Here is a 243793-nt window from a genome sequence, read left to right on the forward strand (position 1 = left end):
GGCTTTGGTCGATAGGATTGTGCATTTCACTGCATCTTGCCTTTCAGTGGAATGTTAGGAGACATGAGGCAAGCAGAGGATTCAGATGTGTTTATGGGATGAGGCTTACTCTTTTGTGCCTTTAACATTATGATGAGAAGGACTACTCCCAGGCAGCTGCTGCCCCTTTAGCCTGGACCCCAAACTGAACAACAGGTGGAACAGACCTGCGTGCAGCAGTAAGGGGCCAAACTTGGCAGGACCTGCAGCTTGAAGCAAAGCTGCCCAGCTGAGCCCAACCTAAATTACCCAATCCTCAACTGACCCACAAGTGAGCGAGCAAATACTTTATGTATATGAATTCATTTAATCCTACGCTAACTCTATGAAGTATGTAGGTATTACTCTTCAGGTGAGGACACTGAGGCTTGGGGAAGTTAAATAATTTGCTCAAGGCCACAGAGCTAGTAAGTGACCACACAGTGCAGGTTCACATTCAACAGGTCTGGCTCCAGAGTCCGTGGTTAATTGCACTTTGATATTGTCTATTCTAATACAATCTATTACATTTTTATTTTTTTTAAGATTTTTTTTTGATGTGGATGATTTTCATAGTCTTTATTGAATTTGTTATAATATTGCTTCTGTTTTATGTTTATTTCGGTTTTTTGGCCATGAGGCATGTGAGATCTTAGCTCCCTGACCAGGGATCGAACCTGCACCTCCCGCATTGGAAGGCGAAGTCTTAACCACTGGACCGCCAGGGAAGTCCCTCTATTAGAATTTTTTAAAAAATTGATGGTTATAGCCCACTACATTGATTTCATAACCCTATGATTTTTTAAAATTAATTAATTTAATTAATTTATTTATTTTTGGCTGTGTTGGGTCTTCGTTGCTGCATGTGGGCTTTCTCTGGTTGCGGCGATTGGGGGCTACTCTTCGTTGTGGTGCGTGAGCTTCTCATTGTGGTGGCTTCTCTTGTTGTGGAGCATGGGCTCTAGGTGCGCAGGCTTCAGTAGCTGTGGCACATGGGCTCAGTAGTTGTGGCACACAGGCTCAGTAGTTGTGGCTCATGGGCTCAGTAGTTGTGGTGCATGGGCTTAGTTGCTCCGCGGCATGTGGGATCTTCCCGGACCAGGTCTCGAACCCGTGTCCCCTGCATTGGCAGGCGGATTCTTAACCACTGTGCCACCAGGGAAGCCCCATGACCTTATGATTTTTAAAACTTCCTCCAAGGAGTTATTCTATGAAAACAAGAACTAAAAGCCAAACTCTCACTCAAGAACCTTAAAAACAAAATTTCCATTGGATTGTTTTCCTAGAGCTTGTCATCACTGTCTTCCCCCACAGCCCCCAAGAAAAGCGCTCGGACACGCTCCTTTGTGTCTTGGTGGTGAGGAGCTCAGCAGATAGAATAATGTGGGCCAGACATCCTCTGCCCCTCACTCATCCACTTCCCTCCAACTCCCAGGTGCTGCAGGATCAACAGGATTTCACAACTTCCTGGTGAGAAAGAATGACTGTCACCAGCATTTCAGGGAAAGAGAATGGCTGCCTCCTAGTGCTCTCAGGGGCCCCTTGAGCTTTGGCCTCGTGAAGAATGCTTAGGTCTAAACAGGGAGATAAAGTTTGATCCAAGGGATAGGAGTTTCTGAGGGGTCCAGATCCCCACCACTGGGTCAGGGCAGGGAGAACCTCTGGCAATTTTAGAATTTGATGGAAATAGAGGCTAGAATTGTAGCATTACAAATATGAGATGGAAATGGAAGTAGTTATATCGCTCAATCCATTGTGGAGAGAATGTACAAAACCAGCCTTGGGCAACAGAACAGCTCCTTGATTTTTTTTTTCTTTTTTTGGACACAATAGAAATAAAAGCTTTTACAGTTTTATTGAGAAATAATTGACATACACCACTGAATAAGTTTAAGGTATACAGCATGATTGTTTGATTTACATATATTATAAAATGGTTGCCACAATAAGTTTCGTTCTCATCCGTCATCTCATATAGATACAATAAAAAGAAAACAAAATTTTTTCCTTAGGATGAGAACTTTTAGGACCTGCTCTCTTAACAATTTTCCTATATATTACACAGCAGTGTAAACTATCATCATCATGTTGTACATTACATCCCTAGTACTTATTTATCTTATAACTGGAAGTTCATAACTTTCTGCTGCCTTCATTCAATTCTCACTTCTGGTACCCCATGCCTCTGGTAACCACAAGTTTGATCTCTTTTTTCTCTGAGTTTGGTGGGGTTTTTGTTTGTTTGTTTGCTTGTTTTAGATTCTACATATAAGTGAGATCAGACAGTATTTGTGTTTCTCTGTTTGACTTATTCACTTAGCAACATGCCTTCAGGGTCCATCTATGAGAAAAATATTTGTACAATATATAATTAACAAGTTTCATGTGAAAAGGAAATAGAAATTCAATGTTCATGTTTAGATATATCTGAGCTAAACTCAAAACTAATATCAGAGAGTATTGATTTAGAAAAAAAAACTTAAACGGAGGCAGCTGGAAGTATGTAAGAAAACGCGGTTTATGTAATAATCTTTAAAATTTTCTCATATAATTTGAATATTTTAAGTAAAATTAGCAAATCAAATTCTGCCGCACTGCATCTTACCTCGCAGGGGTGGTTTTCAGGGATTCTTTCAACACACTGGATTAAAATCTTGCTATGGTCAAGAAATTGACAAAAAGCCTCCCTGCTGTATGTGATTCTCTTTCTCTTTCTTTTTTACTTGTCAAAAGAAAAACCCAGAGGGCTTCCCTGGTGGCGCAGTGGTTGAGAGTCCGCCTGCCGATGCAGGGGACACGGGTTCGTGCCCCGGTCCGGGAAGATCCCACATACCGCGGAGCGGCTGGGCCCGTGAGCCATGGCCGCTGAGCCTGCGTGTCCGGAGCCTGTGCACCCGCAACGGGAGAGGCCACAACGGTGAGAGGCCCGTGTACCGCTAAAAAAAAACCCAGAAAGGTGCATCAGATTTGTGTAAATGAGGGTATGATGAGAGAGTAGCTAGTTCTTTTTTTTTTTTTTTGCGGTACGCGGGCCTCTCACCGTTGTGGCCTCTCCCGTTGCGGAGCACAGGCTCCGGACACGCAGGCTCAGCGGCCATGGCTCACGGGCCCAGCCGCTCTGCGGCATGTGGGATCTTCCAGGACCAGGGAACGAACCCGTGTTCCCTGCATTGACAGGCGGACTCTCAACCACTGCGCCACCCGGGAAGCCCAAGTAGCTAGTTTTGTTTTATGATCTTATGAAGGAAAATGTGTGACCCTTACAAATATACAAATATATACATATATATCCTGAAGCAGCAATGGGACTTTGTTTATATTGCAAATAAATATCTTTTTTTTCTTTAAAAAAATGTTTTTTAAGGCAAAATAGCACCTATTCATTTTTGGTGTTAACCATACCCAGAGTCTCTAACTAACAGTATTGAATTTCAGGGTCTCATGACGTTCTCTATTCTCAGCTGTCTTTTCATTCTCCCTTACTGCAACCTCTGGGCTGTGATTCATTTTACACCAGTTGTAATAAACTCCACTAGAGGAAGGGCTGGTCTGCTGGTGGAGATCTTTCAGTTCCAGCTGACCAATTTTTGCTTACTTATTGTTCCTTGGACAATCTTTGTCCCAGCATCTAACTTTATATGTTAAAAATTGTAGCTGCTTTTCAGAAAATCCCTTAAGACTTGAAAGAGAATGAGTAAAGCACTCTGATTGCCAATCAACAATCATCAACCCATTTTTACCAAGTAATCATAAATCTTCCATGAACTGTGGAAGACAGACACCAACGTGGAGATCCCTATATGGGATTAACGAGACGTGAGATACCCATTTTCATTTCTAGTTTTGAAATTTTTTATTTTGAAATGATTTTGGACTTATAACAGTGTTGCAAAAATACAAAGAACTCCTATATGCTCTTCACTCAGAAACCCCAGTTGTTAATAATTACCTAATTGTTTTTATCATTGTATCACTGTGTGTGTGTATATTATTTTTTCTGAGAGTAAGTTCAGATATGATGCCCCTTCACTCCTAAATACTTCAGTGTGTATTTCCCAAGAATGTGGACATTCTCTCACAGTGTGATAACAGTATAGTTTTCACATTAGGAAGTTGAGATTGATACAATATTAGCTTTTAATTTACAGTCCGTATTCAAATTTCACCAACTGTCTCAGTAATTTCCTTTGTAGCAAAAACAATTTATTTTTCTGGTCCAGGATCCAGTCTAGGATCACAATTTGCATTTGGTTATCATGTCTCTTTAGTCTCCTTTCATCTGTAAGGGTTCCTCAGATTCTGTTTCATGACCTTGACATTTTTTAGGAGTACTGACTAGTTACTTTGTAAAATGTTCCTCAGTTTGGGTGTGTCTGAGCTTTTCTGCTGGTTCCCATTCAGGCAATGTATTTTTGGCAGGAATACCACAGAAATGATACTGTTTCTTTTCAGTATCATGAGATACATCATGTCTGTTTGTTCCATTCCTGGTGATACTAACTTTGATCATGAAGATGGTGTCTGCCAGGTTTCTCTACTGTAAAATAACTATTTTTCTCTTTGTAATTAATAAGTGCAGGTACTTATTAATAAGTGTCAGGTACTTCCTCTTCAAACTTTTACTAATTTTAGAATCCAATTGATGATGCTTTCTGAATCAAATATAACATGATGACCTTTCTTCCCCAGCTCTATTGAGGTTTGATTGACAACCAGAAGTTATATATATTTAGAGTGTACAACTTGATATTTTGACATACATATACATTGTGAAATGATTACCACAGTCAAGCTAATTAACATATCTGTCACCTCACATATTTACCTTTTTTTTTTTTTGCGTGTGTGGTGAGAGCATTTGAGATCTACTCTCAGCAAATTTCAAGTAAATATAATACATTATTATGAACTATAGTCACCATGCTGTACATTAGGTCTCCAGAACTTATTCACTCATCTTATAGCTGAAAATTGTACCTTTAGATCAACATCTTTCCTTCCCTCTTCCACCCTGCTGCCCAGACCCTGGTAACCATTACTCTACTCTCTGTGCTGTGAATGCAACTTTTTTTTTTTTTTTAAGATTCTTTATACAAATAAGATCATGCAGTATTTGTCTTTCTGTGACTGACTTATTTCACTTAGAATAATGTCCTCCAGTGTCATTCATGTTGTCAAAAATGACAGTCTTTCCTTCTTTTTCAAGGCTGAATAATATTCCATTGTATGTGTGATATATACATATCACATTTTCTTTATCCACTCATTTGTCATTAAACACTTGTTTCCATATCTTGGCTATTGTGAATAAAGCTGCAATGAACATGGTAATGCAAGTATACCTTGGAGATGATGATTTTATTTCCTTTAAATATATATGTAGAAATGAATTGCTGGGTCATATGGTATTTCTATTTTTAATTTTTAAAGAAACCTCCATACTGTTTTCCATAATGGCTATACCAATTTATATCCCCACAGTGTACAAAGGATCCCTTTTCTCCACATCCTCACCAACACTTGTTATCTTTCGACTTCTTGATAATAGCCATCCTAACAGGTGTGAGGTGATATCTCACTGTGGCTTTGATTTGCACTTCCCTGATGATTAATGATGTTGAGCATCTTTTTATATACCTGTTGGCATTTGTTTGCTATCTTTGGGAAAATGTCTGTTCAGGTCCTTTGCCCATTTCTTTTTTTTTAACTTTTTTTTAAAAAAATAAATTTATTTATTTATTTTTGGCTGCATTTGGTCTTTGTTGTTGCACGCAGGCTTTCTCTAGTTGTGGCGAGCAGGGGCTACTATTTGTTGCGTTGCATGGGCTTATTGCGGTGGCTTCTCTTGTTACGAAGCATGGGCTCTAGGCTCGTGGGCTTCAGTAGTTGTGGCACATGGGCTCAGTAGTTGTGGCTCCTGGGCTCTAGAGCACAGGCTCAGTAGTTGTGGCACACAGGCTTAATTGCTCCGCAGTATGTGGTATCTTCCCGGGCCAGGGCACAAACCCGTGTCCCCTGCATTGGGAGACAGATTCTTAACCACTGTGCCACCAGGGAAGGCCCCTTTGCCCATTTTTCAGTGGGTTTTTGTTTTGTTTTGTTTTGTATTGCTATTGAGTTGTATGAGTTCCTTGTATTTTTTGTATATTAACCCTTTATTAGGTATATGGTATGCAAATATGTTCTCCCGTTCCATAGATTGCCTTTTCATCTTTTTGATTGTTTCCTTTGCTGTATAGAAACTTTATAGTTTGATCTAGTTCCACTTGTTTAGTTGTGCTTATGTTGCCTGTGCTTTTGGTGTCAAATCTGAGAAATCATTGCCAAGACTAATGTGTAGGAATAGCTCCTTGATTCTGATGCTCACCCAGATTGCCCTGGAACTCACCCACTCATTTCTCACCCTCATCCACAGGTCTTCCTCTCAGTCATACCCACCCCCACCCCCCAAACACATATACACAACAGTTACATGAATCCTTTGTTTCTAAATTCAGTGTCTACTATCTACTCCTGGACTACCTTGATTTGAAAATCCATCCACTTAAAGGGTTTAAGGAACTCTACTTTATTAAAAAATTAGATATGTTCAGGCAGTGTTAAGTACTAAGAATAAAATAAAATAAGGATGGTGAGGGGCTGGGTGAGTGGGGGATGGGCTGCTTTGGGCACTGTGTTCAGGGTTAGCCTTTCTGAGCTGAGACCTGCAGCATGAGAAGGAGCCAGCCAGTGAAAATCAGGGAAAGAAGGTTCCATACCAAGGAAACTAATGGTGCAAAGGCCCTGAGGCAGGAATCTGCTTGTCTGTTTGAGGAAGTAGAAAGACATGTGGCCAAGGATGCTAAGACAATTCAATGGGGGAGAGAAGAGTCTTTTCAACAAATGGAGCTGGACAACTGGATATCCACATGCAAAAGAATGAAACTGGACCCCATTCATACTACATTTAAAAATTAAATCATAGCCCTAAATGTAAGAGCCAAAACTATAAAACTCTTTGAAGAAAGTATAGGAGTTTATTTCCATGATGTTACATTTAGCAAAGCCTTTTTGGATATGACAACAAAAACATAAGCACCAAAAGAAAAAATAGATAAATTGGACTTCATAAAAATTTAAAACTTCTGCACTTCAATGGACAAAAAGTGGAAACAACCGAAATGCCCATCACTTGATGAATGGTATATCCATATAATAGAATACTATTCAGCTGTAAAAAGGAGTAAAGTATTGATATATGCTACGACATGAATGAACCTTGAAAACATCGTGCTTAGTGAGAGAAGCCAGACATAAAAGACCAGATACTGTATAATAGCATTTATATGAAATGTCCAGAATATACAAATCTATAAAGATAGAAAGTAGATTAGTGGTTGCCTAGGGTCAAATGGGGAATGACTGCTAATGGTATGGTTTCTTCACAGAGTGATGAAAATGTTCTAAAATACATTGTGGTGCTGGTTGTACAACTCTGTGAATACACTAAAAGCCATTGAGTTGCATAGTTTACTTACATAGGTGAGTTATATGTATGTGAGTTATATCTTAATAAGGCTGCTTTATAGAAAGAAAGAGAAAGAGAGAGGAGGGAGGGAGGGAGAGGGGATCCAATGAGGAAGACAGAGGGCTGCAGCTCTGTCTAAAATGTCATTGCTACTGTTCAAGCTTCTTTTAGAAATCAATTTACAAAAATACAATGATAGAGTAGTTCAGATAGTACCTGAAGTGTGTGCATAAACAAAGATTGGGACTCACGAATAAGGGACTTGAGGTAAGAAGCAAACATTTTGGATCAGATGTCTTGAAGAAGACCAAGAGCGAAACATAGAAGTAGATCAAGAGCAGTGTAGAGCTGTTCCCTTAGGCACATTTCTTTAACATTATCTCTGGCCGTTAGTGAAGAGGAACCAATAATTATAATAGTAGGGAGTATTTATTCAGAGCTTAGTGTGTGCCAGGCAGCGTTCTAACCACTTGTATAATCCTCACAGCGATTACTAGCCTTTTTGTACAGATGGGGAAACCTGGACACTCAGTGCGGTTAAGCCTGGTCGTTCAGCTGGGCTGCCTGGCCCCTGAGCATGTGCTCTTTGCCACCTCCCTAGAAGGCTCGCTATCGTTTATTCTCTCTCTGTTAGTTCTTTATACAGAAAAACATAAAGCAAGTTTGTACATAGCTCACATTACAGAGTGTGGGGTGAGTTCTTTACAACCAATTCTCTGGTGATCTTCACGAAGTCCCCAGTTAATAATAAATCTCAAATATTGTTGTGTGTGTGCGTGCATGTGCCTGTGTGTGTATTGTCTATCTATCTCCCTATCTCAAGCAATATATGTATTTTCTACTGAATGAAAAAATACTTGAATTACGAAAGTTAAGGTTCTGGTTAGAGCCCAGAGAGTTAGGATATTAGTTAGGATACCAGTTCGACTACTGTTATAAAAGTCAAAATAATAGTAGCTTAAACAAATAGAAGTTTATTTTTCTGTCCTGTAATAGTCAAAGCATAAATAGTCCAAGGCTAATGTAGTGGCTCCGTGATAATGGAAACCCAAGCTTCTTCCATCTTGATTCTCTGTTATCCTCAACAGAGGACTTCTAGCTCATGGTTGAAGGTGGCTGCTCCAGATCCTGCCATCACGTCTGCCTCCCAGCCTATAGGTAGGGGAGAAGGAAGACATGGAGGGTGGTGTTATCCTTCCCCTGTAAGGTCATGGACCAGAAATGGCACACATCACTTCTGCCCACATCTCATCAGTCAAAACTTACTCCTTACCTCACCTAAGTGCAAGGAATGCTGAAAAAATTTAGTCTTTAGTGAAACAGTCATGGGTTTGGCTAAAACTCAGAGGCTGTATTATTAAAGGAAGAAGGGAACAGCCCACAATCCTGCCCCAGGGATAAAACCAGGTCAATAGACCCTTGTATAGAATTCTGCCTTGACAAGGCTTATTTCTTATTGAATACACAGCATTTTGTATTCACATCAACGATTTAACTGCTTTTCTATACCTTTTAAGAACACCAGGGAACTACTGATTACTGGTGCCTCTAATGTGAACATTTACAGAGGCACATTTTTTTAGCAGAGAAGCTAAAAACTCAGTGGATGACAAAGTCAATCTATGTTCCCGCTCCCGCTTAAGGTGTAAGCCTAAAAAGTTGAAGTATATGCACAAGAGAGTCCAAGGAAACACACTAGCTTGACACTCATGTTACATGATGTGAGGCTTCAATAGATTGGGTACTTTTCTATCAGCAATTTAGTAAATGGAATGGATTCATTTCTGTACAATGCTAGAAACAGCAGGATCGCATCTTTTTTCCCAACCCCCCACCTGCCACATTCAAACTCAGATATTGGCTTCAATGCAGATACAATAGGGAATTCCCTGGCGGTCCAGTGGTTAGTGCTCTGTGCTTTCAATGTGGAGGGCCCCGGGTTCAATCCCGGGTCGGGGAACTAAGATCCCGCCAGCCACACGGTGGGGCCAGACAAAAACAAAAAAACAAAACCCCCCATGAATGCAATAATACACTCTGGACGCAAAGAGCACACCCTTGAAACAAACCGAAAGCCTGGGACCATTTCCTTACCTTGTTTACTCTGTTCTGAATGACTGGTTCAGTTTACATCAAAGTGTGTAACAGTATCAGCATAAACCAGCGTCTCATAAATCTGAGCTACTAAACATTATGATCAATGCAAGGCTGACTTGATGACCCACAAGCATCATATAATTTATAGGTTCATGTCCAAGTTCAAGGAGTAAAACAAATGTTATAAAATTACAGATGCTCTGTAGTTATAAAATTACAAAGGTTTTGTCAAATGACTAAAACCACCAGTCAATTTAATAATACAATCAATGAAAATCCATCAGATAGATGGGTTGTTTAGGAAACTCGCTTCTATAGGCCATCCAGTGAAACAACTGAATTTTTCACTCATCAGCAAATTAGCTGTGGCTTGTGAAGACAGAGGCAAAATGATTAAACCAAGGGACTCAAGAAGTCATCACGTCCAGTCCCCTGTCTGTGGTCAGGTCAATACTTAACCTATTTTTAGCGAACTTGAGTAATGGGAATTGAACTGTTTTCCTCTGAAGTCTGTTCCAGTGTCCAATTAGGAAATGCTTTCGTATTCATGACCACCATTGTGCTGTAATCTCAGCCCATTTCCTATAATTTGCTCTTCCATGGAGATGGAAAACAGCTGGCCATTTTTCTCCTTGTGATAACCTTTCTTGTTCAAATCCTCGCACATTCAGTCCTCTCCTTTCCGTGTTAAAAAACCCAAACTCCTTTTGCCTGTATTTAGAACTCTTTATTTTCCAGCTCTTATTGTTCCTTTTCTTTGGGTTTCTCCATATCTCTTTTAAAAATACAAAGCTCTGCACTGAGCAGTTTAAAATGGCCTTGCTCAGTCTCAGAAACGTTGCAGGAGTCTGTCTCAACCATAGGCCATGTTTAAATTTTCGTCCTCTGTGACCTTCAGGTCATTTCCATGACCCGTGAGCCTCACTAATTTTTCCCCAATAAGGATTCCATTCTGCTTTTGGAAAACTGCTATTCTTGTTTGTCAAGGTGACTTTGGACATAATTTCCCTCCTCCAAAATATTAACACATCCCCAAACCTGGTGTCCTCTGTGACCAATAAACACAATCTAAATGAATTACTCCAGCCTCAAACAAAGATTGTTAACAGCCCTAAACTAGCACATTTGTGTCACGTGAATATTTCCCCTCACTGGCTGCTTCAGAGCACGAACCTCCACAGATGCAGTTGGGTTGACTTGGCCTATTGACTAAACACTGTGGAAGGAACAATGAAGACCCAGGTTTAGGCCAGGAGGCCAGCATTCCTCGATCTTGACACTATTGATATTTGGAGCCAGAGAATTCTTTATTCTAAGAGTCTGTCCTGTGTGTTGTAGGATGTTTAGCAGAATCCTTGGCTTCTACCCACTGGAATCCAGTAGCAATCCTCCACCCAGTTATGACAACCAAAAATGTCCGCAGACATTGCCACATGTCCCCTGGGGGCGGGGGGCAAAATCAACCCCAAGCTGAGAACCACTGTTCCATTTGTATGACTTCCCTTTCCAGACAGAAAGTAAATTGGTTCAAGAAAAGTTGCTCATGATAGAACCTCATTCTTTTTTTTTGGCTGTGCTGGGTCTTTGTTGCTATGTGCAGGCTTTCTCTAGTTGCAGTGAGCCAGGGCTACTCTTCGTTGCAGTGCATGGGCTTCTCATTGTGGTGGCTTCTCTTGTTGCAGAGCACGGGCTCTAGGTGCATGGACTTCAGTAGTTGCAGCACACAGGCCCTAGATTGCATGGGCTTCAGTAGTTGCGGTGCATGGACTCAGTAGTTGTGATGCATGGGCTCTAGGGTGCACAGGCTTCAGTAGTTGTGGCTTGCATGCTCTAGAGCACAGGCTCAGTAGTTGTGGCGCATGGGCTTAGTTTCTCTGCGGCATGTGGGATCTTCCTGGACCAGGGATCGAACCTGAGTCCCCTGTACTGGCAGGTGGATTCTTTTTTTTTTTTTTTGCGGTACGCGGGCCTCTCACTGTTGTGGCCTCTCCGGCTGCAGAGCACAGGCTCCGGACGCGCAGGCCCAGCGGCCATGGCCCACAGGCCCAGCCGCTCCGCGGCATGTGGGATCTTCCCGGACCGGGGCACGAACCCGTGTCCCCTGCATTGGCAGGCAGACTCCCAACCACTGCGCCACCAGGGAAGCCCTGGCAGGTGGATTCTTAACCACTGCACCACAAGGGAAGTCCCAGAACCTCATTCTTTACTAACCCAGCATCCCAGGAATTGTCGGACTGAGCACTCATCACATGCTGAGGTGCTTTTCCCATATTATCTAATCCCATGCTTTTAGATCAACATTATCACTTCCATTTTATAAATATTGAGTGGTTAAATTAAGAATGAAGTACCACTCAGCTACCAAGGGGCATATTTGAACCCAGATCAGCCAGGATCCAAAGCCTCTGCTCCTTCCATCATCCATCATATGATAAGCCTCTTCTTTACATGGTGGACGATTTGTCATTTCTGGGGTCATGCTTTCCCTTTGTATAAGGTGCAGATTTCATCTTGTAGGAACTCTGCAGTCTTCTTTAAATAAAACCCACTGTTCCACTCAGGTGGCTGAGAAGGAAAGCCCAGTGGAGAATCCCCTCCGACATCGACCTTGAAGGATCTGGGTTTACTTCATTAGTTGAGACGGCAGTTTCCTTGTGTGTCTTTGAAAAGCTGTTCCTTCCCCACTGCCACGCCACCCCCCCATCCCCCTGCCCCCAGTCTTCAGAGTTTCACTTCCCCTTGCTGTTGTCTCTGCTCACACCATCCTCACATCCAGACCTGTTCGGCCCCCTTCAACTGTGCAGTGGCTGTTTTAGTCTCCTTTACCAGCTTTCTCCACTGTCAGTGGGGTTGGGTTACATTTGCTTAAGACTTTGTAATTCCCAAAGCGCTTTCCCATGTGCTGTCACATTTGATTCCTGCTACATTTGTGAGGGAGCCTGGGCAGTGGGATTATCAAGATGAAGAAAACGGAGGTGCAGGGAGGCTGTAGATGGCTGGGGAAGTCCTGTAAGGAGGGTTAAGCCTCCTGGCTTTCACCTCCAGAGCACATTCGAGGGGACATCTGTTTGGTTAGATGGCGGTGGAGCTCTTTTTGCAAAGGCTGTGCTTTGGTAGTTGTTCACGCTGCCCTTTGTTTCAATGTTTCTCTGAGAGGGCTCGTTCCCTGGGTCCTCTCTCTTTATCTGATAGACCGAAGCACTGGTTTTTAACTTAGTGATCACATCAACCTTTAACAATGGCATCATTTTCCACCTTCAATTGTCCCCCCGAGGTCTACCTTAAAGATGAATTTCTTTCTTCATGCAGGCACTCCCAGGTCTAAGAAATCTGTTTCAGCTGCATCCTTTCCATGCGAATGATCTCTCCTGCCAGGAGCACCAGCACTTCCCTGCTTTACCCTGTTGGCTGCAGCCACTAGGGATTTCCTTCTCCTCCTTTCTTGAGCCACTAGGGATTTCCTTCTCCTTCTTATCTGGTCTCACCCCAGCTCAGTGCCAGTACCTTCTGGACGCCCAAAGCCATTCCTCACCCACTTGGTCTCACCCACGCCTATCGCACTGGACTGAAGTGAAAATTGGATGAAACGCTGCATGTGAGCTACATAATATACACAAGAAGGGCATTAAGACGAATTTAGTATATGATGTGAAAAGGGCATCCTGTTCCCTCAAACCCTTTGTCCCTCAGATTTCGTTCCCATTAGCTTTTCTTGCCAAAACCCTGAGCTTGAAGAAATGCACCTTCCTGCAGCCTGTTTTCTTTATCTCGCTGATTTCTCTCCTTCCTTCCTTAGAACCCTGAATGTTATCATTCTGTAGTCATTTCCACCGAAGTTCCCGGGCACTTTTCTTCAAAGATGGGGCTGGGGGCTTCCCTGAGGGCGCAGTGGTTGAGAGTCCGCCTGCCGATGCAGGGGACACGGGTTCGTGCCCTGGTCCGGGAAGATCCCACATGCCGTGGAGCAGGCTAGGCCCGTGAGCCATGGCCGCTGAGCCTGCGCGTCTGGAGCCTGTGCTCCGTAACGGGAGAGGCCACAGCAGTGAGGGGCCCGCGTACCGCAAAAAAAAAAAAAAAAAAAAAAAAAAGATGGGGCTGAGCAGGACTCCGGAGGGAGGGAGAAGTTAAAGACAGAGGACAGAAAGGATTATTGAAAGCACAGAGTCCTAGAGGAGATAAGAGAAGATGGGTCCCAAGGATAGGAGCAAGAACTCTCTGAGGTAGGAGGGACAGAAATCAGATGGGTGCAGATGTGGACAAGTTGGAGGTGGGGTAGAGGGAGCTTTTCAGGTCCTAGGCTTAGCGCGGTAGAGGCTTCATGGAGTTGGGTGTGGGGTGAGGCATTGGTTGGCTCAGCAGCACCCAGTGACCCAGCGTAGGGTGGAGAGCGGGTTATTGGTTGAGTGAAGGTTGGTGGTTTGCAGGGCAGGCGCTGGAAGAGAAAGTTGTGAAGGAACAGAGCACACACGTTCAAACTGATAACCCGTGGAATCCAGGCCTGGCAGGAAGAAAGGGAAGCAAAGAGGGTTAGTAGTCTTGGATGGAGTCCTCAACAAGAGAGCTGAAAGGTGAGATGTCGGAGGTCTGAAGCCTCGAGATTAGAGTTTAAGATTTCTGGAAGAGAACACCCCTGGGTGATGACAAGGCCCAGGATGTGGTAACATAAGCGGCTGCCCAAGGACAGTAGAGGTGAGGTCACCCCACACAACTGCGTGGACCTTCTGCTCCCATGACCTTGCCGGCGTCCCATAAAATGGGGAAAACCTCACGAGCCCTGTCCCAGGATTAAGTCCTGACCGCCCCGAGCCATGCCTTGTCCCGTCCTGTCTGCACTAACCCTCTCTGCCATCAGTTTCACCAGCTTCGCCATTGCCTTTGCCTCTCTCCTCAGATTCCGTGCATACTTTTCACGCCACTTTTAAGTAATGGCTCTGACTGGTCCAACAATGACCCCACCTTTCCCTCCTGGTGTTCAGAGCCCCTCAGTGTACCCTCTCCCCAGGGAACCTCCTTCTTAGACGCCACCCCAGAGCAGATGGCTTTCACCCAGCTGGCCTTGGCCTCAGGTGGGGTGTGGACAGGACTTTTAGACACTGAACTCACCCAGATGACAGCTACCCTCTGGGTGGAGGGGAAGATTCTAAGGCAGGTTCTCAGTGGATGCGGGGAGCTGATAGCATACAATAGTTTTTCTCCACTTTGACTCAAATTCCTAGAGGAGCCAGGCAGGTAGATAAACAAGTGATGCGCCCCAGTGTCTAACGATAGGAACCGGTGGGACCCACGGCCACCTGGCGGACACATGTTCTATCTATTTGGAGGAAGAGTACTCAGCTCCCAAATTGTTGCCATGCAGGAATGCGGGCTCCACGTTGCCAAAGCTTTTCATCATTCAAGAGAAACCAGAAATGTAGGTTTATACGTAACATCTCCTGGTTTCAAATGATGACAACTCATTCGAAAGAAAATTTTAAGCAACTCGTTGGCCAGACCATCTCTGGTGATTGAATATCACCCGAGGATTGCCAGTTTGCCTTGGTAACAGTGTGGCCACAGCAGAGAGGAGCCAGGAGAAAGCTTGTTTCCCAGCCTGGAAGTTGGGGGCCAGGAGTGGGGCTGGGGTGTGCCAGTGAAGGGATTTCCTATGAAGGGTATAACTTTTTCCCCCCGCTAAGACTCAAGAAACAGCGTTGACACTAAATTTTAAGTGTTTTTCTCTCGACATTTTATTTCTTACTTTTAATCCTTTGGAAAATTCGATTAAATACACACAACCTTGATTGGTGCTGTTTTGGAAAATTGAGAGGTAAGCAACAAAAAGAAGTAAAACTTCCCTGCCCTCCTTTAGGGTAGCTTAGCCACATTCCATTGTGGAGGGTGGGCAGTGGGCCTGGAGAACCAGGAAGGCAGCAGGTGAGCGGGTAGAGGTACCAGGCACAGCTGGGAGAGTGAGAAGAAGCAGGAAATGAGAAGAAACAACTGAAACCGGGACTGACCCTGCTGAGACCCAGGGTGAATTGCCAAAGAGGATGACAGTGAGCCCTAAGGTGGGTGGAGGCTGACAAATGAAAAGATCTTCGCCATATGTGGCTAAGTGGAAAAGCAGAGCCTAAGAGAACATTACAGAATGATCCCTTCTGCGAGAAACAAATGCATATTTAGATGACTATGTGCATGAGGAAAGGTTGGAAGAATATATACAAAATATTAAACATGGCTATTAGATAGCAGGGTGGTAGGTGGGTGGTAATGTTTGCATAATCCACAGGGATTGCTTTTGTGGTGTAGTATAAATGGGTCTACCACCGCTTTTTAGAAGCTTTACACGTATTAATGGATTTGATTCTCACTACCGCTTTCTGAAGTCAGTACTATTATTATCCCCCATTTTATTATTGAGGAGGAAAAGAAGGTGTGAGGAAATTTAATAACTTGCCTTTGGTCATACAGTTAGGAAGTGGTATTAAAAATGTTACAACTCACACCATTGTAAAGCAGTTATACTCCAATAAAGATGTAAAAAAAAAAAAAAATGTTACAACTGTTTTTTTTTTTTTTTTTTTTGCGGTACGCGGGCCTCTCACTGTTGTGGCCTCTCCCATTGCGGAGCACAGGCTCCGGACGCGCAGGCCCAGTGGCTATGGCTCACGGGCCCAGCCGCTGCGCGGCATGTGGGATCTTCCTAGACCGGAGCACGAACCCATGTCCCCTGCATCAGCAGGCGGACTCTCAACCACTGCACAACCAGGGAAGCCCAACTGTTGTTTTTATAAAGAAAGAAATTATCTCCCCATGTGAGCACTTATTTGAAAATCTGTGTCACGCAGTATTTTTTTTCCAGGTGATAATCTGGGGGGTTCAAAATTTCTCACCTGATCCTAACCTAATACAAACCAAAAGTTCCCTTGGTGAACGTATCCGAGACGTCTCCAGCTGCTTTATTCTCAGTTACTGATGGTCTAGACCCTAATCTTAGTCTTCACTTCTTTCCCATTCGTTCATCCTGTGCATTTTTATTATGTGTGTAGAATCTGTGTTTATCACTCTCCTGCTTTTATCCCTTCACTGTTTACCTCAATATATACTTTATTATAAAAAAGAATAGGTTAAGATCGAGTTCTTACTACGTATCAGCCACTAGACTAAGCACCTTTTTAGAACATGTTGTATTTAATTCTCACACCACCTTATCAATAAGGCGCTCTGATTAGCCCGCAGATGAAGACTGTGAGGCACAGAGAGGTTAAGTCACTTTGCCAAAGCCACACAGCAAGTAAATGGTGGAGCCAGGATTTGAACTCCAGTCTGTCTGATTCCATATTTTATACCTTTAAGGGCTACACTCTACTGCTAACTCTACTCACTGGCCAATATAGTAAGGAAATGAACAAGACTCCTTTGTCCTGGACCTCAGAGTATGCACGGACATCCTTGAGGCACAAGGCCTCCTGCTTTCCCTGCCTAGCTCTATTACTTTTGGCTAAAACTCATGGCAACCTGGAATAACCCAGGCCCCTTCAGCCCACATTCTTGGCACATTTGCCAGGCCACTGTGTCTCACTTATGCTGATTACATCATTACCCTGGTCCTGAGCTGAGAAGTCAGAAGCTCCTTCTCTTCACGTTTATGTATGACCCTTTTCAGTCAGTCCGTCTGTCAACATGAGTTTTCCTTTTGCTTTCTTTTCCCTTTGCTCCATTCTGGCTCTGTTCTAACTTTCCGTGTCTCTACAGGAGCTCGATTGCCTTTTGGGCTTGGAAAACCTAGACTGTCTTTGACTTAAGCCCTCTGCTCCCTGGGTCCACCAGCCTGCTCCTGAAGACCCTCTTCCTTTCTTCAGGACACAGACCCCTGCTCTCAGATCACACTCCTATAGAGGAATCGGAAACGCTCCTCCAAACCACTTATACAGGGAGTGGTGTAGGGCATGCCCAGTCCTCTTTTCTGCTTCATAGATCTGAAGTCCCTTCTGATGTGCTTGTCCTAGTTGAGACCCGACAGTATCATTTCGGCAAATATGGGACAGAAGGCAGTTAATACTCTGGAGAAATACATGGCGACAGTGTGCAGCCGGGTGTTTAGTGGGCAACCACCTTCCAGATCCATTGAGTGGTTGGATGACCCATTTCTTTCCCCAGACCCTCTTGTTCTCTGTTTCTCTTCCCTGGTAGTAAAAGGTACGCTCTTCAAAAGGCTCCTCTTAATGGACAGGAGCATTCCTTTCTAGCCACACTATTCTAGATCCTAGAGACCCCTTCACTAACATGAGAACAATTAGGTGCAGTGGCAAGAGTAAGCATCAGAAGATCAAGGTCGTAGAACTGGTTCTGCTGGTTAACTGTGTGTTTTGAGCCGCCACTTAAGCCCTCTGAGCCTGAATCTCTTCTCATGTGAGATGCTAGTATCATCCACCCAGCGTTGCAAGGTAAAGTGATTAAGGCAGCTTCGATGACAATGCAGATTAAAGTCGTGTTATTCCATCAAGGTTTCCATCTTGGAGGCCCATGCTGTAAAACCATCAAAACCTATACCTTGACTTCCAGGAGGAAAGTTGGAATCCTTAGGCAGTTGGCCTCTCACTGTTGTGGCCTCTCCCATTGCGGAGCACAGGCTCCAGACGTGCAGGCTCAGCAGCCATGGCTCACGGGCCCAGCCGCTCCGCGGCATGTGGGATCTTCCCGGACCGGGGCACGAACCCGCGTCCCCTGCATCGGCAGGCGGACTCTCAACCACTGCACCACCAGGGAAGCCCCTAATTGTCAGTTTTAAGGCCCTTCTGTATAGAAATTCTAAAATCATACCAGATTGGAGACTATTAATTTGTAATGTGAAATTGAACAAAAAATAGATTATATATGTATATATATATATACACATTTATGTATGAGATATCTGTATGAATAGCCACAGTATTTGTTTAAGCAAATATTCACAATGCTCATTTTATAAGAAGTAGATATAAATAGTGAAGAGTGTTTATAACAGAACACAGTGAATTTTTAGGCTTTTCCTCAGATGTACTCTCTCATTAATGCTCAGTAGAACCCCTATTACTAGGAAATAGAAGCATCTCTAACGTGGCAAATCCAAGGAGTAAGAGTTAAGATCAAGAAGGAGTTGTTTGTCACAGATCTATCAGGTAGGAATGCTTTTGACTGCAATTTACAGAAAAGCCCAACAAAGAATAGTTTAAGCCATATGGATACCTATTATTTACTTAAGAAATCCAGAGTTGGCTTCTGTGTTTCAAGAGTGAAATCAATCAAGGAACCAGGCCTATACATTCTCCTACCCAACCATCTTCTGCATGATGCCCTTACATTTATCACCTCATATTTGCAAGATGGCTGCCATTGCTCCAAGTATCATATCCCTATATGACAGCATTCCCACCAAGAAGGAAAGAAGAAGGAAGAAAAAGTACAGAAAACCCTTCTCTTCATGTGACTCCTCAGGGAGGAAAATCTTTCCAGAAATTCCCAGCAGACTTTGCATTATTTTTCATATCCCAGATTTGGGTTATATGTCATCTTTAGTCCAGTCACAGGCAAAGAAGTGAGAGGCTTCCATTGTGATTCATCCCTGGGATTGAGTGAATTTCAGCCCCAAGTGGCTGTTGGGTAAACAACAGTATTAGCCACAACAAAGTAATCCAAATGTGGGTTTACAGAAAATAAGGAATTTGCATTAAGCAAAAGCACACACATTTTTCAAATGTAAAGTAGCTGTATGTTTTATTCATGAGCTAGAAAATAAGAAACAAATGTACAAAAAGATGTACTGGGATATGCCAGGCAGAGAGTAAATAGATCTTGTCTGCAGAGTGAGTATATCTACCTCTTTTGAGCAGGTGAGAATTTTGAGTGGATGAGACCGATTTAGGTGGAACCCATGGAGACAAGAAAAGTGACAGTAGGCAAACAAGCTTTTCTAAAGATATCTCTAGGGAGCAGAATTGCTATATCCAATTGACAAGTCTCTAAGAAAAGTAATCACTAAGCAGTGGACGTCTGCCTGGTAGCCATTTCTTTGAGGATCTGCCCTCCTACCTTCCACGTGAGGCTCTGCAACCAACCCCAAAACTCTACAGTGGGCATGTGATTCTCATTTGAGCTGATTGAATTCTCCATTCTAGGCATGTGAACCTGGATCAGAAACACAGAGGGACAAATACAGCTGGAGTTGAGTCATCCCATGGTAATGCCTACAAAGAAGGTTCAGAAGTTCCTGCTACTGGATATCCCTGTTTCCTGTCATTCCCAGGGCTTAATTTTTCATCTTCTCCTTTCTTCTCATTGATTCATCCCACAAATATTGGTGAGCAAACTGTGTATGCTGGGCACTGTCCTAGGTTCTGGAGTACAAACAAGGATGACAACGTCCCTGCCTTCATGGAGTGAGCAGTCTAATAAGGAAGACTGATGACAAACAAGTAAAGAAGATCACTGCGCACTAGAAAAGTCCTGTGAAAGAGAGAGGTGAGGTGGTGTGTTGGAGACCTGCTGGATAGGCCACTTCAGACAGGATGGTCAGGGAAAGCCTCTGTGAGCTACCCACGATCCTCCCAAGGATCCTCCTTTCTTGCTGTGTGCACCCAGGGTCAGTTTCTACCGCTTGCAGTCAAACACTTCTGACAGACACATGAAACAAAGGGAATTCATCAGACCCTATTACAGCCAGGAAACACTAGCCTCTGGATCATGAGCCCTTTTTGCTCTGAATCCATAAGCCCAAATAATCTTTGATAACTAATTTAACTTAGTAAGAAAAAAGTCTAGATAGTTTATTAATACACATACACAATTCAGGTAGGGAAAAGGTGTTCTGGGTAGCAGATGGAAGTCTTCTTGCTACTGCATATTCGTAAAGGAGCTTTCTGGGACAAATCCAACTTGTCTGAGTCTGGGCAGTATGAGTCAGTTCTCTCAGGATCTGATCTCATCCCTGAATGAGATGGTGGCTTCAAATGGGCGGCACTGAGAGGTCAGAGTTAGTACCTGGATAACTCAGCAAAGTACCACAGCCCATGAAGTCTGGCTTGGAGAGTCTGCACATCTTATCCATCATCTTTAACACTGAGGGTAGTTTTGAAGTCATCTTGGCCTTGCGGTGTTAATGAGGATACCTAGGCCTGAAGAAGCCAGGGCCGGTCAGACGTCACACAGCTAGTTAGTTTCAGGGTCCTGGCTAGGACCCAGATGGACCCCTCAGGGCAGCCATGCCTCAGCATTTCCCTGGGTCAGGAGACAGTATATTTTCAGCTTGGAGCCCTGAGTATGAACCACAGCTGCTATAATCATGGAAGAAAACATCCTAAGACAAAGCTTTTTTTATTCAATGCCTGGTGACGTAGGACCCCGCATGTGGTTGGTGGGAGACGGGGCTGGAAAAATAAGTCGGAGCCAGATGGTGAAGAGCCTTGATGCCTTGCTGTAGGATGTGGATTAGCCCTTAGGTACAGGGAGCCACTGAAAACTTTTAAGTCAGGGAAGTGATGCAATCAGGTCTGGGTTTTAGAGAGTCCAGTCTGATGGGAAATGGAACGAAGTTACCGGTGCAGGATTAGGAGGGATGAAAACAGTTCAGGTGAGAGAGGATGAAGTCTTGAACTAGGGCGATGGGAACAGAGGGGAAGAAAAACATTTAAAAGACCTTGCAGAGATATCAACAGGCCTTGGGGGAAGCAGGAGAGGGAGGGATCTAGTTTGAGGAGATCCAGGCAGATGAGAAAAAGAAGGACCAGAGGAGTCATAGTGGGAGTGAGAGGAATTGGGGGTGGAGGCGATGAATTTAGTTTTAGCCTACTTCAGTCAGATGTCAGTGGAACATTTACCTAGAAGTGTAACCCCCGCGCCAGCTAAACCACAGTTTGTAAAGTAGCCTCTGATACTACCCACAGGGAAGAGCTGCTTTTTGTTTTAGAAAATCCTACTGAGAACAAATGGTAGAAATGAAAGAAGTGGGACAAATGTGGTTTAAACAGAGAGAAATTGATTTGGGAGGGATGGCCAGGGTAGAGCAGAGGAAGAGGGAGGAGGAAGGAAGCAGCAAGAATTGCAGGAGGGAGCGGGTTGAAGTGAGCCAGAAATAGACAAGGGGCAGGAGTGACCACACAGGAAGGAAGGGGAAAGATGTGAACATACGGCTGGTGGGGAGCAAAAAGGTGGGAAATGGAGGACGTGAGTGTGGAAAGAACACCTCTGTTGGAAGGGTTCAGGACACAACTCTTTTCAAAGTTGCTTCGCCCACCTCTCTCTTCCAGCTACTTGCCTTAGTTGTATCTGTGCAAAAAAGGATTTTATGACAAGGAGCTTGCCTGGGTCAGGGCTGGGGGTGTCTTCTGACTCACTTGGTGTTCATCAGTAGCTTTTAAAAAGACCACTTCTACCTTAAAAATTTTTGTTGGCAAAACATGGAAGGTATATAAGAGGCACAGATATCAGGACTCCCCCCACCCCCCCCCCCCCGCCCACCCGCCCCGCTGGTATTTTTCTTTATCGTCTTCCTCCTCACCTTCCTCTTGGTTTCCCAGGTCAAAAGGGCAGAACTTCCTGTCTGAATTTTAAAACCTCTGTCGCCTTATTTTGTTCCTGGCTCAATGGAGATGAATTCCAAGTTGAAGACAAACAACTGTGCCTTGTGAACAGTCATGGTGTGTTGAAAAGATTCCGGGTGCTTTTTTGCAAACCTGTCTCAGGGAAAATTCCCAGTGGGGAAGGGCAGGAGGGTCAGATCCATCCTAGAAAGAGGAACTCCCGATTACTCTGAGAACGTAATTTTCTAAGTAAATGCATAAAAGTCAAAACTGTCTAATAAGAAAAGAGACGTGGGGTCGAGTGCAAAGAGAAATAGCATTCCACAGAACAAAAACTCCCTGAGCAGCGATAAGTCTTGATATTAGAAAAGTTGCTCGCATTTTCTCAGCCTGCTGGTGGGCAGTTTACACCCGTGATCGCTGGCTGCCCCAAGTTATCGTGTCTTCTGAATCACGAAAGCTGCAGCTTAAGAGCTTTTTGGGTTAACCGACATGCAGTGCTTTGCAGACATCCTGCGTGCCCAGCCTTGTACCTCTCGCCTGGGTGGAACCCACCTCGACTTTCCCTCTCCTGATTTTCAAATTACTGCAGAAAAGCAGAAGTCCTGCCTCTAGGAAAGGAGGAAAAAAAAAGTCTCTTGAATTTCCATTCTCAGGATAGAGTTTACCTCTACTAATACAAGGACTGACGCTCAACAAGAAACATTCAAACAGTATCAGTCATGTCGAGACCAGCCGTCTGAGTTCTTTTTGCCAAGTTTCTGCAGAAATTATTTTCCAGAAACTGTGATCCTGTCCTCTCCTTTGTTCCTGCCCCCAAACAGATACAAAATAATGTATTTCTCATCAAAAACAAATACATAGTGACTGCCTATTGTATGCCATCCAATTGTGCTAGCCGCTGATGTGAAATTATTTTTAAAAGCCAAAGTGATTCGAAATTAACTTTTTTCTGGGTATTTGAAATCATCTAGAAACGTTGTAAATTCAAGGTTAGATGTCACTGTCACAGGGAGATATTTTGTTTTTACTTTTTAAAGTAAAAATGTTTTAAGGGTTCCCTCTTCACGATATTATCTTTGGAATCCTCTGTTAAAATACTTATTTACTTAATTCATCCAACAAGTAATTGAAGGATGCACTAGGTGTCAGGCATTAATCTAGATGCTGAATAATTCAGTGGTAAACAACAATAATTATAGTTTGTATATACTGAGTACTTTCTATGTACTCATTGTATTAAGCATTACGTTAAAGATGTTATGTGTATTCATTAATTTATTCCTAAAACACAATAATGTAGATGCTATTAATGTTACTATAGATTACTATATATTAATATAAAAATTTTAAGATGAGGGCACAGAGAGGTTAAGGTACTTGCCCCAAGTCACACAGCTAGCTAATGGAGGAGCTGGGATTTGAATCCAGCAGTCCAGGTCCAGATCCCCAGCTCTTAACTGCTTTGAGAACCCCTGCCATCCTGGAGTTTACATTCCTAGTAATTTGAACATGTGCTGGTATTAGATTCTTTTACAAGCATGCAATGGCCTCTGAGAGGTCCATGCTCCTCAGACTAGGGAAACCAACAGAAAGTAAATGAGCACTAGATTTAGAGTCAGTCCAAAAATCCGGGTTCAACACCTCAACACATCATTTAACCTTTTTGAGACTCAATTTTTCTCATCTTTAAGTTGAGACTAATACCCCTGATTTGAAGTTATGTGACATATTTTCTGACGTATTTTCCTTGTGGACTCTGAAGCACTATACAGCTACAAGGGATGGTATCATTAATTGCTTCTGTCTTTGAGATTGACCCGTAGTGCTGTCTATCAGCGTGGGTGTTGCTGGTGATTTGGAGACTCATTACAAGGGGTTAGAGTAGCGAGAACAGCCCCAGCTTTATGCAATGCCAAGCTGAGCTTTAGCCATGTGAGTATAGAAGACATATAGCAGGTATAGTTTCTTGCTCACATAGGAATGCTTTCAGTGGGAAGAGAAGTTAGGTTCAAAGATGCTCATAGTTTAAAGTAATTAGAGCTAAACAGTCAGTTTTACCCTAGTTAGCATCCATGTTAGTAATAAATGGTCCACAGATCTGTATAAAGTTGAAAAAAATTTTAGAAAGTATCATGTGGGACTAGGAAGTGTTTCTATCCGTATTAACAGTATGATATTCACCATAAATGGTAGGAATAATCCTTGTCACCTATTAATCGAGACTTAGAAGGTAGAGAATCTTTTTAAAATCTATAAATCTTTATTCACAACTTTTATAAATTAATCCTTATTTTCCTTTTTCTAGTGTGTGCTTGGACAAATTACACCCTCCCTGACCCTCAGCTTCCTTGTCTGTGAAATGGGGAAATAATAATTACATTGCAAAGTTGTTAGGAGGGTTTGAGATGACACATGTTGTATTAGTCAGTTCTGGCTGCTATAACAAAATACCGTAGACTGAGTGGCTTAAACAACAGACATCTTTTTCTCACAGTTCTGGAGGCTGGAAAGTCCAAGATCAAGGTACTGGCAGATTCAGTTCTTGATCAGGTTCTTCTTCCTGGCTTGTGGATAGCCACCTTCTTGCTGTGTCCTCACATGACTAAGAGAGAAAGAGTGGGAGCAAGTTCTGTGGTGTCTCTTCTTATAAGGTTACTAATCCCAACATAAGGGCCCCACCCTCATGATCTCACCTAAACCTAATTACCTCCCAAAGGCCCCATCTCCAAATACCATCGAATTGTGGGTTAGGGGGTTAACACAGGATTTTTGGAGGGACAAAATTCAGTCCATACCACATGTAAAGAACTCAGTACAGGGACTAATAGGTGCTCAATAAATAATAACTATTTCCAGCTTTGGGAAGGGAAAATCAAGGTTTTTCTTTTTTCCCAGACATCTCTAGTTAGGTCTGGGCTGCTTTCGTTGGGTTCCTACTGCAAGCAGTTCATACCACAGTTTATAGCATATAGCACAAGCATTTCCTATACTTGACTAATACCCAGGCATCTTTTAAAGGAAGAAACCTTTAAAGGTTGACTTAAATTGTATTTTGTCCCAAACTATGTAAGCGTAAAATTATGCTTAAACTCCTATGCAACTATAAAATCAAAGTGAATTTAAAAAGCCCAAACTGTTACACAATCAGTATAATTCAGAATAACAACATTAGCATGAAAGATGGTGTTTGCAGTAATGTAAATTACTGACCATGAGGAGACTATGGCTCTGACCTCCTGGTGCCAGTTCTTTTGCATGTGCCACCTCCCAGCCCGTCCCCCAGCTTTTCTTGTTTGTACAGTGTTCCATGATGTCGCTTGGTTTTCATAGGTATCACTTAGGAATTAGGTCTATCCACGTTCCTTTCTCATTAGCCCAAGACGATTACAGTGCTACTGCTTTGTGCCAATATGACAGTGAACGCAGACACAGACTTGGGAAAACTGTCCCTGTTTATGGGATAGGTGATCCAGGATATGCTAATATTAGCGCTTTAAGACTATGTTTGAAATGAGTACACAAAATCACAGGCGTTTTCAATTATCATGGCAAACTCTTAGACGTACAGGATCTACAGACCTTGGTTTAGGAACATTGATGTGATCCTTTTTTTTTTTTTTTGGTGCATTGGGTCTTCGTTGCCGTGCACGGGCTTTCTCTAGTTACGGAGAGCGGGGGCTACTCTTCGTTGTGGTGCGCGAGCTTCTCATTGCAGAGGCTTCTCTTGTTGTGGAGCACAGGCTCTAGGCACAAGGGCTTCAGTAGTTGCAGTACATGGGCTGAGTAGTGGTGGCTCGCGGGTTCTAGAGCGCAGGCTCAGTAGTTGTGACGCATGGGCTTAGTTGCTCTGCAGCACGTGGGATCTTTCCGGACCAGGGCTTGAACCTGTGTCCCTTGCATTGGCAGGCGGATTCTTAACCACTGCGCCACCACCAGGGAAGTCCCTGATGTGATCTCTAGACCTGTGAGCTTTGCCATCAGACAGTCTGGGTTCAGATCCTGCACTACCACATGGTACTTGTGGAATCTTGGAGGAGTTTACTCTTTTAGTCATTCAACAAACACATAATGAGCACCTACTGTACTCCAGGCATATTTTTAGGCCCTGGGGATATAACGGGATACAAGACAAACAACTTCACTGCCTTTATGGAGCGTACATTCTAGAATCTAATGAGACAAATCATTTAAACTCCTCCCCAAGCCTAAGATTCTGTATTTATAAAATGGGGATAATAATTGGGCCTAACTGGAGAATCTCTGGAGATCTAGATAAATTGATCCATGTTTAAGAGGTGTGCTGGATTTCCCTGTTTGGCCTAGTGTCACTCTTTATCCTTCTCACCCTGCTCTGCACTTCTGGTTGGGCTTGACTCTAAGGATTCTCACAGCAGAGGTCAGAGGGTGGAAAAATTGCGTTGGGGTACTTATTCCCCAGGCTCCTTGCCTGCTGGGCTTCTGGTAGACAATGGCCACAGCTCCTGCTTCTGAATCATACATAAAGCATGAATCTTATTTCACAAACTTACCGTGCAAGAAGGGTCACCTAATCTATTTTCATTGAATAAAATTAAATTTGCCTCCAATCTCCCATTCCACTGGGTTGGCAGGAAACACGGTGGCAGTTCACTTCTCCAGGGTCTCGCTAGAGTAAGAACTGTGCTCTTTGGCCTCCAGCATCTCACTGCTGCTGATTGCCTCATCGTCCAAGCCCATCTGCTGGCCAGCGTCTCCTCTAAAGGGGTGCCCTTCACAGCAGAGACCTGTACTAAGGTTTGTGGGACTGTGAGAGTGGGCACGGGGAGCCCAGGCCTCTGGCTGCCGAGTCCTGGAGCAGCAAAGTCCGCTCAGCTCTGCACGTGTTCAGTAGACCACAGACGCACACACTCACTGACACATGGGGCCGTGCCGTGCTACACCTCTTTCCAGCAGTTGCTCCTTCTTCCCGTCCACAGCCCTCAGAGGCCCCATTCCTATGTGTCCCTCCCTCTAAACCTGACAGGCTCTCTTCACCTCAGCACCTGTCCAGGTGTACAGCATGTATGTGAACAGGAGTGAGCACGCAGTCAGGACGGGCTCTGCAGAGACTAAGCAGGGAGAGCTGGTCAGACTGCACAATAATTGTATTAGTCTCCTGGGGCCATAACAAAGTAACCCGGGCTGGGTGGCTTAAACAACAGGAATTTATTTTCTCACAGTTCTGGAGGCTGGAAGTCCAAGATCAAAGTGCTGGCAGGGCTGGTTTCCTCTGTGGTCTCTCTCTTTGGCTTGCTGCTTCTTCCCATGGTCTTTCTGTGCATGTGGGCTCCTGTGGTCTCTCTGTGTGTCCAAATTTCCTCTTCCTATAAGGACATCAGTCAGATTGGATTAGGTCCCACCCTATGGCCTCATTTTAATCTAATCACCTCTTTAAAGACTCTGTCTCCAAATACAGTCACATTCTGAGGTACTGGGGGTTACGGCTTCAACATATGAATGGGGGTGTCACAATTCAGCCCATATCAGTAAAATACTGACTTTAAATATTTTATATGCAGAAGAAGTTTGCCTTTTTCTAATTAGCACAAAGGCACCACGTGGAGTAGTGGTGGCCCAGCTCGTGATCCCTTAAAGCTCAGTAATTCCAGGACTTCTATGTCATGCTTGGGGTGTAGAAGCTTTTGCAAGGGCTGGGAGCCAGGAGCCTGAGTGCAGCCTTCGCAGGGACAGACGGTTATTCCTCTCTGGGAGTCTTACCAGCAGCCATTCCTCTCCAGGGAGTGGGGTTTTGTTTCCACTGCCAAAAGGACTTTCTGACCTTTGCCCTCTTTTCAGTCTAGGTGACTTGCTCCATCCTCCTTCTCTCCTGCTTGTTTCTCCCCTCCTTCCTCTCCCCGTCCACGAGATGCAGCACAATCTCCTCCACGAGCTTAGCTTTTTGGCCAAAGAGAAGGAGAATGTTATGTTCAGCTGACTTTGACTTTTGGCTCTGCAGCACCAACCTCTCCTTACACAGGAGCCGATGGTCCCTTCTCTCTTGGATTTTGGGGTGGGGAGAGGGAAAAGGCAATGATGAAAAGAATTAACTTCTCAATGAATTAACCTGCCAGATACAGACAGACTTTAGCACAGTGCCTGGCAGAGCCCGCCCATCATCATCATTATTATTAATGTAATTATTACTCTTATCACAACATTATATGAAGTAGCACTCAGAGTCTATGATCTGAGGAAAAAGCACCGAGAAGCCAGTGTCTAAACCAGCACTGTCCAGTAGAACTTTCTGCCACGATGGAAATGGTCTCCATCTGCACTGTCCAATGGAGTAGCCATTGGCCACTGTGGCTACGGAGCACTTGAAATGTGGCTACTGCAAGTTTAAGTTCAATTAACAATGCAGCTGGCTGCTACCCTGCTGGACATTGCAGATTTATAAGATTTTTGTAGCAGCTGACAATAGAGAATGTTTGAGCATTTTCAGTCCAAATAATAGAACAATTTCCATTTCCTTTCCTGGCCATGCCCTGAGCCCAGTTTTGCTTCTCTGCCCACTACAAAGATGAGGGCTGCCCCCTGCAGTTTCTACAAGCAACCCAGAATGCCAACAACAACATTTGGAGGCCTCGGGGGGGATGTTTCCATGTTGAAACCTTGACCTTCCCCGTGCACTCTTCACAGCAGGAACATCACAGAGTGATGCCATCCTCTTGTGACTCTGGTTTACGACATCCCCTTTCCCAAGTTTTATGTGGCATCTGAAAAAATAAAATCCAAGTGGAATTCAAATGAATTTCGTTTTCATGCATCGGGGCCGACTTTCACGCCACCTCTCGAGACCCTCCAAGATGCTAGGCAGCTCCACTCGGCCAGGCCTGGGAGCTGCACATTCCACAGCTGGTCCAAGATGCCAAGCTCTGTGAAAATCCTCTGAGCACAATTAGGAGTTTTTACTCAATGGCCTTAATGGTGTGCCCACTAGAAATGTGTACCTTGACACAGCCGGGCCTCCAGGCTCCTGTCACCTTCTTACTGCAACTGGAATTGGCAGTGCAGCCCCTGGAAAATGGGCACCTCTCGTCTCGACATTCTGCATGAATCGCTCTGTTCTGTGGAGGAGCTGGGCTCGCCTCAGACGCTTGCAGACAAAACAGACGGGCTGCTTTTCCTGCGTCGGACCTTTCCTGGGGGCTGGAACGGGGCCGAGAATCTCTCCCTGAGCTGCTGTAGTTTTTCCTCTCTTCCTTCCCTGCCCTTTCCAAATGATGTACTTTCCCTGGAGCCACATGTTTTTAAAGTCTCTCACTCACACAGCTTTGCAAATATTCTCAAATAATGTGCATGAGTCTGTGTGCATTTTAAAGGTATGCACTTGGCGAATGCGTAGAATTGAATGAAATCTGAAGGTGTCCTCCCGTGTGAAACACTCCTCTGACTCCCCGTCACCTACAGAATAGAGTACAAGCTCGTTAATTATAGTAAATGAGGCCCTGTATGATCCGGGTCCTGCTTACGTTGATAGCCTCGTCTCCCTCTGTTGTTATACTGGCTCTACCAATTCCGAGCAGCCTAGGCTTCTTCACATAAACCCTGCTGTTTTGTTCCTCCGTGTATTTGCCTGCACTGTTCCCCCTGCCCTGCACCCACTCCTTGTCTACCAGGAAACTGTCCTTCCCTGACACTCGGGCCAGCAGGCACCTCCTCTGGGAAGCTTTCTCCTCTTCCTCTCTCTCTGAGTGTTCCTTTCTCCCCCTGCATTGTTTCTGTCCTATATCTTACATATATCTGTGTTTCGCTTGTCTCCCTATATAGTACCTTGTTTCCTTGCCCATCTGTCTCCATTCTTGGGCTGTGAGATCGTTGAAGGCTAGGTCTGTGTCTTTTTCATCTGAACTGCCAGGACCAATCCTAGTGCCTGGCTCATAACCGCCAATCACAACCCATTGCTGAAATGAACTGAAATGAGTAGAAGGAGCATCTGATGTGAGAAGGTTGTGTGTTTCCCACACTACATATTCTCTTCTCAGCAAAGTTTTGTTGAATCCATTTGAGTTGGCTTTGGATGTAATTATCATCTGTGCATTTAAAGAAAAAGATGTAAATTACTGTGGAAATACCCTTTGCCAAAGCCCAACAAATGAAATGAAGGAGATAGCAAGGGAGGAAAGGAAGAAAGGTAAACACATGTGGAAACATGCATTCAGGGTCTGTCCTGTGGGCTTCAACGCCAAAGGACAACCGGAATCTGTCTGCATCTCTCCATCCAGTTACATCCACCCTGGTCCAGGCCTCACCATCTCTCACCTGGACCTCTGCAGCTGCCTCTTCTCACTGTTTCCACCTGCCCTGTTATGAACTGAATGTTTGTGTCTCCCCAAAAGCCACATGTTGAAGCTCTAACCCCCAATGTGATAGTATTAGGTGGGGCCTTGGGGAGGTAATTAGATTTAGGTGAGGTCATGAGAGTGGACTCTCCATGATGGGACTAATGCCCTTAGAAGAAGAGGAAGAGAGACCAGAGCTTATTTTCTTTGTCATGTGAGGACACAGCAATAAGATGGCCATCTCTAAGCCAGGAAGTCAGTCCTGACAAAGGACCGAATCTGCTTCCTCTTTGATCTTGGACTTCCCGGAACTCTGGGAAACAAATATCTGTTGTTTAAGCCACCCAATCTATGGCATTTTGTTGTAGCAGCCTAGGTTTTCTAAGACATGTTTCCCTGCACTCTACTCTCCACCCAACAGGTAGAGTCAGCTTTTCCCAACATAGGTCAGGTCAAGCCGTTCTGACTTAACCTCCCCATTCACTTCCAAACTCACACGCCTCTCTCCAGCCTACGAAGACCTTCCATGATCTAGCCGCCACCTCCTTTCTAGAATGCTGTCTTAGCCTCTTTCCCTTGTTTGCGTTCCAGCCACGTCACCTTCTTTCATCCCTCACAGGCTGAGCCCATGATGACATTCCTGCAGCCATTTGGACGACTGGCCCTTAAAGGAAAGACTTCTTGTCACAAGACCTCCCCTGGCTACTATATCTAAAGTCATTTCACAGTCACTTTCCACAATGTCACCTGTTTCATTTTCTTCATAGCTCTTTCTGGAACCTGATACACCTTCTTGTTTATCTCCTCATTCATTCTCTGTCTTCCCCAGCTGGGCTCCTTGAGGACAGGAGCCTCACCTGTTTTGTTTGCTCCTCTATTCCCAGCACCTAGAACAGAGCCTGGCCTAAGCGGTGCTCAGAAATGATTGGCTATCCAAAGACTAGTACATGCCTGGCGCTGTGCTAGACACTTCCACAAACCGTATTTCATGTAATCATGTCCAGGAGGGTGTCTTGCAAAAATTAGCAGGGAATGGCCCATGATTTCCAGTGTTTTGACGTACCTGGGGTGGGTTCGTTTATAATTCGTTTCTTTGAAGTAGAAGTGAGTCAAAGAGGGTGACTTCATATCCAAGTCTATCCACATCAAAGTGTATATGGATGAATGCCAGGGCAGCAAAATTAATGTGACCTTAAAATTGAATGTGTGGGAAGCTACAATCTAAGTAATGTGGTGGGTGGTGACAGCAGCCCACTGGGGTCTACAGTCCAGCTCCTGGTCACTCAAGCTCTGATGCGCCCATAAGTTGTGCTGAGGTTTGTCCACTTTAAAAGCAGGTTTCGTTCTACCTGCCCACCCCTTTAGATGCTGAAAAGATGAATGCAATTTCTGAAACACTGGGTTTCTCAGAAGCAAGCTTTAATATGAAGATTAGGTTGTGTTTTTAGGAGAGCTCTGTCATAGGGAATCATGGTCTTTTCTTCAGCTTTCAAAAGAGCACTGGACTTGGAATCAAATACCTGGGTTTGAGTCCAGATTCTATTGCTTGGAAGCTCTGCAACTTTGGGTAGTTCACTTAACCTCACCTCATCGATCTTCTCTTCTGTAAAAAGAAATGCTTGCTCTTCCGCCTCAGAAGTTCATTCTAAAGATCAGAATTAGAATGGTGCTCTGGAGGAAGGTGTAAAACTGCAAGGTGCCATGCACTGGAGTTCACTACTCTAACTGTTATCAAGATCTACTCCCTATGGAATCAGAGAATGACGGAATATTAGAAATTATAAATTCAAGCCCTTTACGTGACATATGTGTGCATGTATGTTTAAATGTTTCAGGGGTAATAGAAACAATGTGCTTTTGATCGTTCCTTTTTTTTTTAAATTGGGGTATATTGCTTTACAATGTTGTGTTAGTTTCTGCTGTACAATGAAGTGAATCAGCTTTACGTATACATGTATCCCCTCCCTCTTGGACCTCCCTCCCACCCCCCCAACCCAATCCCACCCATCTAGGTCACCTCAGAGCACTGAGCTGAACTCCCTGCACTCTACAGCAGGTTCCCACTAGCTATCTGTTTTACACGTGGTAGTGTATATATGTCAATCCTAACCTCCAAATTCATTCCACCCCTCTTCCCACCCCCATGTCCACACATCCATTCCCTATGTCTGTGTCTCTATTCCTGCCCTTCAAATAGGTTCATCTGCACCATTTTTCTAGATTCCACATATATGTGTTAATATATATTTGTTTTTCTCTTTATGACTTACTACACTCTGTATGACACTCTCTAGGTTCATCCACTTCTCTACAAATGACCCAATTTCGTTCCTTTTTATGGCTGAGTAATATTCCATTGTATATATGTACCACATCTTCTTTACCCATTCATCTGTCGATGGACATGTACGTTGCTTCCACGTCCTGGCTATTGTAAATAGTGCTGCAATGGATTGTTTCTTATCCACTTGAGAACACTAATACACATAAGAAAAACTGACAATAGAATAAAGGACTAAATAAATACTTTGGACAAAATATTATGCGAGTTTGAGGTGGTGGCCTGGAGGCATGTAATAGCCTCCTAACCGGCTTTCCTGTGCCTTAAGGCTCTCTCCTCCCCCACGCTACCCCAAGTAGTGATACCAGAGAGATTTCTCCAGCAAAAGGTAGTAAAATAAAGTGGTTAAAGGTGCAAACATTGGACCTGGACTCCTTGGGTTCAAATCCCAGCTGTGCTACCCAACTAGCCAGTCATTTCAGCTCCCTCCCTGTAAAAATTGGAAAGTATTAGTAATTTCCTCTTAGGGTTGTTCTGAGGATTTAATGAGTTACTCTCTGTGAAAGTATTTAACATCCTGTCTGACACTTTTTAAATATTTGCTATTATCATTCAGTTGTTCTGATTCTATCACTGCACTATTCCAAATTTTCTCATGGGGTCTTATTTCCTCCCAAACCAAGGCCATGACCCTTAGCAGGCTGTCGAGTCCTTCCCCTCCCCATCTCTGCAGCTTTGTCTATTACTCCCCCTCACTCCAAAGAGAATGATTTGCTTTTCTTTTTTTGGGCCTCTCACTGTTGTGGCCTCTCCCATTGCGGAGCACAGGCTCTGGACGCGCAGGCTCAGCGGCCATGGCTCACGGGCCCAGCCGCTCCACGGCACATGGTATCCTCCCGGACCGGGGCACGAACCTGAGTCCCCTGCATTGGCAGGCGGACTCTCAACCACTGCGCCACCAGGGAAGCCCTGATTTGCTTTTCTTGATGTCCTTCTTGCCTTCAAGGCTTGCCTCTGCTTCCAGAGTTGGAAGTGTCTTCTCTTTTTGTCTGAGCTCTTACAGAATCTTGTCTCTGTCTCTTAGCATTTCCTGTTCTAGTTTCTGAGGTCACTTTATCTTCCCCTGCTCTTAAACAGCAGGAATTGTGGTTTATTTGACTTATATACTTTTCAATATTCCAAACAGACCCTTTGACCATAATAAGTATTTAGTAAATGTTTGTTGAATGAATGAATGGCCTGATGTGGTCAGAGGTTGCATCACTGAAGTGAGAGTTGAACTGTGTCTTGAAGGGAGAACAGGCTTTTTAAAAGTATTTGTTTGTATTGTAGTTCAGTGATTAAGAGCACACAACATGGAGCTAAACTACCTGGGTTCAAATCCTGACTCTGACATTTACTAACTCTGGGTGAATTGCTTCACTTCTCTGTCCTTCAGTTTTCTCATCCATTGAATAAGGAGAATCAAAATACTTTCTTCGGGGCTTCCCTGGTGGCACAGTGGTTAAGAATCTGCCTGCCAATGCAGGGGACACGGGTTCGAGCCCTGGTCTGGGAAGATCCCACGTGCCGCCGAGCAACTGGGCCCGTGAGCCACAACTACTGAGCCTGCGCGTCTGGAGCCTGTGCTCCACAACAAGAGAGGCCGCGATAGTGAGAGGCCCGCGCACCGCGATGAAGAGTGGCCCCCGCTTGCTGCAACTAGAGAAAGCCCTCGCACAGAAACGAAGACCCAACACAGCCAAGAATGAATTAATTAATTTAAAAAATAAATGAGTGCACGGGCTTCCTTGGTGGCGCAGTGGTTGAGAGTCCGCCTGCCAATGCAGGGGACACGGGTTCGTGCCCCGGTCCGGGAGGATCCCACATGCCGCGGAGCGGCTGGGCCCATGAGCCATGGCCACTGAGCCTGCGCGTCCGGAGCCTGTGCTCCGCAACGGGAGAGGCCACAACAGTGAGAGGCCCGCGTACCGCCAAAAAAAAAAAAAAAGAGTGCAGTCTAAACTAAGAATGTTTCTTTACTGAAGTTGTGAGACAGAAAGTCAAATTTGAGACTGAGGGGCAAAGCCAAGGAGCTGGAATCTCATACCAGGCTGTAAGATGAATCTCATAACACAAGACGTGTTTCACAAAGATTTACCTGGGGGCAGTAGTCGGGATGGCTTTTCACTGTTGTAATTCACTGTTTCAGTGTACAAGTAGCTTTTTACACTAAAGACATCTGTATCAGTCACGGGAGATGGGGTTATGCTGCAATAACAAATACTCGCCTAAATAGCTGCTTTAAACAATAACAGTCTATTTCTCTCTCATGTTCATTGGGGATCGGTTGGAAGGGGGTGGGCATGAGGTGGTTCTGCTCATCATGACCGGTCACTGAGGAATGCAGGCTGATGAACAGTCACCACCTCCCAAAGCTGCTGGCTTCCAAGCAAGAGGGAAGGAGAGGATTGGTAGGTCTTGCATTGGCTATTGAATGCTTCAACCTGGAAGAGACACACCTCACTGCTTTTCACAACTCGTGGGCCAGAACTAGCCACTTGTCCCCGTCCAATGCCCCGAAGGGAACCAGAAGTATAATCCCATCATGTGCCCAGCCGGAGGAGGGCTAGAAATAATTGACAAATGTTATTACTATCCATCTCCTTTCCATTATCTAAAATACCCTTTTCAGAAAATCCCGTGACAACCAAGAGAGAAAGGCCAAATAATGCTGTTGTGTCCCACGTTGCTTCAAAATGTTGGGCTACAAACAGGGCTTGAATATGGTTGCAAACAGTTTGGTTCTATAGGCCAAATACTGTTTTGATAATGGCTTCAAATGAGGTGGAATAGCATGAAAAATCTTTTGGAACAGGTGAAAACCTGTCCAAGAAAATCTTCACAGCAGATCCACTCTCCTTCCACCTGGCATCTTTCCTTCTCCGTTGTTCTTCCCTGAGTCCTAGACCTTCTTTGGGCCCTATTTAGAGCCTATTCGGTCTCCAAAAGATTCCCTGTTCAAGGGCAGAGTACAATTATAACAAGGTTAATCGTAATAATGATAGTAAACCATTTAGTACTATTATCCATGTACCAGTGCTTTCCATGTATTAACTCATTTTTCCTCATACCAACCTTCTAAGGTAGGCATTTTCACTATTCCCTTCCTACAGATGAGGAAACTGAGGCACAAAAAGGTTAAATAACTTGCCCCCAGGTCACTAAAGATGAGAAGACAAGTGGTGAGCCTCCAAAGGTGGATATGATTGCCAGGGCAGTTGCTAGAAGAAATGTTCTAGAACATTCCCCTCCCCCAACCACAAACTCCTAGCTACCATAATTTACCACAAAAATTTCTGCATTTTAATAAAAGCTTTTCACCCACAGCCCACACCCCCATTAATTTCAACCAGCAGTCAATGCAGAGAAAGGGCACCACAGTGAAAGTTCACAGAGCCGACAGATCTTTTAATAGACTTGATCTGAAAAATCTTACATAAAAATCAGTCATACTGTCACCTTGGCGGAGGACCTGCTTTGTTTTTGCTAACTCGTCTGCTTTCACGGTCGCTCATAATCCCTTGATGTTTGCTCCCTTTTTTTTTGTTTTTACTCCAAATACTTTTATAATTTCACCATGAAAAATCTCCTTTCATGGTTAATGTCTTCCCCTCAGGTAGTGGTAGCCTTTGAAACACGCACCAACATTCCTAGATCTTTAAAACTAGTTAATACTCACTTGACTTCAGGCTAATTGGGGTCAGTAGTGGTGCTCATTCTTGCAGTTTTATAAGAATGTTCATCTGAGACCTGTAGAACACTTCATCAACATTAATTAAGCCTTCGTCTCTATGAAGCAGGGATGTGCAGGGGAACGTGCAAAGATGAACAATGTGCTAAGTGTGTGACATCAGCAGGAAGTGTTCCTTCTACTTATGTTTTCCATGTTCATCTTCTTAGTGTAGACATGATCAGAGAACTTTCACATTGAAGCATTTTCTGGTTTGGCTGCACCCTTTCTTCTCTAGTTTAAAACCTCAGCTGTTGACACTTTCCCGCAGGCCCATCCTGTGGCCCTCTGGAACTTACCTCTAGATTACAGGAGAAGCCTTTCCTTAGGGTCTGAAGCCACCCTACTACCCTCCCCCCTAGTGAAGAGGAGAGTATGCTTGGTCTTAGGATGGTCTGACCACACCAGTCACATGAGAGGAACTCCATGTTGATAAGAAGGGATCCAGGCCAGCCGCTGGCCCAACCTGGTTCTGTTAGTATAATACCTTGACTCATTCCAGGTGCAACCTCCACTTTCTGGTACTTATGGTGTGGCCCCGAGGACTCCGTTTTGTCTGTAACTCACTCCATCTTAGGGAAGATGAGGTGTGGTGGAGCTGAGGGTCACAGAAGTTAGGGAACCTCTAGGTGTGCGATTGACGTGCCCATGAGAAGGAGGGTGGCTGGGGCATTGGGACTGACACCCCAGGAAGTGGAAGAGATGAAAGCTGCGCAAACCCTGGCCTGGGAACTGGGGAGGGCAGGGTTCTAGGGTGAGGGGCATGAGAACCAGGCAGTTATCCAAGATCAAGATCAAGTTCAAGGTTAGCTCAGAGGCTTGGAATGCGAGACAGGGTAGAATCACCCAAATAGATCACTGGACCAGCTCTGTGGGAATCAGTCCAAAGTTCTTCAGCACAGAAGAGCAGTGTGGTTCCCTTTCAAAGAACTAGAATGTCATATAACCGAGAGGACTTGGGGAGCTTAACCACCATTTTTGTTCAGGGAAAATCTTGAGCTGGTTTCATTCAGCCTTCAATTGTAGACACAAGGGACTTTTCCTTCCATAGCACTACCTTGCCAGGTGCCCCAGGACCCCCTCCTCCTTGGGGGAGGTGCCCTGGGATATTGTATGTTGGGTTGATCACATGGCCTAAGTCCAGCTACAACAACACAGCCAAGCTCGGGGACACAGTCAGTTATTATTCCTGCTAAAGAGTCAGCGAGAAGCCTTCACTGAACGCCAAAGGACAAAGTAACTAGTGTAGCGCCTGGGCCTGGGTGATGCACAGGGTCGTGTGAGTGGATAATGGGTGGTCTGTGGAGGCTGTTTCTGCTCATGCCTCTGGAGTCCCTTCAGATCGGGCACTCTTTTTTCCAGACCCCAGCAGTTTTTCTCTCCCCTCTGGTTCTCCCCAATTCTTGGAGCTCATTTTGTAGGGCTGGTGAGGAATTTTGTTCTCACTCATGATATTTCTGCCAAATGTTTTGTCCTCTCTGTGGGTCTTTTTCATTTCCCTAATGGCCTACCTAAGCTTTTGAAATTCCAAAAGTCAGGAAGAATCTTTTCCCGGCTCTGTTTTCCACTGTAACATCCTTTCTCTGAGGCGGTCAGCACAGAAGAGCCCAACTGCTTCAAAGGGAGTAGGGACATGAGGGAAGCACCAAGGAGAGAAAGGAAATGTGGGAATTGGGGGGAAGCATCAGTTAATACAATGCAAGGATGTTAAGTATTTTTCTCCCACAAATCTAATCCCTTGGAGGCTGATCTAAAGTTGCTTGCCTCACTTGGATGGAAAATCTCTCTGGGGTAGCTCTTGGCAGATCAATTGGACTTCTGTATCTGAAACATCAGTTGGGTACCCCGGGACGAGCACTGCCCTATGGGCCACCTGGGACCCACAGGAAGAGAGCCAGGAAAGTTTCTCCCTACCTGCAAATATCCTCACATAGCAGAAGGAGCTGGAAGTTCCAGCACAAGACTGGGTGGGGGCAGAGTCTCTTTGATCAGAAGCAGGGCCCTGGACTGAGGAAGATGAGGCCTGGGAAAACCAAGACCCCACTAGAGTGGGTTCAAATTGCTTTTTCCGGTTCTTATGCTCTTGAGGGTAGTTAAAAATGGCTTGTTTCATGATTCCATCTAGGAACTGTCCAGGTTCTGTGTCTATGCTCCAAGGTGAAAGGTTGACATTGAAAGATTCTTCTGTTTATGGAATACTGTGCTTTATATAATTCCTATGTTTAAAGTTTATCTATAGGCAGTAAAACAACCAATTCCCTTAAAATATAATCATCTGAGGTTGATTTTATATGAAATGAAGCATCTAGATGAACCTTGACTCTTATCCAAATTGACTGAATTGGCTGAACTGGGTTAAATGGAAAATACTGGGTCAATTACAAACACACCATGATTCTTGAGAAACTGACTTCTCTTCTGTCTGGATTCTACGTTGCCCCGTCTGTCATGTACGCTCTCAGGCAGCTATTAACGTGAACCGTTTTAACCGATGCAAAACCCGGTATGAAGGATTTCAATTCTCTGAGTGTCTATGCCATCAACGGTACACACACGCGCGCGCACACACACACACACACACACACACACTTGCACACTTGTTAGAGTCAGTCAAGGTCTACAGCCCCCAAAGGCACTTTATCAAGGGGTAAATGAGAAAATCAAACAAATCTGAGATGTTGGGAGGCAATTTATGGCAATCACCAAGCCCAAAGCTCTCCATTGAGGTTTGATTCATTTCCAATTTTGAAAGATGTCATTTGTGTAAATGCAGGACACATTCGTTTGGGGGTAAGCGGAAATGTCCCCAGCTTCTGGTGGTAGCGGATACATCTGAAAAATGGAATCGAATCAGTTTTGCTCCCAAGAGGGACAGGTAGAGGACTCCCATTTCCTGCCAATTCAGTTGGAAACAATGAGGAGAGGGAAAAAAAAAAATGGAGCCCTCCCTTCTCTTTCTGGCCTTAGACATGAACTCTTGATAAGATCCTGGAAAACAAGCTGCGTTTTTAACAGCCGTTTGCCCTCTTCAGCTGAGAAAACAGCGGGAGCCAAAACTAGGAACTGGGGCCACTTCTATTGTGAACGTGGCCAGGCTGACTTATTGTCACCAAACAGCAAATCACGAAATGACTGAGATAAGGAATATAATCACATTTTCACATGAACCTTACATTCTTACCTCTTCTATAGGAAAGGATATCCCTGCAGGAAGGAGGAAGGTGGGACCCCGCCCATGTCCTACAGCAGTGCTGGGACTGCATTGTCCAGGCCTTTTGCAGGGACACAGGAAGAGGGTACGGAAGTTTCTACAGGAAAACAGAGAAAAATTCAAACATAAACAGCATCCAAAAAAATTTACCAATCGTGAACTAGATTTCCTCTCTGGGCCTTCCATGCTTCCACGCGCCACTGGGCTGGCAGATTTTAATCTCGGATTCTGTTCACCTTGGTAACCTCCAGCGTGTGTGATTGTGCTGTTTCCCTACTTAATAAGTTAAGAGGATGTGTTTTCTGTGGCACTGGAGACAAAAACAACCTCTTTCCAGAGACTGTATCCCGGCCTGGCTGGAGTCTGTTCTGTCTTTTCCATTTGTCATTTCTGGGGAGGGCATAGCTTCCCCGAAGTCCCGTGTGGGATAGGGTGGCTCCCTTTTAGGAAGCTTTGAACGAAAGTTGAAAGTGACCAAATCGCTGCTTCCCACAACAGGGCAAGGGCTTAGGTTTGCGTCCCCAGTTTTGGCCAGAGACGTGCCACAAGAAACACACTCCTGACTGATGTGAGAAGAGCTCTATCGCCATGGTAGTAAGGGCTGGAATTTTCCCTCCCCGCCCCTCTGCTGTCTTCAACCTACCAGGGCTCAGAAGAAGCTACCACAAGAATCTCTGAACCCATCCTGAGGCCACGTGGCTCCTGGCTTTAGGCTTGAGTTATGAAAAGCGCAGCTCAAACAGGGAGCGGTGATACCACGGTTGAGTGTGAAAGAAAAGGGCCAAGATAAAAAGAGAGAGCAGCTTTGGGGGGGTCCACTCCCCCTATTCCTAGTACCTGTGTGTGAAACCAAAATGACTCCCCTTCGCCTCAAGCTACAGAGATGGGTGGCAAAGAATGATGGAAAACTGTTACCCCTTCCCTGCTTGGGGCCTTGAGGGAAAGGGTGTTCTCAAGGGCAACGTCTGATGTGTAAGGGGTTTCTCTCTACTTTTCCCACTGATTGAAATGTCTTCAACTTGGCTAGGAATTGTAGAAGCCACTTACAAACTGTCTCTAATGGGGGCTGCCAGACGCTAAAAGGAACATTTGTTGCTTCTCAGATGGGGCCAATCACACATTGCAGAAGCAAATGGTTACAGTGAAGAGACAGACTTCCTAGAAGATGCCATTATGGGAAATTGAAGCACCCCTGATCTCCCCCACCCCCCAACAGCTCTTAAGCACAAGTATCTTTCACAGCCCATCAGAGGATAGAGTTCTGAGTGGGTTGCTTTAGCTTTTTAGGTGATATCTTTTTCTGAATTGCTTTTTCCAGAACAAATGATTCCCATTACGTTCAGCCAGGGGCCAATTCTTCACTTAAGTATGTAAAGCAAAATATGGCTTGCGCTCGGGATGTGTTACAACAGAAAGCTTTCCTGACAGTTGCCCCAGACAGGTGATTGACGTGTGTTATGTAAAAGCCCAGGTACAAGTATGAGGGTGACCTTGACTTCTGAAAGCAGTTTAAAATGCTGGTTAAGATGTGCTCAGAATCCTCTGCGGCGTGGAAGGAGTACCTGCATTTTCAGAAAGCAGTTGATGGAGAACTCCTTCATGCAGCACAAATTTCTGGGACAACCGTTATCTACATCCCTCCGTGCATTCATTCACGCATTCATTCATGTATTTGTTCATTTATAGAATAAGGTGCCAGGCACTGGGTTACATTTTAAGGACAATCAGGGGTGGTTTTCAGTACATTTCACAGCAAGACATTGACTCTTGGAGACCTTGCTGGACATTCTGCTGGAGGTCCCCCACCCCTGGGCCAAGTGTTAACCCTTTAGTTGCTTTGTAGTGCATTTCAATATTTCAGTAACCACTACGGCTGTGCCGTTGCATGAAAGCCAAATAACAGCCCTGAATGTGATGATGTACGAAGCACAGCCTCCCATCTCTAGAAACCAACAGTCTAGGGCCTGCTGCTCTAAATTAGCAGCTACTCAGAGAGAGACATGGTGTAAGGGTCTTTGAGTCTCAACTGACCTGAGCTAAAGTCCCACATAGGTCCCAGGAGGGTATTAATTCCCACTGAAGGGAAGCAGTGGGTGGGAGGAAGGGCCCTTCTAATCAGAGACAGGATATGAAATGGGGCTGGAAGCAGCAAGGTTATGTTAAGGACAATGAGCCGGGAGAGAGACAGCCCCGTGCTCTGTTCCCCACCTGGCCCAGCAGGGGCGCAGCTACCTGTGGACTCAGGTCTACCGTACTCCAAGACGAGCAGGTGCCCAGCCAGGGTCTCCCCTGGGCTCTCTTGTTCTGCTTTTTCCCCAGTCTTCATTCATTCATTCATTCACTCAGCGTTCAAGCATCATTCAATAAATATTTACTGAGTGCTGATCATGGCCAGGCACTCTACAGGTGCTGAGGACACAGCAGTGACCAAGATGGACATGACCCTGCCTTCAGGGGGCTAACAGTCTGGCCAAATGTCAGAAAGGTGTGAAATTGTACTTGAATCACTTGAAAAGTTCTTCTTAATCGTGTTTAAACATGCTGTTTAGAAGCTGATATTCTAGATTGGTGAGATATTAGATTTTTTCCCATCCTCTTTATTGGCCAAATGAATTATAATGTGTTTATATGCTTCTGTAATCTATAATAATAAATAAAATAAAATTTTACTAATATTATTTATATTTAATTGTGTTAAGATTTTTTTAACATACAGAGTTTTTATTTTTTTAACATCTTTATTGGAGTATAATTGCTTTACAATGTTGTGTTAGTTTCTGCTGTACAACAAAGTGAATCAGCTTTACGTATACATATATCCCCATATCACCTCCCTCTTGTGTCTCCCTCCCACCCTCCCTATCCCACCCCTCTAGGTGGTCACAAAGCACAGAGCTGAGCTCCCTGTGCTATGTGGCTGCTTCCCACTAGCTATTTTACATTTGGTAGTGTATATATGTCCATGCCACCCTCTCACTTCGTCCCAATTTACCCTTACCCCTCCCCGTGTCCTCAAGTCCATTCTCTACGTCTGCGTCTTTATTCCTGTCCTGCCCCTAGGTTCTTCAGAAATTTTTTTTTTTTTTTAGATTCCATATATATGTGTTAGCATACAGTATTTGTTTTTCTCTTTCTGACTTACTTCACTCTGTATGACAGACCCTACATCCATCCACCTCACTACAAATAACTCAGTTTCGTTTCTTTTTATGGCTGAGTAATATTCCATTGTATATATGTGCCACATCTTCTTTATCCATTCATCTGTCAATGGACACTTAGGTTGCTTCCATGTCCTGGCTATTGTAAATAGAGCTGCAATGAACATTTTGGTACATGACTCTTTTTGAATTATGGTTTTCTCAGGGTATATGCCCAGTAGTGGGATTGCTGGATCATATGGTAGTTCTATTTTTAGTTTTTTAAGGAACCTCCCTACTGTTCTCCATAGTAGCTGTATCAATTTACATTCCCACCAACAGTGCAAGAGGGTTCCCTTTTCTCCACACCCTCTCCAGCATTTTTTGTTTTTAGACTTTTTGATGATGGCCATTATGACCAGTGTGAGGTGATACCTCACTGTAGTTTTGATTTGCGTTTCTCTAATTGTTAGTGATTTAACATATAGAGTTATAAATCCATAGGCCTTGAATAGTAAGCCAGATGAAGTCTTCCCAAAGGTAAAAGGGATTCAAGGCATGGCCTTCTGTTAGAGTACCTAAATTAATAGCCTAGTAGCATTTATGGTGTGGGTGGGTTGCCACGTTTCGGACCCCGTGCTAAGCATTTTGCATGGATTCTCTCATTTATCACAACTCAAGAAGTAGTTACTAATATTATCCCCATTTTACAGACAAGGAAACTAAGGCTCAGAGAGGTTAAATAACAAGTTTTAGCAGAACAAAACTTTTCATTAAATGAAAATTGAATGAATGAAAGTTGAATCTGCAACTTATTTGGCTTTGCTGCACCTAAGCACAGCGGTGGTAAACAAAATATTTCACAAGTTGTATAGTGTGGACACTAACCAATCAGAACAGATGCCAGTCCATTGAGCGGAAGCAGGGTCTGAGGGACAGGGGCCACTGGGGGAGAGGCTGAGGTCACCAGGGTAGCCAAGTCATAGATGCAGTTGGCTAGGACAGCATTTATGGACCAGTATGAAAGTGTTTTAATATGTTAACAACTTAAATAGCCGTACCTATAGAGCCTGCCCAGGTAAAATGGAAAGGTCTCCCACTCCTGTGGGTCAGCTGAGTGACTACTGGGACAGCTGTGTTCACCAGCAAATTGGAGAGTTACTAAGGGTCAATTGACCTTCACAGTCTATTTCAAAGACTTAGTGTGCTTTGGAGTATGCTGAGATGGTGAGTATAATTTTATGCAAACTGGTTACAGAAGCTTTCTTTCCTGATTCTAGACCTGAGCACCCAAACTGGAAGTCTATGGGTGCCTGCAGATGTGTTTTATTAAGCCCATACAGTGATTTCTCATTTTAAATAGCAAAAGCTAACATTTCTGTAGCGCTAGCTACACACCAGGCAAGTATACAATTTACATGTACTAACTCACTTAATCGTCACATCCAAACTATTATGACCAGCCCCATTTTACAGATGAGAAAACCAAGGCACAGAGAGGTGGAGTAACTTGCCTAAAGTGGCACAGTTAATTAATAAATGGCAGAGGCGGAATTTGAACCCAAGCTGTCTGGCTCCAGAGTAAGAGTTCTTGATCGGTATGCTCCTCGGCCTCTCTGGTATGCTTGAATTATTTGCTGACATTTAAAAATCAAGAGAGATAAGAAAAAAACCCAGATTCCCAGCTTGTCAGAATTAAAAATCAGAAGTTCTAATAACCCTGAGCTTATATTCCCCCATGGCATAAATCAGCCCCCTTTCCATGGGGATGTGTTCTTTGACTTTCCCCAGTCCCCACCGCTCCCTATTGCCTTCCAACACTGAGGCTGACCCTCGTTTGCCATTTGTCATCAGGCTGACACTGTTGTTTTCTTACAGACAGCCCTCTTCAGCCCTTTTCACTCATTTATGTGACCTGCCTGGCCCGTCAACTAGACTCTTCCTAAAAATAGGAGGTACTTTTGCTCTGATAACACATATATTAGGATGCAGATATATGTGCGGAGCTTACGTCTCTTGCGAATTGTTACTAAGTACCAAAAAATTAAAAGATAACAGTGAAGAGAGAAATGAAACAATCATGGGCAAATTTAAAGCAACTACTGGAGAAAGCTTTTAACAATTGGGAAGAAAATCCTTGATCCCCTCAAGTCCAAATCATATAAGACCTCAAATTTCTACTTAAAAACAAAACAACCCGATTATTAAGCTAAATTCCCTGCAACTACAAATAATTTTCTATAAAAGCCCAATATTATACAAAATACTACTCTAAACCAATATGGTTGTCTTTTAAAACTCATCTACTGGAATTTTTACATTCAGGTGCAAACCTGCTGAGTGATCCCCTTGGAAGATAGGCCCCTTTTCCCATGATGCCCCTGCTAGAAATATTTTGGGATTCCCTATGGGGGCTAATCTTCAAAGCAATTTTTGAGTCACACAGTAAAAGTCAATCTCATTATTTTATATTCACATTTTGTTTTTGACCCAAAACAGTAACACCCACTTTTTTCCCTGTTATTCAAATAATATCTCTGTTCCAAAGTAAAATCCATTAAAGGATGAATATTTGTTCATACTGGGAATAAAATAATTAGCAACAATCTTGGAAGGCAATTCCATAAGCGTATTAGCAACAATAACATCTTTAAAATAAGAGCATAGTCTCCCAAGGTGACCTCCTTGAATGGGCCATTACTTTTTAAAATATGTTTTGGTGTGTTTAAAGAATCTGATAAGAGAAAAATAAATATCTAATTCTATTTTTTATGATGTGTATATGTGTGCAAATAGAAAGCATGTGCACTGAAGCCTATACACTGAATAAATCATTATTTCTGGGTAGCACAATTACACGTGGTTTTTATTTTCTTCATTAATATTCATTCAACAAGAATTCAGTGTTTACTGGCACTACGTTAAATGCTAGGAACACAGTGTAAAGATTTCCTTGCAGTTTTGTATTATAATAAGAATGTTTGATTTTTGTAATCATGAAACTTTAAACTATGTATCTATCTGCCCGATGAAGAAAACGAGAAGGGGGAAGAGGGTTTATCTCCATAAACTAGTCGATTGAGACAACTAGTTCTCTATGAAATTATATAACTTTGGCTTAGGAGACAGAGGCAAGTGAAATCTGATGCAAAGACAGTTGGGCGAATTGGAGAAGGAATAAATTGAGGATAGAAGAATTAGAGATTCCAGGTCCACACCTGGCATTATTTGTGTGACTTTGAACAATAAATTGAATCACCCTGGCCTTAAGTTCCTTCTCCTAAAACAAAGGCATTGGACTAAATGATCTGTATGGTACCTGGCAATTTTGACATTTTATGATTATTATAAAGTTAAACCATTCACTTAAACCACGTGACAAAATATGTTAGTCACATGGACATGCATTAGTCACAAAGAAAACGGGGCTGAGCAAAGAGATGTAGAGATAGACCTGCAGCAAAGAATCACACAAACTATTATAAGAGGAAGTTATTTTTCAAAACATGAAGCTGAGGTGCTTTTTGTTTCCTGAAAACTATGTAGCCCCTGTCCATGAATGGATGAATTCAGAGAGGGTGGATGCCAGCTAGGAGAAAGAAATCACTGCCCAGCCTTGAGGGTCATGCTCGAGTTTTAGATCCACAAGACAATAATCCTAAAAGGCAGGCTTTGTGGGAGAAAGAAAAAGTGTAAGTTGGGGGGCAGGTGTGTGTATGTGAGGGGGTAGAAGGTGCAGGTTAATTTCCAAAGCTTGCCTTTACACGTGGAGAGGCAAACCTGGATCATGGGCTTCAGGGACTCACACTGAGTCTACGGAGACCATATCACGGGTCGCAGGATCCAGCAAGACTGGAAGAGAAGGGAAGAGCTCTATTCCACCTGGAGGAGGAGGAGGGAGGGAGAAAAAGACTTGGGTCCCTTCATCCTGAACAAACATCCGGGCAGGGATGAGAAAAGTCCAGGTGGCACAGAGAGGGAGTCAGATCGGAGGAGACTGGGCTCCGCTTTCTGCTCGGAACTTAGAGGAAGCCCTCTCCAGGTTCCTCATCACAGCAGAGTCAAAATGGTGGTGGTGGGGTTTCTGCGGCAAGGGACCCTAGATTGCCCCCCACTTCCTCTTGGCCTGTGTGTGGCATGCAGGGGAAATAGAAGTTCCCCAAGAGGGGGCCAAGAATGTGAGCTCTCAAGCAAACTAAGACGTGGCCTGGCAGTCGAGGGCTGGAGGGTGGAGCTGACCCCCCAAATCACAGGCGTGGAGGCACTGGGGGTGTACGTGGTGTCTAAGGTTTCCTGGGGGGACCGGGGGCCAACAAGAGCTGAGCCGGGTGTGTGGTGGGCAGGAGGGGATCCCTGGGGTCTCCCGGAGCTGGGTGTGTGCAAGGCTGGGTGTGTCCTGGGGTGTGGCTGTCGGGGGGCTGACAGCCAGGTGGGGAGGGACCCTCCTCAGCCTAGGGCAGCCCACCTGGGCCCTGCCCAGCGTCCTGAGGCCCCCTGACCCACCCCTCCCTGCAGTCAGGCCCCATCTTGGGAAGCAGGACCAGCGGGCAAAGCATGTGGGAGGGAAGGGAGAATCCCTGATAGCGTCAACCTTGAAGTAACTGATTATTGGAGGGAAACAGATGGTTTTAAACTAGAAGAGGCTATTACCTTCTATTGGCAAGTTGAAGGGTTTTTTTCCTCCCCACCATCAGCAGGAATGGGAGACTAGTTATAAAAATTAAAAATTTAAGCGACCTTTAAGAAAAAAAAAGAAGGAAAAGAAAACCTGAACTGTAGTGTGTATATTTCCACCCTGCTGGGTAAGTATGTAATTATAATAACCATGAGTCCTATGAAAAGTCCCTAGTGCTTAGAGTACATTTAATCAGGGCACAGAGACTGGCAGGCAGCCCTCAGGGAGGGCTTGAGAAGGAAGTGATATAACAGCTGAGATTTAAAGGAGGAGTTAGGTAAGCAGGGGAGAGCACCAGGTCCCCAGGAGGAAGGAGGCTGGTCCCTGGAGGAGCAGGGAGGGTGAGGCGAGTGGGAGTAGGTGAAGAGGTGAGGCCAGTGGCACTGGGCACCTTTTAGCAGCTCTTAACAGTTGGCAGGTGCACTTCAACTGTGTTTAATTGATTTAAAAACACTCCTTGGTTTTGTGGGGAAAAAACAACATTAACGAACTGTGTTTTAGCAGTCAGGGCAACAGTGAAGCTCTTAGAGAGAGTCTGAGAGTAAGTCAAGATAGGACAGCAGCCTAGGAAAATGGAGTAGGGATCTACAGCTAAGGCGGCTGGTAGGCGCCCAGACGACCACCACGGCTGCCCACACCTGCCAAATCCCGCGGCAGTGTCGGCTTTCAGGCATTCCTGTGCCCTTCCAATCTCTCCAGACCTCTGAAGGGCTGGCACAGAAGCAGGGCTCTCCTTCCTATGGGGCTGAGCCAGAAAAAACGGGGCCAAGGAGACAGAGACCAGAGGACGTGGGCTCCCAGCCAGCTCTGGGTACCTCTCGCGCACCCCATGTGGATTTTTCCTGGGCCCCCGGCACGCAGTGGCATCGCTAAGAGCTCTCCTGGCTGGGTAGATGGTTCCCAGAAGTAGCAAGAGCAGACAGACTGAAGCCTGGTGTCTATAGGAGTCATCTTCTCTCCCTCTGTGAGGCCAGCGTCTGCTCCAACCAGCAGTAAACTTAATCTGCACCCTTGTAACAATCTTGTAACTGGTCTCTCTGCTCTCACTCTGTCCTGCCTACATTTTTTTTTTTTTTTTTTTTTTTTTTTTTGCAGTACGCGGGCCTCTCACTGCTGCGCCCCCTCCCGTTGCGGAGCACATGCTCCGGACGCGCAGGCTCAGCGGCCATGGCTCACGGGCCCAGCCACTCCGCGGCATGTGGGATCTTCCCGGACCAGGGCACGAACCTGTGTCCCCTGCATCGGCAGGCGGACTCTCAACCACTGTGCCACCAGGGAAGCCCCTGCCTGCATTTTTTTTAGAGAACTGTTTTTACAAAATAAATCATATTGTGTCTTTCCTCTGCATAAAATCCCTTAATGGTTCCCCATTTTGCTTTTAATAAAATCAAAAGTCCTTCCGTGCCCGCAGGACTCCTGATGCCCTGGCCCCTGCTTACCTGTATCATGCCCCGTGTGTGCATTCCACCCAAGGCACCTGTGCTCCTTTCAACTTCTCAATATGCCCCTTTTTTTCTGCCTGTGTCAGGACTGTTGCCCTCCCTGTTCCCCTCCTCAAGTCTCTTCTGGACTTCTTTGTGCCTTCTACCCCAAATGCCACCCCTTCTGCTATCTTATCCCCCTGTTTATTCCTTTCCTAGCACTTATCAATCTGATATTTCCTTGTTTACTTATGTATTTGCTTGTTTATTGTCCATGTCCTCCACTAAAATTTAAATTTATTGAGGGCAGGGTTTGCCTTGAGTAATGCCTGGCTCAAATAAGGCCCTCAGTTAGTGCTTGTTAAATAAGTACATAAACACATGGGTGAATTAATGAATGAACTTTGACCAAGGATGGACCAAGGCAGTGGAATGATTCTGGACCACAAACATTTTCATTATATGACTGGTACTGGAGGCTGTTGGTGGACAAAAGATAAATAAAATGTGCAAAGAGATTGCCAGCAATCTCGTGATTGAGCCAGGCACACTCAGCTAACCCTAACAGAATCGCTAACAGAAGTGTTGTGGTCACATTAAAAAGCGTTGCCTTCGACTGGGAAATTGGAAGAGTTTCCTAGATCCAAATTGAGTTCAACAGTTCAATAAAGTGTTTGGGCTTTTACTGCTCTGCAAAACATAGGGGCATGTAGATGAACGAGTCCTGGACCCTGCCTTCAGGGAACACACAGTCTAGCAGAGGAGACAGGCACCGACAAAGCTAATTATTCTAGAAGGTGATAAGTATGGGAGTAGCCAGGGGGAAATACGGGAGTTCAGAGAAAAAAGTGACTGGCTCCACCTGGAGAGGGTGGGGTAGACTGTCTGGAGAATGGCTGTGAGCTGTGCCCTGAAGGTGAATGGGATTATAGCTGGCTGAAAAGGCTGGGGTGGGTGAAGGCATAACTAAAAATAACAGCAAGGGGTTATGAATGGCCGAGGCACGATTCTGGTTATGTCAGTTACGACATCCATAGGGAGCTGGAATGCTGATGTGACTGGAGAGCTAGTCTGGGAATCCTCAGCAGCTGTTGAAGCCACGAGCTTTTAGGAGAGCTCCCAGGGAAAGCATAGGAAGCCAGAAGGGGAGGAGACAAGCTCCAAACCCTGGGAATCAGCAAAGGGCTGGTCAGAGGAATAGGAACTAGAATCTGGAGAGATGCAATTCCCAGAAACCAAGGGGAGAGAGACTCACCTTTCAGAGTCCTTCCCCAGATCTCTCTTCATAACACCCATCCTGCGGGCTGCTACTTACTCAATGCCTGTCCATCCCACTACACAGGAAGGTCTGTCGGGGCAAGAAATGTTTCTGACTTGTTTATTGCTCTATCGCCTACACCTGGACCAGGTCTTATCACCTAATAGAATGAATGTAGGGATGAATGAATAAATGAGTATTTTCAAATTATGCAGAGTTGAAAAGGTTAAAGGTTGCAAATAAGACCTTGGATTTGGCAATTGGACACTAAGGTGACATTTGAGAGACCAGTTTTAGGAATGGGGATAGCAATAAGACCTATGTCACGTGGTAGTTATGAGAATTAAATGAGCTAGTACGTGCAGATGCTGAGCCCAGTGCCTGGATGCAGTTAAAGCTCAATAAATATTAGATGATTATTGTTATTCCCTCTAGTCTTCACTTTCAGAAGCTATTCTGATAAACTAATTCTTGATAATTGTATTGTGTCTAACAGATTGGTTTACTACCCTTGCAAGACATACTAGAGACATATTGCTTTAAAAACTACCACAGCTACAAAGCACTGTCTTATTAAATGGCTGTAACAGAACCCAGTGAAGTGAGATTTTGCTGTCAAATCTAGCTATATGGCCTGGGAGCCTGGCAAGCTCTCAAGAGGCCAGAAGATGCAGTGGAGTCTCCTTTCCTATTAAGGAGACTCACAGAACAAAGGCAGCTGCAGCCAGGCTTGGGTGCTCTCTTCCTAAATCTGTGATTGTACCGGTCAGCTAATCCAGAGGAGGAGGCCTGAGAAGTAGGGTAGCTCCAAAGACTGGCTCTGTCACTAGGTTTGGATAAAGAAGATAGACACTTTAGGTGGAAGAGGTCTTTGAAGTATGAAGACATTGAACTGAGTCGCAGGAGACCTGGGTTCCCATTCTGGATGTGCCACTGACTCTCTGAACCTGACCAAGTCACTTAGCCTGTGTGTGTTGGAGTCTTCTCATTTGTGTAATGAGAGGCCTATATGAGCCCCTGGGTCTTTGCAGTAGATTGTTTTCAAGGATGGCCACAATTTCTCCCATTCCTGCCTGTTCATGTCCTTCACAACATGACTTTGCTTTTCCTCCTATCAAGAGGTAGAACCTAGGGCTTCCCTGGTGGTGCAGTGGTTAAGAACCTGCCTGCCAATGCAGGGGACACGGGTTCGAGCCCTTGTCCGGGAAGATCCCACATGCCGCGGAGTAACTAAGCCCGTGCGCCACAACCACTGAAGCCCGCATGCCACAACCGCTGAAGCCCGCGCGCCACATCTGCTGAAGCCCGCGTGCCTGGAGCCTGTGCTCCGCAACAAGAGAGGCCACCGCAATGAGAAGCCTGCGCACCGCGACGAAGAGTAGCGTCTGCTCACCGCAACTAGAGAAAGCCCACGCACAGCAACAAAGACCCAACACAGACCAAAAAATTAAATAAATAAATTTATTTAAAAAAAAAAGAGGTAGAATCTATTTCCTCTCCCCTTGAAAGTGGGCTAGCCCTTTGACTTGCATTAATAGAAAGCAGTACAAGTGACATTCTGTTTGAGTCTAAGCATTAAGAGGTCTTGCAGCTTCCACTGTCACTCTCTTGGAATGATGCTGTGGCCATGTGAGCAAGCCTAGGCCAGCCTCTTTGAGGAGGAAAGCTCACGTGAACAGAGAGGATCAGCCAGCAGCCGGCACCAACCAGCAGACAATGTAAAAGAGGCCATCTTGGACCATCCAACCCCAGCTGAGCTGCCAGAGGAACAGTCACATGACCCACCCCAGACAAGACCAGCAGAGGAACCACTGCGCTGAGCCCAGCCAAAACTGCTGACCAACAGAGCCGTGAGCAAATATAATGGTTGTTGCTTTAACCAACCAAGTGGTGGTATGTTACACAGGACTAGATAGCTGATACAGCCCCTGTGTCAGCTGTGTGACCAGCCCCTGTAACAGGAATCGGCTGTATGATCATTTAGTTGTATGTTAGGGTTGGCTGCAGAGAACTCAAAGGTTAAGTGACTGTTTCATTTCCTCCCCTCCTCCCCCAACCCCTGACCCTGAAGGCCTTCGCTTTGCAATGTCATTGCATCTGGACCCACTAGAGCTTAAGCTCTTTGCCACCTTCCCACCATGGAAGGACACTGAGCAAGACAGGAAGTGGCTTGGTGACTCAGTGGTCCTTTCTTCTGAGTCACTGAGTTGTCACTTCCTCCTCCCTGTGGTTCCAGAGGACATTCCTTCATTCAGCCAATACCTTGTGAGCAGCAGCCGTCCACCAGGCCCTGCCTGGGAAGCAGTGTGGTGAGGGACAGTCTGGCCATGGAGCGGATCAGTCACAGGATCTGAGTGGTTCTGCACGGAGAGGGGCTCACCCATCACTCCCTTCTCAGCTGCTTTCCTTTAGCATCTCATGCGTGTGCTTATGGGCTTCCCAAAGTGGCCCTGTTCTAAAGGCATGGAAGGGCCTAGTTAGTTCAACCTTTTCTTTCTTACACATATGAAGAAATGAAGGCCTGAGAAGTTAAGGAATAGAGGTAGCGCCTGGTAAAATTAGGCCTAGAATTCAGACTTCTTACTCCAAATCCAGAACTCTTTATATATATTGCATTGAAAGGCCTCTCAGAGCTCATACCCTCCTTCCTCCTGATTCCTGAGTTTTCCACACGTTCTTCTCAGCTTTGGGTTTCAGACGTGAAACTAGTTCCCTCTTTTGGCTCAAGATTCAGACATTATCTGTGGAAGAAAAATTCCAACCACGAGATGATAATGGTAATTTTTACAACATAAATTCAAAGCATGTTTTTCAAGCACCTGTTATATGCCAGGCACTGCCTCAGTTTTGGGGATATAGTGAATAAGAGACACAAGGAATCTACCTCTGGGGAATTTACATTCTTGAGGGAGGTAGGGCAGACAGTACACAAGGAAATAAACAAGAAAATTAGAGGCTGGTGGTATAAAAGTAAACTAGAAAATGTGACAGAGGGACTGAACTGGGAGATGTATGGCCAGGAAGCGCCTCTTTGACAATGTGGCATTTGAGCTGATACCTGATTGGTGAGAAACTAATAACTCTTCAGAAAATGCAGAGAGCAAAGGCCCCGAGGTGGGGACAAACTTATCTTATTTGAGAAAACAGAGAGGAGGTATGTGGTCTCTTGGAGGGAGCAGTGAGAGGATAGGAAGGAGACAGAGCAGGGAGAAGGCAGAGGCCAGATCATGGCCCGTAGGCCACAATACAGAGTCAGGAATCTATTCATTTGAGGGGGCACATGGAAGGATACTAAATGACATGACGTGATTTACATTTTTAAGAGAACAATCTAGCTTCTTGGAGAATCGATGTTGAGGGTTAAGAGTGGAAGTGGGAGGGTGGTTTATTAAATGCTAACTATATGTGGGATACTTTGTATATTTTATCTCTAATCCTCCCAACACTTCAAAGCAGATCTTATTATGCCCATTCTAGGGACAAGGAAATGGAGACTGGAAGGGATAAGGGAACTTGCCCAAGGTCATGGAATTGAACTTGAACCTAGGACCATCTGACTGCACTGTGGGAGACCTTCCCATGTAGCATGTGGCCTTATTAAGATGGTTGACCACCCTGTGCTAATAAGTTTTCTGATTATCATTGTATTTTGAAGAGCGAGATTTTTAGAGCTGTAAGTTATAGATTGAAAGTTCCTTGAAGGCAGGAATCATGTGTTACTTATCTTGCCATTTGGTTGTGACGCATTCTCTGATACACAGGAGATGCTAATTCCTATATGATGAATGAATGAACGAATCAATGAATGAGTGGGTTTCAGTCATGAGAGGTTTTCTGAACCACCTCCCACCTCAGGCCTACCATTTTCAATACAGGAATGTGTCTTTCCCAAAACCACACGACAGGGTTGGAATGAGAGTCTATGCTGTTAAATCATGGTTCTCTCCACCAAACCATGCTGCTTCCAAGTTATCTGTTTAGGACAGGCTTCTTGGCTTAAACTGCCATTTTAGTTTGGTAAATCCTCAAGGTCAGGCACAGTGTCTACTTTGTACCATGCACATTGGGAGTGTGTGGAACCTGCAGAGAGGTTCACTCCGGGGCTTGGAAGTGAGTTTTCTCTCAGAAAATTAAACGAAAAAGGTTAAATCCACATGTGATGGGAAAAACACCAGATGTCTTCAGGTCCCCTGGAGCAGTTACTTTGCTGGACTTTAATGTCCAAAGAAAGGATGTGTGGACAGAATAGGGTGTAAATGGGAATGGAGCACAAGGAGAAAGGCCAACTTTGGCTTGCCTGTCCAGCAGAATGTAGCGTGGGGAAATGTATGGGAGGAGTGGGCGCTTTGTTATTTCCGGAGATGACCCTCCATGATGAGAAATTCACCTCATGTGCTTTCATTGTTGACCACCGAGCAACAAATTCTCAAATGTTGATTTGGCTTCCTGGTTACGTACAGGGGTCCTCTGGGCAGTAGAGGCAAGCATTTCAGTCACTTTGAGAAAGGAATGTTCTCCATTATAAGCAAACTCACTTGTAGATATTTCAGGAAAGCTGTGTTACCAAGAATCTGGTCTTCCCTGGGGGTGGGGCCTCTCAGAGTTGGGAAAGGCATAGATCACTGCTGTCTGTTGAGGTTCTGGGTATATTAAAAACTGAACAAATGCTAAAAGAAGGGTATAAAACTTGTGGTATATTGTAACATTTTACATTTTAATTGTTAACATACAAAACAATGCAATATTATTGTGCTAGTGACAATATAATTAAGGACCTACAAAAATATTAATTCTTAGTGCACTTTAAGCAGTGGTTGGAGGATGGGATGTACGGTTAAGGATATGTGATGAACGCCTTCTACTTGCAACTTTATCAGGCTGTCTCTGTACCTGTAAGAATAAGGTCATTTGGCGACAATGTCAGAGCCAAATATGAGGCCTTGTGTGGTGAGGCCGTGCTCAGAGGTGTAGGTCCACTTTCTGAACCTGTCAGCTCAGGCTAAGACCATCACCAAGGTGATGCTATCCATGGACAACCAGCCAAACCAGCCTTCCCGTGGTGACATCTGGGTCTTGTCCTGTGCCCCCACCCCCTTAACATATCACACGTCCCACCATGGTAAGTACAGTTGTCCATTGGTATTTGTGTAGTACTTACATATAACGTATGCACATCCTCCCATATGTTTTTTTAAATCAGTTTCTGAAATTTACTTATTGATCGATTGATTGATTTACTTATTTATTAATTGAAGTATAGTTGATTTACAATGTGGTATTAGTTTCAGGTGTACAGTAAAATGATTCAGATATATATATATATATATATATTCTTTTACAGATTCTTTTCCATTATAGATTATTACCAGATATTGAATATAGTTCCCTGTGCTATACAGTAGGGCCTTGTTTTTCTGTTTTATATATAGTAGTGTCTATCTATTAATCCTAAACTCCTAATTTATCCCTCACTCCCTTTCCCCTTTGGTAACCATAAGTTTGTTTTCTATGTCTGTGAGTCTGTTTCTGTTTTGTAAGTTCATTTGTATCATTTTTTAGATTCCACATATAAGTGAGATCATATGATATTTGTCTTTTCTGTCTGACTTACTTCACTTAGTATGATAATCTCTAGATCCATCCATGTCACTGCAAATGGCATTATTTCATTCTTTTTTATGGCTGACTGATGATATTCCATTGTATCTCCCATATATTGTAAATCATCTCTAGATTACTTATAATACTACTACAATGGAAATGCTATGTAAGTAGTTGTAAATACTATGTAAATAGTTGCTGGGTGCACAGCAAATTCAAGTTTTGCTTTTTTGAACTTTCTGGAATTTTTTCCCCCAAATATTTTCAGTCTGTGTTTGGTTGAATCTGCAGATGCAGAACCCACAGACACTGAGGGCCAACTGTACAGAAGTTGGCTACAGACACAGTGCAGGTTCCTCAAGAAATACGTTGGCTGGTGGGCTGATAAATCAAGACAGTGATAAACAAAGCTAAGACATTCAGAAGTACCTTTTAAATATTGCATTTGGGGAAGATAGCTTCGTGACAGAGGTGGGAATGTGCTTGGTGGGATGACAGACAATGCGAAAGTGCAGGGGGATGTTCAGAAGGGCGCTGACTCACACATACACAGACACATGCTCTCCCTTTTATATGAAGCCGCGTCTCCTACTCGACCTCATCTGGCTGCTGTGATCCCGCTGTCCTATGGTCTGCCCCACCACTACCCATCAGTTTTCAGCAATCTGTGCCTCTCAAACCATTCATGGATCATGAAGTCAGATTGGTGGGCTGCAGCCGACATTTTCTAAGCGAATAAAACAGGATAGAAAATATCAAAATACATCACACATAGTAAACATTAAAAACAACTATTGTTTTGTGAAGGCTGTTTCAATTCTTTACATGTGTGTATAGGGCTTAGATGTAAACTGCATTTCCTCCTGGGGGTAGGAGTTAAAGTTTTCAATCCACTGCTCTAGGGGGCAGATTAAAGCACCCCAGCCTTCCGCTGAGCAGATTCTGTGACCGGGGGCTTCTTAGGCAGAACTGCTGTGATTAAGTACCGTGGAAGGTGAGTTAATGCTGAGAACCAGCCAGGACCTTCATAGCATGTCAGGGTCTCAGACATGCTCTGGTCCAACGCCCTCAGTTTACAGTTTGACGAGGGAAGACGCTGAGTCTAAGAAAAGCCATAGGACAAACCAGTGGTAGCACTTGCACTCCCAGCAGTTTCCCTGCCTCTCCATCCTGGGTTTCTTCTCTTTACTTTGTGTGGTCCTCTATTATAACTCAGCAAAGAATACCAGAAAGGATTTGGGTTTTGGTCAGAAAACCTGGGCTTTAGTCCCAACCCCATCATTTACTGTGTGATCTTGAACACACAAATTGACATTCCTACTCCTCAGTAGTATCAAATGTAAAACAGGATTCATACTATTAGAGACCAATTGAATTCATCTATTTAATGACACTTTTTACACTGTGAGGCATTATACATATTTTCTAATAATTATTTTTTCTCCTTGAGTATCTATGATATTTATTCAAGAAATGTGTATTGCTGTGGAGATGAAGGGGGGAATGACTGTAATATTACCAAGTCTCACCCCTTCTTAAGAGTATCCACTGACACTTTCCGGGGAGAAGACGCTTCTCCCATTCATTTCACCCCAGCATCTGCTTCTGTCCTCAGAGCCCTCACAGGAGTCTACAGAAATCCTAGTTAATTTAAAGCTAGTTCAATAACACGCCATTGCCCCAGCTTCCTTTACCTCCAAACCACGGTGCCTGGTTCCTGACAGCAGCCTGTAGATGGCGTTTCTCTTCTCCTCCATCCTGGGTTACATCTGTAGTCTCATCAGCCTGTGGGTACACGTGAGGTCCTATGACCATGGACACCCCACTAATGACATTGTTGAACCTCTACATGCTCATGGGGGTACTCAGTACTGCACCTCCACGGCCCCTAAACCCAGTCTTCTCTGGTTATTTCTCAGAATTCCAATTGCGGTGTCTTACACGAGCTGGCTAGGTAAACCCCCAGCCCACCAAATTACTCCTCTCTTTCCTGTCCAATTTCAGAAACAGCTGAGAGAGAAAGCAGGTGCCAGGCTGGTGGAGATGAAAATAATCGTCTTACTACTGATAACAGCTAGATTGGAGGATGATCCTCCCATCTACAGGCACAGTGGGCTGGCTGGCATTTCGGCCCCGGATTAAACTTACCTACCTGGGCCGAGCTGGAAAACTGCAGGCACCCGCAGCACGGAGAACAGAGACCGTGTGTTCTTGGGACAAGTGGGTTCCAAAAGAGAGGGCAGGTGGGAGCTGAGCCAAGTGTTGCAGTTTCTATTCCTAAACTTGCCAGTCAGAGAACTTCCCTCTCCCTTTCCTACTGGAGATCCTTCCAGACAGAAACATGAAGGCTTATTCCCTCCTGTTCTTTGTTCTCTGGCTTCCTTGTTCAGGGGCTTCCTCATGGCGACAAGGAATGTCAGGTTGCATGCCCTCTCATCTTGGTGCTGGACCCCAGGCAGAAGGAGTGCCTGGGTTCAGAATACCCCTAAATTTCGCAGGAAACAACTTCATCTGTTTTGATTTTGCATCAAAATCCCCCCTTGGCTCCAGCCTCCCCAAACAAGGCCTGTCCCCCCATGCAAATAGACCCTTGGGAAGGAATTAAATTATTATGCTTGTGCCTGGGAGCTTCTACTCCCTCTGAAGACCCCTGTGCTACCATCATCTCTGGCAAGCCTGGTCATGGCCCCAGGCCTTCCTCTGCTGCTCTCAAAGCACTATTCTCATTTGAGTTTCAGGATTTTTCAAAGGTGATCATCAGCCTCCAATTCATTAGATTTTCCCACCATCAAGGAGTTGGTCTTGAAAGTCCCCAAACCACCCCTTGCCCATCTTTGCCATTAAAGCACAGCACGACCTCCTGCCCATGGGGCATTGCCTGGGTTTCTGTGACTGTGATGCTGTGGGAAAAGAAAGACTGCAGTTTCCTTCAAAGTCTTGCCCAACACCTTCTAGGATCAAAACAAGAGCTAAAGTGCCCTGTTTCTTGATCCACACATTTAAAATCCAAAGCAGCTGTTGACACAGGCACTCCGGGCATCACTGAAAGAGAAAAGGCCCAAGACCATTTGTACCTTTCTGGACAAGTCAGATTTCTATTATGTAGGAAATGATTTTGACCAGTAGCTGGTCAGGACAGTTTCTCAGTTGTGTGCATCCTGGAAATGACAGCAGTGACTCACAGTTTTCTGAGTTGTGACACCTTATCGCTGTGTTTTAATCTCCTTTCCTTTGTAATGCTACAATGTGGATTTGGGGATACAAAGTGTGAGAATACGAAGTATTAATAAATTTCAATCAATTGTGAATTAAAAAAATCTAAAGCTTGGAATCAGTGTTAATTCCTTCCAAATGCCATCAGTTATTCTCCCTCCTAGTGATTGTTCACGTGCCTGAGTACCGTACAGTATCATTTACAAAACTTCATGGTGTTATCGCTCCTTTTAGGTTGGCCAAAAAGTTCCTTCGGTTTTTAAGTAAAAATAAGAGACACATTTTTCATTTTCACCAAGAACTTTATTAAACAACGTCGTCACCCTTTTGTTCCACTACCTTCTGCCATTTTGTCAGGAACTTCATAATTCCATCTTCCCAAAACTTTTGATCTTTTTGAGCACAGAAATGTTCCAGGTGCCTTTTATAGTCTTCCAGGGAATTGAAATTTTTTCCATTAAGAGAACTTTGTAAAGACCAAAATAAATGGAAATCCGAAGGTGCAATGTCTAGTGAATACGGCGGATGAATCAGAACTTCCCAGACAAGCTGTAACAGTGTTTGCCTGGTCATCAAAGAAATATGCGGTCTTGCGTTACCCTGATGGAAGATTATGCGTTTTCTGTTGACTAATTCTGGATGCTTTTCGTCGAGTGCTTCTTTCAGTTGGCCTAATCAGGAGCAGTACTTGTTGGAATTAATCGTTTGGTTTTCCGGAAGGAGCTCATAATAGAGGATTCCCTTCCAATCCCACCATATACACAACATCACCTTCTTTGGATGAAGACCGGCGTTTGGTGTGGTTGTTGGCGGTTCATTTCGCTTGCCCCGTGATCTCTTCCATTCCACATTATTGTACAGTATCCACTTTTCATTGCCTGTCACAATTTGTTTTAAAAACGGAACGTTTTCATTACTTTTAAGCAGAGAATTGCGTGGGGAAATATGTTCAAGAAGGTTTTTTTTGCTTAACTTATGTGGAACCCAAACATCAAAGCGATTCATGTAACCAAGCTGGTGCAAATGATTCTCAGCGCTTGATTTGAATATTTTGAGGATGTTGGCTATCTCCCGCGTGGTATAACGTTGACTGTTCTCAGTTAATGTCTTGATTTAATCGCTATCAACTTCAACTGGTCTACCCGACTGTGGAGCATCGTCCAGTGAGAAATCTCCAGCACGAAACTTCACAGACCACTTTTGACGCGTTCGATCAGTCATAACACCTTCTCCATACACTGCACGTATCTTTCTTTGCGTTTCAGTTGCGTTTTTACCTTTCTTGAAATAATAAAGCATAATATGCCAAAAATGTTGCTTTATTTTCTTCCATCTTAAAACGGCTACACAAAAATTCACCAATTTTGATAAGTTTTTAAAAAAACGCACACTGATATGACAGCTGTCACAATACAATCTAATAAAATTTTTCCAGTTAAGTTAAAGGCAACTAAGTGCTACTAGAGCCATCTTACAGAAAAAACCAAACGAACTTTTTGGCCAACCCAATATTACTGATGAATTGATTGATTAAAAAAAATTAGCACTTTTTTTGCAGGCATGTGGGATAATGCTAGGCGGTAAAGTTCAAACCCTGTGTGGTGGGGATACAGGAGAAATGGGCCACGGACTTCATCTGGTGAATCTTGGAAGACTTCTTGGATGAGGTGGGGTTTGAGCTTAGTCTAAAGGGTGAGTAAGACATTTACAAGGGTTTCATAAGGAGAGCGGTCATCTGGGTGGAGCATTGGAGATATAGAGATTCTCGGACCCAACCTCAGAATCTCAGGGGTGAGGCCCTGGTACGTATGGTTCTGACGTGTAACCGGGGCTGGGAACTCAGGTTTACTCAGAGACCAGAGAAAAGTCTGAAAGGCTGTCTCCGGGGCTAGGAGAGTCCAAGCCAGCTATTCTCCACCTCAGAAGAAGATCGAATAAGAGGAATTAAATGAAGCACAACAACTTGGTTTCCTCTGAAGATGAAGTTCCTGGATGTGAAGTTTGTTAAAGACACTAAGATTTTTACCCCATATGGCAAGGAAAGGCCTTCTTCAGAATCGGAAAGAAAATGCAGTTAAAACCAAACCAAAAAACGGGGCAGAATCTCATTTGTCTCAAATGGCCTATGCCAGGGGATGACAAACTTTTTCTGTAAAGAATCAGAAAGTAAATATTTTCAGCTTTATAGACCATAACAGTCTTTGTCACAACTATTCAACTCTGCCACTGTAGCGCAAAAGCAGTGTTGGGTAATGCGTAAGTGAGTGAGTGTGGCTCTGTTCCAGCAAAACTTTATTTATGGACACTGAAATTTGAATTTCAATAATTTTTACATATTATGAAATATTATTCTTCCTTTGATTTGTTTTCAACTGCTTAAACACGTAAATTCTTATTGTTCACTAGAGCCAGGAGGTAGAAACAACCCAAATGTCCATCAACCGATGAATGGTTAAAAAAAAAATGTGGTGTATAAACACAATGGAATATTATTCAGCCTTGAAAAGGAAGGAACTCCTGTCACATGATGCACCATGGATGAACTTTTGACATTATGCTAAGTGAAATAAACCAGTCACAAAAAAGATAAATACTGTATATAATCCCACTTATATGAGGTACCTAAAGTAGTCAAATTCATAGAAACAGAAAGTAGAATGGTGGTTGCCAGGGGCTGGGGTAAGAGAGAAGGGAGCATTGTTTAATGGGTGGAGTTTCAGTTTTGAAACTTTTGAAAAGATTCTACAGATCAGTAGCACCACAATGTGAATATACTTAACACCCTACTGTACTGAACACTTAAAAACAATTAAGATGGTAAATTTTATGTTATGATTTTTACCACAAACATTTTTTTAAAAAGAAAATAGTTCATTCTTACCTTGAAAGTCATAGAAACGGGCGGTGGGCCTGCAGTTTGCCAACCTCTGGCCTATCGATGACCAGTCTGAGGGCGAAAAAGATGGTCCAAATCAATGCTTCTCAAATGTCCCCACTGAAAGTTCTCTAACAAGGCAAAAGGGAGAATGCAGACTCCCAGTGGGGTCTTCCTGCAAGTCTATAAAATTATTTTAAATACTCTTTCAAATGAGGTTCATGAAATTTTTTGAATCCTAGTCCATAACACATGTTGTCTTAATGTAAAATTGGCATTCACTGTAAAAATCAGTAAAAACTGATGTTCATGCAGGCTCAGAGAGGGTGAGTGACTTAGTCAAGGTCACAGAGCTAGAAGAAGTCAGTATGGGACTGGATCCCAAAATTCCTGATTCCAAATGTATACTTGCCCCCCGAGTGGGCTGCCTTCCCATCAGGCTTTGGCTGTCTATTCCCAACTCCTACCCGCATCCCCCTCAACATTGGGGCAGTCTCCAAAGTACTGAGGCAAACCGCTTTTGAGTTTCTACCAAAATTCATCAATTCATAAGTTTAATACCATCAATTCATACGTTTCATATATTATTTGTTCTGCTGTGTTCTAAAATATTTTAGTTTGATATATTCTAAAACTCATTTTTTTCCTGTCCTATCTAATTATACTTCCTCATCCATCTGTATTTTTTTAAACCATCCACAGCATCCCATTCTGTTATACATTATGGAATGTTAAATTATGAGGGAACAAAGAGATTTGTTGTTTTTTATACCCAACATCCATTTTCTCTTGTGGTAGATTATATTATTTGTTCAGAATTCTCCCTTTTTCCCTCCTTTTCCTTCTCCCTGTCCCATTGACTTTAGTCTTGGCCATATGACTTGCTTTCCCCACTGGGTTGTGAGTTGACATGAGGGTGTGCTGGTCCTAAGCAGAGGTTTTGAGAGGCTCCATGTGTCTCCACTCACTTCTCTGGAGCTCCTGCCCTTCCAGAAATCCACGTGTCCCATATTGAGCCCGTTCCTTCATCTTGGGTCCCAGAATGAGAAAAACATGTGAAGCAAACATGAACCCCGCCAACCAAGACCCATTTGTTGTTTAAGCAAGCCAGTGAGTGTTGGGGTTGTTTGTTACACAGTATTATACTAGCAAAACCTGACCAATACACCCCTTCTTTTGGAACCAGGGTTTTGATTTTCTTCAGGAGACTCAGCCCCCACCTCCACTCTTCATCTGTAGGGTTTATTTGAGCTGATCCTCCTCCATCCTGCCCCAAGCACCCTCCAACACATCACACTGACTAACTCCAATCTCTGGTAAGATGTCTGCTGTTCCTATCAAAGCTGAGAGAGCCTCATTCTCTCTTGGCTAGCAGAAAGGAATGATCCTGTCACCTGCTATAAAGGATTCCTGAAGAAATTTTACTCATAACCCATATAATCCTAACTCCTATCTATTTTATAACAGAAGCATAAAAATAGTGTGGATCACACAATACTAAATGCCACATCTCTTGGCTACTTTTTGATAGTGAGAAGGAAAGCACAAAAAACAAATAGCAGACATTATGAACTGAATGTTAACGTCTCCACTAAATTCATGTTAAAACCCTAACCCCCAATGTGATGGTATTAAGAAGCTGGGCCTTTGGGAGATAATTAGGTTTAGTTGAGGTCCTGAGGGTGGAGCTCCCATGATGGGATTAGTGCCCTTTATGGAAAGAGACACCAAAAAGTTTGCTTCCTCTCTCTTTCTCCTTCCACATGTGTGTATGGAGGAAAGACCATGTGGGGACACAGCAAGAGGTGGCCCTTTACAAGCCAGGAAGAGGGCCCTCACCAAGAACCAAATCTGCTGGCACCTTTGTCTTAGACTTCCCAGCCTCCAGAACTGTGAGAAATAAATGTCTGTTGTTTAAGCCACCCAGTCTAAGGCATTTATTATAGCAGCCTGAGCAAAGACAGCAGAAGCTGTCTTATGCAAGGTACAGAAGCTGCAGACACCTACAAGTAAAATTTGTTCCCCGTGCCTTGGGGAAGAGCAGTGTCAGCTCTGAGTTATTCATTCTAACAAAGAGCTTGGCATAGTGGTATGGACAACCTGAAACACCAGGAAAACTTAAGGAGGTCTTCATTTGGTCTGGGAAATGCCAAGGCTGCCCATGAGTGTTTCAGGGGTGCCTTAGACAAAGGCATTTCTTCAGAACAATTAAAGCCTGATGAAAACATGTACACCTTTTCTCTCACATATTAGGATTCAACAAAGATTTGTTGTGAAGATGTACAATAAAAATCATGAAAGTCACTGGTTTAAGATATGCTTGGCTTTGGTATACACTTTTTAGATAAAGCAACACAGTGTTCTGAGTTGTATGTGTGAGATATTTTCTGCCTGAGAAGGAAAATAAAATAAGTTTACATTCTCCCAGTCCACAGCTGGATCATACGGGGACACAGAGTGAGCTCTGCTGAGTGACAGGAGAAGCCCACTAGGGATTAAAACAATAATCCCTGAAGTGTGAAATTAGCTGTGGAAAATCAGGGGTTGATAAACAGCCCTCTCCCCCATATCTTCTCCTTCTTCTCTACTCCCCTACCTTTCCCCCAGCCCCCCACCCCTCATGTTTTCCCACCCTTCTCAGAGGTCTGGTGGGCCTTGTCCCACTTCTCACTGAACTATCCATGCCAGCCCCAAAGCAAATGCTGCCAACTGGACTGTCCTATGAGTCAGGTGCCCTGACCTGGTACTAACTAGAGTAAAATACAACCCTGCCCTTAGAGGCCCACAGTTAGTAATTAGTGAGAGATTCGTAAACAATCAGAAAGGTTGCAGAAATGAGAAACAAATAAAAGTGGAGGAGCTCTTAGAATGCCATCCTTTGGAAAGCATTCACGCCCCCGGCTCCCAGGGAAGCTGACTTAATTGGTTTGGGTTGTGTATAGAGATCAATAGTGTTCAAAACACTCCCCAGGTGATTCTAACTTTAGCCAGGGCTAAGAACCACCCCCGACGTATTGAATTAGGAACGCTGGCGGTGAGGTTAAAACCTGTGTTTTAACAAGCCCCCCACGTGATGCTGGTGCACGCTCAAGTTTGGGAGCCGCTGGTCTGCGCTGCTAAGGGGCGGAGGTATGGGAATGGAGGGGGTCCAAAAGGGGAGCAGTTGGGGCTGGCGCACAGGGCTGGGATGAGGGACTCTTCCACCGGCACCCTCCTCCCTCCTCTAAGCCTCAGGGCAGTGGACAAGCTCTCCCGTCAGAGCCTGGCCTGAGCCCTTCGGGGTGGGCGGTCCTTGAGGGATAGTGTGTTGTGGAGCCCAGTTTTGAGACCACGGAGCCTCCCTCGGAAGCCTCAGTCACTCGGCTCTGTGGCCGCTGCTCATTTCGCTCCGGAGTCCCTTAGCAGGCAGGAAAGGTTGGGCCTGTGGCGGGGCCATAGCGAACGGCCAGAAAGGGCTCTTCCTGGAGAATCCTGGCTTCCAGTTTACGGCTTCTCATCCTTTTCCCCAAAGTGGGCCCCCTACTCTGAGCGCTGGCTTTTTTTTTTTTTTTTTTAAATCCCAGACAGGAACTGTGTCCATCCCCTGACAAAACCCGTGCCTCCTTTTCTGCACATGCAACATCTTCTCATCCTAAGCAATCACACCCCCACCCACAAGCAAAGCAGCCCTTGGCCCAGAGCACCCGGGCCCCACTCCCGATGCCCCCTGGCCTTACAACTCTTCCATCCCAGCTGACAGAAAACAGCGAGTCCAGCGGCCTCCCCACTTCGGGCCTCCCCGCCCAGACCGACCGACCGAGCAGGGCAAGACCCTACTGCTGGGCCCAGGGCGGTCCCCAGCACAGGGACCCCCGGGGGAAGAAGAGGGATCCCCCGTCTCGCCACAACCCAAGCTCAGCCCCTCGGCGCGCCGGTGGCGGCTTCTCTGCGTTTCTGGCCGAGCTGCCCGCCCCCCCCGTGGGGAGGGGCTGCGGCCACGCGGAGTCGCCCGGGGTCCGGAGGCTCCTCCCCGGGGGTGGCCGAGCAGGAAGCGTGGAGCGCGGCGGGCGGGGGCACGGTGCGGGGCCCCAGGCGGCGGAGTATGCGCGGGCCTCGGCGGCCAGCCCCGGCGCACAGCCGCGGCCGGGGCGCGCGGCGCGGGGCGGAAAAGCCTGTTTACACAGACTGCACACCGCCTGGGGAATAATGCAGTAAAGGAAGTGAGCCGGCTCGGCCTGACTGCTCCAACTTCCTGCTCTCACACACACCAGAGGAAAAAAAAAAAAAAAAAAAAAGAGGAGCGAGAGAAAGAAAAAAAAAGGGGGAAAAAAATCAGGATCTCATTACAAGAGCAACAGACCGTCTGCAGACGCCTGTCAGCATGGAAAGTCGGGGACTTTCGCCCGGTTCCTCCTAGAAATTCCCCCGAAGAAGGATCTTGAAAACTCCCCCGCATCTGGGTATGTAGTAGGGTCCGTGCCTGTTGCTCGGACAGTTGCAAAGTTTCGTGGGGCTTGGTTTTTTCTTTCTTTCTTCTCTCTGGCTTGGTGGGGGTGGGGCGGGTGGGCACCGCGTCGGAGGCTGCAGGCCCGGGGCTGGGGGCGGCCGCGGGGAGTGGGCGCAGCTGGGATGCTCCTGCGCCGGGTCCGCGCGCCGGCCCGGGGGCTGCGGCCACCGGGCGATGGCACACCCCGCCCTGGGCTGCGCTGTGAGCCGGGAGGAGGGGGCGCGCGGGGGAGCGGGCGGCGGTGAGACTTGGGGTCCCTCTGGGAGGAACGGTGACTGGAGCGGGCTGCGTGCCTGGAGGCTGGACCACCGCTGACCTAGCCGGGGCTGTGGCTCTCCTCGGGGTGGCAGTGGGCACCGACGGTCGAATTCAGGGAGAGGACAGGGGTGGAGAGGGAAGCGGAGGGCGTGGGGAGCCGAGCCGCGGGGCTGGGGGCCGCGTCCCCTCTCGCTCGGCAGGTGACCCCCGTCCGGGTCCCCGCCCCAGGCGCACGCCCAGCCGGACCTTTAAAAGCCGGTGGAGTCATTACTGGACGTGGTTTTGGAGGAGGACCGGGCAGGAGGTGGTCTTGGAGCCCCCAGCACTTTGGGATGGGGCTCTTCTGCTTGCATCTGAACGTTGGCCTGTAATGCTTCCGTAACTTTTGGGGGGAGGAATTACAATTTTGGAGGGCTAAAAAAAAAAAAAATTAGAGGTCTCGGTTTTGTTACGTTTTCTGAACCGAATCGTCCTGAGGACAAGCTGCAGTTAGGCGGCGGATGGAGGTGGGAGAAAGAAATGTTATTTCAGAAACTGCAAAAGGGGCTTTTTAGAAGGAAAAAAAAAAAAAGAAACGAGTGTCGGGAGAGTTTCTGGCTTGTCTGGAAACGGCAAGACTAATTGCCATGCGCTTCCGCTTTGAAACTGGCAGCAGACAGCATCTTGAAAATGACTCACTAGAGGAGCTCACAAAGAAACTGTGGTTTGCTCCTTCTCAGGTTTATGTATTTGTGCCTTTTACAGTTTCCTTTGTAGTGTTCGAGGGGTCACCCGTCCCTTCCCCGCCGGCCCCCTCCCACCCTCCCGCTTTTGGAAGTCCCTGGCGGGTCTTTAACTCCCCCCAGCACCCCGGCCAGGAGGGGGGACGCTGGGGGAGGCTGAGTTGTTTTTGGAGTTGGCTGGGGAAGAGGGTTAAAGGGATTCTGCTGCTGCGGGGGAAAAAGTTCCCTGAATTTTCCACTGGCTGCTGCAGGAAGAGAGAGCCCCTGTAGTCATTGCTAAGTAATGTCTGCACACACACCAACTAATCTCATTAGGAGTTTCCGCTGCTCGGCACAGGAGGGGTTTTGTGCAGCCACTGTCAGCCGGGGGAGCCCTGCGCTGGAGAGGGAGACAAGTTACGGCTTTATTTACTTAGAGGGGCAGCCGCCCAACGAACCTTTTCAGGGCAGCATCTTGAAAACTTTGAAGTCATTTTGGCCATTTTGGATTTCGAACTTACAGGTTTTTCTCTCCCAGGTTGTGTGTGTGTGTGTGTGTGTGTGTGTGTGTGTGTGTGTGTGTGTGTGTGTGTGTGTGTGTGTGTGTGTGTGTGTGTGTGTGTGTGTGTGTTTTCTATTGCTCAAGCACCTCAAACACACCCATCCTCTCACGTCTGTGCTTCACTCCTGGCGGGGGAGGGCGGAGGTGACGAGAAACCAAGCATGTTCCGGGCATCTATTAATGAGCTCAAATTGATTTCTGAGCCCTACTGCCAAACAAAATACCCTCCGATCTCTCTCCCTTTTCTTCTGTCTCTCTGTGACACACACTTATTTGGGAAAGGTCAGTTATGAGTTTCAATTTATGGGGATTATAAAATTACAAATTGTTTTAGGAGGGCACGTGGGTCAGACAGTTAAGAAGACTGTCCCTAATTGTTTTTGGAGTTTCCAGTAATGATCCTGCCTGCAAAGACCCCTGATGGTCATTCTATGCCAAATATAGCAAAGGCCTTGTGGCCTTTTTTTTTTTTTTAAACCTTTAAATGTTGGAAATGTGTAGAATTACTAAAAAGGGTAAAGAATTTTAAGGAACCTGATTGGAACTGTGGGGCTCCTTTATTGACAAGGACACTCTGCTCTCTTGAGGGTTTTTTAAGGTGTCCGTGTTTCTTTTCTGGTGGCAAAGCATGTCCTAAAAACAACCCAAACAGCCCGAGCAGGGTGTGAGTCAGTGGACGTGAGTACAGGATGTGCCTAACACCGTATCTGGTGCAGAGTAGATGCTCAATAAATTGTTGCATTGAAAGCTGTGAGTAGGATAACAGAACTTACATTAAATAGATAAGGAAAAAAGCTTTCCAAAGCCAACATCACTTTGCATGACTGTTCCTTAAGGATGAAGGTTGTTAAGTATTCCCCTTTCAAGACTACATTTCCTTCAAAATAAAAAGGGGATAATTAGAGTTCTTCATTCCAATAAGTTATTATTTGGAATGAATAATGTTCATTTATAGCAATAGTTCTCAACTGGGAGTAATTCTGCTCCCCGAGGGACTTCTGGCAGTATCTGGGGACATTTTGGTTGTTATAATCAGAGGGCATCTACTGGCATCTAGTGAGTAGAGGTCAGGGATACTGCTAAACATCCAGCAATGCCCACAAAGAACTTTCTAGCCCAAAATGTCAGGAGTACCCAGATTGAGAAACTCTTGTTTACATTAATGGTGATGACAACTTTGATATGCATTCATTCAAGGAATAGAACATTTAAAAGTCATCACTGGCACTTTTCTGCCATGTGAATAACACAGTGTGCATGAATTTTCTCTCTTTTCGGTCAGTAATATGTGTGGAATGACATGTAAATAATGACAGTGTGATGGTGTACCTTTGTGAGCTGAATGAGACCATCTCTGAACCTCACTCACTTGGTACTAATGCTTTTTAGACCAGAATGGCAATAGCCCATGTGGGGGAGAGCAGCCCCATTTGAATTTTGAAGTTTGCTAAACATTTATTAAAGCCTTCCTCTTTTTCTTATTTAAAAAAAATTTACTAATTCAAACCTGGTAATGTACAATAACCCTGAGATCATATATTGAAATTTATATTTGTAATAACTTTTTAGGACTTTTCCTGAAATCGATTTTAAAGGGCTTCCAGGTAGTGCGTATAAATTAAAATATTCCAATTCACGTATCGGATTTTGTGCGCCCTGTGCTACCCAATTATGTATCTATAGGATTCAAAAAACCAATATGGTTGCAAAACATTACCTAAGACAAAACAAACCCAAAACACTTTAAAAATATTATCTAAGGATGTGACTTCCTGGAGTAAAGTCTTTTTTCGCTGATGGTGAATTACTGCTTACTAATTAACGGCTTTACTCCCTTCCAGTCCCAGGGAATGATTCAGCCGTTTTCATGTTTCCTAGACCTGGGGTTCCTCATTAAACTTTGGACAGAGAACCCATTTCTTTTATTCTGGCTGTGACCTGGCTCTAGGCAGCTGGCTTCTGCCCCTAAGGGCCAGTACCTGCACATATAGATGAGCGGTCCTGGTTACTTATATGAAGGACTCCACTCATGGCAAATTTTTCTGTATGTTTAAGGCAAGAGTATTTTATGTTTTATTATTTATCCGTAATTCCCCTTTGCCTTTGTAGATTGATGACATATTTGAGATTACATTAGTATAGCAATATTTTCTAAAGGTTAGTTGTTTTTTGCTGTTATAAAAAATATTAATATGAATTATCTTAGGAAGATGCAGAAAACCACAAAGAAAAAAAAAACATCTCCCATAATCCCTCTGTTAACATTTTGGTGTATATTTTTCTGGTCTTTTAAAATACATATACACACAGCTGCACATGCACACATAAAATTTTTAATTGGAGTCACACTATATTTTCTGTTTTGTAGCTTATTTTCAGTTAACGTATCACGTAACACAGTTTAATAACTGGTACTAAGACCAAAATTACCACACATAGAGCTCGTATTTATTGATCTAATAAATGTGCTGACTCAACAGTGGATTGACATAATTTCTACATGAACTTGTTCAGTGTTTTTGTCTCTGTGGCTCCAAGTAACGTTCTAAGAATGCTGCCCTCTTGAAAGACTGAATTCATATGTGCTGTGCAGTTTGGGATTTTGATGAGTTTCTCTATGATTTAAGGATGAGTCATGATTTGCAGTAGAATATCAAGATGTAGTAAAAGGAAGTCCAGGGTGCGACACATCAAAGTAGAATGTTGAGTGATGAAAACAGAGAAACTAGGTTAGACCAAAAATACACCTTGAACTTCTCTAACTATAAAGGAGGGAGGACGGTGCCTCTTGCACACTTGGTGACTCTTACTTATTACTGTTTCACTTTATATCAGTAAAGTTTCCAAACTTTGAAATTGGTATTTTAAGTAGATTTTCAGTTCAAGAGTACTATTGCCCACGGCCAGTTTGAACAGAGATCATGTAGCTTTTTGGTTGAAACCGTGGCAGTGAGAACATGAAAACTCCAGTTTTGCCACTTATAGTACAGCCCCAGTAAATTGAATTATCAGAGTGGGGGTGTGCGTGCGCGCACACTGTTTTTGTTTTATTTTTTATTAAGGTATAGTTGATTTACAGTATCATGCTAATTTTAGGTATACAGCTCAGTGATTCAGTTACACGTATATATACCTATATAAATTCTTTTGCAGATTCTTTTCCCTTATAGGTTATTACAAAATGTTGAGTATAGTTCCCTGTGCTATACAGTAGGTCCTTGTTGGTTATCTATTTATATATAGTAGCATGTAATATGTTAATCCCAACCTTCTAATTTATCCCTTCCCCCTCCCCTTTCCCCTTTGGTAACCATAAGTTTGTTTTCTATGTCTGGGGTGCACTGTTAACAAATCCTAAGGGCCTTCAGTCTTTTAAGCAGAAATTTGACTCCCCATTATCCCTACCCACAACCGAAATGAAAATGGCCTTTCATCCATTACTGGAAACTTACATATATGTCAGCAGTTTAAAAATAAACTTTGAATTGATCATTTCAGTAAGTTGTAACTTGGTTGATTTGCCACTAGGAATTACTCACTGACCACTTTATGTGTTTTAATTTACAGTTGCTGGAAAGTAATTATTAAATTAGGAATTAAATGGGGTTATTTTATAATTGGCTGTGAGAGTTATTTGCATATTTTTAAAGAAATTAAGATGATGGTTATACTAATATATTCTGATCTGAATTTGGACTAAAATGAATTTACTCACATACATGCTTTAAAAAGAAGTTTTAAGCACACAGTATCCTAAGTCTTTTTAAAGCTACCATATCTAAGAACAATTCCTAATGTTCCAGGTATAAATATGGGAGTGATGGAGGAGGTATAAAACACATGTATCTGATACCTTCTCTTACACTGTTTGGTGAGGTTAGGGGTCATTTACTCCAAACAATAGAATGAATCTGAGACTCTTGATGTCTTTTACTTTCTTTCACTGTTGTATAACTTATGTACATGAAACTGCCCAGATCTTAAATGTTATTGTATACACCTATGTAATCCCCAACCCCTACTTCTAAGTAGAGAATACTTCCATCACCCCAAAACATTCCCTGGCTATTTTTAATTGTATTATGGCAATTCCATGACTCTACCATGTTATTATACCCCAGAGCACCTGGATAAGATACTGCAGTATTTTTATTTAATCTACTTGGTTAAAAATAGATCATCAGAAAGTGTGGATTTCCTCATCATCCAATAAGAGGAAAAATCCTTTCTACACTATTTAATATCACTTACACTAACCAAAAGTAATATGTATGCTGCGGGGAAAACGTAGATTCCCTTAAAACCAGTTGTGTTTAGAGGATATCACTTAATGTCCCTGGACCTCAGTTTCCCTGGCTGGAGGGCAAAGTGGCTGGAGTAGAGAGGTAGGGACGATCCCTTGCATCCCAAAGTCCTTTTCGTCTATGCTCTGTTTTAGAATAAAGAACTTGGATTCTTCTAGGAGTTGTGAAAGTGTAGAGTGAATGTCTGCTGTCATCCCCCAAAAGCTGACTTTGAGACATATACAGCAATTTTTAAAAACTGTTTTGGGGTAGAAAAAGGGATTCCCCTTAAGTTTCCCCTTCAATCCCATGTCGGCCCCTTATTGAATAAGGAACACCTGAGGGAAGGTCAGCATTAGCTGCAGTGCTTCCTTTCCTCCTCTTTTTGAGGTTTGTGACAGGCACCACTCATTTCTAAAGACGACCTCGTTCTAGGGCAGTGACTGGGCAGAGACAGCGATTGTCTCCAGGTTGGGTGCTGAGCAGGCCCCAGGATTTTGATCACCAGGTCAGGTCCCTACTCTTTCCTCCTGATAGTCTTTGAAAATGCTGTCCATCTTCCAACGCTGGATCTGAGGGGTCCACATTTCCCCTCACCCCCTCCCTCTGGTCCCTTCTCCACCCACAAGCTAGAGCAGTCCTTCCAACACAGATCCGACCTTTTCGCTCCTCTGCTTACAATCTCCCAGTGGCTTCAGCTGGGATAGAGACCAAAAATCTTAATGTAAGCAGCATGCTGTGATTTAGGCCAACTACACTGGCCTTTCCTCAATTCCTCAAATGTGTAATGTGCCCCCTGGCCACTGGGCCCTTCTAAGTGCTGTTCTCTCTTCTGGGAATTCCCTCCAGGTCCTCCACTCCCATCGATTTCTCTCACTCCACTTTTGAGCCAGTGTGTAGTCATCTGTCAGGTCTCAGCTCAACCATCTCTTCCCTGGGGAAGCCTTTGCTGGTCCCCCAGGTTAGATCTCCCCAGTCATCCATCCCTGGCCTTCGGAGTCCTTGCCACAGGCTTTATTTACAGGTTTCCATGTTACCTGAATTCTCCCTCTGCAGATTCTTACTATCCAAGCACAAGTACCAGTTTCAGATATATATATCTGGAGATAGGGCTGGTGTTTCTCATTATTCATTAATATTCCTTATCCAGAACTCAGGAACCAAGTAGATTTGATAGCAGGCTACCCTTTGCTATCTGGAGTCACTGTCCAAAGCCTGGAATTCATTAGATTCGGAAACTGAGGGATATCTGTGCGTGTATGTATCAAGATGTGTTTCCCATCTGTCTTGCCCATCAGTCTGTAAGCTCCCTCTGGGCTTCATCTGCTATTCTCATCCTTGTGTTTATCCCAGCCCTTTGTACAATACCTGGCATTCGTTGAGTTAAAAGCAATCTGAAGGGGGAAAACTTTGTCACCATAGCTCCTCTCCTTGCATTTTGCCAGTGGAATTGATAAAGCACTTTATTGCTATGCCTAAATCCAACTCTTTCCTAGACAGTCAATTATTTGAATTAATAAGAAGCATATTTCTTGGTTAAACCAAAGAGACAGCCAAGAAGATCCTGTATAGAGGATATATCATTTTCCAGAATTTTTGTCCAGATTTGTAGGAAAAGTGAATGTACAGGGATCAGGTGTGTTAACATCTGAGAGGACAAACTTTAGCCCTATTGTTGATATCAGTGTTATGCTCAGAATGGTTGGTTAGCAGTTGGGTAATTTATAGGATAGTACAGCCTGAAAGAACCTCAATGTACAGTTCTTTCCATGTTAAAATTAATCGTTCTACAGCAAGGATCGTAGTCCTTTATCAAGACTTCAGTTGACCACATTTTCATAGATCCCTTGGACTGAGTTCCATGATAATATTCACTGTTAAAACTGCTTCCTCACTTATACTAAAACCTGTGTGTGTAGCTTTTGTCCATAACCTTTTATAATTAATAAATGACATTTCTGATCGAGTTTTAAAATAATGACACTGCCTGTGTGATGATGAAAGGATGAATGATTAAATACCTAAATTGTTTTTGGTCGAGGGCTAGATCTGCTGTTAATTTCAGCTGGGTTTTGCCAAGGAGTGGTTTGTTGATAGTCAAACCTTGATTAACCATAATGTGTAATTAAGCAGATTTTTTTCCTCCCTGCACTTAATTGTCAGAAGAGAGATTAAGACAACCACCACCACCACAACAGAATAAGCCCTAGAATTTATTCCAGGATGTGCTCCTGGGTAACTGTAGGGTCTGTCCGTAGGAATTAACTGCAGGGATTCCTGCATTGTCTCCACCTGTAAGTTCTCATCATTTTCAGAATGGTGATCCTGGGGCCCAGAATGATCAGAATGCTCTGTTAGCTCTATTAGGCAAGGGGAAGGGCTGTAGATGTGAGAACAATTTCCTAGCACTAGTAGTTAAGAAGAATACATCTCTGGTTAATACTCAGTGAACTGGAAATGTAACTTCCCCCCATCCCCTTACTGGAGTTTGGAAGGTTTGCATTTAGAGGCTAAAATATAAGCCATTGGTTGTTGGAGATAAGCATTGGCAGACGAGGAGTGTGTGTGTCTGTGTATTTGGGTGTGCCTCCACAGATGTAGCTACAAGAGGAATGCATGAGTCTGAGAGAATGGGACAGTATGTGATCTCAGTTTTTGTTCCTTCTCTGTAGAGTCAGTCCTCTCATGTAGGATTCAAGCCCCACTTCTGTACAGAGGATTAGAGCATAAAGGAATGTTTGCTAAAGCTCTCCATCCCAAAGAATCATTATTTCATTGTGAGAACTCAAGACAGAACTTGGATTTTTGTTACAGTTTTCAGGAGAGGAGAAAGCTCAGATGCCTCATCATTTCAGCAAACCCCATACAGAACATACAGGAAGGGACCAAACCGTTTAGTAGTATTTGAAGACTATGTGGAGGCGGCTCCTTCATCTTCTTGTATGGTCTTGCGTTTTGAAATCCTCTGGAATCTAGAATTCATGAGTGTTGTGGGGAAGTTATTTTCGCTAATGTTCCTGCCTGTTTTTCAAGCTCCAGTTACTGACCATTTAGACCAGAGGGTGTTGGGTAGTAGAGCATGGCTGGGTTTTTTTTTTGTTTTGTGTTTTTCTTTTTAAAAACATTTTAGAACAAACATCTCCACATTCTCCAAGTGACATTCTGAGACAGGGTTGGAACTGATTAAACCCCAGGCAGAGAGAGAGGTGCTGTCACATCTGTGCTGAGCCTATAGAGGACGGAGGAATGCCTGCTGATGGGCCCACTTCACCTCTGATAGTCGAAGCAAAACCAGAAGCATCGCTCAGCCAGCCGCTCAGCATTCCTAACTTTGCTTCGTTCACTTCTTTAGGCTCTTTAGCCCTAATTCTCAATTCTGCGTTTATGACATTGAGTACTTCTGAAGAGAGTTAACAGTTTTTCAATGTACTTTCTAAAAAAATGATCTCTTCTCCTGTTTTACTGTTTTTTATTTATTTATTTTTTGACCACACCGTGCAGCATGTGGGATCTTAGTTCCCCGACCAGGGATTGAACCCGTGCCCCGCTACACTGGGAGCGTGGAGTCTTAACCACTGGACCACCAGGGAAGTCCCCAACAACTTCTTAAAGTGAATTACTTTGATCACCAAAGTATATGATGTTAAAAGATGTCTTGAATCAAACAAAATGACCCAAGAGTACTTGGGCTCTCAAAAGCTCCGTGTCTCGCTCTCAAGAGCATTGCCCTGCTTTGATTTAAATCAGAGCTGAACCACAAGAACGGCATCTTCCTCTAGGCTTTGCCACATCCTTTGTTTTTGTTTTGTGTTTTTTTTGGAACCTAAATATTAAGACCTACCAATTTGTCTTTAGGAAAGTAGAAACTTTGAAACCTTGATGTAGAAGATCGTACATGTACCGGATGATTAAAATACAGAAAGGGTGATTTTCTTGAGCAAAGGGGAAAGATCATCTAAAGCGGAAGCTGGCATTTGTTTTGTACAGTTAATATTTTCACGTGGAACAATTACTGGAAGAGTAAGCAGAGGAACAAGTTGTATGTGACATTTAAAAAAAGGGCTGAAGCCAACTTAGTGGAGGGCAGATTCCCGAATGGGAATTAAGGGCTGGGAGGGGGCTTTAGGTACATATCTGATGCTGGACGCTGATGCCACCAACAGCCATTCTTCTCTGTGGGATGCATTTGTTGACTTCTTGAAGGAAATGTGCGTGCACAACATCAACCTGACACGAAAGGATGAACTCTCGGTCTTCCACTTGATGACAGTTTCAATGTTATTTTGTTCACGTATCCATTGCAGTCTGGGGGTTAATCAACAAGTTTTAAGTGTAATGTATTGGAGGAGATTGTTTAGTTTTGAAATCACTCACTGTCTATTTTTGCAACAGTTTTTTTTTTTTTTTACAAACAATTGTGCTCAACAGAAACAGCAAGATATTTTAAATGTGTTCCACTTACTGTAGTTTGTCTACAAGTCAGGCTAGATTTTAAATGGACGTTCTGTGAAAAACAAGATGCCTCTTGCTTGCTGTTTTAACTTAACCCCATTGTAGTTTTGCTTCACGTTAAAAAGAACTTTATTAGCAGTTATTTAAATTTAGAAGAAACTGCATTTTGGCACCGTACTTGTTATATGTAGCTAAACTTGATGCCTGTACAAAAATGTGGGAGAGAGATATGTATATGGAGACAGTAAAGCTACAGAAGGGAGAGTCTACCTTCATGACTTTAGATGCAGCTAAAATCCCCCACAGATGTCCACCACATGAGCAGGTGATGATATTTTGAAGGCTGCAGAGTCACTGTTTTTTATAGATCCCTTCCAACGTGAATATATTATCATACCAGATTTATGTATAAATGTGGAGGCCTAGCATTTGCATTTTGTAAACCATGCAAGAGTTTTGCCGAGAAGAGCACCGAAGAAAAGCGGTGATGCTAAAGTGACCACAGGATCTGGAAGAGTGCAGTTCTTTGCTTAGGTAACCACCCCTGGAAGGCAGCCTTAGTGCTTCTCCAAAATCCCTAAAGAAGGTGTCACACAAATATCAGTAACTCGTAACATTTTTGCAACAGTACTATATATAGTGGGGCCCGAAGACTAGCTAATGTCAGTATTTTCCAAATCTTGACATTTCCAGAAACCAGCACATTTTGTGAACTGTTACACTTCAGAAAAGGGGGAAAAAAGGTTTATAATACTATTAGCCATTTGCAAACTACCAGTTCAAATATGCTCTATTGTAACGTTTTAACACAGGTCATATATTTCTAAACAATATCAAGATCCACTAACTAGTATCATTTTCTATTTTTAAAAGACATGTAAAATGGTTTCGGTGGACTTATTCCAGGAAGAGGGAAAGATAGCTTTCCCAGGAGTGCTGATGTTAGGGACCATTTTCTTTAGTGACTTAAGCATCCAGACGTGATTGAAGAAATGATACTTTATTATTTTAAATTCTGTAGAGAAGACGAGAGAGTTCTCAGTTTCTCCGGGAAGACGACGACAGCTCTCTCCCTCTCCTGGCTGCTGCCAGGGCTCTCTGGGAAGGAAAGCTGGAGGGAGATGGTCGGGGTTTCCTATTGCTCCGATCCCGTTCCCAAGATCAGTAGCCTGATGTGTCGTGCGTGTGTGAGACGCAGCCGCTGGTGAAGAGACGTGTTCTGATGAGGGCATAAGTGAAGTAGACAGAGACTGAAACGACCTGTGGGAGGCTTTGGTCGGACAGGGGAGCAGAAGCGATGGTCACCATGGAGAGAGCTGCGGGGGGGGGACCAGAGATAAGGGCCACAGGGGGAGGAAAGGCTCTGAGCCTTTCCCTCTGGGGGGACTGAGGGAGGTAGGTAGAAGTGCCTGCAGGTGTTGGAGGTGGCTCAGACCAGGTGTATTCAGACCAGGGAAAGGGAAAGATGCGCAGATCTTACCTTTCTGCCAGGAAATGACCGACGCTGCAGCTGGACTGGGACGCTGAGCACAGCTGTGCAGATTTCCCGGTCCCCACGGTCCCTGGGGCATCCTTCTGAGAGGAAGGGATGGTGTCTCGGGCCACACCTGACCCCACCCGGAACTCCTTCCTCCCTGGCCCAGTGTGTGTGCACACATGTGAGCGAGACAAGGCAGATGTGATGTTGACGATCATTTGTGTGGTTGGCGTTTAAGGAACGGCACCGAGGAAAAAGGGCACTATTGTGAAGCAAAACCTATTGCTGGTTGCCATTGAAGGAAAAAGCGCACTGTCCAGATTTTTAATTAGCAGAGCTTAGGACATGAATTTTCTTTTATTAAACGTGTTTTATCTTGCTTTTTTTTTTTCTAATGTTTCCACTGGGTGGTGCTGCAGGAATTCCTACCTTTTGCCTTGGATCTACCCTTCCCAGAAAGACGCCTCCAAAGCATAATAGGAGGAAGTCCTGATTTAGAAAGATTTTACAGTTTCCACACAATAGAAGAGCTTGGAGGATGCTCTGGCAGGAAATGCTTCAGTTTCTGGATGTGGAAAAACTACCATCATTTTGTGTCATGCAGACGTGTTCTTACCGCACTGGGTATATACTTGTGGCCTTCTCCAGCTTATTATTTAGCACAGAAAAGGTTTCAAGTTTATCTGAAAGGTTATGGTTTCATTCTAGTAGAAGTGGCATGGAAGATTTCCTTTCTTTTCGATTTTTGTAAAACTAAACAAAGTGAGCAAATAAACATTTTCTGATGTGAAGGCAACCACAGAGTTAAAAAATCTCTCTGTGAAGGCTTTGTTTGAAGCTGGAGGCATTATTCCATTTTTATTTTGAAGATCCCTTACGCGATGTATTGATCAAAAGGATATCTTAGATTTTTACTTTTGAAATACTCTTAATTGTAAAAAGTCTTTTAGTTTGCTGACCTTCACGTATGGAGGGGGGATAGGGTTGGCCTTGCTTAAGAAGTTGAAACAGAAGTTAACATCCCTGCCTGAGGTCATGCAACTCTTCCCCCCCCCCCCCCCCCCCCGCCCCCCGTGGTACGTGGGCCTCTCACTGTTGTGGCCTCTCCCGTTGCGGGCTCTGGATGCGCAGGCTCAGCGGCCATGGCTCACGGGCCCAGCCGCTCCGCGGCATGTGGGATCTTCCCCGACCGGGTCACGAACCCGTGTCCCCTGCATCGGCAGGCGGACTCTCAACTACTGCGCCACCAGGGAAGCCCCATGCAACTCTTTAAGGTCATGGCTACGATGAGAATTTATATGTTCTGACTTCCAATGTTTCCCCTTGCACACAGGATCGAATTTTATTAACATTAACAGTACAAAAATTTAGGTAAAAAATTTTCCATTCAAAGGCCTATGAAATATAAGAATCAGAGGTTAGTGTGTGTGGGGAAATACCCACTGGAAATTAGGGAGCTCATTAAATTGAAGCTCAAATTCAAGAACAGTTAGCAAGATCTTAAGTAAGTTTTACTGAATGCAAAACACCTTTTTAAATTTTATGTGCGTGTCATGGGATGCCATGAAATCCCAAATATGGCTTTCTTAGAACCTGAAAGAGGGCTTCCCCAGAGGTGTTTGTCTCTAAAGGAAAAGTTTTTAGCCCCTGCTGGGTGCTTACCAAGTCCCATCAGTCTTGTTGTTTCAGTGGGATCCCCATCCTGTCCCCGTCCGCAGTGCAGTGTTTCTCATGGTGCGTGTCATTGTCACGTGAAATGCACGCAGGTTTGGGGCCCCACTCCGGGGCCGGCGACATCACCTACCTTTCATTTTCCACTTTCTTCCTCTTGTTCCACCATACAGTGTGCACACACCGAACAAGAGGATGAGTCTTTCCTGTTGAGAAGGAGCTAGGTTACAGAAGGCACAGCTCCTCACCTCCTGTCTTCATCAAGAGGCAACCTCGATTATTTAGCATTGGATGACACAGCTATGTATTTAAACCAATAGCAGATCTTTTTAAAGGGGAACCGGGTTTTTAAAAAAAGTAAAGGTGGGATGGGTTCAACTTTTCTTAAAAACAGAACCAGTTGGAACAACTGGAGTCACAGATGAGGCAAGCCAGAGATGAACAAGAAAACTTCCTGATTTGATTTCTCATAGGAATGTTGTATCGCCCTCTGTGTTAAAATGGGACTTTTCTCTTAGTAGCAGTGAGATGCGCATATAAGAAATGAAGCCTCTGCTGGGGAAACTACGTGTGGTGATTAAGAAGCTGGACTTTGGAGCCACGTGCCCTGTATACAAGTCTCTGTTTTCCCAAAATACTCCCGTGGCCAGAGCGTCTTATTCTACCTTGTTAAGTCATGCAGTATCAAATTCAGATAACGTGTATCAAGTGCTCAACACAATGCCTGGTACATAGTAAATGCTCATCAAATGTTAGCGTTAAAAAAGAAAAGCTCCTATTTAAGTAAGTAAGGGATATTTTTTGGTAGGAGCCCTATTCTTGAGAATTCCATGGACACTCAGTATTGACTGGTGGGGGACGATATAGCTAACATTTCCTTTAGAATGGAACTCTTTGAGATTTATAAATTACCTTTAGGATTTAAATATATCTTTTTTTCTCTACTAGAGAATGTTAGTCTCAGAAAGGGTCCATGGACCAAACACAGGAAGAAGATACTGCCCTGGGGATGAGTGTGTGTGTGTGTGTGTGTGTGTGTGTGTGTGTGTGTGTGTGTGTGTGTGTGTGTGTGTGTGTGTGTGTGTGTTCTCTGGGTGTAATTATATGCTTTAGGTTGACCGTATGAGACTGCTGGTATTTGACTGTTTTTGACCCATAAAAAAAATTTCATATGGTTGAACCTAATAGTTGGTGATATGGTTAAGAAACATAATTTGAAATAGCATCATAATGAGAGAGATTATAATGAAGAATGATTATATTTTATTTTCATATGTTATTTATCAAAGCCTCAAAAGTCAAAATTTGTCTGGCAGCCTTGGACCACTAATAATCATACTGATATAACTTCTGTGTGCAGTATTATGAAGCAGTCTTGAATTTTCACTGGGGACTTATTAGTAGTTTTATCTCATTGAATGTATCAGCTTTCTAGCTCCATACTCTTTTTTTTTTTTTTGAGATACGCGGGCCTCTCACTGCTGTGGCCTCTCCCGTTGCGGAGCACAGGCTCCGGACGCGCAGGCTCAGCGGCCATGGCTCGTGGGCGCAGCCACTCCGCGGCATGTGGGATCTTCCCGGACCAGGGCACGAACCCGTGTCCCCTGCATCGGCAGGCGGACTCTCAAGCACTGCGCCACCAGGGAAGCCCTCCATACTCTTTTGATCCAAATGACTACTGTTAGGAGAATTCGTTCAGTATTTTTTTCCACGTTGAATTCATATGGTTAATTACTCTGGGGAAGAAAAAAAGTCTCAGTGAGTTTCCTTGGGCAATAAGAGTAGCAGTGTTCTTACAGAAAGCAGAGTTTGGCCGTCGTGTTGAGGGTTAAAACAGAGCTGACACACAAGGCAAAATGAAACCAGAGCTGCAATTACAAAGTGGGACAGATGTAGGAGGCCAGGTTTCCTGTGGCCCATTTTCCAGTTTCCTGCCTACAACCTGCAGAAGAGGAAGCCAAATGTTACCAAGTATGAGAGCTGAAAGGGGACGTGCTTCAAGCCAGAATTAAGATCCTCACAAACAACACAGACAACAAAAACAATTGCAAAGAAAGTGAAGGTTCGGGTTTAGTCCAAAAATGTCTGGGAAGGAGCAGCCCATCTGTTTAAAGAAAAACCATTGTCAGCAGAGCTTGTACTTCTCTGTGAGACTCCATGGGGGCACCTGGGGTCTGTCTCAGGTTGTAGGAACCTCTGATTTTTTACAGTCCTAATCATCTTTCAAGACATCTGCTTTTTTAATACCTGGTAAGATTTTCCTTGCAGTGCCCAGGGCTTCTGAGTCTGTTTCCCGGGCATGTTGACATACAGGGGAGGTGGATGTGAGTAACTGACTGGCTGTAATGAACTACAGCCCCACTTTGGGAAAGCTGGGTGACCAGTTGGCCGCTTTGATCTAGCAGGCTTGTGTTCCTTTAACTGCTTAATAAAATTATGTCTGATGCTTTCAAGGAAGAGATTAAATGGAGATGTGTACATATGTGGAGGACTACAGGTCGTACACTATTTGTGTGGCTACCTGATTGTAAGCCATGTGGAGAGATGATGGAGAAGTGGACAAGTCCATCTTTCTCCCAAGGAAAAAAAGAGAAGAATAAAATTCTACTGTGTCTGGGCTCTTTAGCATGTGATAGAAGTCTCTGAAGTCAGATGTTACAAGAAATCGAGATCCCAAGAACTTGAGATTCACGGCACACTTTTTTATTGAATGCCTGTGGTTTGCCAGGTGCTGTGTTGGAATTGCTGGGTGACGCTGATGGAATGATGGCTAACAAGAAATAGCTCCATCTGTGGGAACCTTGTTGAAAGCTTCATAGAAGGCACAGATGCGGGCAGCATCTAAGCCTTGTTGAAGGCTCACAATGTACAGGGCACTGTGCCCAGCTGCTCCCATACACTATCTCTTTCAAATCGACGTGTTTCTTTCAGGTGCAGAGAAATAGGTGGGTGCTTCTGGGACAACCATTTATTATTTTTTTTAACCCCGTGGACCGATCACCACCTCTTCTTCTGGCCCAGGAAGCGCAAACTCAGTACCAGGAACATTAGGAAGTTTTGGGATATTGCCAAGTTAGGGACCCAAGGGGTATCCATGTGAGGCAGCCTAGAGTGAGAAGAGGCCCTTTCCCATCTGCATGTGGGCCTAGCCTGAAAATGTGGGATAAGATAGGGCTGGATGTGCAATCATGGGGTGGGGGGAAATGGCCTGCATATACAGATGTGGGAGGAAGTAGAATGGCTGGAATGCACTTTCCCAGCTGGCGTTAATGTGGCCATCCAGTTACTTTTCCAAAGGAAATTCACCCATGTAAAAGTCTCCAGCAAACCAGTTGAACTGCTTCTCATTTACCCACAGACAACAGAGTTTCAGAAGGAAGGAGGGGTGGATCACACAGTAAAGGGCAGATGTTGTTATTACAGTGGCTATCAGTGATTTCCCCGGAAAAATCTTTCTCTGTCCTCAGATAGAGGAGTTATTTGAATAACCGGATTTGAAAAACATTGTGAACTCTAAAGGGTAAAAAAGTAGGCTGAGCGATGGCTGCTTTCCCTCTTTTCCTGTTCACTCTGCTCTTCAAAGCATGGACAATCTGTAGATATTCACAGAATGAATGAGAATATAAACATTTTTTAATAGATAAGAGAGCTTTGAGGGACATGAACTTGGCCTCACCGATTAGCATTTTTTTTTACATGCAGTGTTTGACAATAATTAAGATGTCTTCTGAAAATGTTAATAATCTTAGTTTCACCTTCTCAAAAATAACAAAAAAGACTTCGGTTTGTGCTGCTTAGTTACCAAATATTAATCCTTACTGACTTGGTGCCCTAAAATTATTCTGTGCTGAGTTATCGCAGACCACCAATAGTACAAATTGTTGTTTTCCAATTCCTTGCCTTAAGTACAGGTGTTTGTTTTTAAAAAAATCTTTATTTATTTATTTGGCTGCTTCAGGTCTTAGTTGCGGCACGCGGCATCTTCGTTGAGGCATGGGGCATCTAGTTCCCTGACCAGGGATCGAACCTGGGCCCCCTGCATCGGGAGTGCGATGGTTCCTGACGTTTCTCTTGGACGCTGATAACATAACAATACAGAAACTCTCAATAGATGTTGCTCTGGACAGAGGAATTGGACTTCAGAGAATTTTCAGTACTAAGTGTTCAAATCCATATTCACTTCTGTAACCGTGCAGTTTTTAACAAGTAAAAAGACATGAACTTGGAGCACCTACTTTGTTTATTTCTTACACAGGAGTTTTTCTCCTTTCCTTGGGCTCTCTCGTTTCTGACTAATTGGTGTTTTTAAGTTGGCTAGTTTCTCTAGTTCCCACAATATGTAGGATTTATAAAGATAATCTGACCCCCCTCAGGCCCCACCTCAGTGTAACTTAAAAAATGAAACCAGAAACATGCAAAGAGAAGTGTTAGGTTGCCACGGATATAAAGAAGAGCAAATAAGTGGGCTTTTCAGCTTCTAAGAATGGAAGCAAAAACCTCACGCTTTGCGTACATGCTCTGTGCAGTCCCGTCTCACGTTATGATGTCTGGCGCCACCTTGTGGCAGATAGAATGCCTGCCTCCAAGGAGAGGAAAGCAACTTCTATGAGGGAGGAGGCGGCCCGAGAAGGGGCCGGGGCAGGTCTAGGTGTCGGGGGGTGGGGCTGAAGCTTAAACAATTTGGGGAAATCCTCTTTGTACAGGCCCCCACCAAGTTATAAATACAAAATCCCTGGGGCCCCTAGACTTGTGCAAGGTGGTGGTCCCTGGGGCATTAGGATCTACCATCAGCTCCACTGGGAGCCCTCCTGGCTGCAGGGTGACAAGGTGGTGATGCTGGCGGTCATGGGGCAGGGCTAACTCTCCTGGCAGCCTGGCCGTTGCTGGAGGCTTGGTGGATTTTGAAGGAGCACAGTAACCTCTGGACTTAGTCGTCGTTGTTGTTTTAATTGAGGTAGAGTTGATTTACAATATTAGTTTCCAGTGTACAACAGAGTGATTCCAAATTTTATAGATTAAACCCCATTTATAGTTATTATAAAACATTGGCTATTATATTATAAACCCCATTTATAGTTATTATAAAACATTGGCTATATTCCCTGTGCTGTTCCTTGTAGCTTATTTATTCTGTCGATGGTTGTTCAGCAGTTAGTTGTGATTTTGGTGTTTTCGTGAGGGGGGTGTGCTCACATCCTTCTACTTTGCCATCTTGTCTCTGCCCCACGCTTATTTATTATGCACAGTAGTTTGTACCCGTATCTTGTCCTTCCCCGCTTCCCCCTCCCTCCTGGTAGCTACTAGTTTGTTCTCTGTGCATCTAGGGTGGCCTTTATTTTTCGGGCACAAGCTGGAGGTTGTCTCTGGGTAGATCGCAGAGCCGTTTCATCCAGGCCCCTACACTGAGCCTTGCTTTCGCCTTTGCCATTGCTGCCCCCCACCCCTGCCCTGCCCACTGCGGGGAACATCTGCCTCTGTCCTCTCACCCTTTTCTTTTTTAAGGTGGGAGAATATTCTTCTCTTGCCTTCTGGCCTGCAGAACCTCAAATGCTGTCCTACCCAAGACTCACTCCTGAGGACACAACTCAGTGAATTGTAAATCTGTACCAGAACCTGGTTTTTAGGACCCAACAGAAGCTAAATGTTAGCAAGGAAAGGGGAGAAATTCTGGGCTTGCTCTCTGGACAGCAGCATTCCGTAACTCTAGCTTTCAGCTTTTGAAGGAGAGGGTTTGATCAAATACTCTCACCCTTTTCAAATTTTCCTCACCTTTTGTTTAAGGCTGTGCTCAAGCTGACTCTTCTAGAAAGCCTTCTCTAGCTAGTCTGACCCTAATCCTGATCCTGATGTGACCTCTATACCCTTGGTAGGAGGCGGTATAACAGAGTGGCTAAGGGCATGGGCTGTGGCCTATACTAACCTCAGTTTTATTCATTCATTTATTCGACAGATGTTTCTTGAGCACCTACTATGACCCGGCAGTGATCTAAGAGTTAGGGCTGCGTCAGCAAGCAAAACAAAGTTTGGGACTCGTGGAGTCAACATTCAAGAGCAGTGCTTTTCAAACCATCTGTGGAGAAGGACCGGTGTTTTAAATTTCCAGTACATTGTGGACTGATAATTTTGGATACCATAAAAATAAATTACTAGGAAAATAAAATTAAAAACAAAGATACCAAAATACAAGCCCCTAGTTTTTATTATAGATTAGGCAGACGTAAGATTATATTTCAATAAATAAGAATAAACATAATTGGGGAAATAATTACAAAAAGCTACATATTCGGGGCTTCCCTGGTGGTGCAGCCTGCCGACTGGGGGGACACGGGTTCGTGCCCCGGTCCGGGAAGATCCCACATGCCGCAGAGCGGCTGGGCCCGTGAGCCATGGCCGCTGAGCCTGCGCGTCCGGAGCCTGTGCTCTGCAACGGGAGAGGCCACAACAGTGAGGCCCGCGTACCGCAAAAAATATAAATAAATAAATAAAAGCTACATATTCAATGAAAATGCATATAAAGGCAGTTATATAGAAGATCACTATTCATACTGATAACTTGTCGTTCTGTAATTTTAGCCAAAGGAAAAAGTCATAAGTGAAATAGAGATTCCCTGTATTAAATGCCTATAAGCACACTTTAAACGAACACCATATTTATGAATACTTCGCTTTTCATGTAGGAAAGTGTTTAGGTTGCCTAATTAATCTAGGTTGGATAAACAGTGCTATTTTCAGGAGACAAGGTATATAAACTGTTTCTGTGTGTTGTTTTAATTACACTTGAGAGAAGCCCGTCTCACAGAGGTATGTTGACCAGACAGAAAGAAGAGATTTTTAAACCCATTTCGGCAAACTCAGGATATTCGCTTTTTAACTTTCATCTAAAATGCAGCAAGTTTGCTGAATTTTAAACTCCATCTTCATTCCTTCATTAGTTGCCAGTTCCGACAGTTTATCCTGTAACGTAATACAGTTACAGTTAAATCATCTTTTAATGAAACCCATGAATTCTAGATTTGTATACACTTTGGGGTTACAGTTGAAAAACTAACCTTGAACGTCACACATTTTAGCATTGTCCTTCTTCATGTTTCTGACTATTCCATAGTTTGTGCTGACCAGACAAGCCTACTGATCACATATTTGGATGTGGTGACAATGACAAGTGGCAGTGAAGTCTCTAAATATTTACTCTCAGTTCCTATACTTAACTTATCATGGACTGGTGACCAACAGTTTGCACTGATGTTGGCCACACAGAGAGTAGACTGTGCTCCTCCACAGTTGGGCCTCAATTTCCTCATCTGCAAGGAGGGAACAGTAATTTTATTTAACTCAGAGGGCTGTTGTGGGAATTCAGTGAGATAATGCAAAGTGCTTGGTATGTGGTAAAGGCTTAATAGATAATACCCAACATGTACAGAGAAAACCAAGAGAAGGCTCTTATAATCGGAACAGACAGATTAATGAATGAATGATAACATTGGAGGACAGACTATGGTAAAGTGCTGTAAGGACCCCTGAGATGAGTGTGTTCACATGAATGTGTGAGTGTAAATTATGTCCATTTGGGAGGACCTTTTGATCTTGTCTGTCCTGCACTTTGTACTTATTGTTTGAGGCACCTGACTTAGCACGAGGATGGTGACTGCATTTTACTGTTCCCACCCTGTTTCACGAGCGTTGGCCCTGTTTCTGCTCCTGAGGAGTGGAGGGTTCAGCTTCCCACCACCACCCTCAGTGGAAGTCTGCCTGGCTTTAGCTAGTTAGCGTGCCCAGAGCATTGGTGGCTGGTACCCTTGACCCGAGGGAGATGCCAAGGCTGTGATAGGGCCACGTGGCCTGATGGCTCTCATATGGGCCAAGAGGTGCACCAGCGATGATGAGAGTAATCAGTATATACAGTCTATAGCATCCTTTTCTTTGAACCTCCATCCAGAAATTAAAGGATGAATCAATGATACTATTTGCATTCTTTAAAAACAAGGAGTTGAAAACACAGACGAGGGTGGAAAGTAACCGCTCAGAGTCTGCCTAAGTGTCCCTCCAGCTCTGTGCCAGTGGACAAGCTGTACACTTGGACCACCTCCACCACGACCAGCCCAGGGAATGGACCCAGGTGGGCTCCGTCTTCATAAGCAGTGTTGTCATGGCTATCCCTTGGGTTGTCGTTTTAGAACACTTCTCTTTCTTCTTTCTGACCCAACAGTTCTCATCTACTTGACTCCCTTCCCCGCTCCAGGGGCACAAGATAGATGGGGACAGAACTAGCTCCAAGGGAAGTGTGAGCACTCAAGGGCCATCTTTGCTGGGGTCACAGCAACTTGGAGGCCTCAGGCTAAGCATTTTAAACCAGTGTTTCTTGAGCTGAAGGCAGCAAATATGTAATCAGGGATCTGAGTTTTCTGCCAGAATTTTTTTTTAAATCTGTTCTTCCATTTTTTAAAAAATTGAAGTATAGTTGATTAACAGTGTTGTGTTAGTTTCAGGTGTACAGCAAAGTGATTCAGTTATATATATATTTATTCTTTTTCAGATTCTTTCCCATTGTAGGTTATTACAAGATATATTTTTTAACATCTTTATTGGAGTATAATTGCTTTACAGTGGTGTGTTTCTGCTGTACAACAAAGTGAATCAGCTATACATATACATACATCCCGATATCCCCTCCCTCTTGCGTCTCCCTCCCACCCTCCCTATCCCACCCCTCTAGGTGGTCACAAAGCACTGAGCTGATCTCCCTGTGCTATGTGGCTGCTTCCCACTAGCTATCTATTGTACATTTGGTAGTGTATATATGTCCATGCCACTGTCTCACTTCATCCCAGCTTACCCTTTCCCCTCCCCGTGTCCTCAAGTCCATTCTCTACGTCTGCGTCTTCATTCCTCTCCTGCCCCTAGGTTCTTCAGAACCTTTTTTTTAGATTCCATACATATGTGTTAGCATACGGTATTTGTTTTTCTCTTTCTGACTTACTTCACTCTGTATGACAGACTCTGGGTCCATCCACCTCACTACAAATAACTCAGTTTCATTTCTTTTTATGGCTGAGGAACATTCCATTGTATATATGTGCCACATCTTCTTTATCCATTCATCTGTCGATGGACACTTAGGTTGCTTCCATGTCCTGGCTATTGTAAATAGAGCTGCAGTGAACATTGTGGTACATGACTTTTTGAATTATGGTTTTCTCGGGGTATGTGCCCAGTAGTGGGATTGCTGGGTCGTATGGTAGTTCTATTTGTAGTTTTTTAAGGAATCTCCATACTGTTCTCCATAGTGGCTGTATCAATTTACATATTACAAGATATTGAATATAGTTCCCTGTGTTATACAGTAGGTCTTTGTTATTTATCTATTTTATATATAGTAGTGTATATCTGGTAATGTGCTTTCATTTTTTGATGATAGTCTTTAAAAAAAACCTCACATAAATGTATTCCAGGTCACCTTATAAAGGATAGTCACCAAATAGCTGAACATTCTCCCTTGGATTTCAGTGCCTGTATTGGAGTCGCTGCCTAATGAACAAGGAACCAAGGTGGATACAGTAGCTAGACGATGCCTTTGAGCTAGGTGAAGGCCACGTGTCCTCACAACGTGTTCTATGCAGAGGTTTCCCTGTTGCTTAAAAAATAATAGTAAATATTTGAATAACACTTATTATGTACCAGGTGTAGTTCAAGTGCATTCTTAGTAACTCATGTAATCCTTGTAACCACTCTGTAAAGGAGATACTTTTATTATCATCATCCCCATTTTCCTTATGGGGATATTGAGGCACAGAAGGGTTAAGTAACTTAGCCGAAGTCCCACAGGCAGACAGGACTGGTACTTGCTTTTGAACCCAGAGAGTCTGGCTCTGAATCTGCTTTACCCATTATGTAACCTTCCAAGGAGACAGAAGTGGTTCACCCTCTCGCCTGCTGCAAGCTGTAGAAAATAATTGTGCTTCCATGAAAAACTGCATTATCTAGTCTCTAGAGAAAAACCCCTTTGGATGATGTGATTCTGGTTTTATGGAAGCTATTTTATAATCCTGTTAATTATAGATAACTGATAGCAAAATAATTATTGTCTATAGATATGCAAATTCTATTCTATCTTATAGTGTTCAGTTGATTCCTCTCTCACCCCTATTTGTGCATTCATTTCAATATTCCTAATTTATAAATGCCTTTATTATTCAGATTCTTTTTTGAACTCGTTAGAACATCTGCCAAGTTCCTGCTTGACTAATGAGTGAAGTAAAATCTTTAACATGTCTTCATTTTATATCTGTAGGAGAGCCATGATTTCACCCATTTTGAAAATTATTTTTTAACAGTTATTTCTCAACTCTTAGTTTCTCAGTGAGGCCTTTCATGACCTTCTGCTCATACACCCCAGGCTCCCCACCCCCTTATCCTGCTCTGGTTGCATTTCCCCATAACACTATTCTTCCAACATACTATGTATTTTAACAGTCATATGTTTGTTGTTTATAGCCTGTCTTCTCCCTTTGGAATGTAAGCTCCATGAGGACAGAGGTCTTCATCTCCTTTGTTCTCTGATGTGTCCCAAATACCCAGAGGGTGTCTTGGCATGAAATGGACACTCACAAAAAAATTGAAAAAAGTGAAGAGAGAATTGGGTCTCTCTCCTCTTTGTAGGGTATAATCATATAAACACATCTTACTCAAAATAACTTACATTGCCATAACCTTCTTGTTGGTTGCCTTTCAACAAAACATCATGTGTCATATACAAAATTGATTGTTAATTTGAATAGGGTGGGAGCAGTCTTATTTTATTTGTGAATTTTATCTGGCTGTATAAGAACTATAAACCTTGAGGTGTTTATATCCATTTTTCTTCTTTATATTGAAGGGAGACTATAATAAAAAAAATTAGTGAAAATGATTTGTCAACATGGGAACATAATACACATACCTCTTGCTCCTTTAAAAGGAGGTGTGTGTGGCTTCCCTGGTGGCGCAGTGGTTGAGAGTCCGCCTGCCGATGCAGGGGACGCGGGTTCGTGCCCCGGTCCGGGAGGATCCCACATGCCGCAGAGCGGCTGGGCCCGTGAGCCATGGCCGCTGAGCCTGCGCGTCCGGAGCCTGCGCTCCGCAACGGGAGAGGCCACAACAGTGAGAGGCCCGCATACCGCAAAAAAAAAAAAAAAAAAAAAAAAAAAAAGAGGTGTGTGTATTATTCAGATTTGACAAACTGTTTAAAATGACCTAACTGTGCTCCACAGCGGCAAATCTAGGCTATAAATTACAAAAGAAAAGGAACAGTTGGGGCAAATAGCAGGTAGCTTTGTTCTCTGGAGAGGCCTGGATGAGGTCTTGCCAGCTGCTGTGACTGCGGTCTTGGGTTAGTTCCAACAGAAGTGGTGAGAGAGAGACCATCCACAGCAGGCGGCGGGATAGAGGGTGCAGGCAGCGGGGCGCAGAAAGTATCTAATGCGGAAGGACACCCCTTCCTGTGAGAGCAGTGATGCTTTAGAAGTGGATCCTCCTCAATGTAAACGTGCAGAGTTTGATTTTGCATTAAGAATGGCATTACAAGCACTATAGAATTTAAAGACTCAATCAATCAAAAAAATGAAAAAGGAAAAAAATAGAATCATGTGCTTTCTATGAAATGAAAAATAATTTAAAAATCATCAGTTGATGGTTCTGCAGCTATCGTATCATTTCATGAGATTTTAAGATTTCAAAGGATCATGTGTTCATATTGAAAATTAAATTTTATCAACTCTAAAAAAAAAAAAAGGAATGGCCTTACAATACCTGATAAAATTTCATCCATTCAAAGTAAGGTCTGGGGAAAAAAAAAAGCAGCATTTTCTAGGTAGCCAAAAATTTGATTTGGGAAAATTTTTTTGATGAATAGCATTTCTTTTATGTATTCTGTGTATATTAAGTGGAGATTTGTGGGAAATCGGCTCAGTGAGGCTAGGCTGATGAAATATTTTAACTTAAAGCAGACCCCGGTTTGTATAATAACATATCAAACATAAATCTCAAGTATCAACACTTTCTTGAACTTTTTATTTAATAAGAGCCACAGGATGTTGTCTGAATTACACACATTCCTTATAATGGCAGCCCGATAACTTGGACTTGATTGTACCCACATGTTAAGATATAGGACTTTACTAAGGATTCTAGGCATCAAGGAATTTAATTAATTTTTAATTAAATTAAAAATTAATTAAAGAAATTAAATTAATTAATTAAAGAAAAATTAATTTTCTTTTTAATTAAATTAATTTTCTTAATTTTTCTTTCTGGTGAGAGAAATCTTCATTTGGATGAATTTGCTAATATGTGTTGGTGGTTACGGGGGAGACTGTATTCCCCAGTCACGCTGTTAGACTCTTTTTCTTTGCCAGCGTCCGGGAGGGGGCAAAGTTTGTAGCTGGCAGAGATGTGTCACAGAACGTGAAGCGTGATTGTATGTGACGACAACTGTGTAAATGATGAAACTTAATCATAGTTAAAATAAGTTAAGGTGGGAACTAAAATCAAAGAAACAGTGATGGCAGGAACTGCAGCAGTGACGTCAGCTGGTGACCCATTCCCCCCTCTGCCCTCCTGTTTCCCTCCCTCCCCGTGTCCCCACTCCCCCACGTACACTTGCCCGTTTCCATCACACCACTGGCTCCGGCCAGAGAGGATGGGGGCATCCTGAGCCACCCTGGGGGCCCACTGTCTCCCAGAATGACTTCTGCCGAGTGTAGAAGGGGGTGACAGATGTTTGTAGATGCAGTACGCTCACAGGGAAATATTTTTGAGACTCATCTCTGAGTAATGTGTGGCCGGATTTCTAACAGTAAAGATTGGTGTGACTGCACACCCATTGAAACTGGTGGGCCCACCAGGGTGGAGGAGTGGCCGAAGAGCTGGAAAAGGAGAACGAGGCCCTCAGCACCGGCTTGATGTGCTTTAGGCAGAGGTGGCTTCATGCCTCAGTCAGCCCTGTTACTCACATCCACCCTCTGACAGATCCTCCCATCCGCAGCCGTAGCCTGGCTCTGACACCTTGGTGTGGGAGAGTAAGGGGGCAGAGGGCTTGTTCCTCAGCCCACCCAGCCTCACCAAAGCTCTGAGTTTGTCGGGGCAGCTCTGTGATTGCTAGTTCTCAGCTCGTGCCTCCCCTCAGCCCAGTTCATTTATTCCAGAAATCTGGGAGGGCCCTAATGAGGGGGTCCACATCCCCACCATTTGCTCCTCTGCCTTTTCACTTTCTACTCTTTTATGTCTCCCTTTTCTTTCCCTCTTTCCTCCTTCTGCCTTTGCCGTAGGCTGTGGCCGTAGCACCCATGGTCATTTTTGTGGCCCACTCATAACCCTCTGAGTAAAGATGTGATCGGGCAGTCCCCCTACATGGCATGCTTTCTTGTGTCTAGACACACCTCATGTTTGTGAATGTAAGTTTACAGTGTAAAGATATGGCACTCCAGCAAAGAGAGGAGTATTTTAGACCAAGATGTCGGGCACTGTAATTGTCAACTCTTGCTACAATGGTGCCGCATAACAAACAGCCCCGGGAGTCACTGGCAAACAGCAGTATTTATTTTCCTCATTGGTTAACCTCAGGGATGCTGCTTCAGACTGTGTGTTGTGGGACTTGGCTCCAGGCTTTGGGTTGAGATCAGGTTGGCTCCACGCGCCTTTCATTTTTGGGCAGCAGCTTCACGGCAGTAACAGGAGCACAAGAGGAAAAGTGAAAACATGGGAAGCCTCTTAGACCTCAGCTGAGAATTGGCACATTGTCATTTCTACTCATCATTCTATTGGCTAAATCAAATCACGTGGCCAAGCCCAAATTTCAGTGGGATGGGAAGAAAGTGCTCCACCCGCTCTGGGGCACTGCTTCATGGTCACTTGAAAGGGAGAAGGGGTGAAGAATGGAGAACATTTATCCAGTCTACCATACAGGTCCTCATCATTTATGCCCAAGGCACATGGCTCTGATACACGGGCTTGGAACGCCAAGGAAAGGGATTCCAGGAAGCACAAGAAGCTCTGAGGAGTCCTGGTTGGTAGAAGCACTAAGTGTAAAACAGATGCAGGTGTTTACGTCGTCCTCCTGTCCCATCTGGAGCAGGATGGCTCGCGTCAATTAAAGGTGGGGGAGGTGCAGGTGGCCGACCACTATCCTACCTGGCATCTGAGCCACAGACCCAGAAAGCCTTTCTGTCCAGACCTCTAAACCCACTGGCAGCCTTCTGCCCTTTAACATTTTAAAGATCTTTGAAAGCTTACTGTCTGAAGTGTTTGGCCGAGAACACGCCGAAGAGTTTGAGACAACTGTTAACAATTCTTAGTGCCAATATGAGAAGAAAGTTGCGGCTTGTCCTCAAATAATAGGAAGCTCATATGAGGAGCTGGAGCTGGCAGGCTGCTGCGGATGCAGCGCCACCGCCGTTGTGCTTATGAGACTCATGAGATGCAAAGGCGGTTTTGATCTAACAGTGAAATGACTTACTGTCTTACAGACTGAGTGGCCATTGTGGTGAAGATTGATTTCTGTAGAGAATATCTCCTTTAAAGAGCCATAAATAAAGTACCCTGTGGATGTCTGAAGAACATTCCTAATCTGCTTCCCTTTAACTGAGAAACCCACATGGCTCGGGGAAACAATAAAATGTATTCTTTTGGCGAAACATGTGAAAGGAAATAAGGAAATGAAGACTTATTGGAGGGCTAGGTATTTTCACATCCATCCCCATGTGGAAAGGAAGAAAAATGGTTTGTCAGTCTGAAAGCTGCCCCTTTAAGAGAAATGCAGGAGAGGTGTGGAGTTGACAAAAATATTGGTACAAATAAGACTCCCTAAGGCTGTTATTCTGGCTTCCGGGTCTCCCAGAGGCGTGCATCTTTTTCACTGCTCCCTTGTTCCCGACCCCCTGGCTACCTTGTGGGGCTTCAGAGTTTCCTCCTTGCTAATAGGGGATGATCCAAGTTCTCTCTGGCTTTGTCCCCACCTCACAACTGGCCTTTGAAGCTTCCATCTGTGCCAGAAGGCAATTTTCCACCCTCTGGTCATCCCTGGCTCCCTCAGCCCAGCACTAGGATCTTACCCCCATTTTTCCCAGATCAAAACCCAGGGCACTTCACGTGTCCAGTCATGACAGTCGATCTGCGGTGAAGCTTTTGAGGCCAGCCCAACTGCCTCTTCTTTCCTTATGTACGAATGTTGATAAGACAAACGGTTGTTATTACTGTTGTTGTTGTTGTTATTTTTAGAATCAGTACCCATTGCCGTGAAAGTCCTCAGATGTCTGAAGTTGGTAACTGCCTGGGAGAGTGGGGAAAAATTTCCTCAAGAAGGTCCCGTATAAACTGGGTCATGATGGATGAGTAGGAGTTCACCAGGCTCCAAAGCTAGGGAACAGCATTTTAGGCAGAAGGAACAGCACCTACAAAGTCCACACCAGAGTCAAGGGAAAAAGATAAGATTTTATAGGCTTTCCTCTCACAGTGGAGAAAAAAATGCTTTTCCCATGTCTGTGCTTGTGACAGATGGGGCTTTTATCTGCCACATGACAAGTGCCTGGGAAAGAGAACGACTCTTCAAGTGGCAGTGACCCATTCCTCAGGTCTATAAACATGTATCAGGCAGGCGCACGCTGCACTCGGGCATTGGGCTGGGTTCTCAGAGTGCTGGGAATACAAAGAGTAATCCAACAAAGTCCCTTCCTCACGAAGCTCCCCGTGCGGTCACACTGATGGAAGTACCCCAGGCCCCACGTAAATGCACTTATCACGGGGTCCAGCGTTTCACACAAATAATGGCCTAGAGGCTGAGCAGCAAAGGAGTTGATAGGATGGGCGGGAACATGTTAATCATCGCGGGCGTTAACAAGGATTCACGTGGGGGATAGTTTGTGTGAGGACTGATTCTAGGAATGGGCAGTTCATTAATCATTTTTTCACGTTATTCTCAACGCGACCCCGATACCTGCCGGGATGTGTGTGGCGAATACGAAGGTCACAGGGCTTCCCTGTGTTTCTGAATTGTGGCTCTTTACAGAAATGCAGCCAGAAGGCACCTGATTCAGAGTGGCCTGTTGGGATGGAAATGAAAGCAGCTTTCGATTAGGTTCACGGGGGGCAGGGGAAGGTGCTGAGGTGCCCACCCTGAGCCCCCGATCCCCCCAGACCTGGCACCTGCACTGACGCGGCCCCTCCCTCCTCAGGTATGGAGAGTGCAATCACGCTGTGGCAGTTCCTGTTGCAGTTGCTGCTGGACCAGAAACATGAGCACCTGATCTGCTGGACCTCCAACGATGGTGAATTCAAGCTCCTCAAAGCAGAAGAAGTGGCCAAGCTGTGGGGACTCCGGAAAAACAAAACAAACATGAACTACGACAAGCTGAGCAGAGCCCTGCGATACTATTATGACAAGGTAAGCCCTTGCCCTTACGGGAGGCTGTCACGGGGCGGGAGCCACCTTCACAACCCATCCATGGAAGTGGAAAGTAGGGTACCGCAACGCTATTGGCAAATAGAGGCAATTTATGTGGGTTGTGTTGCTGTTGTTTTATAAGAAGGACTATGCCATAGGGATTTTTTTTTTTTTTTCTGGAAGCCCTTAAGGGGTTATCGTGGGTCAAATTTTGTTCCCTCTGCACTTTCTTCTGTGTTGCTGCAGGATTTTGCTAATAACAACAGAAATTAGATGCGGGAAGGTTCTGGGGCCTCCCTCGTGGGTAGTTGCTTGAGTGACAGAATGTATGTGACAATCTAGAAGGTCTGTCCGGTTTGTGATTCACTCAAACAGGCTTTGCAGGAGTCGGGGGGATGGCACCTGGGACAGTTTATTGAACATTTGGGCACCCGCTATCCTCACGTATAAAATGGGGCTCGTAATAGCGTGGGTTCAGGATTGCCGAGAAGAACTAAACAAGCCAACACACGTTAAGCGCTTAGAACAATGCCTGGTACCTGGGGATCGCGACTTCGTGGGAAACTTCCTTAATTAAAAGAAAAACCATTCTCGTTTTTAAGTCACAGAGATAAGTCAGAGTGCTTTGTTAATGATAACACAGCATCGTTTCCAAAGCCAGGACTGTTGGGGAGAGTAGTAGTGCGTTTCTGGAAAAGCAGTTGATGTGCCTGGGAGGGCAACATTATTGCTCTTTAGGGGTAATCATTTCAGGCCTGTCATTGTTGACCATTTCTGTGTTGATCTGTTGTTGCTGAATGTTTAGCCTCATAGACGTAAAGATTTGGAGTCCTAATAAGTATAAGCATCTGTTCTGGTTTTACTCTTCTTGTTGCAAGGTGAATTAAAAACGGATTTAAATATTAGTTCCTGATCTGTGTTTGGTGCCTCCCTCCTGCCAACCTCTTTGGAATTCAAGACAGAGGATTGCACATTGCAGGAAGTGGGAGCATCATTAATTATAAAGTGTTCCTTTGTACGATCGTAACTGCGCATGATTGAAATGTTAAAGGTGCTTCTCTTTAATGTAGCAATTAATTAATGCTGGCTTAATGCAGCGTCTTACCAAGATGTGAAAGCACTTCTCACAAATTGCACTGTCTGAAAGCCTCGCAGATGGTTTATTGCTTTGCATTTTTTTCCCCCAGGTTCTAAGTTTACACAATGGGAATTGGGGCCCTCTGAAGGAAAACAGTCATCTTGCTGGCTGGCAAGGTGCCTAAGAGCATGGCTTTGAGACTGACCGAAAAAAAAAAGGAATTTTATTGTTTTCAATCAGGGTGTCACAGAAAAGGAATTTGGTGTCTGTGACTCGGTTTCACCTTTTCACGTGGCCCAGGCATTGGGGCTGAGGATTGTGTATCTTCAGCACAAAGAGGGATCATGGGCTGAAGATGACTCCCCAAAAGACAGGCAAAGCTGTGCTGTTCAGACTACATCTGATCTCCCTTGGGCAGGTGTTGAAAATCTCGAGGGAAAGCAGTTTCAGAGCCTTCAATCACCCACCATGATTTGGTACTTTCTGTGTCTAAGGGACTGTGTGCCGAGCACTCCCTACCCCTGGCCTCCTTTAAACTATCACAGCCCCCTGAGACAGTCCTGCTGGCATCTCCTCCTTTTACAGATAAGAACGTAGGGGCGTTTGCTGGAAACCTTGCCCAAGCTCCTGCAGCCAGGAAGTGGTAGAGCCAGGATGCCCACATTCCTGGCCAGAGGCCTGCGCACTGCCTTCTGTGCTGTTCATTTCCTTTGCCTCTGAATACCTGAGTTCCAGGTAGGCAGGCAGGCAGCACAAAGGGTATCACAACCTTAGAAACTTGTATTTACTGTGAAGCCCCAGGTCCAAGTGGCCAGTGTGGCCTGCTCACCCCAGGTGTCCCTTTCCTCTTCTGCTGGGGCTGAGCTAAGGTCCAGCCACGTGACCTTCGTGCAGCCAGCTGGCCCTGACAGGGCAGGAGTGGCTCTTGTCCAGGGTGTCGTGCAGGCTTGGCCACCAGGAGAAGACGCCCTTCGTCCTTCCTTAGAAACGTGTACACCGTACGCATGCACGTACACACGGCCGTTTGAACCTTTCTCATGAAACCTTGTCAAGTGATGAGTAAGAGTGGTCATTAGACACCGAATATAGTTGTACGTGAAAAGAAGAGGAGGGAGGAGGATGAAGGAGAAGAGAGGAGTCAGGCGAGAGCGAGGGGAGAGGACGGACAGAAAGTGGGGAGAAAGGGAGGAGGAGAAATGGTGAAGGAAGGTTAAAAAATTGTATGTTACATTTTGTGATGGACACTTACTTTTTTCAGTTTTGCCAGCGTTGCTCAGGGACTGTATGTGTAAGTTGAATAGTGTGAAATTGCCAATATCTGATCATTTTTGTTTGTTTGTTTGTTTTTAATTTATTTATATATTTATTTATGGCTGTGTTGGGTCTTCGTTTCTGTGCGAGGGCTTTCTCCAGTTGCGGCAAGCGGGGGCCACTCTTCATCGTGGTGCGTGGGCCTGTCTTGTTGCGGAGCACAGGCTCCAGACGCGCAGGCTCAGTAGTTGTGGCTCACGGGCCTAGTTGCTCCACGGCCTGTGGGATCTTCCCAGACCAGGGCTCGAGCCTGTGTCCCCTGCATTGGCAGGCAGATTCTCAACCCCTGCGCCACCAGGGAAGTCCTATCTGATCGTTTTTGACTCACAAAAACGCCAGTCTTAAATGGTTTGGTCTCTCACTGGAGAGACAGATTCGAGGAAGGTCTTTGTGAATGTGGAGCCCCTGGCCACATGGGCACCCCTTGCTGTGCCCCATCCTGCACTGCACGTGCTTCTCACGGTCACCCAGCCCTCCTGTGACCCTGTCTGCCTTTCGGTGTCATCTTCAGTCCCCTTCTCTCCCGTCCCCCACCCCTCTTTCCCCCTTCTGCCCCTCCCCCTCCCTTTGACACTTAGCCAGAGTGCTCTGCGCGTGCGTGGCATAAATTCAGCGACTCCCTACCTTGACAGCTGCGTCTTTGTCCCTGTTGTGTTTCCTCTTTTCGGCTTGCTATCATCTCTTCACTGTTGGCTGAAATTGCACATCCCTTGGTCTGTCCTAATAGGGACATTTCCTGCCAGAGTAGGTAGGCATGAGGATATCATTATTTTTGTATGTTATATGTCATATTTTTAGCTCATTCCAGAATATTTAGAAATGGGCAGAGAAAAAAAAAAGTGGAAAATGTGTGCAAAACTTTGCAGAAGGCGTCAGAGAACAATGTGTGGGCTAATGGTATCAGGTTGGGGCTGAGGTGCTTTAATCATTGTTCCTTAAAACATCCCTCCCTCTCCTCCGAGGGGCAGGTTATCACAGTGATAACTATGATAATAGCAGGAACTCTGGGCTGCATAGTCGGGATTTGAATCCAGCTCCATGACTGTGAGTGCTTTGCCTCATCTCTCCTGGTCTCAGCTTCCTTTTCTATAAAACGGGTATAAGAGTAGAGTCTAGTCAGAAGGTTACGGTGCGGATTAGCTGAGTTAACACGTGGTCAGGGCTGAGAACAGTGCCCAAACACGTTACGTGCTGCAAGTGTTAGCCAGAGTAATAACAGAGGATAGTTTCCTTATCGCTAATTTGAAAAATTCAGGCAGGTACCAAGAAGAAAGTTAGGACCTTTGTGCCAGCATCCTACACGCAGGGAGGGGCGTCAGATCCTGGGTGTTATGGCTCTTCTCACTTGTGGGCACTCAGGAGTGCTTTGTGGTGCTTTTTAATGATATCTATTTTGGCTCTTTTGAAAATTCAACTTTCAAAGATGCTTTCATGTTTAAATGACACTTCCTGCCCCTCTGAATCAAACACCTCCCTTTGCGGTCAGTGCTGTCCAGGGTAAAGTCCTGCTGTGCCTCCTTCCCTGAGTCTCAGATCCCCGATGGGGGAGTGGGCACCGAATAGCACCTTCCTCCGTGGGATTGTGTGAGGAGTACGTGTGACCATGTGCGTGAGGCGCTCAGCACCTGGTAAGGACACGTAGCAAATGCCGGTCAATTCTGATATCCGCGTTTGCAAGACTTAACTGCCTGGCGGTACCGTCGTGTCTATGGCCGTCATCCTTACAAAGCCGTCTTCACCGTGGGCTCCTGGCTTAGCCACTTTCGTCACTCTGGTACTGTGCATAGCGTCTGGCACATATTAGGTGCTCAGTAAATACTGGAAGCAAATGAATGAGCAAACGGATAACATAATGAAGTGGCCGCCACCCAAATTCAAATCTCTTCTATCATGAAAGCCAAGGCTAAATAGGTGTTAAACAACAAAAACTTACTACCTCTGGGTTATTGTACTGTATTAATTATCTAGGGCTGCTGGAACAGATTACCACCAAGTGGGAGGCTTAAAACAACAGAAGTTTATTCTCTCACAGTTCTGGAGGCTAGAAGTTGAAATCAAGGTGTCCGCAGGGCCGCATTCCTTCTGAGACTCTGGGTAGAATCCTTCCTTGCCTCTTCCCAGCTTTGGTGGTCGTCGTCAATCCTTGGTGTTCGTTGGCTTGTAGCTCCGATCTCTGCCTCTGCCATCCCGTGGTGGTCCCTGTGTGTCTTTGTGTCCAAATTTCCCTCTTAAAAGGACGCTAGGTCTATTGAATTGCAGTTCACGCTCATGACCTCATCTTAACTCACATCTGCGAGGTCACATTCACAGGTACTGGGACTAGGGTTTCACCCTACCTTTTTGGGGGAACACACTTCAACCCATAAAAATGTATATATATTTCTGACACTCCTGGACTTACATTTAGATTTTCAAAATTACACACCAAGGGAGAGCTTTGGATTCAACGAATCCTAAAGGAACACTGCTCCCCGTGACATGGACAGCAGCTAGATTCAACCGCAGGTGTGAAATTAGACTCTATGACAGGCACGTCACAGTGTACCCACTGTGGGCCACAGGCGCTGTGCTGGGTCCCCTGGGGTGGAAGCAAAAGTCAAGCAGATGAGTCCTGCCTTAGAGGGTTTCAGAGTCTAGAAATTCAGCGGTTCCCTGCTCAGCAAATTAATTTAAATACATGACACAGACCGGGAGAAAAGCCGACCGACCCCCATGGCTCCAACCCTGGATGAGCAATGGCTAAGGTCTGGTGGTGGTCCCTGAGGCTCCTTACCCCACCTGCGTTTCTGTGGATTGCCAATTTCCCATGAGAGAGGGAAGGCTGGGGAGGTCGGGTTTTGCAGCCAGGCACTGCCAACGACCTGCTGCCCCTCTCAGAGCTTTGAAGAGGCGACTGGGCAGAACCAACTTGAACTCCAAGAAAGGAGTGATGCCCAGACCAGGACGCAGCATATTTTATTCTTCAGACATGGACTGGAGGCCCCTGTTCAGCTTGGAAACATGCAGGTAATGGGAGGACGCCTGTGTCTGAGCCCATGAAGGGCAGACAGCAGAGCTGACAGAGACCTAAAGGGAACATTTAGTTCGTGCCTGGGTATTTCACCGTCACCCTCTGCCAGCTTGTTTCCCTCAGTCTTGCTGTAAGCCTTCAGAGATGCGTTGGTTCACAGTAGTTCTGGCGGCTCACGTGGGGTAGAGCTTTCTTCTCTTCTTAGTTTTAAACTGAGTCTTCCAGAAGGTACTTTTACAGCCTGATGTAATAATAAGGATCTCTTGCAGAGATTTTATTTATTAAAAACCTTAACAACTCTTAATAACCTCAGGCAGACTTGGGTTTTAAATCTCTTGTCCTGGGGTGGGGAAGAAAGGGCTCTGTACCCAGCGCACAGCCATCACTGGCCCTGACGCCTGCCCACACCCATTGGCCCAAGTGTGACGAGCATGGGGGACGGCTGGGATTCACAGCACTTATTCTCTTCTTGAACAGCTTCCGGGTGGTTTTAATTATGCAGGCATACCTTGTTTTATTGCGCTTTGCAGATACTGCATTTTTTACAAATTGAAAGTTTGTGGCAACTGTGTGTGGAGCAAGTTGTAATTCTCACAGTATTTCAAAGTTTTTCATTAGTATTTTGTTTGTTACTGTGATCTGTGATCAGTGATCTTCGATGTTACTATTTCAAAAAGGTTGACTTGCTGAAGGCTCACATGGTGGTTAGCATTTTTTATCAATAAAGTATTTTTTAATTAACGTATGTACTCTTTTTTTAGATCTAATGCTCTTGCACACTTAGTAGACTACAGTACAGTGTAAACATAACGTTTATATGTACTGTGGAACTAAAAACTGTGTCTCACTTTACTGCAGTAGTTGCTTTATTGGATAGTCGCTTTGTTGCAGTGATCTGGAACCGAGCCTGCAGTATCTCTGAGATACTCCTGTACATCCGGCTCCAGATGACATGGCCCCTTTCTCTCACCTCTGCCTATTCTTCTGTGGTTCAGTCATTCCTTTGAAAACATACCACCTCCCCGTGAGTGGCTTAGCAGCTGGCTGGGGAGACAAACGTGCAAACCAATTATAATAGCGACATCTTGTAAAGCGCTGGCTTGGCCATGATTCCAGCATCTATCTTCCAGGAGAGATGGGGAGAGAAGTAAAGGCAGAGACAAAGTTACCAGAGGTCAAGATATCTGACCGGGGTCTTGAGGAATAAGAATGCATTTACCAGGCTGCCAAAAGTTGGGAACGGATTTACTGAGAAAGGGAACAGCATGTGCAAAGGCCAGGAGGTGTGAAAGAGTTTGAGTGTTTATTTAGGGAATGAGGGAGGGACGAGGTTGGAAGAGTGAGCGGGGAATGAGGGTGGAGAGTATCGTGCTAAAGAGTTGGAACCTGATGTCAAGGGCAATGGAGAAGCCGCTACAGGTGGCGAGAGAGTGCCGTGGTCAGGTTTGCATTTTAGAAATACAGATCTTTGTCTCCTCTTACTCTTCGTGACATTGATGGTGCCACAGTCCGACCCCACAGCCCTGATCTTTTTGGCTGGTTAGCACAAATCGATGGCTCTCTGTGGGCTGAGCTGGTGCTGTCACACCTTCAGCATCGGGCCTGCACGCCCCGCTCTAGAACTGCCCGAGGGGGAGGGGGAGAGAAGGGAAATGGTGGCGTCTGCCTCTTGCGAACACCGGCCAACTGACTTCTGCTCAAGGGAGCCCAAGCCATGACTCTCTGTGTTGCTGCCGAAGGAGACCTGGAAGCTTACACAATCCTTCATCCTTTTCTGTCCAACAGAGCTTTTGTCCTTGTTGTTGTTGGCGGTGAACATTCATCCCAGGGGGGAGGCTGAAAGCTTTGCCAGCTCCCTTCTCATCAGGAGATTGAAATGGTGATACGATGAAAAATCCTCCTGTCACCACAGCAACCTCCCGGCTTATCCTCACGATGTGCCGAGCGGTCTTTACTTAATTGGAAGGGTTTTAGGGGAGAACAGGCAAGACAGAGTCATTGGCAACATACTCCTGGAAGCGGAACGCATCACCTTCTTAACTTAATTGGATAATCCATTTTAAATTGGGTGTGCAATCACGACAGGAAAACGTTCGTGTTAATGGTACATGTCTGAGCTCAACTGGCCCTGGCAGAACTCTTTAATTCCCCCAAATAATTTTTGTGAAGATAATACGATGTATCGTCTGTCAGAGTGGAGAAAGAACAAAAGTCCAACGAGCATTTTTATCCTGGAACTTTCTAGAACACCTTGGTTGGCTGCAGAATGCCACAGGAGACCCATCTATCCTGGACTCCATTCGGGGGTCTTTTGTATCTCAAAGGCTTTTGTATCTCTGTGCTCAGCCCCGGGTCTGAGTGTCGAGGGCCTGGCGTGTTTTGTTGGGTGTCTTTTTCTCTTTTGCGTCCCGTCAGCTGCTTGGATGGTTTGGAGTACAACAGATGGCAACTGGGCTTTGCCTCGGGGCCGAGGGGTTAATCAGGGCCTCTCTGCAAGCTTTTGGTCCTGGATGCAGCCGGAGACCTGTGGGGTAGCTGCTGGCCTCGTGGAGGGATTCCAGCCTGGCCACATTGCCCCAGGAGAGAGCAGCTGGCATGAGGCAGCCAGGCTGCAGGGGGGACCCTGCGTGTTGATTGGGGGTGTCGCCTGTCTTGCACAAGCTTCCAAGCCAGCTTCCTTGTGGCACTCAGTGTTCCCCCAAATAGGGCCGTTGCTAAGAAACACCCAGAGTCTTGGGAATAACTTCAGCGCCGTGTTGATGAGGCTGCTGTGCTTGGCAGCCCGGCTGAATCCCCTACGTCAGGCCGTTACCCAAGCCCACACCAGTTTGCCAGCATGAACCTTCCCGCTTCTGGGCTTCTAGCTGCAGGAAAATTTAGTGGCTGTGTAGACAAACTGACAAAATCCCTGACGTTCGCAGCATACTGCCCGCCACCCACCATCCACCCACCAGGCCCAGCTGCTCCTCTGAGTGGCCTCCTCTCCATCTCCTGCCTGGGCTCCAGCAACAGTTTATCTCAGTTCCTACCCCAAATCTGTGACAGAAGGAGGGGAAGCTCACATGTACGGAGCATCTGTCTTGAGCCAGGCCCTGTGGTAGATATTTTTACATTTAGAGACTCGTTCCCTAACACGTGAACTGCCTGTCGTCTCTGTTGGCAGTGGGCCCATTTTAGAGGTGTGGATACTGAGTCTCAGAGAGGTTAACTCACAGGTTCAAGATGAAGCAGCCGGTGAGCAGCAGAGCTTTCTGCCTCGGAGTCTTGACCCCAAGGCCCACGCTCAGGACTGCGAAGCTGGAGGGTCACACAGCTGCAGAGCCAGGAACTCAGGCTTGAATCCCATATTTCTCATATTGCGGATTACTGCCCCAGGGCGGGCAGGCAGAGGGGTACAGCTTCCAGTGTTTGTTGTTGGAGATGATAATGGGAAAAACTACTGGAAGCGTGAGGTGGTAGTTCTGGATGCCCCGGAACACCCTGCACTTCCTTTGCCTCCAGATGACACTTCCTAAAGAGAGCCAGACTGGAGCACGGCACCCCTCCGCCTGTGCACCTGCCCAGCTCCCTGCAGCCTCCAGGAAAGGCTCCAAAGTCCCTTCACCATCTGGCCCCATCCCGACTGCTCCCCCTGCAACTGCCCCACCCACAGGGGAAGTAGGGGAGCAGTTTTACATTTTATTAACATTCCAGAGGCATTTAATAAAAATACCCTTGAGTGTTGAAAGGGAGCCAGGGGGAGACAAGACTCCCCATCCAGTGAGAAGCAGCCGCGGGCCCAGAGCGGGTGGGAAAATGCCCTTAACATCATGCAGTCTGGGCCTCTCGGGTGGGGTGGGCGCCCCCTGGGCAGCAGGGACAGGAGCCCTTCACTCCAGGCCAGGAGAGAATTTGGAAGGGCGGTTGGCCCTGCAGCTTTACAGTGCCAGAGAATAGAGATCTCAACCCAAACCACAAGGAAACCTCCCCCGGGAGTCGGCCAATTCCGAGACAGAGTTGGAGCCCTTTATTGGCAGCACGTTATTCTTAGAAGTTGGAAGTGGGGCTGGGTGTGATCGCGCGTGTGTGTGAATGTGCGCACTCCAAGCTTCAGCTCTAGACCCAGGACGGCCCAGGCTGCGCTGGACCCAGTGCCCTCAGCAATGTGACGGCGTGAAGGCGGGCCGAGCTCTGGAAAGGAAAGGCCAGGCCTCCCTGCCCCGATGGACAGAGACGTTGAGAAAGAGAAAGGAGTTTCCTAGGGCTGCCGTAACAAATTAGCACGCACGTTGGTGGCTCAAAACAATAGACATTTATTCTCTAAAAGATCTGAAGGGCAGAAGTCTGAAATCGAGGTTTCAGCAGGGCCGCGCTCCCTCTGAAGGCTCTAGGGGAACATCCTTCGTTGTCTTTTCCATCTTCTGGTGGCTTCCGGAAATCCTTGGTTCCTTGACCTATAGCTGCACCTGCCAATCTCTGCCCCAGTCTTCCCATGGCCTTCATCCCGTGTGTCTCTCTGGATTTTTCCTTTTCTTGTAGGGACATCAGTCATTTAATTTAGTGCCCACTCCAACTCCAGGATGATTCCATCCTGACATCCTTAGCTGATTACATGTGCAAAGACCCTATTTCCAGATAACGTCTCATTTGAGGGTGGGTGTGGATTTTGGGTGGAGGGAGTGCCATTCAACTCAGGACCGAGGAGAAGGCCTGCCCCGGGGGAGGGAGCTCGACTCATGGGTGGGTCGCAGGAGCCCTTTCATAGCTGCTGTAGGGCCGCCGTTGGGAGGCGAGCCTGCCCACAGCAGATTCCTAGCAGAGCCCAGTACAGCCAGCCAACCTCTGCGTCCCCTCGGGTTCAGGTGGCAGGGACGAGAAGAGGCAGGGCCTGCCACTGCCATGCAAGCAGCCATCAGACACTTAGAGGATGAGGCCAGAGGCCAGATTCCCTTCCCTTGCTGTTCCTCAGAGCCCAGCAAGGAGCTTTCCACACAAACGCATCTTCTGTGTTTGTTGAAAGCATGTTTGCGTGTTATGGAGGAGGAACTCGGAGCATGACTCCTACAGTGAGTCCTTGTTCTGACTTTGGAGAGAGGACAGTTAGGTTCTGTGTCGGGAAAGAATGAGTCAGATCGTGGTCTGGACGGGAACCCAAAACAAGGAGCTGAACACAGGGTGTTGGCTGCGAAGCCGGGGGCCTGGAGGCTCAGCTTTGCTACTTACTAGGTTGTGAACCCAGCTTGGAGCCCCGGCTCCCTTATCTGTGAAATGGGTTTCAGAGTGTTGTGAGGCTTACATGAGATGCTGCATAAGCCTTCTGTAACTGTAAACCAAAGTACCCATATAAGGAATTTTGATTCCTTGAAGGCAGAATAAAACGAGAAGACAGTGTGATATAATGAGGATGCTATTCAATTAGATCATTGCTTGTAGGTGAAATTCCACTGGGTGAGAGCTCGTGTTTTGAGGACTTCTCTGAGTGAGGCACTGACATACACTGGCCTTTTAGAAAAAACTGCCCTAGGAGATATTTTTATTTCCCTTTTAGGAATAAACTATCTAATTTGGGGAAAGCAACTAATACATCTCCTGTCCCTTTTTAACTTCGTTTGTATGTTTTTCAAAGACACCACCATCCTTTATCGTGTTTTGAAGATTGTTTAAAATTCATTTTCCTAAATTCATGTAAAAATGTTGCTTTGAGAATATCAACATTTCATATTAAATGTGTTTCCAACTCATCGAATTGAGGTGAGCAAACCGAAGCCGGCAGAAGTTCAGTACCTTTTCAAGGTCATAGGAAGTAGTGAAGCTGGGATTCAAACCCGGGTCCGTTCATCCCAGTGCTGGTCGCACTTCGCCTCTGGCCCGTCAAGGCCCTGGGCCTGTCTCTTTGTGTGAGCAGCTCTGCTCAGGCCTGTGGATACTGGGAGGGGTTGCCCATCACCCTCCGTGCTCCCTCCAAGCCCTTCTGCTGCTCGGCGGGGACCGTAACCAGGCCCTGTATGTGGACATCAGCTTCCCGTTATTTTCCTGTCACCCTTGGGTGTCACCCACTTAGAGGTGGGCTTCTGATGTCCATCCTGCTGTGGTGGGACCGCTGGGTCCCCGGTGCCTCAAGTAGGGTGTCCCATCAAAGCAGGCACCTCCTCTGCCCTGCAGGTGGGCAGAGGCAGCTCTAGTGGGGTTAAAGAACAGCTCAGGAAGGCCGGCCTTCCTCAGGAGGAGCTAGAAGTGCCCTAGCTTCCTGAGCGTGGAGCTGGTTTTCCCAGGCTCGCCGCGGTTACCCCGAGATTCCTCTGGAATGCAGAGCCCGTGGTCCTGGCAGCCTGGCTTAAGCAGCAGCCTCTCAGCCAGCTCAGCTGCTTTCTGGGAGAGGGTGTGGTGGTGGAACACAGAAGGCTTTGGTCTTGGCTCTGGGTAGAATTGGGTTCCAACTTCAGCTCCTCCAGCTACAAGCTACGTGATCTTGGGTGCCTGAGCTTTTCAGAGCCAGCTTTCCTTCTCTTAATTTGACAAGCAGAACATATGAAACATAATTTTTTTAATGTGAAAATGCAGATAAGCAAAAACATTTGCAAATCAGTGGTAATCCTACCTCTGTCAAATTTTATTATACACCTTTCAAGGTTAATTTTTCTCCTTTTATTTGACACATGTAAAATGATTTCACTAAAATAACGGAAGCCTCCCAGGCATGCTGCTTTTCCCCCTAATTTTAATTTAAAGACATGGGGAAATGTTAATGATGTATTGTCCTCTAAAAGACCTCTGTGGAATTCTGTCGTAAGGCTCACCCAGTATTGAACCCACCCCTGTGGGCTGGGAAATTGGGTATAACCTCACTTCCAACCAAGAGCCTCGACTTTTTCATCTTAAAAATGGGATCACAGGGGCTTCCCTGGTGGCGCAGTGGTTAAGAATCCGCCTGCCAATGCAGGGGACATGGGTTCGAGCCCTGGTCCAGGAATATCCCACATGCCGCAGAGCAGCTAAGCCCGTGTGCCACGACTACTGAGCCTGTGCTCTAGAGCCCGCGTGCCACAGCTACTGCAGCCCGTGTGCCTAGAGCCTGTGCTCTGCAACAAAGAGAAGCCACCACAATGAGAAGCCCACACACTGCAACAAAGAGTAGCCCCCGCCCGTACACAGCAACAAAGACCCAACGCAGCCAAAAAATAAAATTAAATTTAAAAAAAAAAGGGATCACAGTGCCCATCTTGCCAGGCAGTGCACGTACACCACGTGACAGACCCTCGCAAATGCCTGCTTCTTTCTCTTGCCCTTTCTGGCCACGGGTTCCTTTCAGGTAGGCTACCTACCCCGGCCAGACGAAAGTCCCCCAAGTAAATCCTTCCCACTTCCCCGCCCCAGGATCTCGGTGACAGGCGCCCAGGGCCAGCTGCCTGCATCACCCTCCCCGAGGGCCGCAGCCACAGCAGACGCCGTGGATCTGGGCTGCTCCCTCCAGCCTGGGCAGTGCGTTTCCTGTTCTGAGAGGCATCAGAGAACAACGAGATTGGCTGGGGTGTCTGGTTAGTGTTTGCACCAGTTGTCAGGCTGGACGTGCGGCATCTCAGCTGAAGCTGCTGGAGCATTCTGAGCGGGACGCTTGGATTCCCCAGTTGCTCGCGTCTGCTGCTCTCTGCGGGAGGGCCTCTCTTCCCCCCAGTCCTGAATCAGTTGGCGTGTGTGAGGTTTTCTTCACAGTGGATGTCAAGTGCTGGCCACACGAGGCATGACGGACTGAAGCCTCGCGTCTACTTCTTGTCTTAACCCAACTAAATAGAACATCATGTTTCCCCTCCTTGGTCGAGATGTGTAAACCAGGTGTGTTTCTGTCTGCCGGACGACCCAACTGGTCACCCAGACCCGTGGGAATAAGTACAGCCTTCTAAGAGGCTTAATTTGAACTCTTCAGTTGTCATTACAGCTGATAGAGGGTGGTTTTTACATTTTGTTTCGGTTTTGCTTCCATGGGAGTGTAAAAATAATAATGCTAAGAGCTGATATATACTGTGGGCCTATCACGTGTGGCTGTCGCAGGCATTCTGCTAAGCGTTACGTGGATTACACAGTCAGTCCTGCAAGGTGGATGCGAGGTCGGTCCCCTCATTTTATAGATGAGGAGACGACTGATAAGAGACAGGGTGGCATTTGACCTCAGGCCGTGACTCTGGAACCGCTCCTTGTCATCCCAGTGGCAGCCCTGGTGTCCAGGTCAAGTGGGAATTTATGCAGAGATCCACCACTCTGTCCTCTGTACCCAGCCCTGCTGCCAGTGTTGGGTTCAGAAAAGGATGGGCTGTCTGTCGTGAGCCGCAGACATCTCTCAGTTTCGAGAACACGATAGGAAAGTTGTGAAATCGGGGATGGTGGGGGCAGGGGTCCTGCAGTTTCTGGGAGCCCTGAAATGGTGGAGGATGAAGGGAGCCGCAGCCCTACTGATGGGGAACCCACAGCTGGTCCGGCTCCTCCTGGGGTCAGGAACAACCCCCGAGGGAAGGGCAGCACCGGGAAGGAATGAGAGCTGGGGAAAGAAGTCCGAGCACAGGAAAGCCCCAAGCATGACCTTACATCAAAATTGGGGTGCGGGCTTCCCTGGTGGCGCAGTGGTTGAGAGTCCGCCTGCCGATGCAGGGGACATGGGTTCGTGCCCCGGTCCGGGAAGATCCCACATGCCGCGGAGCGGCTGGGCCCGTGAGCCACGGCTGCTGAGCCTGCGCGTCCGGAGCCTGTGCTCCGCAACGGGAGAGGCCACAACAGTGAGAGGCCCGCGTACTGCAAAAAAAAAAAAAAAAAATTGGGGTGCCAGGCCAGAGCCGACAGAGGCAACAGATATTTGCCGGGATACGTGGAATTACAGTTTATTAAGCTCTCACAGAAGGTGTGAGGCTGTGGAGGTTTGCATTAGCCCCCAGCGTCTGTCTGGGAGTTTTCCACTTAAAAATGCCAGCAAGAAAGCAGATGCGAAAGTATACGTATTGGATGCATCCCGTGGAGCTTTAACCAGCCTGGGAATTAGCCGTGGAAAATTGTCTGTCATGGGGTGAAGCCTCTGGCTTCCTGCCTCAGTCAGTTCTCTCCACAATGAGAGTCATTCATTCAATAAACATGGAGCGAACTTAATGGTATCCTTCATAACATCAAAATTAAGACAGTAAATTCAATTCCACAAGCATCTCTTCATTACCCTGCACTGTAATTTTTTTAAAACCATAATACTTAATAGACATATGTCTGAGTTCTCCACTGTATGGGATTATTTACACAAGCTCCTCCTTCTTCCATGGGAGGAGAAGGCAGAGTTAGGTGTAATGTACACATATTTAAACACACCCATGGACACACCTATGTGTAAGCCTGGAACCCTCAGGGCAGCAGGCGACACTGAGGGAAGTGGAAACAGGACCCACTCTCTCAGCACTGTCTGTCTTGTTAGGGTGAAATAACCTAGGGAGACTCTCATGGGACCACAGGTAGCTGGTGCGTCAGGAAGGGTTCCTTTGCACAAGGCGGCCACAGTCCTGCACCAGATGGACTGCTTGCCCTGTAGGCCCCAGCAGTCTTAAAACACCCACTGGGCAGTGGTAATGGAGGGAGTGGTTTGGGGACCCGAGCTTCCACTTTTGCTGGAACTGCCGCTTGGGGTGCGTTGAGTGGATGTTGCTTTCCCCCGTCGCTGAAGTCGGTCCCGTCCTTGCCGCCTGTAACCTCACACGGAATGCCCGGTCAGAAGTCCACCCTGGTTGTGAATACACATTCGATGGGAAATTACGAACAGAGGCTGGTCCTCCACATGTGGAGGGAAGATGTGTGCAACTGTTGCCCTGAAACCGTGCTTGAGAGTCAACTCGGCCCAACTGGACACAGACAGCGTTTGTCAGGTTACCAGGCAACCGTAAACAACAAATATGTGTGAGTCTGGGAGGAAGGGGTGGAAAAACCAGGCTTCTTCTAAATATCCTTGTCACTTTTCATAATAAGAGCCCATCCCCAAGTGCTCTCGTGTCCTGGGCTGTGTCAGCCCGAGTCTTGTGTCACCTTCCGTTGTGGCCAAGTGCTCTGGAGTCAGACTGCCCAAGTACACACTCGTGATTGGGGGTGATCTATACTCTCTGAGCCTCAGTTTGCCCATCTCTAAAATGGGGATAATAACAGCTCCAATCTTTCAGAGGATTAAATGACTTGAAGGTGGTCAAGTTCTTAGTACACAGCCTCATAGATAATAGTCCGCAAATACTACCTGATGTCATTTCCCTGTATTGTGCGTTTTCTCAGCAAGCCCCTCATAGGCCAAACTCTTGCAGGGAAACCTCCCTTTGGAGGCTACAGAGAGATCTTCAAACACACATGCCCCCAATACACTCCTGGGGTCTGCCCTGGAAGTCAGGTACGAAGGGGCTGTCAGTTCAGCTGCCAGGTACCCACCTCCTCTGGGTCCACTTACCCACCTAGATCTCTGGCCTTGGGCATCCTGGTGGGGGGCTTTCCTCACTGGCTCCCCTCATGTGAGCAGATATTCCCGGTGTGGAGTTGGGCTCCCAAACAGCTGGCCTGCACACTCTGACCTCCTTCCTGCACCCCACCCTCCCCCCTCCTCCCAGCCCTTCACAGCCTTCCATCTTTGCAGAGGTTTCAAATTGTCCAGGTAGCTGCATCTGATCCATCTTTCCTGTTGGTTTCTAGAGAAGCAAGACCCTCCCTGGTTCTTTCCAAAAGCTGTTTGTTTCTCCTTCGGTCGTCAGCTCCTTCAGTTGTCTCCATCCCTGTCACCATGTAGCCTTTCCCTAAAAAAACTATCTTGGTGTCCAAGCAGCTCTCCTCAGGAAGGCAGCAGCTGCTGAAGGGCCCTTACTGCGTCAGCGGAGTTCAGGGCCCTGTGCAGTGTCTTCTGTTTTCTGTTCAGAGTGGGGGTTAGCATGTTATGGTAGTTGCCATCCAGCCATCAAAAGTTCCCACCATCTTCCCTTTAAGCCTGCCAAAATTCTTAAAATTCCTTATGTTCTGGATGGACCTTGAGGGCATTATGCTAAGTGAAATAAGTCAGTCAGAGAAAGACAAATACTGTATGATCTCAGTCATGTGGAATCCACAAAAGCTGAACTCACAGAAACTCACAGAGTAGATTGATGGTTACCAGGGGCTGAGGTGGGGAACCAGGGAGATGTTGGTCATAGGGTACCAATTTCTAGCAGTGACATGAGTAAATTTGGGGGCTCTAATGTACAGCGTGGTGGCTAGAGTTAATAATACTGTAATATATACATGAAAGTTGCAGAGAGAGTAGACCTTAAATCTTCTCACAACAACAACAACAAAATAGTAATTACATGGGTGAAGGATGTGGTAACTAACCTTATCGTGGTTAAGTAAATTATTTTGTGATCTATACGTGCATCAGATCACACTGTACACCTCAAACTTACACAATGTTATATGTCAGTTATATCTCAGTAAAGCCGAGAAAAAGGATTCTTCACGTTCTCTGTCTAAATAAAAGCTTTACTGAAGTATAACTCACATACCAGCTAATTCACCCACTTAAGGCATACAAGTCAATGTGCTTTGAGTGTCTTTATAGAGTTGTACATCCATCAACACAATCAATTTTAGAGCATTTTCACTACCACCCCCCCAAATGTCTTACCTTTCAGCTGTCACCCCTCAGTTCCCCCATCCCACCTAGTCATCCCCTAGGAGACGACTCGTCCACTTTCTGTCTCTATAGATTTGTCTCTTCTGGATATTGTATATATAAATAGAGTCCATCATACAATATGTGGCCTTTTGTGTCCGGTTCCTTTCACTTAGCAGAACACATTCAAGGTGTGTCCGTGCTGTAGCTGTGCCAGTGCCTTCATTCCCTTCTATGGCTGGATGACATTCTGTCGTATGACTGTCCCCTATTTTGTTTATTTCTCAGTTGATAGTCGTGGGGGTTGTTCCTTATGTTCTTTTTAACACATTGAGGCCCAGCTCTCTATTTGAGATTGCCTTTCAATTTCCAACCACTTTTATCATTTTTATCACAGCCCCAAATGACTTCTTGGTTTGCTTGTGAACGTAATCCCTGCTCAGACATTATGTTCTGAATACCCATAATAAAATTAAAGGTTGGTTCTGTTAAAAAAAAAAAAAAAATTTCCAAGACCTGGCAGAAGAAAGGATTCAGCCCATACAGTTTCTCTTTTCTTCTGTGTAATTATTTAGGCTTTAATGATTCACTCAGTTTAGATGAGTGTTCAAACTGGCTGAGAATAAAATGAAGTTTTCCTCCAAGGAGAAGAATATTATGAGTGGGAAACAAAAATACCTTAGAATTTTAGCAGAGGAACACACCAGGCAAGCATGCTTTCTTTTTATGGGTCAGGTGGCACCAGTAACACCCTTATTTAACCCTTTCCTTTTGGGAGCTGATTTCTCCCAGGCACGTTGTCTACCCAGGCCTGGTGTGCAGAGATGATGCCAGTTAGGTCCAGGTGGAACTCTTAAGTTTACTAGATCTCTCTGAAGTTTCTCTAAGTGGTTTTCAGTTTTGCTAGTGTCGAGTGTGAAAATGAGGTCAGATGGAGTAAATGGGATTTGGTGGGTTAAATTGCAGGCCAGGATGCCATGCACTGGAACTGTTCAGCTTTGAATCTCACGTACTCAGGTTTGAACCTCCTGTGTGCTGGTACTGAGCAAAGTTTCGCCAGGATTTGCATTATTGGGTTTTCTGGTGCTGCCTGGGGACCTTGTGTGTCCCTCCCTTAGATGCCTGCCCTGAAGAATTCTTCCTTGAAAATCTCAGTGGCTTGGTAATTATGCCCATCCCTCCTGACTGCTGGATAAATTCACTTCTGGGATTTGAGGATGCATTTAAGGAGGACAAAGGCAAGTTAGCAGAGGTTGTAATGTAACAAGAGGGGAAGCAAAAGCATAATATATTTATACACCAAAATGATCACAAAGATGAACATCAAAATTTAATTCAATTGCCTCTCATATATTTGAAAGTTGCTAAGAGGGTAGATCTTAAAAGTTCTCATAACAAGGGAAATAAAAAGTTTGTGTGTGTGTGTGTTGATGGATGTGAACCAGACTTACTGCGGTGGTCATTTTGCAGTATACACAAATGTCAGTCATTATGCTGTACACCTGAAACTAATGTTATATGTCAATTGTATCTCAATTTTTAAAAATTTGAGATGAACTAATTTTAAAACGTCGTCTCTACTAAGGGGGCTCTTTGATTCTCTCCCTCCAACTTTGTGTGGAAATGGGAAAAACCTTAGGCTTTAGAATTAGTAGATCTTGTGGCCCTTGGGCACATCACTTCCCATCTCTGAGCTTACGTCATAAGGATGATACCTTCCAGCCTACAAGTGGGTTCATGTGAGATCAAATGGGATCACTTGTGCATAACACCCAGGACAGAGTAGATGCTCAACAGCAGCTACTTTTCAAGCTCTTCTCCCCCAAATGATTTTTTTTTTTTTTACCCTCATTCATACCCAGGTTTTTATTTTTTTTTTTGCGGTACGCGGGCCTCTCACTGTTGTGGCCTCTCCCGTTGCGGAGCACAGGCTCCGGACGCGCAGGCTCAGCGGCCATGGCTCACAGGCCCAGCCGCTCCGCGGCACGCGGGATCTTCCCGGACCGGGGCATGAACCCGTGTCCCCTGCATCGGCAGGCGGACTCTCAACCACTGCTCCACCAGGGAAGCCCCCATACCCAGGTTTTAAGAGGAACAGTTTGTAAGGAAGTCCTCTTCCCACAGGATGGTGCCGCTACCTCTCTGTGCTTGAGGGAGACCATCTTTGTCTGCCTTGAGTACCCCGGGCCCAGCAAACATTTGATAGACTTTGCTAATGTTCAGATTTAATAAATCTCAAGAACAGTACAGCCTTTAAAATGAAGTCCGTTCTCCCAATGGGGGGTGGAAACTTTTGCAATGATTATTGGTTTTCATTTACATCCTAATGTTTGAGGATGGGAGCCATAAACTGAAGAGCCAGAAGTAGATACCAGCAACTGGAAATACTGTATGAATGTCGTGAACATCCAAGTAGATGCTTTGTTTTTTCCTCCAGCGGCTTTCTTGGCAGAGAATTAAAAAGGAAAAAAATGGCTGCATGATTTAAGAAAACACTGTGGTGTTTTGGTGATAATAACTTACATTTCTATAATGCTTTCCAGCTTACAGAATGCTTTCCCATTATTATTTCATTGAATTCTCACAAGTCCCAGAGGTAGGTAAGACAATACTATATTATGGTAAAGGAAATGCTGCCTCTACCACTTACCTACCATGTGGCTCTGTGGGTTATTTAAACACTCTAAGCTTATTTTCCTAAGGTCTAAAATGGGAGTTGAATCATCCCTTTCTTTTAGGATCGCTGTACAGATTATATGAGCTAATGCATAAACAATACCAGCGACAGAGTAAGTGCTTAATAATTGGCAGCTGTTACTATGTTCTTAGGTATAATAATCCTCACTTCACAGATGAGGAAACTAAAAATGACCACCCATTTGCCGAAGATCACACCATTTGTAATTAGCAGAACTGGAATGCAAATCAGATTCTTCTGCCCTCAGCTTTAGTCCTCTTTCCATTACACCTTAGCTGACATGTGCCATTCAGGACTGTCTCAGTGCTTCTGCCAGCAAGGTCCCCCACAAGAATGAACCTCTTACCAGTTTCTCTGATGCACTCATCTTTTCCACGTCTGCTTTTGTGTTCACAGAACATCATCAAGAAGGTGATCGGGCAGAAGTTTGTGTATAAATTCGTCTCTTTCCCGGAGATACTGAAAATGGACCCTCACGCGGTGGAGATCAGCCGGGAGAGCCTTTTGCTGCAGGACAGCGAGTGCAAGGCGCCCCCCGAGAGCCGCGAGGCCCACAGACACGGCCTGTCCGCCCTCAAGAGCGCCAGCCGCAACGAGTACATCCACTCGGGCCTGTACTCGTCCTTCACCATCAACTCCCTGCAGAACCCACCCGAGTCCCTCAAGGCCATCAAGACGGAGAAACTGGAGGAGCCTCCGGAAGACAGCCCTCCCGTGGAAGAAGTCAGGACTGTCATCAGGTTTGTGACCAACAAAACCGACAAGCACATCAGCAGGCCCGTGGTGTCCCTGCCCTCCACGTCGGAGGCCTTCCTGGCCTCGTCCGTCTCCGCCAAGATCTCCTCGTTAATGTTGCCAAACGCCGCCGCCAGCATCTCGTCTGCGTCACCCTCCTCCTCTCGGTCCCCGTCCCTGTCCCCGAACTCGCCCCTCCCTTCCGAACACAGAAGCCTCTTCCTGGAGGCCGCCTGCCATGACTCGGATTCCCTAGAGCCCTTGAACCTGTCATCGGGCTCCAAGACCAGGTCTCCATCTCTTCCCCCAAAGGCCAAAAAACCCAAAGGCTTGGAAATCTCCGCGCCCCCGCTGGTGCTCTCCGGCACCGATATCGGCTCCATTGCCCTCAACAGCCCGGCCCTTCCCTCGGGATCCCTCACCCCAGCCTTCTTCACCGCCCAGGTAAGAGCCGTCTCCGTCATCCTGGCCGCCCCCAGACTCAGTGGCTTAGCGGAAGGGAGGAAAGAGCAACCGAAGCAACTTCCTTCTGCCCCTCAAAGGATAATCCGAGGGTCCCTGTGGCAAAGTCACCGTGTCAGTGTGCGGGGAAATTACTTTTCCATGCCCAGGTGGGAGCATACACAAGAGGAAAGGCTTAGGGTATTGGCTACAGTGGGATGCTTGATTGGTTTCTAGCTTTTAGGGGCCTAAAGCGATCGTAAGATGGAATACGCACACTGGCCATCAAAGCAGATCCAAACAGTGATTTCCTAGGGAAAGCTGAGCAGGCCGGTGACGTTTCAGAAGGCGCCTGGGCTTTATGAGAATGTTATGGGAGAATCCTCTCTGGGGGGCCCTTGGTAAGTAGCCGTTTGTTTTCTGTTAATAAGAAAATAGATGCTAACCAATACGGCCATTGCAGTCGTCAGTGGGGAGCTGGGTTGTCCTGTAGTCTCTAATAAGAAAGGCAGGGGCCACATCAAACGGTGAGAAAGAGAAGCTTCAGTAAAAAACAGTGCTAGTCTGAGAAAGTCCAGGTCCACAGCATAGGGGAGAGGAAAGCAAACTCGTGGAGCAGGAAAAGTCTTCGGTGCTACTAACTCCAACATGAAGGCGGCCTTTTCCTCTAAATACGGTATTCAGATGCTCACCCTTGTCCAGCTGGCAGCTGCAGGGCAAACGCAGAGCAGGTACTGGTAAACCTACTTCTGCTTCCTCTGGAAAACTGGATGCGTTTCAGTGGCAGAGGTTAAGTGCATTGGCTTTGGGGTCACAGACCTGGATTCAGTCCCTGGCTGCACTGCTGGGTAGAAACGTGACTGCGGGTACTTGCTCTCTGAGCCAGTTTCCACATCTGTGCAATGGACTGTTGTGAGGATTAAAGGGGATAATGGCCGTGGGAAGAGAGCTGGCTACAACCGGCAGGTTTTAGTATCCTGTGACTTTGTGGCACCAGGGTGGGGTCATGCTTGAGGTGGGTAGGAGCTCTCTGTCTCCTGCCTCTGTCCCCATCGCTGTAGGTGTCCTTGCTGTCACCATCATTAGTGGCAGCATAATTGAGCTGCTCATGTGTGCCAGGTACTGTTCTAAACACCGTCCATGCACCGTCTCAGTTATTTTTCATCACAGGCCCGTGAAGGAGATACTATTATTGTCCCATTTTCCCAACAGAGGTAAATGAGGCACGGAGGTAAAGTAACTCATCCAAGGTCACACAGCTAATAGGCCACAGAGGTGAACTTGAACCCGGTTAGTCCGCTCCAGAAGCCATGCTCTTTAAGTAAAATGCTCTCGGCATGTGCACTGGGAAAATGCCCACTTGTCCCTGATCATGAGACGTCCGTGGAGTCTGCAGACAACTGAAAGCAGCTCTTGGGCATTTTCCTCTCCATGGCTTCTCCCAGATGATTGTGGCCCAGGGATTTCGTGTCGGCTAAACTTGTGAGCTGGTGGTGACGGCAGGCTGCCACGGAGGGGAGGGCTAAGGGCTCGCGTGTGTGCTCTTACGTGGGGCATTTCCTGACCAAGCAAAACTGTCCAGTGACTAAGGACCGCTCAGTAAACGGCTCAGGCACAGCGGCTTCCAATGTCGCTCAGAGAAGTAACTAGAGAAGCGGGCCAGGGGGTGCAATCTGAGGATCTCCTCCGCAGCCTCCTCTGTGTTTCCAGCTGTGAGGTGTAGAGAGGCCTAGAGCCAGGCCCAGGCCAACTCTGATTTCGGTCCCTGCTTTCTCTGTGTATCACCGTCTCTGAACACGTGCCAGTCCTGTAGTTGCGTGGGAGGAAAGCGGCTCGGGCTAGCCCTGTGGTTATGGGCCTGGACATAGTGAATTTAGGGAGGCTCCGGGCAGCGGGACTGAGGATGTGTGGCTGGGCCGAGGGGAGGGGGGACAGTGACACGAGTTAGGGACAGAGGGTGGATGTGGAGGAATGGATGCAAAGCTCAGGACTGGGAGACGGCGTCTACTAGAATGGCCTGCCAGCAGGGAGGGGGAAGCACGGGAAAGCCAGATGTTTAACAGAGGACCTGTGCCTTAGGGAGATGCACTGGCTGGTCCTCCCAGGCTGTGAGGGCGGGGCCTCGACCTGTGAACGAGCGCCATGACGTCCAAGATGTGGGAGGGCACTTCCCGAGCGGGGAGAGAGGCACAGGGCAGGGTCTGGACTAGGACAGGAGAGGGGAAGTGGCAGCCTGGGCCTTGGATCAGGTGTGAGGGGGTGGCGTTGGGGGCTAGGTAGTGTCTGAAGCCATTCAGAGCTAAAGGAGTCAACGGCTGCCCTTGGGAGATGGCGGAGTCTCAGGACTTGAGATCCCCTCACCTTCTAGTGGGCTCAGCTCTGTACCTGGAGCGCCTGTGGCTGACAGGGAGGGAGAGGTGAGGCCAGGAGGGAGAAACCAGAGAGAGCAGAGGAAGGGCAGGACCCAGGGGTGGGGTGTTCCCCCAGGTGGGTTCTCTGAGAGCAGACAGGAGAGTCAAGTGGTTTTATCTCGACTTGACAAGCCTTGAGTCTTTTAGGATTTCGGTCAGTGTAGGATTTGGATTCTCAGAGAACAGGAGCTGTTTCAGGTGCCCCAGAAACTAACCCACCAGCCCCTGGTTCTTCCTCCAGTGCACAGTCAGAAACAGCATCAGCTCCCTCAGCAGTTCTCCTGAAGTCCACTGGGCCTCAAACTGAGGGGTGAGCCCATCTCCCTGAAATCGCCCCCAGGGACGGGAGCGAAGGACTCCTGTTGGCCCCCAGGTCAACTCTGGGGGGGTTCCTCTACCCAAGGGAGCGTGGGGCATTTCTCTCACAGGCAGCAGTGGTGCCTCACTCCGCAGCTCACTGGCTTCTCTCCTCCCTTAGCACTTTCTGTCGCAGAAACTGCACTTTCTGTGGGGTGTGCAGTGTGTACGCAGAAACATTTGGTTACCTGTGGGGACCGCCTGTCAACTTTCTTCGTGGCTAGCTTTAAAAGAGATAAAAGTGTGCTGTAATAATTTGATACCCTGAAAATGAAGTTCCCAAGAACTTGTATTTATTCCAAGAATGATTTATATTTTACTGATTCATTTATTCCAAGAATAATTCCCAGTTAGTTTCAGCTAGAAGCATGGCAGGAAGAAGGGTAGGATTAAGCATCTCAGCCTGCTTAGGGTCATGTGGTTACAGTGCCCCCCAAGGAGGGACCTCATTAAACCACATACCTCGTGTAGGCCCAAATTCAGATTTGAAATTTCAAGCTACAGCATGACGGGCATGAAAAAGCATCAGCATCCTGCCACTCCCCCAACATCAAAACTGCCACTCCCATCAAGAATACTTGGGGCACATCTGCTGGCACCCATACAAAATGCAGTTGAGATTAGTCTCATGAGTCTTTGAGAAACGATGACAAATGTAGACAGACACGATGATCACCACGAGGCAGCCCCAGCGTGGACTGTGAGAAACAAATGAGAATACAAAAGCCAGCTGGCACCAAGGAGTGAGGTAGTTGGAGCTCAGCCACCGAGGTCATATTGGGCTGTTGCTAGAAAAACAAGCATGTTATCTCTGATGGCATGAGCTACAGAAATTGAGATGGGGGTGGGGGGAGGAGCCAGGATGTGAAACCCTCCTGGTTTCCAGCCAGGCACCATGGAAGCCCAGACGGTGCCAGCTGGAACTTCTGATTTTCTGTATCTTCTGCATCTGGGTGTCACCTGTCCCTCTTCCTTCCATTTGCCTCTTCTGTTAGGTCTCTCCCTCCTCCTGTCTTACCAATGTAAAGTTAGTTCAGAATCGGAGGTTGGCTCATTGCACGTCCCTCCATTTATGCCAAGGCCTCTGTTCATCTCACACGTGATGTCTAAGATGTTGAACTCAGATACGTGCGGGCACCAGGGCGTGAACTCACATCAGAGTCTGAGCATGCATGCCCCGGGCTGTTTTATTAGTAGCGGCTTTGGGTTAACACTGAGTAGAGACAGCTTGCTGAGGACTGAAATGCTAAAACCTCCTCCTGCATTTACTGATGGATGTGACAACCTTGAGCCCAGATCATAAGGTGGGAATTGGGAGTAAAATGGATGCGTGTGGCGAGGAGCGTGTGGGTAGACTGCCTCCTGGCTCAGCTCCGGAGTGGTTTGCATCTTATTGTCTCTTTCGCCGTGATCACGAAAGGAAGTAAGTTTGTTTTTTTTTCCCTTCATCCCACTCCGTAACACTGCCCTAGCTCAGCCTGCAGCTTTCTCCATACTGGCCCTACAGAAGAAGGACGTCCTTTTAGGGGCTCTGTTCAGTGGAGGATGTCATTGGTAGACTTTTGGGTGACTTGACACTCCAGCTGAAGGTTCTTGCTTCTCCCAGCTCTGGATTGCCTAAGATGAACAAAGTGTGATCGTCGCCCTCCCTCTTTCCACCCTGGGGCCCGTCTTTCCTGTAGATCCTTTGTGGATCTGCCAACTTCTCCCCAGTTCTACCCTTATTCTATTTTTCCCCCTAACTCTTACCGTAGCTCCCCTGGACCAATAGGGAATTCTCCTCTTTGTCCTCTTTTCCTTCAGATCAGCACATTCAGTGCCACACAAACTTGTGTGTGACTCTACTTCTTTTTGGAAGTTCTTAAAACCATGTTTTTATTTGAATTCAGACAACTCTAGGAGTTTCCAGAGGTTCACTGCCAACCTTTTGAGGATTTTTTTAAACCACAAAATGGCACTGTCATGGATTCTGTTGGCATCCATGGGAGATTAAGATTAGAGATGTTTGTTGCTACAACCTGCCCAACCATCGGCTAGGCACCTGGAGATACAGAGGTGAGCAAGACAGACACAGTTCCTGTTCTCATGAGCTTACAAGCTTGCTGTCCAGTAGGTAAAGAATAAGGGCAATATATAACATGGGGTGGTGTGAAATTATAGAGGGCCCTGGGAACTCACTGAGGAATTTATACTTGTTTTGATGGGAAATTAATAGCTGCTGAAGGTGTAAGTCAAGGGAAACAAAAATTCCTGTTAGAATCTATCAACAAGTAATTATTTAGCATTATTTGCAAATCACAGGAAGGACACCAAAAGTACAAGTGCCTATTTTTATGACCTTAGGACCGAGCCATGACAAGGCATACACACGCACAAGATGGCACACGGCAAGAGCCAGATACACAGTGCAGAGAAGTACCTTAGGAACAGAAGGGGGAAAGAACATGTAGTTCAATTCAACAAACCCAGACTGAGCACCTATCATGTGTCACAGGCTTTGCTTGGAGCCGGGGGCGCAAACATGAATTAGATAGTCTGTTAGTTGGGAGGGAACTCGTAACTTAAGTTGGTTAATATAGTATCCCAGACACAGTACAAATGGAATTCTTAGGTATAAAAGGAATACTAAGGAAGAAGGTATTAACTTTCTTGGGGATGGAGAAGGGTGTTGAAAAGGTGTTCGTGGAAGGGGTGATCACACTTGGTCAGGGTGTTAAAGGATCAGCAGCAATTTATCTGGCACATGGGGTGAACGGGGCACTGTAGGCAGAGGAACACCTTGAGCCAAAGCATAAAGATGTGCAACAGCCTTGTGCATTAGGGCAGAACAGTAGTTCAGTAAGAGGGGAGGATACATTCCAAAGGTATAGGAAGTGGTGGAAGATGGAGCCTGAGTGACATAGTTGAGAATTGTGTTTTAGAAACCGTCCTGATGACGTGGATTAGGGAGGGGAGAGGCTGGAAGCAGTTAGGATATGACTGTAAAATTCCAGGTGAAAGACAATGAGGACCTAAGGCTGTGACAGTGGCATGAGGCGAAAAGCGATGGTTCTGGGGGACACAGGGACTGCCACCAACAGGACTTGGTGATGGGTGTGGAGGTGCTAGGGGAGAGCCAGAAGTTGAGTATGAGTTTCACGGAAGGAAAGAAGCTCATGGGGAAAGGTTACAGGTCCGGTTTGGGCTGTGTTGAGTTTGCGGAGCCTGAAGGACATTCAGGAGGAAACACCCAGCTGTAGCTGGGGCTAAGGAGAGAGTCTGGGGATGGCCAAGGGATGGTTACTAACTGCGATCACTTGTGGAACGGCTCTAGCCCAGGGGACCATGGGCTAAGTGGTCAGGACAGTTCGGGAATGAGTGCTGAAGAACGAGTAGGTTGGAATTGTGTGGTGCTCAGGACACTTCAACCAAAGCTGGGGGTGGGGGCATGCACGGGGGGCGGGGGGGGGGGGCTTTCACGTCAAACTAGGATATGGGGGAACCTAGAATTATGGCCAGGGAGGTTGTACTCTTTTTTTCCCTGCAACTAAACGCAGTGTCTTAAGGGGATTGATTCAGTGGCAGTGCTCAGAACAGACTGGAAGGGAGAGATCAGAGGCAGCTGCCACCTAAGTTGATAGGGGCTCGGATGCAGCAAGACTGGAAATGAGGGGGTAAACAGGAGAGTCAGTTCCAGGAAGTGTCCACAGGCCATGCCCAGAGGGTGTGGCAGGGGGTGAGGGGAAGGCATTTTACGCCTCAGTGACTGGACGCGGGGTCGTAGACAGGGCTGTGAGTACAGGGATAGTGTCTTGTTCTACCATTGTTCCTCTGGCGCCTGATACATACTATGTACTCGGTCAGTGTTTGTCGAGTGGGTAAATGGTGCTCCTGTTGATAGAAATGGATGCGTCATAAACACTGGACACGGGGTTGTAGACAGGGCTGTGAGTACAGGGATAGTGTCTTGTTCTACCATTGTTCCTCTGGCGCCTGATACATACTGTGTACTCGGTCAGTATTTGTCGAGTGGGTAAATGGTGCTCCTGTTGATAGAAATGGATGCGTCATAAACACTGGATTTGGAAAGAAGGTGGTGAGTTTGTGCCGTCTGGTTGAGGGGAAATCAGGAATCTCCTTTGAGGAGGTGGAAGGCATTTTGATGGTCAGAGGGCATGATCCAGGAGGAGGGCACTCAGGAGGGGTGTGTCTGGACAATGTTCGCTCACCAGGTTTAGCTCAAATATGAGGGCTTTCTAGAAGACTCAGTATTAAGTGTAAGAAGAACTGAGTGGGGAGGATGAAACGAGGTCCTGAGAGGAGGGTCTTTCCCCTTGAAAATGAACACCCATTGCCTTTAGGCCCTAGGGCATCCCCTTCCCTGGCAGGTGCCAGGATCAATAAGTCCCCATCTGCCATTCAGAAGAGCTCATTTGCTAAGACATTCTTCAGTGAAGGAAGAGGAAGCGTGCGTTTTGCTGGTGGCTTCTTTCTTTAGCCTCTACCTCGGGCTCAGCTTACTCTCCATGACTCAAGGTGCTTGTGGAGAGAGGCTGTGAAAGCTCACATGATACCAGAAATAACCCAGGCCAGGCTTTATAGGAATCGTCCCTAAAAGAGCAACCAACCAGTTTTTTTCTCTACGGCCACAGGATCTTCAGGCAGAACAGGGATGGGAGGGAGAGGAGTGAATGAAGTCATTTTACAGTATTTATTTGCATGTATTATAGAAGACATTTCGAATGTATTTAACATGAGAAACAGAAGGCTACTGTATTCTGAGTATATCCTGTATCCCTTAGAAACAAATATGCAAAACATCTCAAATTCAGACATGGGTATGAATTTTAGACTATGAAAATATATTCTACACCTCGTATGTTGCTCAGAGGATTAAAAAGAAATGGATATATATTTATGGCCATGGATGAGAGAAAGGGAGCTGGCTATGTTTTGTAGTTTAGCAGATTCACTGTCTCTTTAGAGCTGTGAGACTTTCATTGGTAGGTAAACTAGGAGGCCCTGAACACATTGGTTAGTAAATGTCAATGTGGCATACTGTGGTTGGGACCTGGATTCAGAGTAACATGGAAATACTAGTTCTCAGATCACCTGAGCTGTGGACTTGACCCTAACATGACTGCGAGGAACCTTAAAGCACCAGCTGACTAGGTTGGTTTGTCTATTTCAGAACATTAAGTACTTTTCCATATACAGTTGAGGATTTCTCCCATGAACAGGTGAAATACAGTTCATCAGGTACACTTTTAATTAATTACTAATGATAACAAACAGTCCTGAACACTTACTGAGCATTTGCTCCAGGCACATATTAAGAGCTTTACATAGATCATTTATTCTTCCTAACAATCCTGTAATGTCAAAAAAGTAGGCATTTTTCTCCCTGTCTTGCAGATTAGGAAACTGAGGCATAGAAAGGTTACCTAGCTAGTAAGTAGTGGTTCTGAGATTGGAACCCTGGCAGAGCCCATGCGGAGACACTAAGCCTGAACCGTTAGGCCGGATGGCCTGGCACGTTTGTGAAATTGCCTTGAATTAGAACAAATGGGAAACTTATCCAAAACAAGTATTTATCCTAGTAACCTCATAGGTCATTCAATATGTAGGAAATGCTGTAGAACCAAAGACTCAAATAATTTGAGTCTTTTCAGCAGCTTGTTTGAGAACCTTTGGATGTTTGTCTCCTTTCCACTGAACAGAGCAGACCTTTCAACTTAGGTTGAAGCTCAATGTTCTGGATAATGAACGAAGCTGCTAAGGCCACTTCTAGGAAAAAAGAACACGTCAGCATCTAGCATGATGCAATCTGAAATGCTGGCGCCCTTGCTGTCGTTCTTCCTACACAGAGCACCTTACCGACATCACAGAACCACCGAGGGGCCCCTCCTAGTCAGCTAAGGTACAAAACCACCCTGGCCAGGGCGCTTGGCTCCGCTGAGAATAAAAGCTATGCAGACTTGCCAGCTGGGGCGGTAAGTGTTGTTTCTTCTGCACTCTGGCTGGCTTGCAGGCCAGGACTCCTGCTGCGTGTATGCAAGCAAATGCAATCCTTGGCACTCTCCCAGGAAGCCCAGAGTTCTGGCTTTATACCCAATCTGACAAGAAAGGATTTGTTTTTTCCCCCCTCCAAACCATTGCCAGGGAGATGAATTCTCATGAACCCCGTATCCGGAGTGAAATCTGGAAAACCCAGTTCAGAGCTTTTGATGAAGCTGCTACAGGGTATTTTAGCAGCAGGTCCTGAAGTATTAAAGGGCTGTTGATAGGGAAAGTGAAGCTTGGGAGGCCCTTTAAAAAATGTGTGTGTGTGTGTGTAGCCAAAGGAATGGATGTCCACTGTAGAAAAATAAGAAAATATAGATAAGAAAAAATAAAATATAGATAAATCCCCTTTCATGGGATCCCATTTACTTGTACAATAAATCTTGTGTAATGCGTGAGGAGGAGCAGATTGAAGAGCACCTGGACAAAAGTTGCTAGGAACTTGAGTTTTCTACTAGAATGCTTAAGGAAGGTAACGTTTCCATACTTTCTTCCTTTATAAAATTGCTCATACAGTTAGCATTGAAATAAATTAAGCTGCACAGCCCTGCAGAAATAACAAAGTTGTCAGATTTTCCTAAAATGGTGAAGCTTGTTTCTTGGTTTGTGGCTAATGCCCCTGGCCACACTACTGACCACAGCTGGAGTCAGGTGATACCTGTATCAAAAACTGTGTGTGTGCTTCTTTCCCAGACACCAAATGGATTGCTTCTGACCCCGAGCCCACTGCTGTCCAGCATACATTTCTGGAGCAGCCTTAGTCCAGTTGCTCCACTGAGTCCTGCCCGGCTGCAAGGGCCAAACACGCTGTTCCAGGTGAGCATTTGGAAACGAACTTTTAAATGTGGAATTTCTAAGGGATATGTTTCCCCAGTAAATCCTGCAAGGTAATATTTTCACTAAATGTAGGGCAGAGCTCACTGTTTAAGTTTCCAAAAGGAATTCATGTTCACGTGGCTGCAAAAGGCTGTCTTCAGAGGCACGTATTTTCACTGAGGTGGAGTTCTCACGTCAGATACCCATAAATAGAACAGTTAGTTCTTGAAGTGTTTTGGATATTTTCAATGACTATGAAAACTGGAAACTTATTAAGGAAAAAAAAATTTTTAATTGTATTTTATAAAATCTCATAAAAGACTAATACTGATACATACAAATAAAAATATATAAATAAATACTAATCTATTAGTCAACATAGTGACATCACAAAATAAATTGAAAAATAGTGAACAGCTTCTCCAAACTGTAATAGAAAAGTTACCTGCGTAATTCTATGAATCAGAATCAAGTTCTTGCTCCAAAAAAAAAAAAAAGCTTCCAGGTCATTTGGTTAAAAATGAATTAAGCCTCCGCTGTTTTATCTTGTAAAACTCCCTGTACTAGGTAAGCACATTCATTAGTCATTCCCACACTAGAATCCTGCAGTAGCATCACTTGCTATTGTGTGGAAATCAGTATTTCCTCTTGGAGAGGATTACTCTCCAAGATTACTTGGTGACCAAGTAATTACTCAGTGACCAAGATGTCACTGTTTGAATATGTGAATGTAGTATAGGAGGGATCCTAGGGACAGGATGAAGCGAAACTGGATAAAGTACAAACCCCCTCTTGACCTGATTCTAGCCTGGTCTTTCTCATTCACCCTGCATCCCACGTCTGCCCCCGCCCCCCAACATGGCTTACCCCAAGTTAGTTGTGGTTCTTTTGCTCTCGTTGCATCTAGCGCTTGCCACTTTGTATTCATGTCGCAATCTCCCCACTAAACTGTGGGCCCTCAAGAGGCCATCTTGTTTGCTGTGGTGTGCGCCTGGCATCTAGCACATTTCTTGGCACACAGTAAGTATCACTGGCTGACTAAGGAATGGATGCCTCAGCATTCATCAAGAGATGTCTAAGAAAGTTAAGTGTTGAAAAGATCAGGCCTCCAGTGCTTTTCTGAGTTGTTCATTTTGCTTGTCAAGTTTAATATCTACTTCTGTGCCATGGGCTGTACATGCTGGTATTTAGGGTCTCATTGGGAGAAAGGTGGAGCTAAAGAGGTTTTGATTACTATCTATCTTGCTTCTCTGGTTTCCTAATAGGGTTGAGGTAGGGTGTCATGATGTGACTATATCCCTGGAGTAATCAGGTTTCTCTTCCTGGCCCTTCGTCTCATCACAAGAAATTGAGGATATGGTCATGCACAGCCAATGTGGTGATTCTTAGCCATTTTAACTCAGGCAAGGAAACAAAAACTAGAAATAGTGAGCAAAAACCAGTGAGCAAGTGCAGTATTAGGCAAGTTTTAGATTAGATTAGTAATCTTTTGGTGGGGGAACTAACAGACCTTATTTCCTGGAAGTCTCCAGGTGGGAGCAGCAGAGAGTTCCCGAGTAGAGCAGAAAGGAGTTAGTTGTATGGTGCATACGTACAGCCAGCTCCATGGCGGTAGGGACTGTAATACTACTCTCTAATCCTAGAACCTAACACAGGGCCTCTCTAGGCTTCCCTAGATACTTGTGAATAATGAACGGACTCTTACTTCCCTCCTTACTGGGAATTCTGCCACCTGACTGGTGCAGGGCTTGGTGACCTCCGAAGGAAGCCATGGAGAACTACTGGTTGGGAGTTCTTTGAGATCTCTTGCCTTAGACACTAAACCTTTTCCAGCCTGTTACTCCCAACAGGAACAGTGGTTCGTGTCCATAGTGATTCTACACATTAGTAGGGTATCAGGAGCTCTGGGAATTGAGAGATCGGCATATCCCTCCTCTTCAGTCACTACTGTAGACCAGTGGTTCTCAAAGTTAACGTGCAACAGAATCAGCTGGAGGGTGGGTTAAAATGCAGTTTGCTGAGCCCCACCCCCCATTTCTGATTCAGAAGGCCTAGGATGGGGCCTGATAAAAACATTCTTTCAAGTTCCTAGTGATGCTGCTGCTCCAGGAACCACACTTTGAGAACCACTGAGGACCAGCGGTTCCTAATTGACATTTAGAATTCTGCAGAAGAAATGCTGCATTTAAAGGCTACCTGCTCAGAATTTTGGTTTCACAAACTGGACCTGTCCTCTTCTCCTGGAAGCATGCAAAACAATTCCTGAAAAGGAAAGTGCAACCAGGTTTGGATGGCTGACAGGTCACATGGCCTTGGGCCCTCTTTTTGGGATTGGGATCCATGAGACTAAGGAAAAACAATTTTGTACCTTTTAGAGTATTATTACTCTTCCTATGATAAGAGCATTGAGCTGGTGAAAGCTGAAATTAGCAGTTTTGAAAATGGTAAACAACATGGTAAGAAGAAGAAGAAGAATTTGATTTTTAATAATTAGACATTTCAAATGATGGGTTTCAGAATTCAGATTACTATCAACAGTGCCCCTTTTTAAACTAATGAAAATAAGTTTCTTTAAAAATAGCAAGCCTCTATCACATATGCTATGTGAATGTGTTAGAGGCAGAAACAAATTAGACTTGGCCTATAGTAAGTTTTAAATGATGCTGGCAGATTTCCTGCTATGATGATTAGAAAAGATCAGAATCCTTAGGGTAACAGTTGACAGAGCTGAGGGGTTTTGCCACAGAAGGTCCCCTGATATTACTATAGTAATTGAGAGCAGATACTGAAAATTTTAAGGGAAGGAGAGTGAAGATATATCACCCTTTCTAGAAGAGGTATGCTTTGGAATCTAGACACGTTTTAGTGAAGAGAGAGATGCCAAAGACATATAAATAGAGATAGGTTACAACTGGACTGTTTAGCATTTTAAGCTTGTCTTTAGGGTGTCTGTTCCACTTCTGAAACAGATTTTGATCAGATTTGGAATACACCTAGTCGGTACAGCTATATCTTGAAACAAGGTAATTTTCAATTGAGAATGTTTTCTGTAATTTTTAATTCAACAAATCTAACCCAGCAAATATTTGCAATGCTCTGAGGCAGGGACTGTGGGGATATACAATATGTGAATAATAGATGTGTAAACGAAGTGCTACAGGAACCCAATAGGAGTAGCTCTTTCCAGCTGGGGACTGGACAGAACCTCCAAGGCAGAAGTGTCACCTGAGCTAGGAAGAAGGGACAGGATTTTGGCAAAGTATATTCTAAATGAATAGATCTGTATCATTTGGATATGAAAGTACATAGTCTGTTCTGGAAGGAACTGGGTGATAGGAAACTGGTTGGAAAAGCAGCTGTGGGATTTGCATAGTATACCAAGGAGTTGTTAAGTGATAACCATGGAAGGCTTTCTAAGCTGGAAATAGCATAACATCTCTATTTTAGAAAGATAGCGCTGATATCACAGTGTGGAGAAAGGACAGAAGAGAAAGCGTAAGGGGCAGGAAAACATGAGGAAATTTATACTATTCCAAATTCTGAGGGAAGAATCATCTTTTAGATAAGAACAGTTGAAAACAGTAGTATATTTAGAAGACATTCCAGAGGTAAAATTGAGAGGATGACTTAGTTGAGTGTAAGAAGTAGGTAGTGAAAATTAGGAAGAGGCAAGGATTACTCAGTGATCAGAAGACTGGGAATGCTATTGATAACAATAGTTACCATTTTTTTGAGGGCTGCTGTATACCAGACATTGTTCTAAGCACACTTTTTCATGGCTTTTTATTTAATAGTCCCAGTAGTTCTATTTGAAAATATAACCAATTTCACGAGAAAAAGAAAAGATAACTAAGGCCCAGAGATGTTGCTCAACTTACCCAAGATCACATGTTAATAAGTGGCAGAGCCCTGATTCATGTTTAGGGTTGAGCTCCTTAACACCACTCTTCTTGACGTAGAAGTGAGTGGGGAAGCAGCATTGGTGGGGATATCTAACTGACATCAGGAAGTGTTTGTTGAGTCCAGTATAGGAGAAAGGAAGGCTGAGGACAAAAGTTGGGGAATGCTGTAATTTAAGAAAAGGGACTGTGTGTGGATGATCTGCGGGGGTGGGGCAATAAAGAGGACTATGAAATATGTCAGAAAAGCCAGGCTAACCAAGAAGAAACTATGACAACTGAGTGTATAGAAATAAAGAGCACAGGACAGAAATCAGTAACAAAACCAAAGCTGATTCTTTTGAAAATACCAATAAGATGGACAAAAACTGAGAGAAGATGTAAATAAACTCAAAGAATGAAAATTCAAAATCTGCTCTTCTTCCAATGTTCACTCTTAATCAATGGGAATAGTGGTTAGGAGCACGCCTTAAATAAAAAGGATATAAGCTAAATGCAAATAGACTTGATAACCCAGCTGAAATGGATAAAATTCTATATAACATTAAAATTCCAAGTGTCAGGAAAGATACAAAAACCTTGAATATAACCATTAAAGAAACTGGAATAGTAATTAAAGAGCACCATCCCCCAACCCCTGACAAAAATAAGTTGGGCAGTTTGGTACAGAAAGCACAGTATCCTTCAGTCAGAGTTTAAACTTGGCTTTACTGCTTCTAAGCTATGACCTTCAGCCAAACAGAACTTAACTGAAATCCGTTTTTCTCATCCATAAAATGGGGATAACCGAACTTTTATAGGCTCTAGATATCAAATGAAATGACAACCACTGATAAACTGTAAGGGGCTAGACACATAACAATTACTGAAATAGTCTGAAAATTGCAAAAATATATTTACTTGTTCTACAAATATTGTACTTCTAACACATGCCTGGCTCTGTAGTTTGACACTTACTGATGAAGTGAAGTTTAACATTTAGCTTATCTAGACTAAATAGGAATTAAACTAGAAGACAGCCCAGGAGAGGAGCATTGTGACACATAGCATCCTGGACAATGAAAACCTAGTTTCCAACAGTTTTAAAAGGTCTTTAATTATTTCGTTAAAATGAAATGGGAGTATAGCTGCTGTATTTTAGACCTGAAAGGTATCAAATCATATACCTTTGTCCTATTTATCATCCTAGTTACCAACAAGACAAATTAACTTTAGTCCTTAAGTTTTGGCACTTATGGGTGATCTCTCTACTCAGTTTGATATTGTTTATCATTTTAATTAGAAAGAATACTTAAAAGATTTAGAAAATAATATCTTTAAAGATAAGAACCTTCCTCATTTTTAACAGTTACCGAGAAGCATCATTGTAGTACTCTGGAAAACTGACAGCCAATTTCAAAATACAGTATGAGAAGTTACTGATTTACATGCAAAGAGTCAGTTTCCTGGTTTTCAAAATTAATTTTTCTTAATATTTAAAGCAAATTATCATTCTGAGTAGATTGGAATCTTTTAGAAATAGTATTAGAACATACTTTAGCAACATATAAAGTACATATTTTTTTCTAGTAGCCTAGGCACATAAAATAATTAGGGACATTTCCTAAGCCTTAGCCTCTGTTTGCTGTATGTAACCCTTGATTTCATTGTCATCTTCCAATCACACATTCTGTAAAATGATTGGCAACTGACCTCTATCAATCACGGGGTGATGAGAGAACTGATCCACTGTGGTCTGTCTAGGAATGTAAAGAACTCAGGTCTTCCCGATGGATTTGCAATAACTATTTTAAAAAATCTTTTGTCCACTACAGTTCCCTACACTGCTTAATGGCCACATGCCAGTGCCAATCCCCAGTCTGGACAGAGCTGCTTCTCCAGTACTGCTTTCTTCGAACTCTCAGAAATCCTGATGACATCTGGCCACAATTAAAGACTCATTAACTGATGAAACAAATTTGTCCCCATGGGCTAGTCTACCTGTGTCATGAGAAGGACGTTGTGAAACCCGTCTGTTAATTTGGTTTGCACTTTTCATAACATGGATGGTCTAGATTTATGTTACCATTTTAAAAACTTTTTTATATTCAAGTATATATGAAAATCTGTTTTGCATTAAGTGAATTTTAATGTTTTTGTTTTTTATATCTTCTTAGCTCTTAAGTGTTGAACACTGTTGACAGTGAAGAACTTTTCTTAATGGTTTTCAATGTAACTAATAAGGATGTGAAGCTTTTTTCCTCTTTAATTCTGCATTTGCTGAACTGTGCTTATATACACTATAACCAGCTGTGCCTTCCTTTGCATTTAGTTTAATGTAAATGATTTATATATTTTTTAGTATTAAGAGAAATTGAAAGACAAAAATTAGTATCAAACAAACAGCTCTCTAGTGGAATTTCATTATTTTTCACAAGTAGACAATATGAAAGCAGATTCATATTCTTTTTTGCTTTCAACTGTATGAGAATTGCCTTAGGACCTCTTTTGAACTGAAATTCAGTGAATATAATGTCCAAGTAATGTTTTTATAAGAAAAAAACTAAGCCATATTTAGACAATAAACTTTCATAAAAGAAAATATTCTAAAGTGCATTTTTTGAGAAATGAACGTTGAAAGGCTAGCTTCCTGTTTACAATATCTTTTAGACTCCTTCCAAACAAAAACCTGAGATGGAAAAGCTATAAAGTTCACTCTATACATGCCCCTGGAATATTTCCTAGTTTAGCACATTCTTGTTTAAAAAAATTAACCTGGTTCTCCCAGTTTTCCATAGAGAATCATACCTCTCTGATGCATTTACTGTATCATTATGTTAGGGTTTCTCTAAACCCCTGAAACTATAATTAACATTTAAAAATCCTATGCTTTGGAAGAGGTTCACAGACTGGTGATGAATACAAATAACAAAGAAACAATTTTGTAACACCAGGTGTCTTCATGTGTATAGGTATAGCCTTGCTTGTGGAAATTGAGAGGTGTAGGATACACTGCTTTATGTATTACTGTTTATGGTGAGAATGAAGGAAAACTGATCAAAGAAATATAAAATTCTTCAGGAGCCTCATCATTGTGGAACTGAACTGATTATATAACAATTTGGAATACTCAGCAGTAAATTCTTCTGTGCAGTGTAGTTTAGAGCAATGATAATAGAAACATATTTTCTGTTCCTTCAAAAAATCACCAGGCACTAGTCTACAGTGCCACTCTGTATATGAAGTAGTAAAGTTCTAATGTAAGATAAAAGAACTGGAAAGTGCCCGGTGCTTCCAATTCAAGATTAAGTTAATTATCATCCTTAACTATAACAGGAACCAATTTGAAATGTGGCTAAATAATTCATTGATCCAAATGAGGCATTAAATGGCAGGGATTATGAGAAAGGGTAAAAAATAAAGGTTGCCAAAACAAATATTTCTTGAATTTTCAGGAAATCTAAAATTTTGTTTTGACACTTACAAAGTGAGATTTTCAATTGGAATTGAGCATCTCTGTGTTTGGGGATGTATGCCCTTATCTGAGGAAGAAAATCCAAACACTCCAATATGCATCTCTGAATATAAAATAATGGGCCTGGTTCCAAAAATCTCCAAATAGACACTACTTCACTCCCTTATAGGCTAAGGATAATTTTGTACATTTAAAATAAAAGCTGGTCCAGGGGACTGGTATTCACCAAACATAAAATGTTAGAAGAGGCCTTTGAGAATGCATCCAACCACCATTTCCAGGTAAGGACAACTGCACAGGAGAAGTGGGAGTTGCCTAAGGCTACATAGTTCATTAAAGGTAGAACAATGATTGGTGCTCAGTCCAGTTCTAGTTCCCCATGCCTAGCTATAGGTAACTACTGGTCCAAAGCTGTATGTTAGGTAGAAAAAAACAAAAAAAGAGCATTAAAAAAAAAAACCCTGTTTTGTCAGATAAGAGCACACCTCAAATTCAAGATTCTCACAGAGAAACTAAGTCAATGTGCAAAAACCTCAACCAAAAATATTATTTTAAATGTAAATGTTGAATGTAAATCTGATTCTTGTACTCCCTTCCTCCAAATACTATGATTAACATACACTCTAGCTCCACTTATTAGAAATGGAAAAATACAATAATTTTTGATGGATCAAAAAACTCACTATAACACAAATAGAGAAATGGAGGTATTGAAGTATAACACTTATAGCTCTGACTCATTCTGTGTGTTGGGTTGGTTTGTTTTTTTAAACAATTATTTTAGTCAGAAAATAGGTTTCAAAAAACGTAAGAAATAACTTTGTTTCCCCCTTTTTATATGTTTGCTTGATCAGTGTTAAAATGCTATGTATGGTAAAGTTTTATAGATCTATAACCTAAACGTTGGTCTCTTTGTACACATCTTTTCTATGACTGCAAATCTTCATTCAACTTTCATATATGTATCATTTTTACTGTTATTTTTGTTCAATAAATACTTTGTGATAAAAGGTGTGAAGAGGCAAGTGGATTGGTTTACTTCCATTTACTTGGGATGATCCAAATTCCACCATTCTATAGGGTGTAAGTTGGAAAATGAATTGTTATCTAGCTAAATATTGCACATCGAGACACACTATGTATATATAAATCTTATTTAAACACAGATATTTAAGGAAACAGATATACTTATTGAGGTTGAGTTGGGTGGAAGGGAATGGATTTGAAAAGTGGTCCTGTGATCTCTTAAATATGAAGTTCTATCTGTCATTCTGTACTGAGATAGGGAGGTAAGGAGAATGGGAAAAACGAAATTACCATTTATTCTTTTAGCTACAAATAATATCAGGAAATTAAAGCCATCCCACGTTCATGGATTAGAGCACTTAATATTGTTAAGATCACAATACTACCGAGAGTGATCTACCAATTCAATGCAATTCCTATCACAATCCCAAAGAAACTTATTTTCCCCAGAAATAGAAAATCCCATCCTAAAATTTAATGGAATTTCAAGGAACCTTGAATATACAAAACAATCTTGAAAAAGGAAAACAAAGGTGGAGGACTTACACTTCTTGATTTCAAAACTTACAAAGCTACAATTAATTAAAACATTGAGGTACTGGCAGAAGGACAGAGATGTAGACTGAGAGAACAGAATTGAGAGCCCTGAAATAAACCCTCATACCTATGGTCAACTAATTTTCAACATGGATGCCAAGACCATCCAGTGGGAAAAAGACAGTTCTTTCAACAAGTAGGGCTAGGAAAACTACATACTCATATGCAAAAGAATAAGGTTGGACATTCACTTTACACCACAGACAAAAATTAATTCAAAATGGATCAAGGCCCTAAATGTAAGCGCTAAAACTATAAAACTCTTAAAATGGGGGAAAATATTCATGTTCTTGGATTTGGCAATACCAACTTAAATATGCCACCAACACCAGAGGCAACAAAAGAAAAAATAAACTGGACTTCATTAAAATTAAAAACTTCTGTATATATCAATAGGACATCATCAAGAAAGTGAACACAACCCACAGGAGAAAATAATTACAACTCATATACCTCATAAGGGTCTAATCCAGAATATATAAAGAACTCCTACAACTCAACAACAAAAAGACATCCAACCAAATTTTAAAAAGGGCAAAGGACTTGAATAGACATTTCTCTAAAGCAGATACACAAATGGCCAGTAAACACATGAAAAGCTGCTTAACACCCAGTCATTAGGAAAATGCAAATCAAAACCACAATGAGACACCACTTCACAGCTATTAGAATGAATATAATGGGAGAAAATTTAAAAAGCAAGGACGAGGAGAAACTGGACCTCATATATTACTACTGAGAATGTAAAATGGTACGGTCACTGTAGAAAACAGTTTGGCGGTTCCTCAAAAAGTTAAACAATAATATTACTAACTAACCCAACAATTCCACTCCTAGGTATATAAAACCCAAAGAATTGAAAACAAGGGTTCAAACAGATGCTTGTATACCAGTGTTCATAGTGACATTATTTACAACAGCCAAAAATGGAAAAAAACAGTGTCTATCAACAGATGAGTGGATAAGCAAATGTTGTATAGTCGTACAACGTTATTCAGGCATGAAAACAAATGAAGTTCTGACACATGCTACAACATGGATGAACCTTGAAAACATCATGCAGGTGAAATAAGCCGGACACAAAAAAACAAGTGTGCTATGATTCCACTTACATGAAATATCTAGAATAAGCAAATTCACAAAGACAAAAAGTATTGGATTGGCCAAAAACTTCGTTCAGGTTTTTCTGTATAACATCTTACAGAAAAACCCAACCGAACTTTTTGGCCAATCCACGATATATGAGAGGTTACCCAAGAGCTGGGGAAAGGGGAAAACGTGGGAGGGTGGGGGTTAAATCTTAATGGGTACAAAGTTTCTGTTTGGAGTGATGAAAAACTTTGGAGCTCGACTGTGGTAAATGCTTTACAACACTGTGAACGTAATAATTAATGCCACTGAACTGTATACTTACGAAGTATAAAAATGGCAACTTTTATGTTATATGTATTTTACCACAATTTTAAAAAATAGTAAAAACAAAAACACACACACAAAAAACAACCACATGAACTGTCTTGGGTCAAAAAGATCGTTATAACATGTTAACAAGTACTCTTTCAAATGTAAGCTGATAAAGCACCAAATAGAATGCAGCCACTTCTATATATAGAGTAACATATTCAGTGTGTTAACAACATCACTTGGAAGGAAAACAAAAAGGCATCCTCTCTTACCTTTAAGAACCTTGTCAGTTTAAGATGAATCACGTGTTCAAGGTTCAATATTTCTGAGTTTCAATTGTCTTCACTGCAAAGTTTTCCGAATCTGAATGGTGCTCAAGTATCAAAAAAAAATCAAATTTCTTAGTAAAATGAAGAAACATCCCCAGCTTTTCCTAGGAAGAACAATTTTATGTAACTGCTGGATACAGTTCTTCACCTTTTATATGCAAGAATCAAACAAATGGATAACTATGTCAAATTTGCAACAAATATATCATGAATGAAATGAAAAATCTGACAATGATACTTAAAAGTGCTATCCTATAAAATTACAGTAAAGATTATTAAATGAATGGCCAGCACAATTATAAATTAATTGCCATTGACACAGTGAGACTTCATCATCTTAAGGAGATCCATTAAGAGAAAATGATCCCAGAGATTGGTTCAAGATGGCAGAGTAGAAGGACATGCGCTCACTCCCTCTTGTGAGAGCACCAGAATCACAACTAACTGCTGAACAATCATCGACAGGAAGACACTGGAACTCACCAAAAAAGATACCCCACACCCAAAGACAAATGAGAAGCGGCAGTGAGATGGTAGGAGGGGTGCAATCAATAAAATCAAGCCCCATAACCGCTGGGTGGGTGACTCACAAACTGGAGAACACTTATACCACAGAAGTCCACCCACTGGAGTGAAGTTTCTGAGCCCCACGTCAGGCTTCCCAACCTGGGGGTCTGGCAACAGGAAGAGGAATTCCCACAGAATCAGACTTTGAAGGCTAGCAGAATTTGATTGCAGGACTTCAACAGGACTAGGGGAAACAGAGACTCCACTCTTGGAGGGCACACACAAGGTAGTGTGCGCACTGGGACCTAGGGGAAGGAGCAGTGACCCCATAGGAGACTGAACCAGACCTACCTGCTACTGTTGGAGGGTCTTCTGCAGAGGCGGGGGGTGGCTGAGGCTCACCGTGGCGACAAGGACACTGGCAGCAGAAGTTCTGGAAGTACTGCTTGGCATAAATCCTACTGGAGTCCGCTATTAGGCCCACCAAAGAGCCCAGTAGGCTCCAGTGCTGGGTCACCTCAGGCCAAACAACCAACAGGGAGGGAACTCATCCCCATCCATCAGCAAACAAGTAGATTAAAGTTTTACTGAGCTCTGCCCACCAGAGCAACAGCCAGCTCTACCCACCACCAGTTACCCACCATCAGTCCCTCCCATCAGGAAGCTTGCAAAAGCCTCTTAGATAGCTCATCCACCAGAGAGCAGACAGCAGAAGCAAGAAGAACTACAATCCTGCAGCCTGTGGAACAAAAACCACATTCACAGAAAGACAAGATGAAAAGGCAGAGGGCTGGGTACCAGATGAAGGAACAAGATAAAACCCCAGAAAAACAACTAAATGAAGTGGAGATAGGCAGCCTTCCAGAAAAAGAATTCAGAATAATGATAGTGAAGATGATCCAGGACCTTGGGAAAACAATGAAGGCAAAGATCAAGAAGATGCAAGAAATCTAACAATGACTTAGAAGAATTAAAGAACAAACACCTAGAAGAAGTAAAGAACAGAGATGAACAACACAATAGCTGAAATGAAAAATACGCTAGAAGGAATCAATGGCAGAATAACTAAGGCAGAAGAATGGATAAGTGACCTGGAAGACAGAATGGTGGAATTCACTGCCATGCAACAGACTACAGAAATAAGAATGAAAGGAAATGAAGACAGCCTAAGAGACCTCTGGGACAACATTAAATGCACCAACATTCACATTATAGGGGTCCCAGAAGGAGAAGAGAGAGAGAAAGGACCCGAGAAAATATTTGAAGAGATTATAGTTGAAAACTTCCCTAACATGGGGAAGGAAATAGCCACCCAGGTCCAGGCAGCACAGAGAGTCCCAGGCAGGATAAACCCAAGGAGAAACACGCCGAGACACACAGTAATCAAACTGACAAAAATTAAAGACAAAGAAAAATTATTAAAAGCAACAAGGGAAAACTGACAAATAACATACAAGGGAACTCCCATAATGTTAACGGCTGATTTCTCAGCAGAAACTCTACAAGCCAGAAGGGAGTGGCATCATATATTTAAAGTGATGAAAGGGAAGAACCTACAACCAAGATTACTCTACCCGGCAAGGATCTCATTCAGATTCAATGGAGAAATCAAAAGCTTTACAGACAAGCAAAAGCTAAGAGAATTCAGCACCACCAAACCAGCTCTACAACAAATGCTAAAGGAACTTCTCTAAGAAGTGGGAAACACAAGAGAAGGACCTACAAAAACAAAAACAAAACAATTAAGAAAATGGTAATAGGAACATACATATTGATAATTACCTTAAATGTGAATGGATTAAATGCTCCAACCAAAAGGCAGAGGCTGGCTGAATGGATACAAAAACAAGACCCATATGTATGCTGTCCACAGGAGACCCACTTCAGACCTAGGGACACATACAGACTGAAGGTGAGGGGATGGAAAAAGATATTCTATGCAAATGGAAATCAAAAGAAAGCTGGAATAGCAGTACTCATATCAGATAAAACAGACTTTAAAATAATGTTACAAGAGACAAGGAAGGACACTACATAATGACCAAGGGATCGATCCAAGAATAAGATATAACAATTATAAATATATATGCACCCAACATAAGAGCACCTCAATACATAAGGCAAATGCTAACAACTATAAAAGAGAAAATTGACAGTATCACAATAATAGTGGGGGACTTTACCACCTCATTTACATCAATGGACAGATCATCCAGACAGAAAATTAATAAGGAAACACATGCTTTAAATGACACAAAAGACCAGATAGATTTAATTGATATTTATAAGACATTCCATCCGAAAACAGCAGATTACACTTCCTTCTCAAGTGAACAGCGAACATTCTCCAGGATAGATCACATCTTGGGTCAGAGATCAAGCCTTGGTAAATTTAAGAAAACTGAAATCATATCAAGCATCTTTTCCGACCACAACGCTATGACATTAGAAATCAATTACAGGGGAAAAAACGTAAAAAATACAAACACGAGAAGGCGAAACAATACATTACTAAATAACCAAGAGACCACTGAAGAAATCAAAGAGGAAATCAAAAAATACCTAGAGAGAAATGACAATGAAAACATGACGATCCAAAACCTATGGGATGCAGCAAAAGCAGTTCTAAGAGGGAAGTTTATAGCTATACGATCATGCCTCAAGAAACAAGAAAAATCTAAAATAAACAATCTAATCTTACACCTAAAGGAACTAGAGAAAGAAGAACAAACAAAACCCAAAGTTAGTAGAAGGAAAGAAATCATAAAGACCAGAGAAGAAATAAATGAAATAAAAACAAAGAAAACAATAGCAAAGATCAATAAAACTAAAAGCTGGTTCTTTGAGAAGATAAACAAAATTGATAATTCTTTAGCCAGACTCATCAAGAAAAAGAGGGAGAAGACTCAAATCAATAAAATTAGAAATGAAAAAAGATGTTACAACAGACACTGCAGAAATACAAAGCATCATAAGAGACTATTACAAGCAACTCTATGCCAATAAAATGGACAACCTGGAAGAAATGGACAAGTTCTTAGAAAAGTATAACCTTCCAAGACTGAACCAGGAAGAAATAGAAAATATGAACAGACCAATCACAAGTAATGAAACTGAAACTGTGATTAAAACTCTTCCAACAAACAAAAGTCCAGGACCAGATGGCTTCACAGGTGAATTCTATCAAACATTTAGAGAAGAGCTAACACCCATCCTTCTCAAACTCTTCCAAAACACTGCAGAGGGAGGAACACTCCCAACTCATTCTAGGAGGCTACCATCACCCTGATACCCAAACCAGACAAAGATACCACAAAAAAAGAAAATTACAGAGCAATATCACTGATGAATATAGATACAAAAATCCTCAACAAAATACTAGCAAACAGATTCCGACAACACACTAAAAGGATCATATACCATATCAAGTGGGATTTATCCCAGGGATGCAAGGATTCTTCAAAATATACAAATCAACCAATGTGACACGCCATATTAACAAACTGAAGAATAAAAACCATATGATCATCTCAATAGAAGTGGAAAAAGCTTTTGACAAAATTCAATACCCATTTATGATAAAAAAAAAAAAAACTCTCCAGAGAGCGGGCATAGAGGGAACCTACCTCAACATAATAAAAACGATATATGACAAACCCACAGCAAACATCATTCTCAGTGGTGAAAAACTGTAAGCATTTCCCCTAAGATCAGGAACCAGTATGTCCACTCTTGATACTATTATTCAACATAATTTTGGAAGTCCTAGCCACAGCAATCATAGAAGAAAAAGGAATACAAATTGGAAAAGCAGTAAAACTGTCACTATTCGCAGATGACATGATACTATACATAGATAATCCTAAAGATGCCACCAGAGGGCTTCCCTACTGGCGCAGTAGTTAAGAATCTGCCAGCCAATGCAGGGGATATGGGTTCAGGCCCTGGTCCGGGAAGATTCCACATGCCATGAAGCAACTAAGCCCATGCGCTACAACTACTGAGCCTGTGTGCCACAATTACTGAAACCCGCGTGCCTAGAACCCGTGCTCCACAACGAGAAGCCACCGCAATGAGTAGCCCCTGCTTGCTGCAACTAGAGAAAGCCTGCCCGCAGCAAAGACCCAACACAGCCAAAATGAATAAAGTTAAAAAAAAAAAAAAAGATGCCACCAGAAAACTACTAGACCTAATCAATGAATTTGGTAAAGTTGCAGGATACAAAATTAATACACAGAAACCTCTTGCATTCCTATACATTAACAACAAAAGATCAGAAAGAGAAATTAAGGAAATAATCCCATTCACCACTGCAACAAAAAGAATAAAATACCTAAGAATAAACCCACCTAAGGAGGTAAAAGACCTGTATGCAGAAAACTATAAGACACTGATGAAAGAAATCAAAGATAACACAAACAGATGGAGAGATATATCATGTTCTTGGATTGGAAGAATCAATATTGTGAAAATGACTATACTACCCAAAGCAATCTACAGATTCAATGCAATCTCTATCAAATTACCAATGGTAGTTTTTACAGAACAAAAAAATCTTAAAATTTGTATGGAGACACAAAAGATCCCGAATAGCCAAAGCAATCTTGAGGGAAAAAAAAATGGAGCTGGAACAATCAGACTCCCTTACTTCAGACTATATTACAAAGCTACAGTAATCAAGACAATATGGTACTAGCACAAAAACAGACATATAGATCAATGGAACAGGATAGAAAGCCCAGAGTTAAACCAACACACCTATAGTCAACTAATCTATGACAAAGGAAGCAAGGATATACAATGGAGAAAAGACAGTTTCTTCCATAAGTGGTGCTGGGAAAACTGGACAGCTACATGTAAAGGACTGAAATTAGAACACTCCCTAACACCATACATAAAAATAAACTCAAAATGGATTAAAGGGTTTTGCAGGTGGCGCAGTGGTTAAGAATCCACCTGCCAATGCAGGGAACACGGGTTCAAGCCCTGGTCTGGGGAGATCCCACATGCTGCGGAGCAACTAAGGCTGTGCACCACAACTACTGAGCCTGTGCTCTAGAGTCCACAAACCACAACTACTGAGCCTGTGTGCCACAACTACTGAAGCCCGTATGCCTAGAGCCCGTGCTCCGCAACGAGAAGCCACTGCAATGAGAAGCCCGCACACCACAACGAACAGTTGCCCCCGCTCACCACAACTAGAGAAAGCCCGCATGCAGCAACGAAGACTCAATGCAGCCGAAAATAAATAAATAAATTTAAAAAAAGAATTAAAGACCTAAATGTCCAGTCTTACACTGGACACTATAAAACTCTTAGAGGAAAACATAGGAAGCACACTCTTTGGCATAAATCACAGCAAGATCTTTTTTGACCCACCTCCTAGAGTAATGGAAATAAAAACAAAAATAAACAACTGGGACCTAATGAAACTTAAAAGCTTTTGTACAGCAAAGGAAACAAGACGAAAAGGCCCTCAGAATGGGAGAAAATACTTGCAAATGAATCAACGGACAAAGGATTAATCTCCAAAAATAGAAACAGCTCATGCAGCTCAATATTAAAAAAACAAACAACTAATCAAAAAATAGGCAGAAGACCTAAATAGACATTCCTCCAAAGACGACAAACAGATAGCCAATAGGCACATGAAAAGATGCTCAACAACACTAATTATTAGAGAAATGCAAATCAAAACTACAATGAGGTATCACCTCACACTGGTTAGAAAAGGTATCATCAGAAAGTCTACAAACAACAAATGCTGGAGAGAGTGTGGAGAAAAGGGAACCCTCTTGCACTGTTGGTGGGAATGTAAATTAATACAGCCACTATGGAGAACAGTACAGAGGTTCATTAAAAAACTAAAAATAGAATTACCATATGACCCAGCAATCCCACTACTGGGCATATACCCAGAGAAAACCATAATTCAAAAAGACACATGTACCCCAATGTTCACTGCAGCACTATTTACAATAGCCAGGTCATGGAAGCAACCTAAATGCCCATTGACAGAAGAATGGATAAAGACGATGTGATACATATATACAATGGAATATTACTCAGCCATAAAAAAGAACGAAATTGGGTCAGTTGTAGAGACGTGGATGGATCTAGAGACTGTCATACAGAGTGAAGTAAGTCAGAAAGAGAAAAACAAATATCATATATTAATGCATATATGTGGAATCTAGGAAAATGGTACAGATGAACCGGTTTGCAAGGCAGAAATAGAGACACAGATGTAGAGAACAAACGTATTGACACCAAGAGGGGAAAGTGGGGTGGGGGTGGTGTGATGAATTGGGAGATTGGGATTGACATATATACACTAACATGTATAAAATAGATAACTAAAAAGAACCTGCTGCATAAAAATAAATAAATAAAATTGGAAAAAAAAAAGATCCCATTCTGCACAGCCTTCTTCCCCAAGAAAGAACTGTGACTCAACAAAACCACATTTTAACAACATGAAGATTTTGTTATTATAAATTTCAAAACAAAATGGAGGAATTTTCACATAATATTTATAACCTTCAAAGTACAATATTAATACATATCTGTCAGTTAGAAATAACAGCAGTTTGTTAGGCTACAGGGTTTAACATAAAACCAATTTACAAATGTGAAAAGCAGTAGTGGTCCAATATTCACCATTACACATGAATCTGTTTCTTCCAGAAAATTTTTCTTAAAAAATTAAAATTTCAGTATTATGAAATATTAAAATAACACCCCAAACATGCCACAATCACTATTCACAAATAAAATTAAAATGAAATATACAAAAATTCACTTAATACTGTTAAATAACAATACACTACAAGATTTCCTGAACAGAAATGGTAGGACCCCTGAATGTTTTACAGTGAATGTCAGGAAAAGAATTAAGTTATGACTATTTTCATGATATATAAGCCCAAAATTTACATGACCATTTCAAAATATCGCAATTAAGATTTGCAGTTGGTAAGATGCACTAAACAAACAGTCCTTAAAAGTGAACACAAATGCTTAAAACACTGTTACCAACACCAAGGTGTATTTATGATGTTCAAAAAGATGCATAATTAAAACTGTAATATTTACTACCTCTGGTAAACAGATAATATCTATAATGCTTTAAAACAATCTTCCAAGTTCTCATTTCTCTCATTTGTATTTAGCATGGCTCATTTCAAAGACATATTACAGCTTTCAACTGATTCCAAGTGAATGTTATTAAAACACACACACACAGCTCCCAAATGAAATAAAACTGTTCCCCAATGATCATCCATTCTAATAAAAGAATTGTATTTAAAACAAATAAACAAAACAAGACCTCTGATGTTTGACTGGACTTGTATGGTTTAGTTTTAACTAAATTAAAGCACGATGTAAAATAGGTAAGTGTATTAGTATACAAATATCCAATAATATGCAGGAAATATTTCTAAAATGAGGAAAAATAAAAATAAATAATTTTGGTGCTTTAATTTACTGGTATTTAATACGAGATCCCCAAAATGTCAGATATTCACTTGCTTGAATCAACTTCTGCATCACATGCTTTCCTAAACATAATGTGCTTATCAATTTCTTACTACACTATTTGCCAATGTTCAATAAAAAAATTATATAGCATGAATGTAAGAGTGTTCAAGTTGGCTCACTTATTTTACTGTTAAGCAAAGCTGGATTTACATTCCAGGAAACACTGCAGTTTAATTTTAAAAACAAACAAAGAAAAAATGCAGCAGTAAAACAATTTGTGAGGAGAAACAGATGCATTCACGTATAATAAAGCCACTGCAACTTCTTCAGGCATTCAACTGTTGTGTTAAATAAACAGACAGTAGTTATTTAGCAGCAATGATTCCGCAATAAATAATGCATTGTGTTTCTCAGTCCTGCACAAAAATTGCAGCTACAGTTACATCAATAGCTGTAACCTACTGGCTCTAATGGCAGAGAAGACCTTAAAACCAACTGTACAAAAAAATTGTCACACTGTGACAACAAATATAAAAACAATTTGTAGGTCTGAAATAAAAAGACTCCACTGTGAAGAGGACAGTGTAGACAAACGAAGATTCCAAGTCCACCAAAAGAAATAATTGCCTTCAGATCTGAGTCCTTGATTGATAAGAAAGGCTGGGGGCTGGGCTTGAAACCATGTTACCAGACTTAAAAGAGCATGCTCTGTCTTCTGTTCTTCCCATGTCCTAAAATATAAAGTCATTTTATGAGGCAGTTCAACGTTCAGTTTTATCCCACATACAGTATTTGTTGACTCTATGAAGCTAATGTTCCCACCAGCAAAAGCTAATATTCCACGGTAAGAGTGATCAGCACTGTCTTAAATGACCCTTTTGTTGATGGGGTCAGTCTACAGCTTCTATGCTTCGAAGTGATGAACCTGATGACTAGGGAAGCACAAGATGTGTCTTCTGCCTCAGGTGCCAGGGATGGCGTGTGCAGTGATCAAGCCAGGCCACTTGTAAAAGGTCTTTGTGCCATCTGCAGCTTTCAGGATCCCTGATTTGACTGAGTCAGATTTCTCTCTGAAGAATTACTGAGCTGCCCATATCATACAGGAAAGTATGTGCAATGCTAAACATACACAGCTGTGGAATGCACTGTACATTGTTTTTTACATCAATAATTTTACCGATCAATTTATAAACCCAAAACTTGGTTCCACGCAAAATTTCATGATCGACACGTGAAATGGTTTATGACAAACACACCTGTCTCTGGATAAGAAGAATTTCGAAAACCCGGGTCCTTTTGCAATTGAATCTCTTTCAAACTGAATATTGATACACCTAAAATGCACAGACAAAAATTATCAGATGAAAGTCTATCATTAAAGCAAATATAATCCAACTATAGACAAAATATCTAAAAATGTATACTGATTCAACATGAAACATTTATACTACATTTACAAGGTTACAGCCCTGCTGAAATATTTTCCCTTTTGTCCCAATGTCTTAAGAAAACCAAACCAAATAACCTCTCCCTCAGAACCTTTCTCCCCCAATTCTGCCTTAAATCATGCTTTGAGTATGTGTTTCTCTAAGGAGAATGTACATTGTCTATTTCTAGGGCTTACTGAGGTTGGAAGACCTAATCAAAATGTATTACTCGGTTTTATTCTCTCTGTTCTTTATCTGTCTCCTTATGATGGCATGAAGGTCAAATCCTCAAACTATCTTCAGAATTTTAGAGAAAAACAAGAAATGGGTTTGTACACCTCACCCACACCTCAAACTATAAAACTTGGTATTAATAATGAAACGTAAATCTCTTAAAAAACACTTGTAACTCATCCTTCTTATTTCCATCTCTGCCAGAGAGGTAGTCTTTCATTAAAAAATATCCAGGGCTTCCCTGGTGGCGCAGTGGTTGTGAGTCCACCTGCCGATGCAGGGGACACGGGTTCATGCCCCAGTCCGGGAAGATCCCGCATGCCGCGGAGTGGCTGGGCCTGTGAGCCATGGCCGCTGAGCCTGCGCGTCCGGAGCCTGTGCCCCGCAACAGGAGAGGCCACAACAGTGAGAGGCCCGCGTACTGCAAAAAAAAAAAAAAAAAATATCCAATAGGGGCTTCCCTGGTGGCACAGTGGTTAAGAATCCACCTGCCAATGCCAGGGACGTAAGTTCGAGCCCTGGTCCAGGAAGATCCCACGTGTGGCAGAGCAGCTAAGCCCATGTGTCACAACTACTGGGCCTGTGCTCTAGAGCCCTTGAGCCACAACTACTGAAGTCCTTGCGCCTAAAGGCAGTGCTCTGCAACAAGAGAAGCCACCGCAACGAGAAGCCCACACACCACAACGAAGAGCAGCCCCCGCTCACCGCAACTAGAGAAAGCCCATGCGCAGTAGAGAAGACCCAACGCAGCCAAAAATAAATTAATTAATTAAAATATGTATATATCCAATAAGTTCTAAGTGAAAAGTCTTGAGGAGTCTTGATTCCAATTAGAAAACCTTTTAGTGAATCAATACTGTCTAGTAAATGAGAACGGGAAATTAATGAAAGCTTTTGGCTGTTCAGTTCCCAAATATTCTCTTAATTCCTCACTCACCTTGCTAATTTTTAAAAATTTATTTTTGGCTGCATTGGGTCTTTGTTGCTGCGTGCAGGCTTTTCTCTAGTTGTGGCGAGCCGAGGCTACTCTTCGTTGCAGTGTGCGGGCTTCTCACTGTGGTGGCTTCTCTTGTTGTGGAGCATGGGCTCTAGGCACACAGGCTTCAGTAATTGTGGCACGCGGGCTCAGTAGTTGAGGCGCATGGGCTTAGTTGCTCCGTAGCATGTGGGATCTTCCCAGACCAGGGCTCGAACCCGTGTCCCCTGCATTGGCAGGCGGATTCTTAACTACTGCGCCACCAGGGAAGTCCTCACCTTGCTAATTTTAAAGTAAAATATTGGGGTAATTTATAAGAAACTTCTGAGTAAAATCAAGCAGTTACCCCAGGCATGAGAAATCAGCTATTTTAGTGACAATATGCTCACCACTGTCATGGGGATGGTAAAGTCAGAGTGAACACAGTAAAGGAAAATCATCTTCACATCTTGAAAAAGAAATTTACTTCCACAAAAAAATCTTGTTTTGGTTGTGCTTCATTACTATTTACTTGAAATCCATTTTTAACAACTCTGAATCAAAGCAATCCAGATTGGGCCTAATGACAACGTCTATCATCAGATGGCATTTTCCACTTACTTAAGTCAAATAAGACTAATGACCCACATCTAAGTGCTACTGATTTCTTACAGAGTCGTGGCAATATACTCAGTGTTAAAAGAAATAAATTAAAACAGGCAAGACAGACATACACCTCCCTTTAAGGAATTCTGATCTAATTACAGAAAGACCAGAATTTTAGGCTTAAAAACCAACCATCTTCCTAAATCCCTAATTCACCCCAGTCTCCAAACCTGGATAAAAATAAAGGGGGTGGGGGGACACACTCTAGAATCTCTCTTACTTTCAGGTAAAGCATGTATCCTTGGTCCCAGACTTCGAAAGTACACATGTTTCATGGCCTCTTCTGCTGAAACCCTTTTCTTAGATTCATACTGTGAGAAACCAAAAAACTGCTTCATTAATTTTTTTCTCTAAATACTGGAAAAAGCGTATGCAAGCGGGAGGGGACACACACACAAATTAGCATTTAAGCATTTAGAGCTACTCTTATCTTGATTACTTAATAGAGTGACTATTATTTTTAAGAACCAATTTGGAGTACTATGCTCTAATGTGAGTTACTACTGAGATTATGTAGCAATGATTATATCTCAGTTACAAATTTCCAAGATAAAGCTGGATCTTAACAAAAAATTTAGATGCCCTATATTTTCTGAAGTGATGAAAAAAAGCAAAATATCTGACCTTTCGTGTTACTTTTCTTCACGAATACCACAGTATTACTGGAAATATACCTAATACCTTTATGAAAGACATTATTAAATTACCTATTCAATACCCATCTCCCTTTTTTCCTTGACGAGATAATGTAGATTTGTTTAAGGTATACATGCTTCCAACTCTGACATATGAATCATGACTATTCTAAGTTTAGGCTAATTATGGCAATCCTGCTCCCCAATTCTCAGCCTCTCTTACAATTAATATTCTGGCCTTAGGAAGATTTTGGAGACCTAGGAAGAAGTCCTTACAGGGGTTTTTGGAAAAGCCTTTGCTTTCCAGATACAAAAGGATTAATGAGACTGACAGACTCTTATCCTCTCTCTTCTTCCTGTTCTGAATGAAGATATGGATGGTACTTGGGAGGTACAACAGCCTGTAAGGCAGTAAGTATAAGGAAAAGAAAGAGAACGTAAGAGAACAGGAATTGCAGAGAACATGGCCTTGACACAGTTGATCAGGGCCAGCAGCTAACTACCTCAGACTGTTCTAGGTTACAATGAGAGACCCAGACACATTAAGAGAAACCATAATTGTTTTTCACCTAAGCACATGTCTTAAGAATGCTAGATACTACCATAATCTTATTTAATTGTCATGACAAATATTTGAGGGAGGTATTACTGATCCCATTCTACAGATGAAGAAACTAAAGCTCAGAGAAGTTAACAGACCATTTAACAATTATAAAATAAGATATAACTTACCTGAAGAAATTTTGTTATCAACTCGATTCCTTCAGAGTCTAACCTAAAAACGAAAGACAAGTAGCAATTTATTCTTTAATCTTAGCTGATAGCAACTTTTCAAATAAAACTATTTTCCAAATGTTGTTATCTGCTAAATTCAAGTGCCCTAAAATAGCACACCTTGCTGCTTTCAAACAGACTCAAATCTTTTATCCTTAGAAGATTTATCTTGCCACTTGTTTAAGAAGAAACCACAAATAACTGGGCATCAACTCAAATGTTCAATATTCAAGAGTTAGATTATTAAAACTACAGAATTTTTAAAAATCACCATTTTGTCTCAAAACAAAATAACCTCTATTATTGAAAAAGCTTCAGTAAACTAGATCTGTTTTCATAGTGTTTCAGTGAAGGCAAGAGTACAAAAAGCATCATTTTCCTATTATACAGGTGAAAACAAACAGATAAGTGACCCCAAAATATATCACTGTGGTTCAAGATAAACAGAGATGAGTCATTCAACAAACTTTTACAGGGCAGTTGGCTGAGCATTGGGTACTACAAGCTATAAAATTCAATTTAAATATGCCTCAATAACTTTATAAAACTTCATTAAAAAGGGATACAAAACCAATCAGATGGTCAATAAAGACAGATAATTACAAGGATGAAATTAATAAAATAGGGAGTAGAGGGTTTAGGGGTTATCTTAATGAGAAAATCTCTTGATCAGAAATCACTAATTCTACCTTGCACTGACTTTCACTGGCAAAAGTCCAATTATGGGGAAAAAAAAAATCCCCCCCTTCCCCCCTAGTGCTTAGTCGGTACTGTGGATGCTGTGGCGTAGAAATTCTACAGAGTCTTCTAATCCTTTGCAGTTTGCCATTCTGACAAATAACCAGAACTCCTTGGCCATAGAAAAGCTAGGTGCTAAGGTCATAAAGAATGTGCTTTAAAGAGCTGCAACCTTTTACACTGGATATTACAACATATATACATATGTATACATATATATATGTTGTAATGTCCAGTGTAAAAAAAAATATATATATATGACAAAAATAGGATTTATGCTATTTGGGAGAGACACATACAAAAAGTCTAACACATTATTCTTCCTAAGAAAGTCTAATTAGAATATTCTTAGTTGCTATAGTGACAAGAGCATCAATTCACATAAAAACTTTCAAAATATTTTTGGTACCAGAATGTTTTTACTATTCTTCCCTATCTTGAGAATAAATGGAACTAGAGTGAGTGTGTTATGTTGTGAGCTATGTGAAACAACGAAAGAGATATTGGCCTTATTTGGTATCCTGGTGCCCTTCTCATTTTTATTTTTTCTTAAAGATGAAAAAATACAGTCAAAGGGGTTATTCTATGTTACTTATTGAAAATGTAATACATTCCATAAGTAAATATGTTGTGAAAAAAATTTTTTAAATAAATATTTATTTATTTTTGGCTGGGTTGGGTCTTCGTTGCTGCACGTGGGCTTTCTCTAGTTGCAGTGCACGGGCTTCTCATTGCAGTCGCTTCTCTTGTTGCGGAGCATGGGCTCTAGGCATGTGGGTTTCAGTAGTTGTGGCATTTAAGCTCAGTAGTTGTGGCTCACAGGCTCTAGAGCACAGGCTCAGTAGTTGTGGTGCATGGGCTTAGTTGTTCTGTGGCATGTGGGATCTTCCCGGACCAGGGCTCAAACTCATGTCCCCTGCATTGGCAGGCAGACTCCCAACCACTGCACCACCAGGGAAGTCCCCTGACTCAAACTGTAATGGGAATCTTGGATGGATCTGAGGTAGGTCTGAAAAGAAACTTTAATCAGATGGCCAACATATAGGATATGAAGGGTCAGAAAGAGTTTATATTCTTCAAATACAAATTGTCATTCATTGACTGAAATGCTGATGGGTCATCCTGTGTAGGAGTCAAGATTTTACTTATAACACATTCTTAGGTTTTTCTAAGTAAATACATATAGAATAATTGTGTAGACAGCAAAGCAAACTTCATCATGGTCTTCACAGTATTGAATAAGGCATTAATCAATGTCTTCTTTCTGGGAAATGGAACAATCTACATAAGCCCTAGAATTTTATTATATATATTCTATATTCATTTTATTTACAGCTCAATTCTGTGGACTTACATACTTTGGTAGTTCTTGCTCACTGAATTATAAAATTAATATGACACAGGAAGGAAGAAATTAAATCCTAAAATATTTAAGAACTGTGTATGTGTATCACATATTTTCCCATGAATCCTTACTGTGGCTAATGCTTCAAGAGACTAAAAAAAAAAAAAAAAAAGATGAGTTCCCCCCCTTTCACTTAAAGAGGAAAAAAAAAAATACCTGGGTGCATGGTTAATTAGAGGCTGTGGTTTATATTTTGGAAAGTTGTAGTTCTTGAACTCATCATTTGAAGAAACACCTGGCCAAGTTTCCTGAGATGGAGTTCCTGAATTTAAAAATATATATATTTATAAATATATAGAAATTTTTATACAGGCAACTACATATAAATAGGGAGAACTAAGAAAGCGTCTTAAAGAACAATTTATATTTAGTAGATAATTTGATTATTTCAACTGAAACTAAAAAGATAGAAATAGTAATCATACAGACTTTTTTTTTTGGACTAAGCAATGATGCCATAAAAATGTTGTCTAATTGACACCTAAGCTAAAATATTTCCTAATAATGTGCTAAAAGTCAATTTTCAGTAATATTTCTCTTCTCTGTTCTTCCATACAATCATTATTGCAAAGGTAGAACTTGGTAAATAAAAAGCAGAAGTTATCTAGAAGGATCTATCTTTATTGTAATTATGCTCATTATAATTCTTATAACATCTATTTATGTTAGTCTCAGTATCAAATTTATAAATATATTTTTTAAAGATATAGTCTTATCTAGCTACTCAATTATACGTAACAAATCACTGGGAAGAGAGTTCTGTTACCTAGCAGTCGGAAAATTAAGTGCAGTTCATCTTCCACAGTTGATCCTGGAAACAGAGGTCTTCCAGAAGCCATTTCAAAGAAAATGCAACCAACACCCCTATAAAATGTAGCATTAAAAAAAAAAAGAAAAAAAAAAGATGAGCAAACCATTTATTTATTATTAAGCACAAGAATCTTTTCCTTAAGGTTGCCTCTCTGGAGAATTTTGTACTAGCCTGCTAGAAAATCTGCAGAGATTTTTCTTCAGATCCAACTAAACTAATTTCTTAACATTTACCCTATTTGTCTCAACTTCCATACTGCCTTATCCATTTTCTCCACTTAAAATGTCCAGCCCTCCTCTGCATGATCCTTGAAGAACACCACTAACAATGGCTAATAGTGATATAAAGCTTACTATGTATTAGGCAGTGGTTAGCAGGGCTAGGGAGAAGCAAGTATTTCAAGATGTTTTTATGCAGGAAGCAGAGACGGAACACACAGATGCAGAGTGAAGAGTGTGTGAGTGTGAGTGACAGCGAGAGTGAGAGTGAGAGAGCGAGAGGGAGAGAGTTAAGAGAAGGAAGAGAAATGGATAGAGGCTCGCTAATAGATACTGTCTTCTAGGATCTGTGTGAATACATATGAGTTTAAGACACAGTCCTTCTTTTAAAGGGCTCACAATCTAGCAATTATATAATAATTTTATATTTTAAATGTTATACAGAAGATTAAATAATGGAGCCACTATGGAAAACAGTATGGTGGTTACTTAAAAAAAATGTAAAATAGAATTACCATACGATCCAGCAATTCTACTTCTAAGTATACAAAAGAATTGAAAGCAGTGACTCAAAGAGATATTTGCATCTACAACATGGGTGAACCTTGAAGACATTTATGCTAAGTAAAATAAACCAGTCACAAAAAAACAAATACAGTATGATTTCACTCATGAGATACTTAGAAAAGTCAAATTCACAGACACAGAAAGGAGAATGGTGGAGGGAGAGGGTAATGGGGAGTTACTATTTAGTAAGTACACAGCTTCAGTTTGCAAGATGGAAAAATTCTGTAGACTGATGGTGGTGACGCTTGAACAGCAATGTAAATGTACTTAATGCCAGAGAACTGTACACATAAAATGGTTAAAATGGTAAATTTGGTTGTATATATTTTTCTACAATTTAAAAAAGTTTATAAAAGAAAGAAATGTTACATAATACAAAAATTAATTATATAAATGTTCAACCCAAGACAAAACAGAACGAAGTATATGATTTATCACTATACGAAGAGTGCAAGCAATAAGTATAACCACAGTTCAGAGGAAGGAATTACCACAGTAGGCTAGGTTATATTCAGAAAGGATTTATGAAAAACTATGTTTTGAAGGCCCTAGGCACAGGCCCCAGTTATAGAAAAAGAGCAGGCATTCCAGATGGGTGAACTAGTATGAACACAAGCACAAAGGTGGGAAAACCCAGGCTATTTATGAAATATAGTGAGTAGCCACTTGGCTAAAAGGAAACGTTTGTGGAGAATATTCTGAAATAAACTGAAAAAGGTAGTTTAGAGACATTTTATGAAGATCAAGTATCAGATTGAAGAACTGTACCTTATTCTATAGGTAATAAATGGGGAAGCAGCAAACATGTTTAAATAAAGGAGTGTCATGATCAAAGTGCTATGTGAGGAAGACGCCTATGGTATTTTTTCAATATTATTTTTAGATCAACTTAAAGCAAGTGGGTTTTGGTGAATATTAAATGATGATAAAAATAAATTTTGTCTTAAATTACTATGTACCAGACACTCTTCAAAGTGCTTTACATACATTAGCTCATTTGGTCTTAACATTATCCACAGAACAGCCTTTTAAAGTAGTTATTGTTACTATTCCCATTTCCTTAAATGAGGAAACTGAGGCACAGGCCAATAATTTCAGTAAGGTTATCGTATAGCTATAAGTGGTTGAACTGGTATTTAAACCTAGGTGATCTTACTTGCCAGAACTCTTAATCGTTGCTTATATTTTATCTCCTTAAAGCCAAATATCTATCGGTATGCCCTGTGTTAATGGCTACATTCTTTCAAAATTATAAATGGCAGTAAATCTGCATATATTTACCACATGTCAATCTGTGTTGAGTACTCTGAGGAACCGAGAAGCACATCAGGCGGCCGGTACCACAGTGTGACAACTTCATTTGAGTAGGTCTTTGTGGGAACTGACTTGGCTCTGGCTAGTCCTTCACAGGGAAAAGAGAACAATTAAGAAATAGCTGGAATGCATTTCCCAGTCCATATTCTCACCATGACTCCAGTCACAAGGATGCCTGAGATGGCTACTCTATACCTTTTTGAGGCTTAACAAAATTAGTTTTATGAATTTTTTTTTTGAGTGTGTGTGGTCTTGGGTCAGCAAATCCTATTATTTATTAAACTAAATAATAATAATTCCACATTCAGAGACCATGCTTACTTTTATGAGTGAATGCACCTGGTACAGTATCTGGGCTAATCAAAACTTAAGATACCCTCCTTCTATCCACGAATTATTATGCCAAGATTATTTCCTACTTGGATTTAAGTTAATGCAAAACAGGCCAATGACATTTGTCACCTTTTAACCTGATTCCAACTTCCATTTGCTATATCAGTTCTTACCAAAAACCATGAAGTTACTGGTTCATGATCCTGTTACGTTTTATTGACAATTCCCTTGCAGAAGTTTATATTTAGAGAAAGTTTCCTTGGAATAAACTACAATGTCATTCTGTACTTTCTAAGTTTTAAGTTACATGGTTAATTTTAAAATAAGGTGAACCTCACTGTCTTTGGATATTAATTGCTGTAGATGATGTAAAACACGAACCATTCCTTTGCCAATTTAATATGAAATTCACTGATTATCTAGAAATAAAGGCAAGAGTTCACAACTTTATCTCTTGAGCCACTGGCGTTAAGAGAGTTGCTTTTATTACCTCTACGCCTCCAAATTCTGATCACCTAAAGAAGTAACTTTAAAAGATATATGAAGAAATATAAATTTATTTTAACATACAGTTTATTTCAAACAACAAGGAATAATTAATTTTTAGGCTGTGATTTCTGTTGTGTGTAACTATTGTATCTGATTAAAATATTAAATAAGAAAAATGTAATAAAAGGATGATTCAATACTTTGTTAAACTGGATAAAGTCACCCAAATGAAACCAGAAATTAAAAAATTAGGCAGTACTCATACTATTTTCATTAAGTATAAGGGCAAAAGGAAGTAACTGAAACAATGTTGACACTGTTTTATTACAGGTTTTACTCTACCATTCCAACTTGGTAAAATAAATTCAACAAATTTCGGTAATTAGCAAATGGAAGCAGCTTTCTGATTTCTCTTCCTGATGTAATACTGGGTTATATGGGGGAAAGGACAAGGCTGCAAGCTGCTAATGCTATACATATAACATCAAAGCAATTGCAGTTATAGTTTCCTCAGTACCTTATACTCCATCTCCTGAGAGAATTCTAAACTATGATGCTTGCTCATACAGCCTTCTGATTCAGTTCACAATTAGATTTGCAATTTTGGCATGAAATGAAATACACAGTAATTTCTTCCAAACCAAATTAATTGTGATACGGTATTATTATATAAACCATTTTCTATTATTAATGAAAATGTCTATTTATATTAATACTTCCCTGATCACAGGAAAAGTAGGTCATAGAGATCAAGAACAATTTGTTGTAAAATACTCAGTTATATGACTCTCCCTTACTTGTGTCCGAAGTATACTTACTATGAAACCAATAAAAAAATAAATAACTAAAAGCAACAGAGACAAAATTCATTGTACCATCTCATGGAATAATTAGATTTTCCTGTTGGCCGGTGGACAGATAAAATTTGCTTGGCTTGGTTTGTAGAGGTAAAAAGTAAAATTCAAAGCACTCATAGTATTCCCCTACCAAAAGTACATTTTTGATGGCTTTTGCCATTCTTTTTGCATATCTTATAGCTAAGCAGGGGTTCTCCAACACTGCCATTCATTTGGGGATTAAGGAATAAGGAGCAGTAAATGCAGCCTGGCCAAAAAAATTTAAAAGGGGGGCGGGGAAAGAGAGAAAGAGAATAACAATTACTAGGAAAATAACGTAAACTATGCCCTAGAGACTCTATGTAAGCATATGGAAATGACTTATAATTTCTCATTTAGACTCATGTGACCTACCCAATTCCTTTTAAATAGCAACCTACCTTTCAAACAAATGGAAAAGTGTTAAATGAATAAAAGTATAGGAATTTTCAGAACAAATTCACCACTTAATAACAGTGAATTTTTAATCTGTTACTAACAGAGTAATACTTGAAACACTAATATTTATCACATTAATGAAATATTCCAAAAGTAAAACTACTATAATCACTTATGAAAAATGATAAATACTAACTACGAAAAACTGCATGGGCTTTTAAAAACTAACTTCTGTTACAGTACTCAAACTCTCAGAATGTGGAATATTAAAAAAAAACACAAAAAAACAAAGTTACTATATGGAGTTCCTTCAATATGAAAAAGTTTACTCCCTAGAAGCCAAAAACATGTAATTTTATTTCACCATTCTAGTCCCTTATAACTGGATTAGCTAAAGAGAGACAGACAGACAGCTACTAATTAAATTATTAAGCATATAAATAAATACAAAGCATGGTGGCAGGGACGTCCCTGGTGGTGCAGTGGTTAAGAATCTGCCTGCCAATGCAGGGGACATGGGTTTGATCCCTAGTCCAGGAAGATCCCACATGCTGCGGAGCAACTAAGCCCATGCGCCACAACCATTGAGCCTGTGCTCTAGAGCCCGTGAGCCACAACTACTGAAACCCATGCTCCTAGGGCCTGCGCTCTGCAACAAGAGATGCCACTGCAATGGGAAGCCCGCGCACCACAACGAAGAGTAGCCCCTGCTCGCTGCAACTAGAGAAAGCCCGCACAGCAATGAAGACCCAACGCAGTCAAATGAATAAATTAAATTTTAAAATAAATAAATAAATAAAACTTTTTTTAAAAAAAGCATGGTGGCAGGCATATTAAAGGAATCCCTTTCAGTAATGACATTTAAACTCTTTAGTCTCAGGACCCTTTTTAGGCTCTTAAAAATTACTGAGGATCCAAAGAGCTTTTATCTATGTAGATTATATTTACTGATATTTGCATATTAGAAAAACAGAAAAATCTAAAACTTCTTCCTTAAAAACACCATTTATATGTTAACATGAGTATTTTTATGAAAAATATTTTTTCCAAAATAAAATAAAAATTAGTATGAATGTCCTTGTTTTACATTTTTGTAGTTTATTTTAATAGAAGACAGTTGGATTCTCCTTTTGCATTCAATCTGTTGGGATGTTTCTTTGACTGCAGTTATATATAAAGAGAATCAGGTTTCACACGGATGCGAAACTGGAAAGGAGCATTTTAATAGCCTTTCTGATAATTGTGCATATACTTTTTTGATACTGCATCAAAATTAGAAAATATTTAGCTTCTTAAAGATTATATGGTTACTTGGAACTATATCAATCAACTTCTAATACTTTTGCTACATTAAAATTCACTGGTCTATCCTGCACTTTAAATGGATATTTTACCTATGCATGATTCTGTAATACCATGCATTGGTCATCTGGAAAATACTGGTTCTCTAGGCTATTCAGATATTACAAATGTTTACACATTTCTTTAGCATATCAAAAAAAATCATATTTGTTAATGTCACCACTGATCTCACCAGAAAAGTCTTCAAGTACTGGGAAGCTATCAAATTCAAAATGGCAGATCCAGGGCTTCCCTGGTGGCACAGTGGTTGAGAGTCCGCCTAGCTGATACAGGGGACACGGGTTCGTGCCCGGGTCCGGGAAGATCCCACATGCTGCGGAGCGGCTGGGCCACTGAGCCATGGCCACTGGGCCTGCGCGTCCGGAGCCTGTGCTCCGCAACAGGAGGAGGCCACAGCAGTGAGAGGTCCGCGTACCGCCAAAAAAAAAAAAAAAGGCAGATCCAAATTTCCAAAATCTAATTTTTGCTTGAAAACTCGAATTTTACTATTGTCAAGAAATACTTTCACAGTTGTTTTCCTTGAAATGATAAGGCTCACTTCATTCATTTTTTAAGAAAGCATCTGCCAAATACCTAAGTCTGAGTAACCACAGTTTGTCTATTGGTCATTTTTTTCAAGTAAAAATGATACGTCTTAAGATAAAAAGGTGGGCTAGTTCAGTTTCCACTCATATAATTACACAAGCACTTTTCCTTGAAATAACCATAGTATTTCTGTGTGCAGCAGATGTGTTTTATGTATATTTCCCATTTCATCACACAAAATACTAAAAAGACACCTACTCAAAAATGGAGATTTAATAAAATTTAATAAATTTTACTGCTTCATCTGATACCTCTTAAAAAGTGTTTTCCTACAAGTGTATAGTGGTGAAGAATACAATGGCTACTAAGTATAATTTGGTGTGAGTGCCTTGATTTACACTAAGGGTACCAGTAGCTTTATCCCTTCTTACTTTTGGATAATCAACGCAAATATTAACACAGTGAAGAGGGCAAGTAAACTTTCAGTATAATTTTGAGAATATATTATACCTTTGGAGATCCCCTGAAAGGGTCTCAGGATGCTTAGGGGTCTATGGACCATACCTGAGAACCAATGCCTTCTAGCATTCACTAATATAACTCACCACCAAAATTTTCAAATATTTTATTCCATGAGCTACAGAGAACACTTCCAAACCCACATAAAAGCAATCATGCAGTGTCAATGGTTGTTCTTTTAAACTTAAACACCTGGAACTATTTATAAATATCTCATACATTCCATACCAAAATCTGCTAGCTTTAATTCTCCTTTTTCATTAATGAGGAGGTTCTGTGGTTTTAAGTCTCGGTGTAACACCTTTCTTCTGTGGCAATATGCCAAACCACGTAGAATTTGGTATAAAAACAGCTACGGAAACAAAAAATAGAAATTAGTCTTACAGATAATAAGATATACTTTGGTATAAGTTATGGTAAACAGAAAAGCAACTGGCCTAGAACAGTAAGAGAAAAAAAAAAGGAACCACATCCTTTTCCTTACATACCTGTTGTCTGAATTTTACAATTTACTGTTCTATTTGAACCATCTACGTATTTTTTTAGAGTGAACAAAGCGAAATGAAACTTTGTCTTAGTAGCAATAGTTCACTTGTTACTGAAAATGACTTTAAATAAATGTACCTCATAAATTTACAGGCCTACTAATTAGGCTTACAGTTTAATTATGAAATTCTGGCAAAACAAACAACCTTCTACCATTACCCCACCCTACTCCCCCCAAAAAAAACTAATGTGGGGCAACGTCTTTAAAATAAGGCAATGGAATTGGTGGTTTTATGAACATTCTGAGATGTCAAACAGAATGGTGTTGCATAGCTCTGGCAAATTATGTGCTATAAAAATAACCTAAAATAACCTAAACCAGCTTCTATCACCCACCTTCTGGGTACTTTACTTTCAGCACCTCCTACTCAGCCTTCAAAATCTGCTATGATTCAGAAAAGGGAATTGGCACTGTAGAGCTCTGAATGGCTCTCTGAGAAAACCAATTCCTATAAGGCTAATGGGAGACTTTTTGTTGTGGATTTTGGTGGAAAAAAGAATATGAAACACAGGAGGTCTCTGATTCTTTGTGGTTAACAAAGAAGAGGATTCAGGATTGTACCCCTGGTTATCTTGAAGGTGAAAAATAGCATTAGAACTTCAAGAATAAGCCAAGGCAGCAGGTGAACAATGGGCCTGAAGAAAATCTAATTAGCAGTTTCTACACTCTACATATTCATGTGTTTTGAAAACTCTTAAATTACTATTTCCAAATATTTCCGTTACTTTCTATGTTTGAAAAAATATAAGGGGCTAGTTAAACACAGACTAAAATACTCTACAACTTAAGCCAGGAATGTAAACCTGGCTTAAGACATACAAACTTCTCAAATCTTTGTCAAATTATGATGATTAAGGACAATTTTCTTTCCAAATTACTGCTAATATGAAAGCAGGAAAAACAACATAAAAGCCACAAACAAAAATAAACACAAATGAGATTCAGTACACCTTGCAAAACAAAATGTGAAATATGATGAAAACAATTCTCATAGAAAATATATGGAAAGAGACTTAAAGCCCTATTCTAAAATTCTTAGCAATGTGTTACCCATGTGTTTTGAACTGTCTTTTACTAAAAGAAACTGGCTCTCCTTTATACCAAACTTAACTTAAAAGTATATAAGTTTAAAGTTACTACCTACAGAATTGGAACTGTCTCAAAAATACAGCTGGGACAGCCTACTTCCAGAACAGTTTCTCACAAACTGTTGACTATGTTTGGATAAATAAATCTTTGCTATATTTGGAGTATATCAGGTCAAAGAAACCTACTGTAAGAACACAACTGTATCAAAGGTTTTCATTTGATTTTACTTTTACTCTTGGGTTTCATCTGGGACTATTATACCAAACTTTTCTAGCATTACTTGCATCTTTAGATATTTTTCACATAAGAAAACATGTAATTATGTTACTTTTCCTCCTGACAGTACAGAATGGTATTTCCAGTCTAGTATTCATAATACCTATACAGGTTCCTGGCCTTACTCATTAGATTAGTACCCTGAAAAGTTGTTTTATAATTAAATACCATTCTAAATACTTTAGGGGAGTTTGCCATATAAAGGAGGCCCTTTGCAGAATGCACTAATCATTTTCATTGATCTTAAACATTTGGATTTTGATATAATAGGCATGTCATTTTCTTTTTAAGCAGAATATACCTATAAATGTATTCTACATATATCTAAGAGAATCAATGTTATAATGTGAAAGGAAATTGTCAAAAGTTTTTATTTTTGTTTTTTTTTGGAGCAGAGAAAGGTTTACTGCAGAGCCAAGCAAGGAGCAAGGGTAGCTCGTGCTCAAAATCCTCAAACTCCTCAAAAGTACTTTTTAAAACTTTTTAAATGAAGTAGTTCTATAAAAAGGTCTGATTCTAAGAAATACTATAGTGTAGTAAACAGAAGTTCTGAGTAAATATGTTCAGAGGACAATAACCTATTTAAAATGCCTAACAGAAAATTCTGAAGCATATTTCATACGTAATGTAGTTCATCTATGCTTAAGTGTTTGTCTGTACTTTAAATAAAATTTAAAATGACACACTAAAGCATACCTTAACATTGTGCATACTCATGATGTTTCCACAGTCATCCATGTACTGTTTTAGATCTTTATCCTGAAAAAATACAGCACTTTACTACGTGATACATAGTTTTGAGAAGGCATGACTGATTTACTTAATAGTGTTTAGTTTAAAAAAAAATTTGGGGGGGGGCTTCCCTGGTGGCGCAGTGGTTGAGAGTCTGCCCGCCGATGCAGGGGACACAGGTTCATGCCCTGGTCCGGGAAGATCCCACATGCTGCGGAAAGGCTAGGCCCGTGAGCCATGGCCGCTGAGCCTGCGCGTCCGGAGCCTGTGCTCCACAATGGAAGAGGCCACAACAGTGAGAGGGCCGTGTACCACAAAAAAAAAAAAAAATTATTTTAATTGAAGTATAGTTGATTTACAATGTTGTGTTAGTGTCTGGTGTAAAGCAAAGTGATTCAGCTATAAATACATATATATATACATATTCTTTTTCAGAAAAATAAGTTGTTTTTTGAGGAAAGATACTGAATGCACCACACATAATTTAATTAAATACTAATAACAATAATGTCCCCGGGGCTGTTAAAAAATCCAATTTGCTATGTTTTATCATTTAGTAAATGCTTACCAGATACTCAAAGACCAGAGTCAAAGATTTATCTGTGTGAACAATGTCATGTAGCGTTACTATATTTGCATGTTTTAGATCCTTTAATAGTGAAACTGCAAAACAAAAAAGAAAGCCAATTACTTAATCTGTGGTAGCCAGTCTTTTTAAAAAAAATCCTAAGTTTAACATATGAATGATTGAGTTTAGGAGTCTCTTAAATTTAAAACAATAATCCACCAAAGGAATTTGTAGTAGAAATTTTAATAGAATCAATTTTTTTCTTTTCTTTTATGGTTCTGGGTTTGATATTTTTAATTCTTAAATTATCCTCAGGGGTTTCCCTGGTGGCGCAGTGGTTGAGAGTCCGCCTGCCGATGCAGGGGACACGGTTTCGTGCCCCGGTCTGGGAGGATCCCACATGCTGTGGAGCGGCTGGGCCCATGGGCCATGGCCGCTGGACCTGCGCGTCCGGAGCCTGTGCTCCACAGCGGGAGAGGCCACAACAGTAAGAGGCTCGCATACCGCAAAAAAAAAAAAAAATTATCAATATTACATTAATACTCTCCATGACATCTTTTTTTCTCAAATGTTAACTTATTGAGACTTCTAGGATTAATTTAGACATAAAGTCCAAGGTACCTTTTTTTCCTTCAAATTGCTTGTCAGTTGCCTCAAACTATTTTCTGGATAATCTTTTTAAAAAAAATCGTACCATTATATAAATATATTTACATCCTGTATATACTATTTATAGTTAGCTTTCCCCCATGCACCTATAACATTTCCCAATGTCAAATATTTGTCTGTGACAACAATCTTTAATGACTTCATAGTACTTCATTATAAGCAGTACAATAATATATCTAATTCCTTTTATTAAATCTTTCAGCTTTAGCTATTGCTTCCCCCCCTCCCCCCAGGGCCTTGTTTTACTGTATTCTTTCTCCTCAATGAGATGCCATAAGCTGTAGTGGCATATATTTTCCAGTCATGTACTATTTCTATATCTGAGCTCCTTGTGCTTACAAAAAATGAACTCTTATTACATAGCTTTGGTTTTAAAATATTCTACATAAATTTCATAATACATTCTGCTCACAAAAGTACAAATTATACCTTCTCTTATTGCTGTGCAGGGTGCACCTTCTTCATGTTCCAACCGGATCTCTTTCAATGCCACCAAATTCTCTGTCAATTTACTTCTTCCTTTATATACTGTTGCATATGTACCCTACAAAATATATTTTTGAAAGACACATCAAAAATATCATGAGTCTATCTATATCATCTACACAATAAAGAGCCCTAACTAAATTTCTAATTTCTAAGCATGTGTTAAATTCTATCTTGCAAGGAAAACCCCACCATGATTAATCTTGGTTTTCCTATAGCTAAGAGGACTTTCAGTTCCATACACACAGCTTCCTTACTCTTACAACCCTACAGAGTGCTTCAAAGGTATGAAAACATAGGGAGAATATTTAATTTACTTTTTGTGCTTCGTATTAGATTAATAACTGAATCAATAGATTTGGAATCAAAGGTACTTTAACTGCAATGGTATGTGGAGATTAAGCACAGTAAGTGAAAACTGAAAATTTAACTAACATATTATGAAACTTTACCCGTTTTCAGACTTTTCAGAATCTTTGTATGCTAGAGCTCTCCTTTAAAAAACAAATATATTCTATAGATTTCTTCTATCATTTCCAGGATAGTTCTCAAACTCCCTTAAGGCCTCCCTAGTAACTAATTCTATTATTTTCTTCTCACTTTCTCACTCTGGGAGGTAGACCATTTCAAAATTAGTCAGTACTAGTAGCAACTTCAAGAAAACCAAGGTCTTATGGGTCAAGAATTTCCTTAACCTTTAATGAGATGTGTCTTTAACCTTAAAGATAGTATTTTGATTTTTCACAAGTTTGAACACATGCAATTTCCCACATGATGGCACAAAGAATACCAGGAAGCTAACTAACAAATAAATGTCTATTTTGTTACCAAGAAAGCACAATATTTTATGCTTCAATATCAGGTTATAAGGCTATTAAAAAAACTCATTTCTTCTCACACGGATGGGATGATATCAAGAATTAAAGGTATTTTCCTTTTAACATTCTGTTGCTTTTTCAGAACAAGATATAATCTTTTAGATGATGAACAAGAAAAAAATGCACCTTACATGTTTGAAATAAGTATTAACTTACCTCTCCAAGCTTTTCCAATTTGATGTAGGTTTCCATTTTTCCAAACCCAATTTCTGACTGAAAGCAAACAATTATAAATTTAGTATTCTTAAAATTTCAATTCATCACTGCCTCAATTTCTGAAACTCTCCTGCTCTGAGGAGTGTCTTGGAATAGAAAAATCTGATTATAATTAAATTGTTGAACATCTGTCAAATTTTAAAATAAATTTTAAAAACTGGAATATTCAAAGGTTCAAAACTATCAAAGTTCACAATTAAAGTTGTCAACCCATCTTTTACATAGATCGAGTAACAGTCTGCTATAGGGACTTCCCTAGTGGCACAGTGGTTAAGAATCCACCTGCCAATGCAGGAGACACAGGCTCGATCCCTGGTCAGGGAAGACCCCACATGCCACAGAGCAACTAAGCCTGTGTGCCACAACTACTGAGCCTGTGCTCTAGAGCACACAAGCCACAACTACTGAGCCCGCATGCTGCAGCTACTGAAGCCCGTGCACCTAGAGCCCATGCTCCGCAACAAGAGAAGCTACCACAGTGAGAAGCCCACGCACCACAACGAAGAGTAGCCCCCACTCCCACAACTAGAGAAAGCCTGCACACAGCAACAAAGACCCAACACAGCCAAAAATAAATAAAAACAAACAAACAAAAAACATTCTGCTATTATCAAAACTACAATGAGGTATCTATCACCTAACACTGATCAGAATGGGCATCATCAAAACATCTACAAACAATAAATGCTGGAGAGGGTGTGGAGAAAAGGGAACCCTCTTGCACTGTTGGTGGGAATGTAAATTGATACAGCCACTATGGAAAACAGTATGGAGGTTCCTTAAAAAACTAAAGATAGAATTACCATATGATCCAGCTACTGGGCATATACCCAGAGAAAACCGTAATTCAAAATGATACACATACCACGATGTTCACAGTGGCACTATTTACAATAGTCAGGACATGGAAGCAACCTAAATGTCCATCAACAGAGGAATGGGTAAAGAAGATGTGGTACATATATACACAACGGAATATTACTCAGCCGTAAAAAGGAACAAAACTAGGTCATTTGTAGAGATGTGGATGGATCTAGAGAGTGTCATACAGAGTGAAATAAGTCAGAAAGAGAAAAACAAATATCATATATTAACGCATATATGTGGAATCTAGAAAAATGGTACAGATGAACCGGTTTGCAAGGCAGAAATAGAGACTCAGATGTAGAGAACACCGTATGGACACCAAGAGGGGAAAGGGGGCCGGGGGTGGGTGATGAATTGGGAAATTGGAATTGACATATATACACTAATATGTATAAAATAGATAACTAATAAGAACCTGTTGTATAAAAATAAAAAAGAGAAAAACAAATATATATTAATGCATATATGTGGAATCTAGAAAAATGGTATAGATTACCTTATTTGCAAAGCAGAAACAGAGACAGAGACGTAGAGAACAAATGTATGGATACCAAGGGGGAAAGGGGTAGGGTGGGAAGAAATGAGATTAGGATTGATACATATACACTACTGATACTATGTATAAAATAGACAAGTGAGGGGACCATACTGTATAGCACAGGGAACTCTACTTAATGCACTGTGGTGTCCTAAATGGGAGGGAAATCCAAAAGGGACGGGGAATATACGTATATGTATGGCTGATTCATTCTGCTGTGCAGTAGAAAGTAACACAACATTGGAAAGCAACTATACTCCAATAAAAATTAATTAGAAAAAATTCTGCTATGAAAAAATTTTGTCCTATTTTAAGATCCTGAAATTTTAAGATACCACAGGCATTTTAAGATACTAAAGAATTTTATAAAAGGTAACTACATGATTTTCTTTTTAACAACACTGCAAAATAAATAATTTTCCTACATATTTTCCTTCACCAATCTTTGTGTTCCCTAGGAAGGCCTGCAAAAAACAAAATACTATTTATTTCAGGTTTTCCCACCAAAATATAACAAAAAAGACAACTGCAAGTCATACTCTATTACGAATCAGGAAATGGCTAACACAGAAGAAGCAATATAAACCTAAATCAGTCCCCTCCATCCCCAAAAAAGGGGTTTAAAAGTGAGTTCTTAAAGCCATTGCTTTTAAACCTTGAGATTGTTTGACTACTTTCTATGGAGTCAATAAATGAGATAGATGGAATACTCAAATATGTAATGGAAACCCAGTATTTAAAAACTAAAAACAAACAGAACAAAAAACCCTAACACAAAAGATTTAGGAAAAAAAGAAAAAACAAAGTGATAAAAATTTAGGGATTGAGAGCAGAAATCGGGGGGGAAAAAAGTTAAACAGAGGAGAAGAATAAGAATTTTCTTAAACTGCTTTCTAGTAACCCTTTGTAGATAGTGCAAAAGGCAATAATAATCTAAAAATTCACTTCTCACTTTAGAGTGATACTAATGCCCTTAAATAAATAGCCAGTGAAGGGAATAATGTTCTTTTATATATAACCTCAGCTCTCAAAGGTGTATAAATAAGGCTGGATCATTAAATACTATGTTTTAGTCAAATTCTGGAGGTTATACACAATTTTTTCTGGAGGTGTTGAATAAAATAAAAATGATACTTGACAATTAATATTTGACTTAACATCTCTCACCACTTGGAACAAAAGGATAAACTGCCCCAACCTGAATGGCCAGAAGTAGCAGAGGCCTCTCAAAGGAACTGTTTCTATCCTTTTGTTACAAGGATATGTATCCATTTAAAAGTCATGCAGGGACTTCCCTGGTGGTGCAGTGGTTAAGAATCCGCCTGCCAATGCAGGAGACACAGGTTCAAGCCCTGGTCCGGGAAGATTCCACAGGCTGCAGAGTAACTAAGCCCGTGCGCCACAACTACTGAGGCTGCACTCTACTGAGCCCTCGTGCCACAACTACTGAAGCCTGCGTGCCTAGAGCCTGTGCTCCACAATGAGAAGCCACTGCAATAAAAAGCACACATACTGCAACAAAGAGTAGCCCTCAGATCACCCCAAATAGAGAAAGCCCATGTGCAGCAATGAAGATCCAACACAGCCTAAAATAAATAAATTAAATAAATAAATTAAAAATAAAATAAAATAAAAGTCATGAGGAAAACTGCATATCTAATAGTACTTAATTCAATTTTGGAAAACTAATGAAAACTGTGGTCACAGGCAGTATTACTGAATGACTGAAAAATTGCTTCTTTCTGCACTCTTAAAGACTTTTCTCTATATATGGTATTTTTTTTAAAAAAATTAATTAGGGCTTCCCTGGTGGCACAGTGGTTGAGAGTCCGCCTGCCAATGCAGGGGATGCGGGTTCGTGCCCGAGTCCGGGAATATCCCACATGCCGCGGAGCGGCTGGGCCCGTGAGCCACGGCCGCTGAGCCTGCACGTCCGGAGCCTGTGCTCCGCAACGCGAGAGGCCACAACAGTGAGAGCCCCGCGTACCGCAAAAAAAAAAAAAAAAAAAAAATTAAAAAAGTGAGATTTTGGAACCATCATGCACCATCCACCCATGTACTATCTTATATATGACTCACAGATATTAAGTCCTTGCTTTCTATTATCAATAATTATACAGAATGATAAGGTAAAACTACACTAGACAACACCTGCTAAATACAAATGGAGTTTTTTATTTTAATATGGAAAATGTGGCAAATAGCCCACCATCTGGTGCATGAGAACCTGATTCTGAATAACCTTTTGACTTTGCATGTTTTTTTGGGGACACCTTTTTTTTTTTTTTGCAGTATGTGGGCCTCTCACTGTTGTGGCCTCTCCCATTACGGAGCACAGGCTCCGGATGCGCAGGCTGAGCGGCCATGGCTCATGGGCCCAGCCGCTCCGTGGCATGTGGGATCTTCCCAGACCGGGGCACGAACCCGTGTCTCCTGCATCGGCAGGTGGCCTCTCAACCACTGCGCCACCAGGGAAGCCCTGCATGTTTTTATAGTCTATTTACATATTATCTTAACACTTAAAAAAAGGTTAATTACCAAGGTCACACAAACTATGATAGAATATGTTTATTTTCTTATACCTACCTCTAGAATTCAGGTGATTAAATTCACAAACATGGAACTATTCTGCCATGAATTTTAAGTCTTATATCACATTTCTTTATGAAGGAAAAAAGAACTATATTTAAAGAATAAATGGAAACTAGTAAGAACAAAATAATAAACATCCCCCCCAAAAATATAATAAAAATGTCATTATCTGTAACAATAAGAAGCACATAGAAAAATATAACTACAAGCTAGGAACTTTTTTGTTTATTTTTTGGCTACGTTGCGTGGCTTGTGGGATCTTAGTTCCCTGACCAGGAATTGAACCTGTGCCCTCAGCAGTGAAAGCACAGAGTCCTAACCACTGGACCACCAGGGAATTCCTGGGAACTTTTTCTTATCAGGAGTTGGGAAATTTTCTTATTCATTCTTTTACCTTAAGTGAATAAATACTAGCATGCCCTTAAAAGATCAAGTACACTTTGGTCCAATGGTGACTATGACAAAAATGCTGAGATTTGCTTTAAAGAGTGTATAAATGAACTATAAATTCAAGATTATAAAGATAAAAATGTTGTAGAGATTTACTGTATCATATGAAGTATATAAAGAATAAACTGTAAGAGATGCATCAAAAATTAACACTACAAAGAGTCACTCTTCAAAGAATGAAACTTAGTGAGATCATTAATATATGCTGAAAGTCTGCTTTTTAAAAAGAAGGTAAATACTGGAATTATCTGCCACAACCCAATTCAGAGTAAGTGTACCCACCTCACAACATTTTAATGATTCCCAACCTTTAGGATTTATTACATCCAAATATTACTTACTGAATCTTTATATGGAATTTCTAGAAAATTTTGCTTGCATTTTTATCTGCTGAACATGACAAGATTAACAATAGATATAATGACTAGCTTGTTGACACGCTCTCCTACGGAAATTATTCAGAGGACAAAGGACAAAGCTCATTTATTCAATATTTACCAAGCACAATACTAGGTACTGGGGATATAGTGAAGAAGACAGATATGATTCCTGCTTTCATAAGTTCACAATCTAGACTGAGTTCCATCCTAGATTACTTTAGAATATTTTTAAAGTCTCATATAAACAGAAATAACAGCTAAAGGAATGGAACAGTAAGCTTTGCATTTTAATACAACATAAACATTTCCTTAATTCTGCTTTCCAAACAAAGGTAATTTTTTTCTCATACTTCATTGCTCTAAGAGAATACTTGGCTTTTTGGAAAACCAAGCAAATTCCTGTTCAATCAGCTCTTGTACCATAAGCACATGAAAATTAAACAAAAATATAATTTATAATAGCCAGATTCCTATAATTCAGGGTAACTTGTAAGTAGCATCGAGTATTATGGGGTATTTCTTGATTACTTTGGCTCTGGCAATATAATCACTCTATCAAAGTTATAAAGATGTATTAACATGCTGGCAATGCAGTTCTAATTGAGTTTCAAAACAACTGAAATACATGCAAAAGTTCTATAGATGCCATTCTAAAAGTGAATGTGTATATGAGAAACACTGGGGGCAAAGGGAGATTTTTCAAACACCCATTTCCCTCCTTGTGAGATTTACCGAGTTACTGTTACTGACAGAAATGTGTTCTTACATATGTGGGGGGCAGAAAAGAGACTGAGAATCTCTATTCTACTTGATCATTTGTCTTGCAAAAATGTGCTGTCATCATCATCATACTACCACCTTAACCCTGACCATAATATGCCAAAGGTAAATTAAGTTGTGGGTGGACTTTGAACCTCACTTCCACACCACATAATATATTTATTATTTCTGAGAGACATCAGGACTTGATACCCTATTTTCTCATCTATTCTTAGAAACAAGGACTACATATGATATATATTGGTAAAGTCATGAATGAGGAATCCAAAACTCATTGTTTAGGAAGAGGCAGATTCTTAAAATGTGTATAACTTAAACTTCAATAAAATGAGACAAACTTTCATGCACAGACTTAGTCTACTAAAGCTGCACTTAACACTCTCAGAAAACTTCCACGGGGCATGCCATCACTGTAAGTGCAACAATGCTCTAACAAATCACTATCTGCCTATGGGCTTTCCCACTAGTCTAATGTTTAACTCAGTATGTTAAGAGTCAGAATATTCCATTTCTTATCAACTATAAATGAATATTAAATAACACTTCACCAATCTAATAACCAATATCTTTAATATGAGATAGAATGACTAAATGTAATGTGTTCTGGATGGGATCCTGGGAAAAAAAAGATATTAGTGGAAAACTAGGGAAATTTGAACAAAGTACAGAGTTTAGTTAATAGTAATGTACCAATATTGGTTTCCTTAGTTGTGAAAAATGTACTAAACTAATGTAAAACGTTAATAACAGGGGTAACTGAGTATGTGGTATATGGGAACTCTCTATATGATCTTTTAAATTTTTCTGTAAATCTATAACTACTCTAAAATAAAAAAACTTATTTAAATAAAAAGTCAATAGAAAGGATTCAGCAAGAGAGGGAGACTGACTATACATGAGTGTATAGGAATAACAAATACTCTAAGCATCCTGAGGAGATGGGATAGGAAGAAGGACAATTCCTCAATATTGAAGAAAGGAAAGAGAAGAATTAGTGTAATTCAGAAAATGAGAGGGTTTCTGGTTAGTGGCTTCTCTCTTCTTTGTCATGTAGTGGGAGAGGTCATCTGCTTAGAGAGGGGAAGAATTAACCAGAGAAATACAATAGGGCAGCCAAGTGATACTGAGAATCCAACTGAGGCTGATGATCATAAATTCATAGAAGAACCAATCAGCCCTATTTTATGTCTTTCTCTACCAGAAATGAACTCTCTGACTGGTTTCTTATTTCCTACTCAAACAAAGGATTTATTTTATTTTTACTACCCTACTTATAATATACTGCTATTGAAAACAAAAAAACGTTTTATCCTTTTAGAAAGACAAAATTTTATATTTTGTCTTGTAAAACATATTTTTTTTAGATAAAGAGTATATCATCCATGGAAACATGAGCTCTAACAAATGTGAAGAATATTTTTCTTTTCCCATCTCCTTTCCATGCATTCCCTAATCCTTCCCCTTCACATATAAACCTAGGGTATTGAAGAATAATTTTCTAATATACTTCAAAGAAACCATGGCTTTAGTAAGGTAGATAGATAATGAAAAGGATGAATCAGTTAGAAACCCAGAACAGAGCTGGCATGATTAATCTGAAATCTATAAGCCATTTCAGATCAAAAAGCAAGGGAGGTAGGTAGGAACACTCAACACAATAAAAACTCCAGTCACTTAACATTCATTAGAGGGCACTGTTTTCCTTAATTTCATGTACACTGAAAAAGACAGGTCTTAGATGATAGCTTCGGTGATTAAACCATACCTTTAGTCCCAATCTGAAATATTTACTAACTCCAAAACTTAAGTATCGATCTTTAATAAAAATTGATAACCAAAGAATACTTGCAAGCTGGTAATTAAATGACAAAGTTACTTGAATAAAAATGTCTTAAGCAGTGATGCAAAATTATGATGATCATAACCTATACCAAAGTCAAGTTGGTATTACACCTTAACCTTGTTGTATAATGGTGAATGTCAAATAACTACCGATCCTTCTAGAGCCAGCTTAAGCACTATAAGCCTGTGATGTTCAAAGACATTTTACTTGCTGTCTCTGTAATTGTCTCATAGCACTTTATATATACTTCTACCATAGAACTAAAGTCATCCAAAACAGATCCTCACATACACAATCATCTCAATTTATGTCAAAGGTGACACTGCAATGGGGAAAGCTATCCTTTCAATAAGCAGTGCTGGGCTTCCCTGGTGCCGCAGTGGTTGAGAATCTGCCTGCCAATGCAGGACACACGGGTTTGAGCCCTGGTCTGGGAAGATCCCACATGCCGTGGAGCAACGAAGCCCGTGCACCAAAACTACTGAGCCTGTACTCTAGAGCCCGCAAGCCACAACTACTGAGCCTGTACTCTAGAGCCCGCAAGCCACAACTACTGAGGCCCACGTGCCTAGAGCCCGTGCTCCGCAACATGAGAGGCCACTGCAATGAGAAGGTTGCGCACCACAACGAAGAGTGGCCCCCGCTCACCGCAACTAGTGAAAAGCCCGCGCACAGCAACGGACACCCAACGCAGCCAAAAATAAATAAACAAATTTATAAAAAATATATATATATAAAAAAAATTTTTTAAAAATTAGCAGTGCTGGGTCAACTGCTACAGATTGGGAGAAGATATCTGCACGACATGTAACTGACAAAGGTCCTTTATACAAAATGTACAAAGAATTCCTAACAAACCAATAAGAAAAAGGCAGAAAGTCCAAGAGTAAAGAGATAACAGATTTGAACACTTAATTCAAAGAAGAGGATATCTAAATGGCCAATAAATATTAGAAAGGTGTTCAACTTAAGGCATCAGGAAAATGAAAAAAAAAAAACCACAATGAGACAGCACTATACACTCACCAGAGAAGTTAAAAAAAAATTTTTTTAAAAAGAAGAAACAATATCAGAAAATCTAATGGAGAGGGGCTTCCCTGGTGATGCAGTGGTTAAGAATCCACCTGCCAATGCAGGGCACACGGGTTCAATCCCTGGTCCAGGAAGATCTCACATGCCTAAGCCTGTGCACCGAGCCTGTGCTCTAGAGCCCTCGAGCCACAACTACTGAGCCCACGTGCCACAACTACTGAAGCCCGCGTGCCTAGAGCCCGTGCTCCGCAACGAGAAGCCCGTGCACTGCAACAAAGAGTAGCCCCCACTCGCCACAACTAGAGGAAGCCTGTGCACAGCAACAAAGACCCAACGTAGCCAAAAATGAATAAATAAATTTATTTTAAAAAAAACTGCATGGAGAGCAACTAGAACTCTCATATACTGGTGATGGCAGTGTAAAATGGTATAATCACTTCAGAAACTATTTTGACAATACCTAGAAGAGCTGAATATATGCATACAATCTGATCCAACAATTCCACTCCTAGATATGCAACCAACAGAAATGCTTACATATGTTAACCGAAACACATGAACAGGAATAGTGATAGAAGCAATATTTGATCATAGCCAAAACTAAAAACTCAAATGTAAACATCCATCAGCAGAAGACTGGATAAAATATAGCATACTCACACAATGGAATACCATGCAACAAAAAGAACAAATGAATTACATAACCACATGCAATAACCTAAACGAAAAACAAGCACAACACTGAACAAGTCAATCACAAAAGGATACACATGTGTACATACATAATACATACATAATAGGTAGGATATTTATTGTATACTATATATATAAACTTGTATAAATACACATTTTTATATATTTCAATAAAATGTATTTTAATAATTTGTATATTCATAATTACATAAAGTTCAAAAGTTTAAGAATAATCAGAAAAAGAATATCAAATGCATTTTTTAAATAAATAAGAATGTGTATGTAAATGAGAATAAAGAAGTCTTTCCTGATATTAAAACACTATAAACATAATATAATCAAAACAGTGGGAAAGGGCTTCCCTGGTGGTGCAGTGGTTGAGAATCTGCCTGCCAATGCAGGGGACACGGGTTCGAGCCCTGGCCTGGAAGGATCCCACATGCCGCGGAGCAACTAGGCCCGTGAACCATAACTACTAAGCCTGCGCGTCTGGAGCCTGTGCTCCGCAACAAGAGTGGCCGCGATAGTGAGAGGCCCGCACACCGTGATGAAGAGTGGCCCCCACTTGCCGCAACTGGAGAAAGTCCTCGCACAGAAACAAAGACCCAACACAGCCAAAAATAAATAAATAGATAGATAGATAAATAAATAAAACAAAAAAACCCTGTAGGTGTGGATGTGTGTGGAAATTTAGAAACACTGCCACTTTCTAGGAAAAAAAAAAGTGGGAAACATACGTAAAACTAATCTTTGGCCTTGGAAGGCAGGGATAATGGCTAAAGTTAAGGAAGTGAGGATAGAAAGTGAACAAAGAAGTGGCAGGACAGGTTTTCTGGGATTTTTGGAATTTCATTTATCTGGGTACTTGTTACACAGGTATGTTAACTTTACAAAAATTCATGGAGCTATACAATTATGGCTTATGTACTTTTCTGTATATCTAGTACATATTCTGTACATCTAGCATGTATCAGTAAAATTTACCAAAAAATAAAATATACCTTAAATTCTATTCCAATATAATATCGTTAAACCCTTAGGAAGGGAAAATGACAAAATCCAGAAAGCAACATAATAAACTTTAGCTATTCAACAATTAAATATAAAAATTAATATAAAATGTTTATACCCAGAAAATCAAACAACCAGATCTGATGGTGCAGGTATAGTAGACTTAAAAACTTACTAAAGAAGCTCTCCGAGACCTTCGGCTCATTGGTTGATCAAATGGTGGACTGTTTATCTGCAACTTTTCAAGATATCCATCAGGTATTCTGATATCTGCAGGCAGCGATAACCGCTTATTTAAATCCTTTAAAAAAGCAGGAAAAAAAGATATTTGTAGGTAACCACAAACAGAAAAGACAAGGGCATTTTACTTTTGGATTCATGGGCTCTAACATATTATTTCTTAGTGATCAATAACTATAAAGTTTTATTGCAATTGTAAAGTTACCTACATTAATTATATATAATATACTGAATGCCAATGTATTTATTTACTGTAAGCAAAAGTATACAATATAGTTTAACAGAAATGGTATTCTACAACCCAGTTATTTGAGTCCCTTCACTGATAAATTCAACATGGAAATAATTTTGACATTATTATACCATAGTAAGAATAGGCAAAGTCTACCACAAAATGCGATTGGTTTAAATAACCAAGTGGATATTGTATGATTTTGCATGCAACACAGTGAGACAGTTGAAATATTTTATTATTGCTATGCCAATGGGAAGAAGTAAAAGGCATTTCTATTTCACTGTATTATGTGAACTGCGAGAAACATAAAAAGAGATCTTGCCTATATTATCACTCCAAGAAACATAAATCCTTTAAAAATAAATCCCTACTGTTCAAAATAGTAACCAAACCACGAAACAAAGTTGAGATGTATAGGAATTTTGTATACATATTTATTGAGAGAGATATGGCTTAAGTATAGATTTGTATCATGTTCTCAAATGATAAGAGAAATAAAATGATGATAATCCTCCCATATTAGTTTTATATTTTACATAACCCTAAACAAATCACAGGCATTATTCTTGGAATGAAACAAAATGTTTATAATTTATCTAGAAGAATAAATAGAAAACATCCAGAAACATTCTCAAATAAGTATATATGTGGGGGTGCGTGGGTGTTAAGAAAGAAGTCTTTCCAGATACTAAATTATACAATTAAAAAAACAAAACCAAGAGTGTGTCTCTTTGGGGAAAAAAAAATATACAGCTCAATGGAAGAATGAGAAAATCCAGATATAGATCCTAATATTAAATAAAATTTTTAAACATATGATAAAGAAAATCACATATATGGTGAAGAAAAATAATTATTATTTTTATTACTATTTTTTAAAATAAATTTATTTATTTATTTTTGGCTGCGTTGGGTCTGTTGCTGCGCACAGTCTTTCTCTAGTTGCGGTGAGTGGGGGCTACTCTTCATTGCGGTGCGTGGGCTTCTCATTGCCATGGCTTCTCTTATTGTGGAGCACAGGTTCTAGGTGCACAGGCTTCAGTAGTTGTGGCACACGGGCTTGGCAGTTGTGGCTCACAGGCTCTAGAGCATGGGCTCTAGAGCGCAGGCTCAGTAGTTGTGGCACACGGGCTTAGTTGCTCCGCGGCATGTGGATCCTCCCTGACCAGGGCTCGAACCCGTGTCCCCTGCACTGGCAGGCAGATTCTGAAACACTGCGCCACCAGCGAAGCCCTTTTATTACTACTGTGATATAATTTATACAGTGATATGAACAGATATCAAGTTGATTTCAGTAGTTGAAAATGCTATTTTTACCATTTAGAAACTGATATTGTTTTCTGTAACTGATTCAGAAGCAATCTTTGATCAGTGAAAATACAATCAACCAATAGGATAAATACCCTAATCATCATTAACTCAATAGCACTCAAAAAATAACAATATTCTTATTTTAAAACATGTTCAATTTTTTGGAGAAAATTATTTTAATCTACAATATATATGGAAATAATATTCATAATCAACTTCTGTCCTCAAGGTTATACATAACATTGACAAAGAAAAGGAAATGAGCTCTTCATCCTTTTACATGGAGAAATAACTTATATGTGCTAGAGATCAGTAGGTATAAAAACCATAAAGGAAGTGATATCCATATTTATAAAGAAAAAAAGCTGGTGCTTATTTTATGCATACTTTTTGAAATCTGAAATAAAATACTTATAAAATTTGTAGTATCTAGATGAATCTCAAAAATATAATTAAAATATTTTCTACAGGGCTTCCCTGGTGACGCAGTGGTTGAGAGTCCGCTTGCTGATGCAGGGGACACGGGTTCGTGCCCCAGTCTGGGAAGATCCCACATGCCGCAGAGCAGCTGGGCCCGTGAGCCATGGCCGCTGAGCCTGAGCATCCGGAGCCTGTGCTCCACAACGGGAGAGGCCACAACAGTGAGAGGCCCGCGTACCAAAAAATATATATATATATTTTTTTGTTTGTTTCTACAAAGAAGACTTTCCTAATGTATCATCCTGGATTTCTGAAACTTTTGAAAATCCACATCCCTTACAGAGACCCTACATAGTATTTTGCAGAATGTTTAAGTATAATTAATGTATACTTGCCTTGGTATAGTAATTAGAAAAAAATAATATTCACAGACTAGTTTTTGCTAATGCAAAGAAACAACTTTCTTACAGGTGGTCACTGCCCTAATCAACATTTTCAAATAGGCATTTATTCTGTTTGACACACACACACATATATATATGTATATATATATATACACACACACATATATATGCATATTTATACATATATATTTATACACACAAACACAGGCATATTTGTATTTTTTAAATGGTACCTCCATTGAGATCCGTCTATGTATACGATTTCTAAGACAAACACCCGTAGGTGACTGGACTTCATCAGATGATGTCCCAGAAGCTTGGTCACTCTCACCATCTGATCCCATTTTTAGATTTTCATGAACAATATCTGTATCAGAAAATGAAACATTATTTATCTTAGAAAAGATGTATTAAATTCTACTATATCAATGTATTATCACCACAGGTAAGATGTAGACAGCCAACACATAAAAATCATAGCATAAGAAGTCTTTTACATTCTGGGTACCATAGGTGTGCAGTTAATAAAAACTGCACACTTAGAACAAATGTCCTAAAACAGTAGTATAAATCCTTTTATGCTCTCAGATTATGAAAAGCTATTTTAAAAAACTAACATTCAAGTTATTACCAAGAGTTGAATATTAAAATTAGAGACCGAAAATAACACTTGAGGATTATTTTAGTCAATTCTCTTATTTTCCAGATCTGGAAACTGACACCTTGAAAGGTTAAATGACTTTCAAAGGTCACAGAGCTTAAAGGCAGACCTAAAATAGAAACCTGGTCTTTTATTTAGTTTAGTATTCTTTCCATGAAATAATGGGTATTGGGTCTATAGCCAAATGAAATGGTTCTTTGAATATTCTTTTTAAAAACTGTTTTACAGCTGCTAATGCAGCTTCCCACCTCCCTGTGTTAAAAAACAATTCAAAAAGTATTCACTGAGTATCTACTTTGTATTATAACTACAAAGCAAGTACCACAAAATCTACTAGGGGCCAAAACATATTACACTTACATGACAAGGTGGATTATGATATTTCTTTTGTTTTGTTTTGTTTTGGGTACGCGGGCCTCTCACCGCTGCGGCCCCTCCCGCCGCAGAGCACAGGCTCCAGACGCCGCCCCGCGGCACAAACCCGCGTCCCCTGCACCGGCAGGCGGACTCCCAACCACTGCGCCACCAGGGAAGCCCGGATTATGATATTTTTTAAATAGGGATAAAAGATAAATGGGGGGCTTCCCTAGTGGCACAGTGGTTGAGAGTCCGCCTGCCGATGCAGGGGACATGGGTTCGTGCCCCGGTGCGGGAAGATCTCGTGTGCCGCACAGCGGCTGGGCCCGTGAAACATGGCTGCTGAGCCTGCGCGTCCGGAGCGGGAGAGGCCACAACAGTGAGAGGCCGCATACGGCAAAAAAAAAAAAAAAAAAAAAAAAGATAAATGGTAGTAGAGGGGAGAGAGATTAATTCCATTTGGGAATATTAAAAACAAACTTGTATACTTCTGTATCTGCTCATAAATTTGCATTGGTCAATCATCCTCTAATTCATCTAGAACAGCCCACCAGAAACAAATGCTAGATCTCAAACACATCTCTTGCCACCAGTCCACTCCACAGAGTTATTCACTCCCCCAAAAGTACCATGTTGTTTCACACTGCAGTGCTTTAACAAGCTTTTTTTTTTTTCCTTATCTGTAAGAGATGCCTTTCTTCATTTTATCAATTTGGTGAACCCATTCTTCAAAACTATGCACATATGTCATCAGCACTCATGAAGTCTTTTCTACTCTCAGACACAGATGACTACTGTACCCACACCTAGCACACCTACTGCACTGAAGAGCATTTTTTGGTTCACGTTGTTTTATACCAAGTTATAAGATCCTTGGGGCAAGAATTTGGCTTATTCACTTTTCTATTCCTAGAACCGAACAAAGTTCATGATACTTAGTAGGTGGCTCAACAAATGTTCTACTGAATTAAATATTAACTAAAAAAAAATCAAAGAATGGACTAAACAACTGGACCTTTTCTTTCAAATGAAATGTTATATGAAATATCAACATGTAAAATAAATAAAAATAGTATTTCATAATTATAAATTTGAGCTTTTAGTTAACATTTACTTATACAAATATAAGAACTGTTTAAATTAACAAAAAAATTGAACTCCAGGGTCTCATCAAATCAGTCTTAGAATTCATACATTTCTGTATTTTGTCTTGATAACACATTATTAAGAAAATTCTTTTTCACACTGATAAGCAGCTGCAAATAGTAATAATGGTTTTTAATAAACCAATATGTAATTTAAGAATATACTTCAATCGGGCTTCCCTGGTGGCACAGTGGTTGAGAGTCCACCTGCCGATGCAGGGGACATGGGTTCGTGCTCCGGTCCGGGAAGATCCCGCATGCCGTGGAGCGGCTGAGCCCGTGAGCCACGGCTGCTGAGCCTGCGCGTCCGGAGCCTGTGCTCCGCAACGGGAGAGGCCACAACAGTGAGAGGCCCGCGTACCGCAAAAAAAAAAAAAAAAAAAAAAGAATATACTTCAATGACACAGAGATTTCTGGAGAAATTTTATCCCATCTGAACAAAAAATATTTATTAACATGGCAGTGAAAGTCAATGTATTTATTGGGTGACTAATTCCTAATCCAATGGTATTTAATACATCCGAGGCCAAGCATTCTTTACTGCCACACTTTTAAAATGTTAAAGATAATTTAACCATGCCTTCCACTTCCAGCAAAATTTAAAAATCTTCCTTCCTCAAGGAAATGTTGAATAAAAATATAGTTTATAATGTATAGCTAAGTTTGCATGAATATATGTTTAATACCTAGGAAGCAAAGACAGAGAACTGAAAGTCCAAAGTTGTTATGCAAAAATTGATTCTGTCACTTTCTTGGGATGGGCTTTTTATTTTGGTAAGAATGTGCTTGGATTTAGCAGCCACCTGAGATAAAAGATGAAGCCTCGGGTGTCCCACCTGCAAATGAGAGCTCCTTTAGAAAGGCACGAGACTCTCAAAGAGCTACATCTTCAGTAAAAGGCAGACTTAAAAAAGAAATCTGCTCTTCTGCATGAGGACTACAAAGGAGCATATTAATCTCAGACTAGCACAGATCAAAAATCTTGAGTAGCATCTGACTCAACCAAGAAACAACTCATGTCATTACCGAGCCAAGTATAGTTCCGACACGGATACCAGTTGGTATTTTCATTTCCGTCAACAAGACAAAAGTGAAATGATGGAGGCTTACGTCAAGACTTCACTCATTTGTCACTGGTATGAGCAACTTCTTTCCTGAATCAGGTAATAGTTTCTAAGTAACTGAAGAATATTTACTTCTCAAATGGCTCAATTTTTGTGTAATTCACAATGCAACAGCTACAGACAGACAACACATTTTTAAATTTAATCTGCATTACTAACGTTTTCAACGTCACTTTCTTAAGTTTAGACCAAGGATCAGCATATGTGACCTGTTTTTGTATGGCCCTGAGCTAAAAATGGTTTTGGCATCTTTAAAGAATTATTTTAAAAAGAAGATTATGCAACAGACCATATATGGCCCACAAAACCTCAAAAATTTTTACTGCCTGGCCCTTTACAGAAAAAATTTGTCAACCCCTAGTCTAGACAATCAAGAGAACAATAAATTAAGCCCTGATTTGAAGTGTTTTCCAACTTCTGTGGGGTAAATACTCTGTTCATGGCCAACCTCAAGCTACCCACATGGCATCACTGAACATGCAGTTGGGAAATGGGCACACCATGACACAGTATTTTGACTATTCAGATGTAATAGAAATAAATAACCCCCAAAGCATAGACAACAGTAAAGTGTAGTAAAATAATTAGGAAATAATGACTTTTGAGTATTCATTACCTTTGTTTTTAATTTAGTTTACTTAATTGTATGTGTATATAATTTAAATTTTAATAATAGCTATGTTTAACAATCAGCTTGCAAAATTTCTGAAAATTTTAACCATCATCTCTCATGAACCAGTGTAAGCCACAGACAAACCCCCCCTGTAGATAATAAGCTCATCCTCCTAAAATTAACAAAACACATGAGAAAATAATCTACTATGGCTAGAGTAAGCAGATAAAGCAAGAAGCAGAATAAAACCCTCAGGAACTTCAGTAAATATAATTATGTCATAAGACTATAAAATAATTATACTTAAAATTATTTAAAAACAAAACATGATAAATAAATAAGAAACCATCAAAAAAGACCAGAGAAATAAACAGAAACTTGCAGATATATATTTTTCCTAGATATTTAAAATGACACAGTGATGTAAGAATAACAACTCAGGTAATCATCATATGTACTAATTATTACACTAAGCTATCAAATGGTGATAATCTGGAGTTACTAAGTATGACCCTAAATTAAGCACCATCTCAAACTGCTATTCATCTTGAAATCCTGCATCCACCTCTTAAGGGTTTTGTTTTCTTCCTGGTGGACAGATTTTCAAATATTATTCCTCTGTAGTGTCAGCACTACTGCCTCTCTAGACCTTTCCATCTTTCTGCTCTCCCTCTTATTCTCAACTTGATTTTTACCTTACAAAAAAAACTAGATAATAAAGGCTGGCTGACTTGCATACAACTAAAACCTAGCTATGGACATAAGCTACAGTCAGAAAATTTTTTAAAAAAACAAATTACCTAATCTGCTTCCATTTCTGGGCATTGCCATGAAGGAGCCAAGGCTTCCTCCAATAACGCTATGTGGTCTCCGCAATGGAGGCTTCTTGAAGGACCCTGTGTACTGGTGGAGGAAGGAATGCATACTGTGAGAGGTTGGAGGTCTGCCATTCTTCACGATAGGCTCTGTGGTTCAGAGAATCCAAAAATCATTCCATCCAGGATCACATGAGAAGGATTGAGAAAGCAAGAGAGAAAACAAAAAATAAAGATTATGATAGAGATCGTTACATTTAACCTCATTTCTTTGGCTATGTATATAAAGTACTAGAATTAAAATAATTTCTATGAAAAAATACAGAAAATTCTTCATTATTTGGAATTGATCTAGTAACTTAATTACCGATTTTTAATATAGTCAAAATTGATTAGCAATCACAAAATTACTAATATAGCCCAAAGATTTTTGATTTGTTTAATACATCTCAAGACTGTTTCCATAATTCTACGTTTACTGACTGCCTCATATAGGCTTTATGATTAGGCATGCTGTAGAATATAAAAGACATGATCCTGGCCTGAAGTAACTTATATCCCTACTTGCTAGACATTCAAAAAATATGTCAAGTTAGTAAATAAAACAGAAGTACTTAAGTACAGATCAATATAGAAGTTCTGAAATTTATTACCCCAAATTGGAATTTTTTACTATAAAGAGTTTTTTTTAAAAAATCATAGGCCTATAACCATGCAGAAACATTACAAAAATACTTAAAAATTATTTAATTCTAAATGGGGGAGATCCTGTTTTATAATGTTTATAGGGAATCTCATGACGCCTTTCCACCTCCAAAGAGCTTTGGTAACTGTTAAGGACATGAAGTCTTCTGTGACTCACAGTCTTCTGTATTAGAATTACGTTTTTACTGGTAGTAGTCAGGAATTTTAAAAGGAAGTGGGCTTCTCTGAGTATCTTTTCCTCTAACATGCAGCTGGCTCTTCTTTTGTAGCTGATAATCAGGAGTAAGGATTATTTCCTGATGAGGAGATTCCTCTACATGTAAAGATTTATCAGACACAGAGAACAACTGGCAGGACCGGGTGGTTCAGATCCACAGAACAAGAAAGACCATGGCATGGGCTTACGAAAAATGAGCCAAGAAGGCCACTGGGCTTGCGCCTCGACTAATAATGGCTGCCTAAAAGGAGCAGAGAGGAGGAGGATGGGGCAAAAGAGCCCTCAAGGATCACACAAGGCCTAGGTCATCTACTCTGGGTAGAACACCAGACTGGAGGTAGGGGAAATGCATAACTAGTAAAGCAGAACATCAGTCCATGTCCCATGCCTGTACATTCCTTGGCAATAGCTAGCTGATCAAAGATTTGGGGATCTTAACCTAAGCCTAGCGAAACAAACAATGATTTAACAATGAATGGGAAGAGGGTATCTGTCATGAACATATAAATTAGTTACAAACACTCGGGGATACAGGCTAGAACTATAAGAAACATCTTCTCTTTCTAGGTTATAATATTTCATATCTGCAATCATAATATATAAATATTCTGCCTAGAGACATTCGTTTTAGTTGCTCTCTGAAGTTATCCTGGGAAACATAGCTTTATAGTACTGGGGAATATTGCAAAAAAACAAAACAAAACAAAAAACAGAGATCATAAATACATTCAATTATTCAGGGGATATTTATTGTGTGCTTACCATTTGACAAGCACTCTTCCAGGCCCTGGGCATGAAGAAGTAAACAAAACAAACAAGGTACTACTCTTTGAAACTATAAAAACTACTTAAGGGGAAAAAAGATAAGAAACTAATAAGAAAAATATCAGATAATGACAGGTAATATGCAAAAGATTAAAATAGAGAGATATAGTAGAAAATAAATGAGTGGTTATTTTACACTGGAATATTGAAAAAAGTTCTCTCTGTAGAGGTATTTTCAAAATAAGTATAAATGCAAGAAAGAGCCAGTCATAGGAAGATGGGTGAGTGGTGGGTTAGAAGATATTCCAGACAAAGGGAAAAGCTACTGCAGAAGTCAGCATGTGGCAAAGAGTTTGACTTATTAGAGCAATGGTCCTCAAACTTTAGCATGTTTCAGCATCACCTTCAGACTTGTTAAAACACAAGATTTCTGGGTCCCACCCCCAGACCTCCTGATTCAGTAAGTCAGGCATTGAATCCAAAAATTTGCATCTCTAACAAATTCCCAGGTGATGCTGATGTTACTCGTCCAGGGGTCACACTTTGAGAACCACTGCATCAGAGAAACAGAAAGAAAGCAAGTGTAGCTATAGTAGTAATTGTGGGGGGAACAGTGTTATTAAGTAAGATCAGAGAGAGAAGCAGATTTATATGTCACCACAGAAGTCTAAATTTCACTCTGAGATTGGAAGCAGTTATGGTAGCTCTGAAGTAGGAGGTAATATGATCTGATTCATGTTTTAAAAATATCACTCTGAGGGGTCAGGGATAGTGGGAGGTAAGGAGGCAGGGACGACTTATAAAGGGGTAGCATGCGAGCGGTCTCTTTGTGGCAGCTGAGTAGCTCTTTATCCTGACTGCACTGGTGGTTACATGAATCCACACATGTGATAAAATGACATAGAATTATATTGACGCTTTATTCCAATGTTAATTTCCTGCGTTTGACAATGTTCTATAGTCACAGAATGTGTAACCAAAAGCGGGGGGGTGGGGGTACTGAGAGAAGGTACAAGCAACCTCTCATACTATCTCTGCAACTTCCCCTGAATCTATTAATTATCAAAAATTAAAAAAATTTTTAAACATCACTCTGGTTGCTGCTGGAGAACAGATGATAGGAAAACAACAGAAGGGAAACAGGAGGAGGAGACTATTGTATAGTACTCGAAGCAACAAATAATGGTGGCCTGGACTAGGATGAAGAGAAGCAGGCAGATTTAGGATATACTACACAAAGGCAGAACCAGAAGGCCAGCAGACTTGGCTGCAAAATTACTTTCATACATACTCTCCGCACCCCACCACAGCTTTTAGTGATAACCTACATTAAAAATATTTATCCAAAGAAAAATTTTAAATCTCCAATAGAGTGACTGTTAAAAATATATGAAATACAATATGTGAAAGGACAATTGGAATCAAGTGTCAAGTATGCAAATGACTATCATTAACAGTGAGTTTTTAAAAGTTATTTATGTAGTAAATATATAGGAAACTACAATGGTAGAGGAGGGAAGAAAGGGTAAAAGAGAAAATAATCAAGGATAATTCCTGGATTTCTAGCTTTAAGTGCTTTAGGTTAAGTGAGGCAAGTTGGAGTAGAAGCTGATTTGGTGGGGGGAGGAAATCAAGCTTTGTGGTTTAGTCATATGTATTAAATTTAAGGTTCTTATTAGACATCTATGTGGAGAAGCCAAGTAAGCATTTCGATATGAATCTAAAGATCCAGAAAAAAATCCTGACTAGAGAAACAAATTTCGGTGTAGTCAGCATTACATAGTAGCTGAAGTCATAGGACTAGATGAGGTCAAATATTCACACATTTCAAGATTATGACAGCAATTAACTGGACAGTTCAGTAAGATAATAATACTCTATTTTAAAAAGAAGTGGAAACCTTTAAGGCATTATGCTAAATGAAATAAGTTAGACACAAGAGGACAAATAGACAAAGGAGAATAGTGGTTACCAGGTCCTGAAGGGAGAGGAGAATGGGGAATTACTATTTTGTTTTTTTATAATTTTTATTTTATATTGAAGTATAGTTGATTTACAATGTTGTGTTAGTTTTAGGTGTACAGCACAGTGATTCAATTACACATATACGTGTATCCATTGTTTTTCAGATTCTTTTCCCATATAGGTTATTACAGACTACTGATCTTTCTGTTTTCTTTTTTTTTTAATTAATTAAATTTTGGCTGCATTGGGTCTTCGTTGCTGCGCGCAGGCTTTCTCTAGTTGTGGCGAGCGGGGGCTACTCTTGGTGCAGTGCAAGGGCTTCTCATGGAGGTGGCTTCTCTTGTTGCAGAGCACGGGCTCTGGGCGTGCGGGCTTCAGTAGTTGTGGTTCACGGGCTCTAGAGAGCAGGCTCAGTAGTTGTGGCATGCTGGCTCAGTAGTTGTGGCACACGGGCTTAGCTGCTCTGCGGCATGTGGGATCTTCCCAGACGAGAACTCGAGCCTGTGTCCCCTGCATTGGCAGGTGGATTCTCAACCACTGCGCCACCAGGGAAGTCCGGAATTACTGTTTAATGTGTACAGTGTTTCAGTCTGGGCTGATGAAAAAGTTCTAGATATGGTTAGTGGTGGTGGCTGCACAGCAATGTGAATGTATGTACTAACACTAAAACTGTATGCTTCAAAATGGTTAAAATAGTAAATTACAGGTTATATATATTTTACAATATATCTTTAAAAGTAATGGAAATCTATATGAAAACCTGCACTAGATCTTTCCTATTCTATAATTAGTTCCAAGTAAGGATTTCAATGACTTTTTAATATCATAACATGGCAATCATTAGATTCCACTAAGAAATTTATTTGACATCTTATTTGGATATTCTGATTATGTGTACTACTATGATCAGGAGAACGAATTTCTTAGCCAACACCTCGTAGCCTTAACTCACTCTCTGGTTCCTAATCCTGCTCTTGTAAGCTCTCTTATTAACCCGATCCTATTCCAGACCCTACATACATCCAATGAAGTCTGTGCTTTCAGCCTCATCCTCTCACAGACCTTGTCCTATTTGGAGGAGTTAGCACTACTTAGAACACCCTATGTCATCCACTATTGTCAAAAACTGTCACTGCTACCATGTAGTGTAGCAGTCCCCAACCTTCTTAGCACCAGGGACCGTTCCGTGGAAGACAACTTTTCCACAGATAGGGTGGGGTGGGGTGGGGGTGGGGGATGGTTCAGGCGGTAATGCGAGCCATGGGGAGCGATGGGGAGCGGCAGATGAAGCTTTGCTCACTTGCCCGCCGCTCACCTCCTGCTGTGCTCACCTCCTGCTGTTCGGCCCCGGGGGTGGGGGGTTGGGGACCCCGATGTATCAGATTACCAGGAGAAAGGGAGAAACCTGGAAATAAGACAAGGTCTCACAATATCCATAAAACTAGTCTTGTTAATTCTGAACAACACGATAAACTGTCCCAGTGCACAGACTGAGGAGTAAGGACAAGAAACTGAATATCAGGAAAACTGGACCATTTCAATCTTTGCCTTTTGGGGTTTTTTTTTGTTCTTGTTATTGCTGCCTTTGTAAGCCTCAAATAGTTTACGTGTAATAAAACACTACTTTTGCCTTTCTATAAGTGTGATCTATTCTCTTCATCATAATTAAATTGTCACCTGTCCTCCTCATCAAATCAATAATTTCAATACACTTCTCATTACAGAGTAAGGCTAACTACTTAAAGACAACATCATGAAATGTAACTTTCTGTATGTCTAAAATCATAGTAAGACTTCTAGCAAGCAAATCAAGAATCTATGAGAAAAAGGTATTTTTCAGATGAACTGTTTTTACTGAGATGAAATTCACTAACATAAAATTAATCATTTTATTTGGTAGATGTACAATGTTGTACAACCATCCCTTCTATTTAGTTCCAAAATATTTTCATCACTACCAAAGGAGACCCTGTATCTACTACACAGTCACTCCGCATTCCCCCCTCTCCTGAGTCCCTGGCAACCACTCAGCTGCTTTTTGTCTCTGGATTTACCTATTCTGGATATTTCATAAAAACGGAATCATAGAATATGTGACCTTTGGGGTCTGGCTTCTTTCAGTTTTCAAGATTCATCCATATTGTAGCATGTATCAGTACCTCATTCCATTTTATGATTGAATAATATTCCATTCCCGGAATATGTCACATTTTGTTTATACATTCATCTGTTGATGGACATTTGAGTTGTTTCCACCTTTTGCATACTGTAAATACTGCTGCTATAAATATAAACATTCATGTGCAAGATTCTGTTTGAATACTTGTTTCAATTATTTGGATATATTCCTAGGAATGGAACTACTGGGTTATATGGTAATTCTATTTTTAACTTCTGAGGAACTGAGATGAATTAATGTTTGACAGTTTTTTTTAAAATGAAATATTCAGTGCCTTCTCAGTTACTAAGGAAAAAAAAATCTGATGTGCTCAGAATTCTCTTTCCTTGAAAGTACTTTAGAAAAAAATGTTTCTTATACTTCAATTTGTAAATTTTAGTGCAAAAATTTCATTTTATAATTAGGAAAAGCTGTATTGAGTTAAGGCCAGTATGCTTAAATCAACCAAGTTTGCAAACTTTCAACCTAATTTTAACACACTAAATATAAATTCAAGATTCCTCTTTCCCTGGGGTTCAATCCACCGATCAATCTGTAAACACACTAGCTTATCTAGAAAGGTACTCTAATGCGAACTATAATTATATTATACATTTATAACTGAGTTAAAGCCTTCACAGTATGACTCATAATTATCAAAATAGAGATAATAGCTCAAATTCTCTTTGGATGGAGGTAGAACATGTATGAGTGACAGTGTATGTACATTTTGATACACCAACTGTATCATATGCATTATAATTTTTCCAAGGTTTTTATAGTATTAGACCCATTTAGGTGTACTTTCTCATTTTATTTGTCCTAGAATATGCATGAGAGACACCTGCCTATATATAATGCAAGAGTAAGAGGATTCTGCTCATACAAGTGACTGAACAAAAGACAGGAGATGAAAAATTGGTTTAGTTTAAGAAAGTTATAAACTATATTCTTCCTCCTCAAGCCAGCACTACCACTATATAGTTGTTAGACAAATATCACTTGCTTTACAAACTGGTTATAGTGTATGTGAGAAGATCTTTTAAGAAGTATAGTCTTGGGCTTCCCTGGTGGCGCAGTGGTTGAGAGTCCGCCTGCTGATGCAGGGGACGCGGGTTCGTGCCCCGGTCTGGGAAGATCCCACATGCCGTGGAGCGGCTGGGCCCGTGAGCCATGGCCGCTGAGCCTGCGCGTCCGGAGCCTGTGCTCTGCAACGGGAGAGGCCACAACAGTGAGAGGCCCGCTTACCGCAAAATTAAAAAAAAAAAAAAAAAAAAAAGAAGTATAGTCTACCTCTTCTCATTCATTAAACCATATTCAGACACAGACTGTGTGTGTTACCGATCTTAGGAGCTTTTTACCTTTAAGATAAACTCCATAAAGAAAGAAAATGTTGGAACCAGCTATCAGGTACTGAAAGATAACCAAAAAGGTAAAGAATCTTTGTGAAAGCTGTCCCATGTGCCGTTGTCATACATAGGAAATAAGTAATAGCAGATATAATTCAGAGATAGCCTATGCTACCAGCAATCTCTGCAACCCAAGAGGAATCAGTCTATTACGACATCTTCAAGTATTATTTCAAGTAATTCGAAAAACTTAAAGAGGAAACTCAGCAGAGTTTCTATTTTCTCTTCTTTACTAATTGTTAATGTTACTATTAGAATAAAAGTAAACTTTAAACTATGTTCTACTTGAAAAAAATTTTCAATGTTTCACCATTCATTATAAATTAAGCATGTTTTAAGACAATACTAAAATATTCCAGGAAATATGCTATGAATCTAAAATATTAATTAGCTCTCCAAAAAGTATGTACATTTTCTTTGACTCACACTCTTTTTTTATTTTTAAGAGGTTTGTCTTGTAGTCAAATTCCCATCCAGAATGTGTTCCCAGAAAGCATCTATCAAGATGTATTCTGTGCTTACTTTACTCCTGAATATCAATGGCGAATAGCTCGCAAGACTCGTGGAGTGGATCATAAGAATGAATATACAGGGTTTAATTAATAACAAGAAATCAAAGGGGATCTGAGAGAGAATTAAGGATTTTTCTCCTGGCAAAAGGAATAAAAGTAAAACATTATAATATCAGCTTTGAGATTTGATCCAAATGTAAAATATTTCTCTCCTAAAGTAAATTATAACCAAATTATTATTTTAAATTTTCTACCAAACTCATCTATGTTTCCCCTCCTATATTATGAGCCAGATAACCTTGAGTAAAATAATGACCCTTCTGAGGAAGAGATAAACTGAAGGTTGGGTAGGATAAATTACTTACCCAGAGTCATGTAACTAATAAGTGTGTAAGTGTATCCCAAATTCCAATCCATGACTTTTTTAAAAAATAAATTTATTTATTTATTTTATTTTTGGCTGCGTTGGGTCTTTGTTGCTGCACACGGGCTTTCTCTAGTTGCGGTGAGCGGGGTCTGCTCTTCATTGCTGTACGCGGGCTTCTCATTACGGTGGCTTCTCTTGCTGTGGAACATGGGCTCTAGGTGCGTGAGCTTCAATAGTTGTGGCATGCGGGCTCAGTAGTTGTGGCTCACGGGCTCCAGAGCACAGTCTCAGTAGTTGTGGCACATGGGCATAGTTGCTCCGCGGCATGTGGGATCTTCCCGGACCAAGGTTTGAACCCATGTCCCCTGCACTGGCAGGCGGATTCTTAACCACTGCGCCACCAGGGAAGTCCCAATCCATGACTTTTAAAGTCCAGAGCACTTTCCATTATACCTTTCCCTCTCTCACAAGGACAGTTACATTTCATCCAGAGGGGGTGAGGGTATTCATGTTTTCACCAACTGCCACAAACCTCTAAACAGAAGAACTTCAGGCAGAGGCAAGGAAGAGAATCTGCACATTATGACACACTGGCAGCCATTCCTGTAAGCTCCTTCCTGGTTATTACTATGACATCTCTAGGGCTATTTCAGTTTTGAATATGTAGGCTTGTTCTACAGATTTCATCAGGATTTTGCATTTTAATCCATTCAATTTAACAAACTTTTTATTTTATATCAACATCTGTGTACTAACTACTTTACACTGTAAAAAGAACTGTCAAACTTGTGAAACATTATATGCCTATCTACTATTAACTGCTTTCAATACTATGGATAGATTCTTTGGTCAATATAAAGTAAAAAAATGGTATGATTCACTCATATGATAAACCTTGTCGTCTATGTGGATAGTCAATATATGCATATATAATGTTATAAAACTGATGAAATTTAAAACAGGAATTTCACAAACTTTTTTTGGGGGGGGGCACGCCGCATGGCTTGTGGGACCTTAATTCCCTGACCAGTGATTGAACCCAGGCCCTCGGCAGTGAAGCACAGAGTCTTAACCACTGGACCACCAGGGAATTCCCAGGAATTTCACAAACTTACTATGCACTTTTAAGCTGTATAAACTTTGGTTATAAGAAAATAAAAATATTTAAATGTTAATTTTAAAATAGCTACTTAACTAGGGTAATATTATACAAAGTATTCTTATTTAAGAACTAATGAAAAATGGAAAGATAAACAGGATAGAGAATTCATCAGGGTTAGAGACCAGCTATAGTAACACTGTTGGAGTAAGAATGGAACATTCCAGTAAGCAAGCCAAAGTTATTGAACTAGGGAAGGAGGCAGAGAAATAAACAGAAGGAACCTACTAAGGACTAATCAGGAAAGTAAATTTACATTCGATTTATCATGTAATTCAATTCTCTCCTCCCCTTCCCTACCCCCTCAATATTTACCATTATCTTTGCTGCTGTTTTCTTCAATAGTCATTTGTTCAGCCAATTCAGACAACGATTCATCAATAGTCTGGCTTCCTCGAAGCGTGAGGGATAGCCTTCTCTTAAATTTTTTCATCCTATCAACTGAATGTGACTTGAAAAATCCTGAAAGAAGAGAACAGAATGAACATAAGATTAAAGCTATGAATATCTTACAGCTCCAGAAAAATGCTGTTCTCGGTTTACTGGGAATCTTCAAAATAAGAATAAAATGAGGAATTCTCACATCCATCAAACATCACAAAATCCAACCCTTCCTTAAAAAGATCCACTCACTTGAATTAATGCCATACTCATATCGCATCATCAGAAGAGCAAGAATTCTACAAAACTAAAGACTGAGATTTTAAGCATCACAACTAAACTTAGAAGGATTACAAATCTTCCTAAAATGAGCTTTGTAAAAACCAATTTAGTGAAAATATATCATTATTTTGATGTGTAGGTTCCATTATTATAAATATCAATCATCATATTGGAACCAGTCAGTGATACCTTTAAATATAACTGAGGGGATAAGACAGGTGAAAGAGGTGGGGTAGGGAGAATAAAGAATGATGCTTGACAATTTATTAAACAGCTCCAACAGAAATTTTCTTTTTTAACTTCTTATTTAGCCAATATATTGGGGGTTTGTTCTTCCCCCCACCCTGGTCAGCTGTCAGGAGTCTCCTCCTATTATTTTAACAATGCCAAATTTTAGAAGGAAAAAATAAAAGTCAAATTAACAGGTTTCAAATGCCTACTCCATACTAGACACTCTCATGTCTCTGAATTCATTTAGTCTTCCTAATTCTAAAGAGCATACTATACTATCCCATTTTCACAAATAAGCAAATAGGCTCAAAGAAGTTCCCTGACAGAAGGCAAACAAACAATTATGGATAGAACTGAGATTTAAAACTAAGATTACCATTTACCTTTTCCCCCACATTTTAACATCTCTGAAATCAGGATGTATCACAATTACAGTTAAGTCCCCTACATACGAATGAGTTCCATTCCAAGAGCGTGTTCGTAAGTCCAATTTGTTCATAAGTCCAACAAAGTTAGCCTAGGTACTCAACTAACACACGCAGCTATACAGTACTGTACTGTAATAGGTTTATAATACTTTTCACACAAATAGTACATAAAAACAAACACAAAAAATAAAGAAAACATTTTTAATCTTACAGTACACTACCTTGAAAAGTACAGTAGTACAGTACAACAGTTGGCATACAGGGGCTGGCATCGAGTGAACAGGCAAGAAGAGTTACTGACTGGAGGAGGGAGAGGAGGTGGGAACTGGCAGAGCTGAAGGATCATCTGCAATAGGAGATGGAGGGCAAGCTGCAATTTCACTCATGCCTGATGTTGATGGAACACATATCACATCTCTGAAAGTTCACAACTTGAAGGTTTGTATGTAGGGGACTTACTGTAATGGGATGTCAATTATAATTGACAGCTTTCTTTTTTCCTAGTAGTACATACACTAATGGTATAATTCATAGTGGAGTCTTGGATATGATCAAACAAGGTATTTGCTGCCAAAACCAATTCCTCAATTATTTACCTGTAACTTCTTTTCTAATTTACAGTCTTAATTGTGGTGAGCTAGTTTACCAGATTACCAAGTGTACTGTAACCATTACCCCAACTTAAGAGCTGCTTCTAACTCCCCTATGCTAAAATACCTGTTTTACCATCCAGCTCTGGATATCTATCTTGAATCTGTAAGTATTTTGCTTATTTTCTCATCCTAGGGCTCTATTCCAAGTAGCTGAGTGTGCTGAACAAGTGAACTCTACATAAGATATTTTTAATGAATAATTTTTGTTTGCTCAAAGGCTCGGGGTAGGGTACTGAATACAAGTTTATAAGTGATAATACTATGTTTTACCAACTCTGTTTTACATACTTAAAGACAAATCAATGTTGCGGAATATTTTCGACTAACTAACCTTCCAGCTGACCTCTTTTCAGCAGTGCCTAAACCGCAGTTAAACTGATCTACTGGGTTCTAAATTTTAGTTACTGTATTTTCAATCCTAGAATTCCTATTTGATCCCTTTCTATAGATTCAAGTTCTCTACTGCAATTCTTCACCTTGCCATCTATTTTCATGACTAGGTTATAGTATTTTAAAGTTCTTGTCTATAACTGCAGAATTACACAACCTATGAATAACATGCATAACCTGTTTCTATGCTGGTTTTTCTCTGTTGGTCCTGCTGAATGCATAGTGATTTTTTTACTGAATACTACACATTGTATGTGAATGACTGTATGAAAATATGGAAGAAAAAATGTAGAAGCTCTGGATGATGTTATTATCTTCTTCCAGAAAGGATTTAATTTTTTTCTAACAAGCAGTCAGAGTAAGAGATTACCTCAGTCCAATCAGGAACAGAGCTGGCTTGAGACTGAGTTTCAGATACTGTAAAGTCTGGCCTACTTCTGTTTGTTCCCACTCCTATGGTGTGGCCTTTCAAAAGATTCAAACTGCAAACCTAGGACTAAAACAACAACAGAAACTATTGAAAGCTCCACTCAACTCCCTCAGTTGCTTTTTGCTCACCTCTCATACACTGCTCAACTTTTATCTTCTTATCCAAAAGAGCTTAAGAGTTAGAAAATATCTCTAGAGGAAACCCACAGAATACGTCTATTTCTCTTCTCTCCTGAATCTTTACTCCTGAAGTCTTGACTGACTCAAAAGCTCTACGATGCCTTCAAACTATATTTTTTCCCTAGTCTCATAGGGAGCCTTAGTCTGACACAAGTTCCTCCCATCACAGGCAGAAATGGACATTCAGATGTGGATTAAAGGAGATAACATATACTTTAGCAAACAAGGTGAATTTATAGGAGGCAGTCAGTAAACTTTAAGAGTTGTTTCCAACTAAGAAACCTGTAACTATATGGCTGTCCTAAATGCTAGATTCTTTACTTCTCAAAGTCAGCCTTTATATAGCTCTACCTTGACAGTCAGTAATCCATGCCATTTGCTTAAAACATATTAGATATTTAAGGTGAATTGAGCTATCACCAATCTTCATCTACCCTTTTGTTTCTCTAAGAATTGATACTAGAGACACCCTCCTTTGTATCCAGAATCATCCTGTGCAGTTAAGGGGTAACTCTGCAAGCTTGGGGGGTTAAACTCTGCATATTCCAAAGAAAGGAATCACCTAAGACAAGCTCCTAGAAGATAACCTCTGACCCCTTGCAATATCCTGCCTGATAAATTTCTTTGTACACCTAAAATCTTGGGCCACATCAGGTAATTTATATTAACAATGTGAATTATGGTAAATCCCTATCTCTGTATGCCTGGGGCTTTGGGCCACACCATTTATCAGCCTGACCTCAGGGGGGAGGAGGAATAAGGGAAACTGGAGACTAAGTAACTAAAGACAGTCATGTAGGTACTTCCATGCCTATGTAATTGACCCCTAAAAAAACCTCTGGACACGAAGATTCAGGTAAGCTTCCCTGGCTGGCACCACTTTGCCATGCTGTCATACAGGACAACTGGAGGAATGGAGCACTGTCATGCAACTCCACTAGGAGAGGATAACTGGAAACTCACACCTGGTTTCTCTTGGACTCCACCCTATATACCCTTTCCCCTTTGCTGATTTTAATCTGTTATCTTTTCACTGTAATAAAACAATCATGAGTTTCACAGCTTTTCTCTGATTTCTGTGCCCTTTTAGCAAATTATCAAGCATGAGAGTATCTTAGGAACCCTCAACACACACTCCTTCAAGAAATCTGTGTGCCCTAACAAAAACCCCTAAGCGCTAGTAGCTCACAGTTACCAACCTTTTGACTCCAATTTTCTCAAACAGTCATGTGGTCACGAATGTCTACGTAACTATACAAACATCACCACTTCAGAATTTGCACACCATTTTTGAAAGCTTGCTGACCATGTACCTGCCTCTTATTTTAGATGACAAATAAGGATAAAATAACAAACTATAACAGACATGTTATTACAGAATTAATTCACATAACATGGTAACATCCCATTCTGACCATGTATGTGAAAAGTGGTCACTCCAAACTGCCTTGTACTGTAAATAAAAAATATGCACTGGATTTTAAAGACTTAGTATTTTAAAAGAACGTAAAAAATCTATTGTTATATGCATAACATGATTTTGAAAAATTCTAGACATATTTAAGTAAAATTTATCAATATTTCTAAAACTAACTCTACTAATTAAATATACCTGCAAAATACTTTAAAATTCAGTATGGTGCTCACATTATATTTATATTGGGCAATGCCACTATAGAGCACCAAGTAAATCTTGATGGTTTTAAGTGGGTACAGAAAAGGGGGGGAAAGGGAAATCACATAAGCCTTAACTTTTTCTTCATACAATGCTTTTGAACAATATATTAGTTGAAATTCTATGTGTTTATAACTCAGAACAGTATGCATTTCCATCAAGAGTGAAGAAAATTCTAGTATATAAAGTAACTAACTTTATGTATTTTCTTCTCTGTCAGGAATAAGAAGGACATTTCTAATTCATTAATAAGAGGTGCAGCGGTTAAGAATCCGCCTGCCAATGCAGGGGACACGGTTTCAAGCCCTGATCTGGGAAGATCCCACGTGCCGCAGAGCAACTAAGCCCGTGAGCCACAGCTAAGGAGCCTGCGCTCTAGAGCCCGTGAGCCACAACTACTGAGCCCACGTGCCACAACTACTGAAGGCCGGGCACCTAGAGCCCATGCCCCACAACAAGAGAAGCCACCACAATGAGAAGCCCGCGCACCACAACGAAGAGTAGCCCCCGCTCACCGCGACTAGTGAAAGCCCACGCACAGCAACGAAGACCCAATGCAGCCAAAAATAAATTTATAAAAAAGAAAAACTTCATAATAAAACACATCGCATCCTCAAAAAGGTCCTATTTTTTTAATCTTCCATGCTATAACTGTAACCTTTTAATTAAGTCACAATGATCAGTAAACACAGATGTTAAGGAATTTCATCAACAATGCCTAGATCATTATTAAAGAAAAAATACGCCCAAATTAAAGATTCCTTGACATATCTAATTATCTTTAAGAAGAATTACGCATGTCAACTTTTTTGCCCATTAGGTCGAGGACAAAAACACATGCAATGCTACAATAAAACACCTTTTGTGAAGTAAATATTACTATTTACATTAGCTTGAAGGTTAACTAATATGTACTGTATATTAATAAAGCAGTGCTAAACTACTGATTTCCTAAAACCAAAACCCTTGAGAGTTGCGTTAAAGGACTTCCCTGGTAGTCCAGTGGCTAAGACTCCATACTCCCAACACAAGGGGGCCTGGGTTCAATCCCTGGTCAGTGAACTAGATCCCACATGACGCAACCAAGAGATCGCAAGCTGTAACTAAAGATCTCGCGTGCCGCAACTAAGACCCAGCACAGCCAAATAAATAAATAATATTTTTTAAAAAACAGTTGGGGTAAAATATTTTTTCTGTTTTAGCAAAAACTTTTATTTGGGATTGTTAGGATCTTTACACTGTCATTTTCATGAAGATTAAGATATATTAACAGTAATTTATAGTGAACGCTTAAATATTGTTTTATATTTAAATTCATGCCACTGAAAAAGCTATTTTTACCTTAGAAGTAAATGTACTGTAATTTAAAATAAACTCTAAATAAAAACTCCACAACTGTTTGGTTTTAATATTTTAAAGACTTAGCTATCTAGAGAACAATTATAAATGCTCAAATTTCAACATAAGCTTTACCCTGCAAAGGGCTCTTTCCTGACCCTGACCCTCTCTATTCCTTTATCCTTAGTTGTTTTTTTTTTACTCACAGCACTTACCACGTATATATAATACATATATATTCCATATATATATATACCCATTCGAATATATCTGTGTGCATGTATAATACAAAACAACTTTTATGCCTTTCTAGTTGTCAAAAAGATCTCCAGCTTTTTGCCATAGCTAGATCAAATTTTAAAAGGTAAAGGGGCAATAAATGATACTCAGAATGACTTACTATAAACCCTGCCTCTTTCTCTTCCTCCCTCCCCATATATATTTATACACACACACACACACACACACACACACACACACAGCTGAAAATGTTCAAAAATCAGTTTCCAACTACAAGTGCTTAAAAGAAACATGTAATGTGTTACCTTACTTTATCACCTAAAATTTGATCTGGGATTGCCTGCTGTACAATTAAGAAATTTTTTCATTTTTTTTTTAATCCTGAAAATGTAACTACAAGCATACATAAGCATGCAGTAAAACAAAGTGCATCTTTATTGCACTTTGTTTTACTCCACAACAGATAATGTGTTTTTTACACTAATGGAACGTTTGCAGCAACCCTCCAAGTCTACAGGTGCCATTTTTCCAAAAGCATTCGCTGACTTCGTGTCTGTCACATTTTGGTAATTCTCACAATATTTCAAACTTTTCCATTATTATTATATTTGTTGGGTTGATCTGTGATCAGCAATCTTTGATGTTACTATTGTAACTGTTTTGGAGCACCACAAACCTCGCCCATCTAAGACAGTAAACTTCATAAATGTTTTATGTGTTCTGACTGCTCCACCCACCAGCGGTTCCCCCAACTCTCTCCCTCTCCTCAGGCCTCCCTATTCCCTGAGACACAATACTGAAATTAGGCCAATCAATAACCATACAATGGCCTCCAAGTGTGCAAGTGAGAAGGGTCGCACATCCCTCACTTTAAATCAAAAGCTAAAAATGACTAAGTTTACTGAGGAAAGCATGCTGAAAGCCAAGACAAGCCAAAATCTAGGCCTCTTGTGCCACACAGTTAGCCAAATTGTGAATGCGGAGGAAATATTCTTGAAGGAAATTAAAAGTGCTACTCCAATGAACACCCGAATAAGAAAGCAAAATAGCCTTACTTCTGATATGGAGAAAGTTTTAATGCGCTGGATGGAAGATCAAGCCAGCCACAACATTCCCTTAAGCCAAAGCCTAAACCACAGCAAGGCCCTAACTCTCTTCAATTCTATGAAGGCGAGAGAGATGAGGAAGCTGAAGAAAAGTCTGAAGCTAGCAGAGGTCGTTGGTTCACGAGGTTTAAGAAAAGATGCTATCTCCATAACATATAAGTACAAGGTGAAGCAGCAAGTGTTGATGTAGAAGCTGCAGCAAGTTATCTAGAAGATTAAGATAATTAATGAAGGTGGCTACCCTATACAACAGATTTTCAATGTAGACAAAACAGCATTCTACTGGAAGAAGATACCATCTAGGACTTTCATAGGAGGGAAAATCAATGCTTGACTTCAAAGCTTCCAAGGAAAGAGTGACTCTGTTGTTAGGGGCTAACGCAGCTGGTGACTTCAAACTGAAGTCAATGTTTATTTACCATTCCAATCATCCTAGGGCCCTTAAGAATTATGCTAAATCTACTCTGCATGTGCTTTGTAAAAGGAACAACAAAGCCTGGATGACAGCACATCTGTCTACAACATGGTTTACCGACTATTTTAAGCCTACTTTTTTTTTTTTTTTTGCAGTTCGCGGGCCTCTCACTGTTGTGGCCTCTCCCGTTGTGGAGCACAGGCTCCAGACGCCCAGGATCAGCGGCCATGGCTCACGGGCCCAGCCGCTCTGCGGCACGTGGGATCTTCCCGGACCGGGGCACGAACCCGTGTCCCCTGCATCGGCAGGCGGACTCTCAACCACTGCGCCACCAGGGAAGCCCCATTTTAAGCCTACTTTTGAGAACTACTGCTCAGAAAAAAAGAATTCTTTCAAAATATTACTGCTCATTGACAATGCACCTGGTCACCCAAGAGCTCTAATGGAGATGTACAATGACATTAGTGTTGTTTTCATGACTGCTAACACAACATCCACTCTGTAGCCCACGGATCAAGGAGTAATTTTGATTTTCATGTCTTGTTATTTTAGAAATGCACTTCATATGGCTATAGTTGCTATATATATAGTGATTCCTCTGAGGGATCTAGACAAAAATTGAAAACCTTCAGGAAAGGATTCACCATTTTAGATGTCATTAAAAAACATTCGTGATTCATGGGAAGACATTAACAGAATGTTTGGCAGAAGTTGATTCCAATCCTCATGGATGACTCTGAGGGGTCTAAGACTTCAGTGGAGGAAGAAACTGCAGATTTGGTAGAAACAGCAAGAGAACTAGGATTAAAGTGGGACCTGAAGATATGACTGAATTGCTACAATCGCATGATAAAACTTTAACAGATGAGGAGTTGCTTCTTACAGATGAGCAAAGAAAGTGGTTTCTTGAGCTAGCATTTACTCCTGGTGAAGATGCTGTGAGGACTGCTGAAATGACAACGAATGATTCAGAATATTATACAAACTTAGTTGATAAAACAGCAGAAGGGTCTGAGAGGACTGACTCCAATTTTGAAAGAAGTTCTACTGTGGGTAAAATGCTATCAAACAGCATTGTATTCTATAGAGAAATCGGTCATGAAAGGAAGAATCAATTGATGCAGCAGCTGTTATCTTAAAAAACTGCCAGTCACCCCAACCTTCAGCAACCACCACAATGATCAGTCAACAGCCATCCTCCACCAAAAGATTACAAGTCACTGAAGGCTCAGATGATGGTTAGCATTTTTCAGCAATAAAGTATTTTTTAATTTAGGTGTATACACTGGTTTTTTTAGACATAACGCTATTGCACACTTAGACTACAGTATAGTGTAAACATAAGTTTTATGCAGGGGTCTGGAAACAAATCTGCAATATATCTGAGGAATGCCCATATTCTATTTACTTAGAGAATACAGATAACCATCCTGGAATGCCAACTGAGTTTTGCCCTAGGAATGGGAAACACTTTGTTATTGTTGTTGTTGTTAAGACAACAGCTATGAAAACTCACAAACTAGATCCTCTACTATGAGTATTTACCTGAAAAAATGCTGTCATTTTGTGGCCCTTTGGTACTTCCAATAAAAAATTTTTGTACACAAATTTACCTTATAATCCAAATTTCTCTTGATTAAAGGACTTATTTGAGTGGTAATTCTCTGCTTATGTCTTTGAAACATTCTTAAAACAACTTCTTATTAATAATTGCAGGAAAAGTTGAAGAAAAAGCTGAGATTGTTTTAAAAATGCCTATGACTTTTCTGTAGGTAAAGAAGCAGAATTTACGTGCAGAACAAATTAAGCATTTTAAAGTTTGAATTTAAATCTAAGACTGAAATGACAGACTAGTACTTTTCCACTAAGTCCTGCTGTTGTCAATCTTTCCAAAATATCAAGTAGAATAATATGACTTCTCAACAAAGAGAACTTTATTTATTTCTTTATAACATTTTCTTCAGTGACTATAGTCTTAAATTAAACCTTCTGTAACTGAGGTAAACTTACTGAGTGGCCTGTAAGCAAATTTTCTAATAGCTTTTCCTCAATAATTAAATCATGATAAATATTTAGCACTTTCTAAGACACTTAAGCTAGCTATACTTGATGAGGAGGAATAACAAAAATTAAGTTTTCTCACTGAAGACACAAATTTCTTCTTTGTATAAAACACGAAGTTATTGTACAAAATATTAACAGAGCACTGAAATAGAATTTCAATCATGCTTATAGGTTTTTTTCACCAAACACTTTAAACATCTTAATCCTTTATGAGTTCAAATCTGAGACTGATTCTTTTCCTTTGAAAGTCTGAGCAAACACACCAACCAGAAAAAAGACACCTACCGGAAGACGTTCCTCTATTCATAAACACACATTAGAAAGACAATATAATACTGTGACACTTGAGATGCAAAATGTCATAGTAGGAAGCTCTTGGGGTTGGTCCCCCCACCATAAACAACGAGCAAAGTGGAAAAAAGGACCAGAATCAACTATCTCAGAACTCTGGAACCTGACTGAACACTTATAACAACTAGGGGAGTGCTTGCTGAAGGAAGAGGCTGTTGATCCTGATAGGAGAACCACATGTGCAAACCAGTTAACGCTGCCCTTTCCTCAGCCTGGTCCCAACAATGGAGATAGCAAGCTGCATTCCTAGGGCAGCTGGCTGGTGCCAGGGCAGACAGTGGGGAACCTTGACACAACAAAGTGGGGGCTGCAGATTTGGGGCAGTCTGACAAACCCCTTGAGAGACTGGCACTGATGCAGGCACTTGCCTTCCTTAAGGCCCTTTTGAGCTGCAGGGGGTGCCTGTACTGGCATCTACTGGGAGACTTAAAAGAGACAGCGATGTTTTCTTTTGCTGTTGCTTGAGCCAAATATTAAAGAAGATCTTCAGTAGGTCACTAGCTGACTGCAAAGGTAATGGAATAGAAACTTCAGTGACCACACACAGGAATACACATTTGCAAAAATCATTTGGGAAAGTCACAAATGGATGGAAGCAGACCTCAACAACCAAGAAACACCCACAGCCTTGGAGCGGGAGAATCTGGTTTTCAGAGTTACCTCATTATAGTACAGTGCCCATGTCTCAACAAAAAAATTACATAGCATATAAACAAATAAGAAAGCATGGCTCATTTACAAGAAAAAAAGCATTTGATAGAAACCATTCCTGAAGAAGACCAGAATTTTGGAATTTGTAGCCAAGGATGTTAAATAAACTGCCCTAAATATGCTCAAAGAGTTAAAGGAAACAAATAACTAAAAGAAACCAGGAAAACAATGTATGAAAAAAGAGACTATCAATAAAGAGACAGATATTATAAAGGAACCAAACAAATTCTAGAGCTAAAAAAATACAGTAACTGAAATGAAAAATTCACAAGAGATTTAAGTAGGCAAAAGAAACTATCAGTGAACTTGAAGATAAAGTCAAAATTATCCAGTCTGAGGAACAGAAAGAAAAAAGAATGAAGAGAAATGAACCAACTCTGGGGGATCTGTAGGACATCATCAAGTATACCCACAAAGACATCAGAGTCCCAGAAGAGAAAAAAAAGAGGGTAAATATCTTTTTGAAGAAATGGTTGAAAACTTCCCAAATCTGATGAAAAACATGCATATGCACATCTGAAAATCTCAACAAACTCCAAGAAGGATAAACTCAAAAAGATCCATGCTATTCAAAGTGTCAAAGCCCAAAGATAAAAATAAAAAAGAATCTTGAAAACAGCTGGAGAGAAGCAACTTCACACACACACACACACACACACACACACACACACACACACACACACACACAGGAACCCTCAAAAAGATTAATGGCTGATGTCTCATCAGAAACCATGAAGATCAGGTGGCACTGGGAATAATGTATTTAAAGTCTGAAAAGGGAAGAAAAAAAAAAAATCTGTCCACCAAGAATTCTATATCCAGCAAACTATTCTCCAAGAAGGAAAGAGAGATAAAGACATTTCAGATAAACAAAAGCTGAAGAGGTTCATTATTAGTTGACCTGCCCTATGAGAAATGCTAATCAAAGAGCTTCAGGCTGAAATGAAAGGACGTTAGACAGTAACTCAAAGCCATAAGAAGAACTAAAGAACACCAGTAGAGGTAAGTATACGCAGTTATAAAAAACAGTATCATTGTACTTTTGGTTTGCAACTTCTCTTTTCCCCCTTTTTCCTATATGGTTTAAAGGACAATGTCCACACACATAAAAATGATAAATCTATGTTAATGGGCACACAATGTATAAAGAGGTAATCTGTGACAATAACAATAGAGAGGAGGAAGGATGGAGATATACAGGATCAGAGTGTTTACATACTAATTGAGGTAAGTTGGTATTATTCAAGCTAGGTTGTTATAAGCTAATTCTAATTCCCAAGATATAAAGACACAAAGAGATTGAAAGTAAAAGGATAGAGAAAGGTATTCCATGCAAACAGTAACCAAAAGGGCTGAAATGACTAAATTTTTGTCAGAAAAATAGAATAGTGAAAAAAGAGACTAAGAGAGACACTATATAATGGTAACAGATTAAGACATGACAATCATAAACATACATACCTAACAACAGAGCCTGAAAATATACTAAGTAAAAACTGAAAAAATTCAAAAGAGAGTTCTACAATAGTAATTGGAGACTTCAATACCCCATTTTCAACACTGGATAGAAGAACCAGACAGAAGATCAATAAAGAAACAGAGGACCTGAACAACACTATATACCTAGTGTATTAGACTTAACAGACATTAGAATGCTCCACCTAACAACAGGAGAATATACATTCTTCTCAAGTGCAAACAGAACATTCTCCATGACAGACATTAGTAAGACCACAAAACAAGTCTTAATAAATTTAAAAAGACTGAAATCATACAGAGTATATTTTCTGATCACAATGAAATGAAATTGGAAATCAATAACAAAGAAAACTGGAAAACTCACAATATGTGTAAATTAAACAGCACACTCTTAACCAATGGATTAAAGAAGTAGTAACTAGAGATATTAGAAAATAGCTATAGACTAAAGAAAACAATTCCACTCCCAGGGATATATCCCAAAAAATTGAAAACAGGGACTCAAACAGATGCTCTTCCACAAATGTTAATAGCAGCATTAATCATAATAGACAAAAGGTAAAAACAGCCTAAGTGTCCAACAAGTGAACAATAAGTGAATGGTAAACAATATGTATATATACACATAAATACATACACAAAAATACATACAATGGAATGAATACTATTCTGTCATAAAAAAGTAATGAAATTCTAATACATGCTAAAGTGTAGAAGAACTTTAAAAACATCATGCTAAGTGAAATAAGTCAGACACAAAAGGACAAATATTATATAATTCTACTTGTATGAAATATCTAGAATAGGCAAATTCATAGACACAGAAAGTAGAACAGAGGTTACCAGGGAATAGAAGGGAGGGGGCAATGAGGAGTTATTGTTTAATGGGTACAGAGTTTTTGTTTGGGATGATGAAAAAGTTCTGGAAGTAGACAGTAGTGATAGTTACACAACTTTTTGAATGTATTGATGTCACTAAATTATACACTTAAAATGTTTAAAATGGTAAATTTTATGTTATGTATATTTTACCACAATAAAAAAAAATCAACTATTGTGTCAGCATGCATTTATTTACATCAGTTTTTTATCAAACCTGCATATGGTCAATACCTTATTTTAGTACGATTTTATTAAAAGAACAGGCTAAATAATTTCAGTATGAACAAACTATACAAATTATTTTGAACACAAAAGAGTAACTAGTACTACTGCTTATGGTTAGGATACAGAAACTCACAAAAGACTTTTTTGCTCCCATCTCAACAATAAGAACAACCCAGACAGGCTATAAAATCATAGTTTTTTAAACTCAGAGCTGAGACACAAAAACAAAACAAAACAAAAAAAGCCACACAACATAAATGAACTAAAATCCTAGAGGGAACTAGCCCTTTCCAGGAATGAAAACAGGAATGTCTGGTGTCACAGTGAAAGGAGGAGTAAACTTGCTATAAAAGGGGAAAACTAGCCCAACTTTTAAGAAACTTTTTAGGGGTTCATGGGGTCTGGCAAGACATTAAAACCCTGAGCAGCTTCAGTCACAGAGCAAATCTGTACTTTCTCAAAAGGATCCTTTCCAAGTATTGGAGCTCTATTAGGAGAGTGGGGAGGTAGGACTGCAAAATGCTGGGGACAGTGCAGCAGAGCTAAGAGAAAAAACTCTGTCCCCAAGGGGCAAGTCCAGGCCTACTACAGAAAGGGTATTAGGTGAATGCTTTTTCCACAGGTGAGGAAAGCCAGGGGTGGGGCTAAAGAGAAAAGAAAATGGCTCAGCTGCCCAAAACCTCAGCATCTGAGTTGTGAAACAGAGATCTCTTACAGTTTTGCCAACTGCTGGCTGGGCTTTAAAGTGGGAAGAGATTTCCTGAGTCTCACAGGTAGCTCAGACCTCAAGCCCTAACGAAGGGAAAATTCTGATTCTGCACTCAGAACATTTGATACCAGTGGTGAACTAAATATAACTAAAGTTATAACAGAGTTAGGACACAAATTAGACTGTTTTCCTATCAAATATTATATTTCAGCTCTTCCCCCAAAACTATGTCATGGAGACACGTTTACATACATGAATGTAGCTATTCAGAATTAAAGTCTAGCATCTGGGAAAGGTATCAAGGAGAAAATAACACACGTAATCTCCACTGCCTCCAAACCCTGCTCCTCTTGTAATCTTCACTATCCCAGTAAATGGTAACTCTATAGTTATCATCTGCTCTGGCTGTCTTCCTTTTTCATACCCCACAATCAATACATTACCAAAACCTGTAGGCTCCTCCTTCTTACCACATGAACTGCTAAAATCCTCAGCCAGGCCCCATCATCTCTTTGTCTAGAATATAATATTTAGAGCATCCTAACTGGTCTTCCCGCTCCCACCCACCACCTTCTCCCTCCCTGCCCCACTGCCCATAGTATATTTTCTATATAGCAGCCAGAGCAAACATACTAAATCATAAATAACCTCATCTCTCTTCTCCAAAATCTTCTGACGACTGGCACTTTACTCAATAGTTAAACCCAGAGTCCTTAAATGGCTTGCTAGACCCTATATGACTTGTCTGCCACTCTCCTTTTTAACCACATCTACTACAATTCTACTCCCACCCACTCTACTCTAGCAGCACAGTCTCTTTGCTGATTCCTGCCTTTGCCCTTGCTCTTTGTCTGCCTGGAATGCACTTCTCCCAGATACGCTTAAGGCTAACTTCCTTCTGTGTTCTACTCAAACATCACTTCCCTGGTCACCCTGTATTAAACAGTGACAACTCCACACCCAGGTTACACATTCCATTCCCCTTGCCTGTTTTAATTTCCTCCATAGCCTTACTACTTGACATTCTAAATACTGGTTTATTGCTGATTCCTTCCATTAGAATTTAATCTCCTTGAGAACAGGGACTTAATGTTTTGTTAATTGTTGTATTTAGTACAACCCAGCATTTAGCACAAAACCTGGCACTCATAAATACCTGTTTGAATGAAAGCAAATAACAGAGCTAAGTCATCTTTTATAACAGAAGATCTTTCTCCTACCTAAAGTCAATCTATCAACTGGCAAAGTTTTAGATCACTGTCCCATTCTGATAGCTCTGCTTAGGTTTTCCCCTTTATATTAAAAACTTTTATTTATTCATTCAACATTCACATAGAGGCCCTACCATGTCCCAGGCAATATGAGGCAGAAAGATAAATAAGATATGAACTCTGCCCATAAGAAACTTAGTTTGGGGAGGTGTTATATCATTTTCAGAACGATGAAGTTGTAGTACTGCAAGTGAATGTAACTCTAGGTTAATACATTAAATGTTTTTATAATTGTTACAAAAGCCAAACAATTTATTCAACCAAGAGAATACTCAAATTGCACTTTTTGTGAAAATTGCTTCACCAGTGTGACAACTCATGTGAAATTTATTTTGATTGGCTAACTTTAAGGTTGTAAAGATCAAGACATTTAGTTCATTATACTGGAACCCCTACAGGTACATGAAATGACTCGTTATCCCCTGTATTCAATTAACAGCTTAGATGAAACCTAAACCAGTCGCCAAGAAGCCTCTAAAGGGCTTATTAATGTTGTATCTCAGTACATTCACTGGTATAAATAATCCCCCAAATACTTCTGGCTTTTAGAAGATAACAGTTTTCCACTAAAAGTTATTTTAATTATTTTCTTTAAACATGTATTTTTGCATACATTTTCTAATGGGAAATAAGTTAAAATTCAAAATGTGATTCACTGCTATATTTTAAAAGGATAACCAACAAGAACTTACTGTATAGTACACGGAACTCTGCTCAATGTTATGTGGCAACCTGGATGGGAGGGGAGTCTGGGGGAGAATGGATACATGCATACGTACGGCTGAGTCACTTTGCTATGTACCTGAAACTACCACAACATTGTTAATCGGCTATACTCCAATATAAACTAAAAAGTTAGGGGCTTCCCTCGTGGCGCAGTGGTTAGGAGTCCACCTGCCAATGCAGGGGACACGGGTTTGAGCCCTGGTCCGGGAAGATCCCACATGCCACGGAGCAACTAAGCCTGCGCACCTAGAGGCCATGCCCCGCAACAAGAGAAGCCACCCGATGAGAAGCCCGCGCACCGCAACGAAGAGTAGCCCCCGCTCGCTGCAACTAGAGAAAAGCCCGCGTGCAGCAACAAAGACCCAATGCAGCCAAAAACAAATAAATAAAATAAAAATTAAGTTTAAAAATAAAATACTAAAATGTTAAAAAATAAGATAAGCAACAAGGATATATTGTACAGCACAGAGAGTCATTATTTTGTAATAAATTTAAATGGAGTATAATCTATAAAAATATTGAATCACTATGTTGTATACCTAGAACTAATACAAGATAGTAAGTCAATTATATTTCAATAAAAAATTTAAAATAACTTCCATGAAAAACTAAAAAAGAGAAAAAAATTTAAAATGATTAAAACCTGATTTAAAAATCACTCAAAATGTAGACACTTTCATCATGAATAATCATCAATTGATTTGCAGATGATAAATTCTCACAGAAAGGGCTTCTGTTTGAAACAGCTGTTCAGTTTCAGTGAATTCAGAAAGTCATCTATTAAGAAATGTCATCTGATGCTTTTGACAATAATGGTCTTACTCAGAGCAGAACCAAGAGAGCTATTGTAATCACTTGAGGTAGTGCCTCATTTTGTTACACAAATGGGTATATACAAAAAGGAAAAGGCCCATTGAAAAAGCAGCCAAGATTTGGAAACGAAATGGTATATGAAAAATGTTCGACCTCATTCATTTTTATCTATTTCTTTGTAAATGAATCAAATTCTCTTTTAATTATTTATTCCAGCTAGATTTGTTATACCAAATTCTCTGTGATTTTAAAAAAAAAAAAAAAAAAGCTTGAGGGACTTCCCTGGTGGCGCAGCGGTTAAGAATACGCCTGCCAATGCAGGGGACACAGGTTCAAGCCCTGGTCTGGGAAGATCCCACATGCCGCAGAGCAACTAAGAGACTGTCATAGAGAGTGAAGTTAAGTCAGAAAGAGAAAAACAAATAACGTATATTAATGCATATATGTGGAATCTAGGAAAATGGTATAGATGAACCGGTTTGCAAGGCAGATATAGAGACACAGATGTAAGAGAACAAATGTATGGACACCAAGGGGGGGAAGCAGGGTGGGGAGCGTGAGGATAAATTGGGAGATTGAGATTGATATAATATGAATAAAATAGATAACTAATAAGAAAAAAAGAAAATAATGGCAGAGAAACTAATGAAAGAAAAAAATGACCTGGGCACTTTTTAACTACAAGGTCAGAAAAAGTAACTGCATTTACATCCCTGATTCACATACTAGCTGGAAACTCAGAAGTTATTCTTTACCCTTCCCACTCCCTCAACTGCCATATCCAATTCGATCATCAAGTCAGATCGTGTTGCTTTCATATCCCTCACATTTCTCAATTCCATCCCCTTTTATCTATTTCTACTGCCAGGCCTTAGTTTAAATCACCATAATTTATTATCTAAATCACTGCAAAAGAGTAATTAGATAGACAAGCCTCTGGCAATCATGTCAAGAAAAAAATAACATAAATGAATAGCATTATTATAACAACAGTGGAAATTAATTAGGTACCATCTTGTAAAGTTAAACATTGCATAGTCTATGATCCTGCAGTTCTTCCCCTTGGTACATATCCAGGAGAAAAGTTTAACAGAAATATAAACAGAAATACTCATAGCAAAATGTCTGTAACAGCATAATACTGGAAATAACACAAATGTCTATAGCCAGGAAAATGGACAAATTATGGTAAATCTGCAGAATGAAAGATTATACAGTGGTAAAATAAATGAACTACAACCACATGCACTAAGAATGAGTATTAGTGATATTTAACCAAAAAAGCAAGTGCAGAAGGCTACATTTAGTATATTCTTTTTATAAAAAAACAGGAAAAAATAAAACAATATATTGTTTAGGTAAACATACAGATGATAAAACTTTTATAAAATGCAGAAGACTAAAATACGAAGTTCAGGATGATAGCTACCATTTAGGGAGAGGCAAAGAGAACACATAGGAAGGTGTAAGTTACTAGCAAGGTTTGAGAAATTGGATTCACAGATATTATTTTATTGATGTATATAAATACGTACACACTAGATAAGCAGATCATGCACAGACCAGAGAGGATATTCATGAGCCAAGAATTATGATTAGCATAATTCTGTGCAAATTCATCAAAAGTGTTAACACATTTGGGGGGTGGGGATAAGGAATGAAAAGAGAGGAATGCATTAAAAATCTTGAGAATGGGGCTTCCCTGGTGGTGCAGTGGTTGAGAGTCTGCCTGCCGATGCAAGAGACACGGGTTCGTGCCCCGGTCCGGGAAGATCCCACATGCCGCGGAGCGGCTGGGCCCGTGAGCCATGGCCGCTCATCCTGCGCGTCCGGAGCCTGTGCTCCGCAAGGGGAGAGGCCACAGCAGTGGGAGGCCCGCGTACCGCACAAAAAAAAAAAAAAAAAAAAAATCTTGAGAATGAGTGAAATCTTTTAATTAAAAAAAGGACAGAGGGCTAGAGTCAAAAGGGCTGATTTCTTTTTCCCAGTTCTGCCACTAAGTCGCTATGTAATCTTAGGATAGTCACTTAACAGGTGAGTTTGCAAAACTGACTATGGTCAGAGGCATAGTCCATAGTTCAGTTTTTCCTGAAACAAATGGACTATATTTAATGTTATCAGGTATGAAATCTGGTCGTTTTTGGAAGATGTGTCATTCCATTCTTGGCTTCCCTTCCATTCCTAGCCTGCCAACATTACCTAATACCTGTCACTGTACTATTTTGCACACAAATAAGGCACCCAACTAATCATCCCAGCAGATTCTCTGAATAACTTATACTGATTATTACAAGCACTTAGGCTGAACTTCAAAAGACACATATACCCTGGGAGAACAACTGTGAAATGAATGTTGTTACTACAAAATAAGTATAAGTAAGGTTTAACTAGGTTATGCTACAGTTACAGACAAATCTTGGTGGCTTTAAATAACGAAGCTTTTATTCTTTCATGCTGTATGTCCATCGAGAGTTGACTGGGGCTCTGCTCCAAGTCTTCAAGGACCTAATCTGAAGTAGCAGCCACCACAGGAAGGGAACAAAGAGTGTGGCAAAGAATATACTAACTCTTAAAGCTTCTATCTAGGGTATCACTTTTAATCACACTTCACTAGCTAAATCAAGTCACATGGCCATGCCTAATTTTAAGCAGGCAGGAATTGCTACCATATTCCCAAGAGGAAAATCAGAATATATGTGAACAATTTTCACAATTTCACGTTGTTTTAGCATTTGGAGACAAACATCAAATGTAATGTTAACATACTATTATGTATTAAAAACTCAAGAATAGAAAGAAATAACCAACATAATTCGTTTTTTAAAGATTTAACAACATAAAAATTCAAACAGCAAATAAAGAAAAGGTCAAATGCAAACCAAATCCCCATCAAAATTCCAAAGATTGAAAAAAACATCTCTAACCCTCAACAAGCATAAAGACATTTCAAGGAACTATTTACTTTTTCCCCTAAAATCTCAGTACTGCTGACTAAGACATTCAAGTTGTCCACAGGAAATTAGGAAATAAAATAGGAATAGAAATATGTCCCCCAAACCCTCATTCTGGAAAACAGTTAACTACAGATTTAAACTGTTTGATTTAAACTGAGGGGAAGGTAGCCTGCATTAAGGTATTACAACAGGAGTGACATGGGTCCCATACGATGTACCGTGATGGAGGAAAGAACTGGGATTGATGAAGGCCAGGATGATCCAACCAAATACTGGAGAGGAATGTATGTTGCAATCAACTGAACTAGAAGACTTGGAAACTCTCTGGGTTACCCTGTATCTAGCATACACAAGTAATGATGATGAAAGTACACTGTAGAAATGGGTTCATACTCTATAATCAGAATGAAGTTCTGTAGAAGGGAAAGGGAAGCTTGAAGGCTTAATCAAAAGTGAGACATGATAGGACTGATAACCTGAGAGGTATCATGATTTAGATTCTTCCCTGGAACAGAGTTGTATAAGAGTTGGTGAAGATGTGCTACTAAGAACTAGGCATAGGGCTTCCCTGGTGGCACAGTGGTTGAGAGTCCGCCTGCCGATGCAGGGGATGCAGGTTCGTGCCCCGGTCCGGGAAGATCCCACATGCCGCGGAGCGGCTGGGCCCATGAGCCATGGCCGCTGAGCCTGCGCGTCCAGAGCCTGTGATCCTCAACGGGGGAGGCCACAATAGTGAGAGGCCCGCGTACCGCAAAAAAAAAAAAAAAAAAGAACTAGGCATATTCAATCGCGTGAACAACTAAACTGTAACAACTGAACCAGAAAGGTCCAACCAAGCCTCAAGTATGTGACTTCTGGAGGGTTATCATATGATCTTTGATGTCATATTAACATTTGGTTTAAACATCTCAATATCCGAGGAGCTTCAGATGCCAAAAGTAATCAAAATAAGATCCTTCCCTTCATCAGATAATTTTTATCATGACTTCTACCCTTTACAAGCATTATCTACAAGCATGTTCATTATATAAAATATTCACTGAGCATCCAGTATACACAAATCTTGTGTTAGGAACTAAGGACAGAGAGACAAAAGACACTAACACTGGCCTTGAAGTGAGAAATAAAGAAAATCAGACAGGGACTTCCCTGGTGGTCCAGCGGTTAAGACTCCGTGCTCCCAATGCAGGGGGCCGGGGTTCAATTCCTGGTCAGGGAACTAGATCCTGCATGCCACAACTAAAAGATACTGCACGCCGCAACGTCAAGATCCCGCATGCCATGACGAAGATCCCGCGGGCCGCAACTAAGACCCAGCACAGCCAAATAAATAAATATGAAAAAAAAAAAAAAGCAAAGAAAGGAAAAGCAGACAACAATAATGAAGCGTGATGATGATGATTCTCAAACAGCTCTGGGACCGCAAATGAGGATGTCTGATAGTGAACACAAAGAACAAAGAAAGGCCTCGCACATTGCAGAGGCTAACTAACTACTAAATGAAGAGTAGCCTAATGTGATCTCTAAGACTATAATTTGCAAAGTCCTATTATTTTGACCAGTGTATTAGTCAGGAATCAGTCAGAAGACAGAAACGACACCAGTAATTTTAACAGAGAGAATTCAATATTAGTTGTTAATCAGGAAATGGAGAACTGAAAACGCAAAAAAGAGGGCATAGATTGATAGCAATTGAGGGAAGCAGCTATGACCCCAGAGCTAGGGAAACAAAGGGAAGTGGCTGGAAGTATTAAAACTCAAAGGCCTGGGGCTTCCCTGGTGGCGCAGTGGTTGAGAGTCCGCCTGCCGATGCAGGGGACACGGGTTCGTGCCCCAGTCCAGGAAGATCCCACATGCCGCGGAGCGTCTGGGCCCGTGAGCCATGGCCGCTGAGCCTGCGCGTCCGGAGCCTGTGCTCCGCAACGGGAGAGGCCACAGCAGTGAGAGGCCCGCGTACCGCAAAAAAAAAAAAAAAAAAAAAAAAAAAAGAATAAAACTCAAAGGCCTGGAGAAACCTTATGAAACTGGTACCCAAATCTCTGAAAAGAAAGCATTCTTGGAAGCACACCAAGAACTTGAAGGAGGGTCCCTGCAAACGGCAAACGGGAGCCATTTACCACTCCTACTCCTGCCAGGGTGTGGTCCTGTTGCTGTGGAAATACTGACAGGAAGAAGAGGTAAACAAGGAGGAGCAAATCCCCTGTCCCCCGTCTGGCTTTACTGTCTCCCACTGGTATCTCCTATTTGCAGAACGTGACAGGGAACCAGCTGGCAAAAGAGAAACATACACCACAAAATAAAGTTTAGAAGGATGAACCTGAAGCTGACAGAAAATAGCTCAACAGCCAGCACCACCTATATAATTTTACTTCTCCATTCTAAATATTTAAGATAACATTCTGCAAATATTTAGAATTACAAAGCTCTAGTTGAATGAAGGCTATTTGAGTCTTCTCATGACTTGTGAGGAAATTAAATAATCAAGACCAAAACGAGGACATCTATTTTAAAACCCAAACTTTAAAAGAACAAGCATTTCTGTACTCTATAAATTAGGCAATGTATAGATCTTAAAACACAAAATCAGAATCTCAAGAGTTCAGCAAAACCTTGAAGCCTCAAATTTAATGTCTACATACAAATTTTAAACTCTCACCTATTCAAATATCAAAGGAAAAGATTAAGGTAGATTAATGAAAGGTCTGAATTGCTAAAATTTTAGATAAATGATATTTCATTACTTTCAAACGTAAGTCGCTTTTTCTTTTAGACCAAATCTTAATCTTAGTGATTAACTTTAATATTTTTATTGCTTGAAATGTTCTGCATCTCTGGAATAGCTGACTTATGCATACATCATTTCAAACATACACATTTCACCAAATCTAACATTCCATCTATTATGGAGCATAGCATAATTGCATAAACCACTAAGGAAAAAAATGCTATAAATTAAACTATGACTTCATGAATTCTTCCATGGACTTTTAAAACTTATTGAAAGAACTCTACTCAGAATACACTTTGATTAATAACTTTTTTATTGTCAATTGCTGTTATACTGGTTTTTAGAGTACATGTATTTTGGTTTCTTAAACTTCTACTTTTATTTTTCTTGTAGCTTTGTTTACCTTACTATTTACTCAACAAATCCCTTTTTCTAGAAAGAGCACAAAGATTAACCTTACTTCATTTCAAACTAGTGAGCTAAATAATATTATTTAACATTTGCAGGGCAAAGGCAGGGGATGGGAAAGGAAGGGGAGGAATGGGTACAAGGTTTTTATTTGGGGGGGAGGGTGATGAAAATGTTCTAAAATTAGATTATAGTGATGCTTGTAGAACTGTAAATATATTAAAAACCAGTGAATTCTGTGGTGGGGTGGGGATGGTGGTGTGCTGAATTGGGCGATTGGGATTGACATGTATACACTGATGTGTATAAAACTGATGACTAATAAGAACCTGCAGTATTAAAAGAAAAAACCAACTAATACTAAACTTTCTTTGGGTTATTTGTATGGAAATATGTTAATATAAATGTTTCAGACATTACATGAAATTTCTAAAAATCTTATACATTCTGGTATAATGTCATAAGTCATAATTCTAGTTATTACTTTAAAATGTATATCTCAGAAATAACTTTAAAAAAACCAGTGAATTGTAAAGGGGTGAGTTCTATAGTACATAAATTATATTTCAACAAAGCTGTTAAAGTAACTGTATCTATGACAAATTGTTTTCTCACATCAAAACAATTAACTGAACATAAAATATTTATAGCATACTTTTGAAATAACTGAAAATAACTATACATTAGAGCAGGGGTCCCCAACCCCCAGGCCGCAGACTGCTACCGTGCAGCGGGCCAGTGCGCGAAGCTTCATCTGCCGCTCCCCATCTGTCTCCCACTAAACCGGTCACTGGTGCCAAAAAAGTTGGGGACCGCTGCATTATAGGATTCTCTAGTTCAGGTGTCAGCAAACTTTATCTGTGTATTACTCAACAGAAACTATTTTAGGCTTTGTGGACCACATACAGCACCTGCCAAATTTTTTTAAAACCACCATTAAAAATGTAAAGCCATTCTTAGCTCTAGAACTGTTGCTTGTTGACTCTACTCCAATCACATACTGCTTTTCTATTTCAGAAAACAAGCAGTCCAAAGTAGCCCAAAGTGATGACAACATTAAGGAGGAAACTAAACGGAAGAGCAGTATTAGTCTTCTGAGAAATTCATTTTTCCTCTCATGCACTGCCGCGGGGGGTAGGGGTGGGGCTTGGAAACAAAAATTATTTCCACGTCATAAATCAGATATTCTAGATGCACCTTTTCAGTATCCAAGGTGCATTAATCGAAGAAGCCAGCCCTCAGACACTTATAATCATCACATCCAAAAACTATTTGAGAGGACAATTCTAGAAGTGACTCACAGATACATGCCCTATACATCTAATCAAAATTCACATCATTTCCAGTTTTGAAAGGAAATAAATCACAGTACAGTTTTTCAAATGGGATTCCACAGCATCTTAGCGTTCTGTGAGGTGCTACTTGTTTTAGAGATCGTGACTTTAAAAAAAAACAGTTTTTCTTTGAACTTTGCACACTGAAAGAGAGCTCACAGTGCTGGAAGGTGACCAAAGATCTCCATTAGCAGCTTCCTGTCTGCGAGCCCCTTGAGGTAGTACATTCTTTAGAATTCCATGTACATTGAATCACATAAGAGTACATACTCTTACATGTTTGACTTCTTTACTCAGCATAGTGACTGTGAGATTAATCCATGTTGTATGTACCAGCAGTTTGTTTTTGTTGCTGAAGAGTATTCCATTGTATGGATATACCACTTTGTCTTCATTAGCCTGTTAAAGAACACATGCGTTGTTTTCCAGTGTTTGAATGTTCCCAGGAACGTTTTCGTACAAATCTTTTTTGCTGGGTCATATGGTAGATGTTTAACTTTCTAAGGAATGTCCAATTTTCCAAAGCAATTGTACCAGTTTTATATTCCCACCAGCAATGTATGTTCCAGTTGTTCCACATCCTCATAAACATTGATTTTATCTATTTTAATTTTAGCCATTCTGATGAGTTACATCTCACTGTCATTTTAATTTGCATTTTCCTAGTGACTAATGATTTTGACCATCTTTTCATGTGATTATCCATATAATATAATCCATCTTCAAATCTTTTGTCCATTTTTACTCAACTTATGTGTCTTACTAAAATTCCTTTATGTATTATATAAGTCCCTTGGTCAAACTATGTATTACAAAATTTTTTTTCTTGTTCTGTGGCTTGTTTTTGTTCTAATATTGTCTTTTAAGGAACAAATATTTTAAATTTTGATGAAGTCCAGTATTTTTCTTTTTTTATTTTATGATTGGTTCTGTGTCCTAAGAAATTTTTAGTACCATAAGATGACAAATATTATTCTATATTTTCTTCTACAAGTTATTTTCTTCTACAAGTTCTTCTACAAGCTATAGTTTTAGTCCTTCAATTTAAGTCTATTATCCACCTTGAATTATTTTTTGTATTTGTTGTGAGGTAAGGGTTAGATGTATAAGGTTATACCTGTGAGTCATTTCTGTAATTGTCTTTGTCCCCTCAAATATTTTTTGAATAGCATGTGAGTTATTCATTTCTTTACTGATTTTTTTTGTCTGTGTATCCTATCAGAGAGTCTATGAGAGAGGTCTAATAAATCCACAAGTATAACTATGGACTTATCTGTTTATCCTTGTAGTTCAATTTTTGCTTCATATATTTTGAATCTATGCAATTAGGTGCATACAAATTAGAACTGTTGTATTCTCCTAATGAGCTGACCCTTATAAAATTATCCCTTTTTACCTCCAATAATGTTTCTTGGCTTAAAGCCATTAACATTAGTGTAGTCACACCAGTCTTCTCTTGGCTAGTATTTGCACAGTATATTGTTTTCCACCTTTTTACTCTGAACCTCTCTGTTTATAATTTGTAGCACCTTACAGATAGGCTATACTTTTTTATTCAGTCTGATGATATCTTTTAATGGGAACATTAAATTTCATTTAATTATTGATATAGTTGAGTTTAAGTCTACCATCTTTTCTATTTGTTTTCCATTTGTCTCACTGTTCTCTATCCTTTGTTCTTCTTTTCCTTCCTTCTTTTCTATTAATCAAGTATTTTTTATTCTTCTATTTTATGTGTTCTATAGGCTTATTATCTTTTAGCATCACTCTTTCAGTGGTTACTGTAAAAGATACAAAACAGCACCTTTATTTTCTATCTTACATTAGTACTTTTACCATGTCCCCAACAATGAGAGATTGTTACAACTGCATCTACTTTTTTTTTTTTGCTACTGCTATCATATAATACATATCATATCATACATACAGTAGTCCCCTTATATGCAGTTTCACTTTCTGTGGTTTCAGTTACCTGCAGTCAACTACAGTACAAAAATACTAAATGAAAAATCCTAGAAATAAACAAGTCATAGTTTTAAATTGCACACCATTCTGAGTAGTGTGATGAAATCTCACGCTGTCCAGCTGCGTCCTGTCCAGGATGTGAATCATCCCTTTGTCTAGCATATCCATGCTGGATATGCTACAGCCCCATGAGTCACTTAGTAGCCGTCTCAGTTATCAGCTTGACTGTCAGGGCATCGCAGTGCTTGCTTTCAAGTAACCATTATTTTACTTAATAATAGCCCCAAAGTGGAAGCATAGTGATGCTGGCAATTTGGATATTCTACTAAAACTTATCATAGGTATGTATGTATAAGAAAAAACATCGTATATATAGGATTCAGTACTATCCACAGTTTCAGGTATCTACTGAGGGTCTTGAAACATATTCCCCATGGATTGGGGCGGGTGGGGGGGAGACTATTGTATGTTACATTGTTCCCCGATATAACACTGTTAGACATTGTTAATACTGTTGGTTTAAGCAGTCAATGATCCTGCCTACCATATTTCACCTATCTGGTACTCTTCACCATCATGCTTCCATCTGAGATTTTTTTCTTTATCCTGGTGAACTTCCTTAAGTGGAGATATGCTGCTGATGACTTCTCTCAGCTTTTATTCACCTAAGAATATCTTTATTTCACTTTGCTTTTTGAAGGATATATTCACTGAGTATAGAATTATTGGTTGGCAGTATCTTCTTTCCCACTTTAAAAATGTCTTTCCACTGTCTTCTGACTTCTATAGTCTGCTGAAAAGCTGACTTGCCAAATTCTTAGTTCCTTCTAAGTAACATGTCTTTCCCCCTCTGACTGCTTTTAAGGTTTTTCTTTTACATGTGGATTTTAGCACTGATCCCAAGCTGTGTGCTGAAGAAAACACAGCAACATCTGTCAGATACTGTACTAACTGCTACTGCTCATTTATCTGGACCTAACTACTAATAAACAGAACTATTCGTTACTTCTTTTGCATTAGGGGTGCTATGAAAAAGTTTCTAAGAACTAAGGCTAAGTGTAGTTTTCTTTGTTATCTATCCTGTTTGGGGTTCACTGGCTTCTTGTCAATCACTGGTTTGTAGTCTTAAGTTTCAAAAAATAGTCATTATTTCTTCAAATACTGCTTCTGCCCCTTTCCCCTATTTCATCAATGTCTTAGTCTGTTCAGGCTGCTATAACAAAGTACCACAGACTAGCTTATAAACAACAGAAGTCCTAGCCACGGCAATCAGAGAAGGAAAAAAACCCAGAAATTTATTTCTCACAGTTCTGGAGGCTAAAAGTGTGAGATCAAGGTGCCAACATGGTCATGTAAGTTGCAGACTTCTCATTGCATCCTCACATGGTGGAAGGGGTTGGGGAGCTCTCTGGGGTTCTCTTTAATATGAGGATTAATCCTATGTGTAAGGGCTTCACCCTCATGACCTAAGCACCTCCCAAAAGGCCCTACCTGCTAATACCAATACACTGGGCATTAGGATTTCAACATATAAAATTTGAGGAGGGCTTCCCTGGTGGCGCAGTGGTTGAGAGTCCGCCTGCTGATGCAGGGGACACGGGTTCATGCCCCGGTCTGGGAAGATCCCACATGCCGCGGAGCAGCTGAGCCTGTGAGCCATGGCCGCTGAGCCTGCGCGTCCGGAGCCTGTGCTCCGCAATGGGAGAGGCCGCAACAGTGAGAGGCCCGCGTACCGCAAAAAAAAATTTTTTAAATAAAAAATTTGAGGAAACAAACATTTGGAACACAGTACTCTGGGACTCCAATTATACATAGGTGTTTTTTATGCTGTTCTGCTTCTTTCCATCTTGTTTTCTCTCTGTGCTTTAAACATATCTTTACAACAACCCTTCCAAGGGGGTACTATCAAGAAAGATAGCAAGTATTACAGGAAATCACTTTAGTATGCTTGGTCTTCTACTCTACTCCCTAAAATGGGGAAATGAAAATATTTTCCCCTATGTTACACAAATGAACTTCAAAAACTGCCTTGAAAAAAATTTAAGATTAGAAAATTACTCCTCCCTTTTAGGCAGAGAGCTGGGAATCTAGCCCTACCATTAGTCTCATCCACGAAAAAACTATTTAATATGTTCAAGGACTTAAGAGGTCACCACAAATATGAGACAGCACAGTATATAAGGAAGGTGCTGAACTTACAAAAAGTTATTACTTGGTTACAATGAAATCTTTCAGACACCAATACTTTGTCTATTTATCACAAATATTTTTTTGCCAAATTAAATATCCTCTGAATATGTTATTGTATTAATATCTATTATATTTATCCATAAACATTTTTAAGCTTTAGAATTGTCCTTAAATATCATTCAATGTTAAAATTAAGATAAAATTGCTTTTCTCTTCAAAGATGAAATACGCATTGATAGCCACAACACAGATAATTCGTTTACCAAGTTACTGTTAAAATAACATGAATAACACCAGTATGTACCTAGCCTTATGGAATTTACAGTCTTCACATCTTACCTGATTCTCAGAATAATTCTATGAGATAAAAAAAAAGGTATTATTATTTACCTTTCCCATTACACAAATGAGAAAATAAAATCTCAAAACTTAAGTAACTCACCGAAGAGTCATTACACTGAGTAAACCATGATAAAGCCAAAATTCAAATCCTATGTGTTCTTTCCATTAACCTACACACAAATAAGTTGGTTCATGTGCAGATTACAAGGGAACCACAAATGGCCTTTCCTTTTAATTTTTGTGAAACTGAGTTAATATTCTTGAGTAAAATAAGTCAAAGCACTTGTGATAATCTTTTTCAAAAGAAAAACCACAACTTAAAGCAAATTTAGCAATATAAAATTATCTGAAAGTCAACAGATTTTACTTACTATCCTACCAAAATGTGCTTAACAAATTATTTCCTAATGAGGGTATCTTATCTGCTATTTCTTTTAAATATAAACTATGTTTATACAAAGTAGATGATATTATAAATAGTACATTTGCAGGAGACCTGTAAGTATTCCTCCTTCCTCCTTCAGTAGGCCTACAAACATTACTCCTTGAGCAGACTCATAAAGATAAATTCCAGATTCAATTCCACAAATGGTTAAGAAAATTTTTCAACTATTCCTGGTTATATTTCAACACTTCTGAGAAGAGGTATCTGACAAAGGGAAGGACAAACCTTCAGCAGCTATCCAGCCTTCCTAGTCAGTGTATTTTTAAATGAAGTTATTTAAAATTATTAATAAACTCTTTTTGAGGACAGTATTGTCAAGTATGACACATTCCATGAGAGAAATAAATAGGCCACACCCATTACTGTATGAACACAGACATTACCCTTACTATCAATACATACATAGCAAGCCATTTTTGTCACTAATGGGCAGTATAATCCAGTCCTTCATATAAGAAAAAGTAAAATAAATATCTACATGAAAAGCTCCATTAAATTCTAAGTATAATAAACCATAGCCACTACCTGACATATTATATTATATAATATCTGATGTTATATCTAGTGTATTGCAATATATAGGCTAAACAGACATGAAAAAAGTAGACATCATCTCTGAATGATTCGTGTTATTTAAATTCCACTATCCCCCCACCAAAAAGTCAGTTATTAGTAACTCATGCTTGTTTAAAGTATTTGGTTAAGGCTAAGACCCATAATTTGATCCTTATATAAATCAATTAGCTTTGCACTACTAGGAATATAATGTATCCATAACTCTGGACATTAAGAAATAAGAAATGGAACTCTGTATCATTGGTCTTATGGGAATTTAGCCAAGATTATAGGTGGCTCAATGTCATCACTGACACAGAGGATACACAAAGGATGTGACCTTGGTTAGATAACTGGGTCCTTTTCTGATTAGAAAGGTATTAACTACATAAGTCAACACAATTTTAATACTTACAAAACATCTGAATATATTTACCTCCTTATTTCCTTTTATCCTCTCACTGCATGACATTTTTAATGATTAAGGATTTCTACTCTTGCTTCTTATTTTGTTCTAACTCAGTATGTCCTCCAAGAGCACTTGAGCACTTGAATTACTAACAGTTGAAATAAGAACTATGTGAATTATACTTAATGAATTAGAGCAGATTCAGGGTTATTTCAATAATGTCACTCCCAAGAATGAATGGGAGAGAAGAATGGTTTTATAGTTTATGAATCGGAAATTGCTCACAATTCTCAGTCTCTCTTATCTATAGTTTTCCATATGTGAAATTATCTTTGCTGTCATGTGAGTCACAGCATACAACTGAAACCTCTAGAAAATAAAGCTCAATAAAACCTCTACAGTGACTGGTATGAGTATTCAGAGAATAATGGGAGGCCCAGATTTATCAAAAGAAAGCAGTGGTCCAAAAATGTATACATCAAGAAACACTGGTCTGCTATCTAACACAGACAAGAGAGTTGTCACACTTTGGTGGCTTTTTTAGGAAAAAGGCAGGCTTACAAAACACAGTCTCAGGTCTATTTTATCTATACTGCTTCTATAGGAATGGTCTAGGAGATTTCAATAGGAAAAAAATGAGTAGAGGAGGGGAGGGATTATTTCTCTATTCAACTAACAATACTACATTAAGACTTGTTCCTTTTACTGTTCTGAATCCACCTGTATAAAGTATAAAAAAAAGTCAAGAGATCACAATCTTTAGATGTGGCTATATGTTCCCAAGCTATTTTGTGGCTAGAAGTTAGGGAAGTGACTGGAATTGTTCCCTCTCTCAAAGGTAGGAAATGAGAGGTTATCCTGAGGTCAGGATCCTCTAATGTGGCTCTTGATTTAAATTGTGTTAACTTGCTCTGCTCCAGGATGAAAGCAATTATGACCAGATCAATGTGCTCTGCAGCTGGTTAGTCAGCTGCTCCAGAGTAGGCAGCCAGCAAAACAGCTTTGGGGCCCTCTCCGGGCACTGTGCCTCCTAAGATTCAAGTGCAGTCCGATGCTGTTGACATTAATTCTTAAAAGGTATTTTTAGCTCCCTGAGATAAGAAGTAAAATAAACATAAATAGGAAATATCCTCCTTTTAATTTTCCAAGTAACCTATAATTATTGAACTGTTCCACATTTTAATCTAACAGCCACCAGAAAATGAAATATTTTGACACCTCTGTATGAAACCATTATACTGGCTCAAGAGTCAGTCGTAGAAGCATCAGCTGATTCCTTGGAAGAGGAAATTCAAAAGGAAGCCATTCTGTGTTTTTTAAAAAGGGGCAACCAAGGCTAGAAAGGAGCATAAGAGGGTTTCCAAACCTAGGTAACTAATACAAAGTCTTGTTAAAGGACACAGCTTGAATACAAAATTTTATGACCACTGTTATAACCACAAGTGGTATTAACTATGGAATCACAGAATATTCCAATTTTACTACAAAATCCATGTTAAAGTTTGAAAATATGCTTCAATCCTACTACTAACTTTCAAGTCAGAGTTCAAGAAAAATGTCTGAGATAGAATGGTATAGTCACTAAACACAATTGGTGAACCACCTAAGGACCAGTCCACTAATCAAGTAATTCAATGAATCACAAAAAAAGGGAAAAAATTACCTTACGCATTTTAACTTAAAACATTCAAATGTGCTTACCAATCTTCTGCTGTAAAACAAAGGCCACGACAGAATTTCTAACATAAACCCATGTGCCAATAAAGACTCTACCATTTCTAGTCAATTGTTTTTAAATTGAAGGGAAAAGTTGAAAACACCTGTAAAGCCAAACTTCTAGATTTGTATCACCCTTCCAGGCTTTTAGTTGTCTTCCTTACATCTAGTTCCACAGATTTTTTTTTTTTTTAGCAACCTGCCTTTATCAAGTCTTTCCAAAGTTTTCACAGAAATAACTCTCCTTATACACTGATATTTTATTGGTTCAGGTAATATTTGATTACATTATGTAATTACAAGTAAAGCTGGCATACAACTGGTAGGAAAAGAATGTACGGTCAAACTAAAGAAAAGCCTACTAGTCATCAGTTAGTACTGAGCATGCCATGACCATCAGTCAGTAGTCTTACACAGGGACTGAAGGCCACAAGTCAGTCAGAGCTTCTACCACACCCTCACCTGCCTTTTTTTTTTTTTTTTTTTTTTTTTAGGTATGCGGGCCTCTCACTGTTGTGGCCTCTCCCGTTGGCCACAAACCCATGTCCCCTGCATTGGCAGGCGGACTCTCAACCACTGCGCCACCAGGGAAGCCCCTCACCTGCCTTCTTAAACGCTGCACACAGATGTCTCTGCAAGCATGCAATCATCTCATCCAAAATACTTTAAATGGAGCAAATTAACTGCAGTATAGGTGGATGATCTGAACTTTCTAAATGGAGTGCTGACACACTGTAATAAAATTTCTACACAATTTTAAAAAACATTCTTAAACTGGAAAAGAATTTAACCAGAGAAAAGGAAAGAACCAAACTCAGTATTATAAACAAAAATTTTATTGCACAATCTTATCAGCCCATCTCTGTGAATGTGATTTCTTTTCTAAAAAATAAGGTTAAATTCCATTATGAGAAACTTTTTCTTATTTCATTCTTACAACAGATATTGTTTGAAATATGTGGATATCAGCTAAGATTTGATTATTTTATATAGAAATTAAAAATAAATATTTATTACAGAATTTGACCTGATGCTTGAAAAATCAATTCTTGTTTTTATCATGCTTTGAGCTCCTAGGCACTTGAGTACATGTTCATTTATATGACTGCTTCCATAACAGCAGGCTGAATATGTGATTAAAATCCAAGTCATCAGGTATGCAATCAATAGGAAAGAAAACCTAACAGCACTCACCAAGGCTCTCCAGAACTCATGAGTAGTAAGAGACAGTAAAATGGGTATGAATTCATTATTACTGAACCCCAGAATGTATTTTACTCTAACTTTATTCAAACATGGGGGGGGTTATCATTTAATTACAGTGAGTGAGCATGTTCAATTTAGTAGATTTTTTTTTAAGTGCCTGGAGTCCAAAATAGACTCCTTTGTGGTTCCAATTGCTTCCAAAAATATGGCTTCTTTCACCAAGGAGAAAATAAGACTTTATTTTTCTGACACTCAAACTTGATTTTTTATCTGGAAATTAAAAAGTGGCAGTATAGGTCTCTTGTTTTAAGCATGTAACACCAATTAAGCTTTTCCTGGAGCGCTGATGTGTATTTGCCTTCCATGTACACATTTCACTAGCATTACTATCTCTTTGACATCCTCAGAAACAGGAAAGGAGAAAGGTTTCTATTCTTTTTCTATTATTTCTGTAAGCAGAAGGGATTAAATTTAATAATGATTTTCACTGATTGCTCAAATGACTCTTACCTGTTAATAATCACTGTCCTAGAATGCAATAATTGTTATAGCTTACTGCTCAACCCGACACTGGTTTTGATCCAAAATTTAATTTACCACATTAAAAGATCTGTTCAAGTAAACCAGTCTCAACATTAGAATTATGAGCAATTCTGTTTGTAAAGTTAACCAGATAACTCACAAGTTTATGTCCCTATACACTGGCAAATGATTAGAAATGTACAGAAAATGACTAGTACCCCGTGGTACTAATGAACAGTTTTTCTCTCAGCAAGTGAGATTTAAGTTTAAGTACTTCTTTACACATTAGTTTCTCTAGCAACATCATGTAAGAAGGCATCTATAATAAATTCAATGGAAAAAAGTACCTAAGATTATTAATGTAAATTTAGGTAAAATATATTTTAACTGTTATGAGATCTGGCCTTTTATCAATTTTCTCCTCTTGTGCAAGTCTAAGTAATAAAATGTGCTTTAAATAACAATAACAAGAAAATGAAAAAAGACAAAATTAACCTTTCACATTATACAATTTTTCAGCAATCCTTTTAAAATAAAAGATCTCTGTGAGACTACTAGAAGTTAATATTATCAAGGAAATGATGTCTTTTCCCAATTTTATGTAATAGGAAAAGTAGTTAATAATATGATGTGCCAATCTGTTCTAGTGCTTTATTTACATTAACTCCTTTTAACTACCACAGTAATCCTATAATATTAAGTTATCCCCATTTTACATATCTAAAGAAACTCAGTCACTGAAGAGTAAAACTCACTCAAGGTTACAGCTAGTAAAAGGAAGAGCCAGTTGGAATTCAAACAGTGTAAGACCCTACCTAGTCCATGCTCTTAACTAATATCACCCAGAATAGGGTTTAACACACTGCTTCACTCAATAAACATGAATTGGCTGGGTGCTTAACAGTTTTTATTTCTTCTAGGAGTTACAAAAACCAGTTTTTGAGAAATAAGGCGTGTACTAATCCTTTTTCCTTTCCTTATTCTACTTCTACCTAGACAGAACAGAGTATTCCCTACACTATGCTCTCATAATCATATATTGTACATCGTTTATATAGCATGTTCCTATTTGTTTCTAACTAGTTTAAGTACAAAATTAAGAAAACTTTCAGAGAAAGAAGGATGTTTCGCTGTTTGTGTTTTTAAATCCCGTTTCCTTGCGTAGGACCTAGCTCTAAGAAGGAAGGTCCAGATAAGTGCTGGACAGGACAGAAAGGAGAGCAGTTAAAAAAAAAAGTCACTCTCTAGGGTAACTTATAAAAAAAGAGAGGATCCAAAATTAGAGCATACCTCAGGTAGCGGTTTTTTTGCTAAGCTCTATAAGATTTTATTAGCAACTGTATATAACTTTAATCATCTATTATAATTTGATTTCCATGAAAGACTTATGAGTTGGTACGTATTGCTCTGCCCATTTCTGCAAATGAGAAAAACAGACTCAAAAATGTTAATGAATCTGCCCAAGATCATATAGCTAGTAAGCCTTGTCATTTCCAAAAGAGGTAAGGGAATATAAGAATCAAAGCCTACAGCTCCAAGGCTATTCATAGAAGAAGACAGCCAGGAATAGATTTGAGAAATAGAATTCAGTGAGTTACTACAGCTTAATAGACATAGCCCCTAAGAATATCCAATTGAGAGAGGATGATCAAGGGCAGGATTAGGATCCAATTCCATTTTGCTCTAAAGCAGAGGTTCTCCAAGTATAGTCTGTGGAATCTTTAAAGGTGGGGGTGGGGGGTTCCTCAGGTCAAAATTATTTTTATAATACTAAAAACTTAATTGCCTTTTTTACTTTTCTCTCACGAGTATAAAGTGGAGTTTTCCAGACTACATTTCACAGAATACTGCAACAGAGTGAAACACAAAAGTTGTGAGAAGCCAGCTGTCTTCTATTGAGATAGACATTAAAGAGATTTGCAAATATATAAAACAATGCTACCCTTCTCACCATATTTTTTTAATATTTTCATTTAAAAATATTTATGTTAATTTTTAATGCTTGTTATTTTTAAGTAAGCAGATATTAAAATTAATGTAAAAATTAAAGCATTTTTTTGACTTGAGACCAAAAAGGTTGAAAAGCCACTGATCTAAAAAGCTATGCTCAACCAATCCTCAGATCTAAAATCTGGTCTTCTAAACTGATTTACTCACCAGGATAAGTGGGCTATGTAAATGGAAAGTTCCTGAGTTTCACCATATTACAAATTGCTTAACAACAGAAACATTTTTAAAAATCTTTGTGTTCCTCCTTACCCTCATCACAACACTCATATCAAAAAAAAAAAAAACTTGTTGTATCAATCCAGATTACTTCACTGTACATTTCTAAATTAACACTATATTTTATACCTAAATTACATAAAAGATTCTGTAATACCACATCACCTTAAAATAAACTGAAGGAATGTCAACCCGTAAAACTGAAAAGGTCAGACTTCACCACATGGTGACACATAATGACCTCACTAATGTAAAGACATCCTGTAAGGCTCAGCTAATCATTCACTCTTTCAACCACCTCCTAACTCCAACAGCAGGAAATTTTAAAAGCATTTTAGGAGAAGAATTATGTAAAATATATGTTTAGATATTTAAAAGGTCACATTCTTATGGCTACTGTAAGAATAAAACTTCAATTTCCTTCAAAAATAATAAATCACACAACATATTTTTCAATTACCAAATAAAAAATTATGTAGTCTTTACATGTTGTCAAAGTACAAATTTCACAAAATCTCCTACTTTCTAAATATCCGTGTAGGTTTCACTCAGAATGTTCTTAGCATACTTGGCATAAGATAAATATGAACTTGTTTCTGATGTTTAAAAAAACAAAGTGTGTAGGCAACTTTCTAGCCTTTCTCTCCAATAAACATCTGAACTACATAACTGAATGTGCTATTCTGTCATTCTGTAACTTGTGACACAATAATATTTCACATTTTAAAAAAACTAACACTTTATTAAAGCTTTCATAAGACAGATTCTACTGGATAATGGCCAACTTTCCTCAGCAACAGTGGCATTAAAAATGCCAGCATTCTTTGACCTTCTGGTAAAGTTTTTCTTTGGGGAAGGAAGGGCAGTTTAAGGGGGGAAAAAAACTCTTAAAAGTGGTTAGTTTTGATGATATAGTAAATACCCTCAAAAGAGATCTTCCTAAAGGCTGAATCATGTATCAGTTGATCTCAAATTTTTAAAACTATCATCACCTTCAGAAAAGCCTTCTTGCGATTCTGGAGAAAAACAAAACCAACAAAAAACCAAAAACTTAACCCTCTACACCACATTACTTGCTAAATGGAAAATTAGAAACTGCTCACATACCAATCCTAAGAGGGAGGGAGCATAACAAGCCAATTCACAAGTACACTTAATTGACTTTATAAGATCTATAGTAGAGGCCAGGTTGTAAGATTTCAATCAAAAGATTAAGAAGACAATTTGTACCTGACTAAACTCCACAGCTACAACTTTGGTATTTTCCAAAAGTTTTCGTATTTATCTCTAGCATTTTTTATTCTACTAATTCTACTTATTTAGGAAATCTTTGCATACTAGAAACAAGAAAAGCAAAGAACTAAATTAGATTAACACAACGGAAGAAAGAAGAGAGTAAAATGTACCTTTTAAGAAAAATGAAAAAAAAAAGGTTCAAAGAAAGGTTACCTATGAGGATACAGAAAAATATTTTTAAACAGTAATACCTGAAATTAACTGGAATTCTGACAATACCTGAGTATCTCCCTTAAGTGAAATTAAATGGATTCTAGTTAATCAAAGCTTGAGTATAATAAGGGCCTCGATCCTCTCTGCTTTGTTATTGCTTACTACCTATTCATTCAGTCTTGATCTCAAAAGCTGAGCGGTAAAATGTTCCTACATTTAATTCATACCTGTGGTAAAATGTTAATTACATACATGTTTGGCACTGGTTGATGAAGGGTGTATAGTATACAGGAAGTCCACTTGGTGTAGTAGAAAGTGAGAGTAAGTCTAACACAGGTTCAAATCCTTTTTCCTTCATACAGACACTGGGGAGAGTGAGAAGAACACTGAGAAAGCCAACCTTAGTTTCCTCTTTGAAGAAGGGAATTAACAACTACCTCAAAAGAATGTGAGATATAGATTAGATTGTATATATATTGTGTCTAGCACATAGTAGGCATTCAACAAATGTAACTTCCTCCCAAATTATGAACAGCAAATATACGTACTGTATACAAAATTGCAGGCTACACACCAATGACCTCCCTTCCTCAATCACAGTCAAAATGAGAGATCAAGTAACTTCTATGGGGTCATGTGGGAGCAAGACGGTAAAATTACTTCTAAGAAAATATTCTTAATTTCAAATACCTACCCTGCAAACAGAATTGCCCACTAGGCAATTCTTACGTGAAGAATATCATGACAGAACAAATAGTTCTGTGAACAGTCTATATTTCGTACATTCACAGAACTGTTGAGTGAAAATTCATCACTGGGGCCAATAGATCTTCCTCCATTTAGGCACAAAAAGCTTTTGTGTACTGACCCCCCAACTTTACAGCCACACCTCCAGAGATCACAAAACAATATCCTGGGTTTTTTTCTACCTCTCTGGCCACTCCTCTGTAGGAGGAATGTATTCCCTCCCTCCCTCCTCCTCCTCTCCACTCCTCTCCCTCTCCCTCCCTCTCTCTCTCTCTCTCTCTCTCTCTCTCTCTCTCTCTCTCTCACACACACACACACACACACACACACACACACACACTATAGCCATTAAGCACTATTAAGGCCCGAGTAGATTTCTTCTTACTATGCTTCCTCCTGAGGCAAAGTCACCTAGGCACACAAGTTCAATCTAAAGAGTAACTCCCAAATTTCCAGTCTGATACTTTACTCTTTTTCCTGAGCTGCAGAAACATATATCCAACTACCTACTAGGCTTCATTCCTCAGGCGAAAAAATTTCAATGTCAAACCCCTCACCAACAGAATGTATTGTCTTTGTAGACGGGCCTGAGAATTAGACTTTTTATAAATACATTTTCAAACTTATTGTGGTTCTGAATGGGCACTGAGAACTAAAACCATCTGCACCCAGAGTTTACAGTCTACATTAGCATCACTATTCAGCTGTCTTCAACAACAAGACTTCACTATTCCAGGAAACTCTTGCCCAGGCAGATAAGAATTGCAAATAACTTCATTGTTCACTCCAGGAACTTCCCCAAAACCCCATATAAACCAACATCAGACTATTCAACTTTTCAATAAATAGCAGCAAATGATTGTTCACTTTCCAAAACTCTGAAAAAATCTCACCTTAAAACCCTTGTTTTGCTACGTCTATCAATCCTAAACTATTACATGATCCCTACTAATTCTAATCAAGCTCCTGCACTGAAATACCTGCATTAAAGATTCCAAATCCTCAGTAAATATCCCAACTTCACTCTCCCTCCTAACTTTGCTCTTCTTTTCACCCATACACGTACCCCTCCTCTTCCCCCAGCAGATCCTACCAACTCAGGAAAGGTGGTGTTCTCCTTTACTACAATAAGCAATAAACTCACCATGTTATTTTGGGTAGTATTTTCTAGGAGCCAACATTCCACAGCACTATCAGATAGTTTCTCAAATGTCTTAAGATTCAGTTCAGCAATAATAGTTCATCACAAGTAGTGCGAGGAAACTATGAAACCTTTATAAAATGTTATAAGAAATCAGCACCCTACGTTAGGCAACATCTGCTGACACTATTGCTTCCAGCTTCTTAATGAGTTAAAACAGCTAACTGGCCTGCTAATTAAATTTCTAAATAATACCAAATAAAGAGATTACTAATATCAAAGGGGCCATAAAACCAGTGAGGAGTTCTAAGGAAGATGGAAGATAAATCACAGAGGGGTTTAATAATCTAAACCGTAATCTTAGGAGAAACAGGATGGGGAAAAAACTAAATTAATATATGAATAATCCACAATGCTAATAATCTAGAAGAAAAAATACTGCTAAATATACTACAGTATAACAGTGAAAACAAACTTTAAAGGAGTCTTCATTACTTTAAAATTATTTTTAAACTATGATTTGGAATTAAGATACAATGAAATGCTTAATACATTTTCTAGAAAGTTAAAACTTCATATCCACCAAAAGTAAATGTATAAACATTTCTTCTACTATAAATCATTTAAGGTACGTATAAGACCACAGGCATGCTTACACAGGAGTAATTTGAAAGAAAAGGTTAAGCATTTAAAATGCCTCAATGATTGGGAGGAACTGAAGAATTCAAATTTTAAGATCTAAGTGTAAAAAAGGAAACCACAAGTACTGGAAGAAAATTTGGATGAATTCCTTTATAATCTTGGAGTGGGGAAGACTTTTCCAACTATATTTCAAAATCCAGAAACATTAAAAAATTACCATATAAAAAAGGAAAAAACTTGTGTGAAAAAATATCAAAGAATCTAAACATATATTTGCAACCCATATCACAAATAAAGGGCTCATCTCCCTATAGAGAAATCCTGAAATCAAGAAAAAAAAGGCCAGCAACCAAATAGAAAAATAAAGAACATGAGAGTTCACAGAAAGGGAAAATAAGTAAAATGCCCATTAAACATATAAAAAAAAATACTCAATGTCATTCATAATGAGAGAAACACAATAGTCTGAGTTACACCAGTTCTCATCTATGAAACCGACAAAATTACAGAAGTTTGACAACACATTCAGCTGGTGAGGCTATAAGAAAACAAGCCTCTCATACATTCAGGTAGTAGTAAAAAAAGGTAATTTGGCTATAACAGAATTACAGAAGCCCCTATCTTTTTTTTTAAATAAATGTTTTATTTTATAATAGTTTTAGATTTACAGAAAAATTTCAAAGACAGTACAGTTTCCCTACACCACACACCTAGTTTCTGCTATTAAGATCTTTTATTAGTATGGTACATTTGTCACAATTATTGACCGAAAACTGATATATTTAACTAAAGTCATTCCTTTAGATTTCATTAGTTTTTATCTAATGTCCTTTTTCTGTTCCAGGATCCCATGGAGTATACCACATTACAGTATAATCATCTTCTTAGGCTCCTTTTGGCTGTGAGTTTCTCAGACTTTCCCTGTTTTAGATGACCTTGACAGTTTTGAAGAGTACTGTTCAGCTGTTTTGTAGAATATCCCTCAACTGAGATTTGTCTGATGTTTTTTTCATGATTAGACTGGGGTTATAATTTTGGGGGAGGAAGACCATAGAGGTGAAGTGCTATTCTCATCACATCATACTATTGACATAATTTATGATTGCTGAAGTTAACTTTCTCAGTCTGTTGGGCCTGCTATAACAAAATACCTTAGACTAGGTGGCTTATAAACAACAGAAATTTATTTCTCACAGTTCTATAGGCTGGGAAGTCCAAGATTAAGGCCACTGCAGATTCAGTACTTGGTGAGAGCCCACTTTCTAGTTCACAGACTGCCTTCTCACTGTGTCCTCACACAGCAGAAGGGGAAAGGGATCTCTCTTAGGTCTATTCATGAGGGCTCCACCTTCATGGCATAAGCATCTCCCAAAGGTCCCACCTCCAAATACCACTACACTGGGGATTAGGTTTCAACATATGAATTTTAGGGAAATCCTTGTTCTTGGAATCTAAATCACGCATTTGCTTATGCAAATGTTGTACGTATATGTTGTTCATTTGGCAAAGTAATAGCAAAAGAATAGGTAACAACCCAAAGATCCACACAGGACTGAGTGATCATATATGCAACAAAAGTACTACAACTATTAAAAATAAAGGAATGGGCTTCCCTGGTGGCGCAGTGGTTGAGAGTCCGCCTGCCGAGGCAGGGGACACGGGTTCGTGCCCCGGTCCGGGAAGATCCCACATGCCGCGGAGCGGCTGGGCCCGTGAGCCATGGCTGCTGAGCCTGCACGTCCGGAGCGTGTGCTCCGCAGTGGGAGAGGCCACAGCAGTGAGAGGCCCGCGTACCACCAAAAAAAAAAAAAAAAAAAAAAAAAAAAAAAATAAAGGAAGATCTTTAGATATGGAAAAACCTCCAAAATAAAATAATTTACGTACATTTGCAAAAAGACACACTGGAAATTTAGATTATAGTCTATTTTCTACATTATTTTATGTTCTTATATTTGAAAGGTAATTTTTAAAACATAATAATTGAGATCATAAAGACAGAAAACAGTAAGACACTGATAAGAAACTAAAGTAATTAAACAAGAAGGGCATTAGACTGAGGTGGCAGTAAACAAACCAAAACCTAAGCTACACTCAATACACTTGAATCTGAAGAAATGATACTTAAGAACCAGCAATCACAACCAACCAACTAGGCTTTCCTAAATAAGGTAACCACTTAAGCTATAGCCAATCAAATAACTTCCTTGCTTCGCTTCCACGCCTTCTCTATGAAAACCTCCACCCTAGCTCCTGTTGGTGGAGCACTCCTAACCACCTTTGGCTTGGCTCTGCCTGATTCAAATCAATGTACGCTCAAATAAAGTTGAAAATTTTAATGTGCCTCAGTTTACCTTTTAACAAAACAAACTAAAAAAGCAAGACAAAAACATTCATTAAAGGGAAAAGTAAATAAGTGGAACAGAAGACTTTTATACATCAACTTAAGAAAACTTCCCCCCAAACATGATTAAACTAGCAAATCCAAAATAGAACAGAAAGGGAGAAAAATTAGGATGGAATGATGAAAGTTTTAATCATTTTGCCTTTACTTTAAATTTAAATCCTAGAACAATGACTCTAAAACTCAAGAATTACTTGGAATGTTTTAAAAAAAACCCAAACCCAGAGTATCCAATTCAGTTGCTCTGGGACAGAGCTTGAGATTTTACACACACACACACACACACACACACACACACACACACACACACACACACACACACTCTCACACAGGCTTCTAGCTTTTCTTTTTTCTTTTTTTTTTTTTTTTAAATCAACAAGAGTGCTTCTGAAGCTCAGGTTAAGGCCACTGACCTATAAGAACATAAGATAATAAACAAAAACATAATAATAAACAGTAAACATCTAAGCAGATTTTATGACAAAGGGAAAAACCAAACCAGTTTCTTCTCTTGATGGATAAGTTGTATTACCTGTTATTCTATTTTGACTTCAGAAAAGCTGAGTCACATACAAAAGTCATTAAGAAGGAAAGCAAATATTGCCTAAACTGTTAAGATGTCAAAGAAATGGTATAGCACAAGCCTGAAGAAGGGAAACAGAGCAAATGGTTACACGAAAAATTTGGCCCTAAGGAAAAGCTTATCAATGTGTTCATCAGGAAGATTACAACAGTTTTATCCCTAATGATCATTAGATAAGAAACAACAATGAATATCCTAAATTATTTAGTCCACTAGTCTATACTATTCCCTTCCTGCCAATATACCTACAGGGTACAACATACACCCATTAGTAACACTAACTCACTAACACACTGATTCTCAAATTTGGTGGGAGAGGCATATTAGAAAATCCAGGAGGTATGTACGGTTTAAAAAGCCAGAGATTATTTTGATTCAATTGCCCTTGTGAACCACTTATTTAGACATTCATCAACCTGAAGGAATGGATCTGCAAAACAATTCTAGTACCATAACCAAGTTTTCCCCGCTATAATACAGAGTGATAAAAATAATTGCTAACTGTGAGTGCTCACTAGGTGCAAGGTACTTTGCAAAGTGCTTTATACATATCATTTAATTTCTACAGCCCTATGAAGTAGGTTCTGTCATTCCCAATTTTATAGAAGAAACTGACCCTTAAGAGTTTAAGTAACTAGCTCAAGATCACATAGTTATCAGTTATTACTTGGGGAAGCATTATTATCTGATTTCTCAAATCTGATTTCTCCAATGAATCTAGTTTTTAATCACATACTTACTATATCAGAGATATAATTTAAAACTCAATTTTACTGATAAAAACCTAAATAAAATGTCTTTAATTTTAAAAGTAGACCATAAAGCAGTTTTTATTTAATTACAGTAATTCCAGTGAAAACATATCTCCTGGTCAACTGTATACATAACTATCAGGGTAACAGGAATGACATTAAATGCAGTTCTGGAATGCAATTCTGTATTTTATTTTAATGAATTTAAGTCTAGTACTATACAGTTAAACAGCTGGATTTCATTAAGGATGAAATTTTATCCAAATCTTACTCTTGATATTGACCAATGTTTTTAGACCTTTAGAAATAGATATTTTATTTACATATATTGTAATTTTAGATTCTAATTTGTCTAAAAGATAACAATCTTTGAAGATTACAGCCCTTTTCTCTCCATTTTCACTAACAAGTTAGTACAGCTCACGAGTAGTTAAAAAGGCCCAGTGATACCAAATTATTGCCCCTCCAAATTGGCCTACCAACTGCATCCAAATTACTCTCATACAAACACAGCCTACATGGCCTACATGTAGCACCAACACTCAAAACTTTTAATGGCTTTTTATTTTCTACTGTATCAAAATTAATTCTTGACCCTTTCTAGGTCATAACTAATCTGACCCTAACTTACTAATTCAGTGTTGTTTCTCCTAATTCCATCACTTCACTCACTCAATTAAACAATACATAATATGGGGGAAATACCAAAATTTAAAAAGCATGGCCCCTCTGTAGCACAAAGCCAGACAAAAGGGTAGATGATTTGTAAATAATTAATTACAATACAATATTAAGTACTATAGTAGACATAAATGCTATAGCAGAATCACCAGAACTCTGCCAGAATGGATCAAAGAAGACTTCAGAGGAAGTGACATTTGTCCTCAAAAATGAGAATTTCTCTCCAACTGTCACAGCACTGTAATATCAACACACCAGTTTCCTCATCTTTGATTCTAGCACTGACCACAGTGATGGTATAGAGGAGGCAGGCACTTCAGACATGGATGCACAGATGGATGGACGGATGGATGGAAGGAAAAAAGAACAGAGGGATAAAAAGACAGACACAAACCATCAACAGATGAATGAATAAAGAAGATGTGGTATATATGTACAATGGAATATTCCTCAACCATAAAGAAAGAATGAAATATTGCCATTTGCGGCAACATGGATGGACCTAGAGATTACCACACTGAGTGAAGTCAGTCAGAGAAAAGACCAATATTCTTTTGTAGCACTTATGTGTGGAATCTAAAAAATAATACAAATCAATTTATTTATAAAACAGAAGCAGATTCAGACATAAAAAACAAACTTATGGTTACCAAAGAGGAAAGGGGGGGGTAGATAAATTAGGAGTATGGGATTAACAGATACACACTACTATATATAAAAGAGATAAACAACAAGGATTTACTGTATAGCACAGGGAACTACATTCAATATCTTGTAATAACCTATAATGGAAAAGAATCTTAAAAAGTATATATATAATTGAATCACTTCACTGTACACCTGAAACTAACACAATATTGTAAATCAGCTATACTTTTTAAAAAAAGACATATATAAAGTAAGAATGAATAACTGTTAGATTAAAATAGGGTAAAACTGGAAGTAGTAATTCAGATGAGGCATTCCAAAATCCTGACATGTGAAAGTGGCAACAGAAAAAGATAAATCTAAAAGATGTTTAGGAAATAAAATTAACAAGATTGGGTGTGACTGACTGGACTAGAGGGAGAAGAGCATGACAGAAAAACATAAGAAGCTGCCAAAGGTTTTGGCTTAAGTGACTAGGCTGATGGTGGCGCATTCACTGTGGCTGGGAATAGAGGTAGGGGGGTAATAAAAGAGTTCAGCTCTGGTAAGGGAGTGCCAAGAGGCAATAATATCTGGGAGACAGCTAGAAAAGAACTAAGAAAAAGAGGTCTGGATTAGAAATAAAGATATGAAGATCATCAGCATATAGGTGATAAGAACAAAGCACTAAATACAGATGAGAATGCCCAGGGATCATGTAAAACATGAGAAGAGGGGCCAAGGACAGAACATTCCAGACCACCAATGTTGCCATTATTTCTACCCATTAAAGTATATTTTTATAACGTACAATGACTAACACAATGCTGAGGACATGACAAATGCTTTAAAGGTACTTACTGATTACATCTCTGAATTAACTGAAAAATGCATATTTATTAAGTATAATAAAGCCATAGATAAAAAATCATTTCTTAAAAATAATTCAGTAAGATGGGCTCAAGGGACTAACGTCTGCTTAAGGAATCCAAAACTTACTTCAAAAATCAACAAAAAGAAAAAAAAAATCAACAAAAAGCTTCCTTCTCACCAGAAACAGCAATACAAATCAGTAATTAAAATATTAAAACCTGGAAGTATATTATACTTCAAAAGTTTATTTTATAAAATACTTAAAAATATGTATTAATTAATTTAAAGGATAATGCCTCTAAATTTGGAGTAAGAGCTTCAGTGTTGTTACCTGATAATTTTTCACAAGTATTAATACCAATTTTAACCAACTTTTGTTTATATCATTTAACATTAACACACACTAGTAACAAATATTAACCATCAACTGTAAAAATAGCAGGATTAAATATATGATAAGACCAAAGTGAGTTAGTAATGAATATAGTGAAAGAAAAATTATTCTTGGGTCCTTTTCCCATTGTTTACAAATATGCATACAAAATTTAGAGTATTCTTGAAAGTATTTACACTAACAAGAATGTGCTATTAGGGCTTCCCTGGTGGCACAGTAGTTGGGAATCCGCCTGCCAATGCAAGGGACACGAGTTCCAGCCCAGGTCCGGGAGGATCCCACATGCCGCGGAGCGATTAGGCCCGTGCGCCACAAATGCTGGGCCTGTGCTCTAGAGCCAGCGAGCCACAACTACTGAGCCCGTGCTCCACAAGAGAGGCCACCGCAATGAGAGGCCAGTGCACTGTGGCGAGGGGTGGCCCCCGCTCGCTGAAACTAGAGAAAGCCCGTGCTCAGCGAGACCCAACGCAGGACCCAACGCAGTCAAAAATAAAATAAAATAAATTTATTTTTTTAAATGTGCTATTAAAAAGAGATTTTGTTAACCTTTTAAACTCTTACCACAAACGAAAGAAAGCAAACCTTCTTTCATTGTTTTTCACTTTAATGGACTACTCTTAGGTCAAGTCAATAACAAGTTCTGTTTTTTAAATCTGAATAAGAGATAATGACAATACTAATATGCAATTTATATAAGAATCAGTTTTTAATATAAAAAATGACAAAAATGTACAATTTGGTCTGGTATTTCCATTTTTCAGTGATACATAGCCACATATGAAGTGTACAACTTCAAAGATCAAAATTACACTTTAGTTAATTAAAATATGCAATACCAAACCAAAAACCAGTAAGTACTTATACCTGTATAAATATAGACATAGCTTTTATCTACCTTAAGGCAAATTTTTCCCCAACACTGAAGCAATCTACACAGTATGTATCTGGCGCTATCTTCCCTTTTATGACACATGCTCAAATAATGTGAACTAATTTTAACACATTAAAAAAATCAAAATAAAGGCAATTTTCGCTTACCCCGATATGTCATGGATTTATAAATCTACCTCCTTAAATACAGTATTCAATATCATATGTTACTGCAGAATGTCATGGATTTATAAATCTACTCCTTAAATACCATATTCAATATTATATGTTACTGCAGAACATAACGTTATTTATAGTAGGCAACCCACCTGTTAGATTTACGCATAGACGTCTACTGATTTTCCAAGCTGGCCAAAAGAGAGAGGAAAACAGGCTAGGAAAGGTAAGCGACACTCAAATACATTCAATACATTTTTCTGGTCCTTGGCAATTCCTCTTTTCAGGTCAAATATTTTGCAGATATCAAAGTAGCTGACAACGGGAAGGGACAGTTAGGGAGTCTAGGATTGACATGTACACACTGCTATATTTAAAAAGGATAACCAAGAAGGACCTACTGAATAGCACAGGGAACTCTGCTCAATGTTATGTGGCAGCCAGGATGGGAGCGGAGTCTGGGGGAGAATGGATACATGTATATATATGGCTGAGTCCCTTTGCTGTGCACCTGAAACTATCACAACATTGTTAATTGGCTATACTCCAATACAAAATAAAAAGTTGAAGAAAAAAAAAAAAGCCTGGGAGCAAAATAATGACAAAGAATTCACTGGTGACAGTAAGACTTTTTGGCTCATAGACATTTTTTTAAAAAGTCAGTCTAATAGGTCCTCTCATCACCAGTCAAAGAAATTGCCAACACTGTAGGCTGAACACAAGTTATACCAGGTTTTCTATTGTAGGCAGTTTTTTACCTGACAAATACTATATGAAGTACATATAAAAATGCCATAAACCTACTGTTTATCTTCATCATTTCAAATGCAAAATGCCACAATCAGTTTACAAAATGCATTTAAAATAATTTTTCTATTTAAAAGTTTAAGCAAAAATTACACATTCAAAATTCAAAAAACTCAAAACTATTTTTCCTTCACATGTATGAAAGGGGGCAACTTTTGAAATAGATAAAATACTCTATTTAACATATAATGTCTCTTTTCTACAATACAGCAATACATTCATTGTAATTACACATCATGGAAGTATAAAAGCTATATAAATGAATGCCATGACATGATGCTATTATTTTTATTAAGACTAGAGAACAGTAATAAAGATTCAAAATGTAATGCCCTATAAATATTCAGTATTATTAGACAATAACAAAGAAAATACCACCGCAAAAATTTTGTGTTCATAGAAAATTTTTTTATATTAAGGATCATCATTTTCACTTTTGAATATCCATCTCAGAAGCCACTATAGTTCCATTGTTCACAATAAAATATTTGCAGTTTTTTAGTTAGTACTATTTCACCAATAAAGGAAAAGGAGAAAAACATTACTGAAAATAAGGGGAAAAATAAAAGCCTTGATAGAGTAAATTATTTTATATGCCATCTCTTTCCACCATAATCGTAGGACTAAACAAGTAACTGAAAACTAAATATATCAACATTTATATACTTTAAAATCTTATTCAACACAGCTATTTTGTACTACAGAAAAGATAAAATTTAATATTTCTATTTTAGTAAAACCAATGACTTATTAGAACAAGATTGCTGGTGTACAAAGCTACCACACTGGATCGCTACCATACACTGAATTAATTAATTAATTAGAATTAATTATTCTAATTTCATCTTTCCTTACTATGTATCTCTTTTTTCCTTCAGGTAACCAGAGTACATTTCACAAGCTGCACTATTTCAAATACCTCACACTAAAAGTGACTTTAATGGGCCTGAATCCGAGGATGAGAATAAATTACACATTTTATAAAAGCTTCTTTAAGTAACAGGCAAATTAGGATATTAACAAGACTTTAATTCTTTTTTTTCTTTTAAACAAGACTTTAATTCTTCACACACTCTTTTTACTGATTGTAAAAGTAATGTGAAAATTTGAAAAATAAAGAAATGTATTTTTATTCATCCATAAGTCTCACCACCCAGAAATCTTTGTTAACTTTTTGGTAGATTTCCTTCTAGTGAGAATAAAACTTCAGGTATCTAATTAGACACTAATTAATATGTAGTGGAAAAAAAATCAGCGTATCCTCAATATGACCTTTCGATAAATAAATAAAACATCGATTATTTATGGTATGACCTGTTAATTTCACAAAGAATTGAGGGAGTCCCTCAATTCAGAGACTGGTCCCTAAACTGAAATCCCGTTCACAATTTTTATAGTGTCAACATTTTAATGGCAATAAGCAGCAAGACATGACTGTTCTTACAATGACATCAACAGTAATGTCCCAAACATCAAACAGGCTTTACTTTTCTTTCCATTCATATTCCAATATGTTATTTTCGCTGTTAAAAAAATCAATAATAAATTATATTTGCACAGTAATTTTAAAACAGCTTAAATTCAATGACTAAGTTATTTTCTTTGAAGCCCAGCACTCGAACTTTTAGTGCTCCTGACCTATGAGATAACTTACCAAAAAGGTTATCACTTTTAATTCCAACAATCTCGCTCGTAAAAAAAAAAAAAAGAATATTCCTTAAATATAACCACATTTTTTTCTTTTGTTCCAACCCGTTGTTTATGGAAGTATGCAGGTGCTAGGATTACAAAGACTGAAATGACTTCATCAACAAAGCAACATCTCAACATTAAATAAACCAACTACTTAATCTCATAAAAGAACTGAACAAAATCAATAATGTTAATGCTAGCAAATTTTTTTCTTAAAATGTGGCTGAACCTTATTTCTACCTTCAAGGAAGGCTTTCCTTTACTCAAGGCATCAAAGATCTTAAATCCCATTCATTTTCTTCTGTCCAACAGTCAAAAAAATAAGTCTACAATACAGTAACTCAGATTTGTTACTCTATACGCAAGCGCCTTTTAAAAGAAATCCTTCAACAAAGCCTCGAGAAAGAATCAGCAAAGTTGGAGGAAAGAATTGTCTAAGTCAAGCATTTCCTGATAAGTGACAGAAGGTCTAGCGGCTGCCAGGGATACACTTTGCTGACCCTAGGAATAGTCAAAACTCAAAACAAAATTTGCCACTTTTTTATCTAAAAAGTTAATTTGGTTAATAAGAGCTGATAATCCATGACCAACGACGTGTCTCTGGTGGACACATTAATACAAAGAAGGAGCGCCAGGGATTTCAGCTAAGTGCTTTTGCCATTTTTGCAGAAGAAAAGCTAATTGTTAATGGCCATGTGACATTATAAGATCCCAGAAAGGAAAGGGTGGGAGGAAGAGAGAGGAGTTCAAGGCAGTTCAGGGTCAGAACAAGCTCAGACATCCTGTCATTAGCAAACGTTCCCCAAGCTGAAGGCAAAATACTGCTTACCCAAAAAGGAGTGGTGAGAGGTACGGGGAGAACGAGGGGAAAACCACAGGAGAGTCAGTGTGGCAGGGAGGGGGTGATGGGAGGGAGCGAATCTGGAGCTATCCAGCTGAATTGCGGAGCAAAACCATCGGGCACGAAAACGCTGAGAAAAGCCACTGTGACGGAGACGACAATACTTGGCAGCCCCCCCCCCCCGCCCCATGTGCCCCTCCCCATCGGTTCTTTGGGTTTCCCACATTCCCTCCACCTCTGCTCTGACCCACACTCAGGGGTGTGACTCGCCAGCGGGAGGCTGCCCTGATCTTTGTCTCGGCCGGCTCCTCACGCGAGGGCCCCTCCTCCTCCCGCTCCCCACCCACGCACACCCCCGGCGTCTCCAAGGAGCTGGAAACGCGGTGGCCACCGCCGCTTCCTCTCCCACCTCTCGCGGACCTGCGCCCCTTCCTTCCCCTCGGAGTTGCGCAGCCCGCCCTCGCAGCTCCACCCCCGCCGAGGGGACCTTTGTGTCTCGGGGGACTTTCTGCCTCCTCCCCTCCTCGGCCTCGCGGGGAGACCGGCCTCCCCCGGAGACCAAAGCGGCAGCAAGCGCGGAGGCGGCGGCGGCTGGAGGCGCCTCTCGCGAAGGAGCCCAAGCGTCAGACACTCACACCCCACCCCACGCCCGGAAATGCCCGGGCGACCGGGGTCCGAAGTGAACCCGAGGGGCGACAAACACAAGCGAGCCCCTGCGCCGCGCCGTCCTCCTCAACCTCCCGGCCGGGCCTGAGCCGCCCGCCCCGGCCCCCAGTCCCAAGCACCCTCCGGCCGCTCTCAGCCCAGGGTCGGCGGGGCAGCAGGGAAAGGCCCCGAGCGGCCGCCAGCCGCCAACTCACCAGCAAGTGCGGGGACCGCGTCCCGAGAGTTGGCGAGGCGAGGCGCACAAGGAAAGCGGCTCCTCCGACGCCCGCGGTGACCGGATGCAGGTCCGGGTCCCAGCGACTGGCAGACCCGAGGCGCCTCCGAGGCGCAGGCCTCCGCCGCCGCAGCAGCCTTCCAGCTCACGCCGAGGGTCCGAGCCTCCGGGAAGGGCCGCCGGTCCCTCACGCGTTGTCAAGCCCCCCGGACAACATGGCTCCCGGGCTGCCGAGCCGCGCAGCGGCCCACTAATCCCCTTGGAGGAGCCGCAGCGGGAGTGAGGCGCCGACGCCCGGTTGCGGCGGCCCGGCCGGACACGGGCTCCTTCTTCTCTGGGGCCGGGCCGTGCGAAGCTGA

At 41.2% G+C, this 243793-nt stretch overlaps 2 protein-coding genes and 1 long non-coding RNA gene across 12 annotated transcripts; 1 reads left to right on the forward strand and 2 right to left on the reverse strand.

Moving 5' to 3' along the window:
- Nucleotides 1-54934: 54934 nt before the first annotated feature.
- Nucleotides 54935-65913, reverse strand: LOC137202296 (uncharacterized). Of its 3 annotated transcripts, none has more exons than XR_010932533.1 (5): nucleotides 65625-65913; nucleotides 61915-61980; nucleotides 57969-58862; nucleotides 57515-57605; nucleotides 54935-56547 (listed from the first exon to the last, which is right to left on the reverse strand). It is a non-coding gene; the product is annotated as an uncharacterized lncRNA (long non-coding RNA). The 3 variants fall into 3 exon arrangements; XR_010932535.1 differs by lacking the exon at nucleotides 65625-65913 and adding an exon at nucleotides 62877-65603; XR_010932534.1 differs by lacking the exon at nucleotides 57969-58862.
- A 55-nt stretch (nucleotides 65914-65968) lies between these two features.
- ELK3 (ETS transcription factor ELK3) lies at nucleotides 65969-135092 on the forward strand. Of its 3 annotated transcripts, XM_067697610.1 has the most exons (6): nucleotides 65969-66347; nucleotides 96001-96209; nucleotides 116320-117102; nucleotides 126603-126725; nucleotides 127633-127745; nucleotides 132439-135092. In XM_067697610.1, exons 2-6 carry the CDS (start codon nucleotides 96003-96005, stop codon nucleotides 132566-132568), a joined length of 1356 nt encoding a protein of 451 aa, XP_067553711.1. In that variant the 5' UTR covers nucleotides 65969-66347; nucleotides 96001-96002; the 3' UTR covers nucleotides 132569-135092. The 3 variants fall into 3 exon arrangements, with proteins under 3 accessions (XP_067553711.1, XP_067553713.1, XP_067553712.1); XM_067697611.1 differs by lacking the exon at nucleotides 127633-127745 and having other exon boundaries at nucleotides 65974-66347; XM_067697612.1 differs by lacking the exons at nucleotides 126603-126725; nucleotides 127633-127745.
- Nucleotides 133536-243546, reverse strand: CDK17 (cyclin dependent kinase 17). 6 transcript variants are annotated; one of them, XM_067697609.1, is made up of 17 exons: nucleotides 193442-193566; nucleotides 192214-192360; nucleotides 182627-182791; nucleotides 178160-178293; nucleotides 175492-175617; nucleotides 165071-165127; nucleotides 163980-164094; nucleotides 162882-162976; nucleotides 162278-162340; nucleotides 159898-160021; nucleotides 155135-155255; nucleotides 153024-153121; nucleotides 152414-152519; nucleotides 150073-150115; nucleotides 148926-149016; nucleotides 146680-146757; nucleotides 133536-139830 (listed from the first exon to the last, which is right to left on the reverse strand). In XM_067697609.1, exons 1-17 carry the CDS (start codon nucleotides 193476-193478, stop codon nucleotides 139661-139663), a joined length of 1770 nt encoding a protein of 589 aa, XP_067553710.1. In that variant the 5' UTR covers nucleotides 193479-193566; the 3' UTR covers nucleotides 133536-139660. The 6 variants fall into 6 exon arrangements, with proteins under 6 accessions (XP_067553710.1, XP_067553706.1, XP_067553709.1 ...); XM_067697605.1 differs by lacking the exons at nucleotides 133536-139830; nucleotides 193442-193566 and adding exons at nucleotides 144408-146154; nucleotides 242543-242685; XM_067697608.1 differs by lacking the exon at nucleotides 133536-139830 and adding an exon at nucleotides 144408-146154.
- Nucleotides 243547-243793: the final 247 nt, after the last annotated feature.

The sequence above is a fragment of the Pseudorca crassidens genome, chromosome 11, assembly GCF_039906515.1.
Source record: "Pseudorca crassidens isolate mPseCra1 chromosome 11, mPseCra1.hap1, whole genome shotgun sequence".
Lineage (NCBI taxonomy): Eukaryota > Metazoa > Chordata > Mammalia > Artiodactyla > Delphinidae > Pseudorca > Pseudorca crassidens.

What these genes read in the sequence shown, in the direction of transcription:
- ELK3 (XM_067697610.1), top strand. Translation starts at nt 96,003, where the DNA reads ATGGAGAGTGCAATCACGCTGTGGCAGTTCCTGTTGCAGTTGCTGCTG. An exon ending in TGCGATACTATTATGACAAG is followed by an intron (nt 96,210 to 116,319) that starts GTAAGCCCTTGC and finishes TTGTGTTCACAG; the next exon opens with AACATCATCAAGAAGGTGAT. An exon ending in CAGCCTTCTTCACCGCCCAG is followed by an intron (nt 117,103 to 126,602) that starts GTAAGAGCCGTC and finishes CTTCTTTCCCAG; the next exon opens with ACACCAAATGGATTGCTTCT.
- CDK17 (XM_067697609.1), bottom strand. Translation starts at nt 193,478, where the DNA reads ATGCCAACTGTTGTACTGTACTACTGTACTTTTCAAG. An exon ending in AATTGGAAAAGCTTGGAGAG is followed by an intron (nt 164,095 to 165,070) that starts GTAAGTTAATAC and finishes TATATTTTGTAG; the next exon opens with GGTACATATGCAACAGTATA. An exon ending in ATTAAAGCTAGCAGATTTTG is followed by an intron (nt 155,256 to 159,897) that starts GTATGGAATGTA and finishes TTCCCTGTGAAG; the next exon opens with GACTAGCCAGAGCCAAGTCA.